The 288,358-nt window shown below is 35.4% G+C and overlaps 11 protein-coding genes and 1 long non-coding RNA gene across 31 annotated transcripts; 7 read left to right on the top strand and 5 right to left on the bottom strand.

Annotated features, from left to right (window-relative positions):
* Positions 1–16,065: 16,065 nt before the first annotated feature.
* Positions 16,066–21,049, bottom strand: LOC141401236 (uncharacterized). The gene is made up of 2 exons (XM_073981307.1): positions 19,734–21,049; positions 16,066–19,574 (listed from the first exon to the last, which is right to left on the bottom strand). The coding sequence occupies exon 1, from the start codon at positions 20,937–20,939 to the stop codon at positions 19,806–19,808; it is 1,134 nt and encodes a 377-aa protein (XP_073837408.1). The 5' UTR covers positions 20,940–21,049; the 3' UTR covers positions 16,066–19,574; positions 19,734–19,805.
* Positions 21,050–62,958: 41,909 nt separating this feature from the next.
* LOC141402703 (uncharacterized) lies at positions 62,959–63,527 on the bottom strand. The gene is made up of 2 exons (XM_073984498.1): positions 63,274–63,527; positions 62,959–63,190 (listed from the first exon to the last, which is right to left on the bottom strand). Exons 1-2 carry the CDS (start codon positions 63,441–63,443, stop codon positions 63,085–63,087), a joined length of 276 nt encoding a protein of 91 aa, XP_073840599.1. The 5' UTR covers positions 63,444–63,527; the 3' UTR covers positions 62,959–63,084.
* Positions 63,528–67,447: 3,920 nt separating this feature from the next.
* LOC141402180 (uncharacterized) lies at positions 67,448–68,635 on the top strand. The gene is made up of 4 exons (XM_073983001.1): positions 67,448–67,910; positions 67,978–68,177; positions 68,238–68,486; positions 68,547–68,635. Exons 1-4 carry the CDS (start codon positions 67,535–67,537, stop codon positions 68,559–68,561), a joined length of 840 nt encoding a protein of 279 aa, XP_073839102.1. The 5' UTR covers positions 67,448–67,534; the 3' UTR covers positions 68,562–68,635.
* Positions 68,636–90,041: 21,406 nt separating this feature from the next.
* LOC141402374 (uncharacterized) lies at positions 90,042–90,549 on the top strand. Its single transcript, XR_012412605.1, has 2 exons — positions 90,042–90,159; positions 90,261–90,549. It is a non-coding gene; the product is annotated as an uncharacterized lncRNA (long non-coding RNA).
* Positions 90,550–92,156: 1,607 nt separating this feature from the next.
* Positions 92,157–99,362, top strand: LOC141402445 (uncharacterized). The gene is made up of 2 exons (XM_073983749.1): positions 92,157–92,225; positions 97,967–99,362. The coding sequence occupies exons 1-2, from the start codon at positions 92,223–92,225 to the stop codon at positions 99,329–99,331; spliced, it is 1,368 nt and encodes a 455-aa protein (XP_073839850.1). The 5' UTR covers positions 92,157–92,222; the 3' UTR covers positions 99,332–99,362.
* Positions 99,363–102,931: 3,569 nt separating this feature from the next.
* Positions 102,932–207,265, bottom strand: LOC141402504 (uncharacterized). 2 transcript variants are annotated; one of them, XM_073983969.1, is made up of 6 exons: positions 207,185–207,265; positions 206,426–207,015; positions 111,687–111,942; positions 111,504–111,624; positions 107,999–111,428; positions 102,932–103,948 (listed from the first exon to the last, which is right to left on the bottom strand). In XM_073983969.1, the coding sequence occupies exons 2-6, from the start codon at positions 206,993–206,995 to the stop codon at positions 103,028–103,030; spliced, it is 5,298 nt and encodes a 1,765-aa protein (XP_073840070.1). In that variant the 5' UTR covers positions 206,996–207,015; positions 207,185–207,265; the 3' UTR covers positions 102,932–103,027. The 2 variants fall into 2 exon arrangements, with proteins under 2 accessions (XP_073840070.1, XP_073840071.1); XM_073983970.1 differs by lacking the exon at positions 207,185–207,265 and having other exon boundaries at positions 206,426–207,118.
* Positions 182,208–205,706, top strand: ebd2 (earthbound 2). Its single transcript, XM_073983987.1, has 2 exons — positions 182,208–183,382; positions 204,208–205,706. Exons 1-2 carry the CDS (start codon positions 183,278–183,280, stop codon positions 205,354–205,356), a joined length of 1,254 nt encoding a protein of 417 aa, XP_073840088.1. The 5' UTR covers positions 182,208–183,277; the 3' UTR covers positions 205,357–205,706.
* An 8,893-nt stretch (positions 207,266–216,158) lies between the features above and the next one.
* On the top strand, positions 216,159–234,040 carry Tbc1d8-9 (TBC1 domain family member 8/9). 15 transcript variants are annotated; one of them, XM_073983986.1, is made up of 14 exons: positions 216,159–216,450; positions 216,786–217,025; positions 220,386–220,552; positions 227,456–227,714; positions 227,786–228,047; positions 228,121–228,292; positions 228,356–228,483; positions 229,964–230,112; positions 230,173–230,764; positions 230,835–231,626; positions 231,683–232,064; positions 232,131–232,559; positions 232,639–232,730; positions 232,932–234,040. In XM_073983986.1, the coding sequence occupies exons 2-14, from the start codon at positions 216,982–216,984 to the stop codon at positions 233,247–233,249; spliced, it is 3,786 nt and encodes a 1,261-aa protein (XP_073840087.1). In that variant the 5' UTR covers positions 216,159–216,450; positions 216,786–216,981; the 3' UTR covers positions 233,250–234,040. The 15 variants fall into 15 exon arrangements, with proteins under 15 accessions (XP_073840087.1, XP_073840082.1, XP_073840072.1 ...); XM_073983981.1 differs by having other exon boundaries at positions 216,159–216,650; positions 216,783–217,025; positions 232,122–232,559; XM_073983984.1 differs by having other exon boundaries at positions 216,179–216,650.
* On the top strand, positions 219,529–220,284 carry LOC141402510 (uncharacterized). Its single transcript, XM_073983989.1, has one exon. The coding sequence runs from the start codon at positions 219,673–219,675 to the stop codon at positions 220,183–220,185; it is 513 nt and encodes a 170-aa protein (XP_073840090.1). The 5' UTR covers positions 219,529–219,672; the 3' UTR covers positions 220,186–220,284.
* A 6,284-nt stretch (positions 234,041–240,324) lies between the features above and the next one.
* LOC141402509 (uncharacterized) lies at positions 240,325–242,173 on the bottom strand. The gene is made up of 2 exons (XM_073983988.1): positions 241,723–242,173; positions 240,325–241,650 (listed from the first exon to the last, which is right to left on the bottom strand). The coding sequence occupies exons 1-2, from the start codon at positions 241,873–241,875 to the stop codon at positions 241,138–241,140; spliced, it is 666 nt and encodes a 221-aa protein (XP_073840089.1). The 5' UTR covers positions 241,876–242,173; the 3' UTR covers positions 240,325–241,137.
* An 8,304-nt stretch (positions 242,174–250,477) lies between these two features.
* Positions 250,478–284,673, top strand: S6k (Ribosomal protein S6 kinase). 2 transcript variants are annotated; one of them, XM_073984280.1, is made up of 10 exons: positions 250,509–250,749; positions 250,910–251,390; positions 265,731–265,771; positions 267,341–267,467; positions 267,531–267,796; positions 267,866–268,057; positions 268,227–268,317; positions 268,938–269,186; positions 269,261–269,368; positions 284,274–284,673. In XM_073984280.1, the coding sequence occupies exons 2-10, from the start codon at positions 251,292–251,294 to the stop codon at positions 284,520–284,522; spliced, it is 1,422 nt and encodes a 473-aa protein (XP_073840381.1). In that variant the 5' UTR covers positions 250,509–250,749; positions 250,910–251,291; the 3' UTR covers positions 284,523–284,673. The 2 variants fall into 2 exon arrangements, with proteins under 2 accessions (XP_073840380.1, XP_073840381.1); XM_073984279.1 differs by having other exon boundaries at positions 250,478–251,390.
* LOC141402624 (uncharacterized) lies at positions 270,672–283,827 on the bottom strand. 4 transcript variants are annotated; one of them, XM_073984275.1, is made up of 6 exons: positions 276,184–276,576; positions 274,835–275,393; positions 272,398–272,583; positions 271,284–272,332; positions 271,075–271,213; positions 270,672–271,019 (listed from the first exon to the last, which is right to left on the bottom strand). In XM_073984275.1, the coding sequence occupies exons 2-6, from the start codon at positions 275,289–275,291 to the stop codon at positions 270,847–270,849; spliced, it is 2,004 nt and encodes a 667-aa protein (XP_073840376.1). In that variant the 5' UTR covers positions 275,292–275,393; positions 276,184–276,576; the 3' UTR covers positions 270,672–270,846. The 4 variants fall into 4 exon arrangements, with proteins under 4 accessions (XP_073840376.1, XP_073840377.1, XP_073840378.1 ...); XM_073984276.1 differs by having other exon boundaries at positions 276,411–276,576; XM_073984277.1 differs by lacking the exons at positions 274,835–275,393; positions 276,184–276,576 and adding an exon at positions 283,629–283,827.
* Positions 284,674–288,358: the final 3,685 nt, after the last annotated feature.

Genomic DNA, 288,358 nt, shown 5'->3' with positions numbered 1-288,358 from the left:
ACAAGTGTCCCAGTATTCATGCACGACAACTTGGGCGACAGGGTAAGCGAAGCTGTCGTCGACGACAACTTGGAAGACAAAAAACCCGTTATTTCGTCGACGACTGCCTTGGAGACACTGTCTTGCTATTTGTCATTGACGACCTTACTAAAGACAATTTGTTTTGTTGTCGTGTGTCAAATTTTATTTTTATTACATTATAAAAATAAATAATTTTACATTTATCTTACATTAATAATTAGTTCTTGAATATTCTCTTATCAACCTTTTTTGAACTTATCCGCGCCTCATTTTCTCATCACAACCGATAGAGGGGGCGACCTCCTTTATTTGAGGATTCTGTAAAAAACACTATGAATAAATACCTTAACCACTAACATAATCTGTTATCTTACCATATACCACTGCATCATCTGTTAAAACCGCTGGAATTTACAGCATTCTCCATAACATCAACCTACATATATGTATTAAAAGAATAACTTAAGTTATTTATACAGTTCCTTAATATAATTGTTCTTACTTACCGTTCTTTAATCTTTAATCATTGACGCGTTTTCAGAATACGATGATTTTATTATCTTACATTTATTACAAAATAAAATTTTGTATTGGAATCAATATGTGAACAATCCCCAATAGAAAATCAAATCGTTGATGACATTTTCGTCGACGATTCGTTGACGAAATATATGAAATTGTCATGTATGACAACTTGCATGACCATGTCTTGCATTTTGTCTTGGCAACAAACTCAAAAAATTTCTCAAAAAAGCGAGCTTTGAAATAATTGTACATATATTTATGAAGATATTACATTTTCTATTTGTAATAAATTTAATGTTTGGAAGCCGCGTCACGAAGTATACAATTATTATTTATGCAAAGTGCGTTAACTAAAAGCGGTAAGTAAGAATAAGTAGATTAAAATGCATAAAAACTAATTGTGTTTGTTCTTTAAATACGTGTATTTAGGTTGAAGGCATGGCGAACTTTGAAAATCGCGATATGAAGCACATGGTATATGGTAAGATTTTCGAATATATTAGTGGTTATTTTCAACAGTCATTTATAATCTCTTTTTTGCAGAATCCACAAGGTGAAGTAGATCGCTGGGGAAAGAAATAAGGCTTGGTAAAGCTGGAAGAAAGTGGTGACATGCAGAACATCCGGTAATTAAGTATAATTAATTTAAGATAAAATTTGTAGACATAATGTATTTTATAATTTAATAAAAAAATTACACAAGGCAACAAAATGAACTTGTCTTTAGTAGGGTCGTTAATGACAAATAGCAAGACAATGTCTGCAAAGCAGTCGTCAACGAAATAACGGGTTTTTTGTCTTCCAAGTCGTCATCGACGACAGCTTCGCTTACCTTGTCGCCCATGTTGTCGTGCATGAATACTGGGACACTTGTGTGAAAAAGTCGTCAACGATTCCAAAGGGCTGTCTGCAAAGAGTCGTGAACGAATTGGAAATGTCGTGCACGATTCATCGATGTTGTCTTAAAGACATTTTCTATTGGGTCATTTCATAGCACGCTATTTTGAAATTTTTTGGGTTTGTTGCCACGACACATTGCAAGACATGGTCATGCACCTTGTCGTGCATGACAATTTATAACATTTCGTCAATGATTCGTCGACGAAAATGTCATCAACGATTCCATTTTCTATTGGGTTGTTATGTCTACATACCTATACACAACCAATAACGAATAAACAGAAAAACAAAACATAGTTTAATTCTGAACCAAGTCCGAATAAATGCCAAAAATTACAATGAAAACGGGGCAAAATCGATTAGTTGTCGAAGAAAACCGTACCTAAAATCTTCTGAGCAACATTTTTGTAGAATATTTGGATGCTGAAATATCTCATCTTGTGGTACTTTCACTACGGTTCAAGAAATAAAGGACGAAAAGGACTTGAAAGGCATTGAGTTAGAAGAATTAAATGTTCTACAAAAAGATTCGCCAATCGATTTGACAGAAGACATGTCACCTCAAACAACGACAAACAGAGATATGGAGCTATTTTCACAAGAATTATAAGGAAAAAATCAAAAACTTCATCGCGCGATATCTCAGAAACTTGACCTATGGCGAAAATTTCCTTTTGTATTCTTAGTATACTAATCAAGGGCTTTCACCTCCAAAAGAAATTTTCCACCCCCCAGACTTTGAGTTCCATTTTGTCTCACAGTGTAATTTGCATGCAAACAAATTTATAAATCCCAAAAATATTCATATTCAAATACACACCAAAGAAGATAGTATAATTCAGCTGCGCTAACGTGATATACACTCAGCCTCTGAACAAAAAAAGAAACAAACACAATAATTATGCCGTATAAAAATATATTGATTTTGTATCACGAGTTTGCTTCAAAATAAGTGGAATCTGTAGGTATCGTAATTAGCCCCACATTACCATATCAATTTTAGTAAGCTAACTTCTGAGTTTTGAAAAAGTTTGAGAATTATTTTTCGGATTTGTTATTTTAGTTGGAACCCATGCCGGTTTGGAACTGTTGGACCCTTATCTCAGGAAGTATGGACAGACCCCAAAAAACCGTTGCAGTAGGGACCGTGAAAAGAACCTTCTTCAAAAAAATTCAAATAGATCCGATACGAGTCCTCAAACTGCACTTCTCCCAAATTTTGTGTGCGAGGTACTCGAAGGACGGGACCGATATAGTCCATATTCCAACCTGATACCTGACTGGATGAAATAATACGATGTGCAAAGTTTGGACCAATCAGAAAATCTCCTTGAGAGTTATCTTGCGGATTTGACATTTTATTTAGGTTTCTTAATTTCGCGTTGATCGGACTATTATTGCGACCTACAGAGCCGCTAAAAAATTTGATAAATATTATGTTTTTGGTCCATTTCACCCGCTAAATATGCTGGTCTGAAACCGACCTCCATACAAAATTTCGTGACGATCGGAATTGAATCGCGATTCAATTTGACATTTTTAGAGGGTTTTTAGGTTTTCACGATTTGGCTTAAAAACCTGCAAGTCCCATCGAAATGCGACTAATGAAAATGTTGTAGCTATGAAAATTCTCTACATGATTGACCTTTATGATAATTTCGTAGGTTTTACCGTTATTGAGATATAGAAGTTCAAATTGGGTCAATGCATTGACTGTATCGCCTCCTTTTAAAACAATGTCATGACTGCAATTTCCCAACATAAACTTATATATCTCGAAAATGGTACAACCTAGGAAAAAATTACGAAAACCAATCTTGTAGAAATTTTTCACAGCTAAAAGATTCTCTCTAGCCCCATTTCGATAAGACTTACCGTTTTCAAGCAAATCATGAAAAGCTAACAAAAAGCTAAAAATGTGACTTGAACATCTATATATCTCAAAAATGGTAAAACCTATTAACAAATCATAAAAGTGAATCATCTAGAGTATTTTCACAGCTACAACATTTTCTTTAGACCCATTTCGATAGGACTTGCGGTTTCCAAGCAAAATCGCGAAAACCTAAAATAAACATAAAAATGTGAATTTTGACCGCGATTTATTTAAAAATCCCTCCTGCGATTTTTTCTTGTTTTTGGGCTTTTCTCACCTATGACCATTGCTGTTTCAAAATCTGTAAAAACTTCCCAGGTGTAAGCGGTTTTCACTTAAAGTTAGTTAAGGCGCACGATGTATGAACTTGTTTTATAAGGTAGCGATACAGTTAATGCATTGTCCCAATTTGAACTTCTATATCTCAATAGCGATAAAACCTATGAAATTATCATAAGGGTAAATCTTGTAGAGAATTTTCATAGCTACAACATTTTTTTTAGTCCCATTACGATAGGACTTGCGGTTTCCAAGCAAAATTGTGAAAATCGCTCCGGCGATTTTTTTTTTTTTTGTTTTGTTTTGTTGACTTTTCTCTTCTATGAACATTGTGGTTTCAAAATCCGCAAAAACTTCCCATGTGTAAGCAACTATAAATGGAAGGTGTAAGAGCACCTTGTAGGCTGACTTGATAGTAAAAGGGCTTCAAAAATACTTCACAACTGCAAATTTGCAATAAGTTTAGTATATATACAAGTTTTCAAACTCAGCCTTTGTCTAGCACCAAATCTAAATATGCCTGATGACTCCTTAGATCATGATAGCTCAATTAATTCAATTAAATAAAACTCTCACAAATAAATTACCTTCGTCCTAATAAGACATCAATTAAAAGTTCATTCATCTGTGCTACAGGAAATCATTTTTGAGAAAATATGTTGAAAATCATAACCCTAGTGTATACCTCTATTTGTCTAACGAATGTCATTGGAATAACTGGAATATGTTCTTAGGTATGTATGTATGCTGCTTGAAATGGGAATGTGGCGCTTTCAATTATTTGATATAAATAAAGTTTCTATATTCATACATATATTTTTATATCAATTTAATTGAGTATTATTGATTGTAAAACATTTCCAAATGGTTCGCTTAATAGTCAATTCATCTTAATTATAAACCAATTTCACTTTCTTTATTTATTAAAATAAATAAAATAATAGAAAACACAAATAAAAATAATAATGACAATAGCAGCAACATTAATCACAAATAGATTTTGTCTAAACAAATGAATTATTTTCTCATTCCAAAATAGTAACAAATCATCGTCATCTTCAACAACGAAACCGTTATGAGCAAAATGTCATTGTTTTAATTTTCATCTTTGGACCAAGCCAGTCAGTCGGTCACACCTTAATCATCACGTTAAAAATTGACAATGAACATCAACGCTTTTCAATTTATAGACAGCGAGCGGCCCGTCTATAGTTTGACAATATGAAATACTTAAAATTCTTTCGAGTTTTTTCCTTCTCTCTATCTCTCTCGATATGCATCTTTTTGATTTTTATTTTCTTTTCGGTTTTTCCTGCATTCATGTGACTTTTCACATTATTTTTTATATTCGGTTCTTGTTGTTGTAGTTCTTATGGCAGACAACAAACGTGAGGTGTATTTTCAGATATTTGTAACCACCGGTCGGTCGGTCATCAGATGGCGTCATTTATTAATTTTATTCGTATGTATTTTTGTACACAAATTAATTGACAGACATAAAGAGAGACAGAGAACGACATGCTGCCAATTTATGATATTGCATCACATTTAAGGAGGCAATTAAAAATTTGGCAATGAAGAGACCTTGAACATACATATGTATGTACATACACACAATCATATGATATTTTATAGCATACATAGTATGTTCTGTTTCCCTTGGAAACATGGAATCTTTTTTGTCAACCATGAATTGTAATTAAGTCCCTGATAAAGTCACAAATCAATTTTAAATAAAATCTGTAATATTGAAGAAGAAAGTCATCTACGGAAAAAGTTTAAATTTCATGTATGTTTGCTGTCGCACTTCCACTACTTCCGACTTTAATTCGAAATGTTGTTATCAGATTAAGACTTAGTTTTGCAATGGACATGACAATGAACTACAGATATTTATACGCGAGCAATATGTGTGTTTTCCCAAAAATAGAATTTGGAGGCACATCCGCTGTTCTTGAAGAATCTATTTGAAATAGGTGGATATTGACGTATTTTTGATGGGTGCTACTGAAATCGGATGCACATAAAAATCGTATGCACATTGCGCGACTTTAGCCATTTTAAGCTTGTTTGCATTGCAACCGACGGCTCACTTTAGCCGCTGAGTAAAACATCGAAATATGCATAGATATTGAAAGAGATTAATTCGCTGTATCCGAAAACGGATGCGCATTAACGGATTTTAACTAATTCGCGAATGACAGGCTTTGTAATTTTTATATTTTTTAAATGATTGTAATTTCAATATTATTCTTAATTTCCTATCCTTAAATCATTGAAGCTTTTGCGATGGTAAACCATATTTCATGATGAAGTTTTAGCGAAATAGTTGGAGAACACCCAAATATTATTTTTTTTTAATTTTCTAATCAAACTAAAACATATTTTTGGAATTATATTTTAACAATAAGTTTTTTATCTTTTGTTGTTGCAATAATATGCAATTTATAACGCCAATCTGTATAATTTTGGTTTCATATTTATTACGCGTTGATTCTGTAGGTATTTTTAATTTATTTTTTAAAGGTTTATACAGACTTTGAGGTAGTATAATGTTGATTTACTCCCAGATTTTTTTTAATTTTTTTTATTTTCCGCCAAAATAAAAACAAATATTAGAAATTACATTTTCTGCATACATTTTCTCAATACAATAAATAAGAAATTTTAAAATATTTTTTCTTTAAACGAAAATAAAAACCGCCATAACTTTTGCGCGCATCGACCAATTTTGTGAACGCGAACAAATTTGAAACCAGAATTTTTTCTTAACCTCTATAACAAAAAAAGAAGATATGCTTCCAAAACTTAATTGAGGTTTTTATACCCTAGACCACTATGTGGGGAGGGTATTATAAGTTGGTTTTGGACAAAAAGTTTGTAAGGCATCGAAATAATGGTCGTACACCCATACTTTTATATACCAAAATGAATGTCTCGACGAGCTGAGTCGATCTGGCTATGTGTATCCGTCAGTCTGTCCTTCTAAACCCTGTAATCACGTTACAGGTCGGAATTTTAATCGCATCGTCACAAAATTTTGGGTGTTGATGAGGGTCCCGGAGGGGAAGAAGCCTATTGATTTTGAAGAAAAAGTCAACGTTTTATTTATTTATATCCCCGTATCTATAAGGGATATATCAAAAGTAATGAAAGTAGAAAATATCACCTTTACAACGATGTATATTAGGTTGTCGTAGGTGGTCAAACAACGAAGATATCGCAATAGTCGCTAATACAACCCAACTTTTCATTTTTGCGATTTTAATTATAATGTCGAATATCACAGCTTTGGTTGGGGAGCTTACAAAAGCAAAGACTGACTATGAAAGTAGAATATCCTACCTTTACAATGATGCAAAGTAATACATCCCATTTTTCAAATTTTTTTCAAATCTGGCTACAGGTCGCAATTTCGATCGGATCGTCACGAAATTTTGGGGGTTAATGGAGGTCCTACAGGCGAAGAAGCCTATTGGTTTTGATGATGACCGGATAATATTCAGGGGTCGGAATGGGCAAAAACTTATTTGGAGAAAAGGTCAACGTTTTATTTCAAAGCCAATATCTCTTTTTCTTTGAGAGCTATATCATAAGCCCAACCTGGCAAGGAAAGTAGAAAATATAACTTTTACAACGATGTAAATTAGGTTGTCGTAGGTGGTCAAACAACAGAGATATCGCAATAATCGGTATTGCAACCCATTTTCCGATTTTGTAATTTTTTCGGAGTTGATGCAGGTGTCACAGAGGAAGAAGCCTATTAAGTTAAGTGATGGTCGGATAATATTCAGGAGTCGGAATAAGCAAAAAGCTTATGTGGAGAAAAGTCAACGTTTTTCTTTTTGCGAATATCTCCGCTTCTGGTAGGAGTATTCCAAAAGGAAAGTCCGTCAATGGAAGAAGACAAGATCTCCCTTATATCTTATATCGGATAGTCACGAAATTTTTGGGGTTGATGGGGGACCCACATAGGTAAAAGCCTATTGATTTTGGTGATAGTCGGATAATATTTTGAGGCCGGAATGGGAAAAAAATCATATACAGACAAATTCTTTGTGAATATATAGGCTTCTAGTAGGGGTATTCCAACAGCAAGGCCTGTAAATGGACGAAGAAAATATTACCTTTACATTGGTGTAAAGTAGGTTGGCGAAGGTGGCCAAACAAGGGAGATACCACAATAGTCGGTAATGCATCCAATTCTTCAATTTTTTTGCAATCACGCTGCAGGTCGCAATTTTGATCGGATGGTCACAAATTTTGGTTGCTTTTGGGGTCCCAGAAAGAAAGAGGCATATTATGTTTGGTAGTAGTCGGATTATATTACCTAAAAGAAATGTTTACCAGGGAAAAGCTTATGCACAGGGGTAGTGGTGTAGGGTATCACATGGTCGGCGCCGTCCCGACTATAGCCCTTGCTAAGTTGTTTCAAATGGAATTGCAAAAGAAATACATATATATGTACACTTTCATACGACCAAAATGTGCCTCATTAAAACAATGGTTCTAGATGCCATGTATGTTTGGAAAAAAATTCGTTTCAGACAATTTGGAGTCGATTTAACAATTACTTCCTCTGTCCAAAGTTTGGCTCTCATAATATTTTGTCCACACTTAAATCATCTTCAAAACGGACCATATCGGTTCACTCCTACTGGTGACTTCCGGGATGGATGTTTAAAGCTTCAAACAAAGCACATCCTAATATTTTCACGACACATAAACTAGGTTCAAAAGATTCGGTTTGAGACCTACTCTCGCTTTGATTTTTTGCAACAGTTTGTTTCGTGGCCCCGATGACATCCTTACAATTTCTTCCAAGACATCCTGAGAAAAAGGTCCGAAAGCTGTAAAAAACCCTACAAGAAACCAAGTGTAGTTGCTGGTAAGCACGACAACTTTCGAATCGGATACTGCGTTGGTTCTAACTTTACATATCGCAATAATTCTACGAATCATAAATAGTGTGCACTATAGCTAGCTAGATTTGGTCTAAACTTTGCATACAGTAATAGTTCATCCATACATAGATCATATATGTATGAATATGGACCATATCGGTCCATGTATACGATTTTTATACCCTCAGCCTTAGGCTAAAGAGGGTATATACACTTTGATACGATGAAAATGTGCCTCATTGAAATAATGGTTTTAGACCCCAAGTATGTCTGGACGAAATGTGTTTCAGACAATTTGGAGTCGATCTAGCCATGTCCGTCCGTCTGTCTGTCTGTCTGTCCTGCTGGCTGGAGCGCACGAACGGATGATCCGATTCGGTTCAAATTTTGGCTTTCGTAATATTTTGCCTAAACTTAGTTAAGTTCGAAGATGGGCTATATCGGTCCACTCCTTCCGATACCTCCCCCACAAAAGTTCGAAAATGTTCGGAAAATTTGTGCGCACGATAACTCTTGAGTGGAGTGACCGATTTGGTCCATACTTTGTATAGCGTAAACTTTCTACCAGAGTAATATAAGGTTCCAATATGGTCTCAATAGGTCAACTCCTTCGGGTACCTCCCACACAAAATTTCGGAAAAGTTCAGTTTAGGGCCATCTCTCGAATCGCTTTGATTTTTGATTTAGCAACTTGTATTCACTGCCCTCCATACGACGGTACAAGTTTCATCAGGGGCAAGTCCATACTTCCTGAGAAAATAGCATGAAAGTTGCAAAAAACCCATATGACACCGTGTGAGGTGGTTGAAGCGCAAGATAACTCTCGAACGGATCTGCCGATTTCGTCCAAAATATGGCCTTAGTAATATTTTGTCCAAACATAGTTTAAGTTTGAAGATAAGCCATATCGGTCCACTCCTTCAGGTACCCCCCCCCCCACAAAAGTTCAAAAATGTTCGGAAAAATTGTTCGTACTGTAACTCTTGAAGGGAGTGACCAAATTGGGCTACACTCTACACATCCTAATGTATCTACCAGATATAGATCGGGTTCAGATATCGACTATATTTGTTCACTCCATCCGGTACCTCCTACACAAAATTTCGGATAAGTTCACTTTAAGAGCTAATATCGAATCACTTTGATTTTTGTTGAAGCAACTTGCATTCGCTGCCTCAATTACGATGGTAAAAGTTTTTTTAGGGGCAAGTCCATACTTCTTGAGCAAACAGTCCGAAGAGAGTAAAAACCCCCTATGGCAGCATATGTTGTGGCTGGAGATCCACTTCCATAACGGTCAAGTCGATCCATTCCTTTTAGTATCTCCTCCGCAAAACTTTTGATCTTTAATCCTAATCCACATTTTTGTCGGTTCAAACGCCCAACATTTTTAAAACCCCCCTAAATACATACGTATTTTGGGAAAAAATTGTTTCAATATACACAGGCTGAGGGTATATCTCTGCCGGCAAAGCCGACTGATACGTTTTTACTTGTTTTTTTTTTTTTTTTTTTTTTGCGGCAGGTTGTACTCTCTGCCTCTATTACGACAAAAGATTTTTTCGGAGCAAGTCCATATTTCCTGAGATAATAGCACAAAAACACTAAAAACCCTTGCCGGAACCAACTGACATGGGTGATTAGCACGATCATTTACGCATTGAGTATCCGATCTGGTAGATTCTTTGCACATCGTAAAATGTCTTCCAAAAGTACATAAGATTCCAAAATTGTCACTTAAATGCAGTTTTAAGGCTGTTTAAGATTTGTTTTGAAATTGTTACCCAAGGAACACCTTGTGATCCTATTTATGTACAGTGATGTAATGCTTTCGTCCGTGATTTCTGACAAATCTAAAAAATCCTACGGTGAAGGAGGAAATTGGTTCAACCTTTGCACATCGTAAAATTTCCCTCAGTGGTAAATAAAAATTGAAAATATATTTAATCGGACTACTCCTTCCGTAGCGCAGCCTAAGAAAGTTATGAACTTGGCTTTGAACGCTAACACGCCGTGATAGCCCTTTTCACGCGTTTTCAAGGACGTGGATTCAAAATCCAGTCTGGCTCGAGCTGATTTTTATTTTTTAAAATAAAAATAAAAAATCGAGGATCATTTTAATATTCATTTTAATTTCTCGTTGGAGCTGAGTTCCTTGTTGAGTTTCATGTGTGATGTTGTAAAAACACTGCAATCTTCTCAAAAGACACGGGAGCCGACTCAACAATTCATTACACGCCCTACTTGTTTTGAGGACATATCTATAGGCACAATATGCATGAATTATTGAGGGCTTCAGTTGGATAAGTAAGCATTGTCCCTGTCATCCCGTTGAAACTATACAGCTCAAATGTTACTTGCCAAAACTATGATGAGTCTATGATAACGCCTCCTTTTTGCATTATTTCTTGACCTAGTAATGGTGCTAGATTGAAGATTGAATTTTTGGGTTTTGAAGAGAATAGCACCATCTCAGTTCACCAGTTGGCATTTATGGTTATCCAGCTACTGATGAATGTTTCCACACCGAATTTATCAAGAGCATGTTCTACCGCAGTAGGACTTACGTTGTTCAAAGCGCCTTCTATATCCAAGATGCCAGATAGAGCCAGCTCATCACGATAAATATATTTATGTCAAAAATTTAGATATACTACAATGTACGCTTTATGTTTATGTATGTATCAACGCTTCTATCAACACCTAATAAATATGTTTATGTTTTAAACCCTATTGCCCGAAAATTATTTCCGTGATTATTTGCAGACTAGAAATTTGTGAATGTTCACAGCGGAAATAGGACTTCTTATGAAATAACATGGTCCAACACGCGACTTTACAATTTGTGAAAATTCTTTTGACTCATATTTTTTACAAATATTTTGTGATCTGTTTATTTTATTATTCATCCATCATTGTCACTTGCAAAACGTCCAACATCTTCTTCAAATACAAATGTAAGTGAATGTTTGTAGAACATCAATGATTAATAAAATAAAAATATCATCATTCCATCAACATTTAATAACAATTAAAAAACAAAACGAAAAAACAACCTAAACAAATATAAAATTCTATTGTATTTCCTGCTGCAAACAATAAAACACCAACAACAGCAGCAGCAACACAAAAAAGAAGTGCGGAACAGCATGAATTCTAAGAAAATAAACAAATTTTCATTAAAAAACTAAGGCAGCCAAGCTGTGGCAGCAATTTGGTCGTCAATAAAATTGGCGACCTTAATGCAATTCTCGGCACAAGTGAATGTCCAAGCCAAACGAACACACAGAGAGAGAGATGATAAATGAAAGCACGAATGAATGAAACGGCGGGAATGGATGGATAGATACATAGTTGGGTGTTAAATGAATGAAAGATGCCACACACTTTACTGGCAGCGAAGTGAGCCACACGAAATGTTGCTCCTACAACTACCACTGCTATTGTCACTACTGCGGATGGTGATGGCGTTGACGATGATGATGACAACAACGCAAACGATGCCTGCCTGTCAAAGAAATGATATCATTTTCTTTGCACAGAACTAAAACTGAAACTATGTGAATTGAATAAAATTGCTTTATAAATGAAATTGATTAAAAATGATGAATGAACGAACGAACTGCAAACAACAACAACAACACTAATAAAGAAACAAGTCAAAAGCACTAATATGCAACAAAGTGTTTCAAAGAGTTGCTAACATCAATTAACTAACGTCGTTAGTGCAAAGAAACCTTTTAAGTTCTTCAAATCGATATTGATCGAATAAAAAATCCTTTACGAGCACGGCTTCATATAAAAATGGTAGACTGTAAACACGTTGTAACAACCAACAAACGACAGGGCTACCTAGCTGATGGTTTATGTCACCTTTTTCACTTTTAAAAATTTATAAGGCAAACATACATACATAAAGAAGAGTTGAACATATTCGACTTGTAACTTGTTTGATGCCATATTTTTCCTATTAATTTGTGATGAACTGAACAGTTCTAAAGTATTTTTAAAATAATTTGTAAAATTTAAAAGTATGGCACGCGTGTTTTTGCACATAACAAATGGCTGGACATTAGGCAGCCACAAAAGATTGGAGGAGAAACGCATACATGAAGACAAATTTATTTTCATTATAAATCCATTAAGAACATGAGGGAGTTTTAACGCACAACAGATCAAAAGACTGAAAAAGATTCTCAAAATCTTTCCACTTCAAAGGTTATTCTGTTAGGACCTCATAACGTTATTTAAAGAACTAAATTAAAATAGTTTGTTTTTAATTCTTTTAATTAGGTGGTATCTTTTTTAGATCAAACTATTCGGATTTCATTCTCGATGCGTTTGTTTGTTTCTTTACACATTTGGCTTTGAATTTGTTTCTAATTTTTGTTTCATTTCTTCTCACCAAAGACGAGGTGTTGAGTTGTTAACATTTGATTGGCATCATTATCAAAGGTTACACTATCAACACTCGGGCATTTTGAGAACAGTGAGGAAAAATCGAATTGCGAAAAATATTTGTGAAAATAGTGAAGATTTCGTTACTTAATGGGGTTTGTTTAATATTCAAAATATAGCAAATTATCAACCTAATTTGCAAAAGCATCAAAAAACAGTTTATTTATTTTGATTCAAATTGATATTTGAGATTTTAAAATAATTTTTTGTATAAAAATTGAAATTATAAAATTGGTAATTTTTATATATAGCGATGTTTTAAAATACATCGCACATATACAGTATCGGCCAAAACATAAGGACGCCCAGTACAATTTTTAAAAATGAAAAATTAAAAATAACATTGTTATATATTTATTTTGCATCTTCCTTTTTATTTATATCTTTATTATTGAAAAACAGAAGCTTAAGGACTTTTGAATTTAATAAAATGTTTAAAATTCAAATTAACAAGTAAAAAAGTATCAGTCGGCTTTGCCGACAGAGATATACCCTCAGCCTGTGCAAATTGCAACACTTTTTCACAAAAAAATTATGTATTTAGGGGGTTTCAAAATTTTGGTCGTATGAACCGACAAAAATGTTGATTAAGATTAAAGTTCAAAAATTTTGCGGAAAAGGTGCTTAAAGGAATGGACCGACATAGACCATGGGGGTGCCATAGGGGGTTTTTACACCCTTCGGGCTGTTTTCTCAAGAAGTATGGACTTGCCCCTGAAACAAATTTTACCATCGTAATTGAGGCAGCGAATGTAAGCTGTTTCAACAAAAATCAAAGTGATTCAATAGCAGGTCTTAAAGTGAACTTATCCAAAATATTGTGTGGGAGGTACGGGATGCAGTGGACAAATATAGTCCATATTCGAACCTGATCTATATCTGGTAGATATTATGTGTAAAGTATGGACCAAATCGGTCACTCCCATCAAGAGTTATCGTGCGGACAATTTTTCTGAATATTTTTGAACATTTGTGGGGTAGGTACCTGAAGGAGTGGACCGATATTGTTTATCTACGAACTTATACTAAGTTTGGAAACAATACTACGAAGTCCAAACTTTGGCCGTAATCGGTATATCCGTTCGAGAATTATATTGCGCTTCCACCAATAAATAGGGTTTGTTTTTCAACTTTCAGGCTATTTTTTCAGGAAGTATGGACTTGCCCCCGAGGAAACTTGTACCTTCGTATAGGGGACAGTGAATACAAGATGTTACAACAAAAACCAAGGCGATTCGAGAGCAGGTCCTAAACTGAACTTTTCCGAAATTTTGTGTGGGAGGTACTCGAATGAGTTTACCGATTGAGTCCATATTGGAACCTCATATAAGTCTGGTAGAAATTTTATAATGTGCAAAGTATGGACTAAATCGGTTACTCACATCAAGAGTTATCGTACGCACAAATTTTCCGAACATTTTTGAACTTTTGTGGGGGAGGTACCGGAAGGGGTGGACCGATATAATCCATCTTTGAACTTCAACTAAGTATGGACAAAATATTACGAAAGCCAACTTTTGGACCGAATCGGCAGATCCGTTCGAGAGTTATCTTGCGCTCCAACCACTACAGACGGTGTCATAGGGTTTTTTGCAACTTTCATGCTATTTTCTCAGGAAGTATGGACTTGCCCCTGATGAAACTTGTACCGTCGTATGGAGGGCAGTGAATACAACTTGCTAAAACAAAAATCAAAGCGATTCGAGAGATGGCCCTAAACTGAATTTATCCCAAATTTTGTGTGGGAGGTACCCGAAGGAGTGGACCTATTGAGACCATATTGGAAGCTCATATTACTCTGGTAGAAAGTTTACACTATACAAAGTATGGACCAAATCGGTCACTCCCTTCAAGAGTTATCGTGCGCACAAAGTTTCCGAACATTTTCGAACTTTTGTGGGGGAGGTACCGGAAGGAGTGGACCGATATAGCTCATCTTCGAACTTAAGCTAAGTTTCGGCAAAATATTACGAAAGCCAAAATTTGAACCGAATCGGTTCATCCGTTCGAGAGTTATCGTGCGCTCCAGCCAGCAGGACAGACAGACAGACAGACGGACGGACATGGCTAGATCGACTCCAAATTGTCTAAAACACATTTCGTCCAAACATACTTGGGGTCTAAAACCATTATTTCGATGAGGCACATTTTCATCGTATCAAAGTGTATATACCCTCCTTAGCCTAAAGGCTGAGGGTATAAAAATTAAGCTACAGTGTTTTATTTATAAATGCCCTAAAAACAAGAAAATATTTTTTTGCTTATTATCAAGTAGTATATTCTTCTTCATGATGGAATCTCTCAAATAAAACGCTTGCCATTTAATTTTGTCACCATTTTTAATTTAAATGCAAGCGTTTTATTTGAAAGTTTCCATAATGGAGTAGAATATACTATTTAATGATAAGCGAAAAATATTTTCTAGCTTTTAGGGCATTTATAAATAAAACAGTGTAGCTTAATTTTTTTAATTATTTTTTATTTTTAACTTTTTACAAAATACAATTTTTTTGACCACTGAGAACCAAATTACAGCTAATTTTGGCGAAAAATGTAGATAAAAACTTTAAAATGCCTGAAATCGGTTGGTGCCGTAATATGGGGGCTATACCAAAACCTGGACCTATGTCCACAAATGTCTGGGGAAATGTCTGTACCATTGGGAACTCCAAATGCCAAGTTACAGCTAAATCGGACTAAGAATGAAGATAAAATCCTCAAAATACCTGAAATCGGGTCGTACACGATTTCTGGGCATGTCACTAGAAATGATGAGTCTTAAAATAATGAGTTAGTAGGTCAATTTGTAATGAGTATTTTTGCTACGCTAGTGTAAATGTGTGTGACAGCTTCGTGAACTTTTCTCAAGAACATTTCAGGACAAAATTTCAAACTTTATATCTCGTAATATTTTGGACAAACTCAAATTTAATTTCGTAGGTGGGTCATTTTCGTCCACTCCTTACCTTCGTTCAGTTCAGTTACCTTCGCACAAAAGTTCAATATTTATACCCTACACCACTATGTGGGGAGGGTATTATAAGTTGGTTTTGGCCAAATAGTTTGTAACGCATCGAAATAATGGTCGCAGACCCATACTTAGGTTAGGTTAGGTTAGGTTGAAAAGAGGGGCGAATATAAGAATCGCCACATGCCCGTATGGGGCATACACTTAAGCCAGTATAGGCCTGTTGTGCGCTCTAATTTCGGAAGCCTAAGGGGAATAAATTTTTTATTGCTTAATTTATTGAAAAGAAAATAAATTTATCAGTTAAGAAATTCTGTGCCATTGACATAATCTCTTAAGTTTTTGAACTCGCTTGCCCTAATTTGGTGGAGTTCTGGTATAGTGTTATTTCCTAGAAATTGGTTTCTTAGCGTCGCGAAGGCTGGGCAATGACAGAGATAGTGTTCCAACGTTTCGTCGTCCTCTCCGCATGCTCTGCATTCGCTGCTTTCTGCACAACCGATTTTGTGCAGGTGTGCTTGTAGCCCTAGGTGTCCTGTAAAGATGCCTGTCAGTCTACTAATGTCTTTTTTACTCATTTGCAGGAGTTCCTTTGTTTTATCCTGGTCTGGGTTTCCCCAGAGGATTTTTGTATTTTTCCCTTTCTCTTCAGTGTTCCAGAGGGATGTATGGGCGTTTTCTGCCCATGCTTTTAACTCTAGACGCGTCGCTTTTAAAGGCTTAGCATTATCTAGGCTTATCGTAGCTTGCTCTCTGGCTTGCCTTGCCAAGGAGTTGGCTATCTCGTTACCCCTAATCCCTTTATGTCCTGGTACCCATATAATGTTAACAGAACCATGGTGGGAGTAGTCGTTGATTGATTTTTTACACTGCAGGACAGTTTTTGATTTCACCGTCTTGCTTGTTATTGCTTTAATTGCTGCTTTACTGTCCGTTAGGATGTTTACAGTGATTGGCCTTGTGTTAGCTTTAAACCAGTTCAGACACTCTGTGATCGCTCGGATTTCGGCCTGTAGGATCGTATTATGATCCGGCAGTCGAAGGGAGATTCTAGTTTCCTGGTCTTCGATATATAGACCCAGACCCGTTCTCCCCCCTAGAACGGCCCCATCTGTGAACCCACAGCTTCCAGTTGGCATCCGTTCTAGGGTTCCATCGATCCACATGTCCCTGTCTGGTATTAAAATTTCACACAAGGCGGATTCAATTGTTTCAGGTATACGGTCTGATACAATATGATCTATTGACTCACCCGTTGTAACCTGTAATATATTTTGGTGGTATGTTTGGTGGTCTCTTACGATCCACTCGCTCATCGACTTAAGTCTTATAGCTGCGATGGCTGCCTCATACCTTACCTGAATTTCTATTGGGTGGACAAATAAAATTGTCTCTAAAGCCCTAGTTGGTGTAGTCCTCATTGCCCCGCTAATACTTAAGCAGCACGTTCTTTGGACTTTTTGCAGTACTTTTACGTTGCATTTCTTGTCCGTAGCTGTCCACCATACCACAGAAGCGTAAGTTAGAATCGGTCTAATTACGCTTCTGTATAACCAGTGTGTCATCCTAGGATTGAAACCCCATTTTGAGCCTATAGCTCTTCTGCAGGTTGACCAACATCTGTGGGCTTTATTAGCCCTTTCCTGAATATGGTCTCTCCATTTAAGTTTCCTGTCTAGAATTACTCCCAGGTACTTAATTGTTGGAGAAATGTTTATCATCTTATCTAGGAAAACGGGTTCTTCGTAAGCTCCTATTTTCGTTTTCCTAGTGAATAGACATAATTCTGTTTTTTCCGGGTTGACATTTAGACCTCTCGGTCTAGCCCAGTTGTATGCTATTTTTAGAGCCGTTTCGGCCCTTCTACAGAGTATATTTGGATTCTTTCCCCTAAGAAGTATTATAACGTCGTCTGCATAGCAGATGGGTTCAAATCCTTCGTCGGTTAAGTTCCTTAGTAGACTATTTATGGTGGTAACCCATAGGAGAGGTGATAGTATTCCTCCCTGTGGCGTCCCCTGACCAACTTTGTCTCTTTTTGTTACGTCTTGTAGCGCGCAGCTTATCCATCTATTCCTTAGCATGTGGTCTATCCAGTGCCTCAAGGCCCGGTTTACCTGAAACTCGTCTAAGGAGTGGATTAGCGTTTCGGTGCTGACGTTGTTGAACGCTCCTTCGATGTCGATGCAAACTGCGAGAGTATACAATTTCATCTCGAAGGTTCTCTCTATGTGGTGTACTACCTCATGTAATGCGGTTTCCACTGATCTACCTTTTACGTATGCATGTTGTTTGTACTTGAGCATATCGTTAGGGATGTTACTCTTTATCATGGTGTCGACCGTCCGTTCCATTGTTTTGAGTAAGAATGAAGTTAAACTTATCGGACGATAAGATTTTGGTATTGCATAACTTGACTTGCCGGGCTTGGGAATGAATACTACCCTTGCCTCTTGCCAGGCCAATGGAGTATACGCAAAGTTTAAGCAAGCATTGAAAATCTCGACCAGATTGGACGAAATATAGTCCACTTCCCTTTGAAGTAAGGCTGGGAAAATCTGGTCTGGTCCCGCTGCTTTGTATGGTGAGAAGCTCATTATTGCTTCTTTAATCATCAAGTTGTTGATTTTTGGTGCTTCTTCTGATGCATAAGCTATCTCCATCGGTGACACCGTATGTGCCGTAGTACTCGACGGGAAGTGCGTTCTCATCAGAAGGCTTAGAGTTTCCTCGGCTGTTTCCATCTTTTTACCCGTCTCATCAACCAGAAGCTCGGGTTGTGAGTGAGTTTTAGATAGAAACTTTTTAATTTTAGAGACGTCATTCACGCTATCTACCTGTTCACAAAAAAGCTTCCAGGAGTTCCGTTTGGCGTTTCTTGTCATTTTGTTGTATTCTTTTAGTTTTGTTTGGTAGTTGTCCCAGAATACAGCTGCTTTTTTACGTTTTGCCCTATTGTAAAGTCTTCGGACCTCTTTGCCTTTGTTACGAATTTCCCCTGTCATCCAGGGTTTTTCGTAGGCAGATTTCCTCTCTCGAAGTGGACAACTTTCTTCGAAAGACCTTACTAGAGCCTCTGTTAGTTTATTGACATTCCTATCAATATCTTCTTTGCTTAGGCAAACCTCAACTTCTTGCCCTAGTCTATCTTTAACTTGTTTTCCGAATTTAGCCCAATTAGTTTTGGATTTATTTCGGAAAGTTATCGGATTCGGCGGTGGCCTTGATATTTTAAACCTAATATACCTATGGTCAGAGAAGGAGTGTTCCTTTGAAACTCTCCACTCATGTACCTCGTTTATTAGATTTTCTGAACATATTGTTACATCTAATACTTCCTCCCTAACTCTGTTAACAAAGGTTGGTGTATTTCCTATGTTAAGGGTTATCAGGTCGTTAGTATTCAAAAATTCTAGAAGGGCTTGACCCCTCTTGTTAGTATTAGTACTACCCCACGAAATGTGGTGAGAGTTAGCATCGCTACCTACTAGTACTTCGTTACCTGTTTGCTTGATTTTCCTCACCAGTTGCTGTAGCTCCGACGAAGGTGGTAATGTCGGCGAGTCGAACGGCAGGTAGATTGATGCGAGGTATATATTACCATTCCCTTGCTTCAACACTGTGGCGTCCGAGGTTGACAACTCTGGGGAGAAAAGAAAGCATAAGTTTTTATGGCATATAATACAGGTCCTCGGTCGGTTTCCTGTATTAGCGTAAAAGAGTTGGTAATTAATGTGGTTTAGTCCGGAAACCTTGTTCTTTACGGTCCAAGGTTCCTGGATTAAACCGATGTGTATTTTACCTTTGTTTATTTTATCCATCAGGGCTTGAGTTGCCGTTTCGCTCCGATGGAGGTTTATCTGGATGACCTCAATCATGAGTCATCCAGTAATCGTGCTTCTTGGGAGTCGCTGATGGCTTCGACCCCCTCTTCGGAATTGCTCGGTGGTTTGTCCTCCTTGCTGGTTTGGTGGGCATCCTCTTCTTCTTCCCCGACTCGTGCCCTTCCAACTTTAAAGGTGACTGCATTACAGATGTAGTACGCCTTACCCTTTGTCTTTGTAAGACTGGATAGTGAGAGGTCGTCAATTCCAACCACAAGGAGAGTGCCATCCTCTTTCTCCTCCCTGTGGAAGACTTCCCACCTCTTCACTTCCAAGGTCTCATTTTGCTTGCCAAAGACCTCGAGCATGCGTTCTGTCTCGAACTTGCAGCCATACCCTTTGACGTAAACCGTCGCTTTAGTCAGATGAGGTATCTCGTCCTTCCTCACCAGCTTCAATTTTCCGCCTTCCCAAGGAGTTGTCACACTGTTGATGACTTCCTCGAGAGCGGCCGGGTTCGCGTGCGGTCCCAAGTGGTATACTAAAAGGTCCCCTTTGAGCTCGCTGCTGACTATTTTTATTGGCCCACTCTTTAGAATGTGTTCCAGTATTTTATCGCTGACCATATTTTCGATGGCCTGCTGGTGTTCTTTAGGTAATCTGCCGGACCCTCTACTGGTATCGATCACTGCATAGCACCTCTCGTCCCTGTAGTTCTTCCTGGCCACCTTGGCGTAAGTAGATGGCGGCTCCGAGCCAGTCTCTGCGCCCATCTTCCTCTTCTGGAAGGCCCTGGGCTTCTTATCAGAGCCCTTGGTACTTCCAGAGGATTCCGCGGTCGCGCTCACCTTCTTCGTGCCCGAGCACTCCTTTTCGCCCTCCGTCGAAGGGTTCTTTGGGCAGTCTCCTTCGCGTGGGTTTTGAGAGGAATTGCTTGGGGCATTTGATGGTGGGAAGCTCATTTTCTTCTTACTTGGTTTGGCGGTATTTTCTTCCTCTGGAGATCTAATCCTCTTCGCCGCTTCCGAGGAAGTGGAGGGATTGTTGATCTCTTTTGGTGCGGCCCGCTGTTTTTTGTTTAGCTGTGCCTGGATCCTCTGGTACCTACGTCTCTGGGCTCCAGTCCACCGAACTTTTTTCTCCGTTGTAAGTTTAGATATGCTTTCGCTTACCTCTTCTACCATCTTGTGGACCTCCTCGTTAACGGGCTTCTCCACAACGGTGGTGTTGATTTTGCAACTGCTGTCTGATTCGGAGTCAGGGTCGCTCCCATCCTCGGATGGCTGGGTCCAGATTAAACTCCCCCTTCGCTTCCCTTTCTCCTCATCTTTTTTACCTTTCGGTTGCGTGCTTGTAGCAGTACCGTCGACCACAGATGCCAAGGCACCCACATCTGTGGGAGATGTTTACCCATACTTATATATACCAAAATGAATGTCTCGACGAGCTGAGTCGATCTGGCTATGTGTGTCCGTCCGTCAATCCGTCCGTCAGTCCGTCCGTCCGTCTGTCTGTCCGTCTGTCCATCTAAACCTTGTAATCACGCTACAGGTCGCAATTATGATCGGATCGTCACGAAATTTTGGATGTTGATGGGGGTCTCGGAGGGGAAGAAGCCTATTGATTTTGGTGATGGTCGGATAATATTTAGGGGTCGGAATGGGCAAAAAACTTATGTGGATAAAAAGACAACTTTTTTCCAAAGCGAATATCTCAGCTTCTATATGGGGTATACCAAAAGCAAAACGTAGGTGATCAAACAACGAATATATCGCAATAGCCGCTAATAGAACACAACTTTTCATTTTTGCGATTTTAAGAATAATGGCGAATATCACAGCTTTGGTTCGGGACCTTCCAAAAGCAAAGTCTGGCAATGAAAGTAAAAAATCCCATCATTACAATGATGTAAAGCAGGTTGGCGTAGGTATCCAAATAAAGGAGATTTCGCAATAGTCGGTAATACATCCAATTTTTCCACTTTTTTGGAAATCAAGCTACAGTTCGCAATTTTAATTGGATCATCACGGAATTTTGGGTGTTATTGGGGGTCCCACAGAGGAAAAACCTTTTGATTTTTGATAATGGTCGCATATTATTCAGTGGTCGGAATGTGACAAAAAAAATATTTGGAAAAAAGACCAACGTTATATTTCAAAGTTAATATCTCCCTTCTGTAGGAGGTATATCGAAAGTAAAACCTGGCAAGGAAAGTAGAAAATATCACCTTTACAACGATGTGAAGTAGGTTTTCATAGGTGGTCAAACAACAGAGATATCGCAATAGTCGGTAATGCATCCCTTTTTCCATTTTTGTGCAATTACACTACGAAATTTTGATCGGATCCTCACGAAATTTTGGGGGTTGATGGGGGTCTAACCGAGAAAGAAGCCTATTGATGATTGGCATACATCCCACTTTTCCATTTTTTATTTGGGTTGTACTGTCGATGCACTTAAATGCGTTTCAAAAAAATTGACCTGTGTTAATGAAGACATTCAGAGCAAAGGCGCTAAGCTATCCCAATTTTAATATTTTGAATTTTATTAGTCAAAAGCTTATGAACAGGGGTAGTGGTGTAGGGTATCACATAGTCGGTCCCGACCCGACTATAGCCATGGCTCACTTGTTTTGATTAAAATTGTGCAAACGATAACTCTCGATTTGGTCCATATTTTGCACATTACAAGATTTCTTCCACACATATATCAAGTTCGAATATGGATTTTATCAGTCTCTCCATCGGATAACTCCCACACAAAATTTCAAAATTACAAAAAGGTCTAACATGGGTACTTCGAGGATTGTTTTGAAATATCAAACGAAGGTAGTCCTTATTTATCAGCAGCGTGTCAACATTTATTCGGAACGTCCACAATTCTTATCGTAAGTACCCAAACGTTTTTTTATTTTTGTTGGCAAGTTCATAGTCCAAAAGAGGCTACAAAATTCTGAAAACGCCCAAGTTGTATGTATGTAAATTAACTAAGTCCCGGTCCACACTAGCGTGAATTTCATTAAAAAATTTCATGAAATTAGGCGTTCTTAAATCGAATTCCTCACTGCAGCAATTTTAAGATTTTACTCTACTACGGAAGTCGATCTAGAGACGCATAATTTCATGAAATTTGTTCAATGAAATCACTCTAGTGTGGACCGGGACTAAAGGATTTCGATTGTGTAGCCGGTATTCGATCCGTCCATAGATGAAGGTCTCAAACCACACAGGCCATATACTTTCGGAAATGCCGGCTGATATTTTTTATTTGTTTCAACATTTTGATTTAGAAGAATTCAAAGATATAAAACATTGATAATTATGACTATAAGGTCCAAATTTGTTTAATTCAACTTTATTTACAATCTGTTTTTGCAACAATAAGTAAATTTGATATTAACTATAAAAATAGCAGATGTTATGAAACTCCATTAAGTTTCATAACAATATAAAAAGTCTACTAAACTTAGCTATATATATTTACAAAATTTAAAAAGTGCGAAATGGTACACTAATACATTTGATCGCTTTAATCTTCTGGTTTCATTTGTGCTGTCTAGAAGGATTATTGCCTCTGGGTTGACATGGTCACTGAGCCGTTGCAGGTATCTTTCGCTGGTCTTTTTTATTTCATTTTTCCAGAAAGTATATCTAAGTCTCTTCTTATTGCTTTGTTACTGACAAACCTGGGTGCATTGGTTATAAGTATTAATGTCTTCAAATGGAATCTTTCCAAAATTTCAATATTTGAGTTGCTTGGTACACGCAACATTACACGTAGTTTGTGTGAAATTACTCATTTTTTTGAACTGGGAGAGTGAGCTAGGAACTAGATTGCCTAACTCTAGTATATAGCGAGCAGCTGCAGCCTTGATAATGTCCTGGAAAGTAATTTATCTTACCCGAACATCAGAAGGTTTGGGCACATCTCTGAAGCGGTGATTGGTGAATTCACTGAAACTGGGCCAATTAGCCCATAATTGTTGATAGTGTGACGTTCAGGGGTTATGAAGTCGGGCGGTCTGATGATGGGGACAATTACAGAGATGCTCTGACCCAAGAGAAATGTCAGAACAGGTTACATGATGGTTATGTCTGGCAAACTTCCGCACAACAGCGATAAATATTTTTACTACGATAACCAATTTTGCTTTATGTTATCGAAAAAATAGTGGATTCTTGCAGTTCCGGAACAGAGAAGATAAAAATCGGCTTTACCTCCCACCAAAATTTGTTTCTACATTTATTATTTTAATACATAAATAAAGGAGATATGAAGGCATTCTCTATCCATTCAGTGCCGTGTATGTAGATTATGCTATGGAAGTAACACTCCCACTAAATCCTGTCCAACTATAAATACGCCTACCTGTATCACATTTACAATTTCCATATACTCTTATACTCTTCATTTCGGTAATCGAGCCTACCTGAGCCTACTCTTCTTTTAAAGAAGAGAATTAAATTAGGAAAAAAACCGCTCAGCAATGTTGGCGACATTTCCTGAGTATTTCAGCCATGTAAAACTTCTCTACAAAGTGGTGTCTTAAGACACACCGTTCGGACTCGGCGATAAACAGTAGGTCCCATATCATTGAGCTAATATGAATCGGGGTGCACTCATTGATATGAGAGAAGTCTCCTTTGTCCCCTCAGGGATGTTTGTTGAACAATTATTATTATATTATTATAAAATTAGGAACAACACTAAGATTGATTACCTTAAGTTTGAGGATAGTTGTAATGTATGTTATTCTTGGGAGAACATTTTTCCAAATATCAAAAATATCACCACACAACCGCGGTTAAAACAGTTCCAGCACCATTCACGTTTTTCATTGCAGTAATTTCTTTTAATTTGTTCATAACAGGAAATTATCAAAATCGGACCGTTCTACATAAGTCTAATATAAAATTTTCGACAAATCGCTATAATTTATTTATGAACTAAAAGTAAACAAATGGTAGCGCTAAGCGTTTGTCATGAAAGCACAACTAAAATGAGAAAATCATGATTGTTGTTGTAAAAATCAAATCAAAAATGCATTTGAAAGAAGAAAAGTTCGAGAACAGCGAAGCCGCTCCACATCCGATATGTCTGAAGAGCTTTACCGAAGGCGAAACATGCATGTCACATAGTGGTGGGTGTGTGGGTTCACATCGTCGGCTTTCCTTTTTCACTCGCATTATAGATCATAAAGCTAAATGAATCAGAAATTCAATATTTTATTATTATCCCTTATGTCTATCCTTTAATACAAGGATAGCCTGAAATCTGAACTGTTTTCAAAATATTTTGTCGAACTCTCTAGTCCAAATTCTGCACACATTTTACAAATATCGATCGATTTCAATATGAACTTGAAAAAGTCACATATATATCTCATAGAGTGCATCAAATACATTAATTCGGCCGAAAGTATATATGCGAGCTATATCCAAATCTGAACCGATTTCAATATAATTTGGCAAACTTATTTCTAGACCAAATTCCATCACACATTCCATATTTCATCAAAGTTGGATAGATATGAGGTGTATGGTGCATCAAATATCTCAAAGCAGTCAAAAATATATATGGGAGCTATATCCAAATCTGAACCGATTTCGATATATTTTCGCACATTTGTTTGTAGGCCAACTTCCGTCACACATTCCAAATTTCATTGAAATTGGGGGGTACCTTCAATTCCGATGCTACGAGGGCAGCTCGGAAACTTCTTAGCCTAGCACAAAAAGCGCGGTATAAACAGAAAAAAGTTAAGTGTTTTGGAAACTTCCATCTCTGTTATGAACACATGTTAAATTTTGTTTCGATCTGGCAACTCCTTCATATAGAAACAGGTGTTCAAAAAAGACGCATCCGCAATTTTTTTACAATGGAAAAATTAGAAATGCGTTCTGTCATTAAATATTTACATAAAAAAGGTTTATCGGGACAAGAAATTCATAATGATATGGTGAATGTGTTAGGTGAAAGTGCTCTTTCATATGCAACAGTAAAAATTTTTGTTGCTGAATTTAAACGTGGTCGTACAAGCATTGAAGATGAACCACGTAGTGGACGTCCAAAAACAGCAACAACAACAGAAATTGTAGCCAAAGTGCATGATATGGTATTAAATGATCGACGAATAACAGTGCGTGGAATTGCTAATATCATGGGCATCTCAAATGATCGAGTACATTTAATTTTGCATGAAGAACTACAGATGAAAAAGCTTTCTGCAAGATGGGTGCCGCATTTGTTAACAGTCGAATAAAAACGCATAAGAATGAACATTTCTCAAGCTTGTTTGGATCGTTTTAAGAGAAATAAAATGGATTTTAAGCGTCGTTTCATAACTGTTGTTGAGACATGGATCCACCACTATACTCCAGAGACAAAAGAACAATCCAAACAATGGACTGAAGCTGAAGGAAGTGTCCCAAAGAAGGCAAAACTATTCAATCGGCTGGTAAGGTTATGGCAACGGTTTTTTGGGACTTCAAAAGTATTTTATTGATTGACTATCTGCAAAAGGGTAAAACAGTAAATTCAGAGTACTATTGCAACCTTTTGGGTCAATTAAATGTACAAATAGGAGAAAAACGTCCTGGCTTGCAACACAAAAAAATAATTTTTCATCAAGACAACGCACCAGCGCACAAGAGTGTTTTAACAATGGCTAAAATCAACGAATTAAAGTACAAGTTGCTTGACCACCCACCTTTTTCTCCTGATTTAGCACCCAGTGACTTTTACTTGTTCCCAAATCTAAAAAAATTCCTTGCTGGCAAGAGTTTTACCTCAAATGAAGATGCAATTACAGTTGTAAAACACTATTTTGAAGACCTTGAGGAAAACTATTTTAATCAAGGGATAGAATTGCTAGAAAAGCGTTGGACTAAGTGTATTGAAGTTTCAGGAGATTATATTGAAAAATAAAAATATTTTTGAAAAACTAACTATTCTCTTTCATTGATAGACTAAGAAGTTTCCGAACCGCCCTCGTACTTCTCCGGATCAATGTGGAATTTCAAAACTTTTTATAGCCTAAGTTACTTTCAGGCGATGTATAAATATACTCTGACATTTTCAGGAAGATCGGTTCAGCGGGTTTTGAGACCATACATTTTATACAAACGTACAAACATTTGTCTTCTTTATATATATAGTATATATAGATGTGAAAAAGGGGGAAGTGTATGAAAAAGGCGTAGTCGGGTATATATCCCCCAATACTACGTAAGATAGGAGACACAACCACCATTTTCTCGCAATTTCATTTTAAACCGATAAATTTGTAATTTTTCCAAATATTAAGCTCCGCAGAAATATGTAATCTATTTTCAACAGGGACCATCCCTGTACATTCTCTGAAATTTTCAGGAAAATCGGTTTAGCCGTCTTGGACTCTATACGGAACACACAAACGTACACATATTAATTTTTATGTATAAAAGGAAGAAGATGAATATCTTCTTAAAAATTAGCTGTTTCAAAAAATAAAATATGTCAGAACCTTCCTTAGATAAATATGAACATTTTAAAACAAATCGGTGGTGAATTGGTCGAGTTTTTGTTTAACGTACGAACGCCATTTGATTTTAATGTAATAGGTTTTTTTACACAAGGTCGATCTATGAAAACTAAATTTTAGACAAGTAGTAACCAAATCCATTATTCAGTGAACTGACACTAATACTCTTTATATCAACTGAAGGAACTGTCAGACTATGCAGAAGATATCTTAAACCTCTAAAACTATGTAAGAAACTCTTCAAATTTTGATCATCAAAGAATATGACAAAACTGACGGATCTCTGTCTTACATTACGAGACATTGCATAAAGCGACATCATTTGTAAATAATTGATTTCCAAGATGTATTACGTCAATCAAAATGAAAATTTAAATCAGCCCCAATTAATTAGATCAAACTAGGCATTCCCTTTAAGAACTCCATTCTTTGTAACAATTTATATTTAATTAAGTCAATAAATTCTCATCGACCATACAAAATTTCACACTGTGTGTGTCACACCATTGTCGGGTGCTCTGTTTTTTTTTTCTAAATAATTCTGGTGTAAATTTGATTTAATTCTGAAACAGCCAGTCAGTCAAGTGAGTCCGTCCATGGTCTGTGGTCATGAATGTCATGTAGACAATGTTACAACATTATTGAACGAGGTCATGGACGATGAAATTTCAATTGGCGGCAAAATAACAAAAAAAAAACTGACAATGTTGACGCATTGTTTGAGGCGGGCCACAACAAAATGTTTTAATTTGCCAAGAATAAAAATTTGGGGAGAAATCAACAAAAAAAATATTCCAGTCAATTAGACGACGAAAACTAAAACTGGGGGACCGAGGAATGTAAATTGTTTATTGAACTGTCCATATTTTCATAGGATCGTAACAACAACAAAAATTTAAAAATCTAATGTCCTTCTATTCTTTATTTGCGCATCCGTGTTTCGGATATATGCGATCATATAATAATTACATATTATTTGTTGATTTACAATTTTTCTTATGTTTAACAAAAATGGACTTTTATAAAAATAGATATCTGTTTTTGGCGGCATTCAATAGACTTCTTTCATTTTGATGTCCGGTCCATGTCAGAATATTTTTCAGTCAAGAAACTTCTTTTCTTCCTCTGCATGGCCTTCCATCAACTGATCCTTTGATAATTTTTTGCAGAAGAATATATTTATCATTTCTCATGATATGTCCCAGGTATGACACTTTTCTTGTTGTAACTGTTTTAAGGAGTTGGCGATCTTGATTCAGTCTTCTTAGCACCTCGTCATTTCTTATGAGATCTGTCCACGGTATTTTAAGTGTCCATATCACATATTAATTTTATAATCAATACTTTAATGAGTATACTCGTTATTTTTAGTTTCCATTTTGTTAATATTTGGTTAACAAAATAAATTATATATAAAATGAAATCACATTTCCTTAATTTATGTGCAACATGTTGCAAACAACCAAGAACATATCCAAAAGTTGATATATTTTATAATCTCTGCTGAAATATCCATGCGAGTCATACCCATTTCGTAGAAATAAAAATAAATGCCAAAATTATAACATTTTCTGTGGGCCCACATTTGGATGTTCTCATATAAATATTTTATTTTATGACTGCATTAACCGTAGTGAATCAGACGCCGCATCACGAACGTGAATGTGCATTTGCCGGCTATTTGTTGATTTTTTGCATATTAAAAAAAAAATATGTCTAAAATAAAGCAACATTCAATTGTATTCGAATGCACACAATTTGGCCTTAACCAAATATAAACAATAGGAAATAAGTCAATACAAAGTATAGTGGAAGCAAATAAACATGTCTTTGTTATATAAATAAATATTATGATATATAATTGTATATACAAGTACATATTGAATAGTACATAGTAAACAATAATATATCATACTGTTACTCCCGAACTATTTCACTAAGACGATTCGAAGTCAATTTTGTTCGAATGATTAACAAATTTCTTTTTTTTTTTTTGTTGAATACTTCATTCATTCTTAGCCTTTAGGATAACGAGGTTATATACTTTTGAACAACTTTTTTAAAACCTCATTTGAAGAGTTATTATTTAATATTAGATAAAAACTTACATATAACGATGGAAATACATCCCGAATATGGATAAAGTATAGCTTCGCATTTAAATTTCTTAATCAGCAGCAGGAATTCCTCTCGGTCCCTATTACTACTTTATATTTTTCGGGGAGCAAGTCCATTCTTCCTGAGATAGTTGTCCTAAATGTGAAAAAAGATACGGCCACCAACTGAAATGGCAGGAGCGTAAGGTAAGGGAGTACCTTGGAAGGGAGTACCAAATTTGCTTTAGATTTTTTATATCGTAATAGATCTTCAGAAGGTGCCACTGTGCTACAGTAATAAGCACACCGGTCCTTGCATACTTTTTGAGTTCAAATCCCAGACAGCCATCAATCAATTTTCAACAGTGGTAAAAATACTCCTCAACGTAATGTTGGCGACATTTCCTAAGTATTTCAGCCATGTTGGGACTCGGCTATGAACAGTAAGTCCAATACAAATGAGCTAATATGAATCGTGGTCCACTCATTGGTATGAGTCTGCCTTGTACCTTCGGGGATGTTTGTGGGAGAATATGTATGTAATAGTTCTGAAGAGCTAACATCAATTAAGAAGACAGAGTATAACTCATGTAAAAGGTGTTTTTTAAGCCCGATAGAACTTGAAATTGTAAAAAATAACACAACAAATTAAATTGTAATCAATTTTTTTTTTTTATTCGAAAGATCAATACGTGACATTAACATTTGAAAATAATTTCGGGCATATGGGCACCGCGGCTGTTCTTGACGAAGTGCATTCTGGACGTCCAATTTTTGGCCACTTTTTCGAGCACTGCTGGCCGTATGTCACAAATAACACGAACAATGCTGGCCTCCAAGGCATCAATTGTTGCTGGTTTATCAGCATAAACCAGTGACTTCACGTAGCCCCACAGGAAATAATCGAGAGGTGTCAAATCGCACTACCTTGGAGGCCAATTGACAGATCCACTTCTCGAAATCAACTTATCGCCAAATTTTGATTTCAATAAGTCGATGGTTGCGTTCGCCGTATGGCACGTAGCGCCATCCTGTTGAAACCACATCTCCTCCGGATCAATGTTATTCATATTTTCAAACAAAAAATCATTGATCATGGTGCGGTAATGATCTCCATTGACCGCAACGCGAGCTCCGGCCTCATTTTTGAAGAAATAAGGTCCGATGATGCCACCAGCGTGAAAACCGCACCATACGGTGCATTTTTCTGGATGTAATCTGGATGTAATGGAGTCTGTAGGGTCTCTTGTGGATTGGTCTCACTCCATATGCGGCAATTTTGCTTATTAACAAACCCGTTAAGCCAAAAATGCGTCTCATCAGATGGACGATTATGTACGCCATACAAATGACGAAGTCGTCTATAAGTTGCGCGAATCGACGACTGATTTTCAAAGTAAATTTGGATAATTTCGTAGCGTTGTTCAAGCGTGAGTCTATTCACGATGATTTGTCAGAGTATACTGAAACAAATAAAAAAAAAGTTTCATCAAAATTTAATTTTTTGTGTTACTTTTTACAATTTATAGTTCTATCAAGCTTAAAAAAACACCCTATATATATGCCTAGATTTTTTACTTTCACGTTTTTATACGCTCCACCATAGTGTGGAGGGTATATTAAGTTTGTTTTTCTGTTTGTAACACTCCGAACTAATTATTTGCGACCATCTCAAGTATATATATTGTGGATCAGGATAAAATTCTAAGACGATCTAGCCATGTCCGTCTGTTGTAATCAGTCTGGCGTCAGCAATAATTGAGATAGAGCGCTAAAATTTTACACCCGAGTGTCTTTTTTCCATAGGCAGGCTATGTAGGACCACGTTTAAGGTATTTTGAGAATTTTAGTTACATTTTTGACCGAAATACCTGAAATTTCACTTTTAATGTTCCCAATGGCCAAGAAATTTTCCCACTAAAAATTGTCAAGATAGATCTACGTTTTGATATAGCCCCCATATAACGGTACCTCCCGATATATGTAAGGTATTTTGAAAATTTTAGCTACGCTCAAATTGGCTGCAATTTGGCACTTGGAGTTTTAAGAGTTAAAAAAACTTCTACACCAAAAATGGTGGAGATAGGTCCACGCTTTGTTATAGGCCCCATATAATTGTACATCCCGATTTTAAGTATTTTGAGGTTTAACTAAATTTTTTGATCAAATTAGCCGAAAATTTGACATTTGATGTTACCTCCCGATTTAAAGTATTTTGAAACTTTTAGCTTCATTTTTTGACCGGTACCCCCAGATTTTCGGTATTTTGAGGATTTTGGCTACAATTTTTAACCGAACTAGCTATAATTTGACACTTGAGGTTTTCAGCTGTCCCGAAACTTCTCCAAAATCGTCCACCTAGGTACATCTTTTGGTATAGCCCTCATACAACGGTACCTCGCAATTATTGGTATTTTGAGGATTTTAGCAACAATTTTTAACCGAAGACATTTCTAGATAAATTTTTGACCTAATTTTGGCATTTGGGATATCCGTGGTCGAACTATTTTTGCACCTAACAGAACATAAAAAGCATAAAAAATCGGCCCGGACGGCAAAAACTTCCCAGGTGTAAGCGCCCTTCATTTAAAGTTAGTTAAGGTACACCGTGCATGACATTGTTTTATAAGAAACCTTAACATATGAACTTTAACTGCAATTTATTTAAAAAGCCCCCCGCGATTTTTTTTTGTGTTTTGATTTCTCTCACCTATTAATTTTGTGAGTTCAAAACCCGTAAAAACCTCCCAGGTGTAAGTAAGCACTCTTCATTAAAAGTTAGTTCAGGCGCACCGTGTCTATCGAAAAGAAATGACTCCCAAAATAAGATCCAGTTCCAAAATGGACTATGCTGACGCATTCCGTCAGATACCTCCTACGTAACATTTTCAGCCTTAATCCAAATATATTTTTGTCGGCAAGTTCATACATCCAAAGGGGAAAGGATTTCGATATTGTCAATGAAAGTTTCAATTCACACATGCTGAGGGTATGTCTTTGTCGGCAAAGCCGACTGATATTTTTTTATTTGTTTACACAAAACTTATTGCCTGTTTCACTAAGACGATTTGAATACAAACTCGTTCGAACTACTACCAAATTTCTATTTTTTTAAGAATATTTGATTAATTTTTACTTTCAATCAAGCAAACATTTTCTACAACAGTTGTAGTTTGGTAGTAATTCGAACGGATTTGAATTCGAATCGCCTTAGAAAACAGGCTATTAACCACAGTTTCTTGGAACCATTTTTTGAATAGTAAAAAATCAAAGAGCACACCAAAACTCGACTAACCTTTTTACGAGTCAAAATCCAAAATCCAATATTTATTGAGCTCAATTTCTGTCTTCATTTTGCTGTCCCCACTTCGAAGTTGAATGTCAAATAAGAAGGATATTATCAGATAGTTATGTAATAACGATGTCGTTATACTTAATTCACCCCTTGTAGCACATTTGTAATCAAATATTTATTAATAATGAGCAATTTTGAAACTATTAAACAAAACCGGTTAACCGGCTTTTAAAGATGTTTAAAAACGGAAAACGGTTAAAAAAAATAAAAATTCGGTTATCCGAAAACCGTTTTGTTTGGAAAAACCGGTTTTTTGGACACCCTAGGGGAAGATTTGTTACATTTATATAAAAGTTAATTTCAAAATGAATAAATTAACGCTTTTCCAATATCACTGGGCCAATGGGCCATTGAACTTAAAAATATCTAGGATCGGGCAGACTATTGTATGGCGCCCTTGGCATGTTTATGTTCGGTAAGGCAATGAGACTCGGCTTTTTTTGTAGACATAACATTAGATATACTATTTTTAAAGTATTCCATTACATCATCCCTATGCAATATTTCAGCAAGTATATTTTATGTTCGTTTTTTCTACTATCTTCATTTAAACTATTGCAATGTTTATTCTCCACTCATCATTTATTGTTGTACCTGAACCACTCAATTTGTTTAACATGAAAATAAAACTAAAGCGCTTACATAAATTTGCAAATAACTCTTTTAATATGTAAATTTGTCTTTTTCTACGAACACTTTATTTGAATTGTTGTGAATTGTACAACAGTAAATACGAGAAAACGCGAACACACACACACGGACACAAAACAATACCATAAATTTCAATTTCAATGAAGCAGCCAAGCCAGGCGGTAAGTGCCTTCAGCAATCGCTTTGAATTAAACGATCGACCGACCGACCAACCTAGTGTTTTAGTAAATCTTCTGAAAAAAAACTGCATAAATCAACGGTAAAACAAATTGGCAAAAAGCTTATTTAGAGGCATGTTGGTGGTGGAGGTGATATGTAGCCCACAGGCAGACGGTCGGACAGACAGTCTCACATTGGAAGTGTAAGTGATTAATAAATGCGCCAACACATTTAACTAAAATGTTCGACAACAAAATGCAATTAAATGTTAAAACAACAACATTTATTATTGTTGTAATTGGTTAAAGCGCATGCGTAACCATCATTACATCAACACGAATAGTTAACGCAGTCAATCAGAACAATTTTTAATCTTAAGTTAAAAAAGATACCGCCATCTCTTTACTATGTCAGTCAATCAGTCAGATAAAGAGAACAACAATTGCCTAACAACAACTGATTATTATCTTCGCAAAAAACCATGCTGATGTAAGACTTTATCGTTAAATTGATTCAAAGCCTCAGTGATAAGCTTGAAATGTCATTTCCGTTACTCAATTTGTTTTCCTATTGGACTTTTTAGTATGCAAGAGTTCTTTAAGGTGAACAAAGGATTGCAATGTGGTTTTGTAAATTAATGAAATATTTATTTACTGTTTGTTAGTGTATTTTTAGAGCGATTATACCAATAACGTGATAATTTTACTCAATACTTTTTTGGTTAAATAGAGGCAATTAAATGCTTGCTGATCAATTTAAGCCATAAATGCATTTTTATAACCTGCAACATGATGTTATCTTTCATACAGATAGGATTTTAAACGAATTTTTTAATTAAAACACAATAAGGTTAAAATCCATGGCTGTATTCTAAATCGTATTTACTTATTACAAATTTAACTTGTAACTAGGCTTATGACAGCTAAGGCCATAAGCCAAATGGCTTTTTAATGATATATGTAGTGTTGGTGTAGCTCAAAACATTACAAAGATATAATTTTGCAAAGACCAGTCTAAAGTGTCCATCCGTCTGTTGTCCATCTGAACCTTGTAATCACTCTAGATGTCGCAATTTTATTGCAAAAATGCCAATTTTTGAGAAGAATTTTCTAAAGCCCATAACTCTTGAAGTATCCGGAGTATCTTAGTGAAATGACTTGATTTTTGTAGCAATTGTCTTATAGAACGTCTGGCAAATGAATTTCAGAATACATTTAAAAAGTATGAAACCATTGCCAACTAGTCCCGTTGTGCTGGCCAAAAGAAATACTCAATTTTCATAATTTTTTTCTGAGAAAACTAACACTATTTTAAATCTAAATCTTTTATTCCTATGAAAGAGCACATCTTAAACTACCATTGGAGTTTTTGTTGTTGAAAAATATTGCACAGCTTTGTGGTAAATGGCTACCTGCGAAACCTTTATGCGAGACAGAATTTTAAAAATCTATTTTAACAAAAATAGTGACCTGTAAAAGTCAAAATTTAGATTTTAACGAAAAAAATCGACCAATTTCTGCCCAAAAATCGGCAAAAAAATTTAAAAAAAAATCTGTCGCGCTTAAAGACAAGGTTTTTATGTATTTAATAAGATCACCAAAATACACGACGATCGGTCTATCCGTTTTCGAGATGTCGTTGACACCGACTTCAAAAATGGCATTTCGAGAAAAACGCGCTTTAAGTTTTTATTTCGGTTTACATGAATAAAAAATTTATTTTTGGTAAAATTACAAGGAGTCATCTATTCCTGGAAATTTGGTGTTGCCTTTGCAACATTCTTCCTTCACGAGTGCACTCGGCCGCCCGTCCCTCTGCCAGTGCAATTCGTTCTTGGTCGATTTAGCATATTCTCGTACGTTTTGTCCATAGCTCACGCCGATCGAGCTCAAATAAAACAAGTAAAAAAGTATCAGTCGGCTTTGCCGACAGAGATATACCCTCAGCCTGTGTATATTGAAACAATTTTTTCCCAAAAAACGTATGTATTTAAGAGTTTTTAAAATTTTTGGGAATTTGAACCGACAAAAATGTTCATTAGGATTAGAGATCAAAAGTTTTGCGGAGGAGATACTAAAAGGAATGGATCTACATTGACCATTATGGAAATGGATCTCCAGGCACTACATATGGTGCCATAAGGGGTTTTTACACCTTTCGGAATTTTTGCTCAGGAAATATGGACTTGCCCCTGAAAAAACGTTTACCATCGTAATTGAGGCAGCGAATGCAAGTTGCTTCAACAAAAATCAAAGTGATTCGATACCAGGTCTTAAAGAGAACTTATCCGAAATTTTGTGTGGGAGGTACCGGATGGAGTGGACAAATATAATCCGTATTTGAACCTGATCTATATCTAGTAGATACATTAGGTTGTGTAAAGTATGGACCAATTCGGCCACTCCCTTCAAGAGTTACCGTATGAACAAATTTTCCGAACATTTTTGAACTTTTGTGGGGGAGGTACCTGAAGGAGTGGACCGATATGGCTTATCTTCAAACTTAAACTATGTTTGGACAAAATATTACTAAGGCCAAATTTTTGACCGAATCGGCAGATCCGTTCTAGAGTTATCTTGTGCTCCAACCATCTCACACGGTGTCATAGGGGTTTTTTTGCAACTCTCAGGCTATTTTCTCAAGAAGTATGGACTTGCCCCTAATGAAACTTGTACCGTCGTATGGAGGGCTGTGAATACAAGTTGCTAAAACAAAAATCAGAGCGATTCGAGAGATGGTCCTAAACTGAACTTTTCCCAAATTTTGTGTGGGAGGTACCCGAAGGAGTGGACTGATTGGGTCTATATTGAAACATTATCTAAGTCTGGTACACATTTTACGATGGGCAAAGTATGGACCAAATCGGTTACTCCCTTCAAGAGTTATCGTGCGCACAAATTTTCCGAACATTTTTGAACTTCTGTGGGGGAGGTACCGGAAGGAGTGGACCGATGTAGCTCATCTTCGAACTTAAACTAAGTTTGAGCAAAATATTACGAAAGCCAAAATTTGAACCGAATCCGTTCGAGAGTTATCGTGAGCTCCAGCCAGCAGGACAGACAGACAGACGGACAGACGGACGGACATGGCTAGATCGACTCCAAATTGTCTGAAACACATTTCGTCCAAACATACTTGGGGTCTAAAACCATTATTTCGATGAGGCACATTTTCATCGTAACAAAGTGTATATGGCGAATAACAAAATTCCTTTACAATTCCATTTGAAAAAAATTAAAAATTTTTTTTTACGAGCACATCTACGATTTTTGGTACAGAGGTAAAGGAAAAAAATCCGGTTTCAAATCTGCTCGCGTTCACGAAATTGGCCAATGCGCGCAAAAGTTATAGCGGTTTTTATTCTCATCTAAAGAAAAAATATTTAAAAATATCTTTTTTGTTGTTATGAGAAAATGTATGCATAAATCGTTAACAGCAGTCCATATCTATTCATAGATGTTTAAATAGTTATTAAATTTATTATTATTTTCGCGGAAAGTCAACAAATAATAAAAAAATTTTGAAGTAAATCCAAATTATCCTGTCCCAGAATCCGTACAAACCCTCAAAAAATAAATTAAAGAATATATGCGGAATCTAGACAATGCGTAGAAAGATATGATACCAAATTTATAGAGATTGGGTACGTAAATTGCATATTATAGCAACAACAAAAGAGAAAAACTTATTGTTGGAAAATATTGTTGCAAATATTTTTTTGGTTTGATTCTAAAAATTGGAAAAAATTTTTGGGAGTTCTCCAACTATTTTGCTAAAATTCCATAGAATAATGAATGTATACTGTTAAAACTTCATCAAAACATATGGTTTACCATCGCAAGAGTTTAACTGATTACTGTGATAACTTATAAGGGTAGGAAATTAAGAGTAATATTGAAATTACAATCATTCAATTAATATTATAATTAAAAAGCCTGTTATTCGCGAATTAGTTAAAGTCGGTTGATGCGCATCCGTTTTTGGTTACAGCGAATCAATCTCTGTCAAAATTTATGCATATTTCGACGTTTCACTCAGGGGCCATTGTGTGCCACCAGTTGCATCATACACTGCAAAAAACCTTAAAGTTGGTAAAAGTCGCGCAATGTGCATACGATGTTGATGCGCATCCGGTTTCGTCAGCGCCTATCAAAAATACGTCCAAATATACCAATTTTAATTAGATTCTTCAAGAACCGCGGATGTGCCTCCACATTCTATTTTTGGTGAAAACCCCATATTACACGCGAATCTCTGTAATTTATGACACGCGTTTTCGCAAATATTATAATCGCGTATAAAGGATTCCATTTACGTCAAAAAATTTCAAGAAAATCGCGGTTTAGTACGCGGATTTGTCGAAATAATTTTTTGCTGCTTTTCCTATTTTCAGGGTATCTATATCCGCGGTTTTAGCGGATGGATTCGATCGCGGAAGGTCTCATTAAATCCGTCGCGTAAAAAAACTAAATTCACGCGGGGTACAAGGGAAATTGAATGGCACTTGTAAATTTTAAACGCAAAAAATAAGTTTTTTTAAAAAAATCACGCATCAAATATTGGCCTTTAGACTCAAATTACTAGGATGCTGTAAGGAGCACACTCATGAGATATGCATTAAACGACGTAGAATCACGAGTTTTATAATCCTAATGTAAGTTTTGAATATTATCTTGTTGCGCGTCCAAATTATTAAAACAATTCAAAAAACCCCGAAATTCCGGCTTCAAAATGTCAGCATCAATTTTAGGTGGATGCAGTGGATATATCGAAAAATGATACACTAGTATCATATTGCCCATGAAGTATTCTTTGAGTCTTTCTTTGGGCATATGTCTATAAAATATAAGGTTAAGCCTAAAATCGGATAGGAGCATAAAAAAACTTGTTGGCTTCAACCCATTTTTACCTATTTTTCTACATTGATGCCAACACAGCTTCCACGTAAATTAATTTTAATGGTCGACCTTATGGGATTCCTTCTAAAACACTTCAGTTTAAAGAATGTATATCATACTATATAGAATATGTTAACAGTTAGCGAATTCTGAAAGGGTGAAACTCGGATTCATCGATTGTAAAAAATTTTTGTTTTTCGCCATATACCCTCCTTAGCCTAAAGGCTGAGGGTATAATAACAATGATTTTGTACATTCGTTAAAAAGATCAATCGCAATGTAAGCTGCTAAATTTACAACGAGTGCTCCACTTGAAAGGGTTTTGGGGCAAATTTTCCAAATAAGTTGATTGAAGCTTTCGTTGCTATTTTGATTAAAGCCGCCGACGCATCTTTCGAGTAAAGACTCTTAACTTAGATCGTTGTATATAGGTCTAATAACATCCAAAACATTTGATGGAAGTAGTCTGTAATCATGTATGAAAGCCTCTTTTCTTGCCCGAGCCTGTTGATATGAACACCACGAGTCTTCACCGGTTGGACATCTCTCGTGACGTGGATTTGTATCGCATGAACTGTAATGATCAAATGTCGCCCATAATGCCTCATGCATATCGTGAATTCAATTCGAATGGCGTCGAATTGCAAGTCCATAGTGGACAGTGAGCTTGTTAATCAAATTTCCTGTCAACATTCCTTTGCCTCCAAGCTTTTTGTTAATTATACCCTCAGCCTTTAGGCTAAAGAGGGTATTTACACTTTGATACGACCAAAAATGTGCCTCATCGAAATAATGGTTTTAGACCCCAAGTATGTTTGTACGATATCCGTTTCAGACAATTTTGAGTAGATCTAACAATGTCCGTCCGTCTGTCTGTCTGTCCGTCTGTCTGTCTGGCTGGCTGGTGCGCAGGATAACTCTCGAACGGATCAATCGATTCGGTTCAAATTTTGGGTATCGAAATATTTTGTCCAGATTCGATTTAAGTTCGAATCCCCCCACAAATGTTCAAAAATTGTCGCAAAACTTGTGCGCACGATAACTCTTGTAGGAAATAACCGATTTGGTCCATACTTTGCACATCGTGTAATTTCTACCAAACTTAGATTAGGTTCCAATATGGACTCAATCGGTCCACTCCTTCGGGTACCTCCCACAAAAATTTTCGGAAAAGTTCAGTTTAGGACCTGGTCTCGAATCGCTTTGATTTTTGTTTACGCAAGTTGTATTCGCTGGTCTCTATACGACGCTGTAAGTTTCATTAGGGGCAAGTCCATACTTCCTGAGAAAATAGCCTGAAAGTTACAAAAAACCCTATGACACCGTGTGTAGTGGATGGAGCGCAAGATATCTCTCGAACGGATCTGCCGATTCGGTCCAAAATTTGGCTTTCGTAATATTTTGCCCAAACTTAGTTTAAGTTTAAAGATGGATTATATCGGTCCACTCCTTCCGGTACCTCCCTCACAGAAGTTCGAAAATGTTCGGAAAATTTGTGCGTACGATAACTCTTGAAGGGAGTAACCGATTTGGTCCATACTTTGCACATTATGAAATTTCTACGAGACTTAGATGAGGTTCGAATATGGACTCAATCGGTAAACTCCTTCGAGTACCTCCCACAAAAAATTTCGGAAAAGTTTTTGTTGTACCATCTTGTATTCACTGTCCCCTATACGAAGGTACAAGTTTCCTCAGGGGAAAGTCCATACTTCCTTAAAAAATAGCCTGCAAGTTGAAAAACAAACCCTATGACACCATGTTTATGGGTGGAAGCGCAAGATAATTCTCGACCGGAAATGCCGGTTCCGGCCAAAATTTGGCCTTCGTAATATTGTTTCCAAACTTAGTTTAAGTTTGTAGATAAGCCATATCGGTCCACTCCTTCAGGTACATACCCCACAAAAGTTTAAAAATATTCGGAAAAGTTGTGAGCACGATAACTCTTGATGGGAGTGACCGATTTGGTCCATACTTTACACATTCTCATAATATATACCAGATATGATCAGGTTCGAATACGGACTATATTTGTCCACTCCATCCCGTACCTCCCACACAACATTTTGGATAAGTTCACTTTAAGACCTGCTATTGAAACACTTTGATTTTTGTTGAAGCAACTTACATTCGCTGCCTCAATTACGATGGTAAAAGTTGTTTCAGGGGCAAGTCCATACTTCTTGAGAAAACAGCCCGAAGGGTGTAAAAACCCCCTATGGCACCCCCATGGTCTATGTCGGTCCATTTCTTTAAATACCTTTTCAGCAAAATTTTTTAATTTTAATCCTAATCAACATTTTTGTCGGTTCATACGAGACCAAAATTTTGAAACCCTTTAAATACATAAGTATTTTGTGAAAAAAGTCTTTCAATTTGCACAGGCTGAGGGTATATCTCTGTCGGCAAAGCCGACTGATACTTTTTTACTTGTTTTTACTAAACTTCGAAGGCGGGACCCCATACGCTTTTGGACGTGTCCGATACATTCCTTCTTTATGACTTCTACCTCGCCGTATGGATTAGAATTTAATAGGCCAGTGTACGTCTTCGAGTCTCATTCATAGGTTTCAAGCGAATTCATTTCAGGGAATTCCAAACAGGTTGCCATTGTGAGGTACATTAAAATTATACAAAAAGAAGTGGTATAATAAACCAATAAAGAACGCCCAAACACACAAACCACTACGGGTTCTCCACTTCGAAAGGTCATATCTCAGCCAATTTTGCTCCGATCGACTTGCATTTTATTTTTTTGCGGCACACTCTATACTACCTGTACTTCAAAATAAGCCAAACATTTTTTTTCGATTTTTTGCAAATGACAAGTAGGGATAACCCCTCAAAGGCGCGGGCATTCACTATGCAATGATAAATAAAAATCGCACCTGTGTGACAAATTTCTGGACGATTGATTGCAATGATGGCCAGCCAAGACGGACATTCATAGCTACACATGCTTATCCTTACCTTATATTAGAATTAATGTAAGTATCTGTGATCATAATTATTTTAGAACCTAACATTTTCTTTGCAAGTTAATAGCTCTGTTCCTTTACGTGCAAGAATTTTCAAGTTTTACCACTTTTTACTCGAAAAGCGTTCCTTTACTTCAGACACCTTTAAATTCATATGGGAGTAGTTTACAACTTATACTATTTTTGCCGGTTTTACCATTTACAATAGTAAAGGAACGTACCAAATTTTATAAACACGCTTTGACTAATATTTTTCGTACAAATTACTCGTTTTTAATTCCACGAAATATAACACATTTAATTGTAACATTCGTCATTAATTGGAATAGCACGTTGTGTTGGCACACTGACTGATATTTACATGTTTGTGGTTTTCTTAATTTTCAAGTGAAAACAAATAAAAGACAAGCAATGTGTGCAAAATTAGTCATACTAGCAATACTTCGGCCATATAAATTTATAAGAATATAAAAATGCAAATTTTTACATTCTAAGGTTTGTTGCTTAAAAAACTAAATTAAGTAATTTATTGTTTATACTGACGGTAATTCGCACTCTATTCGTTGTTCTAGCCCAAATTATGTATTAATTACTTCATTTTCCATACAAAATTCTGAGAGCGAAGAACGATTTTTGTACATTATTCAATTTAAATTACTCTCCGAACGACGATAAAATATGTTTCATCTCTAGCAAATGAGAGTATTTATCGAAATAAATTAATTATGACAGACAAAATACAAATTTTAAAAATTTATGAAAAACAACAACAACAACATTTTTAGAAAAACGGCAAAACATGAATGAAAAGTAAGCGGTGGAACGATTTTTTCTTTATTTTAGCATTTGGAGATTACAAAACTTGAACTAATGCTACGACTAGTCGCCTGGACTAACTAGTAACTTATTTGTGACTTTAATTTGTTTTTTTATTATTTTAAGCAGATTTCGTTTATACAGTAAATTAAGTTTGCCAGGAGAATCGATCAATAAGCTCACGTGGTTTATACCTATTGAGTGTTCTTTGCATGTTTTCTACGTTGAGAATTGGCAGAATTAAGTTGTTGCGATGGACGTGCAGTCTCTGCTGGTGTTTTTAGGCTTGACGGGTAATTTCTGAAGGAACTGCTAGGTCGCTTTGGAGGTCGCTATCTCTTTGGCATTAGAATCACCACCGTCGGAGTGAGAGTTTTTTGTTAACAATATTCAACAATAACAATATTTGAACTTTAATGTTCGTACGCGTAGCACAGTGTGTAGTGTGTTCGGCTACAAATCAGAAGTTCGCATGACCAAATCCAGCAGAGAGCTAAATAAAATATAAATGTCGAGTGTGTTGAAATTAAAAACAAATTCCACCTCAAAATAGATATGTTTTTAGCTTATTTTTCAAGTTCTAATAGCCATAGAATTACTAGTTATTTTAGTGGTTATAGAACAACTAGTTATTCAGTGCAACATACCATATATTACAAAAAAACAAAAAAGTTAAAACACAAAAAATTGCATAACTCATTCATTTTTAACAGATTTTATTTCTTTCACATTTTCGAAAGTTTTCTTGGTTTACTTTTTTGTAGTAGAGAATTTTCATTGCTACAACACATGGTAGAACAATATAAGATAACAGCAATACCCAGCTGACTGAGCTGTAATGTAAGTGACAAATTCTATACGACATTTTATATTTTTAATTCAATTGTCAATGTATATTAGAAAAAACTATTTCCCGTAAAGACTTCTTGATATCAATGATATGTAACCTCTTCCAACTCCGAACAACGTGCCTCACACTATAACACCGTTTATAGAAGCAATACAATATTTGTTGTTTGGTATTTTGTTAAATTTGAAAAAATTAAAGCCTTAATAAACATGTGCTTCTTTGATTTCAAAAACAAAAGTTTGAAACAGCTTCTCCTTTTTCAATGAATTTTTAGAGACCACAAACATTCTTGCAAGAATTTTACTTTCTACGTAAAATTATCCATTTAGTGGAATAATATGGATACTTTCAAATTGAAAATGTAACGATTTTTCATTCATGTTTTTCAAAATATTCAATCAAATGTGAAAAAATATTTGTTTTATAAATTCCAATAATTTATAGACATTTCCTTGTTTTGTTTACATTTACCGGTGACACTAACATTACAAACAAAAACAAATTCCTATTTCGTTGTTGTTGAGTTGTATTTGTTGTAGTATTTACTCTACCTTCTTTGTTCTACCATGGCTAAAACATTTTCTTTACACCCATTTCGATAGGGCTTGCGGTTTCTATGCAAAATCCTGAAAACCAAAAAAAAAAACCTAAAAATGTGACATTTCACCGCGAAAAAATCCCTTCGGCGATTTTTTGATTTTTTTCATCTATAAACATTGCAGTTTCAGAATCTGCAAAAACTTCCCTGCATCTTCCATTTGAAGGTAGTTTAGGCGCACCGTGTATGACATTGTTTTATAGGGAGGCGATTAGTCAGGGCATTGTCCCAATTTCCATTTCTATATCTAAAAAATGGTAAAACCTTGGAAAAAGTCATGAGTTCCTGTAAAGAATGTTCATGGCAACAACATTTTATCTAATCCCATTTCAATAGGACTTGTATTTAAAATTGGTTCAGGGGCACCGTAAGTAGTTAGTATTTATATTGTTTGTTATATTCTAAGTAGCTTTTAACCATATGAATAACTTAGCCATTTGTCAATTTTTATACCCTACACCACTATGTGAGGAGGGTATTATAAGTTGGTTTTGGGCAAAAAGTTTGTAACGCATCGAAATAATGGTCGCAGACCCATATTTATATATACCAAAATGAATGTCTTGACGAGCTGAGTCGATCTGGCTATGTGTGTCCGTCCGTCTGTCCATCTAAACCTTGTAATCACGCTACAGGTCGCAATTTTGATCGGATCGTCACGAAATTTTGCATGTTGATAGGGGTCCCGGAGGGTCGGATAATATTTAGGGGTCGGAAAGGGCAAACAACTTAGGTGGATAAAATGACAACGTTGTCAAAAACCCCACAAAAAATATTTGTTTGTATCCGAAAATAGCGAAAGTCGGGGTTAAACTCGTAAAAACCGATTTTGAGCTATATCTCAAAAACAAGAGCTGATGGAGAAAACCCGGGACCGGATTTGAAAAAAACTCGCCGATTTCATCTAGAAACAACTGCAACTTCGTCTGAAACATTCAACATTTTCAATTTTGTTGAGCAGTGTAATGCATCCCATTTTCCGATTTTTTTGTAATCAGGCTACAGGTCGCAATTTTGATTGGATCGTCACGAATTTTTTGGGAGTTGATGCGGGTCCCACAGAGGCTTCTATTTAGTTTGGTGATGGTCGGATAATATTCAGGAGTCGGACTAAGCGAAAAGCTTATGTGGAGAAAAGTCAACGTTTTTTATGCGAATATCTCCGCTTCTGGTTGGAGTATTCCAAAAGGAATACCCGTCAATGGAAGAAGAAAAGATCTCGTTTATATTGATGCAAAGTATGTTGGCGTAAGTGAGCAAACCGAGATATTGCAAAATTCAGTAATATACCCAATATTTCCATTTTTTGTAATCACGCTACAAGTTGGAATTTTGATCGGATAGTGACGAAATTTTTGGGGGTAGATGGGGGCCCCACAGAGGAAGAAGCCTATTGATTTTGGTGATAGTCGGATAATATTTAGGGGTCGGAATGGGGAAAAACTCATTTGGAGACAAATTCAAAGTTTTATTCTTTGTGAATATATCGGCTTCTAGTATGGGTATTCCAACGGCAAAGCCTGTCAATGGAAGAAGAAAATATTACCTTTACATTGGTGTAAAGCAGGTTGGCGATGGTGGTCAAACAAGGGAGATACCACAATAGTCGGTAATGCATCCAATTCTTCCATTTTTTGCAATCAAGCTGCAGGTCGTAATTTTGATCGGATGGTCACGAAATTTTGGTTGCTTATGGGGGTCCCAGAGAGAAAGAGGCATACACTATGCAACACTGAAAATGCAAACAACTTCTAGTATGCATTTTTTGAAAGTACATATTTAGACTACCAAAACCCTAGTAGGGTTTTGTCCTGTCAGATCCAGTTCGGGTTTTATCACCTCATCTAAACCGGGCTAAATCTACACTTTTTTGCATTTATCAGTTCTTTACCTTATAAACGTATAGGAATTTGGCCTTGCTGTCTTTAGCAATATTGTAGCCCTAAAATAGTAGAACTTATCTTTTGAAAAAACAACATAAGAAAAACTCCATCCGGGGCATCAAAATCTATAACGAGTGGTTTTGTCTAGGGCTGAGGTAAGCTCAGTCGTCTCCAGGGTCAACTCAAGGACCCACAAACCTTAAGTGATAACACGAGTTATATAAGTTTAATTCTTTATTTAACTCTTGGGTGTTAATGTAATGAATAGTACGTTAGTGGAATTTCAGATTTGGTTGGATATTTAGATGTAATTCAGATAGCTATATGATTATATACATGTATATGTAATTGGACAAATCTGGTGAAAGATCGGACCCTCGGTTCCTCTGCTTTGGCATACGGGTACGCTGGGGGGTCACACTGGGCCGTTGACTGTCTCCCAATGAGATAGTAGCTGGCTACGAGCGTTGAGCGCTGCTGAGCGCTGAGCTGGATGCGAGCAACGAGATGGCTACGAGCGAGTAGCTTGATACGAGCGTTGAGCGGGGAATTGGTCACGGGCGGGCTACGAGCGTTGACTGGTGAGCGAGTAGCTGGCCGCAAGCGTTGACGGTGATGAGCGGTGAATTGGGCGAGCAGCGGGCTACGAGCGTTGACTGGTGGGCGAGTAGCTGGCCGCAAGCGTTGACGGTGATGAGCGGTGAATTGGGCAAGCAGCGGGCTACTAGCGTTGACTGGCGGGCGAGTAGCTGGCCGCAAGCGTTGACGGTGAATTGGGCGAGCAGCGGACTACGAGCGTTGACTGGTGGGCGAGTAGCTGGCCGCAAGCGTTAACGGTGATGAGCGGTGAATTGGGCAAGCAGCGGGCTACGAGCGTTGACTGGTGGGCGAGTAGCTGGCCGCAAGCGTTGACGGTGAATTGGGCGAGCAGCGGGCTACGAGCGTTGACGGGTGATCAAGTGGCTGGCCGCAAGCGTGTAGCGGCGTACGGGCGCTGAGCAAGTAGCTGGCTACGGACGTCAACCGATTCGGAGCAGACTGCGAGCGTTTAGCTATGTCCAGGCGCTGAGCGGGTTGCAAACGTGTAGCGGAGTACGGGCGTTGAGCGGGTATCTGGCTACGGGCTTCGCTGATTCGGAGCGGTGAGCGGACTGCGAGCGTGCAGCTATGTCCGGGTGCTGAGCGGCATGCAAGCGTGTAGCGGCGTACGGGCGTTGAGCGTGTAGCTGGCTATGGCGTGGACGGCAGGCTGATCACAAACGTTGGGCGACAGGCTAACCACGAGCGAATGGCTCGCTCTAAGTGTTGGGCGGCAGGCTGGCAACGAGCGGGGGAGCTGGCAACGAGCAGGGGAGCTGGCAGAGAGCAGGGGAGCTGGCAAAGAGCAGGTAGCTGGCTACGGTTATGGAGCTGGCAAAGAGCAGGGGAGCTGGCAAAGAGCAGGTGAGCTGGCAAAGAGCAGGCAGCTGGCTATAAATAGCTGGCCACGGTTATTATAGAGCTGGCAAGAGCAGGGGAGCTGGCAACGAGCAGGTGACTGGCTACAATTAGCTGGCCACAGTAGCTGGCTATGAATAGCTGGCTACGGGGTCGGATGACTTAAGATCACTAACAGGCAACTGAGATTGCGGACAAGCCACACATCACTATGCTTGTTTCACGGTAAAGTCTCTCGACGACCCCCCTATGACGGAAAACTGAACATCTTATATATATGCGGTTACAGGGTGAATGAGAAGTACATGTGCCGCGAGATGTCAATAAACACACCAGAATCAATATTGCCATTATGGCTGTAGTACGAATGGTGGTGTCAAATTATAATTCGTTGTTAAGCCAAGTGATGTGTGGTGTGTGTTTGTGTGTTGTTGCCTTTGACTCAAACGTATGCTAGGGTGGGCAGTGTTGACAAATGAATAAATGCTTATGCTTGTTGTTATCAGTACGAGTGGGATATATTGTGTATGGTTTTGTTCAGGTACCGAGGGTAAAACGTGTATTAGGATGGGTAGTATTAATGGGTGAATTAAAGCGAAGTAAAATAAAATCACTATTTTATTATAATAAGCAGTTTCGGCTGGTTTTGGTGGGAATGTTTATTAAAAAAAATAAGACGGCCGTATAGGTAGATAGATCGTTTGTAACGGTCACGTTACAAATCTATGAAATATAGAAAATTTTACATAATTGCTGAAATTCGGGTCAGTATCGGCTAAACTATTGGGAGTTGAACCAAGTAACCTTTCGCAAAAATCTTCCAAATAAAGTTCTCAACAATTCTTTAGAACATTATGAAACTCTAAAATGCTTACTTCATGTTGTTTCAGCCGTATTTTGCATCATATCTTTTACAGCACGTATTTCAAACACAGTTAACACCAACAGTTTATTCTCGCATTTCGGATTTCACCATATTAATGACATTTTTATTAAATCGTCGTTGAAAAATGTACTGAAAACAACGTGATAGAGGAATTTTACAACAATGACATGTTCTGAAGAGTTGTGTATTACATTCCAGGAAATATTTTTCCAAAAGACAATATTCAGAAAAAATTAACGGTTTTGGAGATACGTATACGTATAAAAATTGTGTATTTTTTGCACATATTTTAAAATTTGAGGCAATAAATGTTGTTTTTCGAGTTCACTATTTCTCCAAATATTTCATTTTCGTCCCTATCTACAAATTTGCTTCAAAGGTCAGAAGAAGATTCGCATTGGTTTCAGAGAACTAGCCCCGAATTTCTTTAAAAACTCAATATTTAAACATGTTTAGATGGGGCCATAAAATCCGAGCTGGATCTGACACAGCAAACCCCAACTAGGGTTTCTTGTCGTTTGGGTCTGTACTTTCAAAAAATCCTCAGTTCGAATTGTTTGCACAAGATCACCATAAAAATGTTGCACAGTGATATTGTTTTTGGTGGTAGTCGGATTATATTCCCTAAAAGAAATGTTTACCAGTGAAAAGTTTATGCACAGGGGTAGTGGTGTAGGGTATCACATGGTCGGCCCCGTCCCGACTATAGCCTTTGCTCACTTGTTTTAATTTATGGCTTGTTATACCCTACACCACTATGTGGGGAGGGTATTATAAGTTGGTTTTGGCCAAAAAGTTTGTAACGCATCGAAATAATGGTCGTAGACCCATACTTATATATACCAAAATGAATGTCTCGACGAGCTCAGTCGATCTGGCTATGTGTGTCCGTCCGTCCGTCCGTCTGTCCGTCTGTCCATCTAAACCTTGTAATCACGCTACAGGTCGCAATTTTGATCGGATCGTCACGAAATTTTGGATGTTGATGGGGGTCCCGGAGGGGAAGAAGCCTATTGATTTTGGTGATGGTCGGATAATATTTAGGGGTCGGAAAGGGCAAAAAACTTAGGTGGATAAAAAGACAACGTTTTTTCCAAAACGAATATCTCAGCTTCTACATGGGGTATACCAAAACCAAAACCTGACAATGAAAGTAGAAAATATCACCTTTCTACTGATGTAAAGTAGGTGCTCGTAGGTGATCAAACAATGAAGATATCACAATAGTAGCAAATAAAACCCCAATTTTCATTTTTGCGATTTTAATTATATTGACGAATATCACAACTTTGGTTGGAAACTTTCCAAAAGCAAAGCCTGACTATGAAAGTAGAAGATCCCGTCTTTACAATGACGTAAACTAGGTCGGCGTAGGTACCCAAATAACGGAGATATCGCAATAGTCGGTAATACATCCCATTTATCCATTTTTTTGGAAATCACGCTACAGGTCCCAATTTTGATCGAATTGTCACGAAAGTTTGAGGGTTAATTGGGGTCTCACAGAGGAAGAAGCCTATTGATTTTGGCGATGGTCGGATAATATTTAGGGGTCGGAATGGGCAAAAAACTTATTTGGAGAAAAGTCAACATTTTATTTCAAAGCCAATATCTCTGTTTCTTTAAGAGGTATATCAAAAGCAAAACCTGGCAAGGAAAGTAGAAAATATCACCTTTACAACGATGTAAAGTAGGTTGTCGTAGGTGGTCAAATAGCAGAGATATGGCAATAGTCGATAATGCATCCCATTTTCCGATATTTTTGTAATCACGCTACAGGTCGCAATTTTGATCGGATCGTCACGAATTTTTGGGGGTTAACGGGGGTCCCAAAGAGATAGAAGCCTATTGATTTTGATGATGGTCGGATAGTGTTCAGGGGTCGGAATGGGCAAAAACTTATTTAGAGAAAGGTCAACGTTTTTTTTTCAAAGCCAATATCTCTGTTTCTTTAAGAGGTACATCAAAAGCAAAACCTGGCAAGGAAAGTAGAAAATATCACCTTTACAACGATGTAAAGTAGGTTTTCGTAGGGGGTAAAATAGCAGAGATATGGCAATAGCCGATAATGCATCCCATTTTCCGATTTTTTTGTAATCACGCCACAGGTCGCAATTTTGATCGGATCGTCACGAAGTTTTGGGGGTTAATGGGGGTCCCACAGAGGAAGAAGCCTACTGATTTCAATGATGGTCGGATAATATTAAGGGGTTGGAATGGGCAAAAACTTATTTGGAGAATGGTCAGCGTTTTATTTCAAAGCCAATATCTCTGTTTATTTAAGAGGTGTATCAAAAGCAAAACCTGGCAAGGAAAGTAGAAAATATCACCTTTACAACGATGTAAAGTAGGTTGACGAAGGTGGTCAAACAAGGGATATACCACAATAGTCGGTAATGCATCCAATTCTTCCATTCTACTGGTCGACATTTTGATCGGATGGTCACAAAATTTTGGTTGCTTATGTGGGTCCCAGAGAGAAAGAGGCATATTTTTTTGATTAAAAACCAAAATATGTTTGGTGGTAGTCGGATTATGTTCCCTAAAATAAATGTTTACCAGTGAAAAGCTTATGCACAGGGGTAGTGGTGTAGGGTATCACATGGTCGGCCCCGTCCCGACTATAGCCTTTGCTCACTTGTTTAAAATATAATATTCAACTCTTCTAAAGCAAATAAAACTCAACTCTTCTAAAGGAAAAATAAATCCGTTGTGAAAAAAATCGTTTACCGTCATAAAATCAAAAATCGAAGTGACCAAAAATAACCAAACATATTTTCGTTTTCCTTGGACTCCAAAAAACCTGAATTTGTACATCAGAACCTCTGAATACATTTTTGTCAAATTTTGTAGCATAGTTTAATCGAAACTAATTTTGATTGACTCAACATAAATGTGCATAAACTTTACATTCTTCTACGATAGCCAAAAAACTAATATCAACAGCGAAAATCATTAGAAGCATTTCAAATTACATTCTTCCACTATAAAACAAAAACTTGTACTTTGAGTTTGGTATTAATACAAAATCAATATAAAATACCTTTCATAAAAGCAAACAATCATTGTTGTTTATATTTCTTCGAATAAAATAGTATTTTTAGCATTAAGAACAGTATTCATAATATGCATGAAACCGACTTTAAAAGAATGTTTAATCCTTTTATGAAAACTGACTAAATTATCCCTTCATTGATACACTATTGCTCCGTTCCAGAACCTACATAACTTTTTTTTACATATTTATAAAGTGAAAAAATGGTAGGACCATGCCTCCTACTATTTAGATTACCTACCGATGTAAACATTCTAAAAGCCGATACACACGTTTTCTATTTCCGCCTCTCCTTCATAACACTGTGCAACAAAATTCAATTTTTTTCAAAATTATGGGAAAAGTCGATTAGATTATGAAAGTAGAGCTAAAAATATGAGACACGTGTATTGGCGTTTTAAAAGTTTACGTCGGAAAGTAACCAAAATAGGCAGGGCAAGTTCCGCCCATTTTTAATTTTTTCGAAATATTCGAGTTAATATATCTTTGAATCCTTGCATTTCAGGTATATAGTGTCTTCGGCAACTTTAAAGAAGAGTATGTGGGCAATCTTCTTGTTCAAAATTTTAACCCTCATGCGGTTCATCAAAGGAGTCTTTTTTGTCCTTTTTTCAAAAATCTTTCAAAAACTCCTTAAAAATGTGATTGTATCAAATCCAAATATTCTACAAAATTTTTCGCCATAAAATTTTACTATAGATCTTAGAATACACCAAATCTGTAACTCTTGCCTAATCGCCAGGAATCTCTAAAAATGAAAAACACGTTTTAGGGTTAAAGTCGGACTTCATCTGAGTTTATTCAAAATTGTCCAACAAAACATAATTTTAGAGAGATGATGTCAGAGACAAAAATATTTTTCGTCAAATTTCACTATGGGTCACCAATGAAATGAAATGTCTATTTACATTTTATAGCACGAAAATATCAGTATCAATTTTGCTGAAAAAACATGAAAATATTTATATGTTTTAATTTTGGACTGTTAATTTTACATAATTCCATACTGGATCAAAATCTAGCAAAATCCTTTACTTTTTGGGAATATTGCTAAAGAAAGAAATGTTCGAAAAGAAATTTCATTATGAGTCTCTGAATAAAAGAAATCTGTAACCATAACATATAACATTCTTAGCAGCACTTGTTTTTGATATGTAGGTTTAAGGGCCATATTTTCCAATTTTCATACAGATTGTCATTGTGATTGAAAAATATAAATATCTTATTGATGGTTTTTCGTTATAAATTCATACAGAAGATGTTGTGCGTTCCATTCATAATGCTTTGTGGTGCATATATATATGGAATATAAAAAACCCACCACCCAGAAGATTGCCCACATACTCTTCTGTAAAGTTGCCGAAGACACTATATACCTGAAATGCAAGGATTCAAAGATATATTAACTCGAATATTTCGAAAAAATTAAAAATGGGCGGAACTTGCCCCGCCTATTTTGGTTACTTTCCGACGTAAACTTTTAAAACGCCGATACACGTGTCTCATATTTTTAGCTCTACTTTCATAATCTACTCGATTTTCCTCGTCATTTTTTTTTTGTTGTCGCACAGTGTAATCTGCACCATGGTTCTTGTATGTGATAATTTTTGTTTTATACAGTGTTATGAAAGTTGTTTGATCTTTGCAAAACAATATGCAGATCTCCAGTTTCAGGTTTCAAAAAAGCAACGGTAATGTCACCAACAAGACATGCTCAACGGTGTCGATAAAAAAACAACTTGAAAATCGTGCAATTTCCATAAAACTATGATGACGAATACAACGTCTGTCATTGCGTTGTACAACGTAATAAGTAAAGATTACTCATCAAAGGTAGGAGGCTAAGTACTAAAAAAAACTCATGCAAAATGCTGTATTCATTCACCATTTTTATTTTTTATTCAACAATATTTTTAACGGTAATTTCATTAATAAAAAATGTTATTATTCATTATTGCTATTGGAAAGTCCTGATGTCATAGCTTCACTGCAATGCACTTCATTGACATTTGTAGCAACTTTTGAAGATGATCATTTATGAGTAAATAGACGGAACGTGAATGTAAATGTAAAATAAAATATTATTGATAAATGTACAACACTATAATTGTGTTCCAGAACCTGCAAAATAGTACTATATTGTAATATTTTTAAATTTGTTTCTAGAAAAGCGTCCCAGTACCCATAAATGAAGGAAAAATTGTAACCAAATTTAAGAGAGGAAAAACAAAAATGGTGTTATGTTTTACTATTTTCTATTACACAAATTTTGTGTAGTAGACAGTTGCAATGTTGTTTGACGTTTATTTGATCAATAATAATAATAATAATAATGATAATAATAGTAATAGTAATAATAATAGTAATAAAAATAATAATAATAGTAATAATAATAAAAATAATAATAGTAATAATAATAATAATAACAATGATACTTATAATAATAGTAGTAGTAGTAATAATAATAATAATAATAATAGTAATAATAATAATAATAATAACAATGATACTAATAATAATAGTAATAATAATAGTAATAATAATAATGATAAAAATAATAGTAATAATAATAATAATAATAAGAATAATAATAATAATAATAATAATAATAATAATAATAATAATAATAATAATAATAATAATAATAATAATGATAAAAATAATAGTAATAATAATAATAATAAGAATAATAATAATAATAATAATAATAATAATAATAATAATAATAATAATAATAATAATAATAATAATAATAATAATAATAATAATAATAATAATAATAATAATAATAATAATAATAATAATAATAATAATAATAATAATAATAATAATAATAATAATAATAATAATAATAATAATAATAATGATAAAAATAATAGTAATAATAATAATAACACTGTACAACACAAAAAATACTTACAAGATAATTCGGCCAGATTATGAAATAGGACCGAGAAGAAGGAGACACGTGTATCGGGGCTTTTGAAAGTTTACCTCGGGAAGTAACCTAAATAGGCGTGGCAAGTTCGGCACATTTCTACAGGTTTTGAAATATTCGACATCAGATTCCTTGGAATCCTTGCATTTTAGGTATAAGTGTCTTTGGCAATATTACTGACAACAATGCGGTGTATCTATCACTAAACGAGACTTTTTGGTCCCCTTTTTTTCAAAAGCGTTTAAAAACTCCTTTAAAATTTGATCGTATCAGAACAAAATATTCTACAAAATTATTTCTCATAAAATTTTACTATAGGTCCCCGAATACACTAAAACTCTAATTCGTACCTAAACGCCAAGAATCTGCCAAAAGTAGGGTTAATGTTGTACTTTATCTGAGTTTATTAAGTTTTGTCCCACAAAACTTCATTCTAGATAGAAGACGTCAAAGACAAAAATATTCTCCATTAAATTTCAATATAAGTCGCCGAATAAATAAAATATATATTTACAATATATATCAAGATTTTGACTCAGTATGGAATAAATTTTAATTAAGTGCCTAAAAGTTCAACAAATAATTACTACCTATAATATCTAATTTTGTAACGTCATTTTCTTAACTAAGTATTTTACTTAGATATCTAGTTTGTTCTGGGACTTACAGTCAAATTTTGTGTAATATGCTGTTTATATTAGAGCTTTTTGGGAGGTTAACCTTCCTTATCGGGATTTGTTTGACGTATATGTAATGGAATTGACATTTAAAACCCAGTGGGTTTGTTAAATCCGGTTATATATAAACATACTATAAAATTTTTCCTCCTATAACACCTTTCGTCTAAAACTAAATTTCATGTTACTTTCATGTGTCAACTCGAAAAAAGAGCAAAAAAAATTATTCAAAAAATATTTGGGTGTTATGTTGGCAAATTTGATGTATATATTTTCTTGATATATATTGTAAATACATATTTCATTCATTCGGCGAGTTATATTAAAATTTGATGGAGAATATTTTTGTCTTCGACGTCTTCTATCTAGAATGAAGTTTTGTGGGATAAAACTTAAATAACTCAGATAAAGTACAACATTAACCCTAAAACGTGATTTTACTTTTGGCAGACTCCTGGCGTTTACGTACGATTTAGAGTTTTGGTGTATTCGGGGACCTATAGTAAAATTTTATGATAAATAATTTTGTAGAATATTTTGTTCTGATACGATCAAATTTTAAAGGAGTTTTTAAACGCTTTTGAAAAAAAGGGAACAAAAAGGCCCGTTTAGTGACTCGCATGAGGGTTAATTTTTTTTTCATAAAAAGATACCCTGCATTGTTGTCAGTAATATTGCCAAAGACACTTTATACCTAAAATGCAAGGATTCCAAGGAATCTGATGTCGAATATTTCAAAACCTGTAGAAATGGGCCGAACTTGCCACGCCTATTTAGGTTACTTCCCGACGTAAACTTTCAAAACGCCGATACACGTGTCTTCTTTTTTTTCAGTCCACTTTCATAATCTGTGCGGGGTTTCTTGTAATTTAAAAAAGTTCAATTTTGTTGTACATTGTAATAATAAGCACTGTCATTTTCAGTTGGATTACATTGTATCACGTTAGATTTTATGAAGTTACTCATACGTTTTGGAACTAGTGCAGTCAACTAGGAACTAGATTACCCAACTCTACAGTAGATCAACCATAAAAGAAATTTTAGGGGTTTTACAAATAAATTGTATTGTAAAGTAACGGCGGCAATACAACCCACTAATCCATCTTCTTAATACAACAAAATATCAACGGTAAACTAATGAATAACAATTAATTGTAAACATTTTCCATTATTTTTTTGCACATGAACATCATTCGCCACCATGGCTAGCAGCCAATAATGGACATATTAGCCAATTTATCACTGATAGCCAGCCAATATTGGTGGTGATGATCAAACAAAATGGATTTTCTTAAGTAATTTTTTTTCTTGCTGAATAGCCGCAGGTTTGTTTCTATGCCGCTAAAGCAGGCATGTCATGTGATGACGTCAATTTTGGTCATTCAGTTTTAAATTTATTTGGTCTGCTTGTACAAAATAAAGTAAGCCGATACATCGAACACATAAAATTCTTTTTTCCAAAACTTTGCCAATCTTCGAAAGTTAGTTGGTATGTACATTATTCATTTAAACATTTCATGCTTCCAGCTGGAAGCATTAAATGTTGGCACCGAGAACAGATGGTGAGACACAGAAACACAATTCCATGACACATAACATAATTAATGTTCTCAAAACCTTGACATAATATTGTCATCATAATTATTGTGATAATGAATTTATGTTAGAACATATTTTAAAATTTGCGAAATTTAAGTACAATGTTTTTATATTTGTTCAAAACTCATTAAATATGAAATCTATTAATATTTTCATATCCTCAGCCTAAAAATGTGCCTCATCGAAATACTGGTCTTAAACTCCACATATGTTAAGATCAAATCCGTTTCAAACAATTTGGAGATATGCAAGCATTTTTAATATTTCTACCACTGAACAACAAATTATTAATTACAGAACACTCATAATAAATTAACAAATTAAATTTGTTTATAAAATACAAACAACACTGAGTCATTCGTTGAAAAACAGGCCTACTTTTTATGGAATTTATATAGAAACTAGCGGACCCGGCGAACTTCGTCTCGCTATTAAGGAATAAAATTTCATACAAAAACTCAATTTTCGATTTTTCCAATTTTCCGACTTTTCCAGAGGGATTTTCCAAAATTTTCTTCCGCAAAGACCTTCTCCTCGAAAATGCGAATAACTGACAAAAAATTTTACAGAAATCGGCCTAGCCGTTCTCATTTTATGAATTACTATAAATTTTTTACACCATTTTTATATATATAGATTTAAATTTGCATACGGCACAAATTGGTACCAACACACGCTCATTCTTTTTTTTTATAAATCATCGTCATCAATGAAAATAGTAGTGCCAACATCGGCATATTCAAGCGTAATAACCGAATAGTTATCGTATTTGGAATATATCCATAAATTTTAATTGCCTAAACGCCTCATTTTGCTGGTTTTTTTCTTGGCATTGTCTTCTGACGATGCCCCTTTTCGTATCTTGGGTTTCTCTGCTGCGAGTATTGTGTCTCAATTAGATTGTCAATATTCAAAGGCGAAACAAATATGATTTACACAATATTTTAATTGCTATTAATTTGTAAGATTTTTTTGTACAGAGTGCACACTCGCACTTGTGTAAAATCTTCATTCATTATTTTGTTAGTTTTTTAAATGAATGCTATGTACGCCGTTGTATGTTTACTCGCTCTAAAAATCCACAACATTTATGCGGGTCTTTAGAGAGAGTATGTAAAAGTAATTTAATAGTGAACATTTGTGGATAGGGCAAGGAATTATTGTTCTACCTTTTTTGAAACCTTTTAGGTGTTAAGAAATTAGAAAAAAACGGACAGTTTTTTATACCCTCAGCCTTTAGACTAACGAGGGTATATACACTTTGATATGACCAAAATGTGCCTCATCGAAATAATGGTTTTAGACCCCAAGTATGTTTTAACGAAATTAGTTTCAAACAAATTGGACTCGATTTAGCCATGTCCGTCTGTTAATTTTCGAACAGATCAATCGATTCGAACCACATTTTGCTCTTCGTAATATTTGCCCAAACTTAGTCTAAATTCGAAAATGGACCATATAGGTCCACGCCTTCGGGTACCTCCTCCACAAATGTTCAAAATTTTTCTGTAAAATAGTGTGGACGATAACACTCGAAGGGAGAAATCGATTTGGTTCAAACTTTGTACATCATATTATTCATTCCAGATATAGATCGGGTTTGAATATGGACTACATCGGTCCACTCCTTCATGTACCTCCCACACAAAATTCGGAAAAAGTGAAGTTTAGGAGCTCCCCTCGAATCGGTTTTTTTGGCATTTTGTCGTTGCGGCCCCCTTTACGACGGTACAAATTTTTTCGGGGGCAAGTCCATATTTCCTGAGATAGCACTGTGCAACGAAATAGAGCTCGAGGTCTGCGGGGTGGAAAATTTCTGAGTTATGGCGTGATGAATTTTTCACTGGAGGTCCTATAATTCATCAGAAATTAGAGTTATATTTTTGTTCGCTGTTGTTTCAGTTTATTTTTGATATGACATGTCTTCAGTCAAATCTAATGAGGATGTTTTTCGTAGAACATTTCGACCTTGTAGCTCTCTTCCTTCCATGTCTTTTTCGTCTTTTATTTCAAGAACCGCAATAAAAGTACAACATGTCGCTCAGAAAATTTTATGTACGGCTCTCATTGACAACTAATCGATATTGTCGCGTTTTCATTGTCCTTTTTGCATTTACCCTGTTTTTGTTAAGAAAAAAACTATGATCCTCATTAGATTTGAATGAAGACATGTTATATCAAAAATAAGCCAAAACAACAGCAAACAAAGATATAACGCTAATTTTGGATGGCTTATAGGGTCTCCAGTGAAAAATTCATCACACCATAACTCAAAAGTTCGACTCACGGCGCTTTCACCCCCAAAAGGAATTTTTTACACCCACCCCCCCCCCCCCAAAAAAAAAAATTTCGGTTCACAGTGTAATCAATAAAAGTAGCATGAAACCCTGACGACACTAAAAAGGCAAATCCGCAAGATAACTGTCGCAGTGACTTTCTAATTGGTCCGAACTTTGCAAATCGTATTTTTTCATCCAGTTATGTATCAGGTTGGAATATGGACTACTTCCATCCGGTCCTTCGGGTAATTTCCACAAACACAAACACACAAACATGTGTACACTGCCTCCTCATGTCTTCAACGAACCATCTGCATGAGGAGACAAAGATTTTCCGGTACAGTTACACAATGGCATGCTTTCGCTGCAGTAGTTGCTCGGGCGTGAGAGCCATTCTTTCTTTATTATTCAGGAAAGTTATTTTTATACCTTCCACCATAGTATGCAGGGTATATTAAATTTGTTTTTTTTTTCTGTTTGTAACACATCGAACTAATCATTTGCGACCATATAAAGTATATATTCTTGATCAGTATAAAATTCTAAGACGATCCGGACATGTCCGTCAGTCCGTCTGTTGTAATCACTCTAGCGTTCGCAATAATTAAGACAGAGAGCTATATTTTTGCACCCGAGTGTATTTTTTCCAAAGACAGGTCAATTTCGAAGTTGGGTTATATCGGTCCACGTTTTGGTATAGGTCCCATATAAGGTTATCTCCCGATTTCCGGTAGTTTGGGGATTTTAGCTACATTTGTTGACCAACCTACTTGTAGTTTCACGTTTGGGGTTCCCAGCGGTCACCGAAAATCTCCACCAAAAACCGTCAACTTAGGTCCACGTTTTGGTACCGCACCCATAAAACGGTCCCGGTAGTTTGGGGATTTTAGCTACATTTGTTGACCAACCTACTTGTAGTTTCACGTTTGGGGTTCCCAGTGGTCACAAAACATCTCCACAAAAAACCGTGAACTTAGGTCCACGTTTTGGTACCGCACCCATAAAACGGTCCCTCTCTATTTCCGGTATTTTGAGGATTGTAGCTACATTTTTTGACCGAACCACCTGTAATTTGACAGTCGATGTTCCTAGTGATAACAAAACCACTCCATCTAAAACTGTCCACATAGGTCGATGTTTTGGTATAGAATTTCGGTATTTTGAAGATTTTAGTAACAATTTTTAACCGAACTATTTGTAATTCGGAATTTGAGGTACCCAGTGGTCACAACTGCAATAGAAAAAATAATAAGGAATGGATGACCAATGAAATTTTAGAGCTTCGAGCAGAACGCAGTAAATTTAAAAACGTGGATTACGAAAAGTATTAGGAAATCAACAAAGAAATTCGAACAGCAACTCGTGCTGCCAAAAACACACTGTTAAATAGAAAGTGCCAAGAAATTGAACACCTACAGAATGTGCACGATGATTTTAATCTTCACAAAAAATTGAAAGAAGCGGCCGGAATTTAAGGAAAAATATCCCCAAAACGCTTATTGATAACAACAACCAGCCAATTTTTGAAACAGAACAAATAAAGAGCCATTGGAAAAAATATATTGAAGAATTGTTTACAGATGAAAGCCGATCCAACAACGAAAATGTTAATATCAATATTGCTGGAAATCCGATAACGGAGTCTGAAGTGGAGCATGCAATTATAACGCTGAAGGACAAGAAATCAACAGGACCTGACCAAATATCTCCCGAAGTGTTGAAGCTAATAGATGGACGCAATATACAAATATTAGTAAGACTCTTTAATAATGTATATGATACAGACCAGTACCACCATGACTGGCTATTATGGACCTTTATAGCAATACCGACGAAAATGCATGCAAGGAATTGCAGTGAGTACAGACTGATTAGCCTCATGTGCCACATCCTAAAATTTTTTTAAGAATAATACACACAAGAATATGCCCCATATGTGAAAAGGGTATGGGAGAACCACAAGTTGGATTCAAAGGGGGCATGGGGACGAGAGAGGCTTTACTCTCCATGCAGATACTGTTGCAGAAGTGCAGAGATGTCCAGAAAGATGTTTTCCTTTGCTTCATAGATTATGAAAAGCATTTGACACAGTTCAACACGACAAGCTAATAGATATATTGAAAGATATTGGAGTTGGGGAGAAAGAAATAAGATGCATTAAAAACTTATACTGGAGTCACACTGCACGGATTGAGATAAATGGCGAAACTACGGACGAAATTATTATATCAAAAGGAGTAAGACAGGGGTGCATATTGTCTCCTATGCTTTTCAACATCTATTCCCAAAAAATATTTAATGAAGCCGTGGAAAATGAAAGAATAGGGATAAAAATACATGGACGAACAATAAATAATATACGATATGCAGATGATACCGTAATAGTAGCTAGCAGTCTACCTGGTTTACAAAGGCTCGTAGATAAACTTACAAGGGTGAGCGAAGCAAATGGCCTAAAAATAAACATTAAAAAAACAAAATACATGGTTGTGAGTAAGAAAAATGACCACTATCACACCATACTAAAAATTAATAATAAAAATATTGAGCGAGTCACTAATTTCACATACCTTGGAGTATTGTTAAATGAAAAATGGGACTCTTCCAAGGAAATCAAACGTCGTATAGAGATGGCCAGAGATGTATTTTTCAAATACAAAACAGTCTTTACAAATCACGATATAAGCCTCCCAACAAAAGTCAGATTCGTGAAATGCTATATCTGGTCCGTACTAATTTACGCAGTTGAGACATGGACCATCAAAATTGCAGATGAGAAAAAACTTGAATCCTTCGAGATATGGGTCTACCGAAGGATTTTAAAGATACCATGGACTGATCATGTAGCAAACCAGGACGTTTTACGCAGAATGGGTTTAGAGAGACAATTGCTGCGACATGCCAAAGCTCGGAAAATTGCATATTTGGGACATCTGATGAGAAATGAAAAGTATAAATTCCTGCAAACCATCATAAAGGGCAATGAAGAAGGAAAAAGAGGAAGAGGCAGGAGAGAATTGAACTGGCTGAAAAACATACAAGATTGGACAGGCTGCCATGATGAAAGAAGCATGATTTCGGCGGCAAAAAATAGAGAGCTGTTTATGCCAGTATAATATAAAATAAAATAGCATAACACATTTATAATAATATTGTAGGATCGCTTATATCCGGATAACGGATTTGCAAATAAAGAAGAAGAAGTGGTCACAAAACATCTCCACCAAAAACTGGCAACATAGATCCATGTTTTGGTAAGATGGTACTAACTGTAACCCAAAATAGGAAAGAATTTTTCCAGTTGTACCAAAAGGGACAGCCTTTCGTGCGACCTCTTCAACATCCTTCTGAAAGAGATTATACGAGGTACAAAAGTTAAAATAAATGACGCAATATACACAAATAGCGATACGTTACTCCCTTATGTCGACGACATTGGCATCGTGGGTCGATCTATAAAAGAAGTAACTGACACCTTTACAAGCCGAAAGTAGGACTGGCAGTAAACGGCGACTCGGACACACTGTGGAAGTTTGTACCTACAATTTTGAGATAATTCAACCCTCGTCTACCTTGTCTGTGTAATAAATACCAACAGATGCTACTTTGGACTAAGTAAGAAATTGGAAAACAAAACACTGATGATATTCTGACTGCGTACTTTGTTTGTGGTAAAAATGCTTCGTTAGGTTTACGGTCCAATCTACTTTGACTGTGAATACCGACGTCCCATGCACCACGAGCTGGATTAGCTATACTACAATATCAGCTAAGTTAAGCTTATCGAGTTACAACGATGGTCATGGGATTGAGCGAGGATTAACACTAAAAAGGGTTATCGAAATGCCGCATTTATGGTTCAATCGATGGAAAAACTTTATCAGTTCATTGTTGTGGCAAAAACCGAATCCTACAAAAAAATTTGAAATCTGATCAGATTTCGTTATAGCTTTATAGGGTCCAAAATACCCAAAATCGGCCAAATATGCATATTGGAGCTATAACAAAATTAGATCAGATTTCACGAATTTTTGTAGGATTCCTTTTTAGCAACAACAATGAACTGGTAAAGTTTTTTCATCGATTGGATCATACTTGCGGGTAGGAGTTCCAAAAAACATTTTTTTTTGGTCGCCCTAATGTACATACACAGTAACATATGAGTACAACGTCATTCGAATTTTTATTTTTCCTAAATGGATATTGACAAATTATCGAGGTACTTATACAAAATAACAAGAATATGCAATTTTATAATATATGCCAACTTTTTTGCAGATCCTTTAGTTCCCGGTTCAAAACAGTCAAAGAAAATTCAAAACTCCATTCATCTATTTTTCGATTGGGTTTCGTGAAGAGAAAACTTTTGAAAGCCCTAACCGTGTACGTGGCCACAGCCACCATTTGTCAAATGGCAACCAAATGCAAGTAGAATTCTGGGAATCTTCTAAATCTTTGAGTAGTTAAGTTTTTTCTTTAAAGCTTGCCGTTTTATTTTTTCTTTACAAATAATTCCTCTAACAAAAGATGTAATTACGTACATATGTAGTTATAATATTAAATGGCGAAAATAATAATAATATTGCAAATTATATAACAAAATGTAGGCCTATGTTTTCCCTTTTTTTATTAATATTGGAGGATTGTATCTTTCACACCATCATGTTCTTATTATTCTGCTCCGTAGCCTCGAAGATAACCGACCATGATTTCTCGGTATGTTGGGCCTTTTTTGGTACATTTAAAGATTTGGTTTTCCTAGAGGGGGAAACAAAAAGGATAGCATATATTTTTACATGCGATTATTCTCTCACAAAAGAAAAATGATTTAATTCTCTTACCTTAAATCATGCAAAACACTGCGACAATCTTCGGGAATACACAACAGCTTTGGTTTGGGTTTCAATTCAAATAAGTCGCTGTTGAAGTTATGAATAGGCGTTGGCTCCGTAATAGGCTCTGTTGGTGTAGATTGTGAAGATCGAATTTTTGGTATAGCGCCGTTGGACATTTTTTTTATTTTCCTCAATTTTTTTTAACAAAATTAAATATCAAAATAAATGAAAGCTAAAATTTATTTTTTTAATTTTTATTTATAATAAAAAAAATGTCATAAAATTATGACAGATACATATCGCACCTGTTCAACAAAAGGTTGGTAACGAAAAATTTTATATTTTTCAGTAGAGACAAAAAACCGTTGATACATGGTAGAACAAGAAAAGGTAGCAGCAATACCCAGCTGACTGAACTGGGTTGTAGTGTTAGTGTCAAATTCCATTCGACATTTTATGTATTTATTTCTATGTTCGATGTATATTAGGGATATATATTTTTGAAGAACAAATTTATTCATCAGAAAAAAAAACTATTTCCCATAAAGACGGCTTCATATCATTGACATGTAACCTCCTCCAGGTCCGAACGACACGCCGCACACTAAAACATCGCTTATAACAATATTTGTTAATATGTGTGGTATTTTGTTAAACTTGAAAAGAATAAAGCCCTAATAAACATGTGCTTTTTTGTTTTCAAAAGCAAATGATTGAAACATCTTCTCTTTTTTCAATGAATTACCAGCGACCCGAAACATTTTTGCAAGTATTCTACTTTCTGCGAGAAATTATGCATTTAGTGGAATGATATGGAAACATTCAAATTGAAAATCTAACGAGTTTTCATTCATGTTTTCCAAAATATTCAATCAAATGTGAAAAAATATTAGTTTTTTAAATTCCAATAATTGATAGACATTTCCTTGTTTTGTTTACATTTACGTTGACACTAAGGTTTACAAACAAAAACAAATTCCTTTGTGGTTGTTGTTCGAGTTGTATTTGTTGTAGTATTAACTTTACCTTGTATTTGTTCTACCATGCCGTTGATACTTCTGAAGACATGAAGAGTGAAATAACAGTATTGTTAACGAAAGAGTAGGCAAAATAATGGTCGATTTTTACAGTTAATGGAGTTGATCATTAATTTTGTTGAATAGGTACAATATGTATGTACGTACAGTGAGCCAAAAGGCTGGGAGAGTTGAGAGAAGGATTGGAATTGTTTGCAAAGCGAAACTTGGCACAACAGTCCACATGCTCAAAGCTAAAATATATTAAAAATTCTTCGAACCTTGTCAGTAACTGGATGTTTGTTCTTGAAGCTAAAGGGACTTGGCCTTCAGCCTTTTGCAAATTTGAGAATACCTCTTTCACTTGAACTTTTGATAGAAGATTTGTCCCTTTCCTTTTGCGGTGCCTTCCCTTAGGTGCAATTTGAGGATTTTTTTAATAATATTTTGAAATATTTACCCTGCGTAGCCCTTGTAGCCATACTCACCAGGATATGATTAATTTTATGAGAAAATCCATAATTACAGAATGGGAAAATCGATAAATCTTGGTACATGATTTGACCCAAATATTGCAAATCGTAATATTCGTTCCAAATTTAGACCATATTTGAAGGCAGACTTGATCGGTCCACTCTTTCGAATACTTCCCCTTTTAAAGTAATTAATTTTGTGTTCTGTCTGTCACAACCGCATCCTCATCAGGTCAGTATCGCTTCGATGCAACAGATCCAAGGATTGGATAGACTTCAGGGTATGTACCGGGTTAGCCTGGGGCAGAAACAGCAATAACAGAGACTATGTTGCTCGTTTTCGCCGCCATCATCGTCGTCGGAGAGTGAAACGCAGCACCTTACAACGTACATTGCCCTATTATCACCTAACAATACAACGTTTTGCGAGTCGAAATAGCCAACAAGAAAGAGTTTGACTCCAGAGACTCATGTATGAAATGGATGGCAGTAGCATTCAATTGTGGTACTACGAAGTAGAGCTGTTAAATGTTTACATACTGTCATTAAATAGCTGTGTCTCGCGATATATGCCCAACATTAATTTTTAATAAAAGGCAATAACCGTCTTGTACTATGGAACTTCAACGCTTATCACGAGCTTTGGTACTCAGTCCTAGGTAAGGAACAAAGGGTCATGGTGCTGATTGATGAATCCAATTATATCACAGTGAACCAGGAAGACGGACTCCCGATGGTGAGTCCCGGGTTTCATCAACAATGTCTCATGGCAATGCGGTTTGTCGCTTGGATCAGACCACCTCCCCATAATTATGTCGATTGATCGATCAGCCGACTTTATAGCCTCCGAACGCCATACTTTCTTAAATGTTAAGAATGCTTTAGGGAACTGTCTTTTCCCTCAGATGACCGGGTTTCTGATGAATTTTTCAGAAGCATCGTCAACTCTGCTGCTGTTATAATAGCCTGCAGAAATCGGCGTGGAGCGAGATGATTTCCGCCGTACCAACTCAGGTAAGTTAGGAATCAGATAACTGAATCTTACAGGCCAATATATTTTTTTTGCCATTAGCAAATACACTGGGAGCCTTACTCCTCTCGAGCCGTAGAGGATGTTACCAAATTGCCGATCACTAATATGGTTTCCGGAAGCAGCTAGCATAATGATTGTCCTTCTCGCCAAAAACACCAGGACCTCAAAAAACAATGTTTAAATGTTTTTGTTGGGAAACCCTAACTTTCCCGGAAAATGTTAAAGCCTTATAGCCACCAATCAAGAAGGTTTTTAGTAGTGAAATAGATTTTTATCGGGTTGCCAATGTTAGAACTGACCCGCCCTTTGCAGCCACCCGGTCCCCTTTCTTTTCTGCAACAGCAACACGAATCCCCCGGTCCTACCTGTGATCCCTGTCGGAGATTCCAGCACCCAAATACAGAGTTAGCCACTTTTGGATAGAGTTATTGCGTGTTATCTGGACAAGGAATCCTTTTATAAGACATTTTGGAAAGCCGAGAGGCGTATGCTGCAACTGTCGGTTGTAATTTAAATTTTCCACTGTCCATCTTCTTCTTGTGTAAGATTGTATTTTATTCACTACGCTCAATCAGGTGCAAACTGTATGTGCTAGTGGATACTGTTTCGAATCGATTTTTGCTCTTCGGATCTATTTCTAAGTTTCATGCCCATCCACCAGTTGCGGGGTTCATTACTAGGCGTTTACACAAGACAGTCTGTCTGCAAATACAACTCTGATTTACTAACAGCCAGTTTCTGTGTGTCCAAAAATAGAATAATGTGTGCGAATGAAACACGCCCGAAATTTACAGCCAGTTTCTGTATGTCGAAAGAAGAATCTGTGCGAATGAAACACGCCCGAACTTTAGTTTTCGAAATGATTTTACCTTTGCTTTTGCTTCACAACAAAAAACAAATTTGAAAAACACACAAGAGTTTGGACGTGTTTCTTTCGCACACATTCTTTTTTCGACATACAGAAACAGGCATTTAGTTTTCGAAATAATTTTACCTTTGCTTTTGTTTCAAAGCAAAAAAACAAATTTAAAAAACACGCATGAGTTTGGACGTGTTTTTTTTCGCACACATTCTTCTTTCGACATACAGAAACAGGCTGTAACACATACATATGTCGGCTGTCTCCCAGCTGTCCATCATTTTTTCACAGACAGCCAGGTTAACAATTTTTTAACATTTTTTGTAAAAATAAGTGAGATAATAATTGAAATGTGTTCAAAACAAAAGAACATGAACAAAAACAAAATATACGAACGGTAAACAAAGAGAAATCGACGATTTTCATTCATAATTCTACAACTGTTTTTGCAGTTGTCTGGACGCCTACGTCGCACAGGCAAGTTTTGGGGTTTTGACAATCAATGCATGTACTCAGCTGTCATGTGTAAACGCAGGGTTAACACTATAAGGTTTTTTCTTCCTTTTTTCATCATAAGGTAATTTTTTTAAGTCTGGCTTACTAACGGTTAACTGTACCTAGCCAGAATTTAGAAATTTCAATTTTTAGAGAGAGGGCGAAAATAAAGATCATTCCACCGCCTTTTTAACTATTAAATATTTTATGAGTGAGTCCATTTTTTCACAGTGTATTTCCCAAAAGACATTTCGAACAGTCATGGCCATGTTTGGAATAATTTTCGAAAAATTTCCCAGCGTCATATTAGTGTCAAGACTTGAAGAAAATTAATATTTTTCCTCGTCAACTGTAAAAAATATTTTGGAAAAAATACGATTTTAAAAACCTTATGGCTCGTACTAGCCAAATAGTTGCGGGAACTTTATTGATACCGTATATAGCATGCGGTGTAGCTTTGTGCATACTGATCTTGGATAGGCAACATTGTGATTCGACTTATTATTTTTCGGGAAGTCCAGATCCAGAAGGTGGTGGAGAGGCTGCTGGTGGAGGAGAGGCAGGTGGTGAAAGATCAGCCAAGGATCAAGGTGGAGAAGCTGCACCACCATCACCACCACCGGAAGCACCAGAAGGCGATAAAACCCGTTTAGTAGATGAAAATGATAATGTCATACCGGAACCACAAAAATATCTTGATCACCGTTATTGTGCCGGAGGCTATCATGGATTGTTTTGTTTATTGGCAACACTTTTAATGGGATTTAGTGAGTTTTTTCAATAGTTCAATAATAAACTGCTAATAACGTTTTTTTCCAAATTTCCTCTTTCCAGCCATTATCATTTACCGACTGATGATTGGAATCCGCACCCGAACTGTTAAATACATTCATCTCATCCTACATTTTACCACTATTGGTCTATTCTGTGCCAGTTTTTGGTGTGTGGAAAATCACATGCACAACGTTTTCTATTATAAATTTGATTATCACTTCACCACTTCCATAGTGGTATTCTTGATATTCATGATTCAGGTTGGTATTTTCATTGGACTTTTTGTTTCGTTTGTTAATATGTTTCCATGTGTTCTCCAGTTCATTGTTGCGGCCATGATCTTCACCTATCTTTATCCGAACACCAAATTACGTTTGTACTTTGCCCCATTCCATGATATCATTGGCATTTGGCTATTCATTTGTTTTGTGGCCTGTCTGATCTCGGGCAAACGTAGCGCTCAAATGGATTATGTCGCTTCTAATTCGATCTTGTTCTATGGTTTGTCTTATGCAGCTTTCACCTGCATTCTCATTGTTATTCTAAGTCCTTTCTTTGAATGGGATATGGTGAGTAGTGTGAAATGTTTATGGACAGTTTTTTTACAATGGGGTTTTTTCATGTTTCAGGTGGGACCTTTGTAAATTCGAACGCCACAAGGAAGATTTTTTATAATGAATTATATTTTTTCAATAAATGTTAATTTTTTCGCACATTAGATGTTTTTGCTTTTTACTACATATAGAAAAAATTAAATTAAAAATTAAAAGTGAGTTAAAAGTGAGTTAAAAATTCGTTAAGACAGTTTCACATTTTTCTTAGCGTAATGTTGGCAGTAGCTTTATTCTCGATATGTAATGGCTATTAGAATGCATATTTTAAGTGGCGGATAATGTACGCATGTATGTTACCATATTTTCAATATTTCCCATTTAATTTCATACAACAATATTATATTTAATATACTGTGTCAAATACGTTATAGGTAGACAGCGGAATTTCAAATCAAATCATTGTCAAATTTTGGGACTGGACATATTTTTGGCTCCTGATTAAATTGCAATCGAAATATATGACATATGCAAAATGCATAAATTTTTGCATATGCAAAACTAATGCAAGGAAGACATAATACCAAATTTGAGCCATTTTGTCGGGATATTGAGGCCACAATCTTCAAAATACCGGAAAGGGAGGTATCGTACTATGGGCGCTATATGAAGTCATGGACCTATACCGACAAATTTCAGGTGGAAAGTTTTATACCACAAGGAAGACCAAATTTCACCCACTTCGTAGGGATATTGAGGCCACAACCTTATAAATACCAGAAATCCGGAGGTACCGTTCTATGGGGGCTACATGAAGACGTGGACCTATACCGACAAATTTCAGGTGAAAAGTTTTATACCTCAATGGAAGACTTAATACCAAATTTCAGCCGTTTCCGTGAGATATTGAGGCCACAACCTTCAAAATACCAGAAATCCGGAGGTGCCTTTCTATTGGGGCTATATGAAGACATGGACCTGTACCGAAAAATTTCATATGGAACGTTTAATACCACAATTGAAGACCAGATACCTAATTTCAGCCATTTCGGGTGGATTTTGAGGCCACAACCTTCAAAATACCAGAAATCCGGAGGTACCGTTCTATGAGGGCTATATGAAGACATGGACCTATACTGACAAATTTTAGATTAAAAGTGTTCTACTCCCAACGAAGACTTTATACAAATCGTCAGCCATTTAAGTGTGATTTTGAGGCCACAACCTTCAACATATTGGAAATGGGGTGATACAGTTCTATGGGGGCTATATGAAATCAGGTGTAGAGATGGGCGATTGTCGTGTTTCGTGGCACTAGAAAACACGATACAACAAAGCTAAAGGGTTTAATACATAGTCGTCGCTAAAGTGCTGTTGTTGTTTATGTGTGTATTTGTTGTTGTGTTGTGTTGTGTTTTCCAGTGACACGAACACGACAATCGCCCACCTCTAGTCAGATGTAAAGTTTCGTACCCCTAACGAAGACATAATACCACATTTTAGCCATTTTGGTGAGATTTTTAGATCACAAATCCTTGTATAAGGTTTTGCATATGCTCATTTTATGCAAATATGTAAATATATGCACGATATGCAAACATTTCTGGGCCTAATTCGTTTTATTTTGTGATAAAACGAGTTTCTGTCTAATCAGATTTTCTATACGACCATCCTAACCATATATGCATTTGCATAGGATTCCGCTGTCTAGTTATAAGTGATTAAGGCAATTAAATATGCCTTGTAGGTTATGTTATTATTTTTGACGATATTTGGTAATTAATTACAATTAATATCAATTGATGCTTTTAACACCAACCGATTTATATTTTATTATTTTAACATGCACTATTTGTTGATAATTCCAAAAATTTGAAATTAATAGTCGTGTAGCACTTTTTTCCATAAAATTGTTCGTCAATTTAAAAATAAAAAAGGAATTATTTTCTAAACAACACCACTGATCATCATCATCATCAATGCACACAATAATAAAGCATCTTTGTCCATTCTGTGGCATACTTTTAGGCGTTACATTTAATTAAAACCCGACAAACAGTATTGTTCAAATATATTCATAATAACATACATACAATAATGGGGGTAATTTTGAATACAATCTCTCCTTGAGCTTTGTCTTTCTGTCGCTTCAACTTAAAGGAGAAAGTGAGAAAACAGGGAATTTACGTTCAGAATAACCGCCAATATAAAAGAATTGGTTGCTTGAATAATATTAATATTCCTATGATGGGAATAGCAAGTGCAACAATTGGGGGGGGGGGGGGAGGTTAACCAGAAGATGCAAACTTAAATCTTTTAATCCTGACGCCTTAGAGACTTGGTCCGATAAACGATATTTTAGGTAAATTAGGTGAGGAAGACCTTCGTTAGAAATGTAGGTTTTCATCTATAAAGGAAAAAATGCTATCGTAGTCAAAAATTGTAGATTCTTGCATGTTGTGAAATAGGCACATTGTGTTTTGTATGCAAAATAGATTTGGGCCATACTTTACACATCCTAATATATATACCAGATATAGGTCAGGTTCGAATATGGACTATATTTGTCAACACCTTCGGGTACCTCCCACACAAATTTTTGGATATATTCACTTTAAGACCTGCTCTCGAATCATTTTGATTTTTGTTGAAGCAACTTACATTCGCTGCCTCAATTACGAAAGTAAAAGTTTTTCAGGGGCAAGTCCATACTTCTTGAGAAAACAGCCCGAAAGTTGTAAAAAACCTCTATGTCACCAAAAGTAGTGACTGGAGAGCTCGAACCGAATACTACGTTCGTCCACACTTTGGATATCGTAATATTTCTTCTAATATTAGATGAAATTCGAAGGTGGTGCTTATATGTCCACTCCTACCGGTAACTCCACCATAAAAGTTCAAAAATATTCGCTAAAATGGTACGCGTGATATCTCATAGACAAGAGTTGTGTCAAAGGAAATATGTTGAACTATATAGTTCACTTCGCAGTTCCAATGGCCCACATTTTTTCTTTGAACAAACTGCGTATTCTTACTATCACACGTTATATTTCATGGTGTTACTCATACGTTTTGGAACTAGTACAAGGTACTAGGAACTAGATTACCCAACTCTATCATAGACGTATCAACGGATTTGGTCCAAACTTTGGGTATCTAAATAGGCTAGAATGGTAAAAAAAGCCATATCTACCGATATTCCCGCAAATTTTTGCGCTTTAATCCTATCCATATTTTTGTCGGTTCATACGTCCAACATTTTGAAAACCCCCTAAATACATACTCTTTTTTGGGAAAAAAGTGTTTCTATCCACACTGGCTGAGGTTATATCTCTATCGGCAAAGCCGACTGATACTTTTTTTACTTGTTATGTTCTAAATTATATGACGATCGGTTAATTAGTTTTCGAACTAGAGTTGGCACCGCAAAACGCTTTAAAAAAAAGAGTTTAGTGGACGGCCATTTGCCACAAAACCACATAATATTTTTCAACAAAAAATTTCAGACGCTAAACTAAGATGTGCTCTTCCAGACGAAAAAAAATCTACCAAAAAATGTCGCTAGTTTTCTTGAAAAAAAAAAAAAAAATTCATGAAAAATTACCTTTTTTGGGCTTTGGACCCCCTTGAGTCAACCCATTAAACATGGGACTTTAACAAAATAGTGTCTAGTGTCAACATCTATCGGTACAGATGTTTCCTGGCCATAGGGAAAATTGACTACTGAATTAATCATCGCTCCATGAGTAAAAATGAATGAAAAGATTTTACTGGTTTCAGGCATTAGAATAAAAACAAGAAGAGCCAGAATGGCACGAGAGTTCCATCGTACATTGCAGATGTTTGGGATCTGAGCTTGAACTTTACAAAAGGTATCTCACTCCTCTCAGTCAAGTGCCGGAAGAGAAACTCAGTTTTACCATTGGTGACGGCAGCTTTCAATAAATGGCTCATCAAATCCTGACCCATGGAGCTAATCTTCCATGACAACTCGAAGAATGCGACAAGCACATGATACTGAATAAGGGTTTGGGGAGACCTTTCTGTTCGAACATTTGCTGCAATAGAACTACTAACGCCTGTCATTTGCTGTATTGTCAACAATCATTACAATAGATCCCCACAGGTTGAACACATCTAACACATACTGGAGTCCTTCTGTGATTGTTGAGCTTTCTAGAGTTGGGCACTTTCGTTCATCGTTCTCTGTCCTCCTTCTAAAACGTATGAGTAACTTCATATAAACCAACGTATGGAATTAAGTATTCCCAGTTTTGTCATACAATGTACTGGAGTCCATTAAACGAGCTAGTGAATCGGATCGTTCAATTGAACGAAATTGGCGCAACTCAAGAGCTTTCCTATCTTTCAGTTTGAGCATAGCCAACTTATTTTCTATAGATTTTAAAGACCACGGTATGGTATACAAAGCACTCAAGGTCTTTTTCGTCAAAGTGCATGCTCTACTTCTCCAGAGAACGCGTGCTTACCAAGTCCTTCTTCACTCGAGTAGCTTACTTGTAAATGACTTTGTTGGTTTCTGACTGATTGGATCTGTGGATGGTATTGGCACCAGCAGGTTTGTCGCTGGAGTTTCTAATGCGGTACTTGCGGTTTGTAGAGGTTCTTTGGGTTGACGTAGGGGATGGAACATACCAAGGAACGGTCCTGACCGGCTTTAACATGGCAGAGTCCAGGATTTATCTTGGTCCTTCTTTCATCTCAAGTGGACACTGGCCTCCACGTGGTGTCACCTGGGGTAGCTGCCTTTAACACCCGTTAAAGGTAGTGAGCTAAAATGGGCGCAGGGTTAGTAACCCTCCCCTAGACAAAGCAGCGTACTATGAAAAAATGAAAGAAAAGTAAAACAAATCCCTCAAAAGTTGACGACCCCCGCCCACTTTTTAAGGACCATGATTCGCACTTTTTATATAGAAGGTGCAGTTTACGCATTGGCAGATGTACAGGAAATACGATGGAATGGGAAAGGCATCACAACAACACCTAAAAGTGACGCACTGTATTGTAGCTGCCATGACATAAAGTATGAGTTTGGTTGCGGATTTGTAGTTGGTCGGAGGTTAAAACACCTGGTCTCCACACCAGTGAATGAACGACTTGCTACAATTCGAATAAAAGCAAAATTCTTCAACATCAGCATTATTTGCGCTCATGATCTCACTGAAGGCAAGGACGAACTGACCAAAGATATATTTTATGAGCGCTTAGAAGGAACATATGACCGCTGTCCTGCCCATGACATTAAAATCATTCTAGGCGATTTTAATGCCAAAATTGCAAAGGAAAATATCTTTGGACCAACAGTCGGGAAATTCAGTCTCCACAGTGAAACATCTGACAATGGTATGAGGCTTATAGACTTCGTAGCGCCAAAAACATGTTAGTTAGCAGCACCAGATTTCAACATCTCGATATCCATAAGGGCAACTGACGGTCTCCAGATCAGAAAACAAGAAATCAAATTGATCACGTTGTAGTAGATGGAAGATATTCATCGAGCGTGTTGGATGTGCGTTCGTTCTGAGGAGCAAACATAGACTCGGACCACTACCTTGTTGCAGCAAAGGTATGCACCCGGTTAAACGTTCCAAACAAAGTACGAACAGACACAACACGAAAGTTAGACATCGGCATATTCCACTCAACTAGCCCAATTGCTTAACGCGAGCACTCCTCGTCCCGATAACATATCAGCGCAATGGCAAAGTATTGCCCACTCCATGCAAACTGCCGCAAAATCCATACTTGGATACCACAGACCTCCACCAAGGAATCCATGTCATGATCACACTCCTGCTGCTACTGAAGAGAAAAATGCGGCATATAGGGCCACTTTACAATCCGTAGCAACGTGTAGCGCACGACAGAGATACCGGGAGAAAAGCGTCTTTTCCGCAGGAAAAGGGAGACGGAAAAGAGGGAGTGTGAAAAAATCGGGATGTATAGGAGCCAGAGTGAAGTCCGAAAATTCTACCAAAGAGACAAGCATCAAACTGATGACTTTGGTACAGGCACATTCTCCTGTAGAGACCAGCAAGGTAATTTGGTAAGTGATACAGATAGTGTACTCAGGATATGGAAAGAACATTTTTCAAAACTTTTGGTATCCAATGCTCAAACTATAGGGACATAAGTTTTCTCCCTATCGCCTACAAGATAGTGTCAGGGATATTGTTCGAACGACTAAAGCCCATGGTCAACGAAATAATTGGACCATACCAATGGGGCTTTAGACCTTGCAAGTCCACCATTGACCAGATATTTACCCTGCGGAAAATCCTGAAGAAGACCCAAGAGATGCAGATCGACACCTACTACCTTTTTGTCGATTATAAAGCAGCCTTCGATAGGTATTCCAAGCCATGTCTGAATTTGGTATACCCGCAAAGCTCATCCGGCTTTGTAAAATGACATTAACTGACACGAGGTCCTCAGTTATAATAGGAAAGAACCTCTCCGAAGAGTTTGGTACCAAAAGAGGTTTCAGGCAAGGAGACAGCCTTTCGTGTGATCTCTCCAACATCCTGCTAGAAAAGGTTATACGAGAGGCAAACGTGAAAAGAAGTGGCACAATCTACACCAATAGCCACATGTTACTTGCTTATGCTATCATGGGACGATCAATAAAAGAAGTAACCGATACCATTATGAAGGTCGAAGGAGAATCTTCTAAAGTGGATCTGGCGGTAAATGGCGAGAAGACGAAGTTGATGGTGTCGGCGGGCAATGCGTCCATTGAGCGCGGACTAACTGTGGAAGTTGGTTCCTATAATTTTGAGATAGCAAAAGACTTCGTCTACCTCGGCACCTCCATAAACCCAACAAACGACATCAGTTGTGAAATAAAAAGAAGAATTGTATTGGCCAACAGATGTTACTTTGGTTTAATTAAAAACATTGTTCTACAACATCCCATACGGGACAAGAGAGATTTCTCTCAAATCAGTGAGTGCACCCGATTCATATTTAGCTCAATGATATGGGACTTACTGTTTATCGCCGAGTCCGAACGGCGTGTCTTAAGACACCACTTGTGGAGAAGTTTTTCAAGGCTGAAATACTCATGAAATTGTCGCCAACATTACTGAGGGGTATTATGCCACCATTGAAAAATGTTTGATGTTGCCTGGCCGGGGAATCGAACCCCCGACCTTCTGCGTGCAAGGCGGGCGTGCATGCCATTGCACCACTCTGGCACCCAACTTTGGGTCAAACAAAAATAACGCTCTACAAAACACTGATACTACCCGTGCTGATGTATGGCTCCGAAGCCTGAGTACTTGTGCAAGCAGACAATATGGTTTCTATAAAAAATCATCCCAAACAACTACGCAAGGGAAAAATACACATAAAAAAATCCCATTCCTTACCCCCTTCAATTTAATGTAAGCGGAGTACATAGCTACTGTAAGAGAAGCCGAAGAGCAATTCAGTATGAATTTATGCTAACTTTAGAGCTCTTGTCTCGTCGCTATCCCAAGGTAGTTAAAGTTTTTTATGGAAATCTATATAACTTCAAAGAACTTAAAACTAACTAACTAACTTAAAAGAACTCTTATTGACTCTTCTGGGATGTGAGTAGAAAGTTGTTCATGCTAATAAGGGTATATAAATTTTCTTACGATAAAAATGTGCCTCATCGAAATAATGATTTTAGACCCCAAATATATTTGGACGAAATCCGTTCACAAAATTTGGAGTCGATTTACCCACATCCGTCTATGTGTGCCTGACCGTCTGTTCAGGATGAAAAAAGTAAAAAAAAAAACCAAAAAAATCGCCGGACCGCTTTTTAAATAAATCGCGACCAACGTTGACATTTTTAGGGTTTTTTATGTTTTCACGATTTTGCTTGGAAACCGCGAGTCCTATTGAAATGGGATTAGAGCAAATGTTGTAGCTGTGAAAATTCTCTACAAGTTTAACCTTTACGATATTTTCATAGGTTTTACAATTTTTGAGATATACAAATTCAAATTGGGACAATGCACTGAGTGTTATCACCTCGTAATTACATTTGAATGAAAACCGCTTACAGCTGGGAAGTTTTTGCAGATTTTAAAACAGTAATGTTCACAGTTGAGAAAAATCCAAAAAAAAAAAAATCATCTATGGACATTATAGTTTCTGAATCCGCAAAACTTCCCATGTGTAAGCACCTTCCATTTAAAGTTGGTTCAGGCGCACCGTGTTTTAGAAAAACAACCTATACTCAAGGCATATTTATTATAAGGTATACGCATGAATTACAACAACTAACAAACTTACAAAAACAACATTGTTGTTATTGAAAATTAATTGTTCAAAGAAAATTTTGAATAATAGGGTCGTTCCAATTTTTTTTTTCAGGAAAACATAAATATATTTTAATAATTCTCTAAAATAGAACTAATTTGAATAAAAATGTAAATATAACGGATTCAGAACTATCGTAGGTAATTTTTATTACACATTTGGATGAAAAGCAGTATTTTATGGTAGCAAATTTCGAAGTTTCAAATTTCTTGAGTAGACCCTATTACATTTTGAAAACTAAATTGAAATAGGTTTCGACCTAAATTTACAAAAAAAATAAGAATACAGCTGATTGTCACTTCTACCTTATATAAATATGCCTTGCCTATACTGTTTGTTTGCTTCTTTTCATTATGTCACAGGCTGAGAGTATATCTCTGTCGAACTTGTTTATTTAAACATTCAAGGAAAGAGTTTTCCGATGGGGACTTTTAAAAGTCATGTAGTCCAATTAGTTATATCATAAATGATAATATAACATAAAGACTAGGAAACTAAAACATATACATACATATGTATATAAATACTACAAAATTTTTTGGCAAACTAAGCATCAGCATGCCTTTGTTGATTTAGCCATTCAAACCACCAATTATTGAATGGCTTAACAAACAAATAACGGCACACAGCCCGACCATAACAAAAGTCAAAGTATTTCTGGTGGCAAATTCCAAGTGTTTTTATAGTCATTTGTCAAACAAATCCAAATACCCACAAATCAAATAAATCGTATCACCAGAAATCAGAAACACCAAATCAAAGTAAATCATTACGTTTTAATGACCCGACAACGAACAGACAAAAACAACAATACCATAAAGTGTACTTAAACACACACCAATTAATCGCAAATCAATCGAACTCACATGCTGCACATACAAACACACACACACCTCCTACCTCACCTTGATTTCAAATTTTGCAAATTGAAATAAAATACGGCAACTTTATTCGATCAATTGAGTCACAAAGATCAATTTTTCGGGGGGACCATTTGAACCTCCAACGACGACCGCCAAGTTTACTATGAAGCGACCTTGCCTTAAGCACCGCATAAGCTGTTGATGTGGTATTCGGACTACATACTCCATACTCCAATTCAAAGATGAAACAATGAATGTACTTGGCAATGGCATACCTTAAATCGTAACGTATCACTTGCGTAGTTTACTATCGCAGAGTGCGATAAAAATCTTAGAAGGCGATCAAGTGTAGAATCGGGAATATACCACAGCAATCAGTCAGGCAGTCAGCTGGTCAATGATTTCTTCATTTGTTATGGTTATTATTATTCACTTAAAATTGTTAAATAGGTATTTATTGAACACTTGACCATTCCAATACCATAACTAGAACATTTGCCAAATCGAAGTATGTTTGTCTTTCGCAACGACGTTGAAATACCCTAGACACATGTACATACATATGCATATGCTTGTAAAAATTATCTAATATAGGATAATATAAAATTCATGGTACAGATTTGATGTCTTCGATACAAAATTCCTTTTCCGATTTCACAAAATCAAAACTGAATCTTCTTCGAGCATAACCTGGAAATCTTGGAATATCCGTGTTGATCATCATTATCACATAATACGCATTCAATGGGATAAACGTTTTTGGGATGATCTAAGGTTTGTATTGACAAAAGTTGTCTGACATCTTATATTTATTTCATAGCAACTGAGGAATAAGTCAATAACCGACAAATAAACTTGTCATTAAAAACTATGAAAAAGCGAAGACCTACCTCAACAATTTCAAAATAAGAACAAGAATTGAACTCTTCACCACCATTTGGTAGGGTATATTGCCTACGGTAATGTTGTTGTGTTCGAAGCAAAACCGCTTAGTAATTATAGCATCATTTGAATATTCCGACACTTGTTTAAAGGTAAAAATAATTGACAAACGAATTAATGCTGACATTAACGGAGCAACAAATCCATTTATGTGCAAAACATCGAACACACACTTATCTACTCGCATACATCGATGTTGGCAACAGATTCACTGTGGCACAGTGGAAGTTTTGGGGAAGTTAATTATTAGAATAACGAAATTCTGTAAAAAAAAATCAATAACAATCACTATGTTCCACTTTATTAGGTTAACCGTTCAATCAAAATCAAACTGAAACAAGAGGATATATAATTTTGGTGATTGTGAAATATTCTTTGAGCAGTTTTATGGTAGCTATTCCGTGCACCATCGATCTGAGGGGAAAGGAAATTGAATTTTCTATTGATATATAGTCGGTGTCATGCTTAAATGTTCCATACGCCATTTTCCCGTTTTGAGATAATCGCATTTTAATGTTAGCGTCGCAACTGCTTGGAGTTGGCGGAAGAAATTATTTATATTTTTTGGTCTAGATATATTAGTAATAGTATATAGAAGAAATTTGAAATTTAAAAGTTATAGATAATTTTTTAAAAATAGAATTTGTATCGAGATGTTCCATATCCACTCTTATGGAATGCAAACTATTGTAAATTCATAGACCTTCTAAATCTATATTAGTAAAAGAGTAAAGTGATTGACTGACTGACCTAATGATTCATCAACGACCAGACCAAACGGTTGAAGCTAGAATCTTGAAATTTTGGGTGATGGTCAGTCTTGGTCCGAAGGTCTGATAAGGCTGGGTTTTTGGAAATTCCAACTAGAACGGTACGGGAGTCCCTGATAGATTGTAGTATAGATGTACCACAGGGTTTTTAGAAATTCGAAATAGAAGTGTACGAAAAGTACTAAAATGTACTAAACATGGTACTATTTTGAAATGAGATTCAAGAAAGGGAAGTAGGGCTGATATAAGCGGTGGTTTTGAAAATGTGTACGAAAAGTACTAAATTGTACTAAATTTGGTACAAATTCGATTTCGAATGAACGGATAGAGCTGGAATCCTAAACTTTGGAATTAATATTACTGTTGGAGGTTTGAGATATGGAGGTAGTTTTGGAAAGTCATACATATGGATACGAAAAGTACTAAATGGTACTAAATTTGGTACAATTTGGATTTTGGTGAACGGATAAAGCTGAAATCCTGAAATTTGGAAAAAAAATTACTGTTGGAGTATAGGATTGGGATGTGGAAATAGGTTGGAAATTCGTACGAAAACTACAAAATGGTACTAAATTTAGTACAATTTGGATTTTGGTGAAAGGATAAAGATGGAATCCTGAAATTTCGAATTAAAGTTATTGTTGGAGTGTAGAATCGAGGTTGTTTTGGAAATTCAAATCCAAGTCCTAATTGTACCAAGTTTAGTACCAATTAGTACTTTTCGTACACATAAGTAGTACGAAAATTACTAATTGGTACTAAATTTGGTACAATTTGGATTTGGTTGAACGGATAAAGAGTTAAAAAAGATGTACCAAAGGTTTTTTGAAAGTTCGACCTATGAGTGTACGAAAAGTACTAAAAATTACTAAATTTAGTACCAATTGTATATATTGAACGGATATAGCTAGAATCTTGAAATTTGTTATGGGAATCAAGGTTTGGGAGTGGCGATGATATATGGAAATGGCGTCGGAAATTTTTACTTATGTACTAAGTGCTACTAAATTTGGTACAATTTACATTTGGATGAACGGATAGAGCTGGAAACTGGAAATTTGGAATTAAGATTGCTGTTGTAGTGTAGGATAGATGTATGGAGGTAGTTTTTGAAATTCGTGCTTATGTATATGAAAATTACTAAATGGTACTAAATCTGGTACAAATTGGATTTGGGTCAACGGATAAAGCTGGAATCCTAAAATTTGGCATTATGATTACTCAACAGAATTTACATATGAAGGTAGCTTTCGAAATTCGTACTTATGTGTACTAAATTGGTATTGAATGAATGGTACTCAATTTTATACAAATTAGATTTGCGTTAACGGATAGAACTGGAATCCTGAAGTTTGGAATTAGGATTACTGTTGGAGTGTAGGTTTGAGATATGGGGGTAGTTTCGGAAATTCGTACTTATGGGTACGAAAAGTACTAAATTTGGTACAATTTGGATTTGGAGGAACGAATAGAGCTGGAATCCTGAAATTTGGATTAAAGATTACTGTTGGAGTGTAGAATTGGGATATGGAGTGAGTTTTGGAAATTCGTACAAAATGGTACTAAATTTGGAACAATTCTAATTTGGGTGAATGGATAGAGCTGGTCATTTGGAAAATCCTACTTATGTGTAGGAAAGGTACTAAATGGTATTATATTTTGTATTGGTTGCAGGGAAAGTTTTTGAAATATGTACCATATTATTACGAAAGGTACTAAATAGTACACCCAATACAACGTTAGTTTGTGGGGTTGAGATATGGAGGTGGTTATGAAAATTTGTACCATAAAGGGACGAAATTAATACATTGTACAACATTTGGTATTGGGTCTTCCTGGAATTCTGAAATTGTGCAAATGCATACTATAAGTGTACGAAAAATGCTAAATGGTACAACATTTGGAATAATTTTGGTATTAGATGAAGGGATAGAACTGGGTCACAGGTGATAAGTGGGGTTGATATGAGGAGAAAATGGGAACTATAAGCGTGGAATGGGATATATCTGGAATTCCGAAAGTTGGTAATATGGTAACTATTTGTGAGTGATGTTGAGATAATGAGGTCGTTTAAGAACTATAAGTACTATAATCGTACGGAAAGTAATAAATGGTACTAAATTTGGTACAACTTGGATGAAAGGATAAAGCTGGAATTTTGATATTAGGGTCACTGCTGGTGCTTAGATTTAAATAATTTGAAAAAATCGCTAAATTTTGTATAGGGTGGAAGGATGGAATTGGGATTCTGAAGTTTGGTGTGAGTGTCACTGTTGATGTGTTTGGTATTAATACGAACGAATTTGAATTCGATTACGAATTACAGAAACTCGACATAAGTGTACGAAAAGTATTATTATGTACCATTAGTTTTAGGTGTGTTAGGAATCGAATTTTGTAATTTGAACTTATTTTTCATATTTTCCTTTATAAATTTTCGAAATATGAACGGGGTAAATAAAAAGTCTGTTTGCATACCATTTTCTACTAATGTGAACTTTTCGCTAACGAAGTAGCGGGCACATGCTAGTTGAAAATAAAAGTTTCGTACCTGAAAAGAACGTAAGCATTCTGGCCGAAGAGTGGATATCACAGAAACTAGAGCAGCTAGCAAAAAGCCGACCAAAAAAACAGAAAGAGCATAGGCGAAAATCCTGTATTTCAAAAAGTCAAAAATGGCGTATGGAACACTTAAGCATGACACCGATGAAATTTTTTCCTTTTGCTACCCCACAGTGATGATGTTTTACAGAAACCACATTTATAAGCTTAAAGCCTTATTATTTAAAGCTTGAAGCCCTATGGAGCCAAACATTGAACTTGCTGCATATATTTGATCATACCATTTGTGCAAAACTAACAAAACTATTGGAAGAGTACGAGCGATTAGAAAGAAACTCAACGAAAAACCTCAATATTTGTTTTATTGAAGGAACTGTTTGGCATCGACATGTTAAAAGCAAATGGATGTGCAAAAAGCAAAATAACCTTTACAAACTGCAATCTGAGAGCAAAGTTCGCATTGGTTACACCATCTACTGGTGCCAATACAATCCACCCATCCAATCGAAAGAGGACAATGGGAGCGACTGTGCCAAGCTTTCCGGCTCAGCGATACCTCATTGATCCGAAAGTAGCACGGACTCATCCGACAGCAGTGCAGATAGTTCATGCGAGGATGGCAAGGCAGCATCAACGAGGAAAAGGAAAAATAACCGAACAGACATTGCAGGACGCTTTGTTATAAACTCTTATCTTTCGCCAAAGAAGAATCTATAAAGATTAGTTAGTTGCGCTCAAATTGAAAAATGTTAAAGCTCAAACAATCGCAGTAAGACCCCAGTAGGACGTGCTAGAATAGAGAAGAACCCCGGGTCATGGATCTACTCTGTTTGCCAGATCCGCATCCACCACATATCACCAGAGGTGAAATGTAATGGACGTAGAGAATGTGTGCACTTCCAAGGCTGTACTGATATTAGCAACCTACTTTACTACTGCAGTAGGAGTTATGTTGCTGTTTGCAGCTCCAGAACAACTCCCTTGGTATCTCCAACTTCGTCATCTGATACATCGTCATCTTTGGAATACGAAACACTTCCGTAGTCTCCGCAAACAAAAATAAAACGCAGCATCTGTTGTTCAGCGCCCCGGAATTGCATCGTTACTACAATTCAATTGCAACGGTCTCCGCAAAAAAGCCTGTATAATTGTAAATTCTATAAGTAGGAGGGTTCCACCGTGATGAAATGGACTGCGATTCGATTCCCAGGCCAAAATACCCTCAGTGTAATGTTAGCGAGATTGCCTGAGTATTTTAGCTATGTAAAACTTCTCCACAAGTGGCCGTTCAGACTCGGCGATAACCTGTCCCATATCATTGAGCTAATATGAATCGGGGTGGACGCATTAATATGAGAGAAGTCTCCTTTGTCCTTTCTGGGATGTTTGTGAAACAATTATTATTATAAGTAGAAGAAACACATTGTCGCCGGTATCCAGGAAACAAAGATCAACGTCATCTGCAGCTTACAACGTTGGAATAGTTACAACGTTTCGCGAAAGGATCGTACAAGAAGCGAAGGAAGATGACATGCCTTTCTTATGTACCAGCTTGTCCAGTACAGACCTATCTCACTTGAGCTTGACACTAGTAACACATACCGCTGATTGAATAGTTGAGCCTTGCGTTATATGACTGATATTAGTTCGCTTTTGGAGGGCAATAGCGCTCATCATAAGCTTTAGTTCCGTTCAAGGCAATGACCAGAGAGGTACAACGCTGGCCGAGCAACTTCACAGCTCAACATTTTGCACAGTTAACGAAGTCGCTCCTACGGAAATAAAATGGGAATGCCACAGCTCGCCAGATATCATGATTGTGGCACACGGTCCTATAACTGACGTATCCTGGCAACCTGAATTTTCCATTGGCTCAGACCATCTGCCTATCATCGTCTCCGTTAACAGACCACCTGTCTTCATAACCTCTATCCGTCGTACATTTCTGAACCATAGAAAAGCTGATTTGCAAGTGTTCAGAGAAGTTTGCAATCACAGCTTCAGGCAGCTGCAATTTCCTTCAGGTAGGTAGCTCAAAGAATTTTTCGGGAAATCATCACATCCGAATGGATGAACTCGGAGTTGAGTATATGACAAACATCCTCAATCTATTAGGCACCCATATGTATTAGAAGCATCGAAAGTTGGAATGGTGGTCCCCCTACTGAAGCTAGGCAAGGTTGCCAGTAGAGGCGAATCGTAGAGGATAATATCCCTCCTGTCAAGTACCTTAGATTCTAGAGACACTACTCTTCCCCGTTATGAGAAGAAAATTCCCAGTTGTCCAACATCAGTATGCATTCAGGAAGTGCATAGTACCACAACAGGATTACACCCCATATCCATACATATCAGGCGAACAGTACCGACCGAAAAGTCGTGGTAGCCCTGGACCTATCGAAGGCCTTCGATATTGTCAAATATGCCAATCTGTTCGAGGACATAGAGAAGACTTCCTCCAGCTGGGTTTGAAACGTATGATAATCAACTGTCAGTCGTTTGTGGAATTCAGAAACAAGAAATCCAAAACCCGTAGAGTTGAACAGGGAGTTCCGCAAGACGAGAAATGTTTAACATCTACCTTGCTAAATGTATTCGGATGACTATATAAATATCTACATAGCTAACGTAGTGCAGTTCCTCCATCTGAGGAATATGAAAATATACGCAACTAAATCCGCTGCCACACTTTTAAACACAGTGACAGCTGAAATGAGAATGCCCTTGAATATACTGGTCGATGGTGTCCTGATTCCGACCACAAACTACCCCAAAATATTGGGTTAACTTTCGATAACATGTTTAAGTCGTTCGGGCAAGGCACAGCTATTTGTTTAACTGACCAGATAACTCCACTCACTTGTCACCTCATTCTTTATGAACGCAGCCAGTCCAGGTTGTAGAATTTGTGAACTTGGGCACAGAGGAACCAGAACCAAAAAACTGAAGACAATATATGCGAACAAACAACTACACCCTGATGTAATTCGAAACATTTTAGTTGTAATTCGTAGCATTTCATTTGTAATTCGAGAATTCCATTTGTAATTCGTAAAATTTCATTTGTAATTCGAGAATTCCATTTGTAATTCGAATTATTTCACTTGTAATTCGAATTAATCCATTTCTAATTCGAATTATTCCATTTTTAATTTGAATTATTCAATATGTAATTCGAATTATTTTATTTGAAATTCGAATTATTCAAGTGGAATAATTCCAATTACACTTAAAAATTTTCGAATTACATCTGAACAAGTAAAAAAGTATCAGTCGGTTTGGCCGACAGAGATATACCCTCAGCCTCGGAGCTAAAGAAAATAAGTAACACAAAATACTTTTGTCGTCTACATAATACGATGTACAACGTTTGGACCAAATCTGTTTCTCCCTTCGAGGGTTATCTTACATACTGCCCAATTTAGTTGATGCCGGCAGGCTTTTTCGGAGCACTTGGGCTGAAAAAACATATACCGTCGTAACGGGGAAAGCAAATACAAGTCCTTACAACAAAAACAAAGGGATTCAAAGTCCAAATTTCGTGCGCTCCAACCACTACACATGGTGCCATAGGGGTATTTTAAAACTTTCGGACTATTTTCTCAGTAAGTGTGGAATTTCCCCTGAAAAAAACGTGTACTGTCGTAATAGAGACAACGAATGCAAGTTGAGAGCAGGCCTTAAACTGCACTCTTCATAAATTTTGTGTGGGAAGTACTCGAAGAATTTGACCTATATATAGATATTACCATACAAAAAGTATGGACCAAATTGGTTACTCCCTTCAAGAACTATTGTGCGCACAATTTTTCCGAAAATTGTCTAACTATTGTGGTGGAGGTACATTAAGGAGTGGGCCGATATGGTCTATCTTCGAAATTATCGAGAGTTATCGTGTGCTCCAATCATTACACATGGTGCCATAGGCGTTTTTTAAACCTTTCGGACTATTTTCTCAGGAAGTATGGACTTGCACCTGATAAAACGTTTACCAAGCGAATACAAGTTGTTACAACAAAAGTCAAACTGAACTTTTCCGAAATGTTGTGTGGGAGGTACCCGACGGAGTGTACCGATAGAGTCCATATTGGAATCTCATATATGTCTGGTAGAAATTTCACGATGTGCAAAGTATGGACCAACTCGGTTTTTTCCTTCAAAAGTTATGGTGCGCACAATTTTTCCGAACTTTTGTGGGGGAGCAGCCCTCTCAACCATGATAGGAGACAGTGGTCCAATCACTCACTTCTTCGAATACTAACTGATTAAACCGAACAAGCAAAGAAAAAATATAAAAACCAATCCGAAAAACAAATCACCGAACTGGCGACGAAATAGGACTATCGAGTACGGAACATGGAACATAAGAAGCTTAAATGGGAAAGAAAACGAACTGGTTGATGAAATATTGGGAACAAATGTTAAATACCTAGCCATAACCGAAACAAAGAAGAAGGGGTGCGGCTCTGAAATATTAAAAGACGGTTTCATTCTATTATATTCTGGAGTTCCGAAGAAGGAAAGAGTCCGAGCTGGCGTAGGCTTCGTAATCCATAAGGATATGGAAGACTCTATCTGCGAATGGAAATTCATAAATGAAAGAATAATGGCTTTAAAAGTTAAAGAGGACACTTCACATACAACATTAGTTGTTGCGTATGCACCAACAGAAGACGCATCTGCAGAAGAAAAAGATACATTTTTTGACAATCTTCAAGACACTATTGACGACATTACTACAGATGTGATCCTAATGGGGGACTTCAACAGAAGAGTTGGGAGAAGCCCAGAAAATTATAAAAATGTTGTAGGGAAATACGGGGAGGAAGAAATAAACAACAACGGTACCCGATTTTTGCAATTCTGTATTGCCAATCAGCTAATAATTACAAACACAATGTTTCCTCATAAACACATTCATAGATACACGAGGGAGGAACCCACACGACATGAAAAATCGGTTATAGACTATACAATTATTAGGAAAAACCAACTACCTAAATGCCGGGACGCCAGAGTCAAAAGAGGTCCGGAAATAGGCAGCGACCACTTTCTGGTCGTTTTGCGCAGAGCAATAACAAAAACCCCGCGAAAGGCAACCAGACAGAGAAATCTGCGAACAAAGATTAAAATTTCAAAATTAAAATCCTGGGCGGTCCAAGAAGAATTTGCTCGAAAAGTAACAGAAAAGGCAAATGAACTTAGAACATCGGCTCTAAATGATGAAATGTAGATATCTTATGGACTAATTTTAAAACCATAATGATAGAAGCAGCAAAAGAAGTATGCGGCGAAGCGAAGTGCGGAGGACGACACGTTAAAGCAACCAAATGGTGGAACGACACTATTAAATGCGAAGTTAGAGAAAAGAAAACAAGATGGGAACAATACCTCAACAACAGAACGCCATCAAACTACAACCATTACAAAGAACAACGAATAAGAGTCAAGGAAATTGTCCGCCAATCGAAATCAGAATCGTGGGAGGAATTCGGAAAATATATGGAAGAAAACTACAATCAGAACCAAAAACTGTTTTATAGAACTTTAAAAAGCCTCAGAAGACCAAAAGAGTGTCCCATTAAAGAAGGAGGGCTACTATGGGACGACCAAAAGATAATGGCATGGTGGAGAGAGGATTTCAACGAGCTACTAAATGGTGATAGCACACCCGTTACGGAACAAATACCAATAACTCAAGAAGATGAAGGTGTAACAAATATAATAACAACGCAAGAACTTAGTCAAGCTCTACAGAAAATGAAACTGGGGAAAGCAGCAGGCCACGGTGGTATAGCCCCAGAACTGCTGAAATACATGGGTGCGACAGGCGAAGAATTTCTTCTCAAAGAGATAAATGTTGCATGGACGACGGCCACGATACCCAGCGACTGGCAAGTATCCATAATCAACCCCATTTTCAAAAAGGGCGATAACCAACTTTGCCAGAACCATCGAGGAATATCCCTTTTATCAGTTGCAGGAAAAATCTACTCTAGAATCCTAACAAACAGTCTTAGGAGTGAAATCGAAGACGAACTCGAAGAAGAACAGTGTGGTTTCAGACGCAATCGAGGCACACAAGACCTGATATTCACAATGAGACAAATATCAGAAAAAAAAAACCATAGAATACAATAAGGAAACACATTGTTGCTTTATCGATCTAGAAAAAGCCTTCGGCTCGGTAAAATGGCAGGAAATATGGGATGTGCTGGACAAAAGAAATATCAACGGTAATTTGATAAGAAGAATAAGAAGTTTTTATAAAATATGCCAAAATTACGTGAGCACGGGAAACTCTACCTCGGAAGAATTTCTGACGAACCAAGGTGTAATGCGGCCCATACACTAACTGCCAAACTGCACTGCCAAATGCGTGTGTGATTGAATAGTGTGTGGCATTCCTTCAATCCATATTCCAAAAATGAAGTTTTCCAATTTTTTTAATATCCTCACAAATAATATTTGTTGTTTTTCAAAAATTGTTTGTTGGTTACTTGGAAAATAAACAAAATTCATTGGATTGAAAGGGGTTCATTTACAAAATCAAAACTATTTTGATTTCAATCCTGCCAAAACTACTCTCAAATACATTGACAAAAACTTCAAAATTTACTAATACTATTACAAATGCTGTCCTGCATGCCCATAGTGTATGCCCGGCATAAGACAAGGAGACATATTGAGCCCATATTTATTTATAATTCTAATGGACGACATTATAAAGACGTGTAAGGAAGGAGTCATTTCGAACATTGAATATGGGAAATTGGAAAATGCAACCTGTTAAAATATCAATGCTAGCTTATGCAGACGATGTGACTATATTAGCCAACAATCAAGAAAACCTACAACAAAATATAAACATTTTCGTAAACGAAATGACAAGACGGGGTCTACGCATTAATATCAAGAAAACGGAAACAATGGTCATCAGCCGAAATAAATGTGAACACCAACTGCACATCGGAACTGAACCCCTAAAACAAGTTAAACATTTTTGCTACCTTGGTGCAATACTAAGCGAAGACGGGAAAGCCGACGGAGATCTTAACCGTAGAATATCAGCAACAGCAAATCTCTACTATAGCCTCAACCGAAACTTCATCAGTAAGAGAGAAGTAACAAAGGGAACAAAACTAGCAGTTTTCAAATCAACTTACGTTCCAACACTTACGTATGGAAGTGAATCATGGGCACTCACAACTAAAAACCAGAACAGAATGCAAACATCAGAAATGAAGTACCTACGCCGCGTTGCAGGAAAAACCAGGAGAGATAGGGTTAGAAATGATACAATCAGATCTAACCTAGAAATCGAGCCCCTTAACGACAAAATCGAGAAAAACAATCTAAGATGGTTTGGCCATGTGACAAGAATGCCAGATACAAGATTACCAAAACGTGCATTAGAAGCAAGACCCACTGGAACAAAAAGCAGAGGAAGACGAAGGAAAACCTGGATAGACACAGTTTAGTCCCAATTTACATTGGGCCATTTTACTTGCGGCAATTGTCAGTTTGTGGGTGAGAGAGGGTGTTGAGAGGCAAAGGGTTACCATATACCTGACCTCTCTCTCCATCAAACTGACAATTGCCGCAAGGAAAATTGCCTAATATAAATATGGACTAATAATATATTAACCAAACGTAATATAGAAGCCACAACAGCCAAAGCTGCAAAAACCTCTACACTGCAAGGTAAAAGAGGTCCGGAATAAGTAAAGTTGGACAAAATATTACTAAGGCCAAATTTTAAAGCAATAAATTAAATAAATTTTTAGGCAATTTTCTTGCAGTAATTGTAAGTTTGTGGGTGAAAGAAGGCCAAACCTATAACTCTGCGTATTGCGTTCACCAGAGGGTGTTGAGATGCAAAAGGTTACCATATGCCTCATTTCTCTCTTTCCAGCAAACTGACAATTGCCGCAAAGAAAATCGCCTAATGTATTAGTATGGACTTATATAAGTTTTTGGGTACGGTATCTATGTACCTTGGAAATCAATCATGGTAGAATTATAAAAGGTAGTCGCATCTGTCAAATTTAGGTTAATACAACTCTGTATCTCTGTACTTGACCGTGTCATGTACAGAACAACAATAATAAGAATGACATTTAATTACAAAATCAAAATATAGTTTGTTTATTTTTGGGAAATATTTTGTGATATAGAAAGAAAACAATCAAACAATCGCCTAATTGAAGAAATCGATTTGCATGTTTGTGCACAAACGTATGTATGTGTAATTGTTTGAGTTCTTCTCAATCATAGCAAAATCTTTACCCCTTTCTGCAAATTTATCTCTTAACAAAATTTCTTGTTCGTTTTTACAGGAGGGTACCAATATATTGCCAAGTAGCGAAGAATTTGATCCCTCCTAACAATGGAAGCCCCCCTTACAATAAGTAATGTCTGGTCTGCTGCTAATGAATCTTCTAGGGTCCATGTATATTGAAGTTGTTCATATAGCGGAGGTTATAGCTTTCCCCAACAGAAGGCATTGCCTTAAATCTACATACATATGTACATATATAAATATAATATGGTGTTAAATTGTTATTTTTAAGATACACCAAATTAAATTAAAACTTCCGTCACCATAACCATTGTTACAGATAAAAAGATCTTAATTTTGATGTTTTTTGCAACTTTTTATTAATAAAACCTTTTTGAAACATGAAAAATGTATTGCCATCACCAAACAAACATTATCAACTAAATCCCATTGCCGCTTTGTCTAAAGCGTTCCATGACGACATCCAAAGGTGGGGTTTCTGCATCGAAGTTCTTGATTAAAATAGCGGAAAAGTCGTAAAACTTACAGAGCTTCTTGCCTTTTTGTACATACCAGACTTTCATAAAATTTCGTGGCACAGATCAGAAATGTAGATCTTGTAGATAGGTTCTTCAAATGATTCTGTCGTGATAAAGAAAACGCATTGTTGTTTGTCCAAATCATTACATGCTGGGATTCTTCCAAAGCCTTATGAATGTTCAACAACCAACAGCGGAAACAGAGGAGGACATTTTACATCAATGTCCGTAATTCTTTATGTATTCGTCGTTTGTGCTTTTTGATAACCAGAAAGAAATTTTGCGTTTCACAATTAAATGGCAATTCAATATTTGCTGACTTTTTTATTAATATATCTATGTACATATGTATTTGTAGGTATGGTATACATTGTACACACATACATAAGTATTTTTTGTCAAATTGACTTTGACAATGAATGTACTTCAAATTTAAAATTTAAAAAAAATTTAGTCAGCTGTTAGCATGAAATTACCTTTATGGTTCTACCATGGAAATCAATTAAGAAATTAACCAATTTCATAATATTGTATCCCACTGTGCAAAACAAATATTTTAATGAATGAATGCCACAAAGATAAGTGTGGCAAATCGAACAGACACAACAAACAAACAGACACATGAAACAATGCTCCACTATCAAAGAACAATTAACTGGTAGTTACCGTAGTAGGGTAGTGGGGCCAAGTGATTCAGCAATATGGAGTGGGAGAATTGTCTACACACACACACATCCTCACTGATAACCATCTATACAGATCAACGGCAAACAAACGACGATTTGACAATTGAAATTGAAATCAACATCAAAATAGAAATAGAAGCAGAAATAGAAATATGTTAAGTATTAAAATGTATACATTTGTTTATTAATAATACATTATTGTGATGTGATTTATGTGCGTGTGTATAACTGCCAATAGCCGCAACAATTACAACAACAGTTGGGGGGTTTTAAAGTATCTTAAACTAAGACAGTAATTTGTATGCTTTTAATTTACGATTATTTTGTTTTGTTACGCTTGTTGTTGTTGTAATTGTTTATTAAGCGGTGTTTCCGCCAAGTTGTTCTGATTTTCGATGATTTTTTTTTCTTTCTTTATTTGGTCAATATAGTGTGGCCGTTGGCCGTGTTAATGGAATGCTTAAATTTGGTGCTTGTCCACTTGAATTGAATCGAGAGAAAAAAATCTCAATGGGATTCTTCGTCGTCATCGTTGTCGATGTCGTCTAACTTCGATGGGGGATGTTGGTTGGATGCTTATGATCCGAAGGCCTCTTTTTAGCCTCTGTTTCTAGCATCTTCTTAGCCACATCTAGCACTTAATTTTAGTTTGATTGTATAAATAGTCGTTGGGGTTCTTTATTTGACAACAGTTCCGATTACATACTCTACGAATTCATTCGCTCAAGTCTTTTGTGTGTTCATTTTACGCAACGGGTGGAAGTATAAAACGGAAGTAAAATTCTTCTAAACAAAATGGTGAGTTTGTAGTGACAAGTGTGCGGTGTAACATGATTTGGATTATGGTGTGTGCAAATAAAAGTTCTGGTGGAAAATATTGAAGAATGTAAAAGTGAAAGTTGACTACAATTGGATTAAAAGTGCATAAGAATTATGTGTCAAAAAGTGATCAAAGAGCATATTGGAATCCCAGCTAAACTTTATGAGATTATTGTACATTATTATGTTCCCATCTTGGATAATGAAAGTTTGTGGTTCAATATCTCACGGGATAATATTCATGTTTTCGGTTGAAACCCTCTGAGCACTCGGAAATGTAAAACTTCTCTATAAAATGATATGAGTGTGGATTATGAGCGTTTGCCCAGTACACTTCGACCTATGTTCTGCCAACGTGGTTTGTAGCAGATGGTTTTTTCGCAATTTTCGGCACCCTATCTATGCCCTTGTCCTATAAAGAATGTTTTTTGGGACTCAGTGAAAATTGGATTGTTCAAAATTCTATTCTTAAAAACCAATAACAAAAGGATCAAAGTCGGGCGGAGCCGACTATATGATACCCTACACCACTGTAAAATATACATGGGAGCTATACCCAAATCTTAACCGATTTCGGTATAATTTGGCAAATTTAATTCCGAACCGAATTCTGTCACACATTCCAAATATCATTGAAATCGGACTTATATAGCGTGTTTGGTGCAGCAAATACGCGAAATAGGCCGAAAATATTTATTTTTGGACCTAATTCAGTCACACTTTCCAAATTTCATCGAAATCGGACATATACAGCCTGTTTGGTACAGAAAATACGTGAAATCGGCCGAAAATATATATGGGAGCTATATCCAAATCTGAACTGATTTCGATATAATTTGGCACACTTATTTCTAGACCGAATTCAGTCAAACGTTTAAAATTTAATCAAAATCGGACTTATATAGCGTGTTTGGTGCGGCAAATACGTCAAATCGGCCGAAAATATATATGGGAGCTATAACCAAATCTGAACCGATTTTCACCAAAAGCAATAGCGTTTTTCCTATGGCTAAAAAAATGTTAGCCCCCAATTTTCAGCTGAATCGAACAAAAAATGCGATCTGTACGTTGCGAACAAAAATACATGGACAGACGGACGGACATGCATAAATCGACTCAGAAAGTGATTATATGTATATCCCCAAACGGAACTATGGGTCTACTTCGTTTCCTTTTGCATGTTACATACAAATACACAAAGACATAATACCTCGTACCACAGTGTGAAGGGAAATACCGAGAAGTGTAGACCGATATAAACCAACTTCCAAGTTTGGAATAAAGTTTTCGTACATACATATGTTGCCACAAGATCACCGAAGACATAAGGGGACTTCTTCCATATCAATGAGCGCACGTCGATTCATATTAGCTCAATGATATGAGACCAATTTTTATCGCCGGGTCCAAACGGTGTGTCTTATGGCAACACTTTCATGCCTGAACTACTCAGAAAATGTTAGCCAACATTACGCTGTGGGGGATTTGACACCGCAGAAGAAATATTACGGTGTGTAAAAAGGACAAAAATTGGATACTCCCTTTGACCTGTTCAACACCCATTTTAAGTGGTGACCCCTTAATGACCCCCAAAATTTTAATTTTTCAAGATTTTTTCCAAGAAAACTACCAAAATATTTTGGTAGACTTTTTTCATCTAAAAGAGCACATCTTAATCTGATTTGGTCTGTCTGAATTTTGTTATACCATTAGCCTTTAGGCTAAGGAGGGTATATACACTTTAATACGATGAAAATGTGCCTCATCGAAATAATGGTTTTAGACCCCATGTATGTTTGGACGAAATGTGTTTCAGATAATTTGGAGTCGATCTAGCCATGTCCGTCCGTCTGTCTGTCTGTCCTGCTGGCTGGAGCGCACGATAACCCTCCAACGGATGAACCGATTCGGTTCAAATTTTGGCTTTCATAATATGTTGCCCAAACTTAGTTTAAGTTCGAAGATGGGTTATATCGGTCCACTCCTTCCGGTACCTCCCCCACAAAAGTTCAAAAAATGTTCGGAAAGTTTGTGCGCACGATAACTGTTGAATGGAGTGACCGATTTGGTCCATACTTTGTATAGCGTAAACTTTCTACCAGAGTAATATAATGTTCCAATATGGTCTCAATAGGTCCACTCCTTCGGGTACCTCCCACACATAATTTCGGAAAAGTTCAGTTTATGGCCATCTCGCGAATCGCTTTGACTTTTGTTTTAACTTGTATTCACTGCCCTCTATACGACGGTACAAGTTTCATCAGGGGCAAGTCCATACTTCCTGGGCAAATAGGATGAAAGTTGCAAAAAAACCCTATGTCACCGTGTGAGTGGTTGGAGCGCAAGATAACTCTCGAACGGATCTGCCGATTCGGGCCAAAATATGGCCTTAGTAATATTTTGTCCAAGCATAGTTTAAGTTTGAAGATAAGCCATATCGGTCCACTCCTTCAGGTACCTCCCCCACAAAAGTTCAAAAATGTTCGGAAAAATTGTTGTACGGTAACTCTTGAAGCGAGTGGCCGACTTGGCCTATACTTTACACATCCTAATATATCTACCAGATATAGATCAGGTTCAAATACGGATCACTTTAATTTTGGTTGAAGCAACTTGCATTCGTTGCCTCGTCCATACTTCTTGAGCAAACAGCCCGAAGAGTGTGAAAACCCCCTATGGCACCATATGTTGTGGCTGGAGATCCACTTCCATAACGGTCAATGTCGATCCATTCCTTTTAGTATCTCCTCCGCAAAACATTTGTTATTTAATCCTAATCAACATTTTTGTCGGTTCAAACGCCCAAAATTTTTAAAACCCCCAAAATACATACGTATTTTGGGAAAATATTAGGTTTGTCCTTGTACTTTCTCAGTAAATAATACTCAGTAACTTCTTTTTAGAGAGTAAAGCATTTTATACTCTATCAAAGGAAAAAATTAAAAAAGTAAAAAGACAACATTCAGTAAAAATTTTCAATTTGATTAATATTTACGATTATGATATTTGAATATTTTAAAGTTTTGACAACTGTCTAAAGCTACAAAATGTTACTGAACAAAATTCCTTCAGTAAAAATTATAAGTTCTCAGTAATAAAAATTTCAAAACAAGTTTCTCAATTCATTCTCTTTTACTGAACATTTGTGTAAAAAAACAACATTCAGTAACAATTTGTAATAATTATTACAAATTATCGAGTACGCAGACACACTTATTGTTTCAATATACACAGGCTGAGGGTATATCACAGTCGGCAAAGCCGACTGATACTTTTTTACTTGTTTTTATGTTTTTTTAATATTATGTGGTTTTGTGGCAAATGACCGTCCACGAAACCCTTTGTTTGTAAAAGCGTTTTGCGGTGCTAACTCTAGCGATCTCATATATTTCTGTGGGTTTATTTAGAACATAATGATCTAGTCCTTCACCGATCGTTTTTTTTTAATATTAGATTTTACTGAAATGTTGGACCAAAAAATTAAAAGTTATCTGGTCATAAACGGGCAAAAAAAAAATAAAATCGATCGATGAAGGACTAAATTTTGATGTCTTTCATAACCCCACAAAATTGTATGACAATATGCTCATTCGTTTTCGTACTAGAGGTAGCACCGTTTTCAAAATGTCATTTCGCATTTATGCTAATGTACACGATAACTCTTAAGGGGATTAACCGACTTGATCCATACTTTGCATATAGTGAAATTTCTACCAGACTTATATGAGATTCCAATATAAAATCAATCGGTTCACTCTTTCAGGTACCTCCCACACACAATTTCTGAAAAGTTCAGTTCAGGGCTCGAATCGCTTTAATTTTTGCCGTAACAACTTTTATTTACTATCTTCTATACGAACGTCGAAGTTTCATTAAGGGCAAGTCCATAATTCCTGCGAAAATAGCCTGACAGTTCCAACAAACCCCTATGACACCGTGTGTAGTGGTTGGATTGGGTCAAAAATTTTAACTTCGTAATATTTTGTCCAAACTTAGTTTAAGTTCGAAGATGGGTTATATCAGTCCACTCTTTCAAGTAACTTCCCCAAAAAAGTTCAGAAATGTTTGGAAAAATTGTGCGCACGATAACTCTTGATGGGAGTGACCGATTTGGTCCATCTGCCAGATATAGATAAGGTTCGAACATGGAATATATTTGTCAACTGCTTTGGGTACCGCCCACACAAAATTTTGGATGAGTTCACTTTAAAACTTACTCTCGAATCACTTACATTTTTGTTGAAGCAACTTGCGTTCGCTGCCTCAATTACGACGGTAAGTTTTTTCAACCCGAAATGAGGCACCATATGTAGTGGCTGGAGAGCACGATAACTCCCGACCTGTCAGTCAACCGATTTTGTTCCAAATTTTGGCCTTCATCATATTTTGTCCAAACTTAGTTTGAGTTCGAAGATGGGCAATGCCGCCCCACAACTTACGGTACTTTCTCCCAATATTTAAAAAAAAATCACTAAAATTGTATGCACGATATTATCTCTTGTATGAGGCAACCAATTTCGTCCAAACTTTGGATGTCCAAATATGTTGGCCAAATTTAGTTTAACCTATATCGACCGATATGGGTACTTAGGGTGGGAAAAGTTACACATTTGTGTCTAAGTGCAGTTTGGGGTCTGTTCGAAGATCCTTTGGAAATGTATACCGATGCTGTGCGTTGTGGTCCTGTTTACAGCGATATTATATTTTCCATGGACAAGTCCATGCTTCCTGACATACTGGTCCAAAAGTTATACGATAACCCACTTCCATAATGGAATATTTCGGTCCATTCCTTCAAGTAACTCTGCCGCCACACTTTTGAACTTTAATCCTAATCCACATTTTTGTCGACACGTTCAAATGTCCAAAAAGGGCCACCAAATTCTGAGAAGACCCCAAATATATATATTCGATCTGTCCGTAGTTGAAAATTTCAATTCACATAGGGTAAGGGTATATCTCTGTCGGCAGATCCGACAGATACTTTTTTACTTGTTAATCTCTATATTGCATACAAAACACAAAAAACTTTTCCCTTCCAAAGCTCATATCTCAAGCAATATTGTTCCGATCGACTTGAACATTTTACCGCATATTCTGTGTACTTCTACTTTAAAATAAGCAAATAAAAAAATTGTCGATTTTCGTAGGGTTTTTAAGGGGTGTGTACATAAGCTGCATTGCCTGCTTACCTTGCTTGCTTCTGATAAAAGAATAAAAAAGAAAAGGGCAACCCAGTTCGGAATTTGCTGGGCCTTCTTTATTCTTTTATTCTTATTATGTCAGAAATGAAGCAGGAAAGCAAGGCAATCAGGCAAGGCAGCTTATGTACGCAAGCGTTTACAGTTTTTGTTCACTATCTCATGAAGTACGCAAACATGCTATTGGAGAATTTATATCATTGTAACTAGTGTCAGAAAATAGTAAACAATTCTCGAACTGTGAACTGCCCTGGAGTACATTACCCTTAACCTTACAGTTCAGCTTTGTAGCTCAAAATGTTGTGTTATTAAAACGCTATTTTGAAAAACTCAATTCCAAATATCATAAAGTAAAACTTAAAGTTACCATTTTCTCAATTTGAATACAAAGTCATTTCAATGTCACACCATAAACCATTTAAATTTCTCCTCCATTATCCTTGACCTCTTACAAGCCATTATCCTAAAACCAATATTCACTTAACTTTCATTTCGTCCACCTGTTCTTTATGCTTTCAGAAAACACTTCTGGTATCATTAGCAATTATTGCTGTTGCCACAGCTGATGTTTCGCATTTAACAAATCGTTATTTGCCACCAAATCATCATCACAACCAGCAACAGCAGCTGCAGCAACAACAACCACGCAATCAAAGGCCTTCAAATGAACGTGTCGAGACAACAATCGAACAACATGAAGTCATTGAATTGCCAACACAAATTGAAATTGTCAAGGATGGGCAACCTATCTATGGCATCAAACCAATGTCGAGTCCCATGGAGAAAATGTCTGAACTCAAAAGTCTCTACTTACCTCCAGCGCCACAAGAAATTGAAAATCTTCAACCACCACCAACTACACCCCAGACACGTGAGCAGGAGTTACCATTCGAGATGCCCATGAGAACATATTTGCCACCTGTGGTGGAAGTGGAAACAACTGCTGCTCCTGAGACTACCACCACCACTGATATGCCCACTACAACAACAGAAGTGATGTCCACCACAACCACAGATATGACTCCTGACACCACCACCACCGAAGTGAATGAAGATACCACCACAACCGAACAAATGACTACAATGGCCATGTCCACCACAACAGAACAAGAAAATGTCGAAGCTACCACTACAGTGGCAAGTGAAACAACAGCCATGCCAAGGAATCATTACTTGCCACCGAATCACTATCTTCCACCTGCCATGTTGGAGAAACAATATCTGCCACCTCAATTGCCCGAAAAACAATACCTTCCACCCGCAGCAATGTTAGAAAAACAATATCTTCCTCCACAAGTAATCGAAAAACAATATCTTCCTCCCGCTGCCCCCGAAAACCAATATCTTCCTCCAGCTGCCCCTGCAAATCAATATCTTCCTCCAACTGCTCCCGAAAATCAATACCTCCCCCCTGTTGTCCCCGAAAAGCAAATCCTGCCACCCACTGCCGAACCAGAGAAACAATACCTCCCTCCTCAAAACCAATATTTGCCACCCGAAGTACCAGAAAATCAATATCTTCCACCCACAAACGATGCTGAAAACACTGTGCCAGAAAAACAATACCTACCACCCATGGATGTAATGTTGCCCCCACTCGAACCCATGCCCCAACCCACTTATCAAGAATACCAAGAACAACTGTTGCGCCAACAACAAGAACAACAAGCCTATCGTGAGGAACAAATGTCCGATATGATGGATGCCATTTCCCAAATGGAGGAGCAGAATATGCTTGCTTTAGAAGAAAACGATGCCGCCAATCAACAACCACCACAAATGCAACCTGTTGCTCCGGTTGAACCAGGTCATGTTCTGAGAGAAGATGGTTATCATTACAAAACAGCAAATGATAATTTGAGACGTTTCCGTTATCGTCATTGAATTGACGACGTTGTGAAATGGAAGAGTCATGTTTTCCCTTTGTTGTTATTGTTATGTGAATATGTATGTATGTAGTAGTTGTTAGACATTTATTTTGTTAAATGTTTTTGTTTGTTTCTTTAGTTGATAAACGACTGTTAATTTTTATAAAAATGCAATTTTTAAACGAAAAGTTTCTTCAGTTTTGTTATATTTTGGTTAGTTTTATTTAACCTCAGGTACGGGCTATGACAAAACTGTGGTTTTTGAAGCCAGACGTAAAATAGACCCACAAGCTCCTCGGTCATCTGCGCTACTAAGTTGATTTAAACTTTTGAGATGGCATCTTTCAATGATCTTTCAAGATCCGAGTCTCACAGCGCAAACGTTTGCTGCTCATGTCCATCGAAATGTTGCCCTTTAATCAATTCTTTGGTTGGGGTTTCGTATTCATTTACAAAAAAATGGGTTTTTTAAGAATATCAGACAAATATTCGTGGATTTTTAAAGACTATTTGTTGAAGGACCGTCAGGCAAATATTCGTGGATTTTTTTTTTTTAAGAATATTTGTTGAAGGACCATCATACAAATATTCGTGGATTTTTTTAAGAATATTTTTTGAAGGATCATCATACAAATATTCGAGGATATTTTAAAGAATATTTTTTGAAGGACCATCAGACAATTTGTTTTTAAATTTTTTTTATTGGAAGGACCATCAACCAAATATTTGTGGTTTTTTTAAAGAATTTTTTATTTTTAAAGGACCATCAGACAAATATTCGTTTTTGTTAAAGAATAATTTTTGAACGACCATCAAACAAATATTCGTGGATTTTTTAAAGAATATTTTTTTGAAGGACCTTCAGACAAATATTCGTGGATTTTTTAAAAAAATACTTTTGAAGGACCTTCAGACAAATATTCGTGGATTTTTTAAAGAATACTTTTGAAGGACCTTCAGACAAATATTCGTGGATTTTTTAAAGAATACTTTTGAAGGACCTTCAGACAAATATTCGCGGATTTTTTAAAGAATCCAAATATTCGTGGTTTTTTTAAAGAATTTTTTATTTTTAAAGGACCATCAGACAAATATTCGTTTTTGTTAAAGAATAATTTTTGAACGACCATCAAACAAATATTCGTGGATTTTTTAAAGAATATTTTTTTGAAGGACCTTCAGACAAATATTCGTGGATTTTTTAAAAAAATACTTTTGAAGGACCTTCAGACAAATATTCGTGGATTTTTTAAAGAATACTTTTGAAGGACCTTCAGACAAATATTCGTGGATTTTTTAAAGAATACTTTTGCAGGACCTTCAGACAAATATTCGCGGATTTTTTAAAGAATCCTTTGGAACGACCATCAGGCAAGTATTCGTGGATTTTTTAAAGAATATTCTTTGAAGGACCATCAGACAAATATTCGTGGACTTTTTAAAAAATATTTTTTGAAGGACCATCAGACAAATATTCGTGGATTTTTTAAAAAATATTTTTTGAAGGACCAAATATTCGTGGATTTTTTAAAAAATATTTTTTGAAGGACCATTAGGCAAATATTCGTGGATTTTTTAAAGAATATTTTTTGAAGGACCATCAGGCAAATATTCGTGGATTTTTAAAGAATATTTTTTGAAGGACCATCAGACAAATATTCGTGGATTTTTTAAAGAATATTTTTTGAAGGACCATCAGACAAATATTCGTGGATTTTTTAAAGAATATTTTTTGAAGGACCATCAGGCAAATATTCGTGGATTTTTTAAAGAATATTTTTTGAAATACCATCAGGCAAATATTCGTGGATTTGTAAAGAATATTTTTTGAAGGACCATCAGGCAAATATTCGTGGATTTTTTTAAAGAAAATTTTTTGAAGGACCATCACAAATATTCGTGGATTTTTTAAAGCATATTTTTTGAAGAAACATCAGACAAATATTCGTGGATTTTTTAAAGAATATTTTTTGAAGGACTATCAGACAAATATTCGTGGATTTTTTAAAAAATATTTTTTGAAGGACCATCAGACAACTATACGTGGATTTTTTTAAAGAATATTTTTTGAACGACCATCAGACAAATATTCGTGGACGTTTTAAAGAATACTTTTTGAAGGACCATCAGATAAATATTCGTGGACGTTTTAAAGAATACTTTTTGAAGGACCATCAGATAAATATTCGTGGATTTTTAAGGCATATGTTTTGAAGAAACATCAGACAAATATTCGTGGATTTTTTAAAGAATATTTTTTGAAGGACCATCAGGCAAAAATTCGTGGATTTTTTAAAGAATATTTTTTGAAGGACCATCAGGCAAAAATTCGTGGATTTTTTAAAGAATATTTTTTGAAGGACCATCAGGCAAAAATTCGTGGATTTTTTAAAGAATACTTTTTGAAGGACCATCAGATAAATATTCGTGGATTTTTAAGGCATATGTTTTGAAGAAACATCAGACAAATATTCGTGGATTTTTTAAAGAATACTTTTTGAAGGACCATCAGATAAATATTCGTGGACGTTTTAAAGAATACTTTTTGAAGGACCATCAGATAAATATTCGTGGATTTTTAAGGCATATGTTTTGAAGGACCATCAGGCAAATATTCGTGGATTTTTTTAAAGAATATTTTTGAAGAACCATTAGGCAAATATTCGTGAATTTTTTAAAGAATATTTTTTGAAGGACCATCAGGCAAATATTCGTGGATTTTTTAAAGAATATTTTTTGAAGGACCATCACAAATATTCGTGGATTTTTTAAAGAATATTTTTTGAAGGACCATCACAAATATTCGTGGATTTTTTTAAAGAATATTTTTTGAAGGACCATCACAAATATTCGTGGATTTTTAAAGAATATTGCTTTGAAAGACCTTCCGTCAAATATTCGTGGATTTTTTAAAGAATATTGCTATGAAAGACCTTCCGTCAAATATTCGTGGATTTTTTAAAGAATATTGCTTTGAAAGACCTTCCGTCAAATATTCGTGGATTTTTTAAAGAATATTGCTTTGAAAGACCTTCCGTCAAATATTCGTGGATTTTTTAAAGAATATTGCTTTGAAAGACCTTCCGTCAAATATTCGTGGATTTTTTAAAGAATATTGCTTTGAAAGACCTTCCGTCAAATATTCGTGGATTTTTTAAAGAATATTGCTTTGAAAGACCTTCCGTCAAATATTCGTGGATTTTTTAAAGAATATTGCTTTGAAAGACCTTCCGTCAAATATTCGTGGATTTGCTAAGGATTATTTTTTGAAGGGTGCCACCGTAGTGCAATGGTATGCACACCCGCCTTGCATGCTGAAGATCGTGGGATCGATTCTCCGGCCAGGCAACATCAAAAATTTCAACGGTGGCAAAATACCCCTCAGTGATTTTGGCGACATTTCCTGAGTACTTCAGCCATGTAAAACTTCTCTACAAGTGGTGTCTTACGACACTCCGTTGGGACTTGGCAGTAAACAGTAGGTCCCATATCATTGAGCTGATGTGAATCGGGGTACACTCATTGATATGAGAGAAGTCTTCCTTGTCCCGTATGTGATGTTTGTGGAACAATTATAAATTATTTATTGAAGGACCGTCAAACAAATATGGCGCAATTTATTTAATTCAGAACTTCCTTTAATTTATTGCAAGCATTAAATTTTCTCACATTTATATAATTTAAATCATTTTCCTCCCCATCATGCACTCACTCAATGACTCTGCCTTGAGCTACTACGACCATCCTCATCCTCCACTGAAGCATTTTCCGGCACCGCCTCCACTTTGTGCAACATAAATTGGACATTGTAGTAGGGAATATTCAAAGTGACCACAAGGCAATAAAGTAAAATTTGTAAATATTTTGTACGCAACACATAGGCAGCTCCTTGACCCTTGGGAAACAGCGGATGCTCACGACTCTGGCAATCAAACATAAAGTAGCCACCATCATGACCAGGCAAACGACCAAAAGCCAAACACTTTTTGGAACATTGAAGCAGACCAAGTTGATGATGGGAGTTGAAAAAATACATTAGAGCTTCGGCCAAATTCATGCGATTAAAATTGGGCCTTGAATATAATTTCCCGTAACACAATGGCTCAATGTGCACCGCAAATTTCACCTGATCCAGCTGACATTCCGTATCAAGATCTTCGGCACGCATTTCATAGTCTCGTATTTGTATATCGCCAACACTTTGCTGATGATAACGATCACCATTGATGATAATGGCGTCTAACAGCTGTGCACTCCAATCGGCAAGTCTATAGAGGCGCGCAGCACACAGGGCCATAACACAACAGGCCATATATTGTTTACCACGATTATTGCTATCGAATACCGGAGCTTGAGGATGTAAATTACCCCATAGCGACCATAGACGTTGCTCAATTTCAATATCGAATTTCTTGTGCTTCGATACAGCCATTCCGCGATATATGCCAGCAGCATTTCTTCGATTCAAACGACTCCATATGGGCAGGCAATGTTCTAACCAAGCTGTTGTTTCATTATGGGCACATATGGCTGTTTCTTCCTCGCCGGGAACGTTGCAGGCACCCACACCGGTTAACAGTTGGAGTATATTGGCAGCTAGGGGCGATTTCTTGTAGGAAATGATATCGACAACCTGTAATAGAGAAAAAAAGATCGATGATTTTAAGATTTGTTGGAACACAGACGGTTATACTTTTTTAACAGTCTTTAGAGTACAGTGGAAAGCACTGTTGGAAGAGTATTGTTGTCACTTGAACTTGAAAGACTGTAAAAAATGAAAAATAATAAATAAATAAAAACGTTTTTCTGCCGTCAGCCTTATGGCATGATCATTGAAGTAATGGGATTTGACCCCACATAATTTGTGACCAAATCATTTTAGAGTCGATCTAGCCACGTCTGCCTGTCTGGCTGATTAACTCCCGATATAATGGCTCTAAAAAAAATACCACCGGCAACAATTAATATTAATTATGAGCACGATAACTTACGAATTGGTCAAAACTTTGCAGATTGTAATATTTCTTCCAAACTTATATTATTATCGAAGGTAGTATACATCGGTCTACACCTTCTAGTACCTCCCACACATAAATTCATTAATTTTCGCTTAAATGTTGTCCTTAGACTGTTCGAGGATTGGTTTGAAATGTTTACAGACGGTAGTTCTTGTGGTCGTGATTACAACGATATAACTTAAACTTTTAGCGTAAACTTAAATCCATAAAGAATCAGGAAATAGGTGGGTCGGGTTAGCTGGCCAACTTAAAAAATATATCGTGTCGTGCGATCTCAACACACATGCAGGGCATGTGTTACCATCAATTCGGGTCCAACATGAATTGAGGCGGCTGCATCGTCCCGATCTACTACTTACTTACTTAGCTGGCCCATTACAAAACATTTGTTCCATAGACCGAACTAAGAAAAGATCTCCAATTCTCTCTGTTTTTCGTTTCGCTTTTTGGAATACCGCACCATTTCATTTCTTCATCCACTTGTATGCTCCATCAAAGCTTAGGCTTCCCGATTCTATGTGCACCGCCTTTTTAGCGGGTTCATCATCGCTCATTCTCATGATATGGCCTAGCCAACGCAATCGTTGCATCTCGATACGTTTAACTATATTCATGTATTTGTATAGCTTATATAGCTCGTGGTTCATACGACGTCGATATTCACCGTCAACGCAAATCGGCCCGTAGATCTTTCGAAGAATTTTCCTCTCAAACACACCAGGCACGGCCCTATCTGCTTGCGCAAGTACCCATGCTTTGGAGCCATACATTAGCACGGGCAGTATCAGCGTTTTGTAGAGCGTTATTTTTGTTTGACGAGATGTGGCTTTGTTTTTAAATTGCTTACTTAGACCATAGTAGCATCTGTTGGCCAATACAATTCTTCTTCTTATTTCACAACTGATGTTGTTTGTTGTGTTTATGGCAGTGCCGAGGTAGACGAAGTCTTTAACTACCTCAAAATTATAGGTACCAACTTCCACAGTTGGTCCGAGCTCTATGGACGCTTTGCGCGTCGACACCATCAATTTGGTCTTTTTGCCGTTTACCGCCAGACCCACTTTCGCAGATTCTCCTTCGATCGTCCTATGATGTCTATGTCATCAGCATAAGCAAGTAACATGTGGCTATTGATGTAGATTGTGCCACTTCTTTTGACGTTTGCCTCTCGTATAACCTTTTCTAGCAAGATGTAAAAAAGATCGCTCGAAAGGCCGTTTTTTCATAGTAGGCTGTTTTTTCTAGGGGAGGGTTACTAACCCGACTCCCAAACCCAAGTTTTGAACGTTCTTATGGGTGAACGCGCGGCACATGTTAGCTGACTACCTTTAACGGGTGTTAAAGGCAGTTCGCCAGGTGACACCACGGGAAGGTAAGTGTCCACTTGAGATGAAAGAGGGACCAAGATAAATCCTGGGATTTGCCATGTTAAAACCGGTCAGGACCGTTCCTTAATATCTTCCATCCCCTACGTCACCCGATCTTAGCTGGGCTAAAACCACTAGTGAATGACTAAAGTCCGCCTAATGCTATCGTTATACCATTGGGCTTCTCACGCTGCAGACCATGAGGATCTATCCTGATGTGCCTTGGCGGGTGAAGGGCGTTCACTAGATAGTGGCAGGGATAAACACGGCGTTTGCGCCCAAGGTACTGCATCGACAACATTTTGTTGTGTTAATTTACCCGTAAAATTTTCGTCTTTTCATGAAGATTGTCCACTAGTGGACGCTGTCGAACGTGAAACCAATATTTTGGGGCATTTAGTGGTCGAAATCACGGCACCATCGACCAATATGTTCAAGGGCAGCAGTCCAAGTGGTTAACAGTGTGGTAGTGGATTTGGCGGTGGATATTTTTATATTCCTCAGGTAGAAAAACTCAGCATCTAACCCATCACCAAGACCGTACAATCGTCCGCATACATTACGATGTCGATGCTGTCTGGAGGAATTTCAAAAAGGTGGAAATATCACCCCGTCTTGGGAACTCACTGTTTCACTGTAGGGTCTTGATTTCCTGAATTTTACAAACGACGTACCCACATTTCAAACAGATTTGCGTGGTTGACGGAAACAGATCTCCTAATTTTTTGGAGAATTTTTGTGAAAATACACCTTTGGCCCCATACAAATTACTATAAAAACAAAGATCCCTCTGGTGGCACGTAATAACCTTAACTGATTGCCGTAAAATGTCATATATAAGGTTGCTTCGTGCAACCCGATTCACATAAGCTCATTGATATGTAACTTTCTTTTGCTGGCCGAGTCCGTAAGGAAAAGCTCAGGAAGCATCGCCAACATTACACTGAGGGGTATTTCTGTCACTGTTGATAATGAGGTGTTGCTTGGCCTGGTAACACTGTGAACACAAATTTTGGGGCAGTGATAATTCCTTTTGGAGATGAAAGACCTTGGTAAGTATATACAGAACCCCGAAGGACAGATCCGCCGTGAGTCGAACTTCCGCGTTATGGCGTAATGAAATTTTTGCTAGAGACCCTGCAAGCCATCAGGAATTAGCGTTATATCTTTGTTAACTGTTGTTTTAGCTTATTTTTGAGATGACTTATCTTCAATCAAATCGAATGAGGATTATTTTTGTAGAGTACTTCGACCTTCTAACTTGCTTCCTTCAATGTCCTTTTCGTCCTTTATTTTAAGAGCCGCTTTAAAAGTACCACGAAATGACGTTATTCAGCTTCGAAATGTTCTGCAAAAATGTCGCTCAGGTACGGCTCTCATTGACAACTAATCGATTTTATTTAAATACTATATTTTGTTTTTTTGTATATTCGTTACAGAACATGCAAAAACACAAAACACAATTTTTATTCTGAGCAAACAGGGGTAAATGTAAAAAATGACTACGCGACAAAATCGATCAGTTGTCAATGAGAGCCGTACCTAAAATGTTCTGAGCGACATTTTTGCAGAACATTTCGAAGCTGAAAAACGTCATCTTGTTGACAATGAAGGAAGCGAGTTAGAAGGTCGAAGTGCTCTACGTAAATAATCCTCATTCGATTTGACTGAAGACATGTCATCTCAAAAATAAGCTAAATCAACAGTGAACAAAGATATAACGTTCACCCTTGATGGCTTACAGGGTCTCTAGCAAAAATTTCATCACGCCATAACGCGGAAGTTCGACTCACGCCGGATCTGTCCTTCGGGGTTCTTAATATACTCACCAAGGCCTTTCTTCCCCAAGAGAAATTTTCCGTGCCCAAGACTTTCACCTTCATTTTGTTGCATAGTGTAATCAAACCTGGGCAGACAGAACCGCCTTCCGGTTCGATACTTTTCACGATAATGACACGAAAGTTTTAAAGACCTCGTCCATTTAGTGTTCTTGAAGAATTGCGGATTTTAATCGGGTAGTTGATTGGATTAGTCGGAGAAAAAAACTAGACCTACAGGTTATGATATTTCCCCAAACGCCTAAAATTTTACGCTGGAAACTTCCAAAACTAGTTATAAAACATTTTTTGAACCAGAGATATATCCGCAGGACTTTTAGGTCCACAACTTCTGTCATTCTTTTTTCAGTCATATGCTGAGGTTATAAGGCCGTCGACTGACTCTTTTTTAACTTGTCATTATATAAAAATGCCGCAAATGAAGAATGTTTGTGGAATACACTTCAAAACCGCAACTTACCAAAAATGAATACTCCCCATCCTCTTTCCATGTGGGACTGCATCCGCGCTGATCGATATAATGTACCAAAGACTTGGCATCGGCAAATAGAATCCACGAAGCTGTATTGCGTTCACGGTAACGTTGAATACCCTTAAGAGATTTTGATCTTCTCCTTCGGACACGAGCTCCTCCATCTTCGTCCTCCTCCTCATCTTCAATTTCACTTCTTGGCATATTATCCAAGACAAGCATCGAAGGATATGCATCAAATAAATGATAATATTCATCCTTACAAATGGCATAGGTACAGTTAGCAGTGTGCAGCAATATATGTTTCCTCATTATGCTTGCCCTTTCGATTTGTTGCGCCAGATTTCCCATAAGACCCAATGGTTCAAATATTTTTATCCACACGTCAAAGGTATAATCATCCACACTGATGTTTTTCAAAATTCTCTCTGAGGAATTGGTGAAATCTTCAACGGCAGTACAAAGAATTTGGGTGGCATCGATAACTTGATCTACGCGCTGAGATGTCCATTGATTGTGGGGCTTGAGTATGGCATACAAGATGGCCAAGGTGCTGGCAAAGAAACATGGTTTAATTTCATCCAAAATACATTCATCACGACCCTCGAGAAATTTACTGCCTTGTATTTTATAAAGGTAGTCTTGGTTGCGGAGGTGATAGCCATAAAGCTGCGGTCGGGGCAGGGAATCTTCACGTGGCAGGGGTATATTTGAACCAAATGTATGCTTGGGAGACAAGGAAGAGTTTTCATTTTCATATTCATTGTCGGCCACCACAGTGTTGTCATCATCCATTTCGGAAGTTTCGGTAGAGCCTCCCTTGCTTTGAGGCCATTTGATTTTTCTTTGCTTTGCCTGCGATTTGGCTTCATGAAATTCTTCCAACCGTTCCGACTCTTTGAGTAATTCATTTTCCAAAAATGCCAATTTTGATTTTTTGCTTTCGGCTCGTCGCTGTTGTTCTTCCAAAGCTGTACGATACATACGCTGTTCCACACTGGCTGGCCATGGCCGATAGCGACCGATTTCCTCAGGTGTAATATCGAATACCTTAAATGGTATAACCACATAATTGGTGATGTCACATCCTTGTGGGTTGCAACCAAATTCTATGCGCCTTATCAAGGCATCTAATTCCGTGGATCTCAGCAAACAAGCAGGACCCCTCCTGAAGTGGCGATATCCCACCTGGGTAACCGGGTAACCAATAAACATATAAAGCAAATTATAACGCTTAACAAGGGCACAGCTGAACTGTTGGCATATGACCAAAATACGATTGAAGTCGATCAAACAATCCAGCAGAACTTGCCGCAGGGGTTTCTTTAAATCGGATTTAATTATTTTTTGAATCTTCAGTTCATAGCTACGTGGGCCCAAACTCAATGCAGGTACTTTCAGTGATAATATCGCTCCCAACAGATATTGATATGATTGAAAATCTTCTCCAAATCCCGCTGTGGCATTGAGGGCATAATCTATAAGCTCACTTGTCCAAGAGGAGATTTTGTAACGTCCCGTCAGGCTAAGGGTAACAAGACACGACAAAACACCCTTGACTTTGGCTTGTTCCTCATCCAGACGTGGTTGCTTTTTAGAACCAAAAATTATCCAAGTACCATCCGGAAGACTGCGAAAATTGCTAGGATTTGCCAATTCTTCTTCCAGTGTTATCATGGGTGTTTCAGCTGGTGGATTTGTGAGGAATGCTGCATCAACATTATCATAATCCTGATCATGTCTCACCAGGTATTTCAATTGTTGCAAATAATCTTTATCGGATCTCAGCAGAACTTGCCCGGCAGTTTTATATAATTTTGGCCTATCCACCACTGACTCGGGAAAAGTTTTGATAATTTCACATACAATGTCCTCCACTAAACTTTCAATGATTTCATTATCCTCTAACATGGGCAGGCGTTCATGATCCTTCAACGATTCAATGCTGCAGACTTTTTCCAATTTCTTCTTATCTTTCTTGTCTTTTTTTGACTTCTTTGACTTTTTAGTTTTCGTTGCATCTTCCTCTCCCCCGTTTTGCTTTACTTCTGAATCTGGCTGATCGCCAGCAGCACCTTCTGCTCCTTCGTCCCGTTTATTCTCGGTCACATAAGTTTCAGGAGTCAATTTAAGTTTAGGGTACCTCAGCTTTCTCACTTTACCATCCATTATGGGCTTGATACAACCCACATTTATGGCATGCAAAAATAATTTCCCACCCAACCGCATATTCAGAGCCTTTTCATGTAAAATTTTCAAAAAGGATTCAAAATTGGAATGCATTTGTAAGACCGCATATCCTTTGGACATATAATCATCTGGATCCAAAACTTGGCCAACTTTACCGCGGCGAAATGGATCATAAAGATAGAATAGTTTGCCATCCCGCCATGCGGCCACCACAGAATTGTCAATTTGTATTAAAGCAGCCTCCCAATTGGCATTGAACAAGGCCTGTAGACCGCAAGCCAAGAGAGAGTCTGTAAACTTCTTACAACCATCCGTAACTGTGCCCGTGTAAAAGAATGGAGCCTTCTTCAGAGAGGCCTTAAAGGTGCCCAAAACATATTTATCTGGCAAATCGTTGACATTTATCTGCTGATTATCTTTCAATTTCAGTTTTCTCCTCAGACTTTTGTAATAGGCCGTACCCAGACGTATCAACTCGTCCACAGTGTCCGACTTCCATTCCATTGGCTTCTCAATCAACGAATACAGAATGGCCATTACCGATATCAACATCGATGCATTGGGTATTAAGGGGGAATTCGGTTGAAATAATCCGTTATTACAACCCGATATAATGGCATAGCTTTCATTTACCACAGTCCACATTTTATGAAACCTTTTGGTTTGCGATTTCTTGGGCAACGGATCGACGATCTTGCCATAACTCCTCAAATATATTTCATACAAATTGAACTCTTCATTCATGCTGGCCTGACTGATATTCACCACCAAATGAACCAAATGTTCCACGAAGTTTGTTAAAATTAAAGTACATTTACCCCGCTCCACATCCCTTTCACAATTCTCCCGACGACCATTGGGGTCAAAGATGTGAAAAGAATTTTTACATCTTTTCCATATTAGCAAATATAAATTTGGGGAACTCAGCACACAGGCATTGTATTTACTGAAAAAGAGACTTAAAGCCTTGTAGATGTTGGGTTCACCCTTCAGAGAACCATTAAAGTGTAGTTTTAAGCCCACTTCTGCCTGTCTCTCAACAATTTGGGGAATGATATCGTAATTGCCACTGGGACTTTTGTAATTCATTTTTTGGCTCTTCGTTATTAGCTTTTCGCCCATTTTCAAAATATTATCCAAGGTGTCGAGAGTCCAAAAGTCTGCATTTAACCGAAAACTTTCAACATAAGCCACAAAGCAACAGGCAATTTCTTTGGGACGCGTTGTTCTGTAGGAGAGATCGAAATAGTTATAAAAAATAGTAAATTTGACAAGATCGCTGATCTTTCCAAAATATACTTACGTCTTCTTTTGCAGTTGCGTTTCCAATTTTATAGCCCTTGACCCGAACACAATTTGTGCCGTAAATGTCTTTTCCAAATCGTTGGGTATTTTATAAACCAAAAGCTCCGAGGTGTCACAATCTGGAAATTATAGTATTATTTTGATTATTGAAATTCAAATCTTTGAGTGTTCACAAAAGTACCAAATTTTTGCACAGCAGCATCGATAAAACGGCGATCTAATTCACTCTCTCTCTGCTGTAGACCCAAATTCCATGTCCAAAAATCTTGCGTCGTTTTGCCAGGTATAATGTCGATCTTCTTCAAATTTTGACTATCGAATTGATTTTGTAAGACACGTGGATTGTAGCTGCTATAGGGTATACCATCACTGGGGCAAAAATTCGGAGGCACAGTTTCATTGAGATATACACCACTTTTGGGACGTTGTAGTTCAAGCTGAAATAATACATTTGGGAAGGAAAGGAATGGAATGATCAGTTATAGGTATTCATGGTTCTAACTCCGCATATAAAAACACCCACTTTTTATGCAAAAGCTTCAAAAACCAAAGGAAAAATTCTGTTAGCAAAACACATCTCATAGTACGAAATTAAATACGAGTATATTAGGGTAACGATTTTTCTACATCCTCATATCCCCGTTACATATTTTCATAAGTTTTTATTTAAGATTAGATAAAATCTTACATATAAGGTGATTCGATAAAAAAACTTCACACGCAAATGATTTTTAAATTTTTATTCATCAGCACTTTGGACAAATTTTTGAAGTCACTGCAGGCAGAGAAGAGATGTTGTAGGAGCAATCATATTCTAAGAACAAAATAGTGTATTTTAATAATCTAAAATATATGTTGTTATTTCATTCATATATTTTGTGTCATGCCGATAATGACACAAAATATATTGTTTCACTAACAATATATATTTTTAGATTTTTAAAAAAACACTATTTTATCTCTATCTCTTCTCTGCGTGTGTAAGCAGATGTATTACTGAACATAAGCTTTAGAACCACATATATGTATGTCGCATTACATCAAACACACAAGGAAGTTAAATATTCACATTGTCATTGGAGAGAATGAACTTCAATGAGAGGTTACCCTTCTTACGGCAGAATTGTATTGGTCTTGCATAACTTTGATCGCACGCTCACTTCGGGCATTGGGAATTATAGATTTATTTTTTCAGAGGATGTTCAAGCATTTGAGAGCATTTGGATACACGCAGAGAAAAAATATTTTTCGCTTTTGTTGGAACAAAAACATAAATTTTGTTTCCAACAATTTATTTGTTTTGTTCAAGCATTTTAATTGCAATCCAAAAATACCATATTTTGCTCCAAACATAAAAAACAAAAACAACAACAACGAAATTCCGCAATATTGTAAAAATCATTAACAATACCTATGGCAGGAACTATCACAATCCGGAATTTTTACAAAAAATATTGTCATTTAAAAAATTAGCTTTTGTTGTAGTTTTAAATATGTATTGTTATGCTTGGTTTACATTTTCGAAATCCACTCGATTTCAACTGTCACTTCTTTTGAGTATACGTCAAATGAAAACTCATCCGAAATCCATTCGATTTGATTTAACGTTTAAGCAATGGAATTGACAGTTGAAATCGAGTGGATTTCGTAAATGTAAACCAAGCATAACAAACATATTTAAAACTACAACAAAAGCTAAAAAATGTAAACCAAGCATTATTGTTTCTATTTCTATTATTAGTTCAAAAATACATATTTTTTGACTATATTCTCTCCCGTTAACTTGTTGAGAATTTGCTGTGGATTCCAGTAGCTGCATTATTGTTTTGTGCATTCTTTGTCCCTAATTTGTTTTTGTTTGACAGTCAAAGAAGGTGGATAAAAAAGTAAAACATGAGTGACTATAAACTTATAAAAGACATTCCAAGACAAATATACAAAAAAAGATCTAATAATAAAGGTGTAATAATTTAATAATGTATTATTAAATCTTTTGTATTCTTTATTATTTTAAAACTGTCGGTGTTTTCTTTTTTGTTTTTGTATGGCGTTATGTACTATTAAAAATGCAATGTAGTTTCTTGCTTTTGTTTTTCTCATGTGTTTTTTGTGAACCGCTAAATTTAAAAGTGGTGGTTGAAGCAGACTTGGCGTTGCAGGGAGATATTAAAGAAGGATTTCGATAATTCATACATAAATTAAATTTTCTTGAAAACGTCGATCCCTTTTGGTTTTTATTATGCTGAATAATTTTTGCAACTCGCGTTTGTAGTTTTGACCAAAACTATATATAGTTAATTTTACCTCAACTATTCTGAATTCTAACAATATTTATGGTCCAATTGGCCAAAACTATTATAAATTCTAAATTCTAAATATTGTTACTTCTGACCAAAACTTTTGTAAGTTCTAACAATATTTATTGTCCATTTTGACCAAAGTATTGTGATTTGCGAAAAAAGATATTGTTACTTCTGACCAAAACTATTGTAAGTTCTAACAATATTTATTGTTCATTTTGACCAAAACTATTGTGAATTGCAACAACAAGTATTGTTACCTCCAACCAAAACCATCGTAATTAAATGTTTGGTCCAAAACGTTAGAGTGTCAAAGTGACAATACATATTTATATTTAGAACACATAATATAGTACAGCGTAACAATAACGATTGTTGGATTGATAATACTACATAAGGAATCCAACAATATGTTAACAATATATATATTTTGCTCTTGCAATATTGTTGGATCAAACATATTTTTTTCAGAGCTACAGGTAGATTTTTCGCCACCGGGTTTCAGACATCATAATCGAGGCAAAAAGTTTCAGCGTGTATTGCAGATGTTTGGGATCAGCTTAAACTTAACAAGAGGGGTCTAATTGCTCTCAGTGAAGTGGCTGCTTTCAATTGAGAAGAAATCGGTGTTTGGTAATTTAGTCGGACCACGGAGCTCATCTTCCATGAAAAAGTGAAGAAGGCGATGCAGCACATTACGAACTACAACACCTCTCAATTACCTGTTTATATATGTTTGTTCGTGTATTATTTCAGTTATCAGGTTCTGGTTCTTTTGTATTCAGACTCTACAACCTGGCGGGTTGCGTCCATAAAAAATCAAGAGACAGGCGAGTGTTGTTAGCTGTGCAGATAACCAAATGCAGCGCGTCGTGTGGTTTCAATCCACATGCCGAGCAATTCGGGCCTAATACGAATTGAGGCGGCTGCATCGTCCGGATCTTAATTGGGGTAAAACTACTCTATTCGCCTTGGCAGCTGATGTTTTTCTGCTGCGATAATGGGGGATGGTCTCCGAGTACGGAATTCCCACTGTATTTTTGTACTGCCTGCGCAACTGCGTCGTATGAATGTTATTTAAGCCCGCCTGATAGGCTCGTTTGTCTAGAGGATATCTTTTATACCTTTGGACCTCTCTTTCTTTCTCAGTGATGGCCACCAACAACAACATTCCTATGCCCGCGGGCAAACGATACACACGTACACTGTAAACACATTCGTTTGGTTAACGCATTGTTTACGTTTTCACTCACATTAGCGCAAGTTATAATCTCCAAATGTGTGTTTTTGGCCATCACTGCTCTAGATCATGAAGACCATTAAATCGCGACAGGGATGCTCACAGTGATAACACTCAAAGATGTACTGTATCGACAACATCCTGTTGTGCTAATGTACCGATAAAAGCTTCTTATTCTCATGAAGACGGTCTACTGGTTTCATGAGGAGGCACCCTGTTGCAGTCCTGGCAGGTTTGAATATATACGCTATATTGCGCTAATGTTTGCATACCACGATGGCGCCACATAGCTTACCATAAGGTTTCTTTGTCAGCAATGTTTGCATACCATATTGCGCTAATGTTTGCATACCACGATGGCGCCACATAGCTTACCATAAGGTTTCTTTGTCAGCACCCAAGTGCTGCCGGCCAGCGATTTGAATTCCTTGTGCCTACTTCGATCTTATCGCAAATAGCCCCAGCAAAAAGTTTGCATCCGCGGATACAGTTGAATCACTTTGTACAAGTGCCGTTGGAGTACAACTTTTTCTATGAATTCACTTATGAATTTTACAAGGGAGCGCGCAGCTAGGATGCACTCCATTTTGCTTGCACAGCACACAGCTAGGATGCACTCAATTTTCGATCCAAATCACAGCTTTTGATGTAGTGTTTTGGATTGAATTTAAAGGCACTCTTCGGATTGCATTTTTAGTCAGTCTAAAGATGCAATAAAAATGCAAGCCATTGCGAAATATCCTAGAATAAATAAAATGCATTTATTATTTGTGTAAGAAAATAATACAAAGAACTTTATTACCCCCCGTTTACACATGCAAGTGACAGTTCGAAAAATACCAATACACTCACACATATTCACTGCCACACCAACTAACAACCTCACTGCCGACAAAATTTCCTTGTCAGTAATCAATGTAATTGCTTTGAAAGTAACTTCAATTTTTTCCGAACGTTTACACATGCAAGTGTCAGTTCGAAAAAATTGAAGTTTCGACTATAATATGTATACACAACTGTCTGTAAGTTACTTGCATGTGTAATCATTGGGTAATATAAACACAAATTAAAAAAAAGTTTCCATTAAATGCAATCACATTTGAGTTTACTTTCTCCGTTCTCCATTTAATCCAAGCGCATCTGATTTTGCTTCGTTAAACGTTTTTTATGTTGTCTTCCCATCACTATTTCAGTTTTCGACATGGACTCCATTAAAAATGGAAGTTATTTCTTTATTTTATAACAAATTTTTAGAAATGTTGATTTCGCCAGCGGTGGATAGGGATCAACCAACTGTTTTTGTTGTTTTTTTTTTTTTTGTAGGGATCTCTAAAGCAACTGCTTATAAATTGCATCCAACGGAGTGCATTTTTCATAAGTCCGTGTGGACTGCATCGAAGAATGTTGTGAAATCATAACTCCACATGCTCAACTTCCATTTTTTTTTGCTGGAAGCTGTAGTTTTTGCGACGCCTTAACAATTCTATCGAATTGGGTTGTGCTAAATTAACTATATGGAACTATCTACACCATTTTCACATGTAATTCGAATAATTTCAGTTGTAATTCGAAGAATTTCAGTTGTAATTTGATTATTTCATTTGAAATTCGAAACATTTCACTTGTAATTTGAGAATTCCAATTGAATTTCGAATTATTTCATTTGTAATTTGAGAATTCCAATTGAAATTCGAATTATTTCATTTGTAATTTGAGAATTCCAATTGAAATTCGAATTATTTCATTTGTAATTCGAAATTTTCCATTTGTAATTCGAATTATTACATTTGAAATTCGAATTATTACATTTGTAATTTGAAGTTTTTCATTTGAAATTCGAATTATTACATTTGAAAATCAAAGCATCTGAAATATTTTTAAATTAAGGGTGGTGGCAACGATGATCCATTTTTAAGTTTTTTTTTAAGGTTGTGGATCATCCCAGATGATTGAGAGGGTGTTGGAAGCGTACAGTTAAAACGTCGACACAATGATGTGGAAAAGTATTATAAATAATAATAATTTAAATATGCGATAAAAATTTAATCAAAAATGTTAGAATCATATAAAGTCAGGGATTTGTTATTTTCCCAATCAAAAGCCAAGGGATTGGCATGTAAGGATACACCTATATTACCCTCCAAAGTTTTTGGAACTTTAAAAAGAAGACCCGATTGCAGGAAAACTATACGTTTTAGAGAAAAAAGTTAATTATTACAAAATGCTTAAAAAGTCTCAAAAATATAATTTTCATAAAAAATTTTAAGTTAAGATGAATACGATCCTTTATTGATTTAAGCGTTATGGTTGAATTATCTTCACCTTAGTATAAATAAGAAATGAGAGTACTTTTATTTTTATTACAAATAAAATAATTCGAATTTCAAATGGAAAAATTCAAATTACGAATGTAATAATTCGAATTTCAAATGTAATAATACGAATTTCAAATGAAAAAATTCAAATTACAAATGGAATAATTCGAATTACAAATGGAAAAATTCGAATTACAAATGAAATAATTCGAATTTCAATTGGAATTCTCAAATTACAAATGAAATAATTCGAATTTCAATTGGAATTCTCAAATTACAAATGAAATAATTCGAAATTTAATTGGAATTCTCAAATTACAAGTGAAATGTTTCGAATTTCAAATGAAATAATCAAATTACAACTGAAATTCTTCGAATTACATGTGAAAATGGTGTAGTTCACTAGGCAGTTCCAATGGTCTACATTATTTGTTGGGGTTACTCGTACGTTTTGGAACTAGTACATTGAACTAGGAACTAGATTACCCAACTCTACTATCGAACTTTTCAGCCGATCAATGCTGAACATATTCCTCAAATGGAAGAACTGCACTAGGTCAGCTATGTACAATCATCCGCATAGATTACGATCTCTATGCGTGGAATTTCAGAAAGGTAGAGGTTAAACAGTTCCGGAGATAACACCGCTCCTTGGGGAACTCCCTGTTTCTCTCTAAGGGTTTTGGAATTCTTGTTTCTGAATTCCACAAATGGCTTACGTCCCCACATGCACATTCACATCCGGGGATGTTCGTGACAAATTGTTTTTACGTACATATGTATGTATATAGAAACTTCGCTTGAATTTCAAATGTGTGCTATGTTAACTGCTATACGTTTACACTATAAAACACATACATCGATAAATATACATACATATTAGTTAATTCTTACTGTGCTCTGTGCTCTACATAACCTAAATCAGTTTCTATGGTTTCCAAAGTCGAGACCCAACAACGATTGTCCAAACACAAATTGTAAGTAACCATATAAGCATAGAATATCATATCAGTCGTATGTATTTATGTTCTATCTGAAATAGTAAAAACGTCATAAGGAGAGAACAAATACGAGTACACCGCCGCTCACTTGTATAGTATCCCCTGGAATATTTCTTTTATCTCATTATTACCTCAGCCTTTAAGCTAAAGAGAGTATATGCACTTTGATACGGTCAAAATGTGCCTCATCCGGATCAACTCCATCCGGTGTTTCCTTTCCTTAAAGTTCAAAATTATTGTCTAAAATATTCCAAACTTTCGAATAATATTTTGCCTAAACTTAGTTTAAGAAAAAGGGACATATCGGTCTACTTCTTAGGATACCTCCCTCACAAAAGTTCAATATTTTTGTTTAACTGGGATTCTTTGGAAATTTTTACCATCTTACCGAAGCTACTGCTTGCGGTCCTGTTTACGGTGATGTTATATTTCTCGGAGACACGTCCATTCTTCCTGATATAAGGGTCCAAAGCATTAAATTATACGGTGACTGGTGGGCGCAATGAGATCCACTTTTAAAATGGATATCACGGTCCACACCACGGTCAATTCACACAGGCTTAGGGTATACCTCTGATATTTACACTCTCTGCCTTTTGGTTAGAAAGGGTATATGCACTTTGATATGACCAAATTTGCCTCATCGAAATAACGGTTTTAGACCCCAAGTACGTTTGGACGAAATTCGTTTCAGACAATTTGGAATCGATTTAGCCTTGTCCGTCCGTGCGAACGATAACTCTCGAACAGATCAACCGATTCGAACCAAATTAGTTTAAGTTCGGAGATGAGCCATATCGGTCCACTCCGTTGGGTACCTCCCCCTTAAAAGTTAAAAGTTTGTCTGTAAAATGGTGTGAACGATAACTCTAGAAGGGAGCAAACTTTGCACATCGTATTATTCCTTCCAGATATAGATCGGGTTCGAATATGGACTCCACTCATTCAGGTACATCCACACATAATTCGGATATAGTAAAGTTTATGAATTTGAAATTGTTTTCAGTAGGTTGCCTTGCGACTCCAACTGCTCAATTTTTTCTTGCGCAAGTCCATACTTCCTATGCTCTAAGAAACACAGAAGGCACCAACAAAAATGGCAAATCCGCAAGATATTTCTCGGTAGTTTCTGATTGGTGCAGACTTTGCACATCGTATTATTTCATGCAGTCATGTAAAAGGTTGGAATATGGACTTTATCGTTACCTTCGGGTACCTCCCACACAAAATTCGGGAAAAAGTGAAGTTTATGAAGAAGTTTAGAAACTAAAAATGTTTGGTTTATGTCAAACGGTACCAACAGATTTTAAAGCAAACTCGTGATACAACATCAACATATATGGCATTATTATTTTTTGTCAGTGGCTGAGGGTATATCTCCGTCAGCACAGCTGACTGATACTTTCTTACTCGTTCTTTCTGCAATTTTTTTTCTACAAAATCCACAAAGATTTCCCCCAAATTTTATAGAATTTCCCAAAAAAATCCCAAATCGTTTTCAATAAATAATCACAAAAAAATAAAAAATAGTTTTAACAGCCAGTTTTAGTAACTCAAATTTTCGGATTTGTTCGTTTTTATATGAAAGTGTATATGCTAACGAGGGTATATACACTTTCATACGTAAAATCTCTACCAGACATAGATGAGGTTCCAATATGGACTCAATCGGTCCACTCCTTCAGGTACCTTCCACACAAAATTTCGGAAAAGTTCAGTTTAGGGCCTGCTCTCGAATCGATTTGATTTTTGTTGTAGCAACTTGTATTCACTGCCCCCCATACGACGGTACAAGTTTCATCAGGGGCAAGTCCATACTTCCTGAGAAAATAGCCTTAAAGGTGCAAAAAAACAATACGACACCGTGTGTAGTGGTTGGAGCGCAAGATAACTCTCGAACGGATCTGCCGATTCGGTCCAAAATGTGGCCTTCGCAATATTTTGTGCAACCTTAGTTTAAGTTCGATGATAAGCCATATCGGTCCACTCCTTCAGGTACCTCCCCACAAAAGTTCAAAAATGTTCGGAAAAATTGTGCGCACGATAATTCGTGAAGGGAGTGACCGATTTGGTCCATACTTTATACATCCTACTACATCTGCCATATCTTTATCAGGTTTCAATATGGACTATATGTGTCCACTCCTACGGGTACCTCCCACACAAATTTTTGGATAAATTCACTTTAAGACCCGCTCTCGAATCACTTTGATTTTTGTTGAAGCAACTTGCATTCGCCGCCTCAATTACGACAGTAAGGGCCATTATTACATGTGTTCTTTTACTATCTGATGGATTTGAAAATGCAAAATAAACTAATTTGGAGGCATTAAAAATATAATTTTCACATTGAAAGTTAATGACTTTAAGTTAACCGAAACGCTATAAATCTGTTCGGTAAATCGAAACTCTAACAAAAGAAGACTTATAATAATGGGGGTAAAAGTTTTTTCAGGGGCAAGTCCATACTTCTTGAGAAAACAGCCCGAAAGTTGTAAAAACACCCTATGACACCATATGAAGTGACTGGAGAGCTCGAACCGAATACTACGTTCGTCCACACTTTGGATATCGTAATATTTCTTCGAATATTAGATGAAATTCGAAGGTGGTGCTTATAGGTTCACTCCTTCCGGTACCTCCCCACAAATGTTCGAAAATATTCGCTAAAATGGTACGCGCGATATCTCATAGACGTAGCAAACGATTTGGTCCAAGCTTTGGATCTCTAAATATTGTCGAAACTTAGTTTATATTAAAATTTGGGCCTTATCTGTCCGATCATTGGGGTACCACCCACACAAATGTTCAAAATTTTTGTGTGGTTAAGGGCCTGTTCTAGGATCCTTCCTGTTTATAGAGATATTATGTTTTTCGTAGGCTTGTATGGTAAAAAAGGCTTATCTATCGATATTCCGGCTTTAATCATAATCATATTTTTGTTGGTTCATACGCCCAACATTTTGAAAACCCCCGTTTTTTTTTTTTTTTTTGAAAAAAGTATTTCAATGCACACAGGCATTGTAATGCCGACTGATACTTTTTTACTTGTTTTGATTTGAAATACATAGTACAATATCTCATCTCAATAAGAATGACTAGAAAATTAAACAAATAAATCCCAAAATCCCCAATACTGACAACGCTGGATAAGCGAATTGCCACAATTCCTTAGTGGCACTCTCTTCAGAACTCAGTGGTTCAGATATGACTTTATTTTAATTACTTTTAAAAAAAAATATAGTTTTGCGGACATAACATGCACTCAAGAACCCTCTAAAGACATGGGGTTGCTAATCAAATGGACAAAGCAGAACAAGCTTCTAGAATATGTAATTATTCCGAGTGATTCTACACAACAGAAACTGATTGTCGATTTAGGTTATTTAACATGGAGAGCTATTTATGTGAGCAGCAGTGTATCCAACATGTTGAATAGTACAATACATATTCATTTACATACATACAACATACACACATTGCCCTATACACTCAAAAATGTATCATAAGGTACGGTATTAATGCGATATACAAATTTACATAAAACATGTAAATAATGACTGACTGAACTGAAGCCATATGAACAAAGGCAGTTCCTCAATATGAATGTTCTATTCACCACAGTGGAACAGCATTAATTCTGTGTATCCTGTTTCATAAAACATGTTAACATTTTCTATAATACGGAATATAAAATATGTATATGTGGGTTTAAACTTTAAAGTACCAAAAGTACGAAAGAGGGTTAAAGTTTAATAGGTTTTGTTTATAAAAAAAAGTATTATTATTGTTTTGCATCGCATAATCACTACTCATATCCACTGTTGTTACTGCTAGCAACAACCAGCAACGTAGACTTGTCATTATGAATAAATGTCAACGAATTCTGGGGAACCAACCAACTAAGCAAACAAATAAAGAGCAGGTGTTTAACGATACAGTCACACGCACACACACTCTCTTGTTTATACGAGTGCCTGTATTTATGGGTCTGGCGCACTAATACCCTCTCTCACACACAAACAAACAGACTGATGATAAACAATGAAATATTGAGTGCACGTTATAACACTCACCTGTATTCTGATTGGACCTGTTTACACCTCTCCACCAACAACTGTTGATAACTAGGTGATCGTTCGCTTCGAAAAGAGAAACTAAATAAGAATTATAACAACAGGTTGATGAGGTGATTTTGCAAACAATTTGATGTACCAGAAAAATGTGCTTTTTTATCTATTATTTTATGTCTGTGAAATATGTAGATCTTTCTTTAGAATATAGAAAACTAAGTTTTGAATTTATTTTTATAAGTTTTGTTATTCATATAAAAAACCGAAAGTTGTTGACTATTTTAATGCATAAAATTAAAATGTTTTCCCAAACTTTGATTTTGAACCGACAAAAGGGCCCGTATTAAACTATTAAAAAGTATCAGTGGAATTTGCCAACTGAGGTATACCATTAGCATGTGAAAAATACAACCCCAATATTTTAGTCCTCCCGCCTATAAAATATATTTACTTTAAATCAATGTTTTTCTGCTAATTCCAAGATTGTTTATAAACCACGTCCCAGAAAGAACATTATATTTTCTTAAAATTTAACGCCTAGGAATTGAGACTTTCATACACTACCGCTCACTTGAATAGAACCCCCCCTGCAAAATTTTATTCAACCTCCATTTTTTCCGAATTATATAAGATATGAAGTTTTTAACTTTTATTATATTTTGCTTCAAGAGTTTGGAGTAAACTTAGCCATTCATTTGCATTCAAATCCTATTTATATAAAAATTATACAAGAAATACAAAATAAAGTCAAAAATTGGAGTTAAAAATTTGGCTCATTTGAATAGAACCCCCCTTTAAAACTTGCGAATACAGAAATATTGTATTAGAATATCGATGCATATTTACTCTATATTGAAAATGAAGTACTTTCAGTATTATTCAGTAAAAGAATATCCCTCCTGATTAAGGATACACCCGTATATCCTGCTTTGGCAAGGATTCTTTAAATAAACAGGTGTAATGCCTAACACAGCTTGCTTTTTTCTGTCAACAAGTTTATTTTCGGAAGCGTACTGTCTCCTAGAGTCGTATATTTTACGCATAAGTCATTCCCATACAGTTTAGAGAATCTTCACTATTGTAGAATATGGTGGCCCCTCCAGGATATCCGCATTTCTATTCAAATCTTTAAGTTTTGATGACTCGAAGTGTACAAAAGTTTATAAAATGGTGATGAAATTGCCACTCGGGATATCCGAAAATATTTCTCAATACTGGAAATGTCTGTTTTAGAACTCCTTTATAAGTTGTCGTGCGCATTTAGGGTGAACTAAATTGACGCCTTAGTCCTTGATAATTAGTAATGCGTTCCAGCAAAATAAAAACACATTCATCGCTACAGAAACAATTTAGAAGATGGTCTTCCATTCAATAGACGCGAAAATTATAGTTATATAGTTATGCAATTGATTACTTAATGAGGAGAGTCCTTAATAATTATGAAGGACTTGGGCGTTAATTTCTTTCACCCTAAATGCGCACGACAAATTACAAAGGAGTTCTAAAACAGGCATTTCCAGTATTGAGAAACATTTTCGGATATCCCGAGTGGCAATTTCATCACCATTTTATAAACTTTTGTACACTTCGAGTCATCAAAACTTAAAGATTTGAATAGAAATGCGGACATCCTGGAGGGGCCACCATATTCTACAATAGTGAAGATTCTCTAAACTGTATGGGAATGACTTATGCGTAAAATATACGACTCTAGGAGACAGTACGCTTCCGAAAATAAACTTGTTGACAGAAAAAAGCAAGCTGTGTTAGGCATTACACCTGTTTATTTAAAGAATCCTTGCCAAAGCAGGATATACGGGTGTATCCTTAATCAGGAGGGATATTCTTTTACTGAATAATACTGAAAGTACTTCATTTTCAATATAGAGTAAATATGCATCGATATTCTAATACAATATTTCTGTATTCGCAAGTTTTAAAGGGGGGTTCTATTCAAATGAGCCAAATTTTTAACTCCAATTTTTGACATTATTTTGTTTTTCTTGTATAATTTTTATATAAATTGGATTTGAATGCAAATGAATGGCTAAGTTTACTCCAAACACATGAAGCAAAATATAATAAAAGTTAAAAACTTCATATCTTATATAATTCTGAAAAAATGGAGGTTGAATAAAATTTTGAAGGGGGGTTCTATTCAAGTGAGCGATAGTGTATGTAGACCAATCGAACGCAGAACCGTTTTGGCCCAAACATTATGTATTTAGAGGGTTAGCAGAATTGTACCATGATAATTGTAGATATAACGAATAAACGTGTACCTTTGCCATAGAGAACTCTACAAACTGAATTGCAAAATCCTCAAAATACGTGCAGACAAATGGCAATGTTTTATTGGAGATACAAAATTTTTTTGGTGCAGATTTTTATGTCCACATATAAAGCGAACCGTTGATAAAATCTTCAAAAATTTCAAAACTATCACCCAACAGCATATAACCTATACTTTTGTGCATTTTTTTGAAATTTTTTATGGATGGTATCGGACGAACCACTGTGGACGAATCAGCTGTGCTGACTGAGATTTACCCTCAGCCACTGACAAAGCAGAAACCAACACAATGATTATGACGTGTATAAAATATATTGATTTTGTATCACGCGTTGGTTTCAAAATATGTGGAATCTGTAGTTACCGTAATGTGGAGCTATTCCAAATTAATATAGTCAAACATTTTTAGTGAGCAAACTTCTGATTTATAGTTGAACTCGAAAATTTAAATTATGTAAAACAAAATTTGTTACAAATATTTGAGAACGCCGGCGGCATGTTTTGGAGCTTTTGGGCCATTATGTCAGGACGTATGGTCTCGCCCCCGAATTTTACCATCGTAAAGGAAGACGCAAGGACAACCTGCCGAATATAATTTCAAAACGATCCGAGAGGAGCTTTAAACTTCACTTTTTCCGAATTTTGTATGGGAGGTACCCGAATTAGTGAAGCGATATAGCCCATATTTTAAACGCATCTATATCCGGAAGGAATAATACGATGTGCAAAGCTTGAACCAAATCGATTGCTCCCTTCGAGAATTATCGTTCACGCCATTTTAAAGAACACGTTTAACTTTTGTGGGGAAGGTGCCCGAAAGAGTGGCCCGATATGACCCATCTTACACCAAAACCATCTTAAACCCAAATGTAGCGAAGTACAAAATTTGGTTCGAATCGACTGATACGTTCGAGAGTTATAGTGCGCACCAGCCAGCAGATAGACAGGCGGACAGGAATAAATCGTCTCCAAATTCTAATTTCGTCCAAACATACTTGGGTTCTAAACGCATTTGAGTTCGATGAGGCACATTTTTCGGCCTATGTGTTTATACCCATTTTAGGCTAAATGCTGAGGGTATAAAAATATGCCTCATTGAAGTAGAGGTTTTAGAAATCACATATACGTATTAAGACCAAATTTGTTTAAGGCAGCGTTAAGCAAGAGAGCGCCCACGGGCGCCACACACACATAAACCAATTGGAAAAGCATGCACTTTCACAATGACGCCCCGTAAAGTATGCAGTAGAAAAATATGGTGCCTATAGATGGTTTAAGATAATTTAGAGTCGATTGCTCACGATAACATCCGAATTCATGTAATAATGTGTTAAAAACTCTAAAAACTCCTGCGGCCACCAACCAGAAGGTCTGATAAAAACGGCCCAAGATATTTTATATCGGTCCACTAGAACCAGAAGGATCTGCCCACAAAACTTAACCCTTTCTGCCCCAACGTTTCTTATAATGTTGCTTATATTGTTGCGTACAGTCTAAATTATTTAAATCGTTTCAAATCAAAATATATGAGTTTTATGTTAAACTAGCAAAGTGCCCGCTACTTCGTATGCGGAAAGGATATAAAAAAAAACAAATAAACAATATATAACATGGAAATGGCATTTAGTTCGATTTTCAAAAAATCAGCCGTATCTCACCCTTACATGTCAACAGCGAGACCAACATTGCACACCAATACTCACACTAAATCCAAAAAATACAGATTCCAGCACTGTCCCTACACACCCAACAACAAATTGAGTGCCACTAAGTACTCTTCGTACCCATAAGTACGATTTTCCAAAACTACCTCAATCCTTCACTTCACCAGTAACCTTAATTCCAAAAAACAGGATTCCAGCGCTGTCGGTGCACTCAAATTCAAATTGTACCATTTGGTATATTTCGTGCCCATAAGTACGAATTTCAAAAACTACCTCCATGTCTCAATCCTACACTCCAACCGTAGTCTTACCAAATTCCAGGATTCCTGCTCTATCCGTTCCGCCAAATAGCCACTGTACCAAATTTAGTACCATTTAGTACCCATAAGTACGAATTTCCCAAACTACCACAATCCTACACTTCAACAATAATCTCAATTCCAAATTTCAGGATTCCAGATTCCAAATTATACCAAATTTAGTGCTTTTCGTATCCATAAGTACGAATTTCCAAAACTACCTCAATCCTACACTTCAACATTAATTACGAATTTAAGGTTTCACGCTCTATTCGTTCACCCAAATCCAAAGTGTACCAAATATTTAGTATTTTTCTTACCCTAATGTAAGAATTTGCAAAACTAACTCCATCCTACACCCCAACAGCAAGCTTAATTCTAAATTTCATTATTCCAGCTCTGTTCGTTCACCCAAATCCAAATTTGGTACTTTTTGTACCCATAAGTACGAGTTTTTAAAACTACTTCCATACACTCCAAATGTAGCCTACGAAGTACGAATTTCCAAATTATCTCAATCCCATACTCTAACATCAATGTTAATTCGAAATTTCACCCTAAATCCAAATTGTACCAAATTTAGTACCACTTAGAACTTTTCGTAACCTTAAGTACGAATTTTCAAAACAACTTCTACAATCCAACAGTAGCCAATCTTATATTCCAGCAGCAATTTTTATTCCAAATTTCAGAAATTCAGATCTATCCGATGACCCAAAACTTAATTGCACCAAATTTATTACTTTTCGTAACCCATAAGTACGAATTTCCAAATTATCTCCATCCCACACTACAATATCAATCTTAATTCAAAATTTTTGGATTCCAGCTCTATCCGTTCTACCTAAATCCAAATTGTACAAAAATTAGTACTTGTCGTATCCATAGCTACGAATTTTGAAAACTACTTTCATTCTATTCTTAGTAGCCTTAATTCAAAATTTCTGGATTCCAGCTCTATCCGTTCGCCCAAATCGTAATTGTACCAAATTTAGTATCATTTAGTACATTTCGTACCCATAAGTACGAATTGTCAAAACTGCTTCCATAATACTCTCTAACAGCAGCCATAATTCAAATTTCAGGATTCCAGCTCTATTCGTTCGCCCAAATCGTAATTGTACCAAATTTAGTACCATTTAGTACTTTTCGTACCCATAAGTACGAATTTTCAAAATTACTTCCATTCTACTCGCTAACATCAGCCTTAATTCAAATTTCACGATTCCAGCTCTATCCGTTAGCCTAAATCATGATTGTACCAAATTTAGTATCATTTAGAACATTTCGTACCCATTAGTACGAATTTTCAAAACTAGTTCCATTCTACTCTCCAACAGTAGCCTTAATTCAAATTTCAGGATTCCAGCTCTATCCGTTCGCCCAAATCGTAATTGTACCAAATTTAGTACCATTTTATACTTTTCGTACCCATAAGTACGAATTTTCAAAACTACTTCCATTCCACTCTCTAACAGCAGCCTTTATTCAAAATTTCAGGATTCCAGGTCTATCCGTTCAACCTAAATCCAAATTGTACCAAATTTAGTACCATTTAGTACTTTTCGTACCCATAAGTACGAATATTCAAAACTGCTTCCATTCACTCTTCAACAGTAACCTTAGTTCGAAATTTCAGGATTCCAGCTCTATACGTTCGCCTAAATCATAATTGTACTAAATTTAGTACCATTTAATACTTTTAGTACCCATAAGTACGAATTTTCAAAACTACTTCCATTCTACCCTCCAACTGTAGCCCCAATTCAAAATTTCAGGATTCCAGCTCTATCCGTTCAACCTAAATCCAAATTTAGTACCGTTTAGTACTTGTCGTACGAATTTTCAAAACCACTTCCATTCTACTCTCTAACAGCAGCCTTAATTCAAAATTTCAGGATTCCAGGTCTATCCGTTCAACCTAAATCCAAATTGTACCAAATTTAGTACCATTTAGTACTTTTCGTACCCATAGGTACGAATTTGTAAAACTACATCCATTTTACTCTCCAACAGTAGCCTTAGTTCAAAATTTCAGGATTCCAGCTCTATCCGTTCGCCCAAATAATAATTGTACCAAATTTAGTACCATTTAGTACTTTTCGTACCCATAAGTACGAATTTTCAAAACTGCTTCCATTCACTCTTCAACAGTAACCTTAGTTCGAAATTTCAGGATTCCAGCTCTATACGTTCGCCCAAATAATAATTGCACCAAATTTAGTACCATTTAGTACTTTTCGTACCCATAAGTACGAATTTTCAAAACTATGTCCATACCGCTCTCCAACAGTAGCCTTAATTCAAAATTTCAGGATTCCAGCTCTATCCGTTTGCCCAAATCACAATTGTACCAAATTTAGTACCATTTAGTACTTTTCGTACACATGTGGGCTCTTTCCCTAAACCACCTCCTTATGTCAACCGTACCTTTAAACCTTGATTCTCACACCAAATTTCAACCTTTAACCTTTATCCGTTCACAACATACGAATTGGCACCAAATTTAGTACACTTTAGTACTTTTCGTACACTAATAGTTCGAATTTCTAAAAACCCTTTAGCACATCTTTCCTACACTCCATCAGTGACCTTCATTCCAAATTTCAATGTTCTAGCTCTACCGGTTCGGCAAATACAAACGGTACCATATTTAGTACCTTTTAGTACTTTTCGTACCCTTCCAGTTCGAATTTCCAAAAACCCAGCCTTATCTGACACCTTCGTACCAAGACTGACCCTCACCCAAAATTTCAAGATTCTAGCTTCAGCCGTTGGGTCTGGGCGTTGATGAATCAATCAGTCAATCAATCAGTGAATCAGTGAGTCAATCACTTTACTCTTTTATTAATATAGATTTTAGTTTTGATTCTTCAAAAGTAAGCTCAAATTACGATGACCAAATCATGTTCTGTATCTTCCGAAAATGTGGAGTAAAGCCCTACAATTTATGTTATATCTTAGTGAGTTAGTTTTGACATATACCTTTATTCTATTTTTTTAAAGTAACTGCTGATGCAAGACAGAAATTTCGGGCCGGAATCGTTCGCTTATGTGCAGTCTAAGAGCAGTTCGAGAATAGTTTTAAAAATTGTACCGAAGGTTGCACTTGCACCTGACATCCTCACCCTACAATGGCAACAGCCGTCCATGGGTACCAGAGGTAAATAAATCATAGTACTACAAGGAGTGCATTACTATAATCGCAAAGATGTAAAGAGTTTCTTTTCAATAAGTGTGAATACGAGCACATGAAACATAGGCAGAAAACAATGTGAGAGGATCATCTTTTAAGCAAGAACAATGGAAAATGGAAATTGAACACCAAATCTTTAAGGAAGTGAACATTTTTGTCTACCTCAGAAAGTCCAATCACAGTAATTTTGTCTCTGAATAAAATACTGGTTTATTTTGCTGACTTCGGCTTATGTTGATAATATGTTAGTGTTCTGATTAAACCCCCTTTAATCCCACTGACGAACTGAGGTTCACTCGGTTAATAGAACTTTTTCGTAGCTGTTACTTCTTGCAAATCATCACTTTTACAAAGGCATGTCTCGCATCAAAAAAATAGTTATACTATGGCGACTAAAAATTGACAAATAATCAGAATAAAACATATCGCTCATTTACTCAATGAGTGGCATAAATCAAACAAGTGAGAGCGGATTATGTTCGGCCCGGCCGAAATTGTTATACCCTCCACCACGAGTTGTATTGAAGTAAAACTGAACAATTAGTATCCTTTCGTTTATGAATAAGACTAAATACCAAATTCCAGCAATCTCAATAAAACAATGTGGCTAACTTTCAAAATATCGAAATTCGGGAGGTACCGTTCTATGGGGTGCTATATGAAGGCGTGAACTATACCGACTAATTTAGAGGGGAAAGTTGAATACCCCCAATGAAGACAAAATACCAAATTTCAGCCATTTCGGTGGAATATTAAAGCCACAACCTTCAAAATACCGAAAATCGGGAGGTATAATTCTATGGGGGCAATATAAAGGCGTGTGCCTATACCTACATATTTCAGATGGAAAGTTTTGCAAATTACAAAGCTCTATCTTAAAAACTGCTGTATCTTGATTTCAACAGACGGACAGGCAGACATGGTTATATCGACTAGAATTTTACCCTGATCAAGTATATATATACTTGAGCAATCTAGTTCCCCGAGCGGATCGATCATTCTAGTTCCTTTTCCCAAAAGGAACTAGTTCCTTAATATAGTTCCATAGTTCCGAGAGCGATATAGTTCAATGAATCTTTCTCTTTCACCGTTCTTTATGTGTCCATCGTTTAAAAATAGTTCCGAGAGCGAAATATATTTTATAATGCCCAAGGATTGTATCGGACCATATTACAATGCAATTCAATGCCTTTTGTATGTAATTTGCGCCAGGAATTTCGCGGAATATATTAACTTCTTGAACAATTTTAAGGAAAAACGTGTATTAATCGACGTCAACTCCAAAGCTTTCTATGGTCTCAAGATTTGCAATCTGAAACTAATTTTAGAATTAAGCAAATTTTGCTACTAATTCCATAAATTTTACGATAATACTCGTATTTCCTTGGGGTGTATGTATACTTTTCTGTGTTTTGAAAATTGAATTTCTTTAATTGTATTAAATATACGAATTAGATTAAAATAAATTTGTGTAATTATGGTTATTTTGTCACCAAGGAGCCACACAGTGCAGTTGTTGCTGTAAAAACCCAACGATTTAGCCTAAACTGCATTTTTGTAGGGTGTATGTATACTTTTCTATGTCACTGTAGGTGAGGTGATACATTAAAGGAATGAGGTGAACAAAAGGAACTATGTGAACTAAAGGAACTATATAAAAGAAAGAGCTGGATATAGTTCCAATAGTTCCTCATTCGGAATAGTTCCTTGGAACTACCCAGCAAAAAGTTTGCATCCACGGAAGCAGTTAAATCACTGGTGCAAGTGTCACGAAGTGCTTCTTTTTCTATGAATTCCTCAGTGAATTTTACAAGGGAGCGCGCAGAAAGGAAGCACTCCATTTTGCTTCCGCAGCACGCAGTTAGGAAGCACTCCATTTTGCTTCCGCAGCACGCAGCTAGGAAGCACTCCATTTTTACAATTTTTACCACTTTTACGAGTTTTGCGTTCCCGTACACAAAATTTGTATGAAAATCGTTTACGACTTTTACCACTTTGTAAAGTACGGGAACAGGCCATTAATAAGACATTTTAATTTTATTCTTATAGGCCGTTTATATATAACAAGGTTAACCCAGTGGGTCTGGGTTTCAAATGTCATTTCCATTGTATATACTTCAAACAAATCCTCATAAAGAAGGTTAACCCTGCAAAAAACTATAATATAAACGCCGTATTACTTTAATTTCATTTGTTGAATGAAAATTGAATTTTTTATCGTTTATACATAAAAGTGCTTGTTGGATGTAATCCAAATGTGAGGAAAAGGATTGCCTTTTTCATTAGTCCACTGGAAGCGCATCCATGCATGTAATGAAATCCTCACTCCAACTTGCACCACTTCCATTTTTTTTTGCTGGGTAGTTCGTTCCGGAACTACACAACTCTACTTTATAAGATTTCCGAAGAATACTTCGATGTGTTACAAACGGAATGGCAAAGCAAAGATCAAGATAACTCTCGAACGGATCTGCCGATTCGGTCCAGAATTTGGCCTTCCTAATATTTTGTCCAAACTTAGTTTAAGTTCGAAGATAATCCATATCGGTCCACTCCTTCAGGTACCTCCCCCATAAATGTTCAAAAATGTTCGGAAATTTGTTCCGATTTGGTCCATACTTTACACATCATGATATATCTACCAGATATAGATCAGGTTTGAATATGGACAATATTAGTCCACTCCTTCGGGTACCTCCCACCTAAAATTTGGGATAAGTTCACGTTAAGTCCTGCTCTCGAATCGCTTTGATTTCTGTTGAAGCAACTTACATTCGCTGCATCTATTACGACGGTAAATGTTTTTTCAGGGGCAAGTCCATTCTTCTTGAAAAAAACAGTACGAAAGGTTGAAAAACCTCTATGGCAGCATATGTAGTCGCTGGAGAGCACGAAAACTCTCGAACTGATCAACCAATTTGGTCCAAAATTTGGCCTTCGTCATATTTTGTCTAAAGTTAGATTCAGTTCGAACAACATCCGGTACACACCCCCCCCCATGTTTGTAAAAAATTTCACTTAAATGGTATGCACCATATCTCTTGAATGGGGTAACCAGTTTGGTCCAAACTTTGGATCTCCTAATATTTTGTATAAATTTTGTTTAATTTCTAAAATGGCCGATATTGATCTTCACCTTAGGGCACCTCCCCCACAAAAGTTCAACATTTGTGTCTAAGTGCAGTTTAGGGTCTGTTCGAAGATCCTTTGGAAATGTATACCGATACTGTTCGTTGTGGTCCTATTTACAGCCATATTATGTTTTCCGTGGACAAGTCAATGCTTCCTGGCATACTGGTCCAAAAGTTATACGATGACCCACTGAAATAACAAGTGAGCCCAATATATATCAAACAGATATGACTCTCAAAATAAGATCCATTTCCACAACGAACTATGTCGGTCCATTCCTTTAACCACCTCATCCGCAACACTTTTAAACTTTAATCCCAATCCACATTTTTGTCGGCAAGTTCAAATGTCCAAAAAGGGCCACAAAATTCTGAAAAGACCCTACATATATTCGATCTGTCCGTAGATTAAAGTTTCAATTCGCATAGACTGAGGGTATATCTCTGTCGGAAAAGCCGACTGATACTTTTTTACTTGTTTCTACCACTTCCACTTCATATTGTAACAAATTTTCATATTGATATCTCTAAAACTCAACGAGACCTGCACCAAGGAATCCATGGTATGACCAGGAGTGTCGTGCTGCTACCGAAGAGAAAATGCGGCATGTAGGGCTACTTTACAATCAGTAGCAACGCGTAGCGCACGAGAGAGGTATCGGGAGAAAAAGAGAGAGGAAAAACGTCTTTTCCGCAGAAAAAATAGAGAGAGATGGATGTACAGGAGTCAGAATGAAGTCTAAATTCTACCAAAGAGTGAAACATCAAACTGATGGCTTTGGAACTGGCACATCCTCCTGTAGAGACCAGCAAGGTAATCTGGTAACTAACATATTTCCAAACTGTTGGTATCCAATAGTAGCGAAGTCGACGAAGATACCACGGATCCAATCCCAGAAGATGGTATTAAATGTATACCACCCGGCCAAGATGAGGTAAAGACAGCAATAAACCGGCTGAAGATGGACTACCAGCCGAGCTGTTCAAAACCGAAGGCGACTCCCTGATAAGGTGTATGCATCAGCTAGTTAACTCCATCTGGCAGGCAGAACGCGTACCCGATGATTGGGACCTGAGCATCCTGTGTCCCGTCCATAAGAAAGGAGATAAGATATTATGCTCAAACTATAGGGGCATAAGTCTTCTCCCTATCGAATATATTGTGCAAACGGCTAAAGTCCATGGTCAACGAAATAATTCGACCATACCAATGCGACTTTAGACCTGGCAAGTCCTGGAGAAGACCCAAGAGATGCAGATCGACACCTACCACCTTTTTGTCGATTATAAAGCAGCCTTCGACAGCCCGCTACGTTCAAAGGTATTCCAAGCCATGTCTGAATTTGGTATCCCCGCAAAGCTCATTCGGTTTTGTAAAATGACTCTAACTGATACAAGATATTCAGTTAAAATAGAAAAGAACCTCGCCGAAGAGTTTGGTACCAAAAGAGGTTTCCGGCAAGGAGACAGCCTTTTGTGTGTTCTTTTCAACATTCTGCTAGAAAAGGTTATACGAGAGGCAAACGTCAAAAGAAGTGGCACAATCTACACCAATAGCCACATGTTACTTGCTTATGCTGATGATATGGACATCACAGGACGATCAGTAAAAGAAGTAACTGCTACTTTTATGAAGGTCGAAGGAGAATCTGCTAAAGTGGGTCTGGCGGTAAACAGTGAGAATACCAAGTTGATGGTGTGGACCAACTGTGGAAGTTGGTTCCTATCTCGGCACCGCCGTAAACACAACAAACGAAAATAAAGAATTGTATTGACCAACAGATGCTACTTTGGCTTAAGTAAGCACTTCAAAAACAAAGCCACAGCTCAAACAAAAATAACGCTTTACAAAACACGTATACTACCCGTGCTGATGTATGGTTCCGAAGCCTGGGTACTTGCGCAAGCAGATAAGGCAGTGCTTGGAGTGTTTGAGAGAAAAATTCTTCGAAAGATCTACGGGCCAATCTGCGTTGACGGTGAATATCGACGTCGTATGAACCACGAGCTACCACAAGCTGTATCTGCTATATAACGACATCAATATAGTTAAACATATCGAGATGCAGCGATTGCGTTGGCTAGGTCATATAATAATATGCATGTGTTTTCAGTGAAATTTTGTAACAATCAACAAATTTCGGTTCTAAACGATGGGTCTTTCTCCATCGTTTTTTAGACGTTTTTATACCCTACACCACTATGTGGGGAGGGTATTATAAGTTGGTTTTGGCCAAAAAGTTTGTAACGCATCGAAATAATGGTCGTAGACCCATACTTATGTATATCAAAATGAATGTCTCGACGAGCTGAGTCGATCTGGCTATGTGTGTCCGTCCGTCCGTCCGTCCGTCCGTCCGTCCGTCCGTCTCTCCATCTAAACCTTGTAATCACGCTACAGGCCGCAATTTTGATCGGTTCGTCACGAAATTTTGGATGTTGATGGGGGTCCCGGAGGGGAAGAAGCCTATTGATTTTGGTGATGGTCGGATAATATTTAGGGGTCGGAAAGGGCAAAAAATAAAGACAACGGATAAAAAGACAACGTTTTTTTCCAAAGCCAATATCTCAGTTTGCTTTGGGGTATACCAAAAGCAAAACCTGACAATGAAAGCAGAAAATATCACCTTTTAAATGATGTAAAGTATGTGCTCGTAGGTGATCAAACAACGAAGATATCGCAATAGTAGCAAATAAAACCGCAATTTTCATTTCTGCGATTTTAACTATATTGACAAAAATCACAGCTTTGGTTGAAAGTTTTCCAAAAGCAAAGCCTGACTATGAAAGTAGAAAATCCCGTCTTTACAATGATGCAAACTAGGTCGGCGTAGGTGACCAACTAACGGAGATATCGCAATAGTCGGTAATACATCCCATTTTTCTATTTTTTTGGAAATCACGCTACAGGTCGCAATATTGATCGGATCATCACGAAAATTTCAGGGTTAATGGGGGTCTCACAAATGAAGAAGCATTTTGGTTTTGGTGATGGTCGAATAATATTTAGGGGTCGGAATGGGCAAACACTTATTTGGAGAAAAGTCAACATTTTATTTCAAAGCCAATTTCTCTGTTTCTTTAAAAGTTATATCAAAAGCAACCTGGAAAGGAAAGTAGAAAATATCACCTTTACAACGGTGTAAAGCAGGTTGTCGTAGGTGGTCAAATAGCAAAGATATGGCAATAGCCGATAATGCAATTTCGCAATTTTGACCGGATGGTCACGAAATTTTGGGGGTTAAAGGGGGTCCCAAAAAGAAAGAAGCCTATTGATTTTGATGATGGTCGGATAATATTCAGGGGTCGGAATGGGCAAAAACTTATTTGGAGAAAAGGTCTACGATTTATTTCAAAGCCAATATCTCTGTTTCTTTAAGAGGTATATCAAAAGCAAAACCTGGCAAGGAAAGTAGAAAATATCACCTTTACAACGATGTCAATTAGGTTGTCGTAGCTGCTCAAACAACAGAGATATCGCAATAGTCGGTTATGTATCCCATTTTCCGATTTGTTCGTAATAACGCTATAGGTCGCAATTTTAATCGGATCGTCACGAATTTTTTGGGACCTATGTGGGACCCGCATCAAGGTCCCACATAGGAAGAAGCCTATTGATTTTGGTGATAGCCGGATAATATTTAGGGATCGAAATGGGGAAAAACTCATTTGGAGACAAATTCAAAGTTTTATTCTTTGTGAATATATTGGCTTCTAGTAGGGGTATTCCAACGACAAATCCTGTCAATTGAAGAAGAAAATATTACCTTTACATTGGTGTAAAGCAGGTTGGCGAAGGTGGTCAAACAAGGGAGATACCACAATAGTCGGTAATGCATCCAATTCTTCCATTTTTTTGCAAGCTACAGGTCGTAATTTTGATCGGATGGTCACGAAATTTTGGTTGCTTATGGGGGTCCCAGAGACAAAGAGGCATATTATTTTTGGTGGTAGTCGGATTATATTCCCTAAAAGAAATGTTTACCATTGAAAAGCTTATGCACAGGGGTAGTGGTGTAGGGTATCACACGGTCGGCCCCGTCCCGACTATAGCCTTTGCTCACTTGTTGTTTGTATTTTTTGTTATGAAAACCAAAAATATGAGGAAAATATCTGAAAAATCAAAAGTTCCGTTTCTTACACACACACACAAAAAGCATTTGATACAAAAACCAAAATGTGTTTTTGTTTGTGAAATAAACGAACGAATTGGAACATTTTTACCCGCTAGTATGTATATAAAATTCGTTCGTTAGCTAACAATGAATACTCGTAAACATATACACATGTACAATGTTTAATCATTTGTTTTCACTAATAACTTTGTTCACCATCGCCCATTAAATTGCTATCCGTATTTTAATCTAAACAAAATATGGTGACATAGCATTAGTAACTGAAACTAGTATGTCTGGATCATAAAGCTCATAGTTTGTTGTGTGTATATCAGCTAAATGAGCAATAAGGGGTGCTGGTATACACATTCGTACATTCATAAATATGTGTTTAGTTCTACTAAGTACCAGATCGTACTATTAAGTGGTGATCTTATTGTGTGGGCCAATATACTGAATATTTTTACCAACTAACAAAGTGTGCGAGCCATTCATTCTCTATTTCACGCTCACGAACTGATAGTCAACATTCGCCAGTAATGCCGGCAAATTCCGTGTTAGAATCGATGGGGAACTATGCATGAGTTGTTGGTTATTGTTCATAAGTTAGATTGTGTAGAATTTAGTTGGCGAGCTAGCAGACATGTGAATATCAGTTGGCTCCATTAACGTGTAAATACTTGGCCAGATAGTGTCTCTACACATGGTTTGTATGTATGTACGTACATACATAGTTGAGGGTGAGTGGCGCTGTTCCGCATATTTAGTGACTGCTATTTTTTATTTTGCTAACTGTGGCATATACATATGTATGTATGTTTATATATACATATGTATTTATTTGCCATAAAACCTATTTAAGATACAACAATAGAAAATTAAAGTTTGTCTAATTAGAGCAGGGTAATGTGAACTAAAATGTGATTTGTTCTCTTTGATGATATTTTCTCTGGGAAATCATTTATTTGTTTATGAGTTTGGATGAGAAATTGATGCCCAGAATTATAAAAAATAAAAATTGAAATTAACATTTTAAAATCTATTATATCTGGTGGATCAATTTTTATAGGAAACATTTTATATTGCAAAACTAAGATTGCTAGAAATTGGTAGACAATAACTATAAAATTGTTTAATGTCAGAACCGTTATACATATGTATGCCTAGTAAAAATTTGGAAGTAACACGAGTGGAATAACCTATTACAAAGTAATGTAAAAAAATACCTTCTGCATTACCAGTATGCTGAAAAACCATGGGTTATTTCTTTCCGGACTACAAATCAGAGTGTTGTAAGTTCAACGCACTTTTGTTAGCAAACAATACGAAGAGTTTATGATGCACATGTAAGCGTTTAAACTTTATGCATGACACAGTATGTGTGTGTGTGTTTTTACCTACAAGTCAGAAGTTCATATGTTTGGGATTAAAGTTTAAAAATGTGGCGGGATGATACTTGAAGGTTGGACCGACATAGTCCATTATGGAAGTGGATCTTATTTTGAGAGTCTTATCTTTACCATAGCTATCGCGCCCACTAGTCATTTCAGTGGGTCATCGTATAACTTTTGGACCAGTATGCCAGGAAGCATGGACTTGTCCATGGAAAACATAACATCGCTATAAACAGGACCACAACGAACAGCATTGGTATACATTTCCAAAGGATTTTCGAACAGACCCCAAACTGCACTTAGACATAAATGTTGAACTCTTGTGGGGGAGGTAACCGGAGAGGACCGATATTTGGGCCATTTTATACGTTTAACTAAATATGGACAAAATATTAGGAAATCCAAAGTTTTTGACCAAATTGCTTGGTTTAGTGCAATTTTTTAAATATTGAGGTGAAGAAGTACCGTAAGTTGTGGACCTGTATTGTCCATCTTCAAACTGAAACTAAGTTTTGAAAAAAATATGACGAAGGCCAAAAAAAAAGCTACTACATATGGTGCCCTAGAGGTTTTGCACACCTTTCGGGTTGTTTTCTCAAGAAGTATGGATTTGTCCCTAAACAAAATTTCCTTTGGTAATTTAGGCACTGTTGCTTCAACAAAAATCAAACGGATTTGAGAGCAGATCTTAAGCGAACTTATCTGAAATTTTGTGTGGGAGGTACCCCAAGAAGTGGACAAATATAGTCCATATTGGAACCTGATCTATATCTGGTAGATATATTAGGATGTGTAAAGTACGGCCCAAATCGATCACTCGTCTCAAGAGTTATCGTGCGCACAATTTTTCCGATCTTTTTGAATTTTTGTGGGGGAAGTGGACCGATATGACTTTTCTTCGAACTTAAATTAAGTTTGGGCAAAATATTACGAACACCAAATTTTGGACCGAATCGGCGGATCCATTCGAAAGTTATCTTGCGCTCCAACCACACACGGTGTCATAGGGTTTTTTGCTACTTTCAGGTTATTTTCTCAGGAAGTATGGACTTGTCCCTGATGAAACGTATGGGTGGCAGTGAGGAGTAGAGCACAGCAGGTCCTTAACTGAACTTTTCCGAAATTTTGTCTGGAGGTACCCGAAGAAGTGGGCCGATTGAATCCATATTGAAACCTCATCTAAGTCTGGTAGGAATTTCAAGATGTGCAAAGTATGGACGAAATCGGTTACTCCCTTCAAGAGTTATGGTGCGCAGACATTTTCCGAACATTTTCGAACTTTTGTGGGTGAGGTACCGAAAGGAGTGGACCGATATGGCCCATCTTCGAACTTAAACTAAGTTTAGACAAAATATTACGAATTCTAAATTTTGGACCCCATCGGTGGCTTCGTTCGCGCACCCGCCAGGCGGACGGACATTGCTAAATCGACTCCAAACAGTATCAAACACATTTCGTCCAAACATACTTTGGGTCTAAAACCATTATTTTAATTAGGCAAATTTTGCCCGTATGAAAATGTATATACTAGGCCGGGGCGATTTGAAAACTATAATGGGCCCTTCGCGTTTCTGATTCCTGGGATTTTCTGGCCAACTTTTGTAGCACAGTGTCATTTTCGATATTTTCAGAAAAATGTGCACTTTCTCAAAGCCCAAACTGGCTGAAGGAGCATTCCAATACTTTTGCGTTGTACTAGACAGTTCTTAATTATTGTGTTGGCTACAATTTTGGTCTTTGTGCTGGATCGCAAATCTCAATGGTTTGGCTGTTATATGCCAAACTATCCTAAACACGTCAATAAAAAACTTCAAGTCAAAATCAGGAGGCTTGATTTTCGTCGTAGACATATGGTCTAATGGACTTTTTTGCTCAGTTCAATCCCAGGAATCAGAAACGCGAAGGGCCCATTAAGGTTTTCTTCCTTCTACACAAATCGCCCTGGCCTAGTAAATACCCTCGTTAGCATAAATGCTGAGGGTATAAAAATACACATTTAAAAATGCTAAATATTGGCCATGTTGGCGACTGGGACTTTCTTCTTATAGCACGCTGACCCCAATAACTATTTCCCACGATCATACTCGAGTGGACATTGGGATACTGCTCCCATCCAGAAGAATGTCATATTATTTATATCTTCCTAATCTCAAAGACTTAACGATTGGATTTTATGGATTTATACCGACAATTTTTTCCAAAGATGTTCCTTACTCGTTGTGAACCACAAATGTCCAATGCCAGCGAAATCGTTTAAATCTGACCTATTCGTTTTGCTAAGAAGCCAAAATGGCAAGGACAAAATTCACAAACTGGTTTAGCCATATTTTTATTTGGCATTCGCAGCGTGTAATGTGATGTTCATCAAACCAGGGCACAGTGTTCAAAATCACTGATCCAGCGGCGAGAAATTGTGTAGTGGATGGAGCGAACTATAACTCTCCAACGGATCAACCGATTCAAACCAAATTTTCCACTTCGTAATATTATGTCAAAACATAGTTTAAGTTCGAATATGGACCATATCGGTCCACTCCTTCAGGGACCTCCCCCACAAAAGTTTTGAATTTTTCTGTACAATGATGTGAATGAACTCTCGAAAGGGACAATCGATTTGGTACATACTTTGGCAATCGTAAAATCTCTACCAGACATAGATCAGGTTCGAATATGGACTATATCGGTTCACTCCTCCGGATATCCTCCACACAAAATTTCGGAAAAGTGCAGTTTAGGACTTCCACTCGGGTGGTTTTTATTTTTCATGTAGCAACTTGCATTCGCCGCTCCCTTTACGACAGTATACATTTTTTCAGGGACAAGTCCATACTTCCTGAGAAAATGGCCTGAAAGCTGTAAAAACCTGCTATGACACCATGTGTAGTGGATGGAGCGCACGATAACTCTCCAACGCAAAAACCAATTCGATCCAATGTTTGGCAGTCGTAATATTTTGCGGAAACTTAAGTCATATCGATAAACTTCTTTGGATACCTCCCCCACAACAGTTCAAAAATTGTCGCTAAAATGGTGCACACGATAACTCTGGAACACAAGAATTTCGAAGGTGATGCTAATAGCCCCACTCCTTACGGTAGCTCCCCCACAAAAGTTCGAAAATATTCGTTAAAATGATACGCGCGTTATCTCATAAACAGAGCAACCGATTTGGTCCAAACTTTGCACCTCGAAATATTTTGTCCAAACTTAGTTTATGTACAAAAGTGGGCCCTATCGGCCCACTTCTTGGGGTACCACCCACATAAATGTTCAACATTTTTGTTTATGTGCGGTTCGGAAGGATCCTTAGGAAATTTTTACCGAAGGTAGTCCTAGTGGCCCTGTTTACAGCGATATTATGTTTTTCGTGGGCGAGTCCATGTTTGCTGATACAATGGTCCAAAAGCCCTAAATCATATGGTGACCAACTGAAATGCCGGCAAAGCCGACTGACACTTTTTTTACTAGTTTTCATTCGATTTCTTCACAGTTTCTAACTCAAATTATTTTCAAATCCGGAAAAGTTTTTCTCCATCAGCTCTTGTCTTTGAGATATAGCTCAGGGGCCTATTTTACGATTCTTACCCAGACGTCTATGGTTATCTTACAGTGAAAATAAAGATGTCAAAAGGGGCGTAACATCCAAAATTTTAGCAAGGGTCTTGACAATTTCATGATAAATTTTAGACCTGGGGCTAGATTTTTGTTCTGTGAAAATTTGAAATGAAAAATATTTCCTTTATACGGGGCATACACTATACTGCCAAACTGCACTGCCAAATGAACCCTTGTGTACGTGTGTGATTGAATAGTGTGTGGCATTCCTTCAATCCATATTCCAAAAATGATGAATATTCCTCCAAAACTCGATTTTTTTTAATTTCCTCACAAATAATATTTGTTGTTTTCAAAAATTATTTGTTGGTTACTTGGAAAATAAACAAAATTCATCGGATTGAAAGGGGTTCATTTACAAAATCAAAACTATTTTGATTTCAATCCTGCCAAAACTACTCCCAAATACATTGACAAAAACTTCAAAATTTACTAATACTATTACAAATGCTGTCCTGCATGCCCATAGTGTATGCCCGGCATTACATTTTTTTCATTTGACAGTTTTTTCCTTAATAAATGTTTTCATTTCACATTTTGATAGAAACAGAATTGAAGCTCTGCTTTGAAAAATTTTACATAGTTTGTCCTTGAAATTCATGTATATGGCCAAATCCTATCCGTTTTTTGTTATGATAATTTGCGAAATAGAGCGTAACTACGATTTCTACCTTAAAATATGTAAAATTTTTTCAACATCAGATCCAACTACGCACAGAGGGGAAACATAGGCCTAAAGTTGCTCAAAACTCAAAATATGAAAATTCGTTTTTATGAAAAAAATGTTGATAAACGACAAACAGACTCTTTTCTACATTTGCTATAACCATCCTCGACTTTGTAAGATAAACCAATCCAATGCAGCAGTCGATCGAACTCAGCCATACTGAAAACAAAAAGTAAATTTTCGAAAAATTAGAAATTAGGTGAACATTAAAATGACGTTATTTTCGCGAAAATTTATATTTTTGAAGATTTATTGTTTTTGTACAGTCTCCGAACAAGATAAGCATTTAAAATTTTCAGGTTGATTTAACATCTTTGCTCTTTAATAATGGTAACACATATCCTCTTTATGAACATTTTTTATGATAATTTTTAAGATTACTACAATTTCAATAGTGAAAAAGTCTATTTTCCCGTCGTTTCACGACCATAGTTTCTTCTAATGTTTTATACGCTTGAGTCTCAAATATCAGATGCAATCATAAAAAAATTGCGCATATTGCGCATTCCGAAAAAATCTAATTTTTCTCAACTAAAATATGAAATATTTTTATATGGAATTGCAAGGTTTACTCACACTAAATTTTGTTCCGCCTTATAACCGGAACTCTTATTTATCAGACTAAACCAACACCTATCAAATATGTTTGCATTATTCAGAAACATTCACGACTTTTCTGATGTGAATTGAGAAAAATTTAATTTAAGTAAGTTTCAAAAAATAAAATTTGGAAATAAATATATGTATATGGGACTATACATATATACATCTGTACCGATTTGTTTGAAAATTGGCTCAATGTTTTTTTAGGATAGTTCAGGTTGCATGTGTCAAATTTCAGTGATTTTGGTGCATTTTTATCTCATATCGGATGCTAATATATATGGAAGCTGCATCCAAATCTGGACCGATTTTCATTATTTTCTATAGGATTAATCCTTGTACAGAAGATATGCTTTGTGCAAAATTTTATATCAATCCGACTATAAATGAGCTTTCTAGGGCTTTTGATCAACTTTTAACACAAATTTCCCCTCTGTGCTACGTCCTGAACGTCCCTCATAAAAGATAAACAATTTCTGTTGACGTTTTAGTGTTGGACTGCAGGATTTTACATCTTTATGTGTTTATTTCAGCTAAAGTACATATTTTGTTGTATTCTAACATTTGTATAACAACAAAATATTTTATAGTGGAAATGAAATTGATTAGCTACTATAGTTTCGGTTAATGCCACTTAACCTCATAAATTCCTGTTTATTTTTTATTGCCGCGGGCTGAGGGCATATTTATGCCGGTAAAACCTAATGCTCCTTTTTTCTTATTGTTTGAACTATACACCACGCTGTTGTTGCAATACCGTTCGTTGCCTCGATCTTTTCAAATGAACAGTTTATTTCAGATGTATTGTTTATTTTAGATTTCAATGGAAACACCTATACATATAAGGACTGCAAACACGAACTTGCTACCTTTTCAAAAATGTCCCAGTTGTTCAATAAATAGCAATTGTCTACTTTGACATAGGCATGTAACTAGTTACTCATTGATCCTAGTTACTTTACCCCCAAAAATGGCACACAAAATAGCCTATAGCCTGCTTTTGACACTGGAAATGGGCTTTCCTGCCTATCATGTCAGTTCACTAGTTACAGGTAATGCGGCATGTAATATATTGACTATTTTATAGACTACCGATGGATAGTGTAATCGACAATGTTTCTCTCTTGTAATCTCTTTTCAACATTTTTTTCTTTTTAACAAAATAGAAAAAAAATATTCTGTCATTTTGTTTGTTTATTCATAACTAAAAAACTTATTGGTGCTTGTTGTGAAAAAATTTAAGATGCAAAAAAGAACTTGTAACCAGCTAAATCAAAAAGAGGATGAATAATTTAAGAGGAATATTTATAATATACATATATGTGGTAAGTATTGATACATATCTTGTCACAATTCATTATCGCGTCATTTCATTAACCTTCTATACATTTTATTTCAGGAACTTTTGAATGTTCTGAAGGACCCACGAGAAAAACATTCCAAGGACCAAATAAACATAAGTCGCTGTTATCATGTAGTCATACACTAGTTCCAGTACCGAGGATCAAGATCTATATTGTCCTTTGTAAAATATTTGCACTCCACGTATTAAAATAAAGTGTGGCAAATGCATAAATGCATTAAGCCATTTATCTGACTTCAACTTACTAGTATTTTTGGCTATCATTTCTGACTAACGAATTGACTGGTTACTCGTAATGTACTGAGGAGACAATTGCCTTTCACACGACTATCGAATTGGGTGGTTACTGGTAATGCAGTGAGGGGACAATTGGCTTTCACATGACTATCGAATTGGGTGGTTACTGGTAATGCAGTGAGGGGACAATAGACCCCTTCCTATGACATCCCCATGTTAAATTCACCAGTCTATAACATTGCGAGTAGATTGGGTGGTAACTAGGGGTGTTTACCAGTAGCCAGCAAAATTGCTAGTTATTCCCTAGTTACCCGAACAACTGGGGTCATATGAGTACCGACAACCACCTACACACATGTATTCCTATGTGTGTTTGTTTCACAATTATGCCCACACATAAATACTCGTATGTACCCAGCAAACCAATCGTACCGACTTCGTAACGAAATCGGAACAAAATGTCGGACGTATCGTCCGAAATCGTAACGATATCTTAACGAAAGTTGTATGAAGTGGTTGACATAATTTCGGAACAAAATGTCGCAGCGACATCGGATCGATTTCGGTCCGATTTCGTAACGAAATCTGAAGAAAATCCTTAAGAAATTCGGAATGGAAATTTCTATCCGACATTCGTTCCGAAATCTGAACGAAATCGGTACAAAATCTGAACTATTTCCTCTCCGAAAAATCGTTTAGAAATCGGAACGAAATCTGAACGACTTTGCTTCCGAAATTGTTCAGACGTGTCGGACATCAGACATTTGGTTGGCTGGGTACATCCGATTGATAAGATTACGAGAATGATGAAAGAAATGAAACGTAAATAACGTGAGGTATTTTACAACCCAGGTATTTTACATACCCAGCTAACATTTTTTTCGAATTCGTTTCGAATTCGGACAGAATTTCTGAAAAATGTCCGATTCTGATGCCGAATTCGGTACGAAAGTTGTCAGTCAGCTGAGCCGACAGAGATATACCCTCAGCCACGTATCCGAAGAAAAAAAGTTAACACAATACTTCTGTAGGTTTTTTAGCTGTTGGGAAAATTTTCCAGGATGGAAAGGGCCGCAAAAAACTGCATGTTGCAACAAAATTCAGAATGATCCAAGAAGAGTGCATTTTTTCCAAACTTTGGGTAGGGTGTACCCATAGGAGTGATCCGATGTAGTACATATTCGGACCTAATACAAATCTGTAGGAAACATTTTTTTCTTTATTAGTCTATGGATATTTTCCTTACAGACTATATAATGAAATATGTTGTACTTAATTTTCTGAATTTAAATATATTACAATTTTACTTTTCAATTTACAAAGTTTGAGCTAAATCGATTTCTCGATATCGATTATTTTACACATTAGCCAGTTTAGGTGGTGCCGGTAGGATTTTCTGGACCTTTTTGGGTCATTATCTCAGGAAGTATGGAATTTCCCACGAAAAAAAATTACAACGTCGTAACAGGGGCCGCAAGTGCAACCTGCTGCGTCACAAATTTATAAGATCAGAGAGGAGTTGTTAAACTATACTTTTTCCAAATTTTGTGTGGGAGGGTCTCAAATGAGTGGACCGATATAGTCCATATTAGAACTCGACGGGTGACGTAGGGGATGGAAGATACCAAGGAACGGTCCTGACCGGTTTTAGCATGGCAAAGCCCAGGACTTATCTTGGTCCCTCTTTCATCCCAAGTGGACACTGACCTCCCCGTGGTGTCACCTGGGGAACTGCCTTTAACACCCGTTAAATGTAGTGAGCTAACATGTGCCGCGCGTTCACCCATAAGAACGTTAAAAACTTGGGTTTGGGCGTCGGGTTAGTAACCCTCCCCTAGAAAAAACAGCCTACTATGAAAAAACGAAAGAAAAGAAAAACAAACCCCTCTAAAGTTGACGAACCCCGCAAACGTTTTAAGGACCATGATCTGCGAATCTGCACCTGGAATGTTCGCACTCTTTATAGAGAAGGTGCAGTCTTCGCATTGGCAGACGTACTTGAAAAGTACAAGACCGATATTACTGCCATACAGGAAATACGATGGATTGGGAAAGGCGTCACAACAACACCTAAAGGTGACGCACTGTATTATAGCTGCCATGACGTAAAGCATGAGTTTGGTTGTGGATTCGTAGTTAGTCGGAGACTAAAACATCTTGTATCCAGCTTCACTCCAGTGAATGAAAGACTTGCTGCAATTCGAATAAAAGCTAAATTCTTCAACATCAGCTTTATTTGCGCTCATGCTCCCACTGAAGAAAAGGATGAACAGACCAAAGATATATTTTACGAGCGCTTAGAAGAAACATATGACCGTTGCCCTGCCCATGACATTAAAATCATTCTAGGCGATTTTAATGCCAAAATTGGAAAGGAGAATATCTTTGGCCCAACAGTCGGGAAATTCAGTCTCCACAGTGAAACATCTGACAATGGTATGAGACTGATAGACTTTGCAGCTGCAAAAAACATGGTAGTTAGCAGTACCAGATTTAATCATCTCGATATTCATAAGGGCACCTGGCTGTCTCCAGATCAGAAAACAAGAAACCAAATTGATCATGTTGTGATAGATGGAAGACATTCATCGAGCGTGTTGGATGTACGATCGTTCCGAGGCGCAAACATTGATTCGGACCACTACCTTGTTGCAGCAAAGGTACGCACCCGCTTAAACGTAGCAAACAAAGTACGAACAGACACAACACGAAAGTTAGACATCGGTAAGCTGCAATCACAACAGATAGCCACAGCATATTCCACTCAACTAGCCCAATTGCTTAATCAAAGCCCTCCTCATCCCGATAACATATCAGCGCAATGGCAAAGCATTGCCCACTCCATGCAAACAGCCGCAAAATCCATACTTGGATACCAGAGACCTCCACCAAGGAATCCATGGTATGATGAGGAGTGTCGTGCTGCCACCGAAGAGAAAAATGCGGCATATAAGGCTACTTTACAATCCGTAGCAACGCGTAGCGCACGAGAGAGATACAGGGAGAAAAGGAGAGAGGAGAAACGTCTTTTCCGCAGGAAAAAGAGAGAGATGGAAAAGCGGGAGTGTGAAAAAATCGAGATGTATAGGAGCCAGAATGAAGTCCGAAAATTCTACCAAAGAGTCAAGCATCAAACTGATGGCTTTGGTACAGGCACATCCTCCTGTAGAGACCAGCAAGGTAATTTGGTAACTGATACAGATAGTGTACTCAGGATATGGAAAGAACATTTTTCAAATCTGTTGGTATCCAATAGCAGCGAAGACGACGAAGATACCACAGTCCCAATCCCAGAAGATGGTATTGAATGTATACCGCCCAGCCAAGATGAGGTAAAGACAGCAATAAATCGGCTGAAGAATAATAAGGCAGCAGGGGCCGATGGCTTACCAGCCGAGCTGTTCAAAACCGGAGGCGACACGCTGATAAGGTGTATTCATCAGCTAGTCAGCACCATCTGGCAGGAAGAACGAGTACCCGACGATTGGAACCTGAGTATCCTGTGCCCCGTCCACAAGAAGGGAGATAAGACTGTATGCTCTAACTATAGGGGCATAAGTCTACTCCCTATTGCCTACAAGATCGTGTCAGGGATATTGTGCGAACGACTAAAGCCAATGGTCAACGAGATTATTGGACCATACCAATGCGGCTTTAGACCTGGCAAGTCCACCATTGACCAGATATTTACCCTGCGGCAAATCCTGGAGAAGACCCAAGAGATGCAGATCGACACCTACCACCTTTTTGTCGATTATAAAGCAGCCTTCGACAGTCCGCTGCGCTCAAAGGTATTACAAGCCATGTCTGAATTTGGTATTCCTGCAAAGCTCATCCGGCTTTGTAAAATGACTTTAACTGACACGAGGTCCTCAGTTAAAATAGGAAAGAACCTCTCCGAAGAGTTTGGTGCCAAAAGAGGTTTCAGACAAGGAGACAGCCTTTCGTGTGACCTCTTCAACATCCTGCTAGAAAAGGTTATACGAGAGGCAAACGTCAAAAGAAGTGGCACAATCTACACCAATAGTCACATGTTACTTGCTTATGCTGATGATATAGACATCATGGGTCGATCAGTAAAAGAAGTAACTGATACCTTTATAAAGGTCGAAGGAGAATCTGCTAAAGTGGGTCTGGCGGTAAACGGTGAGAAGACCAAGTTGATGGTGTCGACGCGCAATGCGTCCATTGAGCTCGGACCGACTGTGGAAGTTGGTTCCTATAATATTGAGGTAGTAAAAGACTTCGTCTACCTCGGCACCTCCGTCAACACAACAAACGACATCAGTTGTGAAATAAAAAGAAGAATTGTATTGGCCAACAGATGCTACTTTGGATTAAGTAAGCAGTTTAAAAACAAAGCCACATCTCGTCAAACAAAAATAACGCTCTACAAAACACTGATACTACCCGTGCTGATGTATGGCTCCGAAGCCTGGGTACTTGCGCAAGCAGACATGGCAGTGCTTGATGTGTTTGAGAGAAAAATTCTTCGAAAGATCTACGGACTAATCTGCGTTGACGGTGAATATCGACGTCGCATGAACCACGAGCTGTATCTGCTATACAACGACATCAATATTGTTAAACGTATCGAGATGCAGCGATTGCGTTGGCTAGGCCATATCATAAGAATGAGCGATGATGAACCCGCTAAAAAGGCGTATGAATACATGCCACATGGCGGTGCACGCAGAATTGGCAGGCCAAGGAATAGATGGCGCAAACAAGTGGATGATGAGATGACAAGGCGCGGTATTCCAGAGTGCAAAGCAACAAATAGAGAGGAATGGAGATCTCTTCTTAGTTCGGCCTATAGAACAAATGTTCTGTAATGGGCCAGCTAAGTAAGTAAGTAAGAACTCGATCTATGCCTGAAAGTAATATTACTAATAGCAAAGTTTGGCTCAATTCGGTTATTCCCTCCTAGAGTTATCATGCCCACAATCTTGGTGAAAAATGTTGAACCTTTGTGGGGGAGGTACCGGAAGGAGTGGACCGATATGGTCTATCTTCGAATTTAAACTAAGTTTGGACAAAATATTGAAAGACCCAAAATTTTAACCAAATATGTTGATCCGTTCGAGATTTATCGTGCACTCCAACTACGAAACATGGTATTATATGGGTTGTTTGCAGTTTTCGTGCTGATTTCTGAGGATGTATGGACTTGCTCCTGAAAAAAATTATATCGTCGTAATGGGGGTAGTGAATACAAGTGGCTGCAACAAAAATCAAAGCGATTCGAGAGCAGGCCTTAAACTACACTTAAGCAAAATTTTGTGTGGGAGGTACCCGAAAGAGTGAGCCAATAGGGTTCATATTGGAACCTCATCTATGTCTGGTAGAAGTGTCACGATGTGCACAGTATGGACTAATTCGGTTACTCCCTTCAAGAGTTAACAATTTGTCCGAACATTTTTGAACTTTTGTGGGGGAGGTACCTGAAGGAGTGGACCGATATGGCCCATCTTCGAACTTAAATCAAATCTGGACAAAATATTTCGATACCCAAAATTTGAACCGAATCGATTGATCCGTTCGAGAGTTATCGTGCGCACCAGCCAGCCAGACGGACGGACGGACATTGCTAGATCGACTCAAAATTGTCTGAAACGGATATCGTACAAACATACTTGGGGTCTAAAACCATTATTTCGATGAGGCACATTTTTGGCCGTATCAAATTGTAAATACCCTCTTTAGCCTAAAGGCTGAGGGTATAAATATTCGAGTTTCATTCTTAAATTCTTAAATTCTTGGAAAACTCGGAGAAAAAATTTTATTTTCTGACAGAATTTTAAAGAAAATTCTGGAAAATTGGGTGAAAAATGTAGATTTTCTTAAGAAAATCGGTCCGGAAAGAAATTCTGGAAAAATTCGAAGAAAAGTTAAGATTTTCTGGAAAAAAAAGCGGAAAAAATTCCAAGCAAAATCGCAAAAACCTAAACAACCCCTAAAAATGTGAACTTGAATCGCGATTTATTTAAAAAGCGCTCCGGCGATTTTTTTTGTATTTTGATTTTCTCATCTATGAACATTGTAGTTTCAGAATCCGCAAAAACTTCCCAGGTGTAAGCACCCTCCATTTAAATTTGATTCAAGAGCACCGTGTGCATTTATAATAAAAAATTTAAAAATTGTATATGCGAATTTTATAAACAGTGATTTTGTTTTTCGGCAACAACCGAACAAAAAAATCCCTTAGAAAATCTATTAGAAATCGGAACGAATTCCGAATGACGATTCATAAGATTCTTCAGAAAATGTGCAGAGATTCTTAAAAAACAACTTATAGAAAATGGGTCCAGTTTCTAGGACAATATTAGAGAAATCGCCAAATTTCTAAAAAAAATATATAGAAAACCTCAGAAAAAATCGGAAATCAAAGCCCTCGTAAAAAATTGTTAGCTGGGTATTTACTATAACTCTATTTGGTAAGTGTACGTAAGGTACATGTATGTGTCTGTGTGCACGCAGAGAAAAAATATTTTTCGCTTTTGTTGGAACAAAAATATATGTTTTGGTTCCAAAAATGTATTTGTTTTGTTCAAACATTGTAATCCAAATCCAAAAATACCATCTTTTGTTCCAAACATAGAAAACAAAAACAACTTTCGAATTTCCGCAATATTGTTAAAATCGTTAACAATACCGATTGTAGGAACTATCATAATCTAATTTTGTTTACAAAAAGTATTGTCAATACAGAAAACCAGCCCAGACATTTTTGATTTGAGTGCATATACTTCTCATATACACTTTTCGCATAACTTGGATATAAATGTCGCGTATAATATTGCAATCATTGATGAACACAATACATGGTTTGCTGCATTGGCTGACAACAAAGACAAACAAAAAGCACAAGAACCCACCGCAACATAAGGAATAATTAAACACCATAACAAACATGAAAAGGAAAGAAGAATGAAACAAAACAGAAACAAATACCCTGCAAACATTTTTTCAAATTTTTAATCGCTTAAAGATAATCTGCGATTCGCGGGGAAGATCAATTCAATCGCGGAAGAGCGCGCCTAATGATAACCTGCGAATCGCCGACATAAAGTAACTGTGTCCGGGAAGCGAATCGCGAGGAAGAATCGCAGATTAATCATCTGGAAGATCTTCAGAAGATCAACATGTAAAGGAAAATTAAAAAAAGAATAGAACAATTGTTTTTTTGTTTTTTTTTTTATTTGTTTATTTTTCTGCTTTTGTTTTCTTTTCTGCTTTGTTATGGTTTTTATTATTCCTTTATGTTGTGGTTATTTGTTATAGGCACTGTACTCAGTACTGTTTCCTCAATCACTATGTTGTCTTTTGGTTAAACTTGGCAAAACCTGGACATGTGTGGTTTGTCAATACTCATAATATTATACGTGCCATTTATATCAAAGTTCTGTAGAAAGTGTATATGAGAATTATATGCAACAAAATCAAAAATGTTAGTAACAATCATCTGTTGCTCTTCCAGAAGAGACTTCTGTGATTCCCAACGGCGATCATTTGAAAAATGTAAGAAAAAAATGAAAACAATCACCCAATGATCGCCGTGGGGAATCACAGAAGATTAATCTAAGCGAACAATCTTCCAAAAATTGAAAAAATGTTGGCAGGGTAAAAACAAGAGTCTCACAAGTACATACACACAAAAACAAAGGTAAAGGCAGCATGTCATACAAACACAACACAACTCACCAAAATTGTTTTTTCAACACGGCATCGAATAGCGAGAGAAGAGAAACAAATTTTCGAAGAAAAGAGAGAAATATTGTTCAGTTGACACAAACTATTTTTGGATTTACAATACTACATGAGGAATCCAACAATATGTTAACAATACATATTTTGCTCTTGGAATATTGTTGGATCAAACATATTTTTTTCTCTGCGTGTGTGGAAAAGAGAAGCTTATTTATATGCCTGAGATCCATACATCGTTTTGTACCACGGAATATCTCGAGAAAACCAACTTCGTCTCACATTTAAACAAAAGGCATTGCCTACAATCAGATCTTCCACTACCCGCATTCAACAAACGTGTCTGAATGTCAGTTCAAGTTAGCTAGTATGAATGTTTAATTGTATGTGTTTGAGGTAATTATTAGGTTGTCCACATAAAATGGAAAAAAGTGATATAAAGTCCTAGCTTCGCTTCCATGTTCCAAACAATTAGAAAATGATTGAAATATTCTTTAAACACCATAGCAATTGTTTATAAAATATTTTTAATGATTTTAAAATTGTTCAAAAAAATATTTTTTTCTGGACACACTAACTACCACGTACAGTGCCGCTCACTTGAATAGAATCCCCTACCAATTTGTTTCAACATTTTTTTCTATTTATGCAAGATATGAAGTGTTGATGTTTTTTATGTTTTGTTTTATATGTTTGGAGTAAACTTAAGGCCTCGACACATAAGCGACTGGCTTTCTGGCTGAAGTCATTTCTGGTAAAAGACTAAAGACCAAGTTCGACCTAATTCAAATGTGATTCTGAAATATTTTTATTAGGTCGAACTTGGTCTTTAGTCTTTTATCAGATATGACTTCAGCAAGAATGCCATGCTTCTTATGTGTCGAGGCCTTTAAGGCTGGCTTTCTGGCTGAAGTCATTTCTAGTAAATGACTAAAGACCAAGTTCGACCTAATTCAAATGTGGTTTATTCCATTCCCAGAAATGACATTAGTCAGAAAGCCAGCCGCTTATGTGTCGAGGCCTTTAGTCATACACTTGTATTCTATTCCGATTTATATAAGAATTATACAACGAAAGCAAAATAAAGAACTTGTGCGTTACTTTCTTTCACTCTAAATGCGCACGACAAATTACAAAGGTGTTCTAAACCAGTCATTTCCAGTAGTGAGAAGCATTTTCGGATGTCCGGAGTGGTAATTTCATCACGATTTTGTAAACTTTTATACACTTCGAGGCATGAAAACTTAAATTGTTGAGAAGAAATGCGGATATTCTATTGTGGCAAATATTCTTTAAAATGTATGGGAATGGCTTATGCGTGAAGTAGCAGGTAGCAGGCAAATATTAACTTGTTGGAGCAATAAGGCAATCCTTGTTAGGCATTTTACTTGATTATAAAAAGAATCCTTGCCAAAGCAGGATATACGGATGTATTCTTAATCAGGAGGCATATACTTATATTGAGTAATACTGAAAGTACTTCGTTTTTAATATGGAGTGAATATACATCGATATTCTAATACAATCTTTCTGTATATCAACGTTTAAAAGGGGGCTCTATTCAAATGAACGGCAGTGTATATAATGTCTGCTGATGATGTCGTATCACCTAAGTGCTACGTACATTCATTACGAGAGCATGCTAAGCGAGAACGTTTGCTGATGTATGGAATATCTATAGAATAGTGAGCGCATCGCAGAACTTTACTAACCTTTATTTTCTCTAGCTCTTTTAGTCAGAGACAGTGTTTTGTTGGCTTTTGTTTGTTTTCTGTGTGCGTTGTATTTTGTTATCTCGCTTGTTGATTTTTTATACATACCATATACAACTACAACAACAGACACAGACAATGCCAACATTTGTGCACCTACATATATATATAACATAGTATAAAAAATGTGCACTCATTTCTGAGAACAAGGGAACTGAAATGTTGTGTAGTACAAGAAGAACTCTCACACATACGCATACAGCTTCAAGTGATCATAAGAGCACGACGTTGTGCCATAGCCACCAAATGATGACGAATTCGTGTGTGTACTTTGAATAATTATACAATTTAAATTTGATGTTGTTAATGCAAAAGAAGATTTGTATCCAAATCACACAGATTTTTAAGGATATGGACTCAGTGTCAAAAAGTTCAACTACTATAACAGCAATAATAACCAACATTCAGTTAGGGAAAAAAATAATTCATTACATTGTGCAACACTGGAAATTCAAACAACTTCCAGTGGAAATTTTCTGAAAGTACATATTGAGACTATAAAAAAGTATAGACAATTTTACATAATTTATGCCCGTAATTTCTAGCCCTAGGAAACCAGGTAGGTAGTTACCTATTTCTTTACCTAAGCGTTTGGTAATTTCTACGTGCCATTTACCGAGGCGTGTAAATTTTGAAAACATGTGGTAACATTGGTGATTTTCATTCATTCATTTCGTAAAAACATTGCCACATATAAGTGTTTTACAAGCAGACAATATCCTTGGTGTAAGTAACACGGCCGTTTTCGACCCGGTAACGTTACCTATGGATTGAAATTATGAAATTTTGCTTACACGGGGGATATCTATGAACTCATAGATAACTACGCGTAAAAATTACGGGCATTACAACATTTCCCAAAACTTTCCAAATAATGTGCCCAGCAATTCTTCAGAAAATTCTGAAAACGGTACTTATTTCTCATTTTTATACCCTCCGCATTTATGCTAACGAGGTTATATACACTTTCATACGGGCAAAATGTGTCTCATCGAAATAATGGTTTTACACCCCAAGTATGTTTGGACGTAATCCGTTTCAGACAATTTGGAGTTGATTTAGCCATGTCCGTCCGTCTGTCTGGCTGGCTGGAGCGCACGATAACTCTAGAACGGATCAACCGATTCGGTCCAAAATTTGGCTTTCGTAATATTTTGTCCAAACTTAGTTTCAGTTCGAAGATGGGTTATATCGGTCCACTCCTTCCGTTACCTATCCAACAAAAGTTCGGAAATGTTCGGAAAATTTGTGAGCACAATAACTCTTGAAGGAATTAATCGATTTGGTCCATACTTTGCACATCGTGAAATTTCTACCAGACTTAGAAATTCCCAATATGGTCGACTCCTTCAGGTACATCCCACACAAAATTTCGGAAAATTTCAGTTTAGGACCTGCTCTCGAATAGCTTTAATTTTTGTTGTAGCAACTTGTATTCGCAGCCCCCATACGACGGTATAAGTTTCATCAGGGGCAAGTACATACTTCATGAGAAAATAGCCTGAAAGGTATAAAAAACCCTATGACACCGCGTGTAGTGGTTGGAGCGCAAGATAACTCTCGAACGGATCTGCCGATTCGGTCCAAAATGTGGCCTTCGTAATATTTTGTGCAAACTTAAGTTCGAAGATAAGCCATATCGGCTCACTCCTTCAGGTACCTCCCCACAAAAATTCAAAAATGTTCGGAAAAATTGTAAGCACGCTAACTCTTGATGGGAGTGACAGATTTGGCCCATACTTTACACATCGTAATATATCTAGCAGATATAGATCAGATTCAAATATGGACTATATTTGTCCACTCCTTCGGGTACCTCCGACACAAAATTTTGGATAAATTCACTTTAAGACTTGCTTTCGAATCACTTTAGTTTTTGTTGAATCAACTTGCAGTCGCTGCCTCAATTACGACAGTAAAAGTTTTTTCATGGGCAATTCCATACTTCTTGAGAAAACAGCCCGAAATTTGTAAAAAAAAAAACCCTTATGGCACCATATGTAGTGGCTGGAGAGCTCGAACCGAATACTGCGTTCGTCCACACTTTGGATATTGTAATATTTCTTTGAATATTAGATGAAATTCGAAGGCGGTGCTTATAAGCCCATTCCTGCCGGTACCTCACCCACAAAAGTTCGAAAATACGCGCGATTTCTCATAGACGTAGCAACCGATTTGGTCCAAACATTGGATCTCTAAATATTGTCGAAACTTAGTTTATGTTCAAATTTGGGCCCTATCTGTCCAATCCTTGTGGTACCACCCCACATATGTTCAACATTTTTGTGTGGTTAAGGGTCTGTTCGAGGATCCTTTGGATTTTTTTAACGAAGGTTTTCCTAGTGGCCCTGTTTACAGCGATATTATGTTTTTTGTCGGTTCATACGCCCAAAATTTTGAAAACCCCCCTAAATACATAAGTTTTTTGTTTGGAAAAAAGTATTTCAATCCACACAGGCTGAGGGTATGCATATTTCTGTTGGCAAAGCCGACTGATACTTTTTTACTTGTTAAGCGACATTCCATATCATACCTCCTACGAAACATATTTCAAATAATGTTCATAAAGGCAGTTTATTTTCATATTTGGGATTTCAATGAATGTTGACATATTTATCAAATTATAGTTGAACAAGTAAGAAAGACTCATCCACTGACAAAAAAAAAATTACAACAACCACGAATTTGCTTTAAAATACGTGGAATCTGTACGTACCGTTATATGCTGTTTATATTAGAGCTTTTTGCAGGGTTAACCTTCTTTATGAGGATTTGTTTGAAATATAATCAATGGAATTGACATTTAAAACCCAGTCGGTTTGTTAAATCCGGTTATATATAAACGGGGTATAATATGTGGCAATACCAAATCATCGACGAATACAAACAATTTTTAGTAAACAAACTTCTGATTCATATAGAACTCGAAGTACATATTAAATTACGTTCAACTAAGTTTGAAAGAAATTTTTAAAAAAGTTTTAGAGCTATCTTGCACAGTAACCATTTTAGTATGTGCTGGCAGGGACTTTGTGGATTTGCGCAAGAAAAAAATTGTACCGTCGTAAAGGGAGCCGCAAGGACAACCTGCTGAAAAAAAAATCAAAACGATCCGAGAAGAGCTCTTAAAATTCACTCTATCCGAAATTTGTGTGGGAGTTACCCGAAGGAGAGTGGACCAATATAGTCCATATTTCAACCTGATACATGACTGGATGAAATAATACGATGTGCAAAGTTAGGATCAGTCAGAAACTCCCTGCGGCAATTATCTTGCGGATTTGCCATTTTGGTTGGTGCCGTTAGGGTTCCTTGGAGCTATTAGGCCATTATCTCAGGAAGTATGTACTTGCGCCCGTAAAAAATTGTACCGTCGTAAAGGGAGCCGCAAGGAAAACCTGCTGAAAAAAGCTTCAAAGCGATCAGCGAGGTGCTCTTAAACTTCACTTTAGGGTTCCTTGGAGCTATTAGGCCATTATCTCAGGAAGTATGTACTTGCGCCCGAAAAAAATTATACCGTCGTAAAGGGAGTCGCAAGGAAAACCTGCTGAAAAAAATTCAAAGCGATCAGCGAGGTGCTGAAGGAGTGGACCGACATAGTACATATTCGAACCCGATCTATGTCCGGAAGGAAAAATACGATTTGCAAAGTTTGGACCAAATCGATAATTCCCTTCGAGAGTTATCGTTCACACCATTTTACAGAAACATTTAGAACTTTTATGCGGGAGGGACCGATATGGCCCATCTTCGAACTTAAACTTAGTTTGGACAAAATATTACGATATCCAAAATTTGGTTCGAATCGGTTGATCCGTTCGAGAGTTATCGACAGACAGACGGACATGCATGGCTAAATCCACTTCAAATTGTCTGTATTGTATTATACAAATGTGATAGAAACAGCGCGATAGAGACATTTTACAACAATGAAATGTTCTGAAGTGTTGTGTATTACATTCCAGTGAATATTTTTCTCAAATACATAATTAAGAAAAATTTAACAGTTTTGGAGATACTTTGCGAAATACATACAAATTATGGAATTTTTACATATATATTATATAATTTGAGGCAATAAATGCAGTTTTTTTGGGTTCATTATTCGTCTAAATATTGGTCAATAACACTGTGCAACATTTTTATGGTAATCTTGTGCAAACAATTCGAACTGAGGATTTTTTGAAAGCACAGACCCAAACAATAAAAAACCCTAGTTGGGGATTGTTGTGTCAGATCCAGCACGGATTTTATGACCCCATCTAAACATGGTTAAGTATTCAGTTTTTAAAGAAATTCGGGGGCTATATCTCTGAAACCAATGCAAATCTTCTTCTGACCTCTGAAGCAAATTTGTAGATAAGAACAAGAGTAAAATACTTCGAGAAATAATGAACTCGAAAAACTAAATTTATTGCCTCAAATTTCAAAATATATCTAAAAATTCCATAAATTATATACATTTCGCACCATATCTCCAAAACTGTTAATTTTTCCTTAATGTTTCTTTGAAAAAAACTGTTCGCTAGAATATAATACACAACTCTTCAGAACATGCCATTGCACATAGGTTTCAATAAGGAAATTTTTGGCCAAAACCCTATTTTTGAAGTTTCGAAATTTTATTTTTTTTTGCACAGAATAATAAAAAATACATCAAGTCATCTGAAAATAATTAGTTTTTGTAAATAACGTTAGTATTCGTTGATTGGCGCAGTACCAAAGTTGACACTTTTTTATGTAAAAATAAAACAGACTTTGTGCTGCAAAATATACAATTTTTGTTGTATTGCGTCGCTGCATAAATATACAGAAGTGAGATCAAAGTTATTATGAATCGGGAAGCTGTTAATGGGTACTTTCATAATATTTACAAAAAGAACGATGACATTTGTAAAATTAGCGTAATAAAATCAATGTTTCTATATATATTAAAAATTATTTTTTACAAATATTTTTTTAAATATACTTAAACTTTTAAAAAAATGTCCAAATATGTCCACCTCCAAATCGAATTTGCGAGATAGCAGGGGGTCTGTACTAATAAATTCAGAAGTGAAATCGTGCTCAAATTTGCCACAGTTAAAATAAAGTGGATTTTTCTATTTTAAGATGGGGGATTTCTTTGTAAATACCTGTTGTGACTGTACATAGTATCCAATTGAAATAGAACGGTAATACCCACACCTATCAACCGATTTTCCTTAAAATTCATATTTAAGGGTTTCAGAGTGTTGAAAAATAGGTCCATTTTTTGTCATAGCCCCCACATAAAAGTACCGTACGATTTTAGATATTTTGTGGATTTTAGCGACACTTTATGGCCGATTCGGCTGAAATTTGGTATTTTGACCTCTTGGAAGATATGAATCCTTCGTACCAAAAATTATTAACATAGGTCAATGTTTTGGTTTAGGCCCCACACAACGGGACCACCCTGTTCAACAAATGTTGGCTGTTTTTGGTCATTTTGGTCGATAAAACGTAAGAAGCTGTTTGTACACATTTATTATAAATAATACATAATTAATTTCAATACAAAATAGACGTTGAAATAGTTTTGGCCAGAAAATTTGGATTTGGGACCATTGTGCATTGTTGTAAAATTTATCGTGTCGTTTTCAGCATATTTTTCAACGACGATTTAATAAATATGTCAATAATGTGGTGAAAACAGAAATGTGATAATAAACTGTTGGTGTGAACCGTGTTTGAAGTAGGTGTTGTAAAAGAGATGATACAAAATACCGCTGTTACAACATGAAATAAACATTTTAGAGTTTCAGAATGTTCTGAAGAATTGCCGAGAACATTATTTGGATGATTTTTGCAAAAGGTTACTTGGTTCAACTACCAATAGTTTAGCTGATACCGACCAGAATTCCAGAAACTATGTAACATTTTCTATATTTTATCGATTTTGATGCCCTAGATAAAGTTTTTCTTAGGTGGTCTGTTCAACAGATAAGTTCTAGTTTAGGGCTACAATATTGCCAAAGACAGTAAGGCCAAATTGCCAATCGCTTCTGAGATAAAGCACCGATAAATACAAAAAACTGTAGTTTTAGCCAGGTTTAGATGAGGCCATAAAATCCGAACTAGATCTGACAGGACAAGTCTCAAGATGTACTTTCAAAAAATTCATACTAGAAGTTGTTTGCATTTTCAGTGTTGCATAGTGTAATTGGTCTGTTCCAGAACCTGCAAGAATCTACTTTTTTGTCATATATCCCTTTATAAATTTTAAAAGTTTTACATGTTTTGCGTACTCGTACCGACAAGGGTTATAGAATTTTTTAAATAAAAAAAAAAAAGTAAAAAAGTATCCGTCGGCATTGCCGACAGAGATATACCCTCAGCCAATGTGAAGCGAAAATTTTACCTCCGGACAGATCGAATGTATTTAAGGTCTCTTCATAATTTTGTGGCCATTTTTGGACCATTGAAATTTGCCGACAAAAATGTGGATTAGGACCTAACTGCACTAAGACGCAAATGTTGAACTTTTGTGGGGCAGGTATCCTTAGGGAGGACCGATATGGGCCCCTGTGTCACCAGATCCGTTCGAGAGTTATCTTGCGCTCCAACCACTACACAAGGTGTCATAGGGGCTGTTTGCACCTTTCCGGCCATTTTCTCAGGAAGTATGGACTCGCCCCTGATGAAACTTGTACCGTCGAATGGGGGGAAGCGAATACAAGTTGCTGCAACAAAAATCAAAGCGATTCGAGAGCAGGTCCTAAACTGAACTTATCCGAAATGTTGTGTGGGAGGTACCCGAAGGAGTGGGCCGATTGAGTCCATATTGGAACCTTATCTAAGTCTGGTAGAAATTTCACGACGTGCAAAGTAAGGACCAAATCGATTACTCCCTTCAAGAGTTATCGCGCCCACAAATTTTCCGAACATTTTGGAACTTTTGTGGGGGAGGTACCGGAAGTAGTGGACCGATATAGCTCATCTTCGAACTTAAACTAAGTTTGGACAAAATAATACGAAAACCAAAATTTGAACCGAATCGGTTCATCCGTTCGAGAGTACGGCGCACCAGCCAGCCAGACAGACGGACGGACATTGCTAAATCAACTCCAAATTGTCTGAAACACATTTCGTCCAAACATACTTCCTAAAACCATTATTTCGATGAGGCACATTTTGCCCGTATGAAAGTGTATATGGCGAAAAACAAAAATCCTTTGCAATTCCATTTGAAAAAAATTAAAAAAATTTTTTGGGAGCACATCTACAATTTTTGGCATAGAGGTTAAGAAAAAAATTCTGGTTTCAAATCTGTTCGCGTTCACAAAATTGGACGATGCGCGCAAAAGTTATGGCGGTTTTTATTCTCATATAAAGAAAAAATATTTAAAAATATCTTATTTGTTGTTATGAGAAAATTTATGCATAAATCGTTAACAGCATTCCATATCTATTCGTAGATGTTTAAATAGTTATTAAATCTATTATTATTTTCGCGGAAAATCAACAAATAGTACAAAAAATTTTAAGAAAATCCAAATTATCCTGTCCCATAGTCCGTACAAACACTTAAAAATAAATTAAAAAATATATGCGGAATCTAGACAATGCGTATAAAAATATGATACCAAATTTATAGAGATTGGTTACATAAATTGCATATTATAGCAACAACAAAAGAGAAAAACTTATTGTTGAAAAATATTGTTGCAAATATATTTTTTGGTTTGATTCGAAAAATTAAAAAAAATATTTGGGAGTTCTCCAACTATTTCCCTAAAATCCCATACAATAATTAATGTGTACTACTAAAACTTCATCAAGAAATATGGTTTACCATCGTGAAAGCTTATTTGCTTACTGTGATAACTTATAAGGATAGGAAGTTAAGAGTAATATTGAAATTACAATCATTCAAAAAATGTGTAAATTAAAAAGCCTATTATTCGCGAATAAGTTAAAATCAGTTGATGCGCATCCGTTTTTGGATACAGCGAATCAATCTCTTTCAATATTTATGCATACTTCGATGTTTCACTCTGCGGTCAAAGTGTGCCGCCAGTTGCATCACACAATGCAAAAAACATTAAAGTGGGTAAAAATCGCGCAATTTGCATACGATTTTGATGCGCATCAGGTTTCAGTAGCACCCATCAAAAATATGTTTATCTACACATATTTCAATCAGATTCTTCAAGAACCGCGGATGTGCCTCCACTTTCTATTTTTGGTAAAAATCCTATATTACTCGCGAATCTCTGTAATTTATGACACGCGTTTTCGCAAATATTGTAATCGCGTATAAAGGATTCCATTTACGTAAACAAATTTAAAGAAAATCGCGGTTTGGTACGCGGATTTGTCAAAATAAATTTTTGCTGATTTTCATATTTTCAGGGTATCTATATCCGAGGTTTTAGTGGATGGATTCGATCGCGGATGGGCTCATTAGATCCGTCGCGTAAAAAAACTAAATTCACGCGGGGTACAAAGGAAATTGAATGACACTTGTAATTTTTAAACGCTAAAAATAAGTTTTTAAAAAAAAATCACACATCAAATATTGGATTTTAGACTCCAATTACTAGGATGCTGTAAGGAGCACACTCATGAGATAAGCCATAAACGACGTAAAATCACGAGTTTTATAATCCTATTATGAGTTTGGAATATTATCTTGTTGCGCGTCCGGATTATTAAAAAAAATCAAAAAACCCCGAAATTCCGGCTTCAAAATGTCAGCATCAATTTTAGGTGGATGTAGTGGATATATCGAAAAATGATACACCAGTATCATATTGCCCATGAAGTATTCTTTGAGTCTTTCTTTGGGCATATGTCTATAAAATGTAAGGTTAAGCCAGAAATCGGAATGGAGCATAAAAAAACTTGTTGGCTTCAACCCATTTTTACCTATTTTTCTACATTGATGCCAACACAGCTTCCACGTAAATTAATTTTAATGGTCGATATTATGGGATCCCTCCTAAAACACATCATTTTAAAGAATGTTTATCATACTATATAGAATATGCAAACATTCCGCGAATTCTGAATGGGTGAAACTCGGATTCATCGATTGTAAAACATTTTTGTTTTTCGCCATATACCCTTTCTAGCCTAAAGGCTGAGGGTATAAAAAAAACAGTCGGTTCAATAGGTTGCCCTGACTAGCAGGAAAACCAGCAGCTTATGTACCGTGGCCTTAAATGCCTCAGCCTATGACTGTACAAAAAATGCGCTAAAAGAAGTGGTGAAACTAAATCTCTTATAGTCATATTCTATGGCCACCACTGTAACTTTCCCCACTTCATCCTTTAATATTACATTATTCTCTTACGTTGTTATTCAATACTCTAAATTTCTAATTCTTCATTCAAGTCAGGGGTGCTCAGTTCGTGTATTAGTAGTGGTAAGACACTCTCCCCATTACTAAGCAATGGCAAATGCGAAAAAAAGAGAGAATATGTGTGGTTTGTTTTTACGCAACCGTAAGGAAGTGAACACCAATGTTCTAGATATGATTCTCGTTCAAAGTTACTGTTATACAAAAACACTATCTAGTTTTTAGTTCTCCATTTTAATTCTGTCTCTCTTCGAACTTACTCTTATATATAAACTCTCTCTCTCTCTCTTTGCTCCAACATTGTTTATCCGTTATTATCATTACCCGCTTGCAAGATGAACTAGTTCGGCATCAGTAACTCGTCGATTCTTAGGGTTACAGTAACTAGTTCCACTTTAGACCCCTCACAGTGCAATCAACTGTAAACTATAACATGGAGATGTCATAGGAGGTAACCAATTGACTTTTTATGCATTACCTGTAGATAGTATTGTACTAGTTCCAAGTTTACAGTCATATACCAGTATGTTTATCATTCCTCTCTTCTGTTGTTGTTCAAAAAAGTGCTGGAGTTAATATAAGAGTAAATAGTCGCAACTGACGCCTCGTCGTTTACTTGGGGATCAAATGGTGACAATTGGTTCCATTTGGCATTACTTTGTGACGATTTGGTACTAGTTCGGCCTAGTATTATTTCTGGACTTATTGTGACAATTGGAATTTTCATTGGTAGCGGGTAGAGAGAGGAAGATGACAAATTGTATATTTCCTTCGTATTCCTTTTTTATACCAGAACAATGTGAATAATAGGTACGAATATGTTCAGTCCATCAGCACTAGCTTCTGTTATTGGATGCTGAATTTATATGTAAGTTATTAAGAAAATGCAAATGTGAATTATTTATACAAATCGTCGTTTACGGAAAAAGTGGAGGATTTAATTTAAGAGTGAATAATCGCAACTGACGTCTCGTCGTTTACTTGGGGATAAAAAGGTGTCAATTGGTTCCCTTCGCATTACTTAGTGGTCATTTGTGTACAAGCACCGCTCAGAACTAGTTCTGGACTACTTAAATTACTACAATTGGAATTTTCATTGCAAGCGGGTACTTACTACATATTATAAACGAAGTTGTTTTAGAAATAAGTTAGTAGTTCAGATTTGGATCTCATGTAAATATATTGTTTAAATAATTTCCCGTCGAATATGCTTCGACAGTAATTAATGCTATAATTATAATATTTAATAATAACAAAATATTGTGTTTCATTTCGAACCCGTAACCATAAGTCTATGAACAGATACATCATTTTAAAGAAATAGAAATTGGAAGGCGACAACATTCTTTTGGAAATATCCAGCGTAAAATTTTAGGAGTCTGTGGGATAAGCATCATAAGCAGTCGGCCAAATTATTCCACTGACAGACCCAATTCACATAGTCTTCACGAATAACATCCACAAGGACGGCTTTCAAACTTAAATCAAGTTCCAATATCGACTATGGAAGGATTGTGGATTTTATTCGTACTATTCCTTTTAGGTATCCCGAAATCCAAAAGTCCTTATAAACGATGACGTTATAAGGGATTGCGACTGTGAATTGTTTTGATTAGGAGCAGAAGGTGTACTTACTTAATAATTTCAAAACGATTTAAACCATCTTCGAATTTAAACTAAGACTGGCAGAAATATTACAATATGCAAATTTAGAACCAATTGGTGGCGATAAGAGTTTTTTCTGCTTTCGGGTTATTTAATAAGTCCGGGAAGTATGCACCTGCCACTGAAAAAAAACTTGTGCCGTCGTAATTTCGAAGGCAGCATGTGGCAAAACATTTCAACACGATTCCAGAGCTGGTCCTAAACTGCACTTCTGCTAAAAAATTGAAAATTTGTGTGGGAGGTACGCGAAGAGGTGGACCGATATCGTCCATATTCGAACCTGTTCTATGCCTGAAAGAGATATTGCCATGTGGAAAATGTTGACAAAATTGATTGTTCACTCCATTTTAGCAAAGATTTTTGAAATCTTGTGGGGGAGGTATCGGAAGGAGTGGACGGATATGGTTCACCTTTGTAGTTAAGCGGTTACCCCCAGTCATGCAACTCAAACACCACATTTTTATTAACCTTTTTTTACTATCAATTCTTTTTTAAATATCTTTTTCATCTGAAAACACACATCGTAATCTACCTTAAATTTTTTGTTGAAAAATATTTCGTAGTTTTGTGACACGTAAACGCCTACGAAACACTCATTTGGGCGAAATCAGTTTCAGACAATTTGGAGTCGATTTAGCCATGTCCGTCCGACTGCCTTTCTTTCTGGTTAGTGCGCACGATAACTCTCGAAGGGAAAAATCAATTTTTTTCCAAATTTTGCATATCCTATTATTACTTCTTGATATAGATCGGATTCGAATATGGACTTTATCGGTGCACTCCTTCGGATACTGTCCCCTTTATGACAATATAATTTTTCAGCGGCAAGTCCATGCTTCCTAAAATCTACAAGAAACTCTGACGGCACGCTAAGTCGCGAGTTTATATTAACTGTGGCCAAAAATAGAAAGAGTCATCGTAGGTGCATCAATTTTGGTACATGTACTTATTGTTGACATACAATCTCGAGGACAAAAAACTGGGATGTTCGGTCCACGTTTTGATATAGCCCCCATAGAACCGTACCTCCCGATTTTCGGAAATTGCTGAAATTGGGTATTTACTCGTAGCCTTCGTTGGGGATATACAACTTCCCCCTTGAAATTTGTCGGTATATGTCCACGCCTTCATATAGCCCCTAAAGGACGGTACCTCCCGATTTTCGGTATTTTGAAAGTTTTAGTCTTATTTTCACTACGAGTTGGCTGAAAATTGGTACTTAGTCTTCGTCGGAGTTACAAAACTTTTCACCCGAAATTTGTCGGTATAGGTCCACGTCTTCATATAGCCCCCATAGAACGATACCTCCCGATTTTCGTTATTTTGTAGGTTATGATCTTAATATCACACCGAAATGGCTGAAATTTGGTGTTCAGCCTTCATATTTTTGGGGAATTATTGAACTCTTGTCTTCAAAAATGAGATTTTTCCTTTAAAAAATGCTTTTGGGCGATTAGTGGTCAAAAACGGCATTTTTTTGTAAAAAATCTAATGTTGACTTTGGCTGTTCACGATTTTTTTTAAATTTATATAAAGTCTCTCGTCTAAAAGCTAGATTAGTAGGTACTTAATAAGCCCACAAAAATATATGATGATCGGTCCATTCGTTTTCGAGCTTTAATGGACACCGCAAACCATTTATATAAAAAGGGGGTAACTCCCTAATGAGGTGGTCACTGAAAAAGAGAAATAACATGTTCGTCTGCAAACCTCTGCAGCTGGCACCTTTATACGCTTAAAGTACTCACTTTTCACAACTCAAACAGCAAAAAATATCGATATACACTTTTATACATTTGTTTCCCACTCCACTAAATTTCAAATTTGGTTCACAAAATCAATGTACTAAGCACTACAGACTTGGGTATCTGTAAACACCATATGATCACTATTTCTTTCTAAACAAAAGTAAATCCACGTTTATTACATCCAAAGCAACTGTAAAAATTTATTTTAGAATGATAAATTACTTTAAATATGAAAATATTAGAGCATAAAAAAGTTATTAATTTTACAAATTGTTATTGTTGTTAATATTATTGTTGTTTATATTATTAATATTATTAATTTTAGTAAAATAAGGACAAAATTGCATATATCCAATAATGATGTGGTTTGAACCTTCACATCGAAAAAACTACTTCACAAATCAGTACCATACTTCAAATTCTTTCAAATTGAAATGTTTACTATCAATTCTCATTAATAAATTTGTATTCCAATTTGTATTCGTGACACTGTGCGCACCAAATAAAATGGCCAATCCATAAGATAACTCTCGCAGGGAGTTTAGTTAGTTTAGTTTAGTCTGTCAATTCAGGTAGATACATACAAAACATTTTCCGAGAAAAAGTTGTTACGGTAGTTTTTTTTGTTTGACGAAACAGAAAATACCAGCTGATCGAACTTGAACTGCTAAAATAAGTAATTGTATATAAAATTCTCATGCAAAACACAACAAATTTTACGTGTACAACATCAACTTTATTTGTTTTCTTTTTTCGAGATACATCTACCTGTTTATGTACAGTTTGACATTTATATACCTCGCAGCGAATTCAAATGACAAATATGAATTTTGACAGCTAAAATCGAAATCATCCGATTTTGCTGGAGAACCTATAATTGGGCCATGGGCACACCTCAAACCAATTTGAGCCCCACTGTGCACCGCAGCGTGAAAGAAGACACGTGTCCCCGCATTTTCCTCATCAACTTCACATTCGCGGTTTATCGGGATCATATCTTCTAAAGCGTTATTAATTCGAAGGCAAAGTTGTAGCTCCTGTCATAAAAAACAAAACATTGTGAACACATACAGTGACTGTCACTAAAAATGATGCAACCTGATATAAAAAATGTAAACGAAAACGAGTTGAGATTTTTTAACAATTCAAAAAAACAATTTTGTAGGCCGATGAGTTTTCTTTAAGATGGCGTACAAAAATATTCCGTTTACAGTACCGTTATACTAAAATTTTACCGGAAAATAAAAAATGGACCTTTTTAATGTGAGCATTAAAAATGATGTACCACAATAATCGATTAATAATTTCCATTTTTTTCGCTTTTTATGCTTGTTTCCCTATCGTTTTCAGTAGTTTTGTCAATGATTCCGATAGAAAAAATGATATTCTTGACGTACTATTGGCATGTTTGTAATTAATTTTTCTAGTTTTTGAAGTTATTTTCCAGAAATTGACCATGAAAAACCATTAAAGGTTATATCCAGAGTATGTACAAACAACCTAATGATATATGGAAAGTCCTGTATTAGCAAGGCTTGCCCTATATTATACTAGTCTCTGATAGAGGTAAAAATCGTGGCAGATAACAAAATTTTTGACACTTTTCTTTGAAAATAGTTTTCAGAAATACAGTCGGACCTCGATTATCCGTGATGGTCGGGACCGGAAGCATTACGGATAATCGATTTTCCCGGATAATGGAGGCAATGCTTTTATGCAGTTTTTGAACATATTTTTAAGTAAAAATGGCATAATATTGTACAATAATATGAACATCTGCAATTTTTATATAATTTGTTACGGTAATCCACCAAATTTTAGAAGGACACATAATAGGTGTGTTCGTTTACTCAACAATTTGTACAAATTCGTACAAGTCCAGTAACTTCTTGCAATCGACTAAGCTCTTTTGCATTGTACTGTAGAGTAAACGAACAACATCCAGTAACAATTTGTACAAATTTTGAGTAAACGAACACACATAGTATCATCATCATCAGATTCATATGAGTTGACTTTGTCCCATGGTTTTTGTGATACCATAAATACACATATTGTGTAATGCGGCAGAATTTCCAGTTTTCGTTTTTTACCTTTTGTTTGCTTAATCAAATTAATTGGAAAATGTGTTTTTACACCCGGGTAATGAAGTTTATAACGAAAAATAGAAGAAATGGAATAAGTCCAACATTTCTTTTCTATCACGGATAATGGAGGTTCCCGGATAATCGATTCACGGATAATCGAGGTTCAACTGTATTATTAACAATGTTTTGACCATGTTTGCTTTTATAAAAACAAAAATTTCAACATCTTTTATTGCCATTCAAGCCCAAACAATAATACTTCTTACGAAGCGTTTTGATAGCGACAGTTTAATTATTTAAACGCAGGTGTGCGCTGGCTTCTAAAAAAAAAGTAAAATGTCGATTTTACGCCAGATATACTGATTTTCATCCGAACTAAGAATTTTATACCACGCAATGTCCGCAAAAATACGACATTGACTGAAAAACCCCGCACCAAAAAATAATTGGAGTGCTTCTATGAATATCGTCGAATGGGTGTGGAATTTTTTGTTTTTATAAAAGCAGACATGGTCAAGACATTGTTAACAATGTTTCTAAAAACTATTTTTAAAGAAAAGTGCAAAAACCTAGACATAGAACAAGTCCTGATTTTTTCCTCCATTAGGGCAATGCCGTTAAAGACTAGTCCAATATGGGTTAAGAATGGCTGATACAGGACTTTCCATATATCATTAAATTGTTTGTACTTACTCTAGAGTCTAGACATAACCCTTAATGATTTTTCATAGTAATTTTTTGGAAAATAGCTTTAAAAACCAGACATTTCTAGCCAATTTACCTACAAAGGGACATTAATTACAACAGGAACATCATTTTTCTATCGGAATCAATGACAAAACTACTGAAAACGATAGGGGACCAATTATTCGCCCATTCTGATTACTAAAATGGCAGAAAAAGCGAAATATTTGGAAATTATTAATCGATTATTGGGTGCATCATTTTTAATGCTCACTTCAAAAATGCCCATTTTATATTTGCAGGCAAAATTTTAGTAGATCAACGTTTCCTTTTTTATTTCAGGTTGCATCATTTTCAGTGACAGTCACTGCAGGTGGCTTGTTTGGCAGTTTCAAATGGCAGTTCTTATCGATTTCCGACTGTCCAACAACAAAACCAAAATATACGTGATGACCGATCAAATCTAGTTTGGAACATTTGACGATTTTCAAAATTTTAATGATGATACGGCGATTTCCGATCAAAAACTGTCGGCAAAGCTGGTACTGGCCGGTAATAGGAGCGTTTACCTTATTTATAACTGTATTTTTTTAATTTTAGGATAATTATCTCAGATGTTGGGACATCTCGAAACAATTGTCCTAATAGAAAGAATCCAATGATTGTGGCTATCCGACAAAATTGAGATAGGTAGTTAACGTATAAATTATAGAAGAAAGGGCAACACTATGTATTTAGTAAGCATCAAAATTATCATCAACTCTCCAACCATTCTCATTTACACAAAAAAAAAATCAAAACAAAAAAGGTATGGAAAAGATATCTTTTCCTTCATGTGACGCCTGTGACGCCTGAAAACAAATGAGTTGACGAGAGATTGGAGAATACAAACTCTACTCTACTATTGTCACCATCATCAACAACGAAACAAGTGAACAATGAAATCGAAGTGCAAAAAGCACACGTTTTGCAACAAAAATAAAGCTAAATGCTAATATAAGCCCTGTTCCTTTACGTGCAAGAATCTTCAAGTTTTGCAACTTTTTACTCGAAAAGCGTTCCTTTACTTCTGACACCACACAATTCATATGAGAGCAGTTCACAACTTTTGCTACTTTTGCCGGTTTTACCATTTTCAAAAGTAAAGGAACAGACCAATAATGGATAAGGTGAGCAAAACAAAAAATAAAAAAGTCACACTTACTCTGCTAGTACTCTACACAACTCACATGAACAAGTGCACCTACCTACAGATGTACATATGTATATATGTATGTACATAAATATGAATGTATGAAATATGTAGCCTCATAGAAATAAAACATACATACAGTCAGTCAGATGTGATATGTACGAATTGTTGTCGTTGTTGTGTGATATGCACAACGAATGTAGTCATCATAAATAGCAATAGCCACTCAGTCACTCATTCAGTTAGTCAACCAGCCAGCCAGTTAAACAAGCAAATAGCTACATACATACATTCGTACATACATGCAAATGTAGCTTCTCACTCATCCAGTTGAATTATAAAATTGCATTTTGGTTTGTTACAAAGCCCCTATCGTTTAATTCTGGTGGGGGTGACAGAGGGTTTGGCATATTGTAGCTATGCACAACAACAGTATTTGTTGTCGTCACCAATGAAAACAACAGCAACAATTGCAATTGCAAATACATAGTTACCACTGTGAATAATATTCATTTTTATGTAGAAATGTTATGCACATTGACAGCTGACTACTTGGCTAGCTGTTTGAATAACTGCCGGTGAGAGCATAAACTGAGAAAAAATACGCTAAATGACATTAAGCTAAAATCGAAAAAGACAGGTACGGCAGCAACAAGCGTGTTTAATATTCGTATGCATATTAGGGAGGAATTGGTGAAAATAATATTTCTGTCTTAACCCCTCTAATGAGGTGGATATACAAACCCCTCAAAATTTGGTTCAATAGTCAGTCAATGTGGGTAACTTTTTTGTTTATAAAACAATTAATATAGTCGAACCTGTATTATCCTCCATTATCCGTGAAAGGAAAACACAGCATTTTTTGTTCATTTTGCACCGACTAACCTTGAAAATCTAATGATCAGTGGTTATAATTAAATAGATCAAATTTCAATGGACGAAAACAATGCACAAATGAATTACAAAGTTTAGAACAGTTTTAATCTTTTAAATTTCACAATAAATTCATAGTTGCTCTTATTTATAAATATTAGGAAGAACCGATATTTTTATGAAAAACGGGGATGAAAAATGAAAAAAGTACTAAAATGCTACCTTTTTCATTGAAAAGGTACTTTATTTATTATTTTTTAAGGGAAAAAAATAAAAAAAATATTCAGTAAAAAAAACTACAAAATGGAATATATTTTTATTCCGTACTGGAGGGCATAATTAACTTAGTCATTCCGTTTACTTACTTACTTACTTAGTTGGCCCATTACAGAACATTTGTTCCATAGACCGAACTAAGAAAAGATCTCCATTCCTCTCTGTTTTTCGCTTGACTTTTTGGAATACCGCGCCTTTTCATTTCTTCATCCACTTGTATGCTCCATCGAAGCTTAGGCCTGCTGATTCTGCGTGCACCGCCATGTGGCATGTATTCATACGCCTTTTTAGCGGGTTCATCATCGCTCATTCTTATGATATGGCCTAGCCAACGCAATCGTTGCATCTCGATACGTTTAACTATATTCATGTCTTTGTATAGCTGATATAGCTCGTGGTTCATACGACGTCGATATTCACCGTCAACGCAAATCGGCCCGTAGATCTTTCGAAGAATTTTCATTTTATTTATTTATTCAGTAATAAAGAAGCCTTGGTGGCTAATAATATATTACAAAGGTAAAATACGCCTGATACTTATATAATAATAAATTCATATTCATTAAATACAGAATAAAAATGATCTCAAAACACACCAAGCACTGCCTTATCTGCTTGCGCAAGTACCCATGCTTCGGGGCCATACATTAGCACGGGTAGTATCAGCGTTTTGTACAGTGTTATTTTTGTTTGACGAGGTGTGGCTTTGTTTTTAAATTGCTTACTTAGACCATAGTAGCATCTGTTGGCCAATACAATTCTTCTTCTTATTTCACAACTGATGTTTGTTGTGTTTATGGCAGTGCCGAGGTAGACGAAGTCTTTAACTACCTCAAAATTGTAGGTACCAACTTCCACAGTTGGTCCGAGCTCTATGGACGCTTTGCGCGTCGACACCATCAATTTGGTCTTTTCGCCGTTTACCGCCAGATCCACTTTAGCAGATTCTGCTTCGACCTTCCTAAAGGTATCAGTTACTGCCTTTACTGATCGTCCCATGTCATCGGCATAGGCAAGTAACATGTGGCTATTGGTGTAAATTGTGCCATTTCTTTTGACATTTGCATCTCGTATTACCTTTTCCAACAAAATGTTGAAAAGATCACACGAAAGGCTGTCTTATTGTCTGAAACCTCTTTTGGTACAAAATTCTTCGGAGAGGTTCTTTCCAATTTTAACTGAGGACCTAGTATCAGTTAAAGTCATCTTACAAAGCCGGATGAGCTTTGCGGGGATACCAAATTCAGCCATTGCGTGGAATACCTTTGATCGGAGGGGACTGTCGAATGCTGCTTTATAATCGACAAAAAGGTGAAATGTGTCGATCTGCATCTCTTGGGTCTTCTCTAGGATTTGTCGCTGGGTAAATATCTGGTCAATGGTGGAATTGCCAGGTCTAAAGCCACATTGGTATGGTCCAATTATTTCGTTGACCATTGGCTTTAGTCGTTCGCACAATATCCCTGACACTATCTTATAGGCAATAGGGAGAAGACTTATGCCCCTATAGTTGGAGCATACAGTCTTATCTCCTTTCTTGTGGACGGGACATAGGATGCTCAGGTTCCAATCGTCGGGTACGCGTTCTTCCTGCCAGATGGTGCTAACTAGCTGATGCATACACCTTATCAGCGCGTCGCCTCCGATTTTAAACAGCTCGGCTGGTAAGCCATCGGCTCCTGCTGCCTTATTATTCTTCAGCCGGTTGATTGCTGTTCTTACCTCATCTTGGCCGGGCGGTATACATTCTATACCATCTTCTGGGATTGGATCTGTGGTATCATCGTCTTCGCTACTATTGGATACAAGCAGATTGGAGAAATGTTCCTTTCATATCCTGAGCACGCTATCTGTATCTGTTACCAGATTACCTTGCTGGTCTCTACAGGAGGATGTGCCTGTACCAAAGCCATCTGTTTGATGTTTCACTCTTTGGTAGAATTTTCGGACTTTATTCTGGCTCCTGTACATCTCGATTTTTTCACACTCCCGCTTTTCCATTTCTCTCTTTTTCTTGCGGAAAAGACGTTTCTCTTCTCTCCTTTTCTCCCGATATCTCTCTCGCGCGCTACGCGTTGCTACTGATTGTAAAGTAGCTCTATATGCCGCATTTTTCTCTTCGGTAGCAGCACGACACTCCTGGTCATACCATGAATTCCTTTGTGGAGGTCTCTGGAATCCAAGTATGGATTTTGCGGCTATTTGCACGGAGTGGGCAATATGTTGCCATTGTGTTGTTATGTTATCGGGACAAGGAGTGCTCGCGTTAAGCAATTGGGCTAGTTGAGTGGAATATGCTGTGGCTATCTGTTGTGTTTGCAGCCTATCGATGTCCAACTTCCGCGTTGTGTCTGTTCGTGTTTTATTTGCAACGTTTAGACGGGTACGTACCTTTGCTGCAAAAAGGTAGTGGTCCGAATCAATGTTTGCGCCTCGGAACGATCGTACATCCAACACGCTGGATGAATGTCTTCCATCTATCACAACATGATCAATTTGGTTTCTTGTTTTCTGATCTGGAGACAGCCATGTGCCCTTATGAATATCGAAATGATTAAATCTGGTACTGCTAACTACCAGGTTTTTTGCAGCTGCAAAGTCTATCAGCCTCATACCATTGTCAGATGTTTCACTGTGGAGACTGAATTTCCCGATTGTTGGGCCAAAGATATTCTCCTTTCCAATTTTGGCATTAAAATCGCCTAGAATGATTTTAATGTCATGGGCACGGCAACGGTCATATGTTTCTTCTAAGCGCTCGTAAAATATATCTTTGGTCTGTTCGTCCTTTTCTTCAGTGGGAGCATGAGCGCAAATAAAGCTGATGTTGAAGAATTTAGCTTTTATTCGAATTGCAGCAAGTCTTTCATTCACTGGGGTGAAGCTGGATACCAGATGTTTTAGTCTCCGACTAACTACGAATCCGCAGCCAAACTCATGCTTTACGTCATGGCAGCTATAATACAGTGCGTCACCTTTAGGTGTTGTTGTGACGCCTTTCCCAATCCATCGTATTTCCTGTATGGCAGTAATATCGGCCTTGTACTTTTCAAGTACGTCTGCCAATGCGAAGACTGCACCTTCTCTATAAAGAGTGCGAACATTCCAGGTGCAGATTCGCAGATCATGGTCCTTAAAACGTTTGCGGGGTTCGTCACCTTTAGAGGGGTTTGTTTTTCTTTTCTTTCGTTTTTACATAGTATGATGTTTTTTCTAGGGGAGGGTTACTAACCCGACGCCCAAACCCAAGTTTTTAACGTTCTTATGGGTGAACGCGCGGCACATGTTAGCTCACTACCTTTAACGGGTGTTAAAGGCAGTTCCCCAGGTGACACCACGGGGAGGTCAGTGTCCACTTGAGATGAAAGAGGGACCAAGATAAATCCTGGGCTTTGCCATGTTAAAGCCGGTCAAGACCATTGCTTGGTATCATTCATCCCCTACGTCACCCCATTCCGTTTGTAACACATCGAAATATTTATCGGAGACCCTATAAAGTATATAAACAGGTCCGTCCGCCTGTTGAATTCAAGGTACGGCTCTCAATATTTAATATGTAGCTCCTGCCAGATGGTGCTAACTAGCTGATGCATACACCTTATCAGCGCGTCGCCTCCGATTTTAAACAGCTCGGCTGGTAAGCCATCGGCTCCTGCTGCCTTATTATTCTTCAGCCGGTTGATTGCTGTTCTTACCTCATCTTGGCCGGGCGGTATACATTCTATACCATCTTCTGGGATTGGATCTGTGGTATCATCGTCTTCGCTAATATTGGATACAAGCAGATTGGAGAAATGTTCCTTTCATATCCTGAGCACGCTATCTGTATCTGTTACCAGATTACCTTGCTGGTCTCTACAGGAGGATGTGCCTGTACCAAAGCCATCTGTTTGATGTTTCACTCAATATTTAATATGTAGCTTTTTTATTTGGTACAGAAACTTCAATTACTCCTATGAAGTTTGGTATTGAAAATGGGTTCTATCGGTTCAAGTTTTGAAATAGCTCCCATACAACGGTACCTCCCGATTTTCGGTATTTTGAAGGTTTGAGCCACATTATCAGACCAACATTTTTGAAATTTGGTATTTAGTGCACTGTGGGTATAGGTCAGCGTCGCCCAAGAATTTCCATCAATGTTTTTAGTATGTGTGTATGTGCATGAGTGGCTTGAATGGCAACAAAGGGTGTTGAAATTTTTGTTTTTATAAAAGCAAACATGGTCAAAACATTGTAAAGAATATTTCCGAAAACTATTTTCAAAGAAAAGTGCCAAAAATTTTGTTATCTGCCCCGATTTTTATCTCTATCAGGGCAACGCCATTAAAGACTAGTATAATATAGCGCAAGCCTGGCCTTTCCATACATCATTAGGTTGTTTGTACATACTCTGGATATAACCTTTAATGATTTTTCATGGTCAATTTCTGGAAAATAACTTCAAAATCTAGAAATTTCTAGCCAAATTGCCTACAAAGGGACATTAATTACAATCATGCCAATATTACGTCAAGAATATCATTTTTTCTATCGGAATCATTGACAAAACTACTGAAAACGATAGGGAACCAATGATTCCACCATTCTGATTACTAAAATTGCAAAAAGCGAAAAATTTGGAAATTATTAATCGATTATCATTTTTATCACTCATTTTTAATGCTCACATTAAAAAGGTCAATTTTTTATTTTCCGGTAAAATTTTAGTATAACAGTACTGCAAACGGAATATTTTTGTACGCCATCTTAAAGAAAACTCTTCGGCCCAAATTGTTTTTTTAAAAAATCTCAACTCGTTTTCAAGTTATCAACGTTTACAATTTTTATTTCAGGTTGCATCATTTTTAGTGACAGTCACTGTATGTGTTCACAATGTTTTGTTTTTTATGGCAAGAGCTACAACTTTGCGTTCGAATTAATAACAGTTTAGAAGATATGATCCCGATAAACCGCGAATGTGCAGTTGATGAGGAAAATGCAGGGACGTGTCTTCTTTCACGCTACGGTGAACAGTGGGGCTCAAATTGGTCTGAGGTGTGCCATTGGATTTCGGGACACCGGGAAACTTTTTAGATATGGTCTATTGAACAAGACTTATCAAAAATATACACATACAAATCTTGTTGTTTTATAGGACTGTAACGCTAATACTCGTATAATTACTTTAAAGCACATTTTTGTCCTGAATATTAAATTTTCCCGCATTTTGCGATGTCTGATTATGTTTAATTTTCCGTGACTCAAAAAATTCCAAGAATCCTTTGTAAAAGTCACAGTTACTTGTGGACTAATTTAAAATGTAGTTGGTTTTTCTGCTAAAATTTACTTTTGTTAACACAAAAATTCTGTTTTACATCACAAAACGGTCTAATTTTATGATAGAATAACCGAAAAAACTTCGCTAATCTGATCGCCCTAAGCACAATAAACAAGTGATCCAAGGCTATAGTCGGGTCGGGGACGACTATGTGATACCCTACACCACTACCCCTGTTCATAAGCTTTTGACTAATAAAATTCAAAATATTAAAATTGGGATAGCTTAGCGCCTTTGCTCTGAATGTCTTCATTAACACAGGTAAATTTTTTTGAAACGCATTTAAGTGCATCGACAGTACAACCCAAATAAAAAATGAAAAAGTGGGATGTATGCGAACCATCAATAGGCATCTTTCTCTGTTAGACCCCCATCAACCCCCAAAATTTCGTGAGGATCCGATCAAAATTTCGTAGTGTGATTGCACAAAAATGGAAAAAGGGATGCATTACCGACTATTGCAATATCTCTGTTGTTTGACCACCTATGACAACCTACTTCACATCGTTGTAAAGGTGATATTTTCTACTTCCCTTGCCAGGTTTTGCTATCGATATACCTCCTACAGAAGGGAGATATTAACTGTGAAATAAAACGTTGGCCTTTTTTCCAAATATTTTTTTTCACATTCCGACCCCTGAATAATATCCGACCATTATCAAAAATTAAAAACGATTTTTCTTTGTGGGACCCCCAATAACACCCAAAATTTCGTGATCCAATTAAAATTGCGACCTGTAGCGTGATTTCCAAAAAAGTGGAAAAATGGGATGTATTACCGACTATTGCGATATCTCCGTTATTTGGATACCTACGCCAACCTGCTTTACATCATTGTTAAGATGGGATCTTCTACTTTCATAGCCAGGCTTTGCTTTTGGAAAGTCCCCAACCAAAGCTGTGATATTCGTCATTATAATTAAAATCGCAAAAATGAAAAATTTGGGTTTTATTTGCGACTATTGTGATATCTTCGTTGTTTGATCACCTACAAGAACCTACTTTACATCATTAGAAAGGTGATATTTTCTACTTTTATTGTCAGGCCTTGCTTTTGGTATACTCCGTATCGAAGCTGAGATATTTGCTTTGGAAAAAAACGTTGTCTTTTTATCCACATAAGTTTTTTTGCCGATTCCGACCCCTATATATTATCCGACCATCACCAAAATCAATAGGCTTCTTCCCCTCCGGGACCCCCATCAACCTCCAAAATTTCGTGACGATCCGATCAAAACCAACTTATAATACCCTCCCCACATAGTGGTGTAGGGTATAAAAAGTAAAAGAACAGAGCGTAATTATGTGTACAGTACCAGTTTACTTAATAGCTCTTAAACGCATTTAACATGTTTTATAAAACATGCATCATTTAAGTTGTCAATTCCATACACAATCTCTCAAATAAATGACGTAAACTCCCAAAACACCTGTTTTAAGTGCAAGTATAAAATGCGTTTTACTGGCACAAATTGTCCTGCAAAAAATAGCAAGTTATAATTGAAGAACTCTAAAAATGTTGTGCGATAAGATTTTAGCTGTGTTCCAGAACCAAAAAGTTTTTACGATTTTTACGACTTTTACACATTTTACACGAAAACCCGTTCCCGTACACAAAAAAGTTGTAAAATATTCACTTCTCTTTGAACAAAAATGGCGCTGAATGACGCTCTCTTTAAAAACTTTTTACTCGACAAATTTGAGCGTGTAAAAAATAGTAACATGAATGCCGGCGTCTGATTGGCTGTTACGCCGACTTTGACATTTGTTCCAGCTTTTTTGACGTTTTTTCCATTTTTGCGTTCCCGAACTTTTTGAAAAAACTTTTGTGTGACAACAATTTTGCTCTCTTTCTCTCTTTTACGAGTTTTACTATTAAAAAGTACGGGAACAAAGCTTTTGTAACAAATGTTGTCAAACATCAAGTAAACAGACAGAGCTAATATCACATTGCATTGCTTAAATTAGATTGCAATAATTTGCTGCTACCTATTCCATCATTCGTAATCCACATTATAGCTTCTTTATTGGTGTCATATTCTCACTTTTCAATGGGTATCATCTCTAATAAGAGATATACTAGAGATGCTCATTAGAGAGTAACAACTCGATAAACAGGTGAGTCAAATTATTACTACCATTCAATGCAGTTGATCTTTATCTAGTTAATAACAAGAGAATGTAGATTCTACATTGTAGAATATTTCGCGAGTGTTGTTGCTGCTGTTGGACTTAGTTTCATCGTCAAGGCCACATGTGCTGAGTGTGTTTGTATTTGCAAGCCCTACAACACAGAATTACTTTTTAGCAAAAATAAAAAACAGAACAACGCAACAAATAGAATCAATCGTTCATTCGTTGCTTGCTTGTTGTGCTTGCTATACGCCAAAGTAAAGAAGAAATTCGTACCTTCTTACTGAGTTATGTTCTGTTCTTCGTGTTCTTATTTCATATTGTTACGTATGTGTGTGTTGTTATTGTTTTTTGTAGCACACATGAAATACTCATACACATGCACCACTAGCCAGCCATAGGACAAAGAAAGGCAGGAGGCGACAGATGAAAAGAACAACAGAAGAATATTATACAAATAGCAACAACACAATGATATAGCAGAGCACAACAAAGGCACTGGTGGCGAAGAAACCCAGCAAGCATTTTCTATCGCCAATTACCCGAAGTAGTCACTCCCGGGCGATAGAAACACACATCCGCGATATCGCATTCTAATTGATGTAGGCACACCGTTCGGGAAGAAATGAACCACGCATTCGTTTCCCCATAAAAATATCGCCATCGTGACTCTCGACTCTGGACTAAAGCGATTCTTTCAAAGACAACGCATGAGACACATTTATGAGGAAACGAGTGCGTGGTTCATTTCTTCCCGAACGGTGTGCCTACATCAATTAGAATGCGATATCGCGGATGTGTGTTTCTATCGCCCGGGAGTGACTGCTTCGGGTAATGGGCGATAGAAAATGCTTGTTGGATATGGTACCTTTAGGCGACAAATAAGGACATTGTTTGAAAGATATTGCATATTTTCCCATAAAATAGTGGCAATGACCAATAAATAAATAAATAAATAAATAAATAAATAAATAAATAAATAAATAAATAAATAAATAAATAAATAAATAAATAAATAAATAAATAAATAAATAAATAAATAAATAAATAAATAAATAAATAAATAAATAAATAAATAAATAAATAAATAAATAAATAAATAAATAAATAAATAAATAAATAAATAAATAAATAAATAAATAAATAAATAAATAAATAAATAAATAAATAAATAAATAAATAAATAAATATATAAATAAATAAATAAATAAATAAATAAATAAATAAATAAATAAATAAATAAATAAATAAATAAATAAATAAATAAATAAATAAATAAATAAATAAATAAATAAATAAATAAATAAATAAATAAATAAATAAATAAATAAATAAATAAATAAATAAATAAATAAATATATAAATATATAAATAAATAAATAAATAAATAAATAAATAAATAAATAAATAAATAAATAAATAAATAAATAAATAAATAAATAAATAAATAAATAAATAAATAAATAAATAAATAAATAAATAAATAAATAAATAAATAAATAAATAAATAAATAAATAAATAAATAAATAAATAAATAAATAAATAAATAAATAAATAAATAAATAAATAAATAAATAAATAAATAAATAAATAAATAAATAAATAAATAAATAAATACATAAAACAAAAATTAAAATCGAAAATGTGTACATTTTAAAAGTCAAATTAAATTTTAGTATTCATATCATTATTATCATTATTTCTGCAAACTTATTTGTTTTAATTTTCTCTGTCGAATGAGTGTAATAAGTATTGTTGGCACTTTTGACTTTTTGGATTTTTTTCCATTTTTTTGTTTTTTTCTAATATTCAAATTCACTCTATGATAAAGAAAATGCAATTTATTTTTTTTTTATCTAAATATCACTCACCTTATACACAATACATATTATTTGTCTGCTTATTATCAGTCACAATCATATAGTCACTGCACTTTTTTACTTTTCAATTTATTAAAGATTAAATATTATATTATTAATTATATTTTTGAAATTTCACTTTCCCGTACTTTTCGCACTTGAAATATTAAACTGAATGATATTTTTCTTGTTGTTGGTCTTTGCAAATACTTGGAATAGCTGTAAAACTCTCACCGTATCTCTCTCACGAGAAGAAATAGTAAAACAATGTAAATTGTTTGTGTAGACAATCAAATGCAGAATTTTCATCTCCTTCTGCGACACTAGGTAGTTCATGCAGATCGATCTAATTTGAACAGTAATACATTTGTTATTGTAAAATGATAAAGTATCGCTCTTTTATAGAAAAGAAGTTCAGAATGCGATTACTTTTGGTAGAGGAAGTGAGTAACTCACTTCCAAATGCTAGCTGGGAAACAAAGCAACAACATACAACCGAACGCTCGTTGTGCGACGCGCGAACACAACAAAACACCACTACATGCACATTTAATACCGTTTTTATTTCATATGGGGCGGCGGTAAACGCTACGACGATGAGTATTTTTTTTTTGTTTTATTTGGTGTGTGGTGCTGTTGCTGTATTTCTGCTGCTGCCGTTGTTTAGTATCAAAGTGTTACTCAGCATATAAGCACACACAGAACAGAGCAAGAATTTCAAGCAATCTATGGAATAAAATAACAACTACGAAAGCAAAACAAAGTGGCTATTGCGATAATAACAACAGTCGGCCAGCCATACGATTGGAATTATTTGGAGTGAGGAGTAGTTGTAGTTAAAAGTGAACAGTGAACTTCATAAAACTAACGAATATTTGGCAAAATAGTTGACAGATAAGACATTTCAATTTGTTTTGGATCACAAACTGTGTTGGCAGAGCGAGCAACCAACAAAAACAACAAGGCACTAAACAGCCACGAATTGTATAATCGTCAGACAGAAAGAAGCCAATTCAATGAGAGTAAACTAAGAAAACAAAAACGTAATAAATGTCAAAAGTTTTAGTGTCCAATTCAGCTGTTGTTATTATTATTGCTGTTGTTGAGTTTGGCATCAACTCCTTGTGGCATTAACATAACCTCAACCAACACACTCTCACACACAAGCACTGAGGATGGGATATAAAAAGCTATTTGGCTAATATTTTTACCAACACATTAACACCTTATTGTGGCATTTATTCGCCCCCAGAGTGTATGGACAAGCAGAACATAAGAGAATTTATTTTATATTGGCGTACTACTCACTTTGTTTGTTTGTGTGAGTAATTAAACCAAAATAAGACATTTGTGGGGTTTAACTTGTAGTCATAGTCGGTCTTTCTTCTTTGGCACATACGAAAGCATAACAAAAATAACAGAAAAAAAACTTGGCAAACTATTGACATTTGGACTACATGTGACATATCACAACTTACACTCTTCAAAAACAGAGTTGTATTTTTTGGAGAAACGAAATAATTGAAACAAGAGTAGAGAGGCAGAGATAAGGAAAGAGTATCAAGAAATGAAATTAGCAACAATGCCAAGACGATCATCAGGTGGAATTTCAAAATTAATGGTTACAAAAACCAATGAAACGGATGCTGAAGCAACAATACCCACGAAAAAGGTAAGTTTTATAAAGATTGTTATCGGTTTTATGGATGTTTGAATGATAATAGGTGGGATCGTTTAGTCGATATTTGGGATTTATTAAATTTTTTACAGTTGGATTAATTAATTTATTGTAAAACCTAAATAAAAAATATTACAATATTTAAAAAAACATCGTTTATTGGTATAAATAAATAACATTTTTAATATAGGTATTTGTTAAAAGTTTAATTCTTACACATGTTTATAATAAAATGAAGTAGCTAAATTTTTACTAAAAATTTGCTTAACATTAAAAAAAGCGAGCGTAAGGGTACTGTCAACTAAATATTTGCAAAGCGCAAAACTTTTCAGTCTTACACGTTAGCTTTGTTCCAGAACTAAAAAGTTGTTAAAATGTTTACGACTTTTACACATTTTTCCCGAAAACCCGTTCCCGTACAAAAAAAAGTTGTAAAATGTACACTTCTCTTTAAACAAAAATGGCGCTGAATTACGCTCTCTTTAAAAAATTTTTACTCGACGAATTTGAGCGTGTAAAAATAGTAACATGGTTGCCGGCGTCTGATTGGCTGGTACGCCGACTTTGACATTTGTTCCAGTTTTTTTGACGTATTTTCCATTTTTCCGTTCCCTAACTATTTCAAAAAACTTTTTTGTGAGAACAATTTTTTTTACAGTTCTCTCTTTTACGAATTTTACTATTGCTGGAAAAGTTGGTTCTAATATTTCGTATGCCCACCTCAGACATTAATAACGGCGTGTACACGTCTCGGAGTTGAATAAATACCTAGGTTTCGGAATGTCATATTCTAGTGGCATTTTTTCCAATCTCCATAAATGTATTTTATTGGTTGTTTTATATACAACTTGGTAATGATTTTGGTTTTGCAATAATTTAGTTGACCAACTGTATGTCAATCTAATTTCGTATTTCGTGTGAAGTCTAAACCCCAATTATTTCGTAATGTTTATACCCTCTTCCATATAATAGATGGTCATTCCTCATGTAATATCTAGAAATAATGATTTTAAATCCAATGTTAGTCAGTCGGTCTTTGGAAATCACTTTAGTATCGAAACGCATTGAAGAAAGTTGATCAAATTTTGGTCAAATGTATTAGGTCCACTTTTCGGTATAGCTGTTATATAAGGAATTTAGAAGTTATTAGTCCCTTTGCCCTCGGAATTGGTTTGGATTTTGCGGTACAGGAGGTTAAAAACCTCTTAACGGCCAGTATTGGTTGAAATTTGACACTTGGGATCCTACAGCTTAAAAAGTGGTCAAAAAACTTCTTTACAAAAAATAGTAACCATACCGCCCGATTAAAGGTACTTTATAGTTTTTATACCGTTAGCCTTTAGGCTATAGAGGTTATATACACTTTGATTCGACTAAAAATGTGTGAAGTATTTATTTATTTATTAACTCATTATTAATACTAAACCCCAGGGACGTAGCCAGGATTTCATTTCGTAGCCAGGATTTCATTGTTTCCTACTTCACAAAAGTTCAAAATCACGGCTTCATTTTTCCACTCCAATTTTATTGAGTATATTTTGGAAGGAAAATGGGATTAGTAGAGAATTGATTTATGCAGAGGGAACGTTTTATTTTTATATTTACAGGTAGAATTTAGGAGTTATATAAATAAAGCAAAAAACGCCGAGACACGTGTATTATTTTTTTTTTTGTCCTTTCATTTTTTTCATTTTCGGAAATTCAGGTGTCCAATCGCTGTTATTGTCATAAAGAAACCAATTGTAGTTATTTCCCTAAATATATTTTGGTGTCCAATAGTGGTTTTCTTGATAGAGAACTAATGCTGAGCAATAGTGAGTCTATCCATGATGAAATTCAAGCACCCAATCGCGGGTATGTGTGTGACAAATTCTGTAGCCCATTCTCGAATCTGTCAATAGACTAATTTTGGCGTCCAATCGTCGGACTTCTCTTATAATCATTCTGGTTTCCTATCACGAATCTTCTCTTCTCTTTTCGGTCTACTTCTTCTGGTATTTTCCTCCCAAATTTCAAGATTTAGCTAAAGTGGTACGTGCGATTTTTCTTGAACGGAGCAACAGATTTGGTCCAAACTTGGGATTTAGTAATATTTTGTCCAAATTTAGTTTTAGCTCGAAAATGGACCATACTGGGTACATCCCTCACAAATCTTAAAAATAGTTGTTTAATGCAGTTTAAGGTCTCTACGAGGATCCTTAGAAATTTTTACTGAAGTTATTCCTTGTGTTTAGAGCGGTATTATGTTTTTCAAGGGCAAGTCTATATTTCCTGAAAAAACTGACAATTGTACTGTGACGAACTTAAATGACTTGTGGGCGCAATATCTTTTAAAAGGAATGACTTCCAAAATAAGATCTACTTCCAAAATGAACTATGTGCGTCCGGTCCATTTCTTCAGGTACCTCCTCCGCAACACTTGTGATCAATGATAAAATCCATATTTTGTTTTCAAAGTCATACGTACGAAAATGGCTACACAATTCTGAAAATCGCGTAGCTTTGTGTTAAAGGATTTTGGTTGCGTAGCCGCTTTTCGACTGTCCATCGATGAAAGTTTCAGTTCACACAGACTCAGGGTATATTCCTGTCCGCAAAGTCGACTGTTTTTATTTCATTTGTCGTCAGAAGGTCCTTTGCCGAAGAAGGAAAAGGGAACATTTCTATGAATGTGCATCCATTGAAAGTACTTCCCAAAATACAATTCAAAGAGTAATCGACAGAAAAATCCCTGAAGATGAAATTCAATGTAATTTCGAAATATTGGAAATAAAAATCTTGATTATATTAACATTCGAAAGGACGAACAAAACATAAAAAAATACAATAGACATTTACTGATTTGTAGCAAGAGACCAGCATCATAACTCGACGGCACCATCCAAAATGGCAAATCAGCAAGATAACTCTCGCAGTGAATTTCTAATTGGTCCAAACTTTGCACATCGTATTATTTCCTCCAGTCATGTATCAGGTTGGAATATGGACTATATCGGTCCACTCCTTCGGGTACCTTCCACACAAAATTAGGAAAAAGTGAAGTTTAAGAGCTCCTCTCACATAGTTTTGAAATATTTTTCAGTAGGTTGTGCAAGCGGCCCCTCCACGTACGTATTTTGAAACTCGTGATACAAAATCAATATATTTTATATACGGCATAATTATTGTGTTTGCTTTTTTTTTTTTTTTTTTTTTTTTGATCTGAGGCTGAAGGCAAATGCCCATGTTTTGGTAAAGCCCCCGCCAGATGTTAAGTTGCTTAAAGTTTTTAGCTACATTTTCCGACCTAATTAGGTATAATTTTGCATTTTACTAAATTTATAATTTTAAATGAAATAACTTAAATTTAAAATTTCATCGAAAAGTAACCCTTCGTTTCCACATGACAGGACTGAAGTATTGATTCTCAAAAACCCAAAACTTGCCTGTATGACGTAGGCGCCCCGACAACTGCAAAAAAAGTTGTAAAATTATGAATGAAAATCATAGATTTTTTGTATTTTAAGACAAATTGCCTTGTGTAAACGCCTAGTAAACAAACTTTCGAAGCAAATATGCTAAAGTTCATTGCAATTGGAACAATTTACTCGGAATGTCGAAAGCAGAGTTCGAAAATAAACAGTACACTAACATAGTGTACCGCTCCGAGAACAGTATCACTAAAATATTTTTAGCGTTGGTGTTCCGGAACACAAACACTAAAAAATATTTTAGTGATACTGATCCGGAGCACAACGATAAACGTAGTGTTCCACATTTTGGTACACTAAAAACGTTGGGTACCGCAGTCGGAACACTAAAAATCGTAGTGTTCCGCAGTCGGAGCACTAAAAAATCGTTGTGTACCACATGTCGGAACACTAAAAAATAACGTAATGATAATGTACCACACACGAGTTTATTATGATTTGCGAGAAAAATTAAATATATATAATTTTTGAGATAAGTACAAATTAAGACATAAAAACTCAGATACACTTCTTAAATCCACGTATGTATACATATTAATTAATTACGTTGGGAACTTAAGTAGAAAATATGAAAAACATTGATTCGGTTGTTGTACAATGGCGCACTACAAATTGTAGTGTTCTGACTGTGGATACATGAGTTTATTATGATTTGGGAGGAAAATTAAATATTTTATAATTTTTTTTAATAAATACAAATTAAAAAATAAAATTTAATAGAACACGTGAATGACGCCTGATTTGATTTTTGGACAATGGATCAACAAAAATCGTAGTGTTCGGTTGCGGAGCACTATAAATCGTAGTGTTCAGACTGCCGGATCACTAAAAATCGTAGTGTTCCGACTGCCGGATCACTAAAAATTTTAGTGTTCCGACAGTCGGATCACTAAAAATTTTAGTGTTTTGACTGCCGGATTTCTAAAAATCGAAACAATGGAACAATAATACGTAGTGTTCGGCTGCGAAGTACTAAAAATCGTAGTGTTCCGACTGCCGGATCACTAAAAATCGTAGTGTTCCGACTGCCTGATCACTAAAAATTGTAGTGTTCCGACTGCCGGATCTCTAAAAATCGAAACAATGGAATGAAGCTGGAGGAAGTGCCCCAAAGGAGGCAAAAACAATTCAATCGGCTGATAAGGTCATGGCAACGGTTTTTTGGGACTTCAAAGGTATTTTATTGATTGACTATTTGCAAAAGGGTAAAACAATAAATTCAGAGTACTATTGCAACCTTTTGGAACAATAAAATGTACAAATTCGAGGAAAACGTCCTGGCTTACAACACAAAAAAAAATAATTTTCATCAAGACAACACACCAGCGCACAAGAGTGTTTTTACAATGGCTAAAGTCAACGAATTAAAGTACGAGTTGCTTGACCACCCACCTTATTCTCCTGATTTAGCTCCAAGTGACGTTTACTTGTTCCTAAATCTAAAAAAATTCCTTGCTGGCAAGCGTTTTATCTCAAATGAAGATGCAATTACAGTTGTAAACCACTATTTTGAAGACCTTGAGGAAAACTATTTTAATCAAGGGATAGAATTGCTAGAAAAGCGTTGGACTAAGTGTATTGAAGTTTCAGGAGATTATATTGAAAACTAAAAATATTTTTGAAAAACTAACTATTCTCTTTCATTGATAGGCTAAGAATTTTCCGAACCGCCCTCGTATTGCACGTGGTACACTACGATTTTTAGTTATCCGGCTGTCGGCACACTACGATTTTTAGTGATCCGGCAGTAGGAACACTACGATTTTTAGTGGTCCACAACCGAACACCACGATTTTTATTGTTCCATTGTTTCGATTTTTAGATATCCGGCAGTCGGAACACTACAATTTTTAGTGATCTAGCAGTCGGAACACTACGATTTTTAATGCTCCATTGTCCAAAAATCAATTCAGATATTTTACACATTTACTTCTAATTTTTATTTATTAATATGTGTTTATTTATCCTAAAAGCATAAAATATTTAATTTCCCTCATAAATCATAATAAACAGATGATTACCTTAACGTTACTTTTTAGCGTTTCGGCTCGTGGTACGCTACAATTTTTAGTGTTCCGACAGTCGGAACACTACGATGTTTAATGTTCTGCAGTCGAACACTACGATTTTTAGTTATCCGGCAGTCGGCACACTACGATTTTTAGTGATCCGGCAGTAGGAACACCACGAGTTTTATTGTTCCATTGTTTCGATTTTTAGATATCCGGCAGTCGGAACACTACGATTTTTAGTGCTCCATTGTCCAAAAATCAAATCAAACATACATGTATGTAACATTTTATCTTAATTTGTATTAATCAAATTTAACCAAATATTTCATTTTCCTAAGAAAACATAATTCCTTTGTTATTTTTTAGTGTTCCAACACGTGGTGCACTACGATTTTTAGTGATCCGGCAGTCGGAACACTAAAATTTTTAGTCCTCCGCAGTCGGAACACTACGATTTTTAGTCCTCCGCAGTCGAACACTACGATATTTGGTGCTCCATTGTCTAAAAATCAAATCAGATGTTTTACACATTTCCTTCTAATTTTTATTTATTAAATAATAATTTAATAAAAAATGTATTAAATAATAAATAAATACATATTTATTTATTCTAAAAACATAAAATATTTAATAAACACATAATAAACAGACGATTATCTTAACATTATTATTAGCGTTTCGGCTCGTGGTACGCTACGATTTTTAGTGTTCCGACAGTCGGAACACTACGATTTTTAGTGCTCCATTGTCCAAAAACCAAATCAGATGTTTTTCACATTTTCTTTTAATTTTTTTTTTATTAAAAAATATATATAATATTTAATTAATTTAATTAATGTATGGTTCATTACCTTATAGTTTCAAAACGTGGTACAAAAGATTTTTAGTGCTCCGGCACGATGATCTTTCTGCTTCATTCCACAAAAACTAAATATTGTTTTTTCATAATTTTGACCATATTTCGCAATGTGTTTAACTAATTTAAACATACATGGATGTAACAGTTTATCTTAATTTGTATTAATCAAATTTAACCAAATATTTCATTTTCCTAAGAAAACATAATTCCTTTGTTATTTTTTAGTGTTCCAACACGTGGTGCACTACGATTTTTAGTGATCCGGCAGTCGGAACACTAAAATTTTTAGTCCTCCGCAGTCGGAACACTACGATTTTTAGTCCTCCGCAGTCGGAGCACTACGATTTTTAGTGCTCCGGCAGTCGGAACACTAAAATTTTTAGTGCTCCGCAGTCGGAACACTACGATTTTTAGTCCTCCGCAGTCGGAGCACTACGATTTTTAGTGCTCCGGCATGCGGTACACTACGATTATCGTTGTGTTCCGGTACAGTATCACTAAAATATTTTTTAGTGTTTGTGTTCCGGAGCGGTACACTATCGTAGTGTACCTATCCACCTTGGTACGGTACAGAACGGTACGGTACGATACCATAGTGTTTATTTTCGAACACTGGTCGAAAGAGAAAGTTAGGAAAATCCTTAAAGTACCGGCTATTGGTACACTTACCCCATATTAGTCCCCCCAATTAAGTTAATTGGCGTATAATCCAGCAGAAATAACTATGCAATGCTTATAATCACAATTGCAGTTTAGAAATAACAATGTTAATTGTTTCCTTCTATATAGTAATTTATAAGTATACATTTGTTTAGTTGGTATCAACTAGTAGCTTAAATAAATTATTGCACATTTATAAACGTTAACGTTTACAATTGCCGCTCTATGTTCTGTGAACCTACATTTCGAAATGTATTAATTACTAGGTACTCTGTGAAATGAACAAAAACGTAAAAATAGTATAACCCTGTCAACGAACACATTTGAACAGACGACACACACACATTCATACATACATAACAAATAAACATCATTACAATTATTGAACAACCATTGAATGGTACTAACCCTTATAACGAGAAAAAATGCACTCGAACAACATCAAGAAAAAGTACAAAACAAAGTCCAAGCAACAACTAGTACAGGTATGTGCTATTAAGAACTGTCATTATGGCATACTTCTTCTCATTGTTGCAAACTACACTGACATAAAAATGGGTTTCAGTACACGCGTGGCGTGTATCCAACTCACTAACACATCCTTATACCATTGCTATCAATGAACGCGCAATATGGCACAAAAGAATATAAACAGCAAATGTGTGTTGTTGTCGTTGTCAAGTACTCGTAAGTGAATGCTACTACGACGGTCACTACTAATACTAAGACGAAATGGCTGAACAAAAAAGCCTGCTGCTAAAACATCTGTGAGCCAGCCAGCCAACCAGTCCAATTGGACGTACTGAGTGAGGAAATGTAAGGGGTGAAATGGGAATCCATACCAACAGAAGCAAATGTCGTCGTAGTCATTCACCGTCGTCATCGTGCAATTGGCATCGATGGCTTAAATGCGCACTTATACATTGTTATATAGCAATACACGCACTCACACATGAACGTATTGGCTCTTTGGCATTGTGAATAATCATCTTATGCTCTTTTTCCCTCTGTACTTTTGCTCAGTTACTAAAGTTTTGCCCCCCACACTCTTGAGACTTATTTAGTCTGATGGGGAAATGAAATAAACATCTGAACAGAACAACTAACCCATACAGTATCATAGTCGTAGCTTTCATGTTTGCTGTAAGAATTAAAATTAAATACCAGCTGAAATGAGAAAAACAAACTAAATTTATGAAGTGTTTGAAGTGAGTTCTAATCAGGAAGGTGATGGCAGGTAAAATACATACATACATATTTACATTCATAATTTACAATATTAGAATCCATTATACAGAGTTTAAAAAGCTGTAGTCGAAACAAATGTCACAAGTTGTTCTTTAGTGCTGTGGACCTAATACTTTCTTTAGGTTGAAATAGATCTTCTTCTTAAATGATCTTCAGGCACTTTGATCATTTCTGCGCTGCAAACATTTCATTGTAACAAGTAATTTTGGCCCACCCTGTCTGCGATAATCTGGTGCACACGATAATTCTTAAACGGAGTAATCGATTTGGTCCAAACTTTGCAAATGTTGGAAACTTCCTAAAGGGACTTGAAAGTTCGGCTAACAATTCACTGCCATAAACCAACATTTGATTTTTCGATGCATTTTAGGTTAGGGAAAGAAAATTCTTGACCGAATTATCCTTGACGTATGTGGACTTCATGGATCGAATTCTGTATTTATGTATTTGGACAGAAATGTTACCAACTGTCGATATGCCTGTAGGATACATTTCCTGAAAATAGGGATATGATTCGAAATACAATTTTAGTATCGTGCTTCATGCGGATTGTGGCTAGTCGTACGTGAAACCTAATACAATTTGGCGTATTCTTTTCTTCACCATAAATTCTAATGAAATCATGTCCATTGGCCTTGCCGTCATCAGTTCGAACCTAGTTTGTCATTGATGATAAACACTGTGACGTAAGCCGCCTTGTCCCTTCCGGGATGTTCGTGGAAAATAATTTTGACATTGTAATTTTAACTGGTTGTTTTCTTCACTTAAAAATACTTTGTCCCGATTTACATTAGTCGAGTTTACTTGCCGCAATTTTTCTCGTTCCTTTTTAAACTTGCCTCTTGCGTTTATAAAAGGCAATTCTGTTCCGACAAGTTTTGTTTTCAAAAAAAATGAAAATAATGTTAAATATAAAAGGAATTGCCTGAAAATTGCCGGTACGAGCAATTTTTTTCCCATTTGCATTCCCCTTACGTGTCTCTCCTACAAACAGGGACTTGCCGCAAGTAAACTTGCCTAATGGAAATTGGGACTTTGTTTCCCACATTTTCCATACCAACCTCGATAAGCTGATAGTGGGTGTATGTTAGTTTAGGTTGTTGTTAACTCAGCCAACAAGCAAGTAAGCAACCAAAGCAAGCATTTTCATAGTTAATAGTGAAATATGGTGCAAACAAACGAATGTACGTCGAATGTACATATCATCGTTGTCGTCGTTGCTACGGTCACGACACAATACCTGTACACATCAAATACAAAACAACACGCACGCACACTTATAAATGTTGGCATGCCATAAGCGATGGTTGTTATTATCTTCTGTTTTTTTTTATTTCATATGCAGTACCATGAACCACATGTCCATATGTTAGTATGTATTGATGATTGTAAGCTACACGAAAGAAACCCAACTATGGCAGCAGTACATGAGTAGGCTTAGCCATCCAACCAACCAGTCTGCAAACAAATGCAACGTGATGCATTCATGTAGGACGAAGTTGTATACATTTTGAGAAGGAATTATGGACAAGCTAACATTGCACGTTGTAAACAACTAAACAAAAATGAAACCCTGTTGGAAAAATGCATAAACACGTGATATGTACATACAGTTAGACAACAAATGTATTGCAAAAACCAACATTTTAAAACATTTTATATTAATTGTTCGTTTAGGGTAAACAATTATGTAAAAACTTTTTTTTTGTAAATCTCTTGCTATTGGTTCTCAAAACAATATTCCATCAAAATATACAAATGCTGTTTGCGATTTATAAAAAATGCGGACTAAAATAAGAATTATCTACTACTTGGGGGTGGCAATAAAAGAATTGCAAAAATTACCAAATATATGTATGATTTCTTAGAGAATTACCAAAGTAGTGTTCCTCAATATGTTGTTTATCCACTTTGGACATTCATTGTAGTTTAATGAGCTTAGATAGTTAACCCAAAATTAAGGCTCGGCATGTTCCACTCTAAGGGTTCTAGTTCCCCATTGTTTTAGTAAATCTTCTCCTTCGTTGGAGAACCTTTTTCGAGTTTTAGTTTTTAAAAATTGGCCCAAAAATTTTATAAGGGTTGATATCAGGATTTTGGTCCGAGGTATTTATCAGTTTAGTGTGTATTATATCAGCAATTTACACAAATAAGATTAATATGTCATGATCTGGCCTTTGGAGTGGTGGTAGTTGAACTTGTTTGAACTTTCTGGATCCCTTTTACTGACTTTCATAATAACGACTATTAAATATTTCCTAATTATGTCAGTGGGGATGTCTTTCCAATCATTATTATATTCGTGAACCCAATTTCGCATACTTTTGCATACACAAAAATTCGGTATTTCAGCTTATACAGAACGGGTTTAATTTCCATATTTGATGGGTTTTATTGGATTTGGCGCACTTTTTGAGATTTATTATGATAGCAGAGGGTAATATCTATCCATTTAGTAAAAAATAAGTCATTCCAATACTATTGAGGGAAGAAATAGAGCTCTATTGTAGGTCGTTTCAAAATACTGCACTGAGGGTCTATTTTTCCTATACTTTCCAGAGATGTTTTCAAATGTTTTCAAAGCGAAAATCAGACTGTTGGCACAGTTTCCGACAATACATATACAAATGTCCATGGGTGTCTCTATCTCACGGTATATAACAGGGCGATCAGGCATTATCAGTTTTCTGGCATAACGGCCAACACTACCTTCGTTTTCGAGCAAACATCGGCCATAATTGAATGCAATAAATCAGTTTTTTCGCGGTGACATAGAAAGTTGTGCAAAATGATCGGACGATCAGAGATTTTTGGCCAATATATCAGGAAGCATTGACTTGCCACAAAAAAGTCTAAACGTCGTAATAGGGACCGCAAGGACAACCTATTGTAAAAAAGATCCGAGAGCCGTTCTTAAACTGCACTTTTGAAAAAAATAGTGTAAGGTACACGAATTTAAATATAAACACAAGAAAATATACAAAATATTTCTACAGGGTATTCCAAAAGCTTGTACTTATTTATCTACAGCAGACGTAGACGTATAGTTACAGTGTTCTTTGTTCATTTGTGTTGTTCGCGGCAACCTATCCGGGGTTGAATACATTCCGCTTTGACAGCACTATTTGTAATTGTTTTTGTTGGTATTTGTAACACAGAACAGAGTGTACAACAAAACCCGACATTCATTGTTTCATCTTCACACAGGCATGTAGACAAATATTGGTCATAGCTCCATGAAACATAACCAAACAAATAAAAAAACAGTATTCATATATTCTTACATTGCACACATAAAAACCCACGAAATATAAACGTAGTATATATACATACTATGCATAATATTCACGAAATAAGATTGAAATCATTTTGGTTTATAGGTAACACATTTTTATTACTAATAGATCATACAAAGATGAAAGAAAGAAGGTAAAGATTCGACAGGACTATGGGGAAAACCGATGTACATAATGAAATAAATAAAATATACTACCACTGCACGCAGAGAAAAAAATATGTTTGATCCAACAATATTCCAAGAGCAAAATATGTATTGTTAACATATTGTTGGATTCCTCATGTAGTATTGTAAATCCAAAAATAGTTTGTGTCAACTGAACAATATTTCTCTCTTTTCTTCGAAAATTTGTTTCTCTTCTCTCGCTATTCGATGCCGTGTTGAAAAAACAATTTTGGTGAGTTGTGGTGTGTTTGTATGACATGCTGCCTTTACCTTTGTTTTTGTGTGTATGTACTTGTGAGACTCTTGTTTTTATTTGTTTCTGTTTTGTTTCATTCTTCTTTCCTTTTCATGTTTGTTATGGTGTTTAATTATTCCTTATGTTGTGGTGGGTTCTTGTGGCTTTTTGTTTGTCTTTGTTGTCAGCCAATGCAGCAAACCATGTATTGTGTTCATCAATGATTGCAATATTATACGCGACATTTATATCCAAGTTATGCGAAAAGTGTATATGAGAAGTATATGCACTCAAATCAAAAATTTCTGGGCTGGTTTTCTGTATTGACAATACTTTTTGTAAACAAAATTAGATTATGATAGTTCCTACAATCGGTATTGTTAACGATTTTAACAATATTGCGGAAATTCGAAAGTTGTTTTTGTTTTCTATGTTTGGAACAAAAGATGGTATTTTTGGATTTGGATTACAATGTTTGAACAAAACAAATACATTTTTGGAACCAAAACATATATTTTTGTTCCAACAAAAGAAGACAAAGACAACACCAAACTAAACACGTGCAATGGTATAACTGTTTATATCAACAAAACAGATATATCATATACATAACAGATATAATATGATATAAATATGGGAATGGGTGTAACAGTTATGATATTGTTTGGGTTGTGTATACTCACAATAACATAACTGTTAGAAACAGTTCTGTGTTGTATATGAACGAGTGAGAACTTTATTTGTTTTTTCGTTCTCAAGTATCTGTTGTACAACAGATATTTTTCAAATACTACAGATACCAACAGATACTATAGGTGTAACAGGCTTGTGTGAATAACTTCTAAGGAAAATTTAATAAAAAAATAACATTTTTAAACATTTTTATTATTTAGGGGATAAATAAATATTAAAGATATGAACTGTTATAACTAAACGCATCAATTCGAATGTTTTTCTGGGTTCAGTGAGTGGAATGTACGAGGGCTACTAGAAAAGTTTACGACCTAATAATGAAAACGCGAATATTTATCAAAAATAGTTTTATTATATTCCAAATATTTATTGCAAATAGTTTTGTTATATTGAAGCGTTTTTTGTGGTTATTTCAAAACTAGGTTTAAAATACCTTTAAACCAATTTATTTCCCGCAGGGAAGTGTTAGCTTGTTACATTTTTAAAACATTCGTAGGCGCAAAAAAACTCAGAGACGTGCAAAAAATGACACCCAATTTTTTCGGAATTAGTTTTTTTTTTGTATTTTTTAATTAACTATTAATATTATTATAATTTTTTATTTATTGTACTATGGATATTTATTAAATTAGTCGTATTATGTACATTAATAACAAAAACATTCGATTGTATACAAGTAAATGACTAAAAGTTTACTTTGGAAGTGAATGCTATAGCATTGACGTCATCCTACGTCACCATGAAAATGAATGCTATAGCATTCACGTCCGCAAACGTGTTAAATTGGTGTGGTACTGATTAAAAAGGGAGGGAGATAGAGAGAGTGACATATTTGGTTTCCTATGGTTTGTTTAAACAAATACTTACATATTATATGTGTCTACAACATCCTAGAAGGGAGAAGGCATACTTCTTCCATATCAATGAGTGCACAGCGATTCATATTGACACAATGATATGGGACCTACTTTTATCGCCGAGTCCGAACGGAGTATCTTACGACACAACTTGTAAATAAAATTTCATGGCTGAAATACTCAGGCCACCACCGCCGAAAATTTGTTGTTCTGGTCGGGGATTGACCTTAAGAGAATAATACCTTCAAAAGCCCTTAAAAGGACTTGTCACTTTGTAAGGTAGGGGTTGTTCCAAGCTGAATGGATCTACAAAACATTTACCGAAGTATAATCCACCTTCATACTTCGGACATTAAAGTCATTTCCACAGAAGTACAGTCATGGGGCTATATCGGTGTAGAAGCAGGCTGATAAAGAACATATACACTTTATATGATCTTAAATTATTATTTCGAGGAGTTACAAACAGAATGACAAACATAATATACCCTCCATAACAAATTAAACTATTTTGTTATTCCTAATGGTTTTCATAATGCAGAATTTGTTATTGGTCCATTCTGAAGAAATTCGAAATTCACATTTTTGATTTGGTTTGTAGTACTCACTCCAGTAACACCATGTCTAACCAGATTTTGTATCCTGACTTTCGGGTCAAATAAGTTATAGGTGCTTTATATGTGCATATCATTATTATGTGACTTTTAGGAACGCGATATCTTATAGAGAATTTTACGGTCGTTGTCTTTTGCTTTAGCTACTTTTAGGTCAGGCTCACAGTTTTTGACATATAAAAAAAAACAAAAAATATGACCCATGACCATGAATAAGTTTCTTTGCACGCATGGGATCAACAGAAATTTTTAGGACCTCATTTGTAATGACAAATCCTACATTTCCACCAAAATTCAGCTCTGTGGGAATTTTTCTATTTCAATTCCTATTTTGTTTGGGCTACATACAATAAATACTTATTGTATCACACCAATATCCATTTATATCTGTTTGTACAAACCAGATATAAACAAATATGTTCCTTTTTTTCTGTCTATACCAACTCATATCATACCTGTTTGAAAAAGTATCAGTATCAACTTGTAACTGAAACTACATTCTACATATCCATACTCACTCAATGTTGAAAAATGTCGGAACTGATATATTCAGTTGTATCCATGCAGGTGTTTACACCAAACTACAATACTCGGTTGCAATAGCTTAAGTGATACGTTCTGTGATATAGATTAGATTTTTTATTTACAATTATTTATTTATTTATTTATTTATTTATTTATTTATTTATTATTTATACAATGTGTGTTTTTGTGAAGTCCCGTTTTTTATAAATATAAATTTGAGAAAATGAACTAATTAAAAATTCCAATAAAAAATCCCCTGAAGAAGTCGGAAATAAACTGACGAAACGTTGGGAAAAATAATGAATTTACATTAGTTTTATTCATTAAGAAAATCTGACCAAAAAAAGCCCATCTAAAATAAATAAGCGAAAAATATTTTTTCTCTGCGTGTGCACAGTGGATCCACTTGTATGGAAAAAGTTTCCAACAATAATATTTCCAGTGGGTAGCATGAGGGTAGCATACTCCCCTCTTTCCCCCTGGAGGGGGTATCTTCTATATATATAAAAATGGTGTAAAAAATGTATAGTAATTCATAAAATGAGAACGGCTAGGCCGATTTCTGTAAAATTTTTTGTCAGTTATTCGTATTTTCGAGGAGAAGGTCTTTACGGAAGAAAATTTTGGAAAATCTCTCTGGAAAAGTCGGAAAATTGGAAAAATCGAAAATTGAGTTTTTGTATGAAATTTTATTCCTTAATAGCGAGACGAAGTTCGCCGGGTCCGCTAGTACGATATAAATTGTTTTATTCTGTTAATACAAAATGTCATGAACGAAGGTACCGATTAGCCTTTGATGCAAATATAGGTATGGGGAAACAAAACAATTTCCAAAACAACATAAAAAGCAACTAAAACATTTTTAATATAGATCGTATAGCGTTCTTCTTGGAAGACACATATCGCCCACGTACGTCATATTTGGAAGAAAAATCCTTCAGCTTTCCATTAATGCAAATTATGTCAATTTATGTGGTCATATAACAGGGTTATGCCCTAATATATCCATAAAAACCATATTCCACGGCAGCTTTAGTCTGCGACCCATCATTTAAAGCAGGCATGACCAAAAAGAGAACGGAGGAAATGTGAATGTATTCAAAATATTGGCAACTTATAACAGTGTGTTAGTAAGTTTGTATTCACGCAAGCTATAAAACAATAACAATTCAAAACATTTGTTCTCTTTTGTACTCTCGTTCTGTGGATTCGGGTCGTGTGCGTGTAAATTGCCGAAAATCATCGGCACCGCCGTGCCAAATGTGACCATGCTTGATTTAAAGTCTGGCACTAGATGACAGCTCATATTAATACTGGATAATCTTAAACCCATGACTAGAATTTTACGGAATTTTATGCAACCCCTATTTTTGGTCCGATTCATGTCAAATTTTGGGACTGGGCATATTTTTGACTTCTGATTAAATTGCAATCGAAACATATGACATTTGCATATGCAAAATTTATGCATTTTACATATTTTCTTATGCAACAAATATTTCAATAATAGGTACAAAAATATTTGTAAGTACAATTGTTCTGTTTAAAATTCTTTTCAGACAAGTCAATCAAATAGAGAAATGTATAACCACAGCCCCAACCTTCAAAATACCGAAAATCGGAAGGTATCGTTCTATGGGGGCTATATGAAGGTCTGAACCTAAACCGACAAATTTCAGGCGGAAAGTTGTATACCCCCAAAGAAGACTTAATACTAAATTTCACCCATTTCGGAAGAATATTGAGGCCACAACCTTCTAAATACTAGAAATCCGGAGGTACCGTTCTATGGGGGCTATATGAAGACGTGGACCTAAACCGACAAATTTCAGGTGGTATATTTTATACTGCCAAGGAAGACTAAATACCAAATTTCAGCCATTTCGGAGGGATATTGAGGCCATAATCTTCAAAATACCAGAAATCCGGAGGTACCGTTCTATGGGGCTATATGAAGACGTGGACCTATACTACACAAATTTAGGTGGAAAGTTTTATACTCCCAACGAAGACTTTATACAAAATGTCAGCCATTTAAGTGTGATGTTGAGGCCACAACCTTCAATGGGGGCTATATGAAGACGTGGACCCATGCGGACAGATTTCAGGTGTAAAGTTTCATACCCCTAACAAAGACGTAATACCATATTTCAGCCATTTCGGTGGGATTTTTAGACCACAAATCCTTGTATATATTTTTGCATATGCTCATTTTATTCAAATATGTAAAAATATGCAAATATTTCTAGGCCTAATTCGTTTTATTTTTGGAAAATTATTTCCGAAGTGGGCACTGGTGGGCATCATGACTATACCCTTAGGTCAAATTTAAATAATAATAATAATAACAATAATAATTAAAAACAGGAACGTATTAGTTTCCCGATATTCCGAATATATTTACTTGCAACTAAATTGTTGTACTCACTGCAAAAGATATTAGTCAAATGTTCCGACTTTTGGAGATATTCTTAAGGGATTTTCTTTACGCCATTTTCTTTTTGCGTTAACACCAGCAAAAGTGCAGTGAAATTACGTCTCCACACTGTCTGTGTGGGCAGATATTGAATGTTTTTATTTCGTGTCATTTGACATTGATGGCTAGTGTAAACACCCCTTTATGAAGAAACGAATGAAATAAAAACTAATATATCTTTAAAAAGTTGTACCAAAAATTTAAAATTCATTTTTTTTATTTTTGGCCAATGGCTGGAATCACTGTGCACTGGTACTAATATAAATAATCGTTACGTAGCTAATTCATAGAGACCAGTTAGGAACTTATCTGTTAGCACAGAGGGGAACAAAACCGCAAAACTCATTTGGAATACAATGTAGAGCTTAGTAGGACCTTGGTGAAATACCCAAGGTAAACCTTCCCAAGTCGCACAGTGGTTCAGAATCGTTTTTTTTCTACTCTTCTGTTTTATATAAAAACTCATATTAGTAGGACCTTGGTGAAATAAGCAAGGTAGACATTCCCAAGTCGCACAGTGGTTCAGAATCGTTTTTTTCGGTCTAAATTATGTTACTTCTGAACGGATACAGATATTTTCATAGTTTTGTTGATTTTTGACAGGTATTACAAACAGATTTCCGATGAATAAAAGAATAAAATTCGGTTCAGTTGCTGCAGAGGAATTCAAGGGCAATGTTCAACATTTGATTTTTTAATATTTTGCATCAAAGTATGATTTTAATTGATTTCTTTTTTCAAAATATATATATTTAAGAAAAATAATAAAAATGCTTCTCTTTTATATAAAAACTCATATATTTGAAAAATGTTCATTTGTGTAAAAAAAAACCACACACATTTTTACCCGTGTAGTTTATTCATTAATTTATTCTATGTAGTATATATGGGCTAAAAGAGGGCACTCTCGGTCATCTTTATACGATTACAAAACAACCTGCTAAAGGTGTTGGAAGTTCTAGTCCGCTAATGTTGGAATTTCAATTAAATTTAGTACCTGAGAAAAAATAAAATAGCTCATATTTTGTAAAAACGCTCCTTAAAGGCAATAACCGAGAAATAGCTATTTCATGCTCGAGAGATTTCCAAAAATTATATATTTCTTTAGGGGCACGCCACGCCCAAACCTTCTAATATTTTAATCTAATTTTTTTAATGTGCCTAGTTTCAAATATTGGGGTTTTGGTCAGGAAAATCGATTTCTGAACCATTGTTTGGCGCATGAAAACAAGGAGAATATTCGTATGAGTAGCCCAAATGATGAGATATTTGGGGACCATTGCACAGTGTCCGATTTTCCAAAAAAACCTGGCCAAAAATTGAAAAAAAATTATCAATTTACACGAAAAAGGGTCAGATATTGTTAATAGGATCCCAGTGCGTGTAGTTATGAAAAATATATACATTTCTTGCTTAATAAGTGGGTATAAAAGCAGGTCGAAGTGACCCTATTTGGATTTTTTTCTTTTCAATATTTAAGTTGTTTATAAATCTATGATAATATGCAAAATAAACAACCGTTATTAAATATTTTCTTTTTGTAATTGTAATGAAAGGTATGTGAAACGTATTTAAGATGTTCAGTGTCGCCAATGAATTGTGCGTTCTTTAATCATTGATGTCCGTACTTGTTATTTTTTTTCAAGATCAATTTCCACAATAAATTATGAAAATAGTTATGATTAAGATGGAGTTGGGCTGTGTAACTTATCATTTCATAAAAAGGGAAGAGTTTTTTTACCAATTTCCATCGAAACATTCTGCACATATTTGCACTTTTCGTTTTTATGTGATATTTTGTCTTGCAGATATGTACAGATTTTCTTTGATTCAGAATGTCAGAATATAGGATAGGGTCACTTTGTGGCGTTTGGTTATAATTTAGAGTTTTGATGTATTCTAAGACCTATAGTAAAATTTTATGGCGAAGAAATTTCTGGAATATTTTGAGCTGATTCCATTACATTTTATAGGAGATTTTAAAGATTTTTAGAAAAAGGGACCAAAAAGACCCCTTTTATGACTCGCACGAGGGTTATTTTTTTAAGAAAAAAAATTCCTCGCATTCTTGTCAGTAAAGTTGCCAAAGACATTATACACCTAAAGTGCAAGGATTCCAAGTGATCTTAACTCAAACATTTCCAAAACTGTAGAAATGGTAGAAGCTTGCAACCCTATTTTAGTTTCTTGGTATTTTGGCAAAATTGATACCGATATTTCCTTTGTATGTAATGGAAATAGAGATTTCATTTCTTTAATGACTTATAGTGAAATTTAGCGGAGAATATTTTTGTCTTTGATGCCATTCTTCTAAGATGATGCTTTATATGACAATTTTGCCAAAATCCATATAAATTACGTCATTAACCCTAAAATGTGTTTATAATTTTGCATATTTCTGGTGTTTAGGTAAGATATAGAGTTTTGGTTTATTCTAGGACCTTTAGTAGAAATTGATGGCGAACAAATTTGTGGAATATTTTGATCCGATAAGATCACATTTTATAGGAGGAGGGACCAAAAAGACCCCGTAAATGACCGCCTGAGGGTTAAATAATATCAAAAATGTAATCAGTGGCCCGAAAAACATAACAAACGGTTAGGTCAAAATCCATTCATTTTTACAGGTTTGGCCAGGTTTTTCGGAAAATCGGACACTGTGCATTGGGCCGACCCAAAAAAACCAAAATGCATCCGATTTTGATGATTCTTTTAGTTACAGCAATGAACTGGTTCAATTTTCGACGAGTGGAAAATAAATTGTGGCCTGGAGAGCGATTTCTTAATATTTTGCCTTTGGCCCCCATACAAAGAACTATGGAAAAAAAGAATGCTCGGGTGGCATAGGTTGACGTTATCCGATCGTCATAAATGTTCATATATATGGGTTTTGTTCCATTTTGTTCCAAAATAAAACAAAAATGTTTTTTGCGTCAATCTAATATACACTGGCTAACGTTGGTATAAGAAAGATTGTATTAGAATATCGATGCATATTCATTCTATATTGAAAACGAAGTACTTTCAGTAACATTCAAAATAGGTACATTCCTCCTGGTTAAGAATACACCCGTATATCCTTCTCCGGAAATAATATACAATACCTATGTAATACCTGACAAGGCTTGCTTTATTCCTTCCACAACTTTATATTTGGAAGCGTACTGTCTACCAGAGTCGTAGATTTTACGCATAAGCCATTCCCAGTCATTTTAGAAAATATTTACCACAGTAGATTATGGCGGCCCCATCAGGACATCCGCATTTCTTCTGAAAAATTTATGTTTTGACTACTCGAAGGGTATAAAAGTTTATATATCGTAATGAAATTTCCACGCTGGACATCCGAAAATGCTTCTCACTACTGGGAATGTCTGTTTTAGAACTCCTTTGTAATTTGTCGTGCGCATTTAGGGTGAAAGGCACCAGAAGTGAGTGAGGTACCAGAAAGTGTTATCTCATATAGACCTTCTCTAAAGTTAATATACTTTTGGAAGAAATTTTACGATCAAAAAAATCGGAAACTTATTTCCTTCGTTATCGTTTATTTTGTTGTTCCCGAAAGGGGGTTTAGAACTCTTTTTTGGACTGTCTAATGTGCATTCATTGAATTTGTAACCATTTGATTTAAAACATTTCCCTTCTATTTTCAAACTCCTCTAAAATTATATTTTAAATAATAAAATGTTTTTTTTTTCATGTTTCAGCCTAAACGACGCAATGAACGGAATATCCTAACTTTTTATGAAAAAATTGCTGTCATTCGTTACTATGATGAGACGAATATTTCACGCAACAGTTTGGCCAAAATGTTTCACTGCTGTGCGACACAAATACGTCGCATACTGGAACGCAAACAGGAATTGCTACAACAATTGGCCACTCTCAGCGAAGCCGATGCCTCAATAATAATTGAAGAAATGACAAGAAAACGTCGCAAGTTTGAAATGAGTGCCATTAGTTTTATTTTGCACCAGTGGGTGGAACGCTGTCGTCAAATGCGCCTGCGTAAAAGTATTACCAATGAAACCCTCAAGGATACAGCTGTTAAAATGGCAGCCATCTTAAATTTACCAGCATTCCGTCCCTCCTACAGATGGTTAAATCGTTTCCGTGGTAAATACAAATACAATGATGAAGATTTGGGTGCTGGAAATGGTCCAGATACGGTACAAGGAGAATTGGCGGTAGAGGATATAATTATAGAATATAAGGATTCTTTGCCTAGTTTTATGCAAAAAGAAATCTCTGCCATAACATCGACAGCCAATGATTCTCTACTTGGTGCAGCGACAGCAGCTGCAAGTGACGTCATAAAAACACGTCCAGATATTAGCTCCAACAAAGACGCAAATCATCGCCAGAGTATGGATGAATTTGAAATATCTGAAGATGATGAGGATGATGATATGAATGACAGTACCGAAAGACAAAGTGATGAAGAAGTCAACGAAATGAACAAAGTTCCAGCTCCAGTTGCGAGTGAAGAAATTTCCTCAAAACCCACAGCAGATGAAACTAATAATAACACAGTATCTACCGAAACCACTGATGAGAATAAAAACCTGGATGTAAGCAGCCACGAATTCCCAATGATGACCGCTGGCTCTGCTGCTCTATTGCATAGCATATTTCCTCATCTGGCGGTTATACACCAATTTGCCTTACTTAATTCCGATGTCAAGGCATTGGAACTTATCTCCCAACTGGGAGTACATATGCAAACGCGAGCCGAAGAAGGTGCCTATAAACAATTGTCGCTGGCGACAACAAATGATGCGGATGCCGAGGGCGATATTGATCCAAATGGTGATATTATGTATCCCGATATCGATGATATTGTTCTCATTGAATAGAAAATGTATCTCCATGTGAAGTTTTATATACATTTTTTTTTAATTTCCAGTAGTTTTAAAACACAAATGAAATCTACCAAATCATTTCCATGCCACCGCTGCCGTTTTTTCGTACTTAATCGTGATGTATTTATTAAATAGTTTTAGTAGTACTAAGTTAGCCCTTATGAACAGTTTTACTGTTAGAATTAAAAATTGTAATTTCTTTTTAAAATTCAATATATTATTGAAGTGAATTTAAATAGAATTGCAAAATCACCACCACCAACCAAATGAATTACCTAATTTTTATTTTTAAGAAGAATAAATATAATTTATGTGGAATAAAAATTTGATTTTTTATAAATAAATTTTATGTTTGTATTATATTATTTATTATTAAAGATTGGGATGATAAGGCATAAAGTCCAACAAAACAATATTATAAAACTAATAGATGTTCACAAACAATTTTTAACAACGCTTAAGAAAATCTTATATAAACAAACGTTCGGTATAATAGTTTAACAAAAACGTCGGTATGATTGTTTTAGTCCCTACGTACATATTTTTGGGCGGAATTCCTTTCGGACAATTTGTAATCTATTTAGCCGTGTCCGTCCGCCAGTCAGTCTGTCTGATTGGAGCGCACGATAACTCTTTAAGGGAAACCGATTTGTTCAAAACATTAGATTTGGTTTACAAAAATGTATTTTTTGCAATAGTGCAATTTATGGATATTTTTCGGATTGTTTATTTTTTTTTTGGTTACTTGTATACTCAAACTTAAATGGAGTTCGAAAATATATATCGGATAACTTCTTCCGGTACCACCCTCATAAAAGTTCAACAATTTTCCTTATGTGGATTTTTCCTTTTATGCTTCCGGAGATTATGGCCCAAAAGCTCAAGTCCCGAAGTGGCATTTTTTCATTTTTGTACGTACCAATTGTAGAGAAGTTTTACTTAAATAGCTAAAATGTTACCTATATTACTCTGAAAGGAATCGAACCCGGGCGTTCTGTGTACAGGCGGAAGTCTTAACCATTTGCACCGCTTGACAATCATTAATTAATTATTGTGTACTTACAATTCTAGGAGTTGGTACATAAAGCATTTCCATACTACATTCCGGACTGGCCAATTGCGGTTTAATACTATTTTCATATCTTTCATCTTCTCCTTCTCCGCCATCATCATCACCATCTTCATCCGATTCACCTGGCGGTGATTCCAATTTAACCACAGTTGTATGACCCGAATAAATGTGACCCATATCATGAACGTATTCTCCCATATTTTGTTCTAGTCTTAAATATTTTTCCCTCAGTACTGCATGTTGTTTCAAATCTTTTGGTGATCTCTGTGGTACAACGCAAGTCAAGTATGGATCTGTGTCTTTACATTTTGCATTGAAACATCGTTTTGTATGAATATTTGATTGAGTTCGACGATGGATTTTTCGTATTTCATCTTCCAACGTTAGAGTTTTTCGGTTGCTTGACATGTTTGGACTCTCGCAATAACGGTCGTAACCACAATTTTCAGTACGCCACTCCGGATGTTGAGATTTCAGAGGCTCTCCCATAAATGTTCGGACTTCATAAGGATTTTTAGTGGGGCTCTGTGCGGCATTGAGAGGTACGAATTTTTTATACATCTTTCAGAATTTTGGATGCACTTCAACAATTAAATTTACACAAGAACAAAATGTTAACAAATTTACTGTTTAAAATTAAACTTAAAATTCAAATGTGTTGTGATTATTTTAAATATTTATCATGATATAATGAGTATGAGGTATGAGTACGGCTGACTTCCGAAACATCATAAAACATAAAATACCCACAGTTTTCTACCAGATGCTTATTTTGAGTGAATTCTGCATTTCAAAATGCGCACCAGTGACGTTTTTCCCAAATACTGAATGTATTAGAATTTTATAAATTTTGTGTTTATTTGTTATGTTTCATATTAAATTTTAGATAAATGTCTTTCCCAAAGAGTGGAAGAATGGTACTATCTAACTATACCAAAAAAAGTTGATCTCACCGAGTGCAAAAATTGGCGAGGAATTACATTATTAAATGCAATCAGCAAAGTAATGGCTCAACTTCTACTTCAGCGTATATCTCCTGTGCTCGATTCGATTTTACGGCAGGAACAAGCGGGTGTTCGCCCTGGTCGATCGTGTGCAGATCATATCAACTCCCTACGTATAATTATCGAACAGTCCGCTGAATTAAATTCATCGTTGTATCTCTTGTTCGTGGATTTTGAACGAGCCTTTGATACCGTCTACCGAGATGCTATGTGGAGCGCCCTTATAAACAAAGGCATCCCTCTTAAAATTGTAACCCTGATCAAAGAACTTTATAGAGACGCCGAAATATCTGTCCGTTTCAACGGCAAAGAAAGCCTACCCTTCTCAATCTGCAAGGGCGTAAAACAGGGCTGCCTCTTATCTCCCACGCTTTTTCTCATAATCTTAGATTCTGTTTTAGAAGCAACAAACGCCGAGGCTCCCTATGGAATTCGCTGGAATGTAAACGGTTTTCTTGGCGACATAGACTACGCAGATGACATCTGCTTTTTCGCTCACAACTTCGACCACATCAGTGCTAAATTGGAATCGCTAACGCGAAACGTCAAACCCCACTCACAATAAACGGGCATACAATTGAAGACGTAGAGCACTTTTGTTACTTGGGAAGCAAAATTACTAAAGACGGCGGATCAGAAGCAGACATCAGTGACCGGATAAACAAGGCAAGAAATGCTTTCCGTTCGCTCAACAAAGTCTGGAGTTGTAACGCCATATCAACGTCAACAAAAACCAGGATATTTAACAGCAGCGTAAAATCTATTCTACTGTACGACTTGGAGTTTCAAGCAAGCGACGATTCGGAAACTTCAACTGTTTATCCACCGCTGCCTACGGCAAATTCTGATAATCTTCTGGCCAAACAAAATATCAAATTCAGAACTACTGCTCCGAACTAATTGTAGCCCTATTGAAATAGAAATCCGCAGGAGAAAATGGGTCTGGTTAGGTCATATCTTACGTAGGCCACACAGTGACATTGGCAGAACCGTGCTAGACTGGAATCCGCAAGGACAACGAAAAAGAGGACGTCCAAGAAGCACCTGGATTCGCTGTACCAAAAAAGAACTTGAGTCAGTCCATATAAGCTGGGGTCAAGCAAAATACCTGGCCAACGATAGAACAAGATGGAGAGAGCTTGTCGATGCCCTATGTTCAATCTGAAATTTTTACATCTGTTTTGTATATATGTAATTAATGAACTTATATTATGTAAGACATACAGATATAAATAAAGGACATATATATATATATATATATATATATATATATATATATATATATATATAATAAATTCCATATACAATCGTAATCGCTTATAACGTCGTCGTTTATAACGTAATATCGCTTATAACGACGAAATCCAAAAGTTCCGAATTTCTGTTCTTTATATTCCACACAAATAAATAATTATAACGTCATATCGGTTGTAACGTCGGTTTTTTGCGAAATATTTGAATTTTGCTATCGGTTATAACGTCGAACCCTAAAGCTAGAAACACATACAACGTTTGGGTAAAGTTTTGTGTCGATTTGGCCGTTTTTACACTGTTGGGCATGATGCCGAAAAATTCAAATTCATTTGAAATATATGCCGACAAACAGATAAACGCTGGACTTTGGCATCGTCGTCGCCCTGTTGTTGTTGTTTTTTTCTCGATGCCCAACGCAAAACTTTAATCAAACGTTGTATCTGTTTACAGCTTAAGAAGAAGAAAATTGAAACGAAACAAAAACTACTTAACTCGTGTATGATTTTCAAAATTTGTAGTTGTTTCGAAGCAAAAACAAAGTCAATATTACCATGAAAAGCAAAGTATAGGTGTTTTTCGTTGGCATTCATTTTCTTTGGACATAGTGAAACAGGCCCTGTACATTTTTTCCAAACTCAAGCAACAACAAAATATCAAACATATACACAACATGTTGGAAGATGTGGTTGGACAACTGAATTGAGCCATGTACACAGAAAAAAATGTAGCCATTTGATAAAGAAATTCACAGATTCAATCAAAAATTTATCGATTTTCCGGCAGTAAAAAAATTGTCATATTGACAAAATTCGATAAAATTTTTTGATCACAAAGTAAAAATACATTTTGGTAAAATAAAATTGTAATATTGATTAAAATATTTATCGATTTTTTTTATTTTGAACTGATAAAACATTTCACATATTGACAAAAATATTTATCAAAATATTCCACATTTTGCTTGATAAAACACATTATATATAATATATATACATTATATATAATACATTATATATAATATACATTATATATAATATTGTTACGAATGTAACTGATAGGTTTAAGTTAATTTAGTTTAATTTCCGTTAATTTAAAAATTTGAATTGTAACGTAAAGTTTTATTACGCAGTTACTTTATTTAAGCAACAACAATTATCATGTAGAATTATCTTCATTATTCTAGATGTTCTTTACCTTTCATTAATGTGCTTTTGTTTTGTTTTGCCACAATCATGTAATTATTGTTTAGTTTGTTACTTCTTTATTGCACTTGTTTGTTGTTGTTGTTACGTCATTACTGTGCTTGTCGTCCAATTGTATTCCCCCATGTATGTATGTGAGTATGGTTGTTCGCTTAGTGCGAATGTGCGTCTGTGTGTTCGCTGCACAGATTCGAGATGTTGCCATATGTGTTCTGGAGGACTCTAGAACAGGGAGGCTTTGGGATATAAATACGGGGGAAATGGCAATGACGGAGTAGTTGTGTTTTAAGCGTCGAACTGAACAGATCGGTTAAATAAGAGCTGCGTGCTAACTAGAGACTTGCTGTGTGCTTTGTAATTAAAGTCGGTTCTGAATAAGTGTAATAAAGTAAATAAAGCATTGTAGAAACGTAATCTAAAACGAACCCTGTTTTATTTGGTACAAATCGTATCGGGGAATAAAACAACGTCTACACGGAGATTAGTTAAATCTAATTCCGTAACAATACACATTATATATAATGACGACAACATAATGGACATTTTAGATGAAGGCAATTCTAACGAAGAAATTGAGAATACTACAGAACTAGATTTCAATTTCAGTGTCAGATGTGTGTGTAGCTGAAGATGTTATAAGCAAAAAATGTGTCTTTTAAACAATTCCAAATCTCAGATCTGAGTTAAATGTAAAACAGTTGTCGGAATTCAAAAGCCCAAACTAAAATAGCAGACTATTTTAAATAGAACCATATCCTATATTAATAATATATATGCTGAAGAATAAATTTAATATCGTTATTTTTATTATTTTGTTTTGTTTTGCAAAAGCGGGAAGTTCTGTCACTGTGAAAATTGTTCTCACGTAACAAGTTTTGCAAAAATAGTAGATCTGGCAGCAATGTCAAGAAACAAACATGGCTGCTTAAAAAAAATACAAGCAAAATAAATTTCACTGTTTTTTATTTTTTTATTTCACTGGTTTAAATTTTTATTATTTTCTTATTTCTTTTTTGGTTTGTTCCTTTACTTTTAAAAATGGTAACAGTGCACAATGTTCCCAAATCCAAATTTTGTGGCCAAAACTATTTCAACGTCCATTTTGTATTGAAATTAATTATTATTTTTAATAAATGTGTACAAACAGCAATTCTTACGTTTTATCGACCAAAATGACCAAAAACTGCCAAAATTTGTTGAACAGGGTGGTCCCGTTGTGTGGGGTCTAAACCAAAACATTGACCTATGTTAACAATTTTTGGTACGAAGGATTCATATCTTCCAAGAGGTCGAAATACTAAATTTCAGCCGAATCGGTCATAAACTGTCGCTAAAATTCACAAAATATCTAAAATCGGACGGTACTTTTATGTGGGGGCTATGACAAAGAATGGACCTTTTTTCAAAAAACTTACACGTACTTGTTTTCTACACTCTGAAACCCTTAAATATGAATTTTAAGAAAAATCGCTTGATAGATGTAGGTATTACAGTTCTATTTCAATTGGATACTACGTACAGTCACAACAGGTATTTACAAAAAATTCTCCCATCTTAAAATAGAAAAATCCACTTTATTTTAACTGTGGCAAATTTGAGCAAGAATTTATTTCTCAATTTATTAGTTCAGACCCCCAGCTATCTTCCAAAATCAATTTGGAGGTGGACAAACTTGGACATTTTTTTAAAAGTTTAAATATATTTTAAAAATGTTTGTAAAAAATAATTTTTAATATATATATAAAAATTGATTTTATTACGCTAATTTTACAAATTGCATCGCCCTTTTTGTAAATATTATGAAAATACTAATTAACATCTTCCCGATTCATAATAACTTTGGTCTCACTTCTGTATATTTATGCAGCGATGCAATACAACAAAAATTGTATATTTTGCAGCACAAAGTCTGTTTTATTTTTACATAAAAAAGTGTCAACTTTGGTACTGCGCCAATCAACGAATACTAACGTTATTTACAAAAACTAATTATTTTCAGATGACTTGAGGTGTTTTTTATTATTCTGTGCAAAAAAAGTTAAAATTTCGAAACTTCAAAAATAGGGTTTTGGCCAAAAATTTCCTGATTGAAACCTATGTGCAGTGGCAGAAAATGGTAAAAGTGGTAAACTGCTATCATATAAGCTGTGTTCCAGAACTAAAAAGTTTTTACAATTTTTACGACTTTTACACATTTTACTCGAAAAAGCGTTCCCGTACACAAAAAAATTGTAAAATGTTCACTTCTCTTTAAACAAAAATGGCGCTGAATGACGCTCTGTTTAAAAACTTTTTACACGACAAATTTGGGCGAGTAAAAAAAATAGTAACATGGTTGCCGGCGTCTGGTTGGCTGATACGCCGACTTTGACATTTGTTCCAGTTTTTTTGACGTATTTTCCATTTTTCCGTTTCCGCTGAATGACGCTCTGTTTAAAAACTTTTTACACGACAAATTTGGGCGAGTAAAAAAAATAGTAACATGGTTGCCGGCGTCTGATTGGCTGATACGCCGACTTTGACATTTGTTCCAGTTTTTTGACGTATTTTCCATTTTTCCGTTCCCGAACTATTTCAAAAAACTTGTGTGTGAGAACAAATTTTTTGCAGTTCTCTCTTTTACGAGTTTTACCATTAAAAAATACGGGAACGAAGCTATAAATTGTATGCTATTAAAAGTAAGGGAACACTTTAGCTCTGTTCCAGAACTAAAAAGTTTTTACAATTTTTACCACTTTTACACATTTTGCGTTCCCGTACACAACATTTATATGAAAATCGTTTACGACTTTTACCACTTTATAAAGTACGGGAACAGGCCATTTACATGTTAAAAATGGTAAGAAATGGTAACCTCAGGCACGTAAAGGAACAAAGCATTTATTTTGCTTTGACACAGCTCGAAGTTTTCTTCTTTCCTTTTGCCTTAATTGTCAAATCAGCAGTTTGACAGATTTTCCACTTTTTACTCAACGAAATTTTTCGAGCAGAAAGTAGTAAAAGAAAAAAGCTCTGTTCCTTTACGTTAAAGAATCTTCAAGTTTTACCACTTTTTACTCGAAAAGCGTTCCTTTACTTCCGACACCATACAATTCATATGAGAGCAGTTTGCAACTTTTACTATTTTTGCCGGTTTTACCATTTTCAAAAGTAAAGGAACAGACCAAAAGCCATTTTGACTCTCTCTCCTCTCTCACTCTCTTAAAAATTGCTTTCAGTTTTACTACTTTTTGGGGTTAAGGAACGCTTTCCGACTTAAAAATGGTAAAACTTGAAGAAACTTTAACGTAAAGCAACAAAGCTAATACAAACTGAAGTCTTCATTTGCTGTCAAAAAAAATATATACCCCGGTTACACTTAACCAAATTAATCCAGTGGGTTTGGGTTTAAAATGTCAATTCCATAGCGCAAACGTCAAATAAATCCTCTCGAAGGCTTAACCCGGCAAAAAACTGCAGTGTAACCGTACTATTACACTTATCCGAATTAACAGAGTGGGTTTGGATTTCAAGTGTCAATTCCATAGCGCAAACGTCAAATAAATCCGCTCGAAGTGGGTTAACCCGGCAAAAAACTGTAGTGTAACCGTACTATTAATCAAAAATAAATAACAAATATTCCCTTCTATAAAGAATATCTGTGTACAACATCTTTATTTAAGCTTCTCAAAAAATATTTTACCGTTTTCTTCTAACTTCTGTAGATGTTTAGCGCAAAAAAATTTGACAGAAAATGAAGACTACGGCCTGAATTCGCCTTTTAGATCACCTTGTTAAATTCGCATTGATGCTAACTTTATTTTCTACTTTCATTTAAATAAGGAATACTAAAAATGAATTTTAAAGACAAGTTATAATAACGGGTCTATGTCTTTTCCAGAACCTTTACATTTTTATTACGATAATTTATTTTTATTTCCTATTAAATACATATGTATGTACAGTTAGTCAACTATATTATTGCAAACGATGAATTTTTAAAAATTTAGATGTTTAATTAGGAATTACTGTTGGGCTTTTTGTAAATATCTGTTGATTTACCTGTTAATGACAACATCAAGCCAATAAATTCAGAAATCGGTTGGATATAACAAAAACAACGAGAAAAAAGGAAAGGTAACTGGTTTTTGTGGTGTAAACTAAATAATTTCAAAATTAATTAATGTGCAATATAATCTTGGGGTTTCCCTCGCGATTTTTTGCATTTAAGGATTTTTAAGACTTTTATGGTATGTGGACATGTAGATCCATAATTTTTGATCATAAATTAATTTTTGTGTGAGTAACATAGACGGTATATTCAGAAAAAGAGAAAGTCAGGTAAACGGTTTCGGAAAATAAGCTACATTTGGTCTATTCCAATTATAATAATGGTAAATCTAAAAGAGAACTCCCTGAAATCACCTCTCGTAAGCTGAGAAGTGTATAAAACATCATATACTGCACCGAGAAAGAAGCCAGGCTCAAACTGAGGGCGTTACATGGCAGGTCTAAAATAGTAACCACACGAACCCAGCAAAATTTATTTGAAGTTGTTCCTTGTGAAGTAGTGATTGAATAGCTTTTTTTGAAGCAGTCCACGCAGAGTCATGAAAAATGCAGTCCGTTCTTCACATTTTGACAATGTCCGATTTGAATCCATTTCATAAAATTTTCACATTTTAAAAATTTCAAAATTTTGCAAAAAAAAACTTAAAAAGGCAAAGAACATAATTTGTTTCTTGTTAATTATAATAACAGCAATATGTTTGCATCCATAAAAAGTAATTTGTATACAAAAAATAATAAAAGTGATTTCGAAGTACATCTTTGTTTGTAGCCAAAGAAGTAGTTGAATCATATGTTGTTGTGATTTATTCACTACAAAGAACTAATGCAAAATGTGTGCTTAAGAAGTAAATTAGACAGTATCCTCACTGCACCATGCCCTTGTAAAAATCATGACTTCTTTCACATAAAAATATGTAGTCTGGAATCACTTGCACTCATGATTTAACTACTTCTTTGGCTACAAACATTTTGCTGGGAATTAACTGTAGAATGATTAAAGAAATTAACGAAATAGCCCAAAGCAGCACCAGAAAATAGCTTTTTTCTAATTAAAAATGATTTTGGAGTAAGTGTGTCACATAGAAAAGTCAGAAAAGTGCTACATAACAACAAGCACTCATCACGAGTGACTAGGTAAAAACCATTGCCCTCCCATCACTATATATAGAAAATATTCCGACTTGTTATAGACAACTTTTCACGCCATCTTTAGTATTGGGATGGCGTTATATTTTCTGATGAGACTAAAATTAAGTTGTACTATCACAATGGACCTCAAAAAGTATTGGGAAAACCCTCGAAAGCCATGGAAAACAAAAATTTAATACATGCGGTAAAGTTCGGAAAACTGCCAGTTATGGTAGGGCTGTATACCAATCAGTGACGTTGGTAAAATCCTGATTTTGGAAGAAACAATGACATAGGAGGTTATTTAGATGTTTTAAGAAAAGAGTTAACCAAAAGCGTCAAGAAATTTGGGCCTGCTGGCCCTGAAAATTCAATCAAATTGCAATATAAGTACTACCAAGACAACGACCCTAAGCATAAATCTAATTTATGTAGGACTTGGTTGTTATAAATCTGTACCAAAGTCATTTACATCCCGTTCCAGTGTCTAGATATTAACCCCATCAAAAATTCATAGGTACACCTGAAGGAAAAAGTCGGGAATAGGTCGCCCACTAACCTGGGGGACTAAATAAAATGCAATAAAGAAAAATGGCCAAAAATACCATTGGAATATGACATTCCGAAACTTATTAATTAAATTCAGATACGTTTACAAGCTGTTTTTGATGCCAAATGTCGGCATACGAAATATTAGAACCAAATTTTCGAAAAATACCGTGAATGAATGAAAAGTTGTGAATTTTGCAATTCTTTAGTTGACAGTGCAAATAATGAGTTGTACTCATTTTTGTTAATTTTAAGAAAATGTTTAGTGAAATTTAGCTACTTTTTTTATTATATTAATAAACATGTGTAAGAATTGTATTGTTAACAAAACTATTAATAATGATATTTATTTATACCAATAAATTGATGTTTTATTAAAAATTTTGTAATAATTTTGGTTTTGCAATAATTAAGTTGACTAACTGTATATAGTATTTCTTATTTATTTTGTCCCCATTTTGGTGAAAACCCCCAACACTGGCAACACTGAAACCAGCTAAGAAGATGAAAATGAGGGAACATAAACAAAGTATTCTCATAACAAAACAAAAAAGAAAATTGCAAAAAACGTACAAAGAAAAAGAAGTCGAGAAGTCAAAACGACAGTACCAAGAACAAAGTTAAAACAATTTACCAAACAAAATCGCAAAAATAATTTAGGATTTGTAAAACATAACAAATTGAAAATTGATTATTAAATTGTTGCAAAATAAAATGTTTTGTGATAGCTCCCTTTATCGGAATGTAAAGAGAAAACAAATTGAAGAGAAGATAAATAAACTTCTAGTTACATAGATTAAAATGGTGTACAGTGGATCTCAGTGAATTGGTAAACATTATGAAAAAGGGCGATTTTTTAGATAATCAATAAACAAATATATAATCGGCAAATCGTTAATTTTTATAAAATGTTCAAGTTTAAATTAAATATCGAAAATAGTTCTTCAAAGTAAAAGATAGAATTTTTTTTCTCAACAGAAAATTACGTCCATTAAAAGTCACAGTGATTCATTTCGTCATTGAGCCACAGTAAAGTAAAAAGCAACAACTAAAAAAAATTGTGTTGGGAAAGAACAAAACCCAATTTAAAGTTATTTTTTGTCACAAAAGAAAAAATAATAATAGTGCGTAAAATAATATAAAAACTCTCCTCCAAACAAGTAGGGAATGGGAGAAACATAATAGAAGCTACAACAACAACGACAATTGCAAATTAATTGGAACTAATTGTTGTGGAGCAGACATCACATCCATCCACTCAACCATTCTTTGTGTATTTCGTTGAATGCAAAAAATATTTCCTATTGGATATTGTTAACATCATCAACGAGAGGAGCAGGAAGCAAATGCGACAATCATAATGTGGATAGAACCTAAAGAACTTTTATTACCTTCGGCATTTTGGTAAGTCTCCAATATGGTTATGGTGGGTAGGCGTGAAATATAAACAATAAAACGTAAACCCCCCAATTATTATTGATAAGAAAAGGAATAGATATGAAGTCGATTTTTTTGGCGAGGGAAGAGTATGAGACGAAAAAAATTTCACAAGTGTTTAAAGTTATAAAACAGATTTATTTCCTTCAACAATACATAAATTATAATATTTGTTATTGTTTCATTTTAGTGCAAGGCAAGTTGTAGGTACTAATGGTTGGATGGTTATTGAGGGGGTTTATTAGAAATAGAATTGTTATTGCGTTTTCATTAAAAAATTGTATGTTGCAAACACATATGCAATTATTTGTGGTTTAGAAACACCAACCTTTTGAATTCAAATATGCTACTTTAACATGGCGAAGTTCAGGTCTTATCTCGGTTCCTCAATCATATCAAATGGACTCTGTCGACACCGTAGGAGTTTAATGGTGTCGAACTCGCATGTGTCGCGCAAAAAAAAAATACAAATGAGAACATGGCAAAATTTTTGCGTTGGGTTCGTAGCCCATCCTAACAAAAAACACTACTATTAAATCCTATTGTTGACGACCTCAGAAAAGATTTAATGGTCGAAATCTGTGTATAATACGGATAAAAGGTAAAATCGCAAAATAAATCCCAGACGGTGGAATGTCGACTAGCTGGAATAAACAATTTAAGAAAGTATCAATCGGCTTTGCCGAGGGAGATATACAATGGTTTTTCGATAGATATCGTCATGTCAGTTGATCACAGTACAATTTGGAGCTTTTGGACCACCACATCAGGATATATGGACTTGCGCACGAAAAACATAGTATCGCTGTAAACTAGAGTTGCGTCGTTCATGAACGAACCGGCTCAAAGGAACGATTCCGTGAAAAGAACGAACGGATCCGTATCCAGCTCATTCTTTTATATCGTTCATTTAGATCCCCGATGGACGAGTCATTGCTGCTTACAAAATTAGCAGCATTGGTTTTGCAGTCAAACTCTAAACAAACGCTGCCTTAGCGCAAACAGCACAAATTTCCACACAAAACAAACAATGATTCAGAGAGCTACTCTCGCTCAGTAACTCACCTCATTCAGTAGCACATCTCGGTCATATCTTTCTTTTGCATCATTCGTTCATCTGGTTCTTTCATATCAAAACCACCACTACGTTCAGAAACAAAACCACCCCCATTAGCACACAAACAAGCAAGTAACACAACAGTTGTGTCATTCGTGAACGAACATTTTCAAAAGAACGATTCGGTGAAAAGAACGACGGAGTCATATGCAGCAGAGAACGAACGACTTTAAAAGAAAATAATACAGTCAAATGTATTGTTGAACGAAAAAGAGCCAACGAACGAAGTAAACGACCCGGATCTTTTTGGTGAACGGAATGAAAAAGATCGACCCGCTCAATGAACGAGATTGCCCAACACTACTGTAAACAGGACCACGAGTCTGTTGGCTGACATTTTACGCGACATAGTACTAATGATTTTACATATTTTTACTAACGAACAAAACTTACAGATACAGGAAGTAAGTCCATATTTACATTCGGCAAGCAATTTTCCTGGCGGCACTTGTCAGTTTGTCGGTGAGAGAGTTTTGAGAGGCAAAGGGTTACCATATGCCTCACCCTCTCTCTATCAAATTGACAATTGCCACAAGGAAAGTCCCGAACAATATAAAAGGAATTGCTTACTATTTGGAATTGCCTGAAAATTGCCGGTACGAGCAATTTTTTCCATTTCAATTCCCCTTACGTGTCTCTCATACAAACAGAGACTTGCCGCAAGTAAACTTGCCGAATGTAAATTGAGACTTAATATGGGCTAACAGCTGGTTTATATTAAAACTTTGACGTTGGCCATGTTTATATTATAGACTTTTGCAGGGTTAACCTTTTTTATGAGGATTTATTTGAAATTGCTGGACAGTAATCGATATTACCGAAAAATCGACAGTTAAAACAGATATGCTCTGTTCCAGTACTGCAAGAATCTACTAATTTTTACTACTTTTGTCGATAACATAAAGGAAAAATTGTTATCGTAGTAAAAAATAGTAGATTCTTGCAGGTTCTGGAACAGAGCAATAGTGTGTACTCCTCTTTACTAATACAGACAGAAATAACTGGTTTACATCAGAATATTGACGCACAAATGTATATATACAATTGAATTGATAATTTAAACCTGTAGTGCGATTCTCTAACTCATTTTTGAGTTACCGACAAAAATCGGTAAAATTAAAACGCAAAATTTTGAATGAAAAGTTCAAATAAAATTTGACAACACTCCTGCTATCGGTAGAACTTTACGACTGATTTTTATTCGTCGCTAACTTACCGAAAAACATCGGTAATTACCGCAATTATAAACATTTCATTTTTTTGAATTTGCTAAATCCCCTGCTATGTAAATGTACTATAAAAAATAATAGTTTTGCAATATAAAGTACGGCAACACACTATTCTTTGGGGATTCTTGTAGTATTTGAACCACTAATTGGCAACCCTGGTGATGCTACTACTTGTCAAATTTATAAAACCGTTTTTTGTTTATTCCTCTTCTTGAATTTTGTAAAAACAAAAACATTAAAAAACTTCTTCCATGCAATTTAAATAAACATGTCCTCTAAGTCACAAAGAATGCTTTGCCCGCTCGGTGATGAAAAACACATTTTGCGTGGACCTGGCGTCTATATAACGAATCCTCGTCACATTAGTTTTGTAAAGAAAAACTTTCCAAATTTTAGACCACGAGAAAAAGTTTGTGAAGAGTGTAAAATGTTGGTTGAAAAAATCTATAAAATAAAATATAAGAGAGCATTGGAACTTCGTAGAAGTCGATCGGCAACACCGTCTTTACCAAGCATTTCTGATGTTTCCAAAGAAACACTTAATTCTTCGACTACTGAGGATAGCGATAAACCAACAACTAGCCGCGAAGCTGCAGCCAGGCAAAAACGCCGTGAAGAGGCTATGCAATCAAAGAAGAATGATGACGACGATATACCAGGAATTAATGTTTTACGGGGAAGACGTTTGCCACACATACAACCAGCTCCAAGGCGCCAACAGGCAGTTTATTTAAATCCCGATATAATGGACATACTATTGCAAGATATACATGGAGGATGAATAATTAATTCATAACATTAAATTATTATTTCAAGTTGTCTTTGTAAACAAATCTACAAATCTGTTTAAAAAAGCTTTCGTTTCAATAAAAACATAAATGTTGTCTATACTTCTTTATATTTTCATTTTGTAAACATTGTTTTAAGATATTTTCTAATGTATTATGTATCATTTTATATATAAACTTTGTTTTATTTTAGGATTGCCGAAAAACATTCCAAATATTTTGTTCTTCAAAAACGCCGTGGACATGGCGAATCACGAGGGCTAGGTTCAATATTGGTCGGTACATTTGATAGTGTGTTTGACACTAAACCGGCTCCTTATCGAATTCTTCACCAGACACCCAACTCGGAAGTTTCCTATGGTGAGTATACTTGTATTAATTTATCAATGCAGTTACTCGTTGAAGGAACATTTTCAATGCGCGATTTGTTGTTTCACAAGCCATTGGCAAGTATGCATGCCCCTGCACCCTGAATATACCTGAGAAAAATGGATTTGATCTAAACGCTGCACCTCTTAATATTTTATTCAAACTTTGATCATTTTCGAAGATGGACCGAAGATGTACACTATGTTCTCGGTTTCTTTTCCCAGGTCAGGCAGCATCACATGGCAAAAAATACTCTCGTTGTAATGTTAGCAACATTTCCTGAGTATTCTAGCCATCTAAAACTTCTCTGCAAGTGGTGTCGTAAAGCAAGCTGTTCGGACTCGGCTATGAAAAAGTAGATCCCATCTTATTGAGCCTTTCCTTGCCACAATTGTCAGTTTGTCGCGGAGAGAAGGTGTTGAGAGGTTGCCACATGCCCCACCTTCAAACTGACAAATGCCGCAAGGAAAATTGTCTAATGTAAACATGAACTTAGTTTAAGTTGGCCATATTATCCGCATTTAATATGCTGTTTATACTATAGCTTTTTGCGGGGTTAACCTTTATTATCAGGATTTGTTTGACGTATATGTATTGGAATTGACATTTAAAACCCAGTGGGTTTGTTAAATCCGGTTATATATAAACGTACTATTACATCCGAATTAGCTGTAATTTGAAATTTCTCGATGAACCAGACGTATGCCTACCAAAACTTCTTGGCATAAATCAGGTTTCGTTAAAGCTCGTATACAACGCTAGTCAACAAGCAAAATTTTTCCACGGAATTATCTTTAAATTGAGATTTCGAGATGTCAGTGGGAATAAAACGTCTGCACAAAAAGTTTTTAATGTATACAATATTTTGGTAAAGTGCCATTAACATAACATACATATTATGTTTGGATCCAAACATATGATATGTCAGGGACTGTTGCAAACAAATAATATGTTTGGATCCAAACATATTATTTGTTTGCTGCATTTTTTTCTCTGTGTTAAAAAACAATTTTCTCGATAATGCTATTTTTTGATAGACAGGTACCAAACACACCATGTTTGAACATAAAAAAATCGTTTGTGTAATGCATTTTCCCGTTGTCCATTATTTGCAGAAGATATTAAAAAAAATATTTTTTTGCTCTTTAGTTAATTTTTAATTACATCCCATAAGGGACAAGGGAGACTTCTCTCATATCAATGAGTGCACCGCGATTCAAATTAGCTCAATGATATGGGACCTACAGTTTATCGCCGAGTCCGAACGGCGTGTCTAAGACACCACTTTTGTAGAGAAGTTTTACATGGCTGAAATACTCAGGAAATGCCGCCAACGTTGAAAGGTGTTTTGATGTTGCCTGGCCGGGGAATCGAACCCACGACCTTATGTGTGCAAGGCGGGTGTGCATACCATTGCACCACGGTGACACCAATTTTTTCTTCTTATGGTGACGGAAACGATAGAGGTTAGGTACTTTTCTTTCTTTTTCTTAAAGATATCAACATAAAACGGTCACTCTGTAATCCTGCCAGCTGTTATCTCATCTTTAACCGTTAAAATGTAACTCACTTTACGACAATCAACCGTATTTATCATAAAAATATGTTCTTTTGTTCTTTCAACGCAGTCATTGTCCGCTGTTAGATAAAAAAATAATACAGTACATTAAATGAATACATTTTAAATTGTTATCGGTTATTTTTATTGAATAAATAATAATTTTTTTAAGAGTCAATACATTGTTAATTAAGAAAATATGTCAGACTGAGTTTACGATCCGATATTTTACAAATCCATGCTGTTCAATGCCAAATATGCTATTCAATCATGGGTGCAAGTGATCTGGCTTGTCATCTTTTTAATATCTTCAGCGATGAATTTTATATGAGCGTGGACCCCAAAAGATCCTATTCATTTTTGGATCCAAAGCATGACATTTTGACCAACGCTGTCACATGTTATTTTCACCAATGCTTTGACATGTTATTTTTCCAACGCTTAGACATGAAATTTTCACGTCTTGTTCCGATAATGGAAAATGCTGAATTTAAATATGATTTTCATGTTTTTTTTTTTTTTTTTTTTTTTTGTTAATTCAAAGCAATTTATGATATAAGGTTTGTCCTTGTACTTTCTCAGTAAATATTACTCAGTAACTTTTTTTTAGAGAGTAAAGCGCCCCATACACTATCAAATTTTGATGTCAACATTTGTAGTAGTATGTGTAAATTTTTCAAAATATGAGAATGTGTGTGTGAATTTTATGGATTGGAAAATCAAAATAGTTTTGATTTTCAAAATGAAACCCAGTCAATCCGATGAATATGGTTTATTTTCAAATTGTCAAAAAGCAATTCTGGTAAAAAAAGAACATTGTGTTTTTGAAGAAATAAAAAAAATTTAAGTTCATTATTTTTTAGAGGAAAATATGAGGATTTCGTTTGCAGATTGAAGGCTGATTGAATGCTTTGCTACACACTTATCAAGCACACACGTACGTAAGGGGTTCATCGGCTTGGCAATCAAATTTGATAGTCTATGCCATGCTTAAAGCATTTTATACTCTTTCAAAAGAAAAAATTAAAAAAGTAAAAAGACAACATTCAGTAATAATTTGTAATAATTATTACAAATTATCGGGTACGCAGACACACTTATTTCGTATGCCCACCTCGGGCATCAATAACAGCGTGTACACGTCTCGGAATTGAATAAATGCCTAGGTTTAAAAGTTGTGTAGTTCCGGAACGAACTAGTTCGAAGGAACTATTCCGGACAAGGAACTTTTGGAACTATATCCGGCTCTTGCATTTATATAGTTCCTTTAGTTCATATAGTTCCAAGCATACATATAATTCCTTTCTAGTGTATAATTTATTTTCTTAATTTAATTCCACACTTACTTAGTTCTAATTTAATTATCATCAAAAAGTTTACATCAATAATTGCAGTTTGTTGTTGTAACAGTCGTTTATATGTTTGTATGTTCATTTTTCTGCTTAATCTGACTCTGGGTCCTTCACAAAGCTACATACTTAAGTTTGTTAGTAGGTTTGGTAGGGCAGTTAAAAAGGTGCAGTGTCTCGTGCGGGCCTGTGCAACATGCTTGGCAGATGTTTTACACGGTGTCATCAATCCTTGCCCTATAGGAATTTAGACGGCTGCACCATGCCGAGCGTATTGAGCCAAAACTACTCTGCTTTGTCCTGACAGCCGACGCCACTTACCTGCGATAGATAGTGAAAATAACATGTCACAGCGTGGTTCTCCGAGGACCGCATTCATACGATAGTTGTTTATTGCATCTGCGACTGCATTCATGTGTATGCTACTTAAACCTGCTTGATAGTCTTGTTGATCTAGGGGTTGTAACGTTGGACGTCTGTTTCTAGATAATGAAGATCCACTGGCCAGTCTGGGTCTGTGGTCTGAATTCTGCTACCATCGACCATGACATTCAACTCTATTGTTCTCAACTCTGCCTTTATTGGCTGATATTTATATATTCCTCTCGTCGAAAAAGGTGGAATGATCAGACAAAAAGGAGTTCAGCCTTTCACAAATGTCATCAGGGAAGACACCTGACGCCAAAATCGTACAATCATCCGCATACGGTGCGATCTCAACGCAATCTGAATCGGTTGAAATTCAGAAGAGGTATAGGTTAGAATATCTGTAACTAATTAACGATTACTGTCGTTTGGTGTAAGTTTTAATTAGTCCATAACTTTAGTAATTAACAAATTGTATCAATAAGGTAGAGTGCTCTATGAAGTAGGCCCTAAGACAAACAACAACTCATTTTCCTGAGTTAAGTCTGAAATTTGTTTTAATTTGTTGTACATTTTCTAAGGATGTTTTTTATGGCTAATGGCAAAAGTTCGCACATGCATTGATCTTATAGACTATATATTTGCCATACGTTCAATACTACTCATTGTTTTGGATGAAAACTTCACCCCAGAATTTTGTAGCGCAAAAAACGTCATACCAAACAATTTCTCAAACCCTGCAACCAATAAATACTCATCTTTTATGGAACATCAGATTACCATCTCGGATTTAAATTTAGCCTTAAAAAAAGTTAGAGGTAACACACCTGGGCATGACAGGATTTCCTATGTGTTCTTACAAAACCTCTCCAGCATAGGCAAAGATAAACTCCTTTCCTTATACAACGCAATTTTTGACACTGGTGTTATACCCCACTCATGGAAATCAGCCATAATTGTCCCCATTCCAAAACCAAATATGAGTAAAACCAACTTCTCCGGATATAGGCCAATCTCGTTACTGCCATGCATTTCGAAATTACTGGAACGTATAATTTCCAATCGATTAGCATGGTTTTTGAAAACAAGGAAACTAGTTTCATCAAACCAAGTAGCTTTCAAAGCCAAGCAGGGTTGCTCCGATGCCCTTCTACATATAGACTTTTTTGCTACAAAAGCTATATCCACGAAAAACCACATTTCTATTTTGGCTATTGACTTTGAAAAAGCATTTGACCATATTGGTATCCACGTCATCATCGACTCGTTAATATCTTGGGGTTGCGGTTCCAAAAATTTAAATTATATCAAATCGTTTCTCTCTGGAAGAACTTTTAGAGTGAAAATAAATAACTTTTACTCAAAAAATTTCACTTTGCAAAATGGCATACCACAAGGATCGCCGCTGTCAGTAACCCTTTTCCAAATTGCTTTTAACCACATCAGCGCTATAATCAACAAATACAACAAAATCTACCATTGTATGTACGCTGACGATGTTTATATTTTAAGTCTTCAAAAAGACAACAACCAGACCAATGAAACATTTTCCCAAATAATCCGTGAGTTGTTAAACTGGTGCAAAACATCTGGTTCAAAAATTTCCTCATCGAAATCCTCAATACTCCACATTTGCAGAAAGCAGAGATGCCAACCCAACGAATTTTCAGTTGAGGACATAACTATTCCATATGTCAATGAGCTAAAAATTCTGGGCATAACTTTTACAAAAAATTACAGATGGAAAGCCCATATTTTAAAACTGAAGAAGGAGTTAATTCCCAGAGCAAACATCATTAAGTATTTGTCTAACAAATGCTACGCACATATCAACACACTTACGTATCTAGTGAAAACACTAGTACTAAGTAAAATTGATTATGGACTTTATATGTATGGCAACAGCCCAATGTCTTCGTTAAAATTAATCAAATCAGTTTACCACGACTGCCTAAGGTCAAGTTTATATGCCTACCGTACAACACCAATCAAAATATTACTAGCTGAATCTGGGTTGCCTTCAGTAGAGGAAAGATTTATTGAGAGCAAAAACAGACTATTGCCCAAAATTATGTCTATAAACTCATCTATAATAGATGAAGACGTTAACAAAGCAATTTCATCAAAACGTATACCTAAAATGCCATCTATCATATATGAATGTATCCACAACAATATCATTGATTTTAAAAATAAAGTGACGAGTTACTCTTCAAAATATCCGGTGTGGATGTTCCCCAAAAATTCATGTGATATATCTTTATCATTTTTCAAAAAGGATAACACACCCAACGAGATATATGTGTCACATTTTCAACAAATAATCGCACAGCACGCCGACTGGTCAACACTTTTTACTGATGCTTCAAAAAATGATTTTACAACCGCTTATGCAGTTGTAAATAAAGCTGGCAACATACTTGCTTCAAAAATTACATCCAATTACTGTTCTATTTTTACCGCAGAAGTAGCAGGAATATTACAAGCTATCACTATAGCAAAACAATCCAAAGAAAAAACAATGATTCTTACTGACAGTTTATCTGCTATAAAATCAATACTGAATATATCAAACACCAAGTGGGCTGGCATCAACAAAATAAGGGACTTACTTACATCACACAACAATAAAATAAAGATAGCGTGGATTCCCGGACATGTTGGTTTATCTGGTAATGTGCATGCTGACGCTGCTGCAAAGTTAGCTTGCAACTCCCCATTGCTCTTTGATAATATTATCGAAAGTCTTGATCTCAAAGCAAACATTTTAGCCCTCCTTCATGAACAACACGTGGCTAACATGAACAGTTTTAAACATCACCACTATAGTGATGTTAACCCACAAAACCAAGCAGCAGTATATCCTACGAACATCGAGAAAAAGAAAATTAAGATATTTTCCCGTTTACGCATGGGACATACAATCCTAACACATCAACACCTAATTAATAAGAATATGGATAATAAATGTCCCAAATGTGGAGCTGTCGTAGACGTCAAACATATACTACAATCTTGCAGCATCCTATCTCAACAACAACGCACTCTTCTGCAAAGCAGAGGATTTGATTTAATCAAAACTATTAATATTCAAAATATAAATTCATTATTTATGTACATTAAACGAAACAATATTATTATCTAGAAAAAAAAAAATGTATAAAAAAATAAATTTTGAACAAGCATGAGCTGATGGCCTTTGTAGCTAATGCTCTTGTATTCCTTTTTGTAATTATCCTTATATTAACTATAAGTATAATTCTAAATAAATAAATAAATAAATAAATATTTTACTCGTGATTCAAAAAATTACTTTCCATTACTTCCTTCTATGAAATAAAGCAAACGTTCTAATTTGATAAGGCTTTGTAATAAATTCGAATTGTTGTTGTTATTGTCAAGACTGCATTTTATTGTTTTTTTGTTTTACAAAAGTATTTTTCACTTTCAAAGCTACAGATGGAAAACAAAGAAGATTATGATTAGAATCTTCATGATCACAATAGCTAAAGTGAAAAGTGAGATCCCATCTATGGACAAAAATTAACAAAAAAAATTAGCTTATTCCTAAATTCTATTTTGAACACCTTACCTTTTTTTAAAATTTTCAATTTTTTGCAGAAATTGCTATCGGTGTCAATCAAGAAGAAATCTACAAAGACTGGGATTGGCTGTCGAAAAATCTCTTCAAAGTCCTTAACGAAATGGAATGTGAAGAGGAGATTACCAATTTCACCATTTGTAAAATTAAATCTCTCTACACACAAAATAATCAAGATGAAACTGGAGATTCGGCTGATTTCAAAGTAAATCAATCGAAATTTCGTCAGTATTTCAATATGCCCGAAGAAGAACAATTGGTAAATTATTATTCGTGCACGTAAGTATGAATATCCATCGACTAGCATAGAGTGTAAGATTTAATGTAAAAAATGCAATTTATTTTTTCAGTTACATCAAAAATAAAATACCACGACAAGGATATTTATATATTTCCCTAAATCATGTGAGTTTTTACTCATATTTATTGGGTCAGGAAACCAAACGGAGTATACGTTTTACGGAACTGGAAGAATTGTCACATTATGGCAATACGATTTACTTGAAGACCAATAATAAAATGCAATATAATTTTACCATACTATTTGATCATGTCGAGGCATATGAACTAATAGAACAGTTGAATAAAATGGCCATACAACGGATAATACAGGTTAGGGAAAGGTTACAAAAATGTCCAAATGATATGACATATTGAGATCTAATATTCTTTTTTTGAATTGTAGGATCCTGATAGTCCCATTATAGATAAAAAATCTTCATTACTGGAACGCTTTGGTCGTAGAACCTCCAAGAAGCCAGCATTATGTAGTGATTTGACAGCTCGACAAAAATCTGAAGAGTATCGTATGTATTTCCGCTTACCACAAAGAGAAATTATTGATGGTACCATTAAAGGTGGGCACGGATGTTGGTTTAACTTATTCTTTATCGATAACATAATGTTATTTTTATTTGTAGCTAATCTATTTACACCCTATTCGAAACGTTATGTTCCCGGTAATATTTATCTTTCGACGAATTTTATTTGTTTCACAAGTGATACAAAGGGATTTGTCAGTGTCGTTATACCCTTAAAAGTTATAAAGGTAATATAGTTGTAAAAACCCGTTTCGGTAAAAGTAACAGTAAGTAATCACTGGACTATGGCTATAAAAATGATATAAAACAAATACCAAATGAAGTGGCCCTGAATGTTTTAGTAACAGATCCCATGCTGAAAGTTTCTTTCTCAATTTATTCAATAATCATTATTATTATTTTACTGGAAGTACGAAATTCCCGAAAAATCAAATATATATACCCAGCAAAAAGTTTGCCTCCAAAGAGGCAGTTAAATGATATGTTCAAGTGATTTGGAAGTGCATCAAGTTATGCATTTTCACTCATGATTTTTACAAGGGAGTGACCCCGGAAAGAGGCACTCCATTGCACCGCATTTTAACTGACCCTTTGGCATTGCATTTTAACTGAACCTTTGGCACTGCATTTTAAGTGACCCTTTGGCATTGCATTTTAACTGACCCTTTGGAGTAGGATAGGAGGCAGTCTAGAGCACGTGTTTTGAATAACAAAATAAAATGCATTTATTATTTGTGTAAAACAAAAATATTAATACCTTTATTAAATTAACGCAAATTATGAAAATTCTCTATTGAATTCAATCGCAAACATGTGTGTTTCCTCCGCTCTTCATTTAATCCAAGCTTAAGTGCTTTTGCTTCATCTGCTAAATGGGTTTGATATTGTCTTCCCATCACCAGTTAAGATTTCGACATGTACTCCAACAGCACTCCATTGGGAAATTTTCTTCTCGTGAGTTACCGGAAAAATGTTCACAAATTAAATATTATTTAGTTTGTATTAACAAATTTTTGGAAATGTTAACACGATTATCTCTTTTTGGAAATGTATTCCGCTGCCTGTAGAGATGTACAAACTGATTTATGTACAGGTAGGGATCTCTAACAACTGCTAATAAAATGTAGTGAATGGAGTGCGTTTTTCACGACTCCGTTTGCACTGCATCCGGATGCTGTTAAATTGTGAGGAATTGGAGTGCCTTTTTCACGACTCCGTTGAACTTCCTCCGGATGTTGTTAAAATGTGACAAATGGATGTGATTCTTTGGATTGCATCCAAATGCGGTTAAAATGTGAGGAATGGAGTGCCTTTTTCACGACTCCGTTTGAACTGCATAAAAACATGCCGTGAAAGAACTAGTCTACATTGCACTACTTCCAATTTATTTTGCTGGGTAGTAATCGGAACCACAGAGACTACAACAATGGCCAAAATTTAAATTTGACTTTAAGCTCAATATTTAGGTCCTCACTTAACACAATCCATTTTGGATTTTCCCGATAAAACTATACGGTTGTAATAGAAACCACATAGTTTTTCCGTTGTAATCTGAACCAAAACATCTATCCGGCTATGCAAGTGAATATACATAATCCTTTTGCTCATAAGACTGAATCCTTAAATGAAATTGTGAAATTAGTTTTGACCGCAACTGTTTACACGCATACTAGTTATAATTTAGTAAATCATGCCTCTTCTCCTCAGAGTGTTGAAAAGAAAGATGATGGTGGCCATCGTTATGAAAATCAAATTGTAATATCATCATCGGAAAATGTGCCCTTTGTTTTTGCACAAATTGTGGATCGTGATGTTCTGATAACCAAAATTACAGATTTACTATCAAAGTTCCATGTGTAAGTTTATGTGGATATCCAAACAATTTTACAAATGTCAATAACTTTGTATCTTTACAGTCCCACTACCCACGTTCGACCCAAATATGATATTTCTTGGAGCAAACAATCGGCCTTAATAAATACATTCAAAACACAATTTTCTCCAGCTATGCAAGAGAGACAAAATCAAAAACTAGCCCGTTGGGAATCACACTTCCGTGATTATGGTCGAGGCGTTTCAATGTTTCGTACTACCGATGTAATAAATTTAATTGCCGAAGGTGTTCCCGATCAATTGCGACAAGAGGTTTGGCTTATATTCTCGGGAGCCATTCATGAAAAAGACATGCATCCTGGTTTGTATGAAGATCTGGTGGAAAAAGCAGCATGTATTAAACAATCTTCGACACATGATGAAATTGAAAGAGATCTACGTCGTTCACTGCCCGAACATCCTGCCTTCCAGAGTGAAGATGGCTTGGGAGCATTGAAGCGTGTATTGCAAGCATATGCTTTGCGTAATCCCCAGGTGGGCTACACACAGGGTTTGAATATTATAACATCGGTGTTTTTGTTATTTTGTGATGAAGAAAACGCCTTTTGGTTATTGGCCAGTTTGTGTGAAAATCTTCTACCTGATTACTATAAGGATAAAGTTGTTGGAGCTCAGGTATGTCTTGAATGAATCATTAATTATTAACCAAAACTTTGTTATAATAAGTCCATATCTTCCCCTTCAGATCGATCAGGGTGTTCTCAATGAGCTAATCAAAATGTACCTACCCGAATTGCATGAACATTTAGATACATTGGGTACCATCAAAATGATAACAATTAGTTGGTTCCTAACAATATTCATCAGTGTGATTTCATATGAAAGCGCTCTCCACATTATAGATTGCTTCTTTGTTGACGGAGCGAAAATTATTTTCATAATTGCACTACAAATTCTCGAATGGAATAAAGAACAACTATTGCAATGTCAAGATGATGGTGAATCAATGATGTTGCTCTCGAAATTTCTACAGGGTATCTACAATCCCGACTATCCTTCGCCGGCGGAAAACGAAAAACGAAAACTCAAACGCACACAAACCGTTCAGACACTCATACACGAAGCCTATACGAAGTTTAGTCACATTACCTTACATAAAATCGAAGAGTTGCGCAATAAGCACCGTCGCCTGACAATGCGTAAATTCGATTTGGACAACGAGGAAACAATTGTGAAATTCCATGCAGAAAATCCCTATTTCGATAAAGACGAACTGCGACTTTTGCTGTCTATAATACGCGAAGAGAAGATGGCTTTTCGTAAAGCTCATCTGCAAAAAATCCAAGCTCATGTTGGTGAATCTCCCATTTTAGTGCCATCCCCATCAACCAGCCGTCCAAAGTTGGGCTTCTATGAGAGTAACTGTAGCCGTGCCGAAGCCTATGGTGTCGATTTTGATACATTCCGTGTGTTGTTTTACGAACTAACGCCATGGAAATCATGCGGTACCATAGATTTGGCTGAAAAACTATTTAGAGTATGTTAAATTGCACGATCGAGTTTAGTTTTGTATATGTCTTCATTTTCTTACAGCTTACGGATAAGAAAAGTACTGGAACTTTGGAATTTGCCCAACTCATTAATGCCTTTGGTTTGCTGTGTTCCAAAAAATATGCTGAAAAGCTCAAGCTGTTATATATTTTGCATTTACCACCTCTTTTGTCGAAGGTTGAAATTGAACAGATACGTAGACCACAGTCAAAGACTAAAGAAGATGCAGAGGAGGCCATTGAGGCGGAAGATTTCTTTGAGGAAGAGGCATCTGAGTCGATAGAGGCCTTGCCTTCGCCAACAGACAACAATTTCGACGAAGACGAATATGCTCTGATAACAGCTACACGAAGACTACACGATCTAGCCGGCATATCGGGTAGCACATTTATGGATATACTACGACCACCCAACAACCAATCGGGTAATTCCAATGCTTCTTCGATGGCAGTTAATGCAAGAACATCAACATTTTATGTAGATCTTTCAGAAGATGAATTAAGTATACCTGGCACTAGCGGGGGAGCAATGGGCGGTGGATCAAATTCACACAATGGATCTGCAGCAGCTGCTCTTTCTCCACTACGGCAGCAAGGTCGTTTCGAATCCATCGATACATTTTCGGACATTTCCGATTTGGGTGTAGCCAAAGTTACGCCTCCCCAATTAAATGTTGAAACAATTTCGAATTTCTCACAAATTAGTGATTTGGTAATGGCCACAAATGTTAAAATGGAACGAAACGATTCGAATACAGACACAAAAAGTTTGGGTAGCCTAAGAGCTCTCTTGGATCAACCAGATGGCAGCGGTTCGCCGAAAAGACAAATACCGAATATGAAAAAAGCCAATTTTCAAATATTATGGAGAAGTATACATGAAATTTTGGGAGCATCTGATGCTGATATGAATAATGCATGTAAGTAGCTGGAAATAATGGAGTAATTGGATTTATTGAAAGGTGATTATGTGATTTTGTTACTGCATTATAATTTTAGACAAAAATCTGATTGAAATGGGGAATTGTAATTTGAAAAAAGAATCCAGCCTTGAAAGTTTTACACAACTGAATTTGGGTGGCAACGAAGAGGTAAGTGGAAGTAATTGTGATATGTTCTCTAAATACAAGTTTATTTTGGCTACGGTTATGTGTAAGAGAAATAATTATTGGGGAACAAAAAATGTCAAATAACGTCGCCATCAACCACTTTTTCCGATATAAAAATCGGGGTCAAACTGCAGTTGTATTTTTAATTAAAAAATCACTAACATTTCATTTACTTATTTACAGCCCGATTCGAATGGTAATCCTACCACACCATGTGAACCGCCCGGTACTACAAAACTTTTCATGGATTTGGAAGAAGAATTAAGGCAGGCACGTGGCGAATCAAGCTCATCGTCTAATCAACAAAAGTCTAGCAAAAATACCAGCAGCAGTAATAGTTCCATTGATTATGATTATTGGGAGATATCAATCAATCAGTTTATTGGCACAGTGTTAAATGTAAAGTCCATAGTTAAAGGTTTCTATACACGAACGCCCATTAAGGAAAATATTGAAAAAATGCAAAAGAATAGACGCAAATGTATTACAACGAGCTATTAAATGGAAAAATGTTCATTTAAATAGTTGTCCAAACTAATTTTGTTTTGGAAACAAAAATTAGTAAATAGTAATTCAACATACAATAATGTTAATATTATTGTATGTATTTGCAATTATTATTATTATTGTTTTATATAGGCATATTTTATAAACCAAAATTATTTCTCAAATGTTATTGCTAAACAAATAGTTAATGTGATAATTGTTTTCTTTTTCTCATGCATACATATACGTATTTACATACATATATATTTTTATTGCTATATTTTTTTTTCTTTTTTACCTTATACATATAATGGAAGTATCAAAATAAATATTAGGATTGCCTAACCTGCGAGTTTGGGAATAAGATGTACGTGTGATATTTTTAAACACTATCTCGTTATATTTGAATGTTGAAAAAAAAACATTGATATTAATTTAGTATGGTCCACAAAGGAATCGTTTAAAATTGTGGCCAAATATATGTATCAATATTAGTTTTGCAAAATGTTCACATGGGCATGGCAACTCATTCTTACAATTGGGACATCCTAATATTTATGCATATATGAATTTGAGTGTATTTTTTAACATGCAATTCGTATTGAATGAGCAAATCAAGTGATGTCGTGTTGATTGTTTCAAGGAATGTATATTTTAACAAAGTGCAAAATATGAAACGATTGTAATGTGCATAGGTATTTAATGAGTTCGATACAAAAACAACATGTATTTCATAGTTTCTAGATACATATAAACAATATTCAATATTATTAACAAATTATGATATAATAAACTACTTAAAACACTAATTCGAAGATTTTATGTGAATGAATAAAAACATTGAAGGTTGGTTATATTAGAAGGCACTACAGGAACTGTTTATACCTAAAAAGGATTACAACTTCTTTGCATCTTAGTTCCAATAAAGACTTTTTGTGGTCCGAATTTTGCTGGACTTTGCTGAACTTGATCTATGTTACGAAGATATTCGTACATTATCGAATGTCTATTTGGCTCCAAAATCCAGATGAGGAAACGTGTGCCATCAACTGTTTGCGCCAATTCCTTGAACATCCTTTTCGATTAATAGGACTAAACAAGCAGCTATACACCATAATCTGAAAAAAGTCTTATCACCGATCTACACATTTTTAGATGTAATTCGAAATATTTTAGTTGTAATATGTAACACTTCATTTGTAATTCGAAAAATTTCAAACTATTTCATTTATAATTCAAAATATATTGTAATTTGAAAAACGCTGGTGCTTATCCTATATGTCGGTGGCTATATCAAAACGTGGAAATGTATTGCCTACGGTTTTCGTAAAAAACTTAAAACTCGATTTTCGGTTAGTCGATTATTTGAGAGTGTACTAATAAAGTACAGTACACATTGTCAGTTTTGAATGACGATTTTTTGCAATTATCGATAACTGTCCAACCGTCCAGCAACCAGAAAATATTTTATGGTTGCCTGATGACTGACAAAAATGAACGGCCACACTGGCAAGCAACCGATTATTTGAGCAAAACTGACAGTCAAAACTGATCGTGTGTACCCCACTTTAAAGTCGAGTTTCGATTATTCGTTAACCGCGGAAAACCGATCATAATCGAATATAATCGACCATTTTCGTTGATGCAATCTGTGATGTACATATGTACAAAAAAGTGCCGTCCATTACGCGGTTTTAGCACACCCAATAGTCAACTACGACTTTTAAGCCCTCGGCACATACGGTCCGTTTAGTGACATGTTGGGACAAGCGTTGTCCCAAAACGGTTAAATTTGGTCTGTTCCTTTACTTTTGAAAATGGTAAAACTGGCAAAAGTAGCAAAAGTTGTAATCTACTTCCATATGAATTGTATGGTGTCTGAAGTAAAGGAACGCTTTTCGAGTAAAAAGTTGTAAAACTTGAAGATTCTTGCACGTAAAGGAACAGGGCTATTATTATTATTATTATGTTTAACTTTAATGCGTCAGCCACATTGTTGTTTTTAAAAAAACTTGGCATCACTTACACTTTTTTCATGTGGTTGTTGTACCGCGACGCTCAACGCAACGTATGTGCCGAGCGCTTAATAGTCGTCCACGATTAATAGTCGACTACGAATAATAATAGACTACGAGTAATGGTGGACTACGAATATTAGATGACTAGGACTTTCGAAAGTCGATTAAGAATAATCGGTTATACGGTTTTCGCACAGTCAATAGTCGACTACGATTTTTAGAGATTTTACGGCTAATAATCGATTAACCGAAATCGGCTTTGCGTATCCCTAGTACTGACAAGTTGTGGGGAAAAGTTATTCAGCCCAATCATGAATGAAAATTCCGTGCGGAATTTCTCTCTTTTCCCTTCTTTGCTATCACAAACAAAAAATCCGCACGGAAAAACATTCCGATGGAGAAAAAGTAGGTATCATGAACGCTCTCAAACATGTGTTTTCCTCCAAAAAAAATCTCCATTGCAAAACTGAAGGGAGTTTACAAAAAATCTTAGTATTTCCCACAAACTTTGTACAAAACATGCAAAATAAACACTTTTGTTGGGATTTTACGCTAAAATTGTTCACTTGTGGTTGGAAATTTATTAAAAATTGAACAAATTTTACAAAATAACATCACTTTGCAAACTCAGTCAAGCCCTCGGCACATACGGTCCGTTTAGTGACACGTTGGGCCACACGTTGTCCCAAAACAGTTAAATTATGTTTAACATTAATGTGTCAGCCACATTGTTGTTGTAGGAAAATATGTACTCCAGCGGCAATTATTCTAGTGATTTAACTGCATCCGCGGATGCAAACTTTTTGCTGGGTAACTTTAATGCGTTAGCCACATTGTTGTTTTTCAAAAAACTTGGCATCACTTGCACTTTTTTCATGTGGTTGTTGTACCGCGACGCTCAACGCATCGTATGTGCCGAGCGCTTAAGGTTTTTTGTTTTCATTTTCAGCGAGTAACGAGTAAAGTTGGGAATTTCCAATGTATGGACGAAAAATTGTGCACGGCGAATCCAACTCAGCACAAAAAAGATAACGATATTTGTATTTTTACAGAAATTACAGTGATTTTTTATCAAAAATACTGGTTTTCGAAATTGCCATATCTTGAAAACGGTTAGAGATAATGAAAAAATTTTTACGGCACAAGTTGGAACAAATCGAGTAGAGTTCAGCACAACTTCTGTTGTTTTTTTTTCAAAATCAGAAGATTTCAATTCTATCATATTTTTGAAAATAACGGTTTGTTCGGAAATGGTACGAGCTATCGAACAAATTTTTGCGGCACAGATAAGCACAATTCAGCACAACTTAATTTTTTTCGAAATTCGAAAATTGCAATTCTGTAAATTTTTTTTTTCAAGCAAATCATTTGTCAGATATCTCAGCCATTTTTTTAAATTTCGAAATTTTGTCGGCACAAACCTGTGGAAAACTGATCAAAACAACGTGTGATGCAGTCCGATAATCGTTTATTTTTCCCGTTTTGAAACGGTCATGGCTTGGGCCATGTTTATATTATAGCCTTTTGCAGGGTTATACTCCGTTTATATATAACCGGATTTAACAAACCGACTGGGTTTTAAATGTCAATTCCTTTGCTTATAATTCAAACAAATCCTCTCAAAGAAGGTTAACCCTGCAAAAAGCTCTAATATAAACAGCATATTAACCTTCTTAAAGAGGATTTATTTGACGTATACGCAAAGGAATTGGCATTTGAAACCCAGAGGATTTGTTAAATCCGGTTATATATAAAAGCACTATTACCGTACATTTTTAATAAATTTGTATAGTAAAGAACATTTGTTCGAATTCCAAAGCAGAATACATTTTTGCTTGTTTTTACTTATTTTGTTTCATATCCTTTTTAATGCGTGACATAAATGCTTCCCATCCTTCAGATTTGAAATTCTCGTTCTAATTCACTTGTAAATATGCACGGCGACAGGTAATTTGCTTTTGAACTTCATGGCGACAGGCGAATGTTGCTATACGTAATGTAAAAATTGCAACTGGCAACGCGACTCGACGCTTGTCGCAATACGGAATAGACCCATTAAATTACTGCCATTTCCGCACAATTACCCAGGTAGTGGTATCGTAAAATTTTGAATATGTTATGTCAAAATGTTCTTTATGTTGTTGGGGAAATTACAACAAAAATATTTTTTATAAAGGGATTTGACTTTTCATATTCGAACACCTGGTGTGATACCACTACCTGGGTTATTATGCCATGTTCCGGGAAACTGAAAAATCATAATTTTTTGAGTAGATTTTTGACATCAGTGGGACCTAATTAACCTAAAAACATTTTTGGGAGGCTAAGTTTTCTTTACAGAGTCAATTCTGTATATGCTCAAAAGTTTGTTACATGAATTTCAGTTCAATAAATACTGTAATAACAATTTTCATTTCGACTGGATTTTAGGGCCTGTTTCTCTAAGACGAAATATAAAATATTTTGTCATATTTTTTAAAACAATTTGTGTATACTGATTTGAAATAATAAGCAAACCAACCCCTCATACCAATTGCGGATATTATTCGAATGTTCGGCTCAACTTTCGAAAACGATATCACATTCGAAGAATTGGCAAATGTTTTTCGGGTGTACACAAGCACGTTGTTCTTTTGTTCGTTAAAAGTTTAAAAACGATATCGTTTTCGAAAATTTGGCGAATGTTTTTTCTTCACAAGAAAAATTGTTTCGAGAAACATTTTTTAATTTGAAAATTTTTTTGTTTCAAAAAAAAAAAATTATATTGTTTGTAAAAAATTCCCATTTGCTCTTTTCAAATAATTTCGATATAAATGCTACGTATAATATACAGCCCTATTCTGAACGCATGGGAGTTGGGAGTTTTTTCCCATTTCCCATCTCCCCTCATTCTGAATGAAGTTCGAATTGGGAATTTGTTCCCATGGGAAAAAAGTATACATTCTCTATCTTGAATTGTGGGAGAATTTTGTGTCTTTTTGTGGAAAAAATCTCCCCAGCAAACAGTGTGGGAGTTTGAAAAAAATTTTCAAGAAATTTCATATTTTAAGACATCTACACGACAAAATTATTGCAAATATTTATAATCGCCATGTGTTTGCTTAATAAAAGCATACAAAATGTACTGTAAAATATGTCATTAGTAGACTTCGGATTTTGCATATTCTTATATGATACAAAAACCTGCAAGAATCTAACATGTTTTACACCGATAAAAAAATTTCCTTTATGTTATCGAACAAAACAAAAAAAAAGTAGTAAAAATTAGTAGATTTTTGCAGTTCTGGAACAGACCATATGTATTGAAATACGAGAAAAAGAGTCATGGTTGATTCTGTTAACGCAGCACAGCAAGTAAAAACAAATCAATTTCAAAAGAATTTTTGGCAATAATTATTAAAATATATTGGAAAATAACCATAATACATACAATCTTTACAACTTTTATTCATTTTCGTAATACAATCTTCCGGTTTTTTAAATCAGACGACTAACGTTCTATTGAAAACGTGTTAGTCTCCTGAACGACACGACAACTATCACACAAACGTACATACATATATGCTAAATTATTGCAATGCTATTCCATTTTCCGAAATGCCTTTTCTTGAATAGGATCGTTATTTTTGAACGTAGACGCTTGAAATTTTGAAAGGGCATGTGTTTTAGTTTTAGATTCAATCAAAAACGTATTTTATTTATTAATTTTTTTTTTTTTTGAGATACGTTTTCTGAAATGTGTAATAATCGAGAAAAATATCCGAATTTTTCTTTTTGAATTTTTTTTTAAATATGCAAAATACGAGTTCTAGCGATCATTAGGAATAAGTAAAACTAGCGATATACGCGTTAAACCCCTAACTAAAATTATTCCGAATCAACATACAATTTTTAAATTCGTTGCAAACTTAAAAAGTTCCTATTACTTTATACACAAAACTTATGTTTGCCTACTAATTAATAATAATAATAAATAATTGCCTACTAATCGCAAATTCTGAAGAAAATGTGCTTATTAGAACAACACCACACATCGTTGACTCCATTCACTTAAAAAATCCATAAATCAATGCACAGGGTTGTTGAATTAAGTGAGTTGTGCTTTGCTAATCTGATTCAAAAACCGCGAATTCAATGCAAATAGGCATTTTGTATTACAAAACAAAATTACACCCCCCCAAAAGTATGCTATAATAATTTGGTGTAACTGATTTCGAAATTCCAGCTCCCATCGTTTGCTGTTCCCACGTCGTTGAGAATATGGAAAACGTGGGAATGGGAAATTTCGCTCCCATGGGAAACAGTTCCCATGGGAATGTTCAGAATAGGGCTGATAGACAATAAGTGTTGATAAAGACACATATGGGTAGGTTGCCAAACACAAGACAACAATGTTTATCAACAGTTACATATCGAGTCGCAAACATAAAGAAATAAAAACGGAAAAGGTACATAACAGAAACATCAAGAAACTCCACAAAAAATGTTTTTCGCCACTATCGTAAAAACTATCATCTTTCATTCGCTAATAATATAATTAACGATATTCGAATTCGAAGGTTTTCCTGCCACGAACTGAGCGACGAATGAATCGTTTTCAATTCGTTCTCGTGTGTCGTTTTCGTACAAAATATCCGCAAAACTATCGAAAAACATTCGAAAACGAATCGTTTGCGATAGCAATGGTATGGGGGGAATAGAAAAAAATTGTAACCAGCTGTTTGCTACGCCTTACCTTGTAATGATTGTACCATGGGTTAAACGGTTAACCCATCCACAATAGTCAAGACAATTATTGAATTTCCATGCTCATGTTACAAAGGGCTTCGGGGAGTTGTTGAGTTTCCAGTTACCACTGAGCCACCGAGGAATTACTGGGTTGGAACCCCCTCATTTTCTGCGTATTTCGGTGGTGGCAGTAAAATAAGATTCCATATCAAAAATTTAAACAATTTAAAAGAGAATCTGGCTAAATTCTTTGATATGAAAACTTCCTTGTCTATTCAGGGGGGTCATGCCAAAGTCTACAATACAGTACATGAAATTAAAACATTCGTCAATAAAAAAGCCAATTTTATACAGGTTATTTCCAGCCCAATGGGATTGTTTTTATTAGTAGTATACATACAGTTATAAGTCATACATACAAATAGTTTTTGTTTCTACAAACGTTTGTCAAAAAATTATCAAAAACATTCCAAAAAGTTGATTTATTTTAAAACGTATAATTGCTCTAAAAAAGTATAACTGTATACGTTTTTATGGAGAAAATTGTTGTTGTTGTTACTCAACAAAATAGAATGAACATAATGAATCATTGGTGACAGCGTCATTGTTTTAAAAGAAACCATTCAGAACAAATCCAGATTACTTTCTATTTCTGGCGATAACAAAAGTATCTCAAAATTATGACTTGTAATCTACGTCTGTATTAATTATTAGTATATATGTATGTCCCTGTGATTAATTTACATTTAATAACATACGACACTTTTTTCGAAGCGATTTTATTCTAGTTTTACGCAAAAACGTTAGTAAAACTATATTTCTAATATCAATTAGAAATGTGGATGTTTTCACTGGTTTAGTCTACTAAAAACACATACATACATATTTATATAATACACACAGATAGCGATGTACGACATTTACAATTTCAAATAATAACTACATGTTATGTTACAAACGTAAATTATATGGGAGATCTGATTCCGGAATTTTGTCATTACTTTTAAGAAAGGCTAAGTGAGGAATATTTGTAGCATTATCTCAGTTTGTTAGGTACTGTCGTTTGATTTAAAATGGAGCTGGACAAAAAGCACACACGAAATCATAATATTGTGTTCGTTTGATTTACAGCCCTCTTCTTATCCCCTCTGTGTAATTTACATATCGGTAGGAAGAATATCGGGTATCAAATATTTACATAACTCGGTTTCGTCATTGACAAATACGACCTTTTTTGCCGTATTGTCATCGATTAATTGACGTATTAGGGGCCAAACTGTGGAAAATAGGCCTGGAGAATTTATTATTAGACAGACACCCAGCCGTTCGGGATAGTGTCGTGACAGTAGCCATATCAAATTCTTAACCAACTGCATATCCAGGCAGTTCATATTAAATTCAGCCAAATCAAAAACAATGCAAAGTCTATCAGTTACTTCTTCAAAACACTTCTTGCAAGCTTCCTCTAGGCATTTTACAATGAACTTGGTCAACTCATCTATATCTCGTTCACTGTTATGATTCTTTGCTGGTATATATATTACAGGTCTCCCAATGCTGTCTCTATGCCTCAGTACCCTAGCCTTGTCTTTGAATTGCTCTAATGATGTGTTACTTTCCAAAGACTCCACACCGTACTGCTCCCGCCATTTGTTTGTCTTCAATATGGCCTACAATTAAAAATAAGCAATGACAAGCAATCACACTTAACATGGACATTAAAAATTTGGACAACTAATTACCTGAAAAGCATCATCAACTGTTTTGAATGCCCTTAAATAACGTTTGAGGGAGAAATCATTGTGGTACTGCTTGGGATCGGCTTGAGCAATTAAATTCATACGTTCCTTCAAGTCTTTTAAATCATTGGCATTAACAGGTGTTACTTCCTCCATATTGTTGATGACGAGTAACTTAATATTTCTTCGCGGTACTTATAGATCTTATCTTTCTCTTATCGTATAGAGATACAAAAACATAAAACTTTTTTTCCGAAAAAATTAATAATTTTTCTCTCCCTCTTCTTTGGAGATGGTATTTTGACAATATTTTTTCGATGATTGTAATCGAAAACGATTTTTTTATGAAAACACGTATGCGACTAATGCCATGTTCATACCAGTGCTTTAATTACGTTGTTCGCTCGCACAATTACGTATTCGAATTAACCCGGTCATACGACATCATGGTACAATAATACAGGTAGCATTATCAAGCCAGCTGATGGTAACATAATGTGTCAATTGCACTGAATTGATGTCAAATTTTGACATCTTATGTTGCCAACAATTGCCGATGCGGCTACCTGTGTATTTGTACCATGTACGACATTATACATACCAGTCCCTGTTTACACAGGGAAAGTTGATGGGAAAGAAAATTGAGTTTATGGGCGAGGGAGTAGAGAGGAATAAGAGGGGGTACACACACCTCTGTACTGGCAAATTCTGTTTTGTTTCGTTTTTCTTCGTATACAACCTGAAGTTGGCTGCAGATTTGTTTTTGCATTTTCTTTCATTTTATTTTCTCTGTCGAGAAACAAACAACAGCGGAGACAATTGAAAAAAACCATTTGGAGGAAAAACTATTTTTTTAAGCAAAAACAATTCGAAATACGTGGAAATATCAAAATTAAAATGCAATTCAAGGGTTCCTTTAATAACACTGTGATACAAAAGTGGACAAAATTTTTTTGCAGGATTTCTGATGCACAAATTCGGTTTTGTGGGAGTCCATAGAAGACGAAAATACCTTTGGTTTCTTTGAGTCACTTCGGGTTTTGATTTTATAACGATAAATGTTGTGAAAAATGGGCTTTCTTGGATTTTCAAATTTCAGCGGACATTACTTCTTTTTTCCACAACCGATTTGCACACACTGTTTTTCATTATAAAGGGGAGAGTAATGCCTTTCGAACAAGCCATAGATTTTTAAAATCGGTTAACAAATGGCTAAGTAATAGTGGTTTAAGTGTGACAAAAACGCATTAGGAAATTTAGTTGGCTTTCCAAAATGGGAAAAACCAACGAAATCGGTTGAAAAATGAATGCGTTATGGCATTTTTTGTGTTTCAACTTTTTGGTTTTTTTCATATTTTCCTTTATAAAAGATGGGCATCTTAGCATGTATGATTCTAGTTGTGATTATCCTGCTTAACAATTACGCACAAGATATCAATGTTTTATAAAGGAAAATATGAAAAAAACCCAAAAAGTTGAAACACAAAAAATGCCATAACGCATTCATTTTTCAACCGATTTCGTTGGTTTTTCCCATCATGGAAAGCCAACTAAATTTCCTACATGCTAACTGTAATTAATTGTAATGTTAGGTGTCATTTACGCAGCCTGGAGCACAAGGAAAACCATTTTACTGTTTTTTAATGCGTTTTTGTCATACTTAAACCACTATTAATTAGCCATTTGTTAACCAATTTTAAAAATCTATGGCTTGTTCGAAAGGCATTACTCTCCCCTTTATAGTGAAAAACAGTATGTGCAAATCGGTTGTGTAAAAAAGAAGTAATGTCCGTTTAAAGTTGAAAATGCAAGAAAGCCCATTTTTCACTACATTTACCGTTATAAAATGAAAAACCGAAGTGACCCAAAGAAACCAAAGGTATTTTCGTCTTCTGTGGACTCCCACAAAACCGAATTTATGCAATAGAACCCCTGCAAATTTTCACTGTAGCACTGTGTAATTAATTGTTTATCACACACGTCAATTTTTATTTTTCATTACAATTTTGCCTTGGCTTTGTTTTTGAACGGCGCAATGAGAAAATGAGTGTGAAGAAGAATAAGAAAAATTATAAAATTGACACAAACATGATTTCCGTGTCTAAACAACAAGAATATTTTAAAAGAAATTGAGAAGAAAAATTTTCTTTCCAGTTTGAATGTCTAAACACCGTCCCATGGTACAATAAAGTAGAGGTAGGACAAGTATGAAAATCACTGAGAAATGCCACCCTGCAGCCATGGCTTAAAACGTCATATGGCATGGTACAATAATAATGGTAGATGTACCTGCATAGCTATCCCGTATTATAAAAATATATGGAGCTTAAAGCTTCACTTTTTATATGTTAAAAGTGCCATATAGTGTAAAAACATTTCCTTAGCTAGGCTCCAGAATATTCATGTTGGAAAAGTGTTCCAAAAATAGCAAAAGTTCTTCCAAAACTTATGACAGTGAAAAAATGCCATTCACTTATTTTCTACTTGACAAGTTTGGCTAATCTGACATCGTGATTGCTGGTATCCGATTTGCAGATAAATGTCAGCAGAGTTTTTACAAAAATTATAATTTTTACATTCCTATACTTTTGGAACAAATTTAAATTAATATCGATATTTGATAAATGGTTCATTCGTAAGTTTTGCTAAAAAAATCAACAATTTGATTTTGCCGCGCGAATACATATTTTTTGTCCTTGTTTTCAATTTTAAGATATAAGCTGTGTTCCAGAACTAAAAAGTTTTTACAATTTTTACGACTTTTACACATTTTACTCGAAAAAGCGTTCCCGTACACAAAAAAGTTGTAAAATGTTCACTTCTCTTTAAACAAAAATGGCGCTGAATGACGCTCTCTTTAAAAACTTTTTACACGACAAATTTGGGCGAGTAAAAAAATAGTAACATGGTTGCCGGCGTCTGACTGGCTGATACGCCGACTTTGACATTTGTTCCAGTTTTTTTGACGTATTTTCCATTTTTCCGTTCCCGAACTATTTCAAAAAACGTGTGTGTGAGAACAAATTTTTTGCCGTTCTCTCTTTTACGAGTTTTACCATTAAAAAGTACGGGAACGAAGCTATAGTGTTACAGCAGAAGTTTTTGTTGGAACAATTCAGCGATATATCTACCTTTATGATTGCATAATGTCAAAAACAGTACAAAATGTCAACCCTGCTTTTGACAGATTAGGCCATAAAAATAAAAAAATTGCAATCAGCTGTTAGCTGTGGCCTACCTTTACTTTATTCTACCATGGTAAATACCATTTTACATGGTACTCTTACTTACCGAATCATATGGTTTTTTGTTTTGATTTTTCATGGCGAATTCATAGTTTTTTGACGTTTTAGATTCGATCAGCTGGGCTGAGGCATCTACATTTCTAATTGTAACAAGCCATGGTATCATGGCAGAACTACCAGGTAGTGGTATCACACCAGCGGATCGAATATGAAAAGTCAAATCCCTTTATAAAAAAAATATTTTTGTTGTAATTTCCCCAACAACATAAAGAAATTTTTGACATAACATATTCAAAATTTTACGATGCCACTACCTGGGTAATTGTGCCATGCATGGTATACAGGTAGAAACAAAATCAGCTCGTTGCTTGCTTGGCTTGCTTTCCAAATGTCAAATGATATGGGGTTTTCTGGCATTCCCTTGACATTTGGAAAGTAAGCAAGGAGCTGGGGCTGGATTCTTTTTTATCAAAATTTAAGGCCCGTGTGTGTGGTGAAAAAAGTAGAACACATGTATTCTTATGAGAACTACCGAAATACGTCGAGCGTATATTTTTGTAAGTTGAAAAAGTTTAACTTTGACAGAACGTTATTGTTTGTATGTGTGTGTGTTTTGTATTTCAAAAACAAAAGCCCAATAAAACATGAAATACAATTCATTGCAAAGGAAAATTATTTGTTTTACGAATTAAAACATTTAAGTAATGCTTGGTTTACATTTACGAAATCCACTCGATTTCAACTGTCAATTCCATAGCTCAAACGTCAAATGAAATCTCATCTGGATTTCATTTGACGTTTAACCTATGGATTTGACAGTCGAAATCGAGTGGATTTCGTAAATGTAAACAAAGCATAAGTTTCGGTCGCGGATTTTGTATTTTAAATGTGATTTGGGACTCAACGTATTTGGGTAATACGGACGCTCAAAGAGCGTTGTTTTGGTAGGTTGGTGAAATATTTGTGTATAAAGTAAAGGTAGGCCACAGCTAACAGCTGATTACAATTTTTTTCTTTTTATGGCCTAATCTGTCAAAAGCAGGGTTGACATTTTGTACTGTTTTTGACATTATGCAATCATAAAGGTAGATGTATCGCTGAATTGTTCCAACAAAAAACTTCTGCTGTAACACTATTGGTTTGTTCCAGTACTACACATTTCTACACATTTTTACTCCGATAACCGATTTTTCCTTTATGTTATCGAAAAAAATAGTAAAAATGTGTAGAAATGTGCAGTACTGGAACAGACCATATATCTTAAAATTGAAAACAAGGACAAAAAATATGTATTCGCGCGGCAAAATCAAATTGTTGATTTTTTTAGCAAAACTTACGAATGAACCATTTATCAAATATTGATATTAATTTAAATTTGTTCCAAAAGTATAGGAATGTAAAAATTAAAATTTTTGTAAAAACTCTGCTGACATTTATCTGCAAATCGGATACCAGCAATCATGGCAGATGTCAGATTAGCCAAACTTGTCAAGTAGAAAATAAGTGAATGACATTTTTTCACTGTCATAAGTTTTGGAAGAACTTTTGCTATTTTTGGAACACTTTTCCAACAAGAATATTCGGGAGCCTAGCTAAAGAAATGTTTTTACACTATATGGCACTTTTAACATATAAAAAGTGAAGCTTTAAGCTCCATATATTTTTATAATACGGGATAGCTATGCAGGTACATCTACCATTATTATTGTACCATGCCATTTGACGTTTTAAGCCATGGTTGCAGGGTGGCATTTCTCAGTGATTTTCATACCTGGCCTACCTCTACTTTATTGTACCATGTGTGCATGCCATGGTACAATTAGTTAGGTAGATGCATCAGCCCAGCTGATCGAATCTAAAATGCCAAAAACTTCGCTATGAAAAATCAAAACAAAAAACCATATGATTCTGTAAGTAAGAGATAGAATGTGTTCACTTCACTATACAAACACAAGCGATAAAAAGAGACAACAAGAAACCATTTGGCGAAAATGTTGACAGTTTACATTACAAAAAAAGTTTCTTTGTTGTAGCAATTCGCCGATGTTTCTACCTAAGTAATTGTACCATGGTACATGCATACAAAACGTTCTGTCATAAAGTCTGTCTGGTTAGGGGTAGTTTACACTATATGTAAATGTCATATGACATGAACTTTTCCATCGTTATACATTCGCTAAAGGGTTGTTTACACCATCTATCAATGTCGTATGAGATGCCAAATTTTTTACCTGCGAATGTTGTACACATAGTGTGACCACTATGAAAATTTTCATCTATCAAAATGATTTGGCAACTCATATGTAAATTTTTCATTTAGGTAGCGCTCTATTTGATGCGGCATTCTCATATGTAAACATAAATTTATCAGCTGTTTTCTGACATTCTCAAACAAAAAATGAAAAACAAAATCTTTTAAAAAAGAAAATGGAAAGGTATGTATATTTAAATATTCAGTAAAGTAAATAAATGGCGTTTATAATGTTATTTTCAGATCGATTGGTCAAAAGAAGCAGTCTTTGAAATTATTGTTTGGTGGCAAAAACATGAATGCCTCTATAACTCCAAACACCAATTCTACCAATTCAACCAAAATTAAAATTTGCGCAAAATTGCTACTCAACAATAAATGTAAATAATGACAAAAAAAGCTGTTTTTATATTTTTAGGTTATGTCATACGAAAATAACACTTGCAGGTATGAACGAACAAATTGAAAGTTGTATGGATGACGTCAATTTTGACAAATATAGAGAATGTCGAATGGGGAAAGAAATGGCAGCTCATATGACATTGATAGATGGTGCAAACAGCCCTTAATATGTGCAATATTGGAGATTTTCCTTACGCAATTTACTCTGAGCGTCCACACCAGCAATAATAGCTCTGTTCCTTAACGTTCAAGAATCTTTAAGTTTTACCACTTTTTACTCGAAAAGCGTTCCTTTACTTCAGACACAATACAATTCATATGGGAGCAGTTTACAACTTTTGCTACTTTTGCCGGTTTTACCATTTTCAGAAGTAAAGGAACAGGCCAAATGTAATAAAACTACGTCTCCACATTGCCTCCGTGGGTAGATATGGAATGATTTTATTTTGTGTCATAAGACATTTACATATAGTGTAAACTACCCCTTACTTTCCCAGCAAGAACTTTCTCAGAGAGTAAGGGGTTTTTATACTCTTTTGCTAGAAAATTGTAAAAAGTAGACAGACACCTTCCCAGCAAGCAATCAGCAGGCTTGCCAAAACAGAACAATTTGTCCGCCAATAAAGGAAGCAAACACGTAAAAATAAAAAATAAAATGAAACAAAAAAAGTATTTTTCCACTTTACAAATTTGTTCTCCATAAAACAATTGGTATGTTCCAGTACTGCAAGGATCTACTAATTTTTACTATTTTTTTCGATAACATAAGGGAAAAAGGTTATCGTAATAAAAAATAGTAGCTTGTTGCAGGTTCTGGAACAGAGCAAATACAATTAGAATATGTTATTCCACAGTAAAATTGTTTTTAATTTTTACAAACATAAATATAAATCAACAAAAAACTAAAAACAGATGATTGACTGTTTTCAGGAATGCTTCTTCATTGCTAATGCTTGCTAAAAGAAATTTGTCCAGCAAGAATTTGCAAACTCTCAGTGAAAGAACTGTCAAAATATCTCTCTCGAATCGCTCTCTTTTGCTGGTTTTTTGTGTTAACAGACGACTTCCAGCAACAATTGGCACAAATTGTTACAAATTTTAGGGTAACCAGACAGACCTATAGTTGAATTTGTTCAACTTATGCCCGTAATTTCTAGCCCTAGGTAACCGGGTAGGTAGCTACCTATTAGTTATCTTTACCTACGCGTTTGGTAATTTCTACGTGCCATTTACCGAGGCATGTAAATATTGAAAACATGTGGTAACATTGGTGATTTTCATTCATGATTTCCTAAGTCTGTGTTTAGACACACAAATTTCTCGGGAAAGTAAATTGAGTTTGGCGTAAATTGAGCGGAGAGGAAAGAGCTCCTCAATACTCTTTCCTACCCCCTATTGCCTAAAAACTGAATTTACTTTCCCGTGTGTCTAAGTCCCTGTTTATACAGGGAAAGTTGATGGGAAAGAAAATTGAGTTTATGGGCGAGGGAGTAGAGAGGAATAAGAGGGGGTACACACACCTCTGTACTGGCAAATTCTGTTTTGTTTCGTTTTTCTTCGTATACAGCCTGAAGTTGGCTGCAGATTTGTTTTTGCATTTTCTTTCATTTTATTTTCTCTGTCGAGAAACAAACAACAGCGGAGACAATTGAAAAAAACCATTTGGAGGAAAAACTATTTTTTTAAGCAAAAACAATTCGAAATAACTGGAAATATCAAAATTAAAATGCATTTCAAGGGTTCCTTTCATAATTAATTGTTTATCACACACGTCCATTTTTACTTTTCATTACAATTTTGCCTTGGCTTTGTTTTTTTTACGGCGCAATAAGAAAATGAGTGTGAAGAAGAATAAGAAAAATTATAAAATTGACACAAACATGATTTCCGTATCTAAACAACAAGGAAATTTGAAAAGAAATTGAAAAGAAAAATTTTCTTTCCAATTTGAATGTCTAAACACGGTCTAAACACGGACTAACATTGCCACATATAAGTGTTTTACAATTTTTAGCACATTGGCAACGATCAACCAGGCAAAATCCTTGGTGTAAGGGGTAGTTTAGGTAGTTTACACTATATGTAAATGTCATATGACATGAAATTTTCAATCGTTAAATATTCACTAATATGTGGAATATTGGAGATTTTCCTTACGCCACTTATTCTGTGCGTCCACCCCAACAAAAATATAATAAAATTACGTCTCCACATTGCCTCCCTTGGTAGATATGGATTTTTTTATTTCGTGTCATGTGACATTGACAGGTAGTGTAAACTACCTCTAAGTAACAAGGCCGTTTTCGACCCGGTAACGTTACCTGTGGGTTGAAATTATGAAATTTTGCTTACACGGGGGATATCTATGAACTCAAAGATAACTACGCGTAGAAATTACAGGCATTACAAAAAGTATACGCTCGACGTATTTCGGTGGTTCTCATAAGAATACATGTGTTCTACTTTTTCACCACACACGCCCTGGGTATACGGACGTATATAGGTATGGGCCTCATATTTCTGTGAGCTACTTGTGCAAAATATCAAGATATCAACAAAAGCAGACATTTTCGACATTTTCATTTCCAAATGATCAAAATCCGATGACAAATAACGACGACAAATTAACTATATACTCTGTTCCAGAACCTGCAAGAAGCTACTATTTCTTACTACGATAACATTTTTTCTTACACCATGATTTTTTCCTTTATGTTATCGGAAAAATTAGTAAAAATTAGTAGATTCTTGCAGTCCTGGAACAGACCAATAATATCGATATCAATCGATTTTTTGAAGTGAAATATCGATTGACAAGTACTGGAAAATGACAACATACCAACCGATGACGGGAAAAACTAATCGATGCTATCGATACTCCGTCAAAAGTCGATTTTTATATTCCTCGTGTTTTGTCGTCTCGTTTGTCATCATTCAGTCTGAATTGAATTTATTTATAACAACACAAAAATATTAAATTTTAACACGGAACGAAGAAATTCGAAGTGTTCTTCTCGAAAGACCTATCGCAAAAGTAATCTGTGCAAAGGCAAGATTCTGGACATTGCATACGGATTATAATTTTGCAAAATCGCGTGTATACGGGCAGATTTTAGTGTGTATTGTGTGTTTGTATGTAGAGTGCTGTGCTGGACAGAGCCATCGATGTAGTAAATTACATTACAATCAGTGTAAGAACTGATTGATTGGCTCCTGCACAACTAAAAACAAACATTCTGCGAAACCATCGTAACCCTATAAAAACAATTGACTTCCTCCTAAACTATTTTAGTGGGCATTTCCGCGTCAACGCATAATTGTTGAATAGAAAAAGATACTAATTCTCAAGGTCTTTCAAGCAGCTTTTTAGCTGCGCACGCAATTTAAAGAAAAAATAAAAAAATTGGTCGTGTTTTTGGATCACACTGGCGACGGACTATCAATAAACTTAACAATAAAATAAGTGAAAAATAAGGAAGACAAAAGCAAGAAAAAATAATTGTCACTGTTCTTTGTTGAGGTGTGTGTGATTGCTGTGCTTGCTTGCTTTGCTGCTGTCATCATCAACAAACACCAACCAGCACGAATTCAACGTGAATTCCATTCTTGCTGCTCCAACACCTCCTTCACGTTATTTCTTCCCCTAACAAAATATCTGGTGCAACAATTGCATTATGGCTGACGTGAGTGACCCCAGTGAACTCTTTGTTCTCGAACTCCACGAGGACGAAAATCCCCGTGATTCAGATGATGATAAAATTGAATTGGACGATGTAAGTAGCAAATCAAAAACTCACTCCTCCAGTCATCTTCATTTTTTGAACCACCAATAACCAAAATAGTGTTCGAACGTCTTGTCAGACTGAGACGAGCAACAAACAAAGCAAAAAGAAAACATGCTGCTCTTGTCGATTCTTAATTACGTATTTTTTTACACAGACACCCAAACTGAAACTGCTGAACAATAACAACAATTCTAGAGACGACGACAAACGACAATACACGCTGACTGACTCGTTCATTGTATTAGACAAAAAAAAAGAATCAAAATACCAAAACTTGATCAATTTGTGTGAATTTCGTCTTCGCATAAAAAATTATTAGAAAAAACATTTGGAATAAAATTTAGTTTTTTATTTAATTTTTGGGATACAAGAGAAAGTCTTTTTCCAATCAGAAGAAATCCCAAAGTCAAATTAGAAAATCATCAGGTGTCGAGATGGAATACTTGTCATTTGTTTACTTTGTTGTAGTTATGTAGTTGTGCGTAGTAAACTAAAAGCTAGAAAATCTAAAACATCATGGGTGAAGTAATCTGTCTATCTAAAATCTGTATCGTTCAGATAGCAGCATAATTTTGGATGGACAAGACAACAAATCAGGCTCTGTGGGCTCCACTTTGATCCTTTAAGGGCTTTGATGAGGGACATTTTAAAATAATATATTGATGTTCTTGGATTATTTTATTTACTTACGGGAACACAATTTTCTTTTAAATTATAAATTTTTCTCTAAATAGGCAATCCAAATCTCTTAAAAAATATATTTGTTCAATTTTGATTTTTTCAAAATAGTCTGGCTTAATACCATTGTTGTTGTTTTAATATTTATAACAACTAATGGCTTAAGTTGAATGTATTCATTAAGCTCGGATCGGGACCAAATTTTTTTCACAGGTAGGTCTCGTCACCCTGATCACAAATATATATAACATATATTGCGGAAGTCCATACTTCCAGAGATATGGGCCTCTGAAGTTCCGAAAATTCCCTTGTTAAAGGCCGACTATTTACACAAAAATTTATGATTTTAAAGAAAATTTTGTTCCCGTTCCCTAGATTTGCACCAGTCCATAGGAGAAAGCTTAAATCCCCGGACGAAGGTCGGCCATTTAGAAAAACTTTTATGATTTTAAAGAAAATTTGGTTCCCGTTCCCTAGATTTGCACCTGTCCATAGGAGAAAGTGTAAAATCCGGCCGAAGGCCGTCTATTTATAATAAAATATATAAATATGATAGTATATTCCTTAAGCTTTACCATATTATCCCATATTATCATTATCCGCAATAATTGTTATATATATTTGTGATCAGGGTAAAGGGACCTACCAGATCAGAGCTTAATGAAAACATTTGTTTGCCAAGGGGTAAGCCACAAACAAAAAAACAAGGTAACTGATGAGATCCTGTGGTGAGGATCGAAACTAGTCTTCCCTGCCTTATCCCTTGGCGAACAACGCCAAACCTTCTCCACTAATAAATTAGTTGTTTTAAATATTAAAACAACAACAATGAAATTAAGCCAGACTATTTTGAAAAATCAAAATTGTTACTGCTATCCCAATAAAAAACGCCACCAAAGTTCTATTAGAGAAACACTGGCACATTGGTTTGTGTATGCTTGGTTATGGCTAGAAAAAACTAACAACAACATTTTGTTGTGTTGCTTCGTTGAAAATCACATAAAACAGTGGAAGATGATTTGCTTTGTTTTGCATACACATTCGTCGGGTTTGTGTGAGGTTGCCAAAGAAAAACTTCTCATTGAAGTGTTTTCTTGGTTCACCTTTATACTTCGAGCTGACGATTGATGTTTGGGTATAAAAAGTTGTTTGTTGAAGAAGTTATTGAAAAATAACTTCGGTGGAGAATATCCACAAACAAAAAACAAGAGAACTGAGGATCGAAAATAGTATTCCCTGCCTTACCCCTTGGCGTACAATGCCATACCTTCTCCACTAATAAATTAGTTGTTTTAAATATTAAAACAATAGCAATGGGATTAAACCAATCTATTTTGAAAAATCAACATTGTAACAGCTATCCCAATAAAACACGCCACCAATGTTCTATATTTTTTCATGTAATTTATAAGTGCTTTCAAAATGATATCCATATTGCATATGTCCCGAAGATTTCAAGATCCGGTTCCGTCTCTTTCAATACCCATATCTCGGCAAATATAGACTTTCCAAGCATCATAAAAGCACTACCTTACAGTGCACTTTATAACCTCCACTAAGACAACTTACCTTCATCAACCTATAAATAACTAAGATATAAAATATACATGTTTAGAACATTGGAACCCTATCTCGGGAAGTACCTATGAAATTTGCAAAAAATGATATTTTATTTATTTATTTATTTTGTTGTGATCAGGGAGGCGAGATCTACCTATTAAAAAATTTCGTCCCGATCCGATCTTAGCGAGACAGGCTACTTATTTATGACAAATGCATTTTACAGATTCTCTACACACTATTTGCATCATAGCCTAAGGTACCATCGGTGAGTAAAATGTTCGGACTTTAACCCACTTTGCGCCGAGAATTTTCTTTTGCGAGAAAACTTAGAAATGTTTATGGAAATTATATTTTTGACACTTTTTAAGCATTTTTAAAAAAATAACTTTTTTCTCTAAAACGTATAGTTTTTTTGCAATCGATCCTGTATAATATTTAACTTTTACTGCTACATGGTACTTGTCTAAACGATATTCGGAGCGATCGAACTTGATGAATGCTTTCCGTCTTTCAGAACACATAATAAGTGTGGTTTGCACATGTTTAAATTGGCGGTATCCAATTCGGTAGGGAAGTCCATCAGTCTCATTCCTTTATCGTATGAATACTAAACTTACCCACTGTCGATGGAACATTTTGTCGCTCTTGATTTTAGCATTTAAGATGAAGGATACATTAAAGATGTAACCACAGATCCACTGAAGTTAAGTGAGTAGGTTTGGCGGGGCAGTAGTAAAGGTGTTTTGTGTCGTGCGGGCCCATGTCGCATACTGGGCAGATGTCTTGCACGGCGCGATCGATTTCCACCCAATAAGAATTTAGGCGACTGCAATATCCAGAGCCAAAAACTACTCTGGTTTGTCGTGGCAGCTGACGCTCCACAGCTGCGATAGATGGGACTCCGAGGAATTTATTCACACTATATTTGCTTATGGCCTTAGCAAGTGCGTCCGTGTGAATACTATTTAAAGCTGCTTGATATGCCTGTTGATCTAGGGGTTCTCTCCTATATTGTTGGAACTCCCAACAATATAGATACTGTAGATATACCTATGATGCTTATTTCCCAACCCAAAAGTCGAACTATATTTATTTAAGTTAATTTTTACTTATTCCAAAAGAAATACGTGGTGGTTGTGTGGATTAGAATCTTCGGCTTTCCTTTTTCACTTGCACCATTGGCCAGTAAGCTCGATTCCAACGAGAAATTACAGTCGAAATCGCTTATAACGTCGTCGTTTATAACGTCATATCGGTTATAACGACGATAGCCAAAAGTCCCAAATATCTGGGGCCTTTAATAGCCCTATCGCTTATAACGACATATCGGTTATAGCGACAAATTCCGTCGGTCCCTTGACCGACGTTATAAGCGATTTCTACTGTAATTAAAGAAGTACGTTATACATTTGTTCTGTTCCAGAACTGCAAGAATCTACTTATTTTTACTATTTTTTCCGAAAACATAAAGGAAAAAATGTTATCGTAGTAAAAAATAGTAGCTTCTTGCAGGTTCTGGAACAGAGCAAATATTTAATAATAAGTAAAAAATATCGAAAAATGTTGGAGTGATAAATCGATTTGTGCATTGTCTGTCGATAACTAAGGCCTCAAATATAACACTGTGCAACACTGGAAATGCAAACAACTTCTAATGGGCATTTTCTGAAAGTACATATTGAGACTACAAAAACCTTAATTGGGTTTTGTGTTCTTAGATCGGGTTTAGATTTTATGGCCTCATCTAAACCGACCTAAAATGAGCCATTTTTCCAGTGATCGGACCTTTATCTCCGAAACTAATAAGAACTTTGCTTTGCAGTCTTTAGCAATATTGTAGCCCTAAAGTAGTGGAACTTATGTGTCAAACAGATGAACTAGGAAAAGCTGCATCTAGCGCATCAAACTCGTTAAAATATAGAAAAGTTTACATAATTTCTGAAATTCTGGTCAGTAACAACTAAACTGTTGGAAGTTGAAACAAGTAACCATTCTAAAAATTTTCCAAATAATGTGAACATCATTTCTTCAGAACATTCTGAAACTCTGAAATGGTTATTTCACGTTGTTTAAGGGGTATTTCATAACATTCCTTTTACAAAACTTATTTCAAACAATGTTCACACAGGCTGTTTATTCTTATTTTGGGGATTTCAATGAATTATTGAAATATTTACCAAATTGTTGTTGAAAAATTTGCTATAAACAAGGCGATAGAGGCATTTTACAACAATATAATGTTCTGAAAAGTTGTGTATTACATTCCAGAGAATATTTTCCCAAAAGGTAACAGTAAGAAGAATTTAACATTTTGGGAGATACGCTACGAAATATACACAAATTATAGAATTTTTAAATATATTATAAACTTTGAGGCAATAAATGCAATTTTTCGAGTTCACTATTCCTCCAAAAAATTTCTTCTTGCTCTTATCTACAAGTTTGCTGCAGATGTCAAAACAAGATTCGCATTGGTTTCAGAGATACAGCCCCGATTTGTTTTAAAAATTCCATCTTTAACCATGTTTAGATGAGGCCATAAAAACTGAACCCGATCTAAGAAAACAAAACCCAAATACGGTTTTTGCCTATTGGTCCTCTACTTTCATAAAATTCTGGACAGAAGTTGTTTGCACGCGATTGGCTCAAAAATGTTGTACAGTGTAATTGTTAATAGTTTTTTAGAGTTTGTTAAAGGTTCTGAATACAGACAATGTTAATATTAATGCAGGAACAGTAACATATCTGGAAGAGTTCGATGACAGAGAAGCCGCTCCACAGCCGACAGAGAAGCCGCTCCACTGCCGAAAAATTTTGCAGTGATAAATCGATTTGCACATTGTCTGTCGATAACTAAGGCCTAAGGTTGTTAATGGTTCTGAATACGGACGAGGTTAAGATTAATACAGGAACAGTAACATATCTGAAAAATGGTTCATGTGAGTCTAGTCGAGGTTGTTTCAGCAGGTTTCATGTGAAGCCAAATCTATATAGTGTAAGTGCACCAATAGTCTGCACTTTAAGGATTTGTCTAACTTCAATCATTCACCATTCCGAGTAAATTTTTCCAATTGCTATGAACTGAAGCTTATTTGCTTCGAAATTTTGTTCACTTTTCGATGAAATAAAAAAAAATTTCAATTATCTTCTATACTTATAAAAGAGTTCAGTAATGATGACTCACTGACTGACTGACTGATAATCAACGCCCAGACTAAACGGCTAAAGCTAGAATCTTGAAATTTTGGGTGAGGGTCACTCTTGGTCCGAAGGTGTCAGATAAGGCTGCTAAAAGTACTAAAGGTACTAAAAGTACTAAAAGGTACTAAATATGGTACCCTTTGTATTAGGCAAACGCGAAGAGCTAGAATTCTGAAATTTGGAATGAGGTTCACTGATGGAGAGTTAGAAAGGTGTACCAAAGGGTTTTTGGAAATTCGAACTATAAGTGTTCGGAAAGTACTAAAAGTTACTAAATTTAGTACTATTTGGTATTAAGTGAACGGATAGAGCTAAAATCTTGAAATTTGGAATGAAAATCAATGTTTAGAAGATGAGTTGACATAAGGAGGTGGTTTTGAAAATGTGTAGTCATGTGTACGAATAGTACTAAATTTGGTACAATTTGAATTTAGGCGAACCGACAAAGTTGGAATTCTGAAATTTGGATTTACTATTACTGAGGTTTGAGATATGGAGGTAGTTTTCGAAATTCGTACATATGGGTACGAAAGGTACTAAATAGTACCAAATAAGGTACAGTTTGGATTTGGGGGAACGGATGGAGCTGGAATCCTGAAATTTAGAATTAGGATTAGTAGGATAGAGGTATTTTGGAAATTCGTACGAAAAGTACCTAATGGTACCAAATTTGTACAATACGAATTTAAGTGATCGGATAGAGCTGGAATAGTGAAATTTGGAATTAAGATTACAATTGGAGTGTGGGATTGGGATACTTTTGGAAATTTGTACTTATGGCAACGAAAAATACTAATGGTACCAAATTTGGTACAATTTGGATTTGGGTGATCAGATACATTTGGAATCCTGAAATTCGAAATTAAGATTACTTTTGGTACAATTTGGGTCACGGTACAATTTGGGTCAAATTTGGTACAATTTGGGTCACGGTGATCTGATGCAGCTGTAATACTGAAATTTGGAATTAAGATTACTGTTGGCGTGCAGGATTGAGGTAGTTGGAGAAATTCATACTCATGGGTACGAAAGTACTAAATGGTACCAAATTTGGTACAGTTTGCATTTGGGTGAACGGATATAGCTGGAATCTCGAGATTTGGAATAAGGAGTACTGTTGGAGTGTAGGATTGATAAAGTGATAGGATACCGTTGGAATTGTGAAATTCGGAATTAAAATTGATGTTGGAGTGTTGATAGATGTAGGTTTAGAAATTCGTACTTTGGATACGAATAGTACTAAATGGTACCAAATTTTGATTTGAGTGATCGGATATATCTGGAATCCTAAATTCGGAATTTAGATTATTGTTTGAACATAGTACTGAGAAAAAATTTATACTTATGGGTACGAAAAGTACTAAATGGTACTAAATTTGGTACAATTAGGATTTCGGTGATCTGATGTAGCTGCCACCCTCAAGTTTGGAATTAAAATACCTGTTGAATTGTAGGATTGATAAAGTTTTGGAAATTTTTAGTTATGGGTAGGAAAAGTACTAAATTTGGTACAATTTGGATTTGAGCGAACGGATAGAGCTGGAATCTAGAAATTTGGCATTAAGATTACTGTTGAAGTGTAGGATTGAGGTATGGAAGTAGTTTTGGAAATTAGTACTTATGAGTACGAAAAGTACTAAATTTGGTACAATTTGGATTTGAGCGAACGGCTGGATCTGGAATCTTGAAGTTTGGAATAAGGACTGTTGGGGTGTAGGATTGAGGAAGTTTTGGAAATTCGTTATATGTACGAAAAATACTAAACGGTACTAAATTTGGTACAACTTGAATTTGAGCGAACGGTTAGAGCTGGAATTTTGAAATTTGGAGTTAATATTACGAAAAATACTAAACGGTACTAACTTGGATTTGAGCAAACGGTTAGAGCTGGAATCTTGAAATTTGGAGTTAATATTACTGTTGGAGTTAGTTTTGGAAATGCGTACTTATGCTTACAAAAAGTACTACATTTTGTACAATTAGGATTTGGGTGAAATTATAGCGCTCGAATCCTAAAATGTGGAATTAGGTACACTTAGAGGTACGAAATGGTTCCATGCATGGTACAATTTTGTATATGATGAACGGATATCTGGATTCGTGAGATTTGGAATTAAGATTACGGTTATCATTTGCTTATAACGTCCGATTTAAGAAATATGTGTCATAAATATACGAAAAGTTCTGTACAAGTTCCGATACAGGCGTATGGGCTTGTTTCTTATAAAAGTTGAGAAAAGATGCGAATTTAGTGAAATAGGGCTTTTTGCTAGTATCCTACACCATTTCCCAATTGTCGGCATGACATGTTCCAGTAGTCGGCATCTTTTGTATTTGAACGCCAATAACTAAAAATTACTATAACAAATATGAACATTACTATAATAAAAGATAAAAATACTTAGGAGCACTTACCCTAGCTGTTCTTTGGACATATTAGCAGCAAACGACTGATAGGTTCTTCATACTGTATGAAAAGATAAATATATATCGCTCATTTACTCAAAGAGTGGCATAACTCAAAAACTCGTTTTCTGAGTTAGCAATTTCTATTTTTTCTACGACTTCTATTTTATCTTGTGTCAAATTTTCATGTTGATATCTCTAAAACTCAACGCGTTACAGCTCATTTACTACGAGTTTAGCATAATTCAACAAAAATGTTTTTTAAATCTTTGAAGCACTAAAACATTTCAAACCAAGCGTGATCTTGCACCGAAATTTAGCAGTGTTTACAATTATGGTCCAAGTAGTTATTTTAGTTTGTGTGTAATAATATTTTTAGGTTGGGAAGTCAAATTTCAAACGGCAACTTAAAACACGTTTTTCTCGAAACTTGATTTTTTGAGATGTGTCACTCTTTGAGTAAATGAGCGAGCGATATGTTGACCAGTGTTATAATTTAATAAATACTACTGTTTCCAATCAATTTACTACATTTTCAAATTATTCTAGTTCATTATTATAGTTATCTTCCCCTACTTCTCTATGGCAGACACCTCATTATCAGGTCTATCTCTAATTAAATTGTGATTTTTCGCAGTTTCTAGTACAACATTGAGTTGATAACATTTGCATTTGGGGAAGATAACTTCCATAAATCACTACGCATTATCAATTCTGTATATTTTCCCACGAAATAATTACCATTTCATATGTTTTACTCGGGAAAAACATTTGTAAAACATTTATAACATATTGTTTTGGAATTGATTGTAGTTCAAATCAAATCCTTTTGCTGTGCCATTGATTAGAGCCATTAATGTGAATGAATGTGTTATCGGTTTATATAGGGGATACACCTTTATACAAGAGTATCAATTCTTTTATCTCTCTTATTCATGTATATATAGATCACAGCGTTGTAGACAAGACAGACATAGTGGAGCGCTTATTAGAAATGTAAATAAAATAAAATATGATTACGTCTAGAGCTTCATTTCCGCAGCACAACCTGCCAATATAGAGATCCCCGACAGAAGCAGCGGTAGTTAAATAACCGACAAATGTTAGTTCTGCTATCAAAAACGTATTTCCACAAGACCAAGTACAAACACAATAATATCAGTCTAAATGTGATTAGTGTACATGTGTCTGACTAGCCATTTGTGCACTTCACAATGAGCGAACAACTTACAACTTTGCCTATGGTTTTTCTGCTGGATGGTTTTCTATTCATAAATCTATATATTTTTAAACTATATACAACAGTATAGGCCAACAATTAAAACAAAATATTATTTTCACATTTGCTGAAAATCTTATCAAGTCGCGTTCATGCGCTCTCTCTCTCTCTCTACCGCTTATTGTGGAACATTTTGTTAGGCAATAATTGATAAGAATTTATTTTTTAAATTAATTCCTTCCACTTTTTTGTGTACTATGTAATTTGTCTAGTTTTAACGGTAAATTATAATTGGAGCTACGAGACACGGAGTTAAAATTTTGTTGATACAAAAACTTTCTGATGTTTATTGACGTTGATTGTTTTTAAGATTAGTGGTTCGGCTAAGAATACTTTTCGAAATATGCTGTGGAAAAAATAGAGGTTAGAAAAAATTAGGTCCATTCTGAGTCAATTGTTTATTAAACCATCGGCCGTTAGGCTAAAGATACAACCAAAATTGTGTCTCATCTAAATAATCGTTTTAGACCCCAAATATGTTTGGACGAAATTAGTTTCAGACCATTTAGAGTTGATTTAGTCATGTCCGTCTATCTGGTTGGGGCGCACGATACTTTCGAACGGATCAACAGATTTAATTCAAATTTTGGGTATCGTAATACTTTGCCCAGACTTAGTTTATGTTCGAAGATAGTTCGTATTGGGCAACTCCTCCCCCACAGAAATTAAACAATTTTCGCTACAATGGTAATATTACTTTCAGGCAGAGATCAGGCTTGAATATAGACTAAATTATTGGTATACTCCTTCGTGTACCTCCCACACAAAATTTGGAAAATATAAAGCTAAAAGCTCGTCTCGGATCGATTTGAAATTTTTTTGCAACAAGCTTTCTTGCGAACCCATTTACCACGGTGCAATTTTTTCGGGGGCAAGTCCATATTTCCTGATTGTAATGGGCACCAACTGAACTGTGTAGTGCGTAATATAACACTCAAAGGGAGAAACTGATTTAGTCCAAACGTTGTATAACACTGTGCAACATTTTCAAGGTAATTTTGTGCAAACAGCTTCTAATGCGATTTTTATGAAAGTACAGACCCAATAGATAAAAACCGTCTTTGGGTTTTGTTAGATCGGGTTCGGATTTTATGGCCCTATCTAAACATGGTTAAATATTGATTTTTTAAAGCAAATCGGGGCTATATCTTTGAAACCAATGCGAATCTTTCCATGACATCAGCAGCAAACTTGTAGATAAGAACAAGAAGAAAATATTTGGAAAAATAATGAACATGAATAACCTCATTTATTGCCTCAAATTTTATAATATATCTAAAATTCCGTAATTTGTATATATTTCGGTTAAATTTTTCCTAATGTTATCTTTGCGAAAAATATTTGCTGCAATGTAATACACAACACTTCAGAACATATCATTGTTGTAAAATGCGTCTATCGCGTTGTTTCTAGCATATATATCAAATATGAGAATAAACAGCCTGTGTGAACGTTGTTTGAAATAAGTTTAGTAGAATGTATGATATGAAATACCGCCTAAACAACACGAAACATGAAAGTGTTTTACAGTTTCAAGATGTTCTAAAGAATTGCTGTGTGTATTTTTTGGCAAATGTATAAACACAGCCTCAACCTTCAAAATACCGAAAATCGGGAGGTATCGTTCTATGTGGGCTATATGAAGGCCTGAACCTAAACCGACAAATTATAGGTGGAAAGTTGTTTACCCCCAAGGAAGACTTAATACCAAATTTCAGCCATTTCGGAGGGATATTGAGGCCACAACCTTCTAAATATCAAAAATTCGGAGGCACCGTTCTATGGGGGCTATATGAAGACGTGGACCTATACCGACAAATTTCAGGTGGAAAGTCTTATACCTCCAAGGAAGACTTAATACCTAATTTCAGAAATTTCGGAGCGATATTTAAAATACCAGAAATCCGGAGCCACCGTTCTATGGGGGCTATATGAAGACGTGGACCTACACCGACAAATTTCAGGTGGAAAGTTTTATACCTCCAAGGAAGACTTAATAAAAAACTTCAGCCATTTCGGTGGGATATTGAGGCCACAGCCTTCAAAATACCAGAAATCCGGAGGCACCGTTCTATGGAGGCTATATGAAGACGTAAACCTATACCGAGAAATTTTAGGTGGAAAATTTTATACCTCCAAGGAAGACTTAATACCAAATTTCAGCCATTTCGGAGGGATATTGAGGCCACAACCTTTAAAATACCAGAAATCCGGAGCCACCGTTCTATGGGGGCTATATGAAGACGTGGACCTACACCGACAAATTTCAGGTGGAAAGTTTTATACCTCCAAGGAAGACTTAATAAAAAACTTCATCCATTTCGGTGGGATATTGAGGCCACAGCCTTCAAAATACCAGAAATCCGGAGGCACCGTTCTATGGAGGCTATATGAAGACGTAAACCTATACCGAGAAATTTTAGAAGGAAATTTGTATACCCCCAACGAAGACTAAATACAAAACTTCAGTCATTTCGGTGGGATATTGAAGCCACAACTTTCAAAATACCGAAAATCGGGAGGTACCGTTCTATAGGGGCTATATGAAGACGTGGACCTATACTGACAAATTTCAGGCGGAAAGTTTTATACTCCCAACGAAGACTTTATTCAAAATGTCAGTCATTTAAGAGTGATGTTGAGGCCACAACCTTCAAAATATCGGAAATCGGGAGTTACCGTTCTATGGGGGCTATATGAAGACGTGGACCCATGCGGACAAATTTCAGATGGAAAGTTTCATACCCCTAACGAAGACTTAATACTACATTCCAGCCATTTCGGCGGGATTTGTAGACCACAAATTCTTGTATATATTTTTGCATATGGTTTTGCATATGCTCATTTTATGCAAATATGTGAAAATTTGCACGATATGCAAAATATGCAAACATTTCTGGCCCTAATTCGTTTTAGTTTGTGACAAAACGAGTTTCTGTCTAATCAGATTTTCTCTAGGACCATCGTAACCATATATGCATTTGCATAGGATTCCGCTGTCTATTTATCAATTTTGATGCACTAGGTGCGGTTTTCCTAGTTCGTCTATTTGACACTGAAGTTCTACTACTTTAGGACTACAATATAGATAAAGAGAAAAAGAGTCGTTTTAGCCCTTATACCGCTATAAAATCCAAATCCGATCTAAAAACACGAAACCCAACTAGGGGTTTTGTAGTCTGAATATGTACTTTCAGAAAATGCCCACTAGAAGTTGTTTGCGTTTTCAGTGTTGCACAGTGTAATAATTGTTCCACAAACATCGCAGGCGGGACAAGTGAGACTTCTCTCATATCAATGAGTGCACCCCGATTAATATTAGCTCAATGATATGGGACCTACATTTTATCGCCGAGTCCGAACGTTGTACATTGCATTATTTTTTACAGACTGAGATTACGTCCGAATATTGACTAGATCTGACCTCCCACACAAAGTTTGGAAAGAGTGCAGCTTAAGGACTCGCCTTGGATTGTTTTTAAATTTTTGGAAACATGTGTATGCGGCCCTAGTTACGATGGTACATTTCTTTCGGGGTCAAGTCCAAAGTTAATCAGAAATTGGCCCACTTATTTTCTTTAGGTCTGTGGGAACAGCTGACTGATACTTTCTTACTTGTTTTTTAATCGACCTTCGAAATTTGGAGTAAAATTTTTTCTTAGATTTTCAACTTTGAACGGGTATAACTTATTTTTTACAACTGATTTCTATTATTTTTCTTTTCTTTAGAAAAGCCGTGCAATATTTTGTTAATATAGTTTTTCTCAGTAATAATAATATGTCTCATGGGTTCAAATATAACTAAAATATAAAAAGAAAAGAAAAATGATATGAATCCGTTGTGAAAAAAGAAGATATAGCACGTTTACATATATAATCTATATAATATATAATCTATAACAAATATTGACTACAAACTTCAAATGTCGACTAAAAAATCGTGATAAAATAATCAAAACGCGCGGTACGGGTTTTATCCCCTTTTTCACCCCAAATCTCAGAGTGTACCTAATTTTTGCTAACCGGAATTTGTTCCACAGTTCCGACCACAAATAACGAGTGCTATCATCGGTGTAGGTGATGGAATGGCCTTTATTTAGGTGAATCTGTCATTCTTTTTTAATTAGCATGTCACCTACTTTTCTTTGAATATAATGGATTTCATCAGTTCTTTGGAAATTCTTAACTAAACAATTCTTCACTTTTACTCCCGTTTCCGTTTCGGCGGGCTTAACAATGTTTGGTCCTGTTTTTGATGTTATGGATCATGTTACGACTCTATTGTATTGTTTAGTGATCTACTAATCATTTAAGTCCCTTTCCTCGACTTGTGTATTGGTCAAACGACCTGCTTCTGATCATATGGAAGCACCTTGTCCAGTATCGCTTTAATATCTATTTCATGTAATATTATCTATCTACTCTTAGATCCCTTGAGTACATTGTTTTAATGAATTATGACATGTATCTTTTAATGTGTCAATATGTAAATTCCATAAATCAATCGACAGCTTTGTCTATGGATTACATTGTGGTTTTTATACGGTCGATAGATACCATTTTGCTTTGTAATATGTATTGGAAATTATTTGTTATATCAGCAGACACAGTACAATTTTACCTCACATATATGATTGTTGGTCTAAAATGGTGTTCAAATACTATAAATTATGATTAGCATGTTAATAAGAGCTTTTGTTTATCTTTTTGATGAGTATGGAACAAATAGACTGACAGCAGACGGTGTTCTCTGCCTACTGTCATACTGTTAATACTCGCAATACCTGAATTCCAATACTAGATTTTTGTTAAAAAAAAACTAATCAAAATATGCTGTGAATTTTTTTATGGCAAAATAGATTTCTTTTTAATATGTTTAGCAATAAATCATTGATATATCAATGTTAAAACTAATATTTCTTATCACTGGGATTTATTTTTAATTTATAGTGTTGGAATTACCTTTCAGGTTTTTTATTTGTAATACGCAAATATTTCAACCAAACTATTGAAACATACTTATAAATATTAAAATTTACATTTTGCGATATTTGTACGAGTTTACCTAATGTTCTTACTCTGCTAGTACCTTACTTTAAACAAGCTATTACCCACACTATTTCTTTAGTTTTTAATTAAATTAATTAATATACCAAAACGTCAGCATACTAATGGAATGTATTTATTTTTTTCATTTTTAGGTTGATCTAGAACCGGAATTAAGCATAAATTTACAACATGAGTAAGTGCACTATTTATTACTACACACACATTCATTTACAAATGGCAGACAATTAAAAATAACATTTATTGATTATGACATGTTCACATGTTTAAAATAACCGACAACTTAAGTACAATGATGATTTATAACAAGGGCTTGAAACCTAACAGAACTGGGAACAATATTCAGAATATAATGGGAAATGTTCTTGTTTAAAATCCTCGAATTATTTATTTAATATTCCAAATTACCCCCTGATAAGTACGGATTAAATATGTTGCAAAAACCTGAAAAGTGTTGAAAATTTTTAACTTTTGCGGGTAAAATGTACACAATATGAGATCCAGTGGCGTGGATCGAAACTAGTCTTCCCTGCCTTACCCCTTGGCGAACAATGCCAACTTTTTCCCACTAATAAATTAGTTGTTTTAAAATAACAAAACAACAACAATGGGATTAAGCCAGACTATTTTGATAAAAAAAAAAAAACAAAATTAATAATGTAATAATGTTTCCACAAACATCCCAGACAGGACAAGGTAGACTTTTCTCATATTATTGAGTTCCACAAACATCCCAAACAGGACAAGGGAGACTTCTCTCATATTATTGAGTGCATCCCGATTCATATTAGCTCAATGATATGGGACCTACTGTTTATCCCCGATTCCGAACGGCGTGTCTTAAGACACCACTTGTAGAGAAGTTTTACATGGCTTAAATACTCACGAAATTTGCTTGCCACCGTTGAAAATTTGGTGTTGCCAGGCCGGGGAATCGAACACACGACCTTCAGCGTGCAAGGCGGATGTGCATACCACTGCACCACGATGGCACCCAAAAATAACATTTTGTAAAATGTATGTTGACAATAAAAATATTTTTTCCATTCGGTACAAACATCCCTCCCTACCCCCGAAATCTTCATTTTTAGGTAGAAAGTAGTAATATACTCCTTCTAGCTGTTTAGACTGGTTATCCTTTTCTTGGGCCGGGACAAGATAACACAGATGTAGAATTTAGATTTTATCGGAATTATCGCTAATCTTTTATATAATGAAGTGAATCAGGAGACGTCTAACCATAGTTCCTTAGCAAATTATTGTCTTGTTCCATAACTCGATCTGTTCTTAAGAGTTTTCCTATCCGAAGCATTTCTCGAAAAGCGGTAACATCGGTTTTTTGCCCATTTCAAGTTTCGCTGATCATCGTTTTTAAAACGACTGCCGGAGTCAATAATTTTGATTTATTTTATTGGTGAACGTTTCCCACGATAAAGGCTTTCTAAAGAACTTAGCACCTCTTAAAGGACAACACCACGGTGAAGCATTTCTTCATTTGAGATGTAAGAGGGACCCGTATAGATACTGCAATATGTTATTCTAATACATATCAGCCTCTATATTACGCATTCATGTAATTTAGGACTTACTATAATTTATGAAAAAGCATGTGGCCTTTTTGTTTCGTGATTGTAGGCTTTTTTAAATTAAAAAAAAAAAATAAATTGCCAAAAATCAAATAAATGTTAATTATTATTATTATATTGTTCATAGTACAACAATTGTGGATATTTTCATTTTACAGAGCTGAAGGCCAAGAGACAATACAACTATCGGAAGAAAATGTTAATCCCGGCAAAATAAAACTAGGACCTAAAGACTTTGAACTAAAAAAGGTTTTAGGTAAAGGAGGATATGGCAAAGTTTTTCAAGTAAGTATGAAACAATCGCAATCTTTTTAACAATTTTTCAAAATATATTTATCACTTTTTCAGGTCCGCAAAACTTCTGGCCGTGATGCCAATAAATATTTTGCCATGAAAGTATTGAAAAAAGCCTCCATAGTCACAAATCAAAAGGATACAGCACATACGCGTGCCGAACGTAATATCCTTGAGGCTGTCAAACATCCATTTATTGTCGAATTAGTCTATGCTTTTCAAACAGACGGAAAATTATATTTGATTCTAGAATACTTAAGTGGAGGCGAATTATTTATGCATTTAGAACGTGAAGGTATTTTCCTAGAGGATACCACATGGTAAGAGTTATAACAGATATATATTTTAAAATAGAGAAGAAAACTAATTTTATTTATAAACTGTTACAGCTTTTATTTAAGTGAAATAATTATGGCATTGGGTCATTTGCATAAGTTGGGAATTATATATCGTGACTTAAAGCCAGAAAATATTCTATTAGATGCTCAAGGTCATGTAAAATTGACAGATTTTGGTCTTTGTAAGGAACACATACAAGAGGGCATTGTAACACACACATTTTGCGGTACCATCGAATACATGTAAGTCTGAATAATGCCAAGAAAAAACAATAAAATAATGTAAAAGAGCTTCAACCTTGAGATTTATTTAGTTTTTTTATTGTTAATTCGTAAAAATCAATGACCTTTAAATAAGATTACCCGTTTAAGAAATAAGGAATTATTCACAAATGTTATTTTCCACTTTTAGGGCTCCAGAAATTCTTACTCGCAGAGGTCATGGCAAAGCCGTAGATTGGTGGTCATTGGGTGCTCTTATGTTTGACATGTTAACTGGTGTTGTAAGTATTTGCTTTGTATGAAAATATATTTATATAGTAATTTTATATAATACAAATATAATTGATATACTACGAAGAAAAGCAATTATGCCACATTTAAAACATTTTACTTTATCCTTTAAGGGGTGACCCCCACTTGTAAATTTCAGAAAATCGAAAAAGTTAGTATGTATATGCTTATTTTAAAGTAGAAGTAGCTTAGAGTATGTGGTAAAATTTTCAAGTCGATCGGAACAATATTCTCTTTGGAAAGTAAAATTGTATAAGCTTTTTTATGCAACATAGAAACTAAAACCGCGTTTTCCTCGAAATGACATTTTGAAATCGGTGCCAACTCTAGCTTGAAAGCTAATGAACCTTTACAAGCCAAAGTTGTTATTTATTTTGATAAGAGAATGTCATCTGATATACTTAACTCGAACGTTCTTACTATTAGTAATGTCTTCTCCCCAGCATATTTACTTTAAAGACGCGATTATAAAATGAATTATTCAAATGATTTAGCAAAAATATATATTTTTACGAATTAATTTAAAGCAAAGAATCATCATTAGTGTGTTCAATGATACATTTATCTATTAAATTGAAATTATCAATTCATCTATTCATAATATTTACAGCCTCCTTTTACTGCAGAAGATCGCAAGAAGACCATAGAGACTATTTTAAAAGCCAAACTAAATTTGCCCGCTTATCTAACGCCAGAAGCCAGAGATTTAGTACGCCGTTTAATGAAACGTCAAGAGTCACAACGTTTAGGTAGTGGACCAGAAGATGCTGCTGCCGTCCAAGCACATCCCTTCTTTAAACATGTTAATTGGGATGATGTGTTGGCTAGGCGTTTAGACCCTCCAATTAAGCCATTATTGGTATGTTTTATACCGATAAGATATAAAAGAAATATGCAATACATTGTTTCTTTTGTTTTCATTTGCAAAAATAGCGCAGTGAAGACGATGTGTCACAATTTGATACCAGATTTACAAGACAGATACCCGTAGATTCTCCAGATGAAACAACCCTTAGCGAAAGTGTCAATTTAATTTTCCAAGTAAGTACAATACAATTTAATAAGAATTTAAAATGGAAGAACAAGTTTTGTTATACCAAGACGTACCCTATATAGGACAAGATTCTGAAAAAATCGAATGTGTAGAGATAGACACAATGTGTTGTTCTGATATGGTTCGAACTGTGTTATTCATTAGCTATATAATTGATTTCAATCAATAAAGGTCTTCCGATGAAATGGGGAAGACGTGCTTTTCTATCACCTCTTGAACAGGGACTCTTTTTATGCATTCAGTCCAAGTTCCGCTGCATTTAATTGGCAATGTGTATAGACCCCATTGTGTTGTTCTCAGACACGGCTATTAATGTGGGCTCGTATAAAAAATACTATTTCCCAGGAACAAGGCAATACTTCTCTCATATTAATGAGTGCAGTCCAATTCTATGTATAGTTCAATGTTATATGGAACCGCCTTTTTATCACCGAGTCCAAACGGCGTGTCTAAGGGCACCACTTGTAGATTTATTTTACATAGCTGGAAATACTCAGCAAACAATCTAAGTCATCACTTGGCTGAGTATCTTTTTTTAACCATTGAAAATTTTGATATGTCGTCTGGCCTGGGAATCGAACGCTGGGATTCAGCGTGCATATCGATATGGTTTTCCCATTTAGTCAAGATTTACTTTTGATAAATTTAAAGAATGTTTAGATTTATATTACTGTATTAATTTCTAGTCTGCAAGGATTGTATTTCCATAGACTGAATAAATAAATAAATAAAAGGTGCAAGATGGTACCCAACAATTTCCATTGCGGAACTTTTTCGTCGATGTTCTGGCGATGATTGCAACGCGAAGGCCTTTCAAATTCTTTCTAGAGTTGTTAAATCTAGTGAACTAGTTCAGTACCATAGTTCCTTTGGGTATGAGTTATGAGTGGGTATGAGTTCGTGAAAACAAAAAGATAATATAACTTATTCGCAGTTCGTTCATACAAATGAACGGTGTCCACTGAACTATATAGTGAACTAGGTCGTTCAAACAAACTACATTTTAACAACTCTAGTTCTTTCATACTCTTGTCGTGGTTTTCACCTTGTCGTTATTCACAATTAGCATGTACTTTTGGATAAGAGTCGATGCGTAAGATACTGGCAGATTGACTAGTTGAGAGGTTATCGTTTCCCTACTGAAGGCTGTGGCTCTTCAGCTTACTTATTTCACCTTCATCTTTGAAGTTTATGGCTTCCTTTTGAGTTCACCATTTCGCATAAACAAAGGACAGGGAATCCACATTAGAGTTTATTATTCCCTTGTAATTCAATTAAAAATTCCTTGTATTTTTTAATAAAAAAAGTATAAAAATTCTTTTTACTTTCAACGATTTTCTAAATAACAGAACAAAGTTGAACAATATAATTTTCTAAAATAAATACCTCCAGAATAAACAAGCAGTAACAATAAAATACTGTAATAAACCTTAACGTATGAACTGCATTGTTATTGTAGTTGTTCTTATCGTCTATATGAGGCGCCACATTGAAAATGTGGTTCTTTCAATGGTATGCCAGTGGGTCCATCAGTATACTCGCAGAAATTCAAACCAATTCGCCTTAAGGGATGACATTTACTCTTTGGATTGCCCCACTTGCCTTTGAATGAAAGCCAAGTGGGAGCCAATGAACGTCCTAAAAATATTTAATAGATTAACAACCAAACATGTAAGCTAGAGCCTCAGCTTACCATATGACTTTAGATTTTCATATGTTATTGTTACACTTTTCCATGTGTTCCAAGGGGTACCAAATCCATTTATATCATATAATCTTGCTACTTTGACAAAACGATGTTTTCCTGGTGCAGTCCACAAACCATGGGAACCCTGTGAAAATAAAGGCATATGTTGTTTTTCTTTTTTGTGTTTCGTTTATACATATGTGATTTCAACTCACCTTTGCCGCAAATAGCACTGGATGATCATTGAATGTTGTTACAGTTTTAGGAAAATTTGGCCTTTGCAAAATTCCCTTCCTTGTTTCTTGCCGCTTGAATTCAAAAGATCCTGTTAGCCGGTTATAAGTGTAATAAGCACCTGCATCATGTGCAGAAACATACATTGCCTCGGGTTCTGTTCCCCCAGTAAAATACAATGTCATGTGTTCCCAGTCTCCTATATGGCTGCCAATATCTTTCTTGCGTCCCAAACAATATCCATAAACAGCCGGAAATGGTATACGACCAAATGGTCCCAATTTTAATGTACACATATTTTTACCTTGACTATATGGGTAAAACATCCAATAAGTAACATGAAAGGAAGGTACTGGGGTACCTTCCCTATAGGGAAATGTTTGTTGTTTGTTTTCATTGCCCAATAAATTTTCTTGTTCATTAAATGGTATGCTGAACTTTACATTATCCGACAAATTAGCAATAAAATTGTTTACATTTTCACTGTTATCAGTGTCATCCGATTCCGTTTTTGGTGGCATTGTTGCTGTTGACATTTCGGGAACTGGAGCACTTTCTCCCATTACCAAATCGAATGGGGTAATAGGCAACAGTGGTGTTGCTAAATTTTTAGGATATACGGGGGTGATGTCACGCCTTACCCTCTTGAACAGAGGATATAGACGAGAAGAACGTCTTAAGGTGTTGTTAAATTGATCTTGAGGTCCCAAAGTAACTGGAATATAAGGACCACGTGTGGCTTTAGTCACTTCCATTGGATTGGGGGCATATCTTTGTTGCGGCACCAAGCCTAACGGTACCGAGGGAGGAATTGGCGGAAAAGGAGGTGGTAGTGGAGCATAGTTTATGGGTTGCACAGTTTGTTGCTGGGCATTTATGTTTGGACCAGTAAATGTATTGTCTGTGTTTGGCACTTGTGGCAAGGGTAATTGTTCCGTATTACATAAAGTAACCACCGCATATATGGGTACAGGCGATACATTGGGATTACGTCCATAAATAAAAGAGGTCTCATTTTCCAATAATTGATCTGAAAATGTTAATAAAAATATGTGCATTTTTGGAAAGTAGTCATGGTTGAATATCGGTACCTACCAATTTCTGCATTTGTTACCAAATACGATTTCTCTGAATTCTCACCAAACGATATTCCTGGCGTAAATGAATTATCCTTGCTCTCGGGATGTACATGTGCTAGAAATTCCTCTACTCCCAGCGGCATAAATTTCTCTTCGGGTGCTAACCATACCACAGGTGCCCATTGTCTGATAAGGCGTTCAACTTAAAAAATAAAACGAAAAGAGTTTTTAATCAATTTAATTAATCGAGAAAAAAGGTTGCTGTAAAAAATAGGAAGAACGTTTTAATTTTAACAAATTACAGGCACAGTCAGTTGAGCTTGTAATTGCAAGCATGTTGTCATTCATCTAATAAGCTAGAGCTACGAATTATTTAGAAAATATGTAGTACATGCATCGTTTCTGAAATTATCTATAAAATTATTATAATATCGGTACTTCCTACCGATAGCAACTGTGTTGTCAAATCTTGCTACTTTTCACTAATAATTTACATCCATCTGGCCCAACATGAGGAATGCCTTAAGCTATAACAGATGTAGATCGATCTCCGTTTTGTTGTTCTTAAATTTTAAAAACAAAAAGTGGAGGTAGGTAAATTTGATTTACTTTCGGCACACGACTTTATCAGTTTCCTTAGTTCCTTGTAGTAAAAAAAAAAACACTTCACAATTTTATGATGACCTTAGCTCAAGAATAAATGTGTCTGGTGAGTTCATTTAAATTCTAAAGCATTTTAAGGAAGATTTTCGGAGGTCGAATCGGACCAATGTGAACCTAATCGTTATCGAGATTTACAATTTATCGCTTTAAGTTTTTCGATTCATCGGGGTACGAAATATCGGAATTCTACTGTAATTATTAACCCCGCACCGTTTTAAGCTTTGTAATTTAGAAATTAACCTGAAATTAAAGAGCTATCAATAAATATGAATGCGTGGAATTATTCTCAAAATCTAGTGAAATAACACATAATTAAAATACTAACTAAAGATGATAAGTACATTTACTTTTCAACGGTTTACATATTTTGTCGGTGTCATGCTTGAATGCTCCTCCATATCTACGGTGACCAACCGTACTATGTTATAGATATCCGTACTCTATTATAAATATCCGTATTCTATTTTTTAAATTACTCTATTTGTCCTCTATTTTTAATATGTTTTACATGTACATACATGCGAATACATACGTAACCCAATGAAATCAGAGAACCCTAGGCAAAAATTAAACAAAATATGAACTGTATTGCAAGGATGTACTATTTTTGAATTTCATGACAATTTATAAAGGATAAATTTAAAATATAGTAGACTCTTGTAGGTTCTGCAATTGAGCAATTGTCTTCGTTTAAATAAAATCACAGATTTTTGTATTGATTTTAAAACTTTGGAAGGTAGGTTTTTAATAATAGAAGCATTAACAGCAGTTGAATTTATTGATAAAGTATAACAAAATTAGCGTCCTCTTTTTTAGCCTATAACTTTGCCCACATTTGTAATATACTCTGTTTTCATCCAAAAATATTGGTCACCGTATCCATACCCCAAGTAACCCTTTAGAGAATGGGTACTTCTTGTTTTGGAATCATTCATTTATGAGTGCACAAGTTTTTTTCTACTGGTAAAAAAATAATCTTTGTTAATTATAAAAAATAAAAGTGTGTACATTCTCACGATTAAAGAAAACTTTTGAACGTAATATACAATGTTAATTCTAGTTCTGCCCCTGTTAATAGAAATATACCTTGTAGGCTAAACTTTTCATACATCATTAAGGAAGTTTTAGTCAAATTATGATCATGCATGTAAACATCGAAGATGTATTTTCCACATGTGGTTATACACAATAAAAATAACATTAATTTAAAGTTTTAACTGCTAATAATTAAATTTTAATTTGTGGTAACCTCTATTGTTGTTACTCTGTTTAGAAATATTTTTGCAAAAAATAATTTATGACCTGAAGAAATCCATTATTATTTCCTAAATAAATAAACCTGTATTAAAGTGTTTTAATTCCATTATTACAGCACATAACATGTGGAAATATTGTTTGACCTATTTTCTATTTCAAATGCACCTTTTAACAATTTAAAATATATAAAAACAGATACTAAACTTGTTTCTAAATTATAATTCATGTTGCAGTGATTTGCTTTGTTTAGCTTCATTTATGGACATCAATTAACAAGTTATTGTTTTTGTAAAATAAAGAGCACCTCGAATTAAACCCGAAAAATAATAATAAAACAGTCATGCATACAGTGTGGATGACTGGTTGGCTGGTCAACAGAGGAGTAACGGTAACGACGAAATATCAAAATAAATTTCACTTTCACGCAATATAGACAATCTTGAATGTGGTTTTGTGTTACTTCTTTGTTGTTTTGCAGATTAATGTATTTAAATTAAAATTTTGTTCACAAACACTTGGATACCGAATCATACCTACTTCTTTATCCATAGCCTGTAATGCAGCATATTGACGACGTCCTTTATTTTGAGCAGTTGTTAGATTTTCGTTGGCCAAGTTTTCTGCGGATAGCTGGACAACAGTATCTCTGTTATAAATCTTATAAATATTATTGGCATTGGTTTGCTGTTGTTGCTGCTGCTGCTGCAGAAACAGACCCTCGTCAAGTGGCTGTGCAAATGCCGGATTGACAATAAACACTTGTGTTGCTAATAGACACCACCAACCAAACCACCAGCACCTAATGCTGTTGTGGCTCTTACTGCTGTCATAACTTTTACTATTTCTTGCAAACTTAACGTCAACAGCAGTGCTGCATATTTGTTGCTGGCATGAAAGTACTGGAAAGTGGCAATATTGAAGGCGTTTTTTGTTGTTGTTAGTGGTATTCCAAACAGTTTGACAAGTGTCGCCTGCTAATATGGTAGACATGTTGATGGTTGATAATATCCTTTTATTTGGTGGGGTTTTGTAACACGTAATCAGCAATACATTTCTGGTGAATAGCTTTATAGTCAACTATTGGCACAAAAACTATTAAAAAAATTATTATGAAGGCTGATTTCTCGGATACGTTATATGTTTTTAGATGGATATCCCCCTTGACCTTCTTGTCTTGTTATCAAATCTATTTTCTCACATGGTTTTTATTGGACCCAAAAAAAAGGTTTCTCGTTTAAACTGAATTTAGGTATATGTCAGATATAATCGGTTTAATGATGTTTTATATATTTTATTCTATACTTCGCAATATAGTTTGTGGTCTATGCATACGAAATATATTTGATTACCATTGTACAAATTGCATTTAAAGAGACCTAAGTGTATTGGTATTTTAATTGTCTTTGTTTTTTAACTATTTGATGATGATCTTAAAAAAAACAAATGACTTCTTCTTTGTTGTTATTGTTAGATTATATAATAGATGGCTTCATTAACATCAAATGATGCCTATTTTGTCGTAACATCCGAAAATCATCATAAAAAGCTCTTCTTTTTATTTTAAGCGATACGATGTGAAATAACACTGACCAATTTAATAGATTGGAACAAAACAAAAGAAAAAAAGAGACATAGGCTATTGACTGTTTCGGATAACCATAAACATAAGGTGTGTGTGAGGTATGAGGTGAAGGAAGATCTTGTTTGGGGTTTTGCCTTCTTTTGTGTGAAAAGAAATTGCACTTTCGAATAAACGTGTTTTAGACCAATTTGCCTTTTCGCTACAAAAACTGAAAAAAATTCTTTTGTTTGCTTTTTTTTAACATGTCCCATATTATGGAAAGTTTTTCAGCATGACTATGGTGCATATTCTTAAACTCACGTTCCACAACGACCTGTTTTCTTTTATTGTTGGTATTTTTTGTTTACTTTTTAGCCAAAAACTCTCTTTTACACTCTTCCACTCTTTTATTTTCTCTCCGTCGTTTTTTTATTGGCTAAAACGATGAAATTGAGTACGATTTGTTTTACCCTCTTCATTGGCACATGCTGGTTTGTTAACTTTTCAAGCTTGTGCTGTTATTATATTTGAGCGGTAGTTTTGCGGACCTTTGTTTCTTTTCAAGATTCGTCAGAGGTTTTGCTTTGCTTCATCAATGGGAGTTAATCCGTTATGTTTTGTAAATTATATTGTTGCTCATGCGCACTATTACCGATTTATAGTATTGAACGCGTACGCGACCGTACCGACCACCTTGAAAACAAATGCCTAACTAAAGTGATGGATCAAACTTTATTAGCCATGAACCTCTCCTCTTTTGAAAACAAAACAAAAAATTAACAGCAATTTTTTGTTTGTAGTGTTCGGCGTTTATGTTGTGACAACGTTTTCGTTAGTAGTGTGTATTTTCTTTTAAGCCATTGCTTACATTTCACACAAAATTAATGGAAAAAATTATAAATTCCATTGTCTAACTATGATTGAGGATGGTATCATGTCTTTCTTTCTTCTACTCATTTTGCTTATATTTGATACGAATGAAAAGAGTGTTCTTTTTAGTTTGTTTTGTTTTTTTACAACTCATGGGAATTAACTGACGGCCACTGGGTTTTTGGTTGCCAATTGTTGTTTTGGTTTATAACACTTCCATGCATCACGATTATGTAAATTTTTATATTACCCACTTCGGATTAACTTTTCGTCTAGTTTTTTATTTAATTTCTTTCAGTAATTGTTATTCAGGTTTAGCACAGTTAATTAAAATTGTGGCTATGCACTCGATTGCTAGTCATGGAGAATACATTTATTTTCTTTAAACGATTACACCAATGAAGGATGGATGATGGTAGATTTATTATCTCTCTTGGAATACTTAACAAATATAGAGTGACAGCTTTTTTCTTTTTTTTAAATAAACATTACATACCTATATATAATGAATAGGCAGCGGAATTTTATGCACTCTTAAGTCATATTTTGGATCTACGCATATTTTTTGATTCTAATTATACTACAATAGAAACAAATGGTGTTTGTAAAAAATATACAAAATCCATCAGTTTTAAATATGTAAAAAATATTGTTTGCATATACAAAAAATATGTACTATGTGGACGTTCAAACTTGCATATTCATAATTTATGCAAATTTTCTATATATTTCAGAGCCTATTTGACTTGATCATTGGTTTTTTTGCTATAATTTTATGATTTGTTTTGCATAGACAATAATAGTTGCTTACATGTGCATAAATGTATTTACATGTGTGAAATTTATGGAAATATTCTAGAAATAATGGGTTCTATACTTTTGGCGAAATGGATTTTGGTCTAATCGGTTTTGTTCTACCATATCAAAACCTTAATTCGTTTCTTAGGCCATGTTTATACATAATTAAACTAGTAAAGCGGCTCCACAGCCAAATATATAGAAAGGTAATCAAATAAAAACCTATATTAATAACTAGCAAAGTACCCGCTACTTCGTATGCGGAAAGGATATACAAAACAAATAAAAAATATATAATATAGAACGGTGAACATAGAAAAATTTTTGTACTAATACCTATTTTAATTGATATTTATTTTCATGTAAGTACTATTCGTACCACGTAAGTCCGATTTTCCTCACGCCTACACATCAAGAGCCAGCTACTAATATTTCAAAATTCTCTTTACACAATAACAAATGATACCAAATCCTGTACCATATAGTACAATTCGTATATTTATGGTACATATTTCCTAAATCTAACTTTATTACCAAATAACAACAGTAATCTTAATTCTAAATCTCACGAATCCAGGTCTATTCGTTAGTCCAATACAAAATTGTACCATGCATTGACCCATCTTCGTACCCCTAAGACTTCCAAGTCCTAATTGTACCAAATTCAGTACTTTTTGTAAACATAAGTACGAATTTCCAAAACAAACTCCAACAGTAATCTCTATTCCAAATTTCAAGATTACAGCTCTAGCCGTTCGCTCAAATCCAAATTGTACCAAATTTGGTACCATTTAGTACTTTTCGCACCCATAACCAAAAATTTCCAAAACTACCTCAATCCTACCTGTTGAAGTATTTTAATTCCAAATTTGAGGATTGCAGCTGCATCAGATCACCGAAATCCAAATTGTACCAAATTTAGTACTTTTCGTACCCATTAGTACAAATTTTCAAAACTACCTCAGTGCTAAGTTCAAACAATAAGCTTAATTCCGAATTTCAGGATTCCAGATATATCCGATCACTCAAATCCAAATTTGTTACCATTTAGTACTATTCGTATCCAGAGTACGGATTTATAAACCTACCTCTATCAGCACTCCAACATCAATTTTAATTCTGAATTTCACGATTCCAAATGTATCTTATCACTGAAATCCAAATTGTACCAAATTTAGTACCATTTAGTACTTTCCCAACCCATAACTAAAAAATTCGAAAACTTTATCAATCCTACACTCCAACAGTACTCCTTATTCCAAATCTCGGGATTCCAACCCCATTCGTTAGCCCAAATCTAAATTGTACCATATTTGGTACCATTTCGTACCCATAAGTACAAATTTTCAAAACTACCTCAGTGCTATGTTCAAACAATAAGCTTAATTCCGAATTTCAGGATTCCAAATACATCCGATAACTCAAATCCAAATTTGGTACCATTTAGTACTATTCGTATCCAAAGTACGAATTTCCAAACCTACCTCTATCAACACTCCAACATCACTTTTAATTCCGAATTTCACGATTCCAAGTGTATCCTATCCCTGAAATCAAAATTGTACCAAATTTAGTACCCTACCCATAACTAAAAATTTCCAAAACTGTATCAATCTTACACTCCAACAGTACTCCTTATTCCAAATCTCGGGATTCTAGCTATATTCGTTCACCCAAATCCAAATTGTACCAAATTTGGTACTATTTAGTACTATACGTACCCATGAGTACGAATTTCCACAACTACCTCAATCCTACACGCCAACAGTAATCTTAATTCCAAATTTCAGGATTACAGCTGCATCTGATCACCATAATCCAAATTGTACCAAATTTGGTACCATTTAGTACTTTTCGTATCCAAAGTACGAATTTCCAAACCTACCTCTATCAACACTCCAACAGCACTTTTAATTCAGAATTTCACGATTCCAAATGTATCCTATCACTGAAATCCAAATTGTACCAAATTTAGTACCCTTTAGTACTTTTCCTACTCATAATTAAAAATTTCCAAAACAATATCAATTCTACACTCCAACAGTACTCCTTATTCCAAATCTCGGGATTCCAACCCCATTCGTTAGCCCAAATCTAACCCTACACGCCAACAGTAATCTTAATTCCAAATTTCAGGATTACAGCTGCATCCGATCACCGTAATCCAGATTGTACCAAATTTAGTACCATTTAGTACTTTTTGTTCCGGACCGAATTTCCAAACCTACCTCTATCCAACAGTGCAACAGTAATCTTAATTTCGGGATTCCAAATTTATCCGATCACCCAAATCCAAATTGTACCAAATTTGGTACCATTTAGTACTTTTCGTAGCCATAAGTACGAATTTTCAAAAGTATCCCAATCCGACACTCCAATAGTAATCATAATTTCAAATTTCACTATTCCTGCTCTATCTGATCACTCAAATCCAAATTGTACAAGATTTGGTACCATTTAGTACTTTTCGTACCCACAACCAAAATTTCCAAAACTACCTCAATCCTACACTCCAACAGTAATCTTAATTTCAAATTCCAGAAATCCTGCTATATCCGTTCACCCAAATTAAAATTGTACAAAATTTAGTACCACTCAGTACTTTTTGTACCCACAAGTACGAATTTAGTACTTTTCGTTTGCATAAGTACGAATTTCCAAAAGTATCCCAATCCCACACTCCAATAGTAATCTTAATTCCAAATTTCACTATTCCAGCTCTATCCGATCACTTAAATTCATATTGTACCAAATTTGGTACCATTTAGTACTTTTCGTACCCAAAAGTACGAATTTCCAAAATACTTCTATCCTGCACTCCGACAGTAATCCTAATTCTAAATTTCAGGATTCCAGCTCCATCCGTTCCCCCAACTCCAAATTGTACCTTATTTGGTACTATTTAGTACATTTCGTACCCATATGTACGAATTTCGAAAACTACCTCTATATCTCAAACCTACACTCCAACAGTAATAGTAATTCCAAATTTAGTACCATTTAGTACTATTCGTACACATGAGTACACATTTTCAATACCACCTCCTTATATCAACTCATCTTCTAAACTTTGATTTTCATTCCAAATTTCAAGATTTTAGCTCTATCCGTTCACGTAATACCAAATGGTACTAAATTTAGTAACTTTTAGTACTTTTCGTACACTTATAGTTCGAATTTCAAAAAACCCTTTGATACACCTTTCTAACTCTCCATCAGTGAACCTCATTCCAAATTTCAGAATTCTAGCTCTTCGCGTTTGCCTAATACAAAGGGTACCATATTTAGTACCTTTTAGTACTTTTCGTACCGTTCTAGTTCGAATTTCCAAAAATCCAGCCTTATCTGACACCTTCGGGTCAAGAGTGACCCTCACCCAAAATTTCAAGATTCTAGCTTTAGCCGTTTAGTCTGGGCGTTGATTATGAATCAGTCAGTCAGTGAGTCAGTGAGTCATCATTACTGAACTCTTTTATAAGTATAGATAACGCACTTCCTACGATACAAATAATCGAATACATTGATTTCCATAGGGTTGGTTTCATCAGCTGATTGATATGGCGTTATGGTTATGTCAAGTCTATTCTACCTTAAGCATATATGCAAATGCACATTTGTAGTGAGGGGCCCAAAACATTGGACCGATATAAACCATTTTTGTAATGAAAACCACAAGGATTCTTAGTTGTACAATTTTTAAATGATCCTTGAAACGTCTTAAAATTTCTCTAAGCGAAATGTTATTACTTATGAAGGAAGGTACCAGAATGGACAGTCTATATCTGCAAACTTGATCTACGTATGAAGATGATATTGCCATGAGATGAAGAAGTTGGACCACGTCGTACAATGATTAAAAAATTGACTTGGCCAAACCCTCAATTTGTATACGCAATTTTTGCAAATTTCTGGAGAAAGAAATAGCTATTTCTCGGCAACTATAACAGATTTTGTTTTTTGAATTTATTAAAAAAAAATATTTTAATTATTTCATTAATATTGTTAGCTGTAGTTAGAATTTGATTTACACTTAATCTGTATTAATCCAAAATACCCGATAATACACTTGTAACTTATAGTAACGCGTTGCCGCTGCTTTAATTCTTTTAATCCAAGAGTTTTTTACGGTTATAGATGTATTGCTGATGTACTCGACTCCAATTTAATCTAGAAAACTTTACAATCCTTTCCACATCGATATTTTCATTTGTCGTTTGGCCTTTTTTATTAATTAGGAAGAAACCTTGAATTCCTCTGCAACTACAGAACCGAATTTTATGGTTTTTTATCGGTCAACAAAAAGCTTATTTGTGTTACCCGATCAATAGTTACAGAATTTTGTTCAATAGTTACAGAATTGTGTTCAGGATCACAAGGACTAGAATCGGGCTCGGTACATCAAAAGCGAGAATGGCATGCTTAAGTCATTTCTTCTAAAAAAACAAAGAACGGCCAAGTCAAATTAGAACTTAAGGCCTGCGTACATAAGCTGCCTTGCCTGCTTACCTTGCTTACTTCTAATAAAAGAAAAAAAAAAAGAAAAGGGCAACCCAGTTCGAAATTTCCTCGGCCTTCTTTATACTTTTATTTTTATTATGTCAAAAATGAAGAAGGAAAGCAAGGCAATCAGGCAGAGCAGCTTTTGTACGCAGGCCTTAAGTTGCCCTTTGCCTTTTAGCCATTTACCAAAAATAGCTTAATAAGAATGTCAGTCACTTAACTGGAGTTGTACGAAGTTTGGAACATATCGGTTACATCCTTCGGCACCAGTATGACACCAACGAACCATACAGACAGGTAGACCAACATTGCTAGAGCGACTACAAATTGCCTGAAACGGATTTAGTTTTAACATAATTAAATTAATTAAAATCTCACAAATAATGGCCTTGTCTTAAAATCTTCGTATTTATCCAAGGAAGGATCTGACGTATTATATTTTTGAGAAATCGCGAAGAATCCGCGAAAATTTGCAAAAATATATTTTGAAGAAAGTTAATTGTTTCCTCACATTTTGTTGGGGGCTTCTGTTGTCGACTTGCTTATTACACTTCATTTCATTTCATTTATTCATCAATTGTAATATAAAAAAGCCAACATGGCCAATAACTTATATTATCTTACTACAATATCCAAACACCAAGAACTTAGAAGTAAATAATTAAAATGAAATATATATATATATATATATATATATATATATATATATATATATATATATATATATAATACATAAATAAAATATATACATAAATACTATGCATACTATGATTAATGACTATCAAAGGAATTCATTGAAATACAAATATAAATAGACTCCCTATTCATAGCCACTAACCACTGCACTTCACTTAACAAATGTTAAGAAAAGTGGAGGGGAGATGAGCAAGGGACGTCCCTACACAATAAATGCTATGTTTCACTCAATCACTAGAGTGAACATAGAAGGTCTACAGGAACCACATCCATAAAAAAGTCCAAAAAAAAACAAACAATATAAATATGGCTCCCCAGCCACAAAAATCACAAGTATATATGTATACCCTGTAACTAGTGACTAGTAAACAAACATTAATCTACATTAATCTATTAGAGAGATGCTCAAATAGATTAATGTAGATTAATGTTTGTTTACTAGTCACTAGTTACAGGGTATACACTTCTAATGTATCACATTTTAAAGAATAATTTCAATATAAGTTCCACTATATTTTATCTTGGTAGGGGTACCGACGCGCGCCGGTTTCAGCTAGTAATTTATAATTCTGACGCATTTATTTTAAGAAAATTCCTGGTCACATATCCATTATTACCCAATTTATCCATTTCCTAGTTCTGAGTATTGCCTCCACGTTTGAGTTCTTTAAACGCCGTTTTTCACCGAATTCTTTTGAAGAATCTTATAATAATACCTTTGAGAAATTACTGGAACTTGTTACATATTTATTAATACATTTTGAATGTATCATAATTTTGTAATGATTTCAAAGTCCACTTTGTTTAATTTTGTTATCATTTGTGTTTCTTTGATCTTGATAAAATTAAAGCTGGCTACTAGTTTTGTCTTTATTGTTTGTTTTTAGGTTTGATTTAATTACCTTGAGTTTTAAACAATGCTTGCCGTGTGTGTGTGAAGCGGGTGTTCGAGTATTTGTTTGTTTTGGTTTTTTTTTTTGGAATTAATAACTCAAGGCTTACGCTTGACTTAAATTTGTTGATACTCGCAGACAAGACACACACACACATGAAAACACATAATTAATATTTCAATAACCAATAAAAAGATACCTTTTCTTCAATTATGGAGTATAAATACATTAACTTTATATTATATAGAATTAATATTTTACTATCATGATTACACAGTTTTTTTAATATTGTTGGGGGGTTTACCATACTAATTAAGAACACATTTTCTATTGGTTAATTGTTGTTTAGAATTTTCAACTACAGTGATCTAAATTTAGAACTCTAATAACAAGTCTCCCTTGTCCCGTATGGGATGTTGTGGAACAATGTTTTTTTTTTTGTTAATAACAATTTCTATCCATGAAGTCATAGTAAACAATGGGTACTTTTTTAACTATACATTTTATTTGTTGAATATGTTTGATATGGCGTTAAGACCATTTTTAGGTGATTATGAAATGAAGAGATTAATATATTTTGCATATGTTTCTATTGTATAAAGTTGATTTGTGACGAGTTGTTTTGTAAATAATCATCGTTACCATCTCTTACAGGGTTTTACTTACGTAGCGCCATCTATATTAGAAGAAATGCATAGAGCCAATCGTATGCCGGCCCGTTCACCTAGACGTACTCCAAGACAAACACATGATGGTTCCTATCGTTTACAATATCCCATGGCAGCGGCTGCAGCTCAACGGGGAATGTATGCCCGAGCGACGCCACCACATTTGCAGGCTTTCCCACCACGTCCATCGCCCCAAGACGAAATGATGGATGTTCAAGGTTTACCCATGTCGTAGTGCAAACATAAAAGCAGCTGTAACTGCAATTCCCCAGCAACCAGCAACAACAACAAAAGCCGCAACAACGGCAGCCATCATAATAACATTATCAAAGGCAAGGGTTAGGAGGTGAAATAAGAAAACAAACAAACAAAAACTATTAACAAAATTGAAAATTGAACATTAAAATGATAAAAATGGCGTTTGAAATGCTAATCGACCACACATACATATATAAATATATTTAGAAGATGAAAGTAAACAAAACAATTATACTAAAAGTAATGTTAACTATTATCAGAATGCTAAACAATTAAGAAAATGTCAAAAACAACAACAAAAAACCAAAACAAAATTTAATAATAATCGAAAAAAAAAATATTGATTAATTTGATTTCATAAAGCAGAATACAAAAGGTAAAGAAATGCTAAATGTATGCTAATGTTATCATTATTATCTACAAAAAAGAGTGGAGTAGAATATACAATGGGGATTTATCATTCTATTTGAAATGTTAAACAATTTTTGAAAATAGAATATTGAAAAAAGTTTATGTCGGAGAAAGCGGTGCTCGCGCCTTCGCTTCTCTTGACTGGAAAACATAGAAAAACTGCTATAAGCCGCCACTTACACATTAAAACCCCCCATAAAAGTTGACATTATCAAAGTAACAAAAATTAAATATTGAAAGAAATAACTCCTAAACTGCTGTTAAGTCTTAAAAATAACGATTAACTTTAAATAGAAGCAACAACAATGTGTATAATAAATCCAATAAAGAAACTGATTCAACCATAGGAATTTCATAACTTGGGTGCAAATAGAACAAAGAAAAGTAATGTATTAAAGTCTTAACCTATGTCATCCTCTCTGACATTTACGGAAAATTGGAAAAATTTTTCATTACACATCCAATGCTACTTATTGATAACAAACTAATAGAAAAGTTTGATTTAATGGGTTTTATGTATTTTCTAATGAGTATGCAAAATTTATATTGACAACAAAGTTAGACACTCTTGTAAATACTCTAAAGAATACCATTTTTTGGAATGTTATAATGACATTTTGGAAGGGACTTTTTAATATATTTTGTTTTATTTACACCCGCACACATATATTTCATACATACATATATATAGAATAGTAATGAAAAACTCCCAAAATAGCAAAATTTTCTTAAATAAATAAAAAAAAAACAATCAATAAAAAAGAACAACAACAATAATAATAATGATGAAAAACAACAAACAATTACAATTCTAAAACAAATAAAAAATAAGCCCAAACCCCTTAAATTCACCCAATATATGTTTAAGTGAATATTTATATTATAGAAAAAAGAAAGAAATTAAAGAAAAAAAAAACAGAATATTAAAAAAACGAATCATTTTGTTTATTATTTTTTATGTTATCTTTTATCAAATTTTCTTATTGTTAAAAAAAAAAAAACTTAAACAAAAACATAATATGTTATCTTTATAAGTTAAAAAAATGAAACAACGTAAATTGTGCGAAACCAACAAAACAAAAAATGTATTTTCTGTAAAAACAGCAACAACATTATATGAACATTTTGTTTTCTTTTAATATATATTTACATAAATCGAAAAAAAAAAACAACTTAAAATCATAAAACCTGTCTCTTATATTTTTCTTCTTTTTTATTTCTTAATTTGTCTACTTTTTATAATTTACTTTCGTTTTTCTTTTCGATAAGGATAAACAAAAAAAATATTTTCTACTTTAAATTGTTTGTTATTATAAAAAGAAATTATTAAAAATTAAAAAAATGTTTTTTTATTTCTTATTTTTTGTTGTGGGAAACTTGTAAATGTTAAGGGGGGTAAAACTTTTTAATTAGATTTTAACTTTGAATGACCTGTTTTATGGAAAACGAAAATATGTCAAATATTTAAAAAAAAATGGTTTCCAATCGTCTAAGGGAACAGACCGTTAGTGTTATTCTTGTAGCTACAAAAGTAACTACAGGAACAGGTTCTGGAACAGAGTACGGCTGATTTCATAAATGCAACATGATGAGTCACGTGATGTCGTCTTGACTTCATAAATGCAGTAAGTCTTTCTTTCAATTAGAAATGACGGATTTGTGGTATGTAAACCATAATATTTTTTTCAATAAAACCCGAATTTTAAAAAAGGTATGTGATGGTAAACGATTCGTCTCGTTTTCCCATAAATCGAAATCGTATATTTCGAATTCTGTCGAATATTTTATTGAAATTGAAAATGGATTTTAAAAATAGTATTCAAATAAAGGGCATTAAATGCATTAAAATGACATGTCTCTTTTTTTGACAATGTCAGTGTTGCCACACATGTGTAGTTTGTCTTCATATGATATCGTCAATATTTGCAATGTAAATATGGCGTTTATAAAGTCAGCCATAATATTGGGTATTTCTCAGACCAGACATCACATTTTCAACAATGGCAAATGTACGACTACCCTCAGCGACATTACCGGTGTATATCAGCCATAAAAAGTAGGTACCATATCTTTGAGCAAATTTGAATGTACTCATCGATATAAGTCTCCCTTGTCCTATATGGGACGTTTGTGGGCACAATTTCTAAATTTGTAGGCCAAACTTACCAAAGTATCGGTCCTTTGCACGGCTTCAACTTCAAAGCAGTAGTGCGATTCTCTAACTCATTTGTTGAGTTACCGACAATTGTCGGTAAAATTAAAATGCTTATAATTTCCGTAATTACCGATGTTTTTTCGGTAAGTTAGCAACGAATAAAAAGCAGTCGCAATGTTCTACCGATAGCTAGAGTGTTGTCAACTTTTATTTCAACTTTTCATTCATAATTTTGCGTATTAATTTTACCGATTTTTGTCGGTAACTCAAAAAATCGCACTACAAAGGCCTAATTATTGGTCTGTTCCATAAAGGAAAAATTTTTACCGTAGTAAAAATGTGTAGATTCTAGCAGGTTCTAGAACAGGCATTATGTGATTCGATATCGAGTTGTTTCGAATCGAGTACCCAAAGTAGGGATGACAACATTCGTTATCGAATAAAATTATCGAGTTGTAGAACATAAATTTGCGAGTAATTTCTCGTAGCTAAATTGCCTATCGTAAACAAACAAAATGAAAAACTTCTTATTGTATTTTTGTTTTAAATATAAAAATTGTTGTTTGTTGTCGGTTTATGGAAGAAAAATAAAAAGTCTGTCTGGTTACTTTCCCAGCAAGAATTGTCCAGCAAGAACTTTCTCAGAGAGTAAGGTGTTTTTATTCTCTTTTACTAGAAAATTGTAAAAAGTAAACAGACACCTTCCCAGCAAAAACCAGCAAGCAATCAGCTGACTTGCCAAAACAGAACAATTTATCCGCCAACAAAGGAAGCAAACACGTTGTATTTTATTAAAAATAAAAAAGAAAATGAAACAAAAAAGTATTTTTCCACTTTACAAATTTGTTCTCCATAAAACAATACAATTAGACTATGTTATTTCCACAATAAAATTGTTTTAAAGGTTCACAAACATACATAAATCAACAAAAAACTAAAAACGGCTGATTGATTGTTTTCAGGAAGAAGAAGAGCTTGCTAGAAGAAATTTGTCCAGCAAGAATTTGCAAGCTCTCAGTGAAACAACTGTCAAAATGTCTCTCTCGAATCGCTCTCTTTTGCTGGTTTTTTGTGTTAACAGACGACTTCCAGCAACAATTGGTACAAGTTGTTACAAATTTTAGGGTAACCAGACACAGCTAAAATTAGTAAATACATGTCTTTGTCCCACGGTTTTTGTGATACCATAGATACACAAATTGTGTAATAAAGGAGAATTTACAGTTTTCTTTTGTTTGTTTAATTAA

The sequence above is a fragment of the Musca autumnalis genome, unplaced genomic scaffold (assembly GCF_047663935.1).
Source record: "Musca autumnalis isolate F117 unplaced genomic scaffold, ASM4766393v1 scaffold_4, whole genome shotgun sequence".
In the NCBI taxonomy this organism is placed as follows: domain Eukaryota; kingdom Metazoa; phylum Arthropoda; class Insecta; order Diptera; family Muscidae; genus Musca; species Musca autumnalis.
Note: the sequence above shows the minus strand (reverse complement) of the source record. Positions and strands in the feature narration are given on the sequence as shown.

What these genes read in the sequence shown, in the direction of transcription:
- ebd2 (XM_073983987.1), top strand. Translation starts at nt 183,278, where the DNA reads ATGAAATTAGCAACAATGCCAAGACGATCATCAGGTGGAATTTCAAAA. An exon ending in CAACAATACCCACGAAAAAG is followed by an intron (nt 183,383 to 204,207) that starts GTAAGTTTTATA and finishes TTCATGTTTCAG; the next exon opens with CCTAAACGACGCAATGAACG.
- S6k (XM_073984279.1), top strand. Translation starts at nt 251,292, where the DNA reads ATGGCTGACGTGAGTGACCCCAGTGAACTCTTTGTTCTCGAACTCCAC. An exon ending in TTGACATGTTAACTGGTGTT is followed by an intron (nt 268,318 to 268,937) that starts GTAAGTATTTGC and finishes TAATATTTACAG; the next exon opens with CCTCCTTTTACTGCAGAAGA. An exon ending in GTGTCAATTTAATTTTCCAA is followed by an intron (nt 269,369 to 284,273) that starts GTAAGTACAATA and finishes CATCTCTTACAG; the next exon opens with GGTTTTACTTACGTAGCGCC.
- LOC141402624 (XM_073984275.1), bottom strand. Translation starts at nt 275,291, where the DNA reads ATGTCTACCATATTAGCAGGCGACACTTGTCAAACTGTTTGGAATACC. An exon ending in GGTAACAAATGCAGAAATTG is followed by an intron (nt 272,333 to 272,397) that starts GTAGGTACCGAT and finishes TAACATTTTCAG; the next exon opens with ATCAATTATTGGAAAATGAG. An exon ending in TGAAAATCTAAAGTCATATG is followed by an intron (nt 271,020 to 271,074) that starts GTAAGCTGAGGC and finishes AAATATTTTTAG; the next exon opens with GACGTTCATTGGCTCCCACT.
- Tbc1d8-9 (XM_073983971.1), top strand. Translation starts at nt 216,982, where the DNA reads ATGTGGATAGAACCTAAAGAACTTTTATTACCTTCGGCATTTTG. An exon ending in CAACTCGGAAGTTTCCTATG is followed by an intron (nt 220,553 to 227,455) that starts GTGAGTATACTT and finishes AATTTTTTGCAG; the next exon opens with AAATTGCTATCGGTGTCAAT. An exon ending in GTAAATTATTATTCGTGCAC is followed by an intron (nt 227,715 to 227,785) that starts GTAAGTATGAAT and finishes TTATTTTTTCAG; the next exon opens with TTACATCAAAAATAAAATAC.
- LOC141401236 (XM_073981307.1), bottom strand. Translation starts at nt 20,939, where the DNA reads ATGGTAGAAGAGGTAAGCGAAAGCATATCTAAACTTACAACGGAGAAA.
- LOC141402510 (XM_073983989.1), top strand. Translation starts at nt 219,673, where the DNA reads ATGTCCTCTAAGTCACAAAGAATGCTTTGCCCGCTCGGTGATGAAAAA.
- LOC141402509 (XM_073983988.1), bottom strand. Translation starts at nt 241,875, where the DNA reads ATGGAGGAAGTAACACCTGTTAATGCCAATGATTTAAAAGACTTGAAG. An exon ending in CAGTTGATGATGCTTTTCAG is followed by an intron (nt 241,651 to 241,722) that starts GTAATTAGTTGT and finishes TTTTAATTGTAG; the next exon opens with GCCATATTGAAGACAAACAA.
- LOC141402504 (XM_073983969.1), bottom strand. Translation starts at nt 206,995, where the DNA reads ATGTATAAAAAATTCGTACCTCTCAATGCCGCACAGAGCCCCACTAAA. An exon ending in TGCTGCTGTGCAAAAATTTG is followed by an intron (nt 111,625 to 111,686) that starts GTACTTTTGTGA and finishes TATAATTTCCAG; the next exon opens with ATTGTGACACCTCGGAGCTT. An exon ending in ATGGGGAGTATTCATTTTTG is followed by an intron (nt 103,949 to 107,998) that starts GTAAGTTGCGGT and finishes TCTCTATTACAG; the next exon opens with GTTGTCGATATCATTTCCTA.
- LOC141402703 (XM_073984498.1), bottom strand. Translation starts at nt 63,443, where the DNA reads ATGTCCAACGGCGCTATACCAAAAATTCGATCTTCACAATCTACACCA. An exon ending in AGTGTTTTGCATGATTTAAG is followed by an intron (nt 63,191 to 63,273) that starts GTAAGAGAATTA and finishes TTCCCCCTCTAG; the next exon opens with GAAAACCAAATCTTTAAATG.
- LOC141402180 (XM_073983001.1), top strand. Translation starts at nt 67,535, where the DNA reads ATGGCTCGTACTAGCCAAATAGTTGCGGGAACTTTATTGATACCGTAT. An exon ending in AACACTTTTAATGGGATTTA is followed by an intron (nt 67,911 to 67,977) that starts GTGAGTTTTTTC and finishes TCCTCTTTCCAG; the next exon opens with CCATTATCATTTACCGACTG. An exon ending in TCTTGATATTCATGATTCAG is followed by an intron (nt 68,178 to 68,237) that starts GTTGGTATTTTC and finishes TGTGTTCTCCAG; the next exon opens with TTCATTGTTGCGGCCATGAT.